Below are 288,358 nucleotides of genomic sequence, written 5' to 3' on the forward strand. Positions count from 1 at the left end.
TAAATTCGGGATATTAGTAAATGTGGGAATAGTGAGGGATAAAATTAGTAAAGAAGTGCTTGCAGGTAGAGTGGCAGGCCCTTTTAATTCCCCTCCTTTTGAGGATTTTAGGGTATCTCCTTTAGGTTTAGTACCCAAAAAAGCTAGTAATGAATTCCAGATTATTCACCATTTATCCTATCCAGAGAAATGCTCATTAAATGATGAAATTGATAGTCAGCTATGTTCCGTTTCTTACAGTTCATTTGATGATGCCATAAAATTATTGAATTTGGCATAAATTGTTTAGTAGCAAAAGCGGATATTAAATCCGCTTTTTGTTTATTACCAGTTTGCCCTGAAGGTTTTAATTCGTTAGGTTTTAAGTTTGAGGATAAGTTTTATTATGATATCTGTTTGCCGATGGGTTTCTCGTTATCTTGTTCTTATTTTGAATCTTTTTCGTCGTTCATTCATTGGGTGTGCATGTATGATGTTAGGGTTGGGGGATTGTTGCATTATCTAGATCATTTCTTGTTTATTGGTCCGGCAGATTCAGAAGTTTGTTCCAGTTTGTTAGATCGTTTTTATGAGGTTTGTGAGCGTTTTGGGGTTCCGTTAGCTGAAGACAAGATGGTTTTACCCTGTTGTTCTATTGAATTTTTAGGTATAACTATTGATACGGTAGCAATGGAATTTAGGCTTCCAGGGGAAAAAATTGTTAAGCTGATGTCGCTAATAAAAAGAATGTTGGTAGCTAAGAAAACGACGCTGCGAGATTTACAAAGCTTGTTAAGGACTGTTTGCTTTTGCATCCAGGGTAATTCCAGTAGAAAGGGTTTTTTCAAGGAGATTGTATATGGTTACAAGTGGTCTTAAGGGGCCGGGGTCGCATGTACGTTTGAATAAAGAGCTGAAGGATGATCTTAGAGTTTGGGAGGAGTTTTTGATTAATTTTAATGGAGCTAGCATTTGGCAGGGTGATTTTGTTGAGGCGTCTGCTTTAGGTTTATTTACAGATGCATCAGGTTCTTGGGGTTATGGGGCCTTTTTGGACGGGCAGTGGTCAGCGGAACCTTGGCCCGAATATTGGAAATCAGTAGGGATCACAAAGAATTTAGTTTTGTTAGAGTTGTTTCCAGTAGTAGTTGCATTAGTAATTTGGGGTTCTGAGTTGGCTAATAAGAGGGTTTTGTTGCATACAGACAACAAAGGTGTTATGTTTGCTGTAAACTGCCTGTCGTCCAATAATAAGTTAGTAGTTAAGTTGTTACAGGTTGTGGTGAGATGTTGTCTTGCTAGAAACATATGGTTGAAAGCTAAGTATATAGCGAGTAAAGAAAATGTTATAGCTGATTCTCTTTCTCGTGCGCAGTGGCAGGAGTTTCAAGTGCTGGTTCCAGACGCGAGGAAGGAAGGCATCCCTTGTCCATCCTATTTGTGGGAGATAATCTGGCATTGATGAGTGAAGTCATTCGGAATTCATTGGCCCCTAATATGTGGAGTGGGTATGCATTAGCTTGGAGTAAGTGGATCGTTTTTTGCAATGATAGGAATGTGAGGGTTTTTGAGGGAGAGATAGGGTCAGTGTTAGACTTCTGTTGTGATTTGTTTAGGTTGGGTTTAGGGTACTCTGCTATTCAGAAAACATTGGCAGGTGTATCTTTCTTTTTTAAGTTGGCAGGCCTTCCTCCTATTAATAATTATTTTGTGGTGAAGCAATTCTTGAAGGGAGTTAGGAAAAATAGTTTTGTAGCGGATATGCGCAGGCCGGTTACTTTTGAATTCTTAGGTAGGTTGGTTTCGGTTTTAAGTCAGGTGGCGTCTTCGGTTTTTGAGTTTCGGTTGTTTAAATTAGCGTTTGTGTTGGCATTTTTTGGTGCGTTTAGGCTTAGTGAGTTAGTGGCGACTAATACAAGGTCAGTTTCTCAATTGTGTTTGTCTGATGTTCAGTTAGCTGTTAATTCTGTTTTAATTTCAGTAAGAAGGTCGAAATCTGATCAGTTGGGCAGAGGGTCAGTTATTTCTTTGAATAGTTTAGAGAATTCAGAAGTTTGTCTGGTTAAGGCGGTTAGGGAATTCTTGTTGATTCGTCCAGGGTGCAGTAGTTCATTGCTGGTTCATGAGGATGGTTCTTCATTGTCCAAATTTCAGTTTAATGCAGTTTTTAAGAAATGTTTAGTTCTATTAGGTTTAGGTTCAGAGCGTTATTACATCCCATTAGTTTTGTATTGGAGCAGCTACGGAGGCTTCTCGGATGGGTTTGGATAAAGCTTTGATAAAAAGGATTGGTAGGTGGCAATCTGACTGTTATAGATTGTATGTTAGACCTAATCTGGTGTTATGATTATAATTCTTTTTCAGATTCTGAGGAGATCAGAGTCTGGATTATAGGACATTCATTCGTTTTCTGGGCTGAGAAGAGATGTTTGGTTCGTAATTATTCTCAGCAAGTGTTTTTTAATATTCCTGAAGTTTGTGTATTTTGGTTTGGTTTTAGAGGGCTGAAATGGCACCAAGTAGTTCCCATTTTAAAAGGGGAGTTACATTCCCATCTTCCTCCTCAGGTCATAATCTTTCATGTTGGAGGAAATGATTTGGGTAGGAAGAAAACTTTAGAATTTTTGGCTGAGATGAAAAGAGACCTAGTGTACATTAGTGAGCTTATTCCGGGGGTTATTTTAGTTTTTTCAGAGATTATCCCTCGTTTTTTATGGAATAACCTTCAGTTAAGATTTTTGGATAGAATTCGTAAGAGAATTAATCGGGGTTTAGAGAAATTCATGCCGGCAGTAAATGGTTGGTCCTACCGGCACTTGGAGTTAGATGGATCAATTTTGGGTTTGTATAGGGAAGATTTGGTGCACTTATCAGATATTGGTCTTGATATTTTTATTAACGGTTTGCAATCTATCATTAAAAAGGCTGCGGTTTTGTTGGTGGGGGGGGGGGCAAGTTCGGATAATTCCTCGCTTGCCTGTTGGGGTTAGTCGCTCAGAATTCTGGGTGGACTTAAATTATTTCAGTAAAGGATTTTAATATTTATTCAATATGAATTTTATATTGGTTTGAAAATGGTTGAGTTATGTAACCCCCAAGAATTTAATAAAGACCGCGGCCTTTTCATCCACATTGAAGTTGGTCTTATTTATTTATTTTATAAGGTTTTATTGTTGAATATGGCACCATGATAGGGGCATGGCCTGAATGGGCTTTGCACCTCATGGTGCCATTGAAACATGTTTTTTTGTGGTGTTTCTACCCCCTCCCCCTTGTTTCTTTTCTTATTATTTTCCTCAGGTTAAGTGAGCCGGTGAAATACTGGACAGCTTCAGGATTGGTCAATTACCTTATGGGTCAGCGTTTCTATTGGTGAAATCTGTTGCTGTCCGGTTGCTGGGCTAGTTGCTATTTTTATCTTGATGCTGGATTGGTTAGCAGGGAGCTGTGGCGGGAATTTCAGCTATTTTTTGAGGCATCTTACCTGTGAAGAGCAGTCGACGCGTCAAGAGCCAAGAAGAAGCTTGTCCCGCCCTCCCTCCCTGCAATTTTGTCGCGGTCTTTGTTTTATTTTAGGGGGGGGGGTTAGTCGCTCAGAATTCTGGGTGAACTTAAATTATTTCAGTTAAGGATTTTAATATTTATTCAATATGAATTTGTTATTGGTTTGAAAATGGTTGAGTTATGTAACCCCCAAGAATTTAATAAAGACCGCAGCCTTTTCATCCACATTGAAGTTTGTCTTATTTATTTATTTTATAAGGTTTTATTGTTGAATATGGCACCATTCCTGGACTTCACACTGCTCCTGTGTCACAAACTCATGGCATTATAATGATTTATAATACTGTGTGTTTTGGCTCGTCTGTACTGTATTGTACTGATGGCTCTATGTAAGTACAATTTAGTTCGGCCAAGGTCAAGATAGAACACACAGCATTATAAATAACTAGCTGAAGGGTACATTTAATCTATTTCATTTAATGTTTGTGTGTGTTGTTAAAAGATATCGACAGTATCCACTGTAACAGTGACATCTACATAACCACGCCCCCTTAACAATGACCTCTACAGCCCCCCACAGTGCTCCATTGCTTTAAAATCCATTGCAGCCCACCCCCTTAACTTTGACCTTTACAGCAGCCTTCCCCTTTAAGAGTGAGTTTCACAGCACACCACCCCCTTGACAGTAACCTTAACAGTGGCCTTTACAGCAATCTGCCCCTTCATACTGATCTCCATAGCCGACCATGCCCTTAACTGTGACCTCCACAGCAGCCTGCCCCTAGGGTGGCCAGAGGTCCAGTTTTAGGCCAGACAGTCCGGCTTTCAGACTCCCTGTCCTCCGCCTGGCGCAGTGCCTGGACGAACACAAGGATGTCCTTTTGAACAGCTCACTCTCAGACAGCAGCACTGTGCTGTCTGAGTGCGAGCTGCAGCAAGAAAGTCACCGTCCTTCCCACCCCTGCAGCTAACAGAAATAGATTTTTAACTTCATTTTTTCAATCCCTGTCGGCTGAGGAGTGGTAGGGAGCATGGCCTAACCAGATCGGGGTGTGGCTTAGCGGGACCTAGAAGTTGATTTTTAACTTAAATTTTTTTCAATCCCTATCGGCTAAGTGGGGGTGTGGCCTAACTGGATGGGGGCGTGTCCTTTTGAACAGCTCACTCTAAGACAGCAGCACTGTGCTGTCCGAGTGTGAGCTGCAGGAAGAAAGTCACCGTCCCTCCTACCCCTGAAGCTGACATAAGTTGATTTTTAACTTCATTTTTTCAATCCCTGTCGGCTGAGTGGGAGGGGGCGTGGCCTAACCAGATCTGGCGTGGCTTAGCTGGACCTAGAAGTAGATTTTTTAACTTCATTGTCGGCTGAGTGGGAGGGGGCGTGATCTAATTGAATAAAGATCGTGGCTTAGAGGGACCTGGGGGCGTGGTTTTAAGTTCATCTTTTGAGGGTGAACACATTGTGGCAGGGGGCGTGTCTGGGCTCCTTCCTGCAAGAGTGAAGCCCCTCTGGGCACCTTACTGGCTCATTTGCATACCCAAAAAAACTGGATTTTCATAGGATAAAAACATCTATTGCTGAAACAAAGGCACATCTTGAAATAAGGTACTAAGTGCCATTAGGCCATGGCTTTACTTCAACAGAAATTATCCTTGTGAGAGATTTCCTTTAAAGCTCACTTACAGAAGTGAAGAAAAATGGCTGGGTTGTTATGGAAACCTGGAGTAAAACTGTGTATGTGCAGGGTAACGGCCTGCGAGCTTCTATTGGCTGATAAGGGTCATGTGACCAAGCTTCTATTGGCTAATGAATTTTTTGGGAATATATTAGGAACGGTACGTCCTGGAGAGCTGAGACTTGGTCTAAAACCTTCCCAGACACCTGATGTACCTGTGTGCCAAATTTTGTGATTGTAAATGCGGTGCGGATTCCTTTAGCGGACATACATACATACACACACACATACACACACACACACTCAGCTTTAAATATTAGACTAGCTGAAGGACCCGGCTTTGCTCGTGTATATTTAATCTATTTCATTTAATGTTTGTGTGTGTTGTTGAAAGATATCAACACTATTCACTATAACAGTGACATCTACAGCACCCCGCCCCCAAAACAGTGGCCTCCACAGACCCTTACCCCTTAACACTGACCCCCCCCCCCAGTGCCCCATTCCTTAAAATTGGACCTCCACAGCAGCCCACCCCCTTAACTTTGACCTTTACAGCAGCATTCCCCTTTTAACAATGACTTTCACAGCATACCACCCCCTTGACAGTGACCTCTACAGGGGCCCGCCCCCTTAACAGTGGCCTTTACTGGATCAGGGGCGTGTCCTTTTGAACAGCTTACTCTAAGACAGCAGTACTTACTGTACTGTCTGAGTGTGAGCTGCAGGGAGAAAGTCACCCGCCCTCCCTCCTCTGCAGCTGACAGTTGATTTTTACCTTAATTTTTTCAATACCTGTCTGCGAAGACGTTGAGGGGCGTGGCCTAACCTGATTTGGGCGTGGCTTAGTGCGACCTAGAAGTTTATTTTTAACTTCATTTTTTCAGTCTCATTTTTCAGTCTCATTTTTTCAGTCTTCAGTGGGAGGGGGCGTGGCCTAACCAAATCTGGGGGCGTATTCTTTTGAAAAGCTCACTCTAAGGCCTCTTTCACACGGGCGAGATTTCTGCGCAGGTGCAATGCGTGAGGTGAACACATTGCACCCGCACTGAATTTATTTCTATGGGGCCGTGCACATGAACGGTGATTTTCACGCATCACTTGTGTGTTGCGTGAAAATCGCAGCATGCTTTATATAGTGCGTTTTTCACGCAACGCAGGCCCCATAGAAGTGAATGGGGCTGCGTGAAAATCGCAAGCATCCGCAAGCAAGTGTGGATGCGGTGCGATTTTCACGCATGGTTGCTAGAAGACGATCGGGATTGGGACCCGATCATTATTATTTTCCCTTATAACATGGTTATAAGGGAAAATAATAGCATACTTAATGCAGAATGCTTAGTAAAATAGGGATGGAGGGTTTAAAAAAAATAATATTAACTCACCTCATCCACAACCAAGCAGGGCTGCCCGAACAAGTGGATGAGGTGAGTTAAAAAAATGTTTTTAACCCCTCCATCCCTATTTTACTAAGCATTCTGTATTAAGTATGCTATTATTTTCCCTTATAACAATGTTATAAGGGAAACTAATAAAATCTACACAACACCTAACCCAAACCTGAACTTCTGTGAAGAAGTCCGGGTTCGGGTCTGGGTACCAAACATGTCGATTTTTCTCACGCGCGTGCAAAACGCATTAAAACGCTTAGCACTTGTGCGGAAGAATCACCCATTTTCCCGCGACGCACCCGCATCTTATCCGGCCCTCACAGGCGACGCCCGTGTGAAAAAGGCCTAAGACAGCAGCACTGTGCTGTCTGAGTGTGAGCTGCCGGGAGAAAGTCACCCTCCCTCCCACCTCTGCAGCTGACAGAAGTTGATTTTTACCTTCATTTTTTCAATCCCCATCGGCTCAAGAGTGGGAGGGGGCGTGGCCTAACCAGATCAGCGGGACCTGTGGCGGGGTTTTATGTCTTTTGAGGGTGGACACATTGTGGCTGGGGGCGTGTCCTTCCTGCAAGGATAAAAACTTATATTGCTGGAACAAAGGCACATCTTGAAATAAGGTACTAAGTGCTATTAGGCCATGGCTTTACTTTCAACAGAAATTATCCTTGTGACAGATTTCCTTTAATTAAAGCTCTCCTACAGCAGTGAAGAAAAATGGCTGGGTTGTTATGGAAACTTGGAGTAAAACTATGTATGTGGAGGCTGGAGGACCTGAGAGCTTCTAATGGCTGATAAAGGTCATGTGACCAAGCTTTTATTGGCTAATGCATTTTTTTGGGGAATATCTCAGGAACGATACGTCCTAGAGAGCCGAGACCTGGTCTAAAACCTTCCCGGACACCTGATGTATCTGTGTGCCAAATTTCGTGATTGTAAATGCGACGGTTCGGATTCCTTTAGCAGACATACATACATGCACACATCTACTCAGCTTTATATATTAGATTATAATGACCTAAGTTCGTGTCACAGAAGCAGTGTTCAGTCTGGAAAATACTGCTGTCACACGGAGTGTATTTCATGAACTGAATATGCTTGTATCACCCATGGTGGCCAATTGATGCATGATTTTAATGCAAAACTTTGCGATCATTGGCAGCTGCAGGTGGGTGGAGCTTGGCCATGCATGTTCTGGTGCACTATGTGGTCTTAACCATAAATGAGCAGATTGTAACTCAGGGCCGGCGCTACCATAAGGCAGACCAAGTGGCTGCCTTAGGGCGCACCCTGGGGGAGGGTGGAAAAATGAACCTTCTTTTTTATTTTTATCACTTACTCTTGTGAGTTGCGCCGCAGCGCCGCCGGCCGCCAGACCCTGCCTGCGTGCGCAATGCGGCCCCGGCCCTCACAGGGTGGCACGGGCCCGGCAGCACGGCAACACGATCATGGGGTCAGGCCAGGGGGTGCGAGTGTCGCAGCGGCGGCGGGTGGCAGCAGGGACTGGAGCTGACTGTGTCTGTGAGTCTGACTCACACACAGCCAGATTGCCGCAGCAGCAGGACAGGTGGGTAGGTGATCAGTGATGAGCGCACTAGCGCCAGAGCGCACGGCATAAATGTGTTTTAAAAAAAATGTCTGTAGTCTGTGACATGGGGATGGGGCCAGGGTCGGCCGGGGGAGGGGGTGATGTGCCATGGGGGGGGGACTGAAATGTGACACAATAGGGGGTAATGATGTGATCATGATGTGACATGAAGGGGGTGATGGGACTTGGTTTGGAGTGTGTGAAATGTGACAAGGAGGGGGAGAAATGTGACATGGAGGCCTGATGTGACATAGGTGATTTGACATGAAGGGGGAAAAATGTGACATTGAGGCCTTGAGGGGGAGAAATGTGACATGGGGGGCTAATGGCTGACATGGGGGCATGATCTGAGGCATTAGGGGTCTGATTAACATTGGGGGTCTGATTGCTGGTCTGACCTGAGGTGTAATGGAAAATATTTTTTTCTTATTATCCTCCTCTGAAACCTAGGTGCGTCTTAGGCCTCATGCACACGACCGTTGTTTGGGTCCGCATCCGAGCCGCCATTTTGGCGGCTCGGATGCGGACCCATTCACTTCAATGGGGCCGCAAAATATGCGGACAGCACTCCGTGTGCTGTCCGCATCCGTGGCTCCATTTCGCGGCCCCGTTAAAAAAATGTAACATGTCCTATTCTTGTCTGCGCTTTGCGGACAAGAATAGGCATTTATATTGCCGCCGCCCGTTCCGTTCCGCAAATTGCGGAAGGCAACTCGGGCGGCTTCCGTTTTTTGTGGATCAGCGGTTTGCGGACCACAAAAAACAGCACGGCCGTGTGCATGAGGCCTTAGAGGGAGAAAATACAGTCCTCAAACCAGCGATTGTCTAAAGCAGAGAGAAGATACCAGGACCACACAGAGGAGAAGCCAGCTGCTGCAGACGGGACCAGGGCCAGGTGAACTGCGAGGTGGAGGGAAGGGCACCAAAATGTAGCTTATCTTGTGTTGGCAAAAATCCTTGCACCGGCCCTGTTGCAACTTGTGTAGTTCATGGCACTCCACTTTGAAATTTCCAGACTTTTGCCAAGTATACATGCTATTTAATACACCTACAATTGCAGTAACCTGGAGGGGAAGATGTGAGTGGTAGTTGTGGTACTGATAGGAGTTGTAGTGGTCTACAGTGGTTATCCTCCCTTTAACTCTACGTGGGGGCATGCAGTAAATTTGAGGCGCGCCCTTTTCTGGGGTTTCTGCCTGGTATGAGGTAATGTTTCCTTCAGCATATTTTTGAATGGGGCCCCCCTCCCCCAGTAATTTTTTTGCAACCCCTTCCTTTCATGCCACCCCCATTCCTGTGGCTAGTAAAGATCGCTCTCTCAGACCAGGCCCAGCAGCTGTTCCATCCGTTTTCTACACTGTCTATACTGTCACTGTATATATTTTCATTGTGCAATACTGTTGAGGGGGCCCTGACAAAATATTTTAGTCCTCCTCCTCCTGGATGGGCCCCTTCAGGGTCAGGGCCCCAAAGCAGCCGCTTCCCCTGCTTCCCCTATAGTTACGCCCCTGATTTCCTTGATGTTTTGAGGTTTAGAGTTACAAGGCAAGGGCTCCCTCATGATGTATGCAGTGCAATGGTGGCAGCAGTACAATGGTGGTGAAAGGCCAGTGTAGAGGTAACAAATCCAGTGTTCTTTACTGAGGTAGTAGAGGCTAGTCATAAAAAAAGACACTGGTAGCATTCAGTTCAGACTCTCCAGAGAACATACAGACTACTTCCAAAGCTCAACATCGGATAAACCAGCAGTAAGATGGCTGACTCTGCCGTAAGCCTCACAGGAGCAGAAGCGCTGGATGATAGAGGTAGTAGCTAAGGCTATAATAAACGTTCACAGTGACAATTCTCACACCGATGCTACCTAGGGCCAGGGCAGTGATACAAGGGAACACCCTTTCTTCCCTCGGTCAACACCCTGATGTTGGGACTCCTGCCTAATGTTCAGGCCCCCCAAAGCGTTTCGCTTGGGGGACACATGGGGGCAATGACACCATTAATATGTGTTTTTTGTATGGTTTTGCATGTTTTCTCTCTCCTCCCCCCCCCTCCTTTTTCTTGTTTTCCGCTTTTTTATTTCAGGTTTTATGAAGGGGTTAAGTCCTGTCAGAATTAGCTGGTTTTATCTGGTCTTACCTGAACCTTGGATGACATGCAGGGATCCTCTCTGATTGGTGCAGCTGGTTGCTGGGGGAGATTTCTGGACAGCTGATTGGTGTGGATGCAGGCGGGAAAGTTTAGTCCTTAAAATGAGGGTTTCGGCGGCACTTCTGGGCCAGTTTTATCAAGACCGGATCGTCGCCCCGCCCTCCCTCCCTATTCTTTTGCTTTTGTCGCTTTGCTTTATTAGAGGGGCTGTATCACTCAGCTGTTGCTGAGTGGATTTCGGTAATTATTGGAATTTTTAATGGTTATTTATTTATGAATTTTGAAGTTTTAATTATTTATTAATTTATTTACCCTTAATAAAAGCAGCATTGTGGCCATTTTTATTCCATCACAAAGTGTCTTGTCATTAATTTTAGTATTTATTTTAGGATAAGCTAAGTCAGAAATGGGTCATTTGCCTCCATGTTAGTTGGGGTGCCCTTGATGTTAAGAGTTTGGTGCGGATGCATGCCAGGAGATGTAGGTGCTGTATAGTCGTATGGTGCTGGAGTCAGTAACCAGGCAAGCTGTAGAAAACAAACATGTCTCTTTACTAAAGTTCAAAATGGGAGCTGTACTACTGTACATCCAACAATATCAAGGCACAGTGCCGTTTCTTCCCAATAGCTGTATACAGGAAAAAGGCAACAAATATTATAATAGAAGTAGTAATCACTGAGCTACTTCTAAACACTTTTCAACCTTTCCAAGATGATCACAGACGTGCAGAACTCTCCTACGGTGCGGTGCAAATCCTACAAATGGCCAACTCATTATCTGAGTGTGAAAGGTGCCGTTATCTGTTAATCCTTCCACAAGCAGCAAAGTCTATAGCCATAACAAGCAAATACCTTGACAGTTTTTGGATATCTGTTCCTTCTTCCCTCAGGAATGATGTTTCTTCTGGAGCTGAACTAACATCTGTTCTGAAGAGCAGGCATCGCAAAAATTGGCTGATGCAATCTTGACTAGAAAGCTCCTCCTTCGGAGGAAATCTAATTCCCTCTGCTGAGTCAAAGCATAAGTAATGTAACAGTGCCACCTACAGGCAGCTTTTTAAAAAAAACAAAAAAAAAAGCATAAAACAAAGCATGAACAGAATAAATATAATCAATTAAGAACAATTTGTAAGTACCCTGTTTGCGGTTCCTGCAACTCTGAGTCTCTCTCTATCAAATTCAAACTACTTTCCAAGTTGACCAAAGAGTAGCGAATCCATGGTAAAAGCATGGTAGGCGCATGAGGCAATGTAAACCAAAACTAACAAGTGGGGAATGGTATAAAAATGTAAATTTATTGATAAAAATACAAAAGATGGAGCTACTACAGAATTACAAGAATGCAGAGAAGCACAGGGTCACGGACGCCACAATACACCAAAATGTCAATGAATAATGACACATTTTACAGGTACCAGAGTAAAGTGCTGATGTGCATTTAAAGGTGACCAAAATGGTCCAATATGCAGTTGCTACACAATATCTTCAAACAAATAATGCAATTTGCCCTGTTAATAGCAGGGGAAAGGCACAGCGTATCCACACATGGCGTTGAAGCCGGAAAGCAGCAAACCATGGAAGTGAGATTCTCTGGTGAAAATCACTATGTAAACAGTAGTTGACATGGATATATAAAGAGACTCACTATGGATACGTGCAGAGTCACTGGCAGGAGTTAGGACAGGGAGATATCAATGTAGAACGTACCTGAAGACATGGTGGTGAGTGGGCGTGAGGACCCTGAGCGCACAACCTCGACGCGCGTTTCGCCCTACGGCTTCGTCAGGAGGTATAGAATGATATATGGACAGGGTATATATAGGGAGAAGTGGGTGGGTCAGGGAGATTACCTTCATTTGGTACACCTGTGGTCCACATGTCTGGGCGCGGGATGCTCCATGATGCTCGACGCCATCTCTCGGCGCATCCACGTCATCGCGCAAGCGCGAAAATATGACGTCATGGAGCGCGTCCAGATGGCGCCGAGCAGCGCATGCGCAGTCCGCGGCCCTGTGGAACGCAGGTGACCCGCAACCGGAAGTATATAGATATGTAGACGGGGAATGCTGCAAACGTGTCACTAACTATAACTACATGCCAAAAGAGACACCGGACGTATCCATATTGAGTCTCACATCAATACAAATGCGCTTGAAAACAACAATTCACATCATGTGTACATACCAAAAAGAAATTCATAGAGTCAGCCGTGTGTGAGTGGGGGCGGGGCGGAGCACATCCAAAGCCAGATGATTGCTCTAGCCCGACCCCACTGACCACGGCCGAAACATGGAAAGTCCCCCCAAGAACCATATAATGATGGACCCGACATCATGCACCATAAAGTGACGTTAAAGCAAAATGGCGTGATGTGTTGTACATCATATAGAAGTATACACATATATATGTAACGGATATCAAAAATATAGACAATATCAACAATCATTTACCAATGAAATTACATATATATTTTTATTTTTAATGATTATAGTCAGGTGCCGGCTATGTGTTCAGCATGATGATCCGGACGACGTAATTGAATACGCCTGCCCGTTGGTAGATATCCTGGATGGTTGGATTTAAGAATGAAAAGTATGGACAAATCCATACCTTAATAGATAAAACGATCTAAATATACTACCCAATTGGATATCGAACACACAGTCAACATCCGAAAACCAACCAGCATGATTCAAAAAAACATATCACAAAAATCATGATTATAATTAGGAAGTCATGATCTATATAATGAGAATTAAAACTTCATCACGAAAAATATATACGGCTTGAACATGATATTTCATAAATGACAAACAAGAACACCACTGAAGGAAAAAATTGTGATTATCTGGTGAATAGATAAATTTCATGTGCTGAGGCAGTGATATATCAAATCACCCGCCCCCGCAGTTATTTAGAGTCAAGGTTTGGGTGGGGGACATTCAGGGACGACACCGCGGGCGGCAAAACGGGCCGCCGGCGGGGTCAACCGAAAAAGTCCCCCATCCAACAGAAACCCAGACCTCTGCAGTGAAAACAAGAAGGGAAAGAGAGTCGAATACGACCCAGCAGTGAAAAAAAGAGGAACAATCCAAGCCAAACTAGGACTCGGAGATTATCCACATAATCAGAAGGCGATATTGAACCTGCTAACAAAAAGAAAACTATGTTGCAACCCTAGATGTTCGGGCAATAGAGTAACTGTGCCGAGGAATAATGTCCTTCATATGACCAATGATGCAACATCCGATGTTATCCCGCATGATGACCGTATTCTCCTATGGTTGATGGCGACCTCCCTTACCACCAGAACCCACAAGAACTGGATATGTGGAATCTCAAAAAGAAAGGAAAAAGACATATAATATTATAGTCATGAAACATATATAGACATCTAAATATATATATACCCTGTGATTAAAATTTGCGCGCTGTTCATAGAAAAGAAGAGAAGCTACTAAACTCATTGAGGCCATGGGGTGTGACGGTGTCTAGGGTGACAATCCACTTGGTTTCCCTACGCAGCAATGCCACTTTTATATTGCCGCCTCTGGATCCCAAGTGGATTCTGTCAATGCCCCTAACTGATAGTCCCACTGGGTCGGATCTGTGGAATTTGTAAAAATGTCTTGGGACTGCTTGTAGCGAGTCCCAATCCTTTTCAAGTGTGCCTGTCGCTGCCCGAATACTGCGAATATGTTCCAAGACACGAACCTTAAGTGCTCTTTTGGTCATACCGATATAAAATAAATTGCAAGGGCAGGTGATCTGATATATCACTGCCTCAGTATTGCAATTTATATGGTGTACGATGGTGTATTTCTTCAGACCAGAAGAGTCGCAAAAGCCAGTAGAACGGATCATGTACTGACAAGCAGTACAGGATCCGCAGGAGAAAGAGCCCCAATTCGGGCCCCTGCTCCCAAAAATTCCACCAATGGGTTTAGGCACATAATGGCTCTTGGTAAGAATGTCGCGCAAATTGCGCGACCTTCTCCAAGTTATCTGGGGATACGCCGGAAGGCTCGCAGCCAGATCACCATCGGTTTGCAGAACTGGCCAATGCTTGCGGAGGATGTGTTGTATAAACTTCCACTTGCTATTAAAGGGGGTGATGAATCTCACATTATTGTCTTTTTTAGTTTTTGGTTTCGGCCTACTTACCAGCAGAGAGTCTCTAGGTGTTTTTTTGGCTCTCTCATAACCCCGTTGAATAGTGTTGAATTGGTATCCTCTTTCGAGAAATCGTTGTGTCAGGGCTGAGGCCTGCTGGTCGAAGTACTCTTCGCTGGAGCAAATCCTGCGAGTTCTCAGGAATTGCCCTGTAGGGATTGCCTGAATCGTGTTTGGATGGTGAGCAGAGGAGGCGTGGAGAAGGGCATTGACAGCTGTGGATTTCCTGAATAGATCAGTAGACAGATATCCATCAGGGCCTTTAATGATCATGATGTCTAGAAATTCAACGTTTGTAAGACTATATTTCCAGGTAAGTTTAATATTGCGGGTATTTGTATTAAGACGAGCCAAAAAATCTTCCAAGGCAGGAATGGTGTCATGCCATAGAAAATTTTTTTTCCTTCAGTGGTGTTCTTGTTTGTCATTTATGAAATATCATGTTCAAGCCGTATATATTTTTCGTGATGAAGTTTTAATTCTCATTATATAGATCATGACTTCCTAATTATAATCATGATTTTTGTGATATGTTTTTTTGAATCATGCTGGTTGGTTTTCGGATGTCGACTGTGTGTTCGATATCCAATTGGGTAGTATATTTAGATCGTTTTATCTATTAAGGTATGGATTTGTCCATACTTTTCATTCTTAAATCCAACCATCCAGGATATCTACCAACGGGCAGGCGTATTCAATTACGTCGTCCGGATCATCATGCTGAACACATAGCCGGCACCTGACTATAATCATTAAAAATAAAAATATATATGTAATTTCATTGGTAAATGATTGTTGATATTGTCTATATTTTTGATATCCGTTACATATATATGTGTATACTTCTATATGATGTACAACACATCACGCCATTTTGCTTTAACGTCACTTTATGGTGCATGATGTCGGGTCCATCATTATATGGTTCTTGGGGGGACTTTCCATGTTTCGGCCGTGGTCAGTGGGGTCGGGCTAGAGCAATCATCTGGCTTTGGATGTGCTCCGCCCCGCCCCCACTCACACACGGCTGACTCTATGAATTTCTTTTTGGTATGTACACATGATGTGAATTGTTGTTTTCAAGCGCATTTGTATTGATGTGAGACTCAATATGGATACGTCCGGTGTCTCTTTTGGCATGTAGTTATAGTTAGTGACACGTTTGCAGCATTCCCCGTCTACATATCTATATACTTCCGGTTGCGGGTCACCTGCGTTCCACAGGGCCGCGGACTGCGCATGCGCTGCTCGGCGCCATCTGGACGCGCTCCATGACGTCATATTTTCGCGCTTGCGCGATGACGTGGATGCGCCGAGAGATGGCGTCGAGCATCATGGAGCATCCCGCGCCCAGACATGTGGACCACAGGTGTACCAAATGAAGGTAATCTCCCTGACCCACCCACTTCTCCCTATATATACCCTGTCCATATATCATTCTATACCTCCTGACGAAGCCGTAGGGCGAAACGCGCGTCGAGGTTGTGCGCTCAGGGTCCTCACGCCCACTCACCACCATGTCTTCAGGTACGTTCTACATTGATATCTCCCTGTCCTAACTCCTGCCAGTGACTCTGCACGTATCCATAGTGAGTCTCTTTATATATCCATGTCAACTACTGTTTACATAGTGATTTTCACCAGAGAATCTCACTTCCATGGTTTGCTGCTTTCCGGCTTCAACGCCATGTGTGGATACGCTGTGCCTTTCCCCTGCTATTAACAGGGCAAATTGCATTATTTGTTTGAAGATATTGTGTAGCAACTGCATATTGGACCATTTTGGTCACCTTTAAATGCACATCAGCACTTTACTCTGGTACCTGTAAAATGTGTCATTATTCATTGACATTTTGGTGTATTGTGGCGTCCGTGACCCTGTGCTTCTCTGCATTCTTGTAATTCTGTAGTAGCTCCATCTTTTGTATTTTTATCAATAAATTTACATTTTTATACCATTCCCCACTTGTTAGTTTTGGTTTACCTTGGATGTCATACAAGTGGTTTTTGTTAACTGTCTAGTCGACGGGTGGCCTTTTGTAGGTTAATAGCATGAGGCAATGTACCCTTTCCATTAGCAGTAAGGACTGTTTCTGTATAAAAGGGATTGCACTTACTGTCTGACCTTTGCACCAGTCCTTTAAATTGCCCCTCAACAGTCTGTATATTCTGTACTTCTTTATCTATCAGAGAATGGTGGTAGCTGGTAGGCATGCAAGGATAATGGTTCCTTAGGCCCCTTTTCACACGAGCGTGACAGATTAGGTCCGGATGCGTCCAGGGTGCATTCAGTGAAATTCACAAGCAAGTTCAGTCAGTTTTGCTTGCGATTGCGTTTAGTTGTTCAGTTTTTTCCGCACGGGTGCAATGCGTTTTGATGCGTTTTTCACGCGCGTGATAAAAAACGGAAGGTTTACCAACATCTCTTAGCAACCATCCGTTAAAAACACATCACATCCACACTTGCTTGCGGATGCAATGCGTTTTTCACTCAGCCCCATTCACTTCTATGGGGCCAAGGCTGCGTGAAAAACGCAAAATATAGAACATGCTCCGATTTTAACTCCGTTCCGAGGCCCCGCAAAAAAAATATAGCATGTCCTATTCTTGTCTGTTTTGCAGACAAGAATAGGCATGTCTACAATGGATTTTCTGCGACTGTCGCGTCGCAGTCGCAGCATGTCGCATGTTGCAGTGCGACACCATAGACTGCCATTATAAAAATTGTCGCGCGACATTGGTGCAACAAAATGTCGCGCGCCAAATGTCGTCGTGTAGACCTAGCCTAAAACGATACCTGTCTTCATTCGTCGGGATAAAGCCAAACATGTGTGCGAGCGCCATTCTGGAAATGAGTGCGGTCTAGCGCTGTCAATCTAATGACAGGAGGTGTGATGAGAAGCAGAGGGGCATCATTATGGAGCTGGAGTGGTGCCTGCCTCCTGGTGCTTGACTAGTTTGCATAATTTTAAAAGTTCATTTTTCTCCACAATTATACCATCAACAGGCATATGTAAGAACGGTATTGTTTTAATCAGTGTCATCAACCCTACCAGGCATAAGGGGTTGATCCAGATGACAGAGCTGATTTATTAGTGCTGGATGTGCCATTTAGGCTGGGTTCACACCTGAGCGTTTTACAGCGCGTTCTTACGCGCTGTAAAACGCTCAGCAGGCAAGAACCAATGATTCCCTATAGGAATGGTTCTCACCTGAGCGTTTTACAGCGCGTACGAACGCGCTGTAAAACGCACTACACCCCAAGAAGTACAGGAGCTTCTTTGGGGTGTAGTGTCGCGCGTTCCCGTACATAGACTTCCGGGAACGCGCGAAAATGGGCATTTGCTTGCACAGGAGCCGCATATGTGAGACGCCCATAGAATCGCGCATACAGAGCGCTCCATCCAGTACGCTCAGGTGTGAACCCAGCGCAAGTTATATTTTACACTAAGAAGACACCTTTCCACTGCACCGATACACAGGGATCAACGAACTTTGGGAGTACACCATGACACAATACCTCATCAGGGCCACTACCACCCCCATCCTCTGCACTAACTCCTCAGGGGTTTGCTGCAATTGCCATCAGCCAGTGATTCTTGTCTAGGCAGCTGAAGTGTGAGGAGCTGCATGGGTCTGTGCAGTGTAGGCCTCATGCACACGACCGTTGTGTGCATCCGTGGCCGTTGTGCCGTTTTCCGTTTTTTTTCGCGGACCCATTGACTTTTAATGGGTCCGTGGAAAAATCGGAAAATGCACCGTTTTGCAGCCGAGGCCGTGATCCGTGTATCCTGTCCGTCAAAGAAATATGACCTGTCCTATTTTTTGGACGGACAACGGTTCACGGACCCATTCAAGTCAATGGGTCCGTGAAAGAACACGGATGCACACAAGATTGGCATCCGTGTCAGTGATCCGTGGCCGTAGGTTGCTTTCATACAGACGGATCCGAAGATCCGTCTGCATAAAAGCTTTTTCAGATCTAAGTTTTCACTTCGTGAAAACTCATATCCGACAGTATATTCTAACACAGAGGCGTTCCCATGGTGATGGGGACGCTTCTAGTTAGAATACACTACAAACTGTGTACAAGACTGCCCCCTGCTGCCTGGCAGCACCCAATCTCTTACAGGGGGCCTTGATCAGCACAATTAACCCCTTCAGGTGCGGCACCTGAAGGGGTTAATTGTACTATCATATCCCCCTGTAAGAGATCAGGGCTGCCAGGCAGCAGGGGGCAGACCCCCCCCCCCCCCCTCCCCAGTTTAAATATCATTGTTGGCCAGTGTAAGAGATCGGGTGCTGCCAGGCAGCAGGGGGCAGTCATGTACACAGTTTGTAGTATATTCTAACCTGAAGCGTCCCCATCACCATGGGAACGCCTCTGTGTTAGAATATACTGTCGGATCTGAGTTTCACGATGTAGCTCATATCCGACAGTATATTCTAGGGATGGCCAACCTGAGGCTCTCCAGCTGTTGCAAAACTACAACTCCCAGCATGCCCAGACTGCCTACAGGTATCAGCCTACAGCAAAGCATGGTGGGAGTTGTAGTTTTACAACAGCTGGAGAGCCACAGGTTGGCCAGCCCTGGTATATTCTAACATAGAGGCGTTCCCATGGTGATGGGGACGCTTCAAGTTAAAATATACCATCGGATTGGAGAAAACTCCAATCCGATGGTATAAAAGAACTCCAGACTTTACATTGAAAGTCAATGGGGACCGATCCGTTTGAAATGGCACCATATTGTGTCAACGTCAAACGGATCCGTCCCCATTGACTTGCATTGTAATTCAGGACGGATCCGTTTGGCTCCGCACGGCCAGGCGGACACCAAAACGACTTTTTTTTCATGTCCGTTGATCCTCCAAAAATCAAGGAAGACCCACGGACGAAAAAACGGTCACGGACCTACGGACCCCGTTTTTGCGGACCGTGAAAATAAACTGTCGTGTGCATGAGGCCTAAGGCCTCATGTACACTACAGTTGTTTCTGTCTGCATCTGAGCCACAGTATTTGCGGCTCGGATACGGACCCATTCATTTCAATGAATTGCGGACCACAAAACACACAACGGTCGTGTGCATAAGGCCTAAGGCTTACTACAAAGATTCTCCATCCTGATGCGCCTAATTTATGATGAGGCGAATGCCTTGCGATAAGGCTACTTTCACACTAGCGTTCGGCTGTCCGCTCGTGAGCTCCGTTTGAGGGGGCTCACGAGCGGACCCGAACGCTTCCGTCCAGCCCTGATGCAGTCTGAATGGATGCGGATCCGCTCAGACTGCATCAGTCTGGCGGCGTTCAGCCTCCGCTCGCCTCCGCACGGACAGGCGGACAGCTGAACGCTGCTTGCAGCGTTCGGGTGTCCGCCTGGCCGTGCGGATCCGTCCAGACTTACAATGTAAGTCAATGGGGACAGATCCGTTTGAAGATGCCACAATATGGCTCAATCTTCTAGCGGATCCGTCCCCCATTGACTTTACATTGAAAGTCTGGACGGATCCGTCCGAGGCTATTTTCACACTTAGCTTTTATATGCCAATATAATGCAGACGGATCCGTTCTGAACGGAGCCTCCGTCTGCATTATTATGATCGGATCCGTTCAGAACGGATCCGATCGAACGCTAGTGTGAAAGTAGCCTAAGCTATGCACATCCTCCAAAAACCAGCGTAAAACCCTATTCTTTGTAACTGCCCCCCATTGTGTCTCTACCCTGGAGAGACCAAACTTATTCTCACAAGTGTTATTTGCCAAGAATTCCTCATTAAAGTTTGTTGCACTGGTTACATTACACCGGCCCCCTTACACCTGCACTACTGCCTCCATTGCATTGCTTGCACCACCAGGGAGAACTGCCTTGCACTCATCTACCTAATATCAAGGGCACCCCACCTAACACCAAGCAAGATCCCCAATACAAGGGTGTGCCCGAGAGAAGAAAGAGTGCGCTTTCCATTCACTGCCACAGCCCTAGGGAACGTTGGAGTGAGCCACCATAAACCACTACAACTCCTATCAGTGCCACAACATCCTAAGAACATCTCCTGCTGAGACTTGTTTATAGAACTACTCTATTTGAAGTGATTTCTTCATGCGCCAAAAATCTGTCTAAAATAGCTGCAGGAAATGGCACAAATTAGCGCATCTAAGGTTTTTACACTATTTTAGAGGAAGTGGGTGAAGCTTCATGTGAAAGGGGCAGGACTTTTGATGCACCAGTTTTCAGGTCTCAGGGCTCTTTCACACGAGCGGATGCCGTGCGGGTAATCCGCTGCGTGAAAGAGAGCAAACCCACATTGCGGACAGCAGAAGCACGGAGCATTAACATGATTGCCTCCTTGTGACCTTTTTACTACAAAATCACGGTGAGATAAAGTTGTCACCATCAATTTGTAATAAAAAGATCACAGAGAGGCATGGAGCGTTATCAATCGTGTTAATGCTCCGTTTCCCTGCTGTCCAGAGCGAGGCTTGGCTCTCTTTCACACAGTGGATTATCCGCACCGGATCCGCTTGTGTGAAAGAGCCCTCATAGTAAGCCAACCAATAGTTGGTACTGAAAAGTGTCTATCCCTGCACCAGATTTATCATCTAACCTGAGCCCCTGTGATAAATCTGGCGCAGGTCTAGACAGCCTGACTACAGCTACATTCACATAACAGTGAAAAACGGATGTGCGTCGGATGTTTTAAGAACAATGGTAGTCTATGGGGTTATCCACACAGCAGTTCTCTTGACGGCCAATGAATAATGGAAGTCAAAAAATACGTGTCTTATTTTGTCCGGTTTCATGGACCAACCGGCCCCATACAAAAGGATCAGTGAAAAAATACATTTGTTTTACCTTTTTTTCCCGTGTGTGTGAACGTAGCCTAAGCTTACACCATCTTTAGAATTAGTAAATCTAGGCCCATGTGTTTTCTATCCTCACATTTAACTGATTGAGGAAGTCCAGTGCCATGCCCCAGTGTATTATGATTGTGTATCCAGAGAGAGCATTCTTCCCCAATGTGCTGTGGGACACAGAGAGAGAAAATCCTTACTTTCTCCTGCAAAGACGAAGAGGACATAGGGGCGCAGATGGCATCATTGGTAGGAAAGATTAAGTGCCAATACTAAGAGGAATAGGACCCTAATTATGCTCACTTATATAGATACCATTGCCTTCTTAGGGACTTTGCACACATGAATGGAGTGGGGGTTTTTTAACCCTAAAAAAACAACAAAATAAGCGCTTTTAAAAAAAAAAATCGCTGTCATTTTTGTGGTGGTTTTTCTGGTGCTTTGTGTACACACAGTGTTTTACACCTCCTGCGCTGTGCCTCGTGACAAATTATGTACATCCTTTGGCAGTCCATGCTCCTGGAGTGTGAGGCTACGTCTACATGACGACATTTGTCGCACGACAATTTTTATAATGACAGTCTATGGTGTCGCACTGCAACATGCAATATGCTGCGACTGCGACGCAACAGTCGCAGAAAATCTATTCGAGATGGATTTTTTTTGCGACTGTTGCGTCGCATTCGCAGCATGCTGCATGTTGCAGTGCAACACCATAGACTGCCATTATAAAAATTGTTGTGCGACATTAGTGCAACAAAATGTTGCAGTGCTCTATCTGTCGCGCGACTTATTGTTGTCATGTAGACATAGCCTAATCTACTCCAGTCCCTGAATGAAGTAGATTTTGGACATCATTTACGTCCCTTTCCAGGTGCAATTGTTACTGAATTTGTCAGGATCAATGTTGCAGCCATGGAAATTAAAAAAGTCTGCCTTGTGACTTTTTTACGCCAAACTGGCATTAGTAAATGATCCCCAGTGTGTCTTACCACTGGCATTTTCTTCATGGCATTGTTTCCCTATAGACAAGGAGGCGTCATTTAGTATAATTTTTTTGGGCGTAAAAATAGTTGCAAGACCCTTTTCACAACTTTGCACCTAATTTGTGAGCCGACAAACGAGTTGTCTAATTGCACATTATTCAACTGCACCCTGATGAATACAAAGATGCCTCGGGGGAGATTTATCAAAACTGGCTTAGTTGCCCATAGCAACCAATCAGATTCCACCTTTCATTTTCCAAAGCAGCTCTGAAAAATATAAGGTGGAATCTGTTTGGTTGTTATGGGCAACTAAGCCAGTTCTACTTTACACCTGTTTTAATAAATCTTCCCCCTTTCCTAATTCACCTACTATGCAAATGGGGTGCAAAAGTGCAGCAAAAAAGTTGCATATTAGATAAAAAGTCACATATTAGGGATTTTAAAAGTTGTATATTAGATTCAACCCTTTCACCCCTGGAGATTTTTTTTGGGAAAAAATCTGTTTTATTTTTTTGTCGCCATATTTTGACCAATATAACTTTTTTGTAATTATGTGTACGGAGCACCTCAGCCGTGTTAGCCCCCCCATATCAAAATTTTTGAACAAAATATGTGCAGTTGGTTAGATCTTTGTTAGATCAGGTTAGATCAATTGTTCTTTGCGTTAGATCTCATACAGAAGTAGAGATATTAACAGTTATTTGCAGGGGGGGCTAACCCGTCATCAGCCCCCCCTTATCAAAAAATTGACCAAACAATTAGCTATTTTGGAAGATATTTGTTAGATCAGGTATGATCAACTAGTTGTTTTGTTAGATCTCACATAATTGCAGACTTATTAAGTGATTAATGAGGGGGGGCTAGCCCCCCCACATGCAATTTTCAGGTAAAATTTGATGCAGACGAATAGGCCTTCATTAGATCCGGTAAGATCAAGTGGTTTCAACGTTAGATCTCATATAATTACAGAGATATCATGGATATTTGGTATTACGTCAGGGGGGGCTAGCCCCCCCACATGCAATTTTCAGGTAAAATTTGATGCAGACTAATAGGCCTTCGTTAGATCCGGTAAGATCAAGTGGTTTCAACGTTAGATCTCATTTAATTACAGAGATATTTCACATAAAAATACAGATATTAGGTAGTATTAAATAGGGGGGCTAGCCCCCCCACATGCAATTTTCTGGTAAAATTTGATGCAGACTAATAGGCCTTCGTTAGATCCGGTAAGATCAAGTGGTTTCAACGTTAGATCTCATATAATTACAGAGATATCATGGATATTTGGTATTACGTCAGGGGGGGCTAGCCCCCCCACATGCAATTTTCAGGTAAAATTTGATGCAGACTAATAGGCCTTCGTTAGATCCGGTAAGATCAAGTGGTTTCAACGTTAGATCTCATTTAATTACAGAGATATTTCACATAAAAATACAGATATTAGGTAGTATTAAATAGGGGGGCTAGCCCCCCCACATGCAATTTTCTGGTAAAATTTGATGCAGACTAATAGGCCTTCGTTAGATCCGGTAAGATCAAGTGGTTTCAACGTTAGATCTCATATAATTACAGAGATATTTCACATAAAAATACAGATATTAGGTAGTATTAAATAGGGGGGCTAGCCCCCCCCACATGCAATTTTCTGGTAAAATTTGATGCATACTAATAGGCCTTCATTAGATCCGGTAAGATCAAGTGGTTTCAACGTTAGATCTCATATAATTTCAGAGATATTATGGATATTTGGTATTACGTCAGGGGGGGCTAGCCCCCCCACATGCAATTTTCAGGTAAAATTTGATGCAGACTAATAGGCCTTCGTTAGATCCGGTAAGATCAAGTGGTTTCAACGTTAGATCTCATTTAATTACAGAGATATTTCACATAAAAATACAGATATTAGGTAGTATTAAATAGGGGGGGGCTAGCCCCCCCACATGTAATTTTCTGGTAAAATTTGATGCAGACTAATAGGCCTTCGTTAGATCCGGTAAGATCAAGTGGTTTCAACGTTAGATCTCATATAATTACAGAGATATCATGGATATTTGGTATTACGTCAGGGGGGGGCTAGCCCCCCCACATGCAATTTTCTGGTAAAATATGATGCAGACTAATAGGCCTTCGTTAGATCCGGTAAGATCAAGTGGTTTCAACGTTAGATCTCATTTAATTACAGAGATATTTCACATAAAAATACAGATATTAGGTAGTATTAAATAGGGGGGCTAGCCCCCCCACATGCAATTTTCTGGTAAAATTTGATGCAGACTAATAGGCCTTCATTAGATCCGGTAAGATCAAGTGGTTTCAATGTTAGATCTCATATAATTACAGAGATATCATGGATATTTGGTATTACGTCAGGGGGGGGCTAGCCCCCCCACATGCAATTTTCTGGTAAAATATGATGCAGACTAATAGGCCTTCGTTAGATCCGGTAAGATCAAGTGGTTTCAACGTTAGATCTCATTTAATTACAGAGATATTTCACATAAAAATACAGATATTAGGTAGTATTAAATAGGGGGGCTAGCCCCCCCACATGCAATTTTCTGGTAAAATTTGATGCAGACTAATAGGCCTTCATTAGATCCGGTAAGATCAAGTGGTTTCAACGTTAGATCTCATTTAATTACAGAGATATTATGGATATTTGGTATTTTACGTCAGGGGGGGCTAGCCCCCCCACATGCAATTTTCTGGTAAAATTTGATGCAGACTAATAGGCCTTCGTTAGATCAGGTAAGATCAAGTGGTTTCAACGTTAGATCTCATATAATTATAGAGATATAAATATTTGATATTACATAAGGGGGAACTAGCCCCCCCATATGCGATTTTCAGGTAAAATTTGATGCAGATTAATAGGCCTTCGTTAGATCCGGTAAGATTAAGTGGTTTTAACGTTAGATCTCATATAATTATAGAGATATTTCACATAAAAACACAGATATTAGGTAGTATTAAATAGGGGGGCTAGCCCCCCCACATGCAATTTTCAGGTAAAATTTGATGCAGACTAATAGGCCTTCGTTAGATCCGGTAAGATCAAGTGGTTTCAACGTTAGATCTCATATAATTATAGAGATATAATGGATTTTGTTATTACATAAGGGGGGGCGTGCAATTTTCTGGTAAGATTTCATTCAGGCTAATAGGCCTTCGTTAGATCCAATAAGATCAAGTAGTTTCAATGTTAGATCTCATATAATTACAGAGATATTTTACATGAAAACACAAATATTAGGCAGTATTAAATAGGGGGCTAACCCCCCCCCCCAGAAAATTGTATGTGGGGGGCCAGCCCCCCTTATGTAATACCAAATATTTATAATATCTCTGTAATTATATGACATCTAACGTTGAAACCACTTGATCTTACCGGATCTAATGCAGATCTATTAGTCTGAATCTAATTTTACCACAAAATTGCATGTGGGGGGGGGGGGGGGGGGGGGCTAGCCCCCTCCCTTATGTAATACCAAATATCCATAATATCTCTGTAATTATATGAGATCTAACGTTGAAACTACTTGATCTTACCGGATCTAACAAAGGCCTATTAGCTTGAATCAAATTTTACCAGAAAATTGCATGTGGGGGGGCTTGCCCCCCTATTTAATACTACCTCATATCTGTTTTTTTATGTGAAATATCTCTGAAATTATATGAGATCTAACGTTGAAACCACTTGATCTTACCGGATCTAACGAAGGCCTATTAGTATGCATCAAATTTTACCAGAAAATTGCATGTGGGGGGGCTAGCCCCCCCCTGACGTAATACCAAATATCCATGATATCTCTGTAATTATATGAGATCTAACGTTGAAACCACTTGATCTTACCGGATCTAACGAAGGCCTATTAGTATGCATCAAATTTTACCAGAAAATTACATGTGGGGGGGCTAGCCCCCCTACTTAATACTACCTAATATCTGTATTTTTATGTGAAATATCTCTGTAATTAAATGAGATCTAACGTTGAAACCACTTGATCTTACCGGATCTAACGAAGGCCTATTAGTCTGCATCAAATTTTACTTGAAAATTGCATGTGGGGGGGCTCGCCCCCCCTGACGTAATACCAAATATCCATAATATCTCTGAAATTATATGAGATCTAACGTTGAAACCACTTGATCTTACCGGATCTAACGAAGGCCTATTAGTATGCATCAAATTTTACCAGAAAATTACATGTGGGGGGGCTAGCCCCCCTATTTAATACTACCTAATATCTGTATTTTTATGTGAAATATCTCTGTAATTAAATGAGATCTAACGTTGAAACCACTTGATCTTACCGGATCTAACGAAGGCCTATTAGTATGCATCAAATTTTACCTGAAAATTGCATGTGGGGGGGCTAGCCCCCCCTCATTAATCACTTAATAAGTCAGCAATTATGTGAGATCTAACAAAACAACTAGTTGATCATACCTGATCTAACAAATATCTTCCAAAATAGCTAATTGTTTGGTCAATTTTTTGATAAGGGGGGGCTGATGACGGGTTAGCCCCCCGTGCAAATAACTGTTAATATCTCTACTTCTGTATGAGATCTAACGCAAAGAACAATTGATCTAACCTGATCTAACAAAGATCTAACCAACTGCACATATTTTGTTCAAAAATTTTGATATGGGGGGGCTAACACGGCTGAGGTGTACGGAGCTGTATTAGGGCTCATTTTTTGCGGGGCGATCTGAACTTTTTATTAATACCATTCTGGGGTGTGTATGACTTTTTGATCACTTTTCATAAAAAAAATTGGTAGAAATTTTTTTTTTTTGTAGAAAAACAACCTGCTGCTGCCTTTTAGGCCTCTTTCACACGGGCGTCCCGGATTTTCTCCGGATGCATCGCGGAGTGTGCACGCAAGTACAGTCAGTTTTTACTGCAACTGCATTACGTTGTTCAGTTTTTGCCGCGTGAGTGCAATGCGTTTTGCACATGCGTGAGAAAAAACTAAATGTGGTACTTGGACTTCTTCGGTGTTCTGTAGATTTTATTATTTTCCCTTATAACATGGTAAAATAATAGCATTCTTAATACAGAATGCTTACTAAACTGTCAATTAAGGGGTTAAAAATAAAATAAAAATTTACTCACCTTATCCACTTGATCGTGCAGCCGGCATAGTCTTCTTTCTTCTTCTTTCAGGATCTGCAAAAGGACCTTTGATGACGTAATCGCGCTCACCACGTGAAAATCACCGCTCATGTGCACAGCCCCATTGAAGTGAATGGGTCCGGATTCAGTGTGGGTGCAATGCGTTCACCTCACGCGTTGCACCCGCGCTGAATTCTCGCCCGTGTGAAAGGGGCCTTATGTAGTGTGCCCTCCTAATGCTCCATGCAGGGGCGGACTGGCAACTTAAAGTGGTCCTGGAAAAAGAAACAAAAAGTGGCCCCATTTTCTAGGCAGGTTAAAATTTACAGAAGGAGGGACAGCATAAGTAGGCAGGGTCAACAATACCATAGTGCAAAATACCGTCCCAGCAGAACCAAATAAGGCTACTTTCACACTAGCGTTCGATCGGATCCGTTCTGAACGGATCCGATCATAATAATGCAGACGGAGGCTCCGTTCAGAACGGATCCGTCTGCATTATTTTTAGCATATAACAGCTAAGTGTGAAAATAGCCTCGTACGGATCCGTCCAGACTTTCAATGTAAAGTCAATGGGGGACGGATCCGCCTGAAGATTGAGCCATATTGTGGCATCTTCAAACGGATCCGTCCCCATTGACTTACATTGTAAGTCTGGACGGATCCGCACGCCTCCGCACGGCCAGGCGGATACCCGAACGCTGCAAGCAGCGTTCAGCTGTCCGCCTGTCCGTGCGGAGGCGAGCGGAGCGGAGGCTGAACGCCGCCAGACTGATGCAGTCTGAGCGGATCCGCTCCATTCAGACTGCATCAGGGCTGGACGGCTGCGTTCGGGTCCGCTCGTGAGCTCCTTCAAACGGAGCTCACGAGCGGACACCCGAACGCTAGTGTGAAAGTAGCCTAACACAGTGTAGCACAATATACTGCCCCAAAAGCTGTCCCTCTGTGGTGGCCATCAATAGCTGCCATTTTCTGTCTTCCTACTCCAATTGTCTATGGAGCAGTGGATTTAGGAGGTGAGGTGCGGGCCACAGGGGTTTAATTCAGGAGGGCATGTTCGGTCGCTGGCTGGGTATATGAGAGCTCATTATGTACCCAGTCAGCAGCAGAGAGGAGGACTTGGGTGGCCCCCTGAGGCATCGGCCCACCGGGAAATTTCACTGTAGGGTCTATGGCCAATCCGCCCCTGGCTCCATGGACTGTGCCTAGTGCTGCTTATAATATAGTGTGCCAAACCCCCTTCCCCATGAACTGTGCCTGTTGCTGTTTCACCCTCTCCCCCCTCCGAGTGCTTACATGCTGTGTTTGCTGGCTGTCATTGTGGCAGAGCACTGTCGGCCTGGGGCAGATCTTCACACCGCTGGACTGGAGTCTGCATTGGTGACGCTATTTACAGAGGCTGGCCATATTATCAATAGGAGAGAGCTTGTTTCACACAGTAGTAAAATACTTTACACACAAAGCCAGTTATGTGCGCGGGGCCCCTTCATATATAATTGCAGCATTTTCGGGTCGGCCATATCGCATTTGGCGATTATCGCGATTCGATTATTTTTCCGATATATCGTGCAGCCCTAGTCCTAGTGTGCAGGATGGGTCGCCGTGGGAGCCCGCACCAAAGAGCCGCATAGAAGGATCTAAAGAGCAGCTTGTGGCTCGCGAGCCACACTTTGCCGACCACTGCCCTAGGCAGATTAGGCAAATGGCGTCCCTTTTGTAGAATTAGGGTGGGTTCACGTTATGTTTTCTGCCTCCGTTTAATGTATACGTTAGAAAAAAAAGGATACAAAAACGCAGCACAGCACGTTCTTGTATCCTGCACAGTCCAGTATAAAATTTCAACTTTTTTTATTTTTCTTTTTTTACAATGGATATCTATGGTGAATGGATGCCACTGTATGGCATCAGTCTGAGGCATCCATTTAACGTATACGTTTTTTGTATACATTAAACGGATGGGAAAAACGTGATATGAACCCAGCCTTAATTAAAAACGACCTAACTTGCTAATAAAACTAATTTTAAACCATTTTACAAGATGCAGACTACATTCGCCTGAGCCTACCATGTAAATGTCTCCTAAAGACTGCAGATTCTATTTGGCCAGTGGCGTGTATATATATATATATATATATATATATATATGTTAAAAGGCAGCAGTCACACCTGGGCCTATGGGCCCAAAGACCCCACTGCCATATAAGAAGACACCAGTATTACGAATGACACATATGGGGTAATTTATCATACTTGTGTACAGTAGAACTGGCTTAGGCCTCTTTCACACTTGCGTTGTCCGGATCCGGCGTGTACTCCACTTGCCGGAATTACACGCCGGATCCGGAAAAACGCAAGTGTACTGAAAGCATTTGAAGACGGATCCGTCTTCAAAATGCTTTCAGTGTTACTATGGCACCCAGGACGCTATTAAAGTCCTGGTTGCCATAGTAGTAGTGGGGAGCGGAGGAGCGGCATACTTACCATCCGTGCGGCTCCTGGGGCGCTCCAGAATGACGTCAGAGCGCCCCAGGCGCATGGATGACGTGTACATGCGATCACGTGATCCATGCGCTTGGGGCGCCCTGACGTCACTCTGGAGCGCCCCGGGAGCCGCACGGATGGTAAGTATGCTGCTCCCCGCTCCCCACTACACTTTACCATGGCTGCCAGGACTTTAGCGTCCCGGCAGCCATGGTAACCATTGAGAAAAAGCTAAACGTCGCATCCGGCAATGCGCCGAAACGACGTTTAGCTTAAGGCCGGATCCGGATCAATGCCTTTCAATGGGCATTCATTCCGGATCCGGCCTTGCGGCAAGTGTTCCGGATTTTTGGCCGGAGCAAAAAGCGCAGCATGCTGCGCTATTTGCTGCGGCCAAAAAACGTTCCGTTCCGGAACTGAAGACATCCTGATGCATCCTGAAGGACGGACTGTCCATTCAGAATGCATTAGGAAAATCCTGATCAGTATTCTTCCGGCATAGAGCCCCGACGACGGAACTCTATGCCGGAAGACTATAACGCAGGTGTGAAAGAGCCCTTAGTTATCCATAGCAACCAATCAGATGCCACCTTTCATTTTCCGAAAGGAGGAGTCAGAAATGAAAGGTGGAATCGGATTGGTTGCTATGGGCAACTAAGCGCATTCTACTGTACACCAGTTTGATAAATGACCCCAATAGTACTTTGGGCACTTCTTACAGATTTTGCTTTGGGGCAAAATCAGCTGCTGCAGAACATGATAATCTGATGCTACAGAACACATAAGGCATTGATCACATCTCTGTTTTGGGCCTCCATTGCAGATGAGATCATAAATGTAGAACAGAAATGTTGCAGCATGCCAGACTCCATGATGGAAACGCATCAGATTGGCATTTGCTCCTATGGCAGAGCATAACAGTGAAATATACTAGTGCAGATATGAATAAAGCCCAATACGTACTTTAGATGCTAAAGAATATCATAAAAGTGACAAGAGAACTACAAGTTTCATCATGGCCAGGTTGTTATATTAAATTAGAGGGCAATACCTGGAAGGGGTAAAAGAGGAGAAAACTACAACTCCCAGCATGTTCATTATGGAATACCAGTGAACATTACATCATACTGACCACCCTATAGCTGTTGCGGACCTACACAAAGTTTAATTGAGGAGGAAGTGGAGGAGCTACCACTGGAGGAGAAGACATTTATGATGAAGGATGAGGATGATGAACTGGGTTCTCGGACACGTTGGCGAGCATGGCAAGCTGTATGCTTGCTTGATTATGTGCTGACACCATTACTGGATAGCCAGTTATTGGAGACCCTTTTTATCAAAGCAAAATGTGGGAATGTTTGTCTGTTACCGAAAAGGAGGCAAAATGGCTCCATTACAAGGATACACAACTGCCAGTGGGTCTGATCAGCAAGGAGCCCCCCCCCCCCCCCACCACTGAGTCACCCACCTTCCAGACACAAGTACTAGAAGCCGCAGCAGCCAATTCTGTCTCGTGAACATGATGGAGCAGTTTTTTATGTGTTGCATAAGGGTCCATTCACACATCCGTGTGTGTTTTGCGGATCCGCACATCGCCAGCACTTAATATAAAATGCCTATTCTTGTCCACAACTGCGGACAAGAATAGGACATGTTCTATTTTTTTCGGGATCGGAATTTGCGACCTGGAAGTGTGGGTCCGCATTTCCGGTTCTGGCCCGCAAAATGCGGAACGGAATTGCGGACATGTGAATGGAGCCTAAGGCTGATGCAAATCAGCAAACAGATACATACCACCTGAACAACCAGGTTCAGTCCTACCTGGACTGTGGCCTTTCTCCAGCACATACCCTGTTCCCTGACCCCATGGATGTCTGAGCAGGCAGATCTAAACAGTGGCCACAACTGGCCCATTTTTCCCTCGCTGCACTGTTTTCTCCAGCCTCTAGTGTCATCTAAGAGGTTTTCATCCCAGCGCAATATCCGGAATGGGTGCAGACCCATTCATTCTCAATGGGACAGGAATGGATGCCGAGAGCACACTATGTGCTCTCCGCATCCGCATTTCCGGAGCGCGGCCCCGATCTTCCGGTCCGCGGCCCTGGAAAAAATAAAACATGTCCTATTTTTGTCTGCAATTGCGATCAAGAATAGGCAGTTCTATGGTGGTGCCGGCCTGGTGTATTGTGAATCCGCAATACACTACGGACGTGTGAATGGACCCCAAGTGTCTGCATTAAAGTGCAAAACAATATAGACAAGGCACTGAGCTGTTTTCTCCAGTCTCTTCCTGAGCACAAGAAGGTTTCATATTGAGAAAAGTCCTCAGCTGGCTGTCCCTCTCTATCTCAGCAGGCTGGCTCCATAGCAATTATGGGGGCCCAAGGTCTGTGGCAAAGCGCCTCGTCTCAGCGGATTCTTCTGGTCACTCATGCAGTTTGACAGAGTCTCTCCTACTAAGCACTCACTGGTCCTGCAGACAACTAGGGGCTTGCTTGAGGCCACCACTAGAGGGAGTTCGCTGCGTATGAATTTATAGTTACCATTCATATCAATGGAAGCTGTAATAATCTATTTGCAACAAATGAAAATACTGAGAATCTATTTCAGAAACAGGAGTAGTTCAGTGCTATCTCCCAACCACACCCCATACACAACTGGAAGTGGAAATTACACAGTAATGGATTATGATACATAAGTATTTTAATGCATTATATAAAAAAATCTAATTATTCAGTTTTAAAAAGATGACTTGAGGGTGTTCTAATTACAATGCACAAATATATCACTGGTCAGTACGGAGATCTGTCTAATGATTCTGGGACCCACTCCTATCAGACATTTATAGCATATCCTTTAGCTATCCCATAAAAAGTCAAGGGTATCTGCAATTGTTTGTTATATTCTGTATTAATGTTATGTTATGTATCTGTCGTATACCTCAGGAATGATAATGATGCTATTCCTCTTGGGAATCAGGGAAAATCGTCAGTTTTGACTGCGATTGCGTTCTGTTGTTCAGTTTTTTCCGCGTGAGTGCAATGCGTTTTGCACGCACGTGAGAAAAAACTGAATGTGGTACCCAGACCCGAACCCGGACTTCTTCACTGAAGTTCCGGTTTGGGTTAGGTATTCTGTAGATTTTATTATTTTCCCTTATAACATGGTTGGGCTACTTTCACACTAGCGTTCGGGTGTCCGCTTGTGAGCTCTGTTTGAAGGGGCTCAAAAGCGGCCCCGAACGCATCCATCCAGCACTAATGCATTCTGAGTGGACGCGGATCCGCTCAGAATGCATCAGTCTGGCAGCGTTCAGCCTCCGCTCCGCTCAGCAGGCGGACACCCGAACGCTGCTTGCAGCGTTCGGGTGTCCGCCTGGCCGTGCGGAGACGTGCGGATCCGTCCAGACTTACAATGTAAGTCAATGGGGACGGATCCGTTTGAAGATGACACACTATGGCTCAATCTTCAAACGGATCCGTCCCCCATTGACTTTCAATGTAAAGTCTGGACGGATCCGTTCAGGCTACTTTCACACTTAGAATTTTTTTTACAATATAATGCAGACGGATCCGTTCTGAATTGAGACACCGTCTGCATTATATGAGCGGATCCGTCTCAGACGGATCCGCTCTGAACGCTAGTGTGAAAGTAGCCTTGTATGGGAAAATAATAGCATTCTGTATACAGAATGCTTAGTAAAATGTTGATTGAGGGGTTAAAAAATAAAAAGAAATTTACTCCCCTTCTCCACTTGTTTGCGCAGCTGGTATTGTCTTCTTTCTTCTTCTTTCAGGACCTGCAAAAGGACCTTTTGATGACGTAATTGTGCTCATCCTTCTATCTTCATTCAGCAGGACCTGCGCTGACATCACCACGTGTCAGCGCAGGTCCTGCTGAATGAAGATAGAAGGATGAGTGCGATTACGTCATCAAAGGTCCTTTTGTAGGTCCTGAAAGAAGAAGAAAGAAGACGAAGCGCAAACAAGTGGATGAGGTGAGTAAATTTTATTTTTATTTTTTAACCCCTCAATCAACATATTAGTATTAGTATTATTCAGTATTAAGAATGCTATTATTTTGCCTTATAACCATGTTATAAGGGAAAATAATACAGTAAATTGACTTTAATCAATTTACTAACATCATCTCCGAGCAACCATGCGTGAAAATCGCATTGCACCCGCACCTGCTTGCGGATGCTATTTCATTTCTATGGGGCCTGCGTTACGTGAAAAACTGAGAATATAAAACATGCTGCGTGAAAATCGCCACTCATCTGCACAGCCCGATTGAAGTGAATGGGTCCGGGTTCAGTGCTGGTGCAATCCGTTGCACCCGTGTGGAATTCTCGCCCGTGTGAAAGGGTCCTTAGGCTACTTTCACACTGGCGTTTTGGCTTTCTGTTTGTGAGATCCGTTCAGGGCTCTCACAAGCGGTCTAAAATGGATTCGTTTTTCCCTAATGTATTCTGAATGGAAAAGGATCCGCTCAGAATGCATCAGTTCAGTCTCCATTCTGCTTTGGAGGCGGACACCAAAACGCTGCTTGCAGCGTTTTGATGTCCGTCTGACGAAACTGAGCCAAACCGATCTGTTCTGACACACAATGTAAGTCAATGGGGACGGATCCGTTTTCTATGACACAATCTGGCACAATAGAAATAGATCCGTCTTGGCTGTGTTAAAGATAATACATACGGATCCGTTCTGAACGGATGCGGAAGGTTGTATTATCTGAACGGATCCATCTGAGCAGATCCAGCCTGGAGTGAGGGAGCAGATCCAACCTGGAGTGAGGGAGCACACCCATCTGCTCCTGCTCCATGGGCCTCAAGACTGAAGTTACAGCTTGTCTGTGAGGACCACTACTCCAGGGGAACTGCAGGGTACCAGAAGATCTAAAAGCTACAGCATACAAAGACAGTGGAGTGATCAGCACTACAGCTATACAAACTCCGCTACAGGTGAGGGGATAACAAGTTAGGACACCCATCCCCACGGTTCAGGACAGGCACATGCAAAAGCCATATCACAAGTGGACACCTATAGCCACAAGTGCCAACTTATTGTTAGCAAAGGGAAATCAGGAGAGAGAAGGACTAATCTAGAGTGCTATTGTCTGCCATCTTGCCTGCCACCATACTTCATCTGCTGGGGATAGAGAGATTGCACCTTGTACAGATGACAGCGGGATGTACTCTAATTCATCCTTTGCACCTATTAAGGAAAACCCGTTTGTTCTTCTATGTCTGCCTGATCCATCCATGATTCCATTCACTGCACGGTGTGAGGAAATACACTGTGACACAACATCTAATCAGGGTCACTACCACTTTCATCCTCTGCTCCAGCTCCTCAGGGACTCGCTGCAGAATATCCCTTTAAAGGGCTTATCACTATGGCCATCTTCAGCTATCATAAATGTGTAGTGCTGGAAACCATTTTGTTTGCCTTATTCTGAGTTCATATATGATATGCTAACTGGAAACCATTTTGTTTGCCTTATTTTGTGGAGAAGCCTGAGTTCATATATGATATGCTAACTGTAACCGCTTATAAGTAAGGGGGATCTCAATAGGATCTCTGCAATTATCTCAGATATCCAGTTGGGTTAATAACAATGTCACATTGCATTTTATCAGGAATGTGCTTGCGCATTTTGTGACATCAAGCACTAAGCTGGGGGAATGCAGTCAGTAATGGAAATCCACATAGGTATGATGAATAATACACAGGGCTGTATCAGGATGTTTTACATCACTGTTTTATAACTAAGAATTTCTAAATTCTGATGCAGCACAGTTTACGTGAAATGCTTTGGGTATGAAGCATGTGTTGGTCTCAGCATTAATATAGGAATGTAGGACATGAAATGTGAGCTGTTTGTACAGATCAGGCTTTGTTTGCTGAATAACTAGATTATAAGGCATACATGAGTAATCTGTGTACATCCACCTCCTATTTGTGTAAGTGGGATATTCAGTGATGTGAATCCTCCCTCGTGCTGTCATTTTCATGGCGATACTGCCAAAAGTCCTGGGTGATACTTTAAAATAATGTATTATTATTATTTTTGTTCATACTTAATCTGTTAATATAGTGATTCAAGTGATCTCATTGGGTCGCTCATTTAAACTTATTTTCCACATATTTACACACCAAAGGGATCATTCGTGTAAAAGTCCTTTTAAATGGACTGATGTTTCAGGCAATTGAATAGAGGAAATGGAGGGAAAAAATCACCTAATGGCGCCAAACTGCTAACAGATAGTGCCTATAGGGAATCATAGACTGGTAGAAGAAATGTATTAAAATTAGGGAGTGGGGGATGTAAAATGTATACGATTGAGTAAGGGGCTATATTATCTCTATGGTAAAATCTTATGTCAATAAGTGCCCCTTACAAATAATTAGTAGGATAATCAATATTCGGTATCCATATTGTAAAGCTATCTACCATCCGGTTCGATTATCTGGTCTATAGTAGCATACGTAGAAGCAATAAAAAGTACTTTTTAAAAAAACTGAAAAGACAGGTAAAATACACCACACTCACTTCACCAGGGAGGGGTGCTGTGGGATAAAGCTCGACACCCACAACAACCTCCTCCCTCGCCTGGCTCGCTCGTAGAGTTACTAGAATATACGGCAGTCCAATGCTCTGTACTTCTGGTATAATCCTTTAATAAGATCAGTTAGGTATAGCTCAACGCGTTTCGGGAAAACCCCCTTCTTCAGGAGAAAGGTTCAGTAGAGATATTAACAGTACAGAAGTACAGAGCAATGGACTGCTGTATCTTCTAGTAACTCTGCGAGCGAGCCAGGCGAGGGAAGAGGTTGTTGTGGGTGTCTTGAGCTTTATCCCACAACACCCCTCTTTGGTGAAGTGAGTGTGGTGTATTTCACCTGTCTTTTAAGTTTTTTAAAGTACTTTTTATTGCTTCTACGTATGCTACTATGGACCGGATAATCGAACCGGATGGTAGATAGGTTTACCATATGGATACCAAATACTGATTATCCTACTATTTATTGGTAAGGGGCACTTATTGACATAAGATTTTACCATAGAGATAATATAGCCCCTTACTCAATCGTATACATTTTTACACCCCCACTCCCTAATTTTAATAAATTTTTTCTACCAGTCTATGATTCCCTATAGGCACTATCTGATATCAAAAATAAATATTAGAGTCTCTCCTACTGATCAAGAACGGTATGGGTGCACCTACAAAGAAGATTCACCCAATGCTCTGGAAATTATTGAGGTCAAGAATAAAGAAATAATCGGGCACACCAACACTTAGTTACACATGGAGAATTAATAGAACAATATATTTATTCAGGTATTTGTTATACACAGTACTTATTTAAAATACATAATAAATACTACACCTAAAATTAATGCTTATAAGAAATAAAAGGCATAAAGAACATAATACAGATTGATACTATTATTTCCCTGTATTTTGGCCAATGTTTCTGGGTCTATATAGATGAGTAATATCGTCTCTCCAGTGGGTTAATTAACCCAGCTGATGTCCCGGTCAGCAATGTTTAGATAATATAGAACAGTCTGGTACTCAGGTAAAGTTCTCAGTATAGTCACTTGTATTTACTGAGTAATAATCGCTTTATGTATTCAATACAATGCCGTTGAATGTCACTGCCTGTTTATATGATAAATCGGTGCTACTTTACTCACTATTTTAGTTGAGTCGTGCCGGTTTTAATTGCATCACTTGTGGCGTCCCACGTGCAATGGAGTTGTTGCAGGCTGTGATCCGATTATAGTCTGGTTTCCAAATGACTTGTCTGGGGGCCTGTCTGTGGGATTTGGGATTCTCGGTAATCGTCTGTAGCCGTGCCGTACTAGTGGTTGCCTGATAGTATTCCTGCGCAGATGGTTTATTTCACGCAAGGTCAGGTCTCACTAGAAAAATACGCTTTTTCCTGTACGGAATTATTTACTGATCCCTCTCCTATTGCTTGGCTTTAAGCGCTTTAATCCTCCGGTCCCGTACTTTGTTTCATGGGGTTGCTGATCACCATATGCTTTTCGGAGTGAACTAAGACTCCTTCCTGAGTAAGTACTGTGTATAACAAATACCTGAATAAATATATTGTTCTATTAATTCTCCATGTGTAACTAAGTGTTGGTGTGCCCTACTATTTCTTTATTCTTGACTATCTGATATCAGTTTGGCGCCATTAGGTGATTTTTTTTTTTCTCCATTTCCTCTTCTATTGTTACTATATAGCGTTCCCGCATATAGTTTATCACCTAAGGCTGCCTTACTCTTCCTCAGCTTCTAATCTTCTATTATATCCCCCCTGGCCTATACCCTTGGCGCCCTGCGTCTGTATCCTATATTTCCCCCCATAGGAGTACAGACAGGGTTAACCCTCTTCTTTTTTTCCTAACCCCGTTTTCAGGCAATTATCAGGAATGAACCAAACATTCCTGATAATTTCCTGATCCTCAGCAGAAATGAGAGCTGCATTTACATGCAGCAATCACCTCTGCTCTATGTGGACAAGCAATTGCTTGAACCCATAGAAAATCATTGTTCATGGCAGCAGATGCCTATTTACAAGCACAATCTGCTCTACAGAAATCATGATTTTAGGTGAATGCTGAAAGATATGATCAACAGATGACCGAGCTTTCGCTCATTCATTGGGTTATCACCGACACCTTTTATACAGAGCAATTACTGGGAGGAAGAGTTTCTACAAGCCCTCATCACTAATAATTGTCCTGATTATCGATCTATGTAAAAGGATCTTTAGGCCCTTGCTAACCTCAGATCTGCTCCTGCACAGGACATGATGGCATGGGATACAATCATGTGAAAAGTATTATTTTTTTACTATATGGATATAATAATTTGATCTTTATTCAAATGTATTAAACCAAAAAATCCAATACGCTGTTTTGTACAGAGCTGTAATGGAGCTCCATTGACATGCATGGGAATTATTTCTTGCCTAAAAGATAGGTCATCATTATCAGACTGGTGGGGGACCGACTCCCAGCAGCCCCGCCGATCCGCTGTATGAAGAGAATGCAGCACTAGTCCGAACGCTGTGTTCTCTTCAGTGTTTACAGCGGTGAGCTGGTGTCATTGCAGCTCCTCGTTCCCATTCACTTCCATGAGATGGCTCCTTTTTTGTGCTGAGATTTCAGGTTAGTACAGCCCCTTGGACACATACAAGACTAATTTACACATCTTTAAAAGCACCCAGCCCTATAGGACAGATATATTGCGGACATGCTAGCGGTGATCTAGCCGTGCATGTCCGCAGCTCTATAGCCCAAAACTTGGTGACAGAATCCCTTTAAACTGAGCTTGTGCGACCACCTTAATGAGGTGGACGAGAAATATGAAAAAGAACAAACGGCAGGTGGCACTATACAGATACATTTTATTGAATAACTTTATTGCTATACAAAAAATTTAATTAAATACAATTACAAAAGTAGCCAGACCAAAGTGCTGGTTTGCAGCACAGAGACATTGTGTATAAAGAGGGGATCAGGGGGTGATCAGCTTTGTACATGCTGCATAAGGAGGGGATCAGGGGGTGATCAGCTTTGTACATGGTGTATAAGGAGGGGATCAGGGGGTGATCAGCTCTGCACATGCTGCATAAAGAGGAGATCAGGGGGTGATCAGCCGGATCAATCTGCCGCAAGTGTGAAAGTATCCTAAGGAGGAGATCTGGGGGTGATCAGCTCTGTACATTGTGTATAAGATGGGGATCAGGGGGTGATCAGCTCTGTACATGCTGTATAAGGAGGTGATCAGCTCTGTACATGCTGTATAAGGAGGTGATCAGCTCTGCACATGGTGTATAAGGAGGTGATCAGCTCTGCACATGGTGTATAAGGAGGTGATCAGCTCTGTACATGGTGTATAAGGAGGGGATCTGGGGTTGATCAGCTCTGTACATTGTGTATAAGATAGGGATCAGAAGGTGATCAGCTCTGTACATGGTGTATAAGGAGGAGATCTGGGGGTGATCAGCTCTGTACATGCTGTATAAGGAGGTGATCAGCTCTGCACATGGTGTATAAGGAGGTGATCAGCTCTGCAAATGGTGTATAAGGAGGTGATCAGCTCTGTACATGCTGCATAAGATGGGGATCTCGGGGTGATCAGCTCTGTACATGGTGTATAAGGAGGTGATCAGCTCTGTACATGGTGTATAAGGAGGAGATCAGCTCTGTACATGGTGTATAAGGAGGGGATCAGCTCTGTACATGGTGTATAAGGAGGGGATCAGCTCTGTACATGGTGTATAAGGAGGTGATCAGCTCTGTACATGGTGTATAAGGAGGAGATCAGCTCTGTACATGGTGTATAAGGAGGGGATCAGCTCTGTACATGGTGTATAAGGAGGGGATCACCTCTGTGCATGCTGTATAAGGAGGGGATCGGCTCTGCACATGCTGTATAAGATGAGGATCTGGGGGTGATCAGCTCTGTACATGGTGTATAAGGAGGGGATCACCTCTGTACATGGTGTATAAGGAGGTGATCAGCTCTGTACATGCTGCATAAGATGGGGATCTCGGGGTGATCAGCTCTGTACATGGTGTAAAGATGGGGATCAGGGGTTGATCAGCTTTGCACTTGGTGTATAAGATGGGGATCAGGGGTTGATCAGCTTTGCACTTGGTGTATAAGATGGGGATCAGGGGGTGATCAGCTCTGCACATGCTGTATAAGATGGGGGATCAGGGGGTGATCACCTCTGTACATGGTGTATAAGGAGGGGACCACCTCTGTGCATGCTGTATAAGATGGGGATCAGGGGGTGATCAGCTCTGTACATGGTGTATAAGGAGGGGATCACCTCTGTGCATGCTGTATAAGGAGGGGATCAGCTCTGTACATGGTGTATAAGGAGGTGATCAGCTTTGTACATGCTGTATAAGGAGCGGATCAGCTCTGCACATGCTGTATACGATGGGGATCAGCTCTGTACATGGTGTATAAGATGGGGATCAGGGGTTGATCAGCTTTGCACTTGGTGTATAAGATGGGATCAGGAGGTGATCAGCTTTGCACTTGGTGTATAAGATGGAGATTGGGGTGATCAGCTCTGCACATGCTGTATAAGATGGGGCATCAGGGGGTGATCAGCTCTGTACATGGTGTATCAGGAGGGGATCACCTCTGTGCATGGTGTATAAGGAGGAGATCTGGGGGTGATCAGCTCTGTACATGGTGTATAATGAGGGGATCACCTCTGTACATGCTGCATAAGATGGGGATCTCGGGGTGATCAGCTCTGTACATGGTGTATAAGATGGGGATCTGGGGGTGATCACCTCTGTACATGGTGTATAAGATGGGGAGCTGGGGGTGATCAGCTCTGTACATGGTGTATAAGATGCGGATCTGGGGGTGCCCAGCTCTGTACATGGTGTATAAGATGATGGGGATCTGGGGGGGGATCAGCTCTGTACATGGTGTATAAGATGCGGATCTGGGGGGGATCAGCTCTGTACATGGTGTATAAGATGGGGATCTGGGGGGGGATCACCTCTGCACATGGTGTATAAGATGGGGATCTGGGGGTGATTAGCTCTGTACATGATGTATAAGGGTTGTGCAGGTATAACCTGGGCTTGTGATGCTGATGACACTGCTGCCCGTCGCTCCCCTGTGGCTGTGATGTCAGTGCCCTAGGCTCGGCCTCCCAGTATCTGCTGGCGTCTCCTCCCCTCGTCCACTGCTGCCAGTGCCTAGTGGAGCTTCCACACGGTGCAGTACCATGGACAGAGAGCCCTCCGCCAGCGCCCTGCACCTGGAAGCGTCCCCCTGCCCGTAGTCTCCTCCACTCTGCCGCCCAGAAGGATGTAAGAGCCCGATCTGCTGCCAGCTGAGAAGGACGTTGCACGGCTGGGCCCCAGGATGCTGCTCCGGGGCCCTTCACCATAGTTCACCCTGATCAGAGCCGGGAGATCACACCCGCCGCTGCCCTCTGTGTCCCGGACCATGTGGGTTAATCCGGAGGAAGTGCTGCTGGCGAACGCCCTGTGGATCACCGAGCGGGCCAATCCTTACTTCATACTGCAGAGGAGGAAGGGGCATGGGACCAGAGGAGGAGGGGGGCTGGCAGGTAAGTGCAGCTGCCACAAGTATCCATAGATGGATGTGGATGGACCTGTTTACATATCACAGATGTGGATACAGGGAAGGGCAGTAATAATACCAGAGTATTACACCCAGTACAGTCTGCTCTGCTGATGACAGGCCTGTCTCCTCACTTGTCTCAGTACAGCCTTCCCTTCCCTGTCTTTGTTGTGGTGGCCATTATTTGTTAAATTGAGGTGTCCTGTAAAAGCCCCAGCAATGAATGTCCTCACTAATAGGTCACCAGTGTGTTTAGAATAATACACAATACCAATGACTTCTAAAGGAACCCAGTCTTCATATCATGGTATATTAAAGGGGAATTCCAGTAAAAAAATTGATTTTCAGGTGCCCTAATTGAGAACTTTGCTGCTTCCTACTAGGGTACAGTGTGGAAGCTCCATGGATTATGAGGGCACCGGCGTTGCCACTCATTTTGAGGAGAAGGGCTGGTGGTGCCATACTTAGGAGCTGTTACTTCTGGTTGTGGTTGTAAAAAACAGGAAGCATTTCTGGCAGTCCCTAAAAATAGGCAACTTGTGTCCGTTATTTTTTTGGGCTGGTGGTACTAGACTAGATGAATTTGGTGGTAATTATCATTTTACAGCTCCCAGTAAATGCTGGAAATAAGTTCTTATCAGTATATCAGTTTATCATTCATTATTATTTTCCATTTTGTCCGTAAAAAATGTTGTCTGTCCTTGATTTGGGGATAAGTTGTCCAGAAAAAAGTGCTCCTGGTTGGCAACCCTGACAGGATGATGGAAGTTAGTCTTTGCATTGTGGGTTGCTTGGTAAGTGTTCCTTCTAGTAGTGTTGTATAGAGTCTGCAGAAGGAAGGGAGATTTTAATGAATGCTGAGGTACTGTATAGAAAACAGCAATTTTCCTGTCTGTCAGTCTGTCTGCCATTCGGCCTCTCTGCTGGTCTGTAGAGCTCTCAGACGGCCTCTTTCGGTTGGTCAGTCAGGCTCTCTGTCGGCCAGTGCACAGTTTGTGGCACAGTGATATCTTTATCTTTATTTTCATCAAATATTAGTCTGATTGTTCAGTAAAATACTGTTTCATTGCAGGACCAAATATTAGTGTGATTGTTCAGGCACATACAGTTTCATTGCAGGACCAAATATTAGTGTGATTGTTCAGACACATACTGTTTCATTGCAGGGCCAAATATTAGTGTGATTGTTCAGACACATACTGTTTCATTGCAGGGCCAGATATTAGTGTGATTGTTCAGACACATACTGTTTCATTGCAGGGCCAGATATTAGTGTGATTGTTCAGGCACATACTGTCATTCCTGCTTACATGAGGTGATGTGCTGCCAACATTTGATGATTTCTATGCCTGCATAAAAAAGGCGATATGCCACCAATGTTTGCGGATGACACAAGGTCGGATATGAGATACTTTTGCTTGAAAGAAAGACATTAGCCCTTTATAACTGTAACCTAAATCAGAGTTAAAATTTTGTATTGGAATCTTAAAGGGGTTCTTCAGGCTTTTACCTCATTTCTGTTCAAGAGAGAAAGTTTCAGCAGTACTTGCCTCTCCATCACACCGCCGATTCGCAATCGCTGCTGTGGTCACGTGACCACTCATGTGGCTGTGGGCTCTTCCGCTGAAGTCTCGACCAGGTGTACCCCCATGTCTTTACTGTTCAGCTGGATATGTGGGCTCTTCTACACATCCAGTGAAAAGAGCACACAGTCATATGATCACAGCTGAGATTGTGCAATTGGCAGCGCCGCAATGGAAGTTTTGCTGAAACGTTCCTCCACAGGTTAGCTGATACAAAGAATTAAGATGAAGCCCATGGAATCCATTTAATGTCCTGTTTTCGTCAAAGTGAATGCGGAACATTCTGAAATCGTACCTTGTTCCCCTCCTTACTGCTCTTGAGCGCTGTGAATGTTGACGGTGCAGTTGCCACTCCTTTGTGTTTGGATTGTCACGTGAACTGTCATACATGAGACTGGTGGCACACAGAGCAGAAGCAGCTACCTCTCACCGCAGAGCACTGACAGGAATGGCAGCTATGCTATAACCTGCGCCTTGTTCACGGCTGGAACGTTACATAATAATTACTGCAGTTTGGGTATTGTGAAATGTAACAAATCATTGCCTAAAGGTCTGATCAGAGCCTTGTGCCTTGGGCATTGCTGGATAAGCTATTTTTTAAATATTTTCAGAAAATTGCCTACTGTAATGTTCTGATCATAAGTGGTCGCACAAGCTGCCAGCAGAGGTGTTAGTCTACACAGGGCTGCGCTGCTACATTTGCAGAGTACAGACTTTTTTGTTATAACTGTTGTAGTTCTGATCCCATTCACATATTACTGATTGCTGTCCCCAGCCCAAAATCTACTAATGGGCAGCAAAAATCCCTAGGTAAGTCCCCTGGCAGCCATGTAGTAGACCTCCCATCCTGCTTATATTATTTACCAGGACTTTTCTGAAAAGTTCCTGTGACATAAATCTGTACTTTAACCATTAAAGGGGTTGTCCGGGTTCAGAGCTGAACCTGGACATACCCATAATTTCACCCAGCCAGCTCCCGTAATGTTAGCATTTCATGCTCCGATGCTCTCCCTTGCCCTGCGCTGGATCGCGCAGGGCAAGAGCTATTTTACCTACAATAACACACTGCCGGGCGGAGGCTTCTGCCCAGCAGTGTGTTCGGTGACGTCACCGGCTCTGATGGGCCAGCTTTAGCCCTGCCTTAGCCAGTTTACAGGTCACCGGGCTCACTGCTGGGCAGAAGCCTCCGCCTGGCAGCCCTAAGGAGAGCCCCGGTACGTCACCGGATCTCCTGAAAATGCCTTTGCCCTGCGCGATTCAGTGCAGGTACAAAGGAGAGCATCGGAGCATGAACTGCTCCGATGCTCAAGTCAGGGGGGCTGCCGGGGTGAAAATGGGGATATGTCCGGGTTCAGCCCCTTTAAATAGATATTGCAGATGAGTATCTAAACTTGGAGGGAAAGAGAGGAGTATGCTCTTCCCAATTCTGATAAACCACAGGTTCTGCTTATTTTTTCCAGGAAGTGTTTTTGGTTAAATATTTAGGAAATGAACCTTTCTTCTGTAGTTGTAGAACTCGCCACAATTCTGTTAACTCAAAGAGAGAGAGAAAAAACCTCTTGTACAGTATGTCTATGGAAATCCTATATGAGCTAAATAAAAAATGAAACCTTAAAGAAAATCTGCCACCAGTTACCTCCTTAGCCAACTGTTTGCATAGACACATAGTTGTGGCTCTCCTGATTTATCCACGGTTTTTCTTATGTTGATCTGAGGCTCCGTTCCTGAGTTATGATACTTTTTCTTAATATGCAAATTAGGTAGTTGATGCAATGAGGGCGTCACCATTGCTCCTGTTGCACCCAAGCTCCACTCCTGTCTGTGGCCAGACCTCCCTGGCTGCTATGATTGACAGGACCAGGCGGTGGTAAAGCAGCGAGGGAGGGTCTGGCCACAGAAAGATACTGAGCTTGGGTGCAACAAGAGCAATGGTGATGATCATTGCACCAAAGGCCTAATTTGCATATTTTGAGAAAGTATGATAACAGAGCCTCAGGTCAACAAAAGAAAAATGTTGTTTTAATCAGGTGAACTATAGCTATGTGCATATGCAAACAGTTGGATAGGGAGAATAGTGGGTACATATTCCATTTAAAATGACACTGTCCTCACTACTGACGCTACCATTTGCCAATTTACTCCATGTATTCTGCTTCCTTTCCTTCCAGTTAAAGGGGTTGTCCCACAAACAATATTTGACAGTTTTTAAACCAGCACCTGGATCTGAGTACTTGTGTTTCTGCATGTAATTATAGCCAGTGATTTACAGAATGAAATCTGTATGGTGCCACCTGCTGTTTGCTCTGTTTCTAAGATGGAAGCACATGCTTAGTTCCATCCGTCAGCTGCAGCAGATAGGACACACCCCTGAGGTGCCAACTTGAAATAAAACTAGCAGAGCAATGAATGAGGAAATCTCTGGATCCATTTGAGGTACAGGGCTGGTTCTAGCTTTGTTAGGCTGGGCTCACTTCTCTGTTGTGAACTTGAGCACGCTGTTCCGGTCACTGTAACCGGCATACATGCCGGCTTTCAGACAGACAAAAGATACCACACGTAGAATTTTTGTCCAGCCGAATGCCGGCATATATGCTGGAAAGCGTCCGGATCCCATTATATTGAATAAGGATCCGGCACTGCACGGTGGTATCCGGCAGTCTATTCCTCTGCCAGAACAGACCACTGGAGCTCACAGCTCAGATGTTTTCGTGGCCTAAGAAAGAGATTGTCAGTGACTGTTTTTCATTTTTTACATTAATTATGGGATAACCCCTTTACCTTCCAGCAAACAGCCTCACTTGACTTTCACAATCAGCTTGTTCACTGCGATTAAAAAAAGGAAAGGCACTACATAACAACATGAAAGGGTCTGAAGAAGAGCATTGCAGAGTACACTGATAAGTGCAACGCTCTTCTGGCGGCATCTGTATCTAGGCCTATCAAGAGAACAAGAGAGTTTCATGCAGTTATCCTAATTCTACTAATCTACTATGCTACTGACAGATAACATTGTTCCTTTACGGCAGCAGTAAACTAACAATCTTATCTATATAATAGTTTTATCTCTCTGTGCTGACTGCCACAGAAGGACTGTATTATGTATTTACTGTTAAATGGCAAAGTGCTACCGAAATAAAAAAGAACAGCAGACAAAAAGTCTTAATGTTTCCTATCAATATTGAGCTTTGTGACAGAACTGTCCCTATAAAGGGGTATTCCTAATTCACAAAGTGATGGCATACTGTACATTACAGTGCAATCGGCAAGTCTTCAGACCCTTTTAACTTGTGTTAAAATAAACAATTAAAAAATCCCCCATAATGAGAAGGCAAAAACTGATTTTTTTTATTTATTTATTTTTCTAATTTATTAAAAAGGAATAGCTAAAATTTTGCATGGACATAAGTATTCAGACCCTTTACTATGACACTTTTTGGATTTAGCTCTGAGGGCCTCCCATTTCTCTTGATCACCTTTGAGATGTTTCTTCACCTTGATTGGAGACCACTTGTGGGAAGTTCCGTTGACTGGACATGATTTGGAAAGACACAGCCCTGTGTATATAAGGCCTCACAGCCGACAACACCTATCACAGTGAAAACCAAGCACATAACAACGTGAAAAAGGTGAAAGGGTCTGAAGACTTTCCGAATGCATTGTATATGGTCAAGTATTGGGATGCATCTCTTATACCTCCCTTATTCAGTCTCATTACCACAGGTGTATAAAATCCAGCACCTCGCCATGCAGTCTGCCTTTACAAAGATTTGTGAAAGAATGGCTTGTTCTGAAGAGCTTGCTGAATACCATTGTGGTACTGAAATCTGATGCCACCACTGTAATAAGGCCTCTTGCACATGACAGTGTGCCCCGCGTGGCCTTATTACCGTCTGTGTGCATTCCGCATCACGGATGCGGACCTATTCACTTGAATGGGTCCGCAAATCCAGAGATGCAGAACGAAACCCTACGGAAGCACTACGGAGTGCTGTCATAGGTTTCCGTTCCATGCTTCTGTTCCGCAAAAAGATAGAACTTGTCCTATCTTTTTGCGGGACAGACGGATCGCAGACCCCATTCAAGTGAATGGGGTCGCCATCCGCATGCAGCATCCCCTCGGTCGGTAACCGTGCATTGCGGACCGCAATTTGCAGTCCACAGCACGGGCACGGCCAGCACACGTTTGTGTGCAAGAGGCCTTAGTCAGGTTTTTTTTCCCTCCTGGATACTTCACATTCCATTTACTGCAAAGTGAAAGTGTTTAGGAACCTCAGCAACAAAGTGCAGACCATGTAAAGTTACAGAGCGTGCTCGCTGAGGAGCATAGAGCATAAGTCACCAGCACTCTGCTAACTTGAGTTCTATATCTCCACTGGCAGGAACATCAGGACAAAACTGTGCACTGGGAGCATCATGGCATGGGTTTCTACCGCCTTACATCAAGCATGCTGCCACTGGACCCCCTCTATAGTAATAAAGCCCTCTGTGCCCCCTCCATAGTAATAAAGTCCTCTGTGCCCCCTTTGTATTAAAAAAACACCGTAACTAGCAGGATCTGTGGACCCCGGCACTTGCCCGGGTATGCCGGGTGCTGACGCTGGCCTTGCCCCAGTGCACAAAACAAATTCTATAAAGGCATGGCTGGGTGAGTCTGGTATGGAAGAATTTGCCAGGGCTGCACAAAGCCCTAACCTCCACTCCAACAAACCTCTTTGGGGTGAACTAGGAAGAGCCAGGCCCTCTTGAAAATTCCTACAGACACACTCCAAAATCTTGTAGAAAACCTTCCCAGAAGAGTGTTAGCAGTTTTATCTGCAAAGGGGAAGCCAGCTCCATGTTAATGTCTATGGATTTAGAATGGGATGTCTTAAAATCTCCTGCAGCTGTAATGTGTCCCAATATTGTTGTCCTTATAGTGTATGTCATCACGTTGATTGGTGGTGTCTAATCACTGGGATCCCACCTTCTTTTTACAGTCTTTGGCACCCTGACCACCCACTGTGTAGGGGAACTACAGTACAGCTCCATTCAAGTCAGCACTGGTAGCGGTTTCTTGCACATCTGCGCTCCAGGCCATCTCTGCCCACAGCGTTGATTCATGCTCTGGATCAGTGGACCCCCACCAATTCTGAGAATGAATCGCCAATATGCCGTCACTTTACAAGATGAGAATACCCTCTTTTAAAATCTGGTCTGCCGGCTCAAGTCTCACGCTCAGCAAACACCTGATTTTTACCAGTAGAAGTCGCAGACCGTGAGGGATTTCTAGGTGGCAAGGACAACTTAGGTTCTCAAGAATGTTAGCTACTTGACCGGCTCTCCATTCTGGCTCATAGACACAAGGTCTGAAGCAGAAGAGCCTCCACTATAATTCCCATATGCCCTAATAGACATGTGCACAGGGGTTGTCTTCATCAGGTAGCCCCTATAATTATGCTTATATTTTGTGCTTTAGCGGCTTACACCTGAAGAAAGCTGAAAATCCCTCAAATGTTGTATAAGGTGACCTACTGAATGAAGGGTATTCATTCTGGATGTGTAGGTTCTCATTAGCATGAACCTGTCTGGTGCTAGTTTATGACCCAGAGAGGATCTAAAAGGAAAGTGTAAAGGAGGGACTGACTCTTTTCAATTTTCTCTTTCTCTGCCTAAGGGTCCATTCACACGTCCGTTGTTTCTTTCCTGATCTGTTCCGTTTTTTGCGGAACATATCTGGACCAGATCTGTACCCATTCATTTTCAATGGGTCCTGAAAAAAAAATCTGACATTGTGCTGTCCGATTTTTTTTCAGGACCCATTGAAAATGAATGGGTCCAGATCTGTTCCGCAAAAAACGGAACAGATCAGGAAAGAAACAACGGACGTGTGAATGGACCCTAAAACTGATTACAAATCTGCATTAGTGACAGAACCGGGAGCTGCTCTGGCAGACCTGGTTAATTTGAATGGCCATCCTGTAATGCTACATTTCCCCTGCAGCCATCACTGCCGGGAAAACGTATGGCTGCCCGTGGCCTTCCCCGGCGATAAATGCTGAAGTCGGCTTCTCATGAGGAAGTAAATAGGCATGCTAGGGATCAGAACTAAATAAGGGCACTTTCACACTAGCGTTAGAAGAATCCAGCAGGCAGTTCCGTTGCCGGAAATGCCTGCCGGATCCGGAAATCCTTATGCAAACAGATATCATTTGTTTCCGGATCTGGATTCGGATCAGTTTGACAAATGCATTGAAATACCGGATCCGTCTCTCCGGTGTCATCCGGAAAACCTGATCCTGTATTTATTTATTTTCACATTTTTAAAGGTCTGTACATGCGCAGACCAGAAAACCGGATCCGTCAAAGCGGCAATTTCATGAACACTTGGTACCCGATCTGGCATTAATACATTTCAATGGAAATGAATGCCGGCAAGTGTTCTGGAATTTTGGCCGGAGAAAATACTGCAGCATGCTGCGGTATTTTTTTCCAGCCAAATACTGTAAAAGGGACGGAACGGAAGACATCCTGAACGGATTGTTTTCCATTCAGACTGCATTAGGATAAAACTGATGCGTTTTTTTCCGATATTGAGCCCCTATGACGGAACTCAATACCGGAAAACTTTAACACTAGTGTGAAAGTAGCCTAAAAGTATAAAAGCATCAAAATACCAATGGAATATATACAAAGCATTCCCACAAAATGTTATTTCTGTTTTTTTTAATAGTTACTGTAAATGGGAAATGAGCAAATACTGTGTACTCTGAAATTGCATCATACTGTGCACATGGAGAACGTGTCGATCCGTGTCTTGAGAAATATGAAATTTTCCTGTGTAATTCTATGTATAGCATTTGTTTTCGTTTTTGAGTAATCTATATGGTGTGTGTGACCATAAAACAGATTGGCTGAAGACCCCATCTTTCTGAAGTCTCTTTCCAGAAGTCTGCCTTCTACCTTCTTCTTTTGTCTGCCTTATGTAACAATCCAGGCTGCAGCACTGGTATGACCAGCCCTTCATCTTTATGACGAGTGATTGTATGTGATCCCCAGTACAACATGGGGTGCACTTTAGCCTTTAATTTTATGGCGGTACTGTATCTCTCCTGTTTTGATGGGTCATGTAGCTATAATTAATAGGGCTGGATTTATATTTCAATGGGTCCTGTGGCTAGAAGGATTAGGAGTGGCTGGCATTCTGGGGGGCACTGTTTTAAGGGGAACTCTGACTGACCCTGTTATGAGGAGCATTGTGGCTGTCATAGTTATGGTAGTACTATTGTTGTGCTACTCGGTACAATCAGGTGTGAAAGACTAAGGCATATATCCTCCTCAACATTGAAATTCCAACACCAAGAAGGACAAGACATAAAGTTATGCAATTCGAGGAAGTAGCAGGCATTGCTAAAATGTGCAGATGAACACATTTTCAAGCACCTAGCTCCAATCTGTGGCATGTGGGAGGGACATAAAGCCAGATTGAAGACAAAAGGGTCATTTACTAATCTGAAATAAGCCTAAATTAGGCGTATTTCAGGTGCAGAAGGCGGCGCAATGGTTAGTTGCGCTGCTATCTGCGACTTTTCCCTGCTCACAACAGCTCTAAAAATGTGGGCGGCGAAGGGGATGCGCCAGGAGGCCTGTCTCATTCATCATTTTCCATGCCTGTTTTAGGTGTAAAAAATGGTTGAAATGTAAGACAGCCCGGGAGCTATCTTACATTTAGAACTGCTGCTGTATTTGCCAAAGTTTTGGAGAGGCTGGTGCCTCTCCATAACTTCAGCAGATCCTCTGCCAGCTATGGGCCTTTATGGAGACCAACGTCTAAAATGCCGGTCTTAATAAATGCCCCCTTGACTTCAAGCCTGACTGTAAAATAGCGCGGACGGAGAATAAAAGATCTTTTTTTATACTTCTGCCTCATCAGAATGCAGTAAGAAAATCATCATTCGAAACTCGCTGCCGGCTACTTGAAGGTACTGCTGGCGGTTTGGGATGGCTTTTGCCGCTGACAGATTCCCTTTAAATTTCAATGTTGAGGAATGTATAATGTAGATCTTCTGATACCTGGTTTTACTCAAATTATTATACTATTTCCTTTGTCCCTTATTCTTCTGCTATGATTCAATCCCGTATGGGGAGGGGGTGTCAAAAAAATAGCCATGTAAATAAGTCGGTGATGGTTGTGTATGTATGCCTACTCTTGCTGAATGAGAACTTCTCTTGTTCTTGCACTTTTATCCTGTGTAAACCGTTTCTTTGGCATGAGACTTCCTAGACAAGAACTATTAATATAAGAGCTTGTTATTGATTGTGCTCACACAAGAAAATAATAATCTGCCACCGACTGACCACAGACCTTGTGCTTTACGGGCATGACCTTGAAGACTTTGCTTCTCTGCTTAGGTCATATTTCTTAATGAAGCAATTTATGGTCTCCCTTGTTGCCTAGCAGTGAATGAGTCTTATGAGTCTTGCTGGTGCGGTGCCAGAACTCGGCTCTGCACATTTCTTAATTTTTCCTCAAGCCATCTTACACACACTTAAACTGCAGGAACAGTCGTCTCAGGAAGCTGGGGGTTTATATTTTGGTTTCTGTATATCAGAAAGAGCCCATTGATAACGATGCTTAGAGATGAATATTTAATGCAGGTTTTCAGTATGAGATTTCCTCCATAATTCAACTCCAAAGAACCATTACTATATACATTTGGACAATGTTTGTGTCTGGACGTTACAGTGGTAGAGAATGGCATGTATCATTTTATTATTTTTTATGCAAATTTTTCTTTGGCTACCTGGGCATATCATCAACAGGCCTAATAGGTTATTTGAGAGTGAACACATGTGAAATAGACCCTAGTCCCAAGAGATTGGTTCCAAATGGGTTTGCTTTCCTTAATAATGTTGTATTGCTAGCATATGGGTCCACCAATGGATTTTATACTCTGGTAAGCCAGTCCAACTCTGCCTCCTTGTCAGATGACTCAAATGGACTGGGAAGTTAAAGTGGCATGGAATTGAAAAAAAAATATATATAAAAGTGCCACCATGTGTTGGTTCTGTCAATTGATCCCACCTACAACAAGTAGACAGGACCAATGCAAGTAGGTGGTGCCTGCAATACTGTAGTGCAGAACAAAATACCGCCCCAGCAGAACCAAATAGCATAGTGCAGCACAAAACACTGCCTCAGCAGAACCAAATACCATAGTGCAGCTCAAAATACCGCCCCAGCAGAACCAAATACCACAGTGCAGCTCAAAATACCGCCCAGCAGAACCAAATACCATAGTGCAGCTCAAAATACTGCTGCCCTCACCACAGTTTTCCAGTGTATCACCATCTACCCATAGTTCAGTAGAGCTATGGATGGATAGAGAAGTTGCAGCCATTTTGCAAGCAACTAAAATGCAAGGAACATCACGCTGTCTTGCTGGTTTTCCTCTGTCATTCTTACAATGTTAAGAGCTCTTATTCTCTATTTTATGATCTCACCTATTTGTGATATTGTTGCGATCATTGTGGGGGAAAAACTCCACACTAAACACAGGAGGGAAGGGGAACAGTAACTGGGCCTGGAAACTAGGGAAGGAACAGGTCACCTCTAAAACAGCCCTAAATACCTATTCATATGAATAGACCTTGAAGGTAGGAATATTGGATACCTAGGCCCTTATATCCCTATAAGGCCCTGGAATGAGGTTAGCACCAGAGACAACCCATTCCTCCCCAGATGGACGAATGGAAGTCTCCGTCTCAGGCCCAGATACAAACAACAGGGAATATATCAAACACAAAACAATAAGAAAAGACAAGACTATTCTGAAAGTAGAAAACTAGCAACTCCAGAAGCACCACAGAGTACAACCGACCAGCTAGTTAGAAGGCGGGAAGAAAATCTATAAACCGCACGTCCAAGAGTGAGAAGCGGCTACTTATGGGAAAAGTACAACAAAACACAGGCACATAGAACACTGATCCGTCACCATTGACTTGCATTGTTTTTAGTCCTGGATCAGTTTTTTTTCGGTTTTTATGACCAGACACAAAACCGCAGATCCTGCCACATTCTGGCAAAAATGCCTATGCACGCTGCGGTTTGGTTCTGCCCGATTCCTGGCATTCTCTGGTGACTGGATCACAGTGCTGCAGATGTGAAAGTACCCAAGAAAAGTATATGGGCCTCTTGCACAAATCAAACATTATTTATGAGCCATGAAATTCATCTGACCAGCCTCTTACATACAATGTAATATTGTGGCAGTGGGCCTCTTTATCTATAGACCGCTTGCACATACAATATATCTTCCCATGCTCTATTGGCCCTGTTTTCCATAAAGTTCTTCCTGACCTGGAAGTAAAATCTCAAATTCATCACGTTCATGTAATGCCGAACCAATAAATGATAAAACGCAAACAATACAGAGTAAAGTCCACCCACATAAATGCTTGTCACTTGTGTCCTCATAGTTTTATGTACAAAGACTAAGTTGCTGGTTATTTTGCAGGTTTGCTGGTTGGGACCCTGGATGTTGTATTGGATTCCAGCGCCAGGGTAGCACCTTACCGCATCCTTTATCAGACCCCGGACTCCCTTACATACTGGACCATTGCTTGTGGTAAGAAGCTCAGCATGTAGCGTGTGTGATTCATTTTAGTGGTTATAATGGTGTATTATTCATGTACAGTCCTGTGCAATAGTCTAAGGCAAGTGTGGGGGAAAAAGCTGCAAGGTAAGAATGCTTTCAAAAATAAGTGTTAATAGTTTATATTTATTAACTAAAAGTGAATGAACAAAAGAGAAATTTATATGAAATTAATATTTGATGTCATCTCCCTTTGCCTTCAAAACATCATCAGTTCTTGTAGATACATTTACACCGTTTTTGAAGGAACTCGGCAGAGAGGTTGTTCCAAACATCTTGGAGAACTGACCACAGATCTTCTGTGGATGTAGGCCTGCTCAGATTCTTCTGTCCCTTCTGACTGACTCGATGATGTTGAGATCAGGGTTCTTTGGAGGCCATATCATCACTTCCAGGACTTCTTCCTTGCACTGATGTTCTCAATGACATGGATGTATGTTTGGGGTTGTTGTCCTGCTGCAGAATAAATTAAAATTAGTAACACTTCTAATTTTGAAAGCATTCTTACTTCGCAGCATTTTTTCCACACCTGTAGAAAAGTTTTGCACAGTCCTTTAGTTTTTCTACTGATAAATCTCCATCTTCAGCTTTTATACGAGTGCAACACCTATAAAGATCTGAGAGTCACTCTTTGCTCTTTGACAGGTCCCTTTTGCTTTCAGTAGCCTCAGACCAGTGCAAATACACAAGTCTGTATTGGTTTGGCCAGGATCCATTTTTTACCATAGGCTAATAGCAGCCAAACTCTGATGGTAACCCAGCCCATCGATGATCAGTGCTTTGTTTAAAGGGGTATTCCAGCAAACAGAACTAACACTCACTCAGTATTACTGAACTATTAATATTTGTAACATTTGTAAATTAGTCAGATTGCCCATTTACTCTGTCATTACATTACACTCCAGTTATGTATTTGATATGGTAATGTAATTGGTATGGTGCAGTCATGGTGGGCTGCTGTGGTCATATGGGACTCGATAGAAATCTACCTACTGGCTACTAAAGGCACTGCAGCAGATAGGAAAGATTAACCTTTGCTAGGCTATAAAGCTGGCCCGGAATGAACTCTGACACAATGTTTTGCAACTGACTTGTCATGGAAAAAACCTCTTTAGTTGTTGTGATATACTTCTGCTTGCTTTTTGATTCATTGGAGTTTTATGATATGACCATTATGAAAAGCCTAAGTGTCACATGTTGCTCATTAATTTACAGGGGTTATCCCATGATATATGTGAAAAATATAAATCGGACATCATATAGTACATGACTATCTCTTTCTAATAAAGCTAGAACCAGCCCTGTACCTCACATGGATCCAGAGATCTCCCCATTCATTGCTCTGCTAGATTTATATCAAGCTGGCAGCTCAAGGGGAGTGTCTTTTCTGCTGCAGATCAGGGGGCGTGTCCATGCTCTCCCTATCACAGCTCAGGGGGCGTGTCCATGCTCTGCCTATCACAGCTCAGGAGGCAGTTGAAGGATGGAACTGAGCATGTGCGGCCATCTTGGTGAGCCGGGCAAAGAAATAAGAAGAAACTAACAGGTGACGCTATACAGATACATTTTATCGAATAACTCAGTGGCTATGCAAAACATTTAATTAGATGCAATTACAAAAGCATTTAGATCCAGTTGCAGGTTTGAAAACTGTTGAATATTTTTCATGGGACAACCCCTTTAAGTCACAATTATTGTCTCAGCCAGTGAGATTAATAGTCCTGTAATATTCGAAAACCCTGTTGTAACTGGAGCAGACATACGAGCGCACCCATATAAGTGTACATACAATCTGGCGGGGAGAGAAATAAACACTTCCAAATAAACATTTTTCACCTGAGACTGTCAGAAGTTTCCTGCTTTTACCTATTGATGGTATAGGTAGCCAGCGATTATACTACTGATACACATGAACCATGCAGTATTTGTGTGTTAGCAGCCATCAACATGCTATTTTTTTGGTGGGCAAAAAAAAAAGCACATTTTGGTGGATGCCATATTCACTCAAACATTTGCCATTTTTTTGGGGGAGGGCGATGCCCTTGTCACTTTGGAGAAATGAATGATAAACCAGGCATGGGTAGCAATCTTAATTAGGTGTACTCCAGATTTATCAACTGCAAAAATAAACCTCAGCCTTTCTCCAGTAGGGTAGTGGTTTCTGAAATCAGAGTAACCTCTCCAGACAAAAGATCTGCCAGATATATGAAACCACGAGCAAACTTTGATTTTCCACAAATCACGGCAATGCAGACTTGAGAAAAACTGACTTCAGAAATAAATTCCCCTCTGTGGGTGTTTGTAGACATCTTATGGAAAATGTTGTTAGAAATATGATTAGATCTCATGACCTCGCACTACGGTGAAGGACCAGAGGAGGCTTACAACGATTGCAATGTTCCATTCTTGCATCAGTGTTTTGTTTGCTTTGTCCTATCAATAGAGATGATGAAACCCTAGGTATAGTTATAGTTGTGCTTCTTTTGTGTCCAGGAGGCTCTCGAAGGGAGGTAACTGAACATTGGGAATGGCTAGAGATCAACCTGCTTCAGACGCTTTCCATTTTTGAAAATGAAAATGACATTACTACGTTCGTCAAAGGAAAAATCCAGGTAATGAAACCTGCTTGTTGGGTACGGTTTGTCAAACAGCAGATTTGGATGTAAGATGTCCAAGATGTAGTTTATAGGGGGGTGAATCTGAATAGTCGCCATGTGATACTATATTTCACTTGCAGCGATTGCCGCTGATGTGTGTCTGGCTTTGGTTTCCCTGGCAAAATCAGCTTGTTAGGTCTATCGGGAGCAAGACGCAGCAATCGACTGATCACCTCAGTGGCTCCCGTTTGAAATGTTTTTCTTTGCAGTGAGATAACCTCTTTCAAGAGGTCTGCTGGTCGTTTCCATTAGGCTTAGCTTTAACTGGACATGATAGAAAAAACACCAGAAATGATGGGGGAGAATTATCTTTCCATTTACACCTGAAAAGTGGCGTTAAAAAGTAGCAGGTGCCACTTTTTAACTGCAACTTTTTATAAAATTGTCGTATCTCCCCTTTTTTGCCATCCTCGCCAATTTTCTACAAGTGTGTGTGGCAAGGGCAGAGAAGGGGCATGGCTAGCTGCAGCGACAAATTTATCTTCAATTACATCAGTTTTCTGGCGTAAATGAAGCCAGAAATCTGTGGCAGCCCTGACCTCTCGATTTCTGGTTAGGCGCACAGACTGCAGGAGGAGGCGCCTAATTTATGATGAGGCTTTGCTGTGGGCCCAAACAATATCGATGAATAAAGGACAGAAAGGGAAAAAAAACTTTCTTAAAGAGGTTGGTCAAGAAGCAGGCAACACCAATGCTCCCAATGAGTGCCCCATTAAAAAATAATAATAAAAAAAACCCTGTCAGTGGTCCCGCTGTGGTGGAGCTACTGCCTCGTTACAGGCTGGACCAGAAAGTGGCTTGTTCCCATGTCCACTACGGCGAGTCACAGGCCTCAGCAGAGCTGTCAAATCTGCTTGCGTCATACGTCGCAGCAGGGCCGAGCCACTTCTTGGTTCATTGGGACCTGAAGTGGCTGGGAATTGGGCAGTGGCACAGGCATGACGGGACCAGTGTTGTTCTTTATTAATGGGGAACAGGTTACGAGTATTGAGGTTGCCATCCCCTAGGCTAGACAACCCATTTAAATCCAAAAAAGCAACCTGCTTAGCAACGTCACATAGCATTCATGGTAGTTAAGCAAACAAAATGATTAAATCTGTACATACTCTATTTTTTTTGCATTAGTGCAAATTGCAATTAAAGTTTGGAGAGTGCCAAAGATGATCCTTTTTGATGTTTAAGGAAAAAATAAAAAATGTTTGACTACTGTATACCCATATACCCAGCCAACAAATGATCCAGTTCCATTGATAACTACGTCATATGCCCTTACTTTCTCCAGGGTATCATTGCAGAGTATAATAAAATCAATGGCGTAAAAGATGATGATGATACAGATAAGTTTAAGGAAGCCATAGTGAAGTTCCACAAGCTATTTGGCATGCCAGAAGAAGAGAAGTTGGTGAACTACTACTCATGCAGTTACTGGAAGGGCAGAGTTCCCCGACAAGGATGGATGTACCTAAGCATCAACCACCTCTGTTTCTACTCCTTCCTATTAGGAAAAGAAGGTAGTGTAACAGATATTCAGTTTTCTTCCAATTGATAGAAATTAAACTTTTTATGAAAGGAAATTGAATTACCGTATTTTTCGCTGTATAAGACGCACCAGCCCATAAGACGCACCTAGGTTTTTGAGGAGGAAAATAAGAAAAAAAAAATTTAGAACCAAAAGGTGTGCTTTTGGTGGGTTTTGAACTAATTGTGGTCTGTGGATGGCACTGTTATGGGGGATCTGTGGGTGACACTTATGGGGGATCTGTGGGTGGCGCTTATTGGGCTCTCTGGATGGCATTGTTATGAGGATCTGTGTATGACAGTTATGGGGGGGATCTGTGGATGACACATATATAGCATCTTATGCTATGTGTCATCCACAGATCCCCTCCATAAGTGTCCCTGTAGTGAATGACCCTCAATACAGGGGGTGGGGGTCGCATCTGATTTTATAATGACAGCGGGGCCCGTGCAGTGACTGTATTCTACTACACGGGCCCCGCTCACTGTATAATCGTATCTCTAATAGTTAATTGTTATGTATATAATCGTATAATGAGCGCTGTGTATTACTTACAACTACAAGTGCTCGCCGCTCGGTAGGTAGCAGAGAGGAGGGAGGAGGCAGGCCGGGAGGACAGGCGCTGACAGCGTGAGTCATACGTCATGCGCCCACGCCGCCTGCTTCATTCATAAAGTGGGCGGCGCAGATGCGTGACGTATGACTCGCACTGCCAGCGCCCGTCCTCCCAGCCTGCCTCCTCCCTCCTCTCTGCTACCTACCGAGCGGCGAGCGCTTGTAGTTGTAAGTAATACACAGCGCTCATTATGCGATTATATACATAACAATTAACTATTAGAGATACGATTATACAGTGAGCGGGGCCCGTGTAGTAGAATACAGTCACTGCACGGGCCCCGCTGTCATTATAAAAGCAGATGCCGGCCCCCAGCCCCTCCTCCCTCACAGCTGATACACCCGCCGCACGGCATCGCGGTGGGTGTATCATTGAAAACTCTGCAAAATCAGCAGCATTCACCGTATAAGACGCACTGCTATTTTCCCCCCACTTTTGGGGGTAAAAAAGTGCGTCTTATACGGCGAAAAATACGGTAATAATTCCTAAGACAAATATACAGAACCTGAATTTTGATCAATTTCAACAGGTCCAGAGCAACACCATCCAAATAGTCCTTCATAAGCACATAACAAAGTCCCTCCATGTACATGACAATACTCCTTGTGACAAAGTTTCTACCTATTCATGTTTTACATGTATGGATGTAACCACTTTATATGGGAAGAAATCCCTACCTGTGGCTATGAGATAATGTGGTATCTAATGAGAAAATAGACCCTTAGGCTTAATTCACGTTCACTTTTCTAAAACATGTCCATGTTCCATCTGCTAAAAACATCCGATTTGAAAAGAACTGTACATGGATGATGTTTGCGTGCTGTCTGCTTTTCTCGTTGATCAATTGGGGCAGATTTACTAAACCTATAGATGGCCCAAACTTAGACCGTCTGTTAGGACCTGCACCAGAATTATCAGTGGGGCTCAGGCTGGATGATAAATGTGGTGCAGGGATAGTCACTTTTCTCTGACTCTCTACCAATTATTGATTGTCTTAATTTGTGACAGAATTTTACACCAGAAATATCACACAAAACATTGCATATTAGGCCATGCTCGCTATCCCACAAACCCTCACCCCTTTTTACAGATTCTAGACGCAGACACATTAGTATGTCTGGGCCATTGAATTCAGTGGCCGAGTGTAGTGTTAGAATCGGACTATAGTAGTGCATGCTGAAACTTTCTCTATACAGAGTAATGGTCCATATGGAAAAGCAGACATGCAAAATGGCCCATTGACTATAATGTGTTCGGCTTTCAGTTTGTGTGCGGTCTGTTCTACACTTAGACAGCACACTAATATGAAAAGACCTTGTCTGAATAAGGCCTTATATAGCGACATTATTTGTGCACACATTTTGATCAAATTATATTTGTTTATTAAGTGCCTTCTACTATGTGTCATACATTGTTACTGCTACTAAACTAAACTCCCTCAAGGATGTTGTCTATAGTTGTTCTGTGCAGAATATAAGACGGGGCTGCCTAACCTGTAGATAAACCATATCCACTATGCCATTTTATATCTCAAAATGAAATCTTTTATTCAATTTTAGTATTGTTAATTAAATGTAATATTGTAAATGTGAAATAAAGGAGATTTATAAATGTAAAAAAAAATCTTTATTGCCTATAGCAATCACAGCGCAGCTTTTTATATTCCTTATAATGCTCTCGAAAACCTGTATTGATTAAAATGTTGTAGCTATTAGTTTAGGTTTAAAGAGAGTTTAGCAGTTTTGATACATGCAGCGGTATTTCTCTAAAAGAAATCCAGTATTATGCCAGAAACCTGGCAGACCCTGTTATAGTGAAGGCCATCGGTGATCTCCGACATATGCCAGACACGGCAATTCCGATTATTGTGTTCCTGTGCGGGAACAGAATACCAGAATTCTGTGGACATAGCCTTATCCTGTCTTTTCTAGAATACCAGGCTCCAGCAGTAGAATGGAGTTGTCATCTTTCTTGAAAGGTCATAAAGTTTTGTGTGGTCCAAGAACTCCTGTGAATGCGGAAATATTGTTTTGAGTGGTCATTTAAAAATTTTCATAATAGAACATTATTAATAATAATTCATTTTACTAATTTCCTATTTCTTAAAGTATTAATGGACTCACATAAATGAAGGATTAAATAGAATTCCCCTAAATTACAAAGTGGTTGACCATATTATTGATCATATCTTTCAAAAGATGAAAGTCGAGGATGTGCCATAGAGAAATATTAATGCAGACAGTAACGGATCCAGGCTTTCTGGCCACTACAAATAATTATGTTTCTGTTTGTGTAGAAGACCTTTGGCAATGACTGAGCAATGTTCTTGCTGTCGGTAAACTGTCATCTATGTTTTCATAGCCAAGCTGGTGATCCGATGGGTTGACATAACACAACTGGAAAAGATGGCTACCTTACTTCTCCCAGACATGATTAAAGTCAGCACTCGCTCTAGTGAACATTTCTTCTCTGTTTTTCTGAACATCTCTGAGACTTTTAAATTGATGGAGCAGCTTGCCAACATAGCTATGAGGCAACTCCTGGATAATGAAGGGTTTGAGCAGGACCGATCCCTTCCCAAATTAAAAAAGAAATCCCCCAAAAAAGTATCTACCTTAAAGAGGTGAGTGGAAGTTCAAACAATGCAGTGCTTGAAGTATTCAAGTCCTTGATCACTTGTTGGGACCCATATAAAATGCACTTTCTCTATATTTCTTATGACCTATATTGATAAGAGCAGTGTGTAGTCCAACCAAAGCTCATTAGTTATGGCTCCTTTAAACAGACCAATGATTGGGCAATTATTGGGAAGGACCTTTCCTAGGAACACTTGTTCCCAATAATTGACCTGAGTAAAGGTGTTGCTAATCACCCGATGAACGAGCAAGCTCGTTCATTAGTTGAAAGCATCACTGCTGCAGACACCTACATCATTGTTTCTGCTGTCTAAACAGTTATCTGCTGCTCAGAAGCAATTTTTCAGTTTGAAGATGAGCGATCACAGTGGCAGTCACTACTCTCCATATAGAGGAGATGATTGCAACATGTAAATGCAGCTCTCACCTCCTCTAACAGGCAATTATCAAGAATGACTGACTGATTTGTTCCCAAAAACTGCCTGCTGTGTTGGCCCATGTAAAGGGGACTTTAGGTATGAGATAAGGGTGCTGGAGCGACACCCTAAGGCAGGAGAGTGTCTTAGGTTGCAGAAATGTGAATTTGATAAGAGAACGAACAATGGATGCAGGAAAAGTTCTAGATAGAAGTGAAGACAAGGTTAATGTTAAAAATTTGGAGTGCAACGTGGACATTTTAGGGATTGTCTTGAGTGTGACCAAGGTGGAGAAAGGAGGAGTAAGTTTGGGGGATGTGCTTGAAATTAGGAGATATTTCTACAGGGTTTATGGGAAATGATTTGTGTATGTAATCAAGTTCTCAATAAATCCGATATAGGAGATGGTAGGTTTTATTTGAGTAGGTGCTGGTATCATAACTTCTTTGTGCTTGTTTTACAGAGATTTAGATGCTCGAGCCAAGAGTGAACGGTATCGCGCTCTCTTCCGTCTTCCGAAGGATGAAAAGTTGGATGGACATACAGCCTGCACTTTGTGGACCCCCTTCAGTAAACTGCATATTGTGGGGCAAATGTTTGTTTCCACAAATTACATTTGCTTCACCAGTAAAGAAGAGAATCTGTGCAGTCTGATCATCCCGCTGAGAGAGGTTGGTATACTTACTGGTCTCTATTGTCATTGTGTGCACCGAGGAGGATCGGCCTCTGAGAAATTACCTTCATTTACAATTGTATGTCACTTAATAACTGAGATTGTCACTCTGGAAGAAAGTCTGTTCAGAAATTAGCTGTTTGACAGCTGCATTTTCTGGCCCATTTAATCAAGTTGTCATTTGGTAAATTACCTCTTTTACGCTTTGTGCCTGATCTAATTATATTTCTATAAGAAGGGCAATCATGGAGAAACCTCAGCTTCTCAAAGCCTCCGTGTCCCTGATCTGTGGTGTATAAGCCGTATTCATGGGGCTCAGTCTGCTGTGTAGTGATCTATCACTAGTATAGTGGATGAGTAGGTACAGTACGTGTATCTCATGGATAGATGATGCAGATAATAGGACACCGGCTCTGATAATTATGACACTATATATATATTAACTTATTGCCGAAAAGGAAATGTCCGTCATGTACATGATTATGGCGCTATTGCTGTGTTAAAAAATAATTCTATATATTTAATGGAATTCAATATAAATACCTAATATTATGAGGGGCACTTCCATGAAGCCCGGGTGACTCTGTGATTAACTGATGGCATTATGGTTCTAAGGATGACTACTAAGTTAGATACACCGTGTACTGGCTGATATTGGAAGAAAAGGTGTCTTTATTGGTAGATCCTCACTGTCTTACAGGAGCAGCAAACTGAATTAGTGTTAACGGGGTTATCCGGGAATTTGATATTGATCGCCTATCATATCAGATCGGTAGGAGTCTGACCCCCTGCACCCTTACCAACCAACTGTTTGAAGAGGCCTCAGCGATCACCGGAGCGCTCTCCTCACAGCCTACCAAACACAGCTTCATACATTGTATAGCAGCTGTGCCCCATTCATTTGAATGTTACTGAGCTGCACCTAGGCCATGAGACCGATGTACATGATGTCACTGGTCTAGGAAGATTCCTAAGCGATCATGGAGCGCTGTGGTCTCTTTGAACAGATGATTGGTGGGGGTGCCGGGAGTCAGACCCCTGCTGATCTGATATTGATGATCTTTTCTGAGGATAGGCTATCAATATCAACTTCCTGAATAACCCTTTTAAACCAATCTCATCCACAAGCTGCATAAAAAATCCACAGTATAAATTGACCTGCGGTTACGATTATAAATATCATTCATGGTTCATAGTGCATGCTGGGGATTTTTTATATATTTTTTGCAATGCAAAGGGTGAAATCTGCAGGAAATCGACAGCAAAATCTGCATGTAAATTTTATGGATTTTGACGTGGATTTTCTGCAGTAAATTACCCTTAGGCCCCATGCACACGGCCGTGTTTCACAGCCGTGTGCGGGCCGTGGAACCGCGGCCTGGATCCCTCCTGAGAGCAGGAGCGCACGGCGTCACTGGTTGCTATGACGCCGTGCGCTCCCTGCTGCCGGCACAGTACAGTAATACACTGGTATAGATCATACCAGTGTATTACTGTATTGCGGCGGCAGCAGGGAGCGCACGGCGTCATAGCAACCAGTGACGCCGTGCGCTCCTGCTCTCAGGAGGGATCCAGGCCGCGGTTCCACGGCCCGCACACGGCTGTGAAACACGGCCGTGTGCATGGGGCCTTAAAGGGATAACTATCTTTCATCTACTGTGTGACCGCCAAGTAAGCTCTCACGCAATGCACAGCTCTCCAGCTACAGAAGACCTTTATGTTAAAAAAATATATGAAAAAATGAGGAATATGAAAAGTTATTCAGCATCTCATTTCTGTCTGTCACATTGCATAAAGATGGAGCCATCCTTTGAGACCTTGTGTCCATGGGTATAGCTCATGCATGACTGACATTTTAGACAAGCAGAATGTAAAGAAAATGATGTCCAGATGTGGACCCTGAGATTGGCTCATGAGAGAACATATTTTAGTATGGTGCCTATCGGTGAGAGTGATGACCGTATTTTTCGCCGTATAAGACGCACTTTCCCCCCCCCCCAAAAGTGGGGGGAAAATAGCAGTGCGTCTTTATACGGCGAATGCAGCTTATTTTGCGATTTGCGAATTTTCGCGTGAATTTTTTGCGCAAATTATTTTGCGATTTTCAATGATACACCCGCCGCGATGCAGGCTGGGAGGACGGGCGCTGGCAGTGTGTGAGTCATACGTCACGCGCCTGCGCCGCCCACTTTATGAATGAAGCAGGCGGCGTGGGCGCATGACGTATGACTCACACACTGCCAGCGCCTGTCCTCCCGGCCTGCCTCCTGCCTCCTCTCGGCGAGCGCTTGTAGTTCTAAGTACTCCGCTCATTATGCGATTATGCACATAACTATTTACTATTAGATATACGATTATACAGTGAGCGGGGCCCGTGTAGTAGAATACAGTCACTGCACGGGCCCCGCTGTCATTATAAAGCCAGATGCCGGCCCCCAGACCTGTATTGAGGGTCATTCACTACAGGGACACTTATGGAGGGGATCTGTGGATGACACATAGCATAAGATGCTATATATGTGTCATCCACAGATCCCCCCCATAACTGTCATACACAGAGACCCCAATAAGAGCCACCCACAGATCCCCAATAAGAGCCACCCACAGATCCCCCATAAGTGTCACCCACAGATCCCCCATAAGTGTCACCCACAGATCCCCCATAAGTGTCACCCACAGATCCCCCATAAGTGTCACCCACAGATCCCCCATAAGTGTCACCCACAGATCCCCCATAAGTGTCACCCACAGATCCCCCATAAGTGTCACCCACAGATCCCCCATAAGTGTCACCCACAGATCCCCCATAAGTGTCACCCACAGATCCCCCATAAGTGTCACCCACAGATCCCCCATAAGTGTCACCCACAGATCCCCCATAAGTGTCACCCACAGATCCCCCATAAGTGTCACCCACAGATCCCCCATAAGTGTCACCCACAGATCCCCCATAAGTGTCACCCACAGATCCCCCATAAGTGTCACCCACAGATCCCCCATAAGTGTCACCCACAGATCCCCCATAAGTGTCACCCACAGATCCCCCATAAGTGTCACCCACAGATCCCCCATAAGTGTCACCCACAGATCCCCCATAAGTGTCACCCACAGATCCCCCATAAGTGTCACCCACAGATCCCCCATAAGTGTCACCCACAGATCCCCCATAAGTGTCACCCACAGATCCCCCATAAGTGTCACCCACAGATCCCCCATAAGTGTCACCCACAGATCCCCCATAAGTGTCACCCACAGATCCCCCATAAGTGTCACCCACAGATCCCCCATAACAGTGCGTCACCCACAGATCCCCCATAACAGTGCCATCCACAGACCACAATTAGTTCAAAACCCACCAAAAGCACACCTTTTGGTTCAAAATATTTTTTTTCTTATTTTCCTCCTCAAAAACCTAGGTGCGTCTTATAGGCCGGTGCGTCTTATAGGGCGAAAAATACGGTATATGAATATAGAAAGAGCCTCTTTAAAGGGGTTGTCCAAGTTTTTGGGTACCTGTGGAGAAATCCATACTCGCGTGCTCCCCACTGTGCATCTGGGGTCATGTTGCCACTGTAACCAATGACTGGCTTTAGTAGTGATAAGTCCCCAAGCGCCAGGAGACCCATCAGTGATGTTCCACTTAGCACACGTCACCCTGTCCATGCAGAAGTTGACAGAGACTGGAAGAGCAGTGAAGGAAGCTGGAATGGAGCAGTAAGGAGCAGGCGAGTATGAGGTTCTCCACAGGTGCTGCTGCCTTTCTAGCATATAAAAAAAATAATAATAATAATGTAATATTTTTAAGCCTAGTTATATTTTATTCTTCAGACTATAATCAATGAGTGAGTCTGGTGTGCGTCATCCAGCTGCCAGTGGCTTTCTCTTTGTGTAGTAAATGAATGTCTTGCCTTTGTGTAGGTGACCATTGTAGAGAAGGCTGACAGCTCCAGTGTCCTGCCCAGCCCGCTGTCTATCAGCACCAAGAACAGAATGACATTTCTCTTTGCCAATTTGAAGGACAGAGACTTTCTTGTGCAGAGAATATCGGATTTCCTGCAGCAGACTACCTTGAAAATGTACTTTGACAAGGATATTTCTGGCAGCGACAGCAGCATAGAGGAGGAGGTAAAATACGTGATGACCTGTATACACACTTGTCTTCTCAAGTTACTGGTTCTGTTTTCCATTGATGATTAGGTATACAGCAAACTGCATCATTACAATCATTGACTTTAGGGGGGTACTATCTCTCCTTAGGTAGAGAGCACCTAAATCAGCGTGAGGAGACTTATAGGCCATACATGCTCCTCTGGAATTCTGGGAGGAGGGGGATGCAAAGGAGCTCTTTCATTGACTTTGTAACCCAGTTCTCTGTATTGTCTTCAGGTTCTCATAAAATATACCTGTCGCCATGAAATGCATGCAGGCCGCATGTTATAGAGCAGGAGGAGCTGAGCAGATTGACCTATAGTTCTGTGGGGAAAGAGTAAAGTTTGCAGTTGAATCTGTGCTCTTTTTATGCATTGGAGTCATGTGGGTGGACCTGCGCAGTGATTGACCGACTTCCTTGTATGATTAGTCATTCAGAGTGGCACCTCCCACTTGACTCCTAAGCATGGAAAGAGCAGATTTTTAAATGTATAAATTACAAGTTTTACTGAATCTTTCCCCATAAAACTATATATCAGTCTGCTCGGCTCCTTCTGCTCTATATCGTGCTGCCTGCATTTAAAATACAGCACATTTCTATTATACCATTGCTTATTACTTGAAATGACAAAAAAATGGCTCTGGTGATGTGTATGTACTGTAATATGTGTCCGTTCATGTTTGCAGGCTGACTCCAGGGCCACTGGTTTTGTTTCCTGCAGTCCTCATCAAAGACTAAGAATGGAAGCAGATAGAGACCGACACATAAACCTAAATGGAAACAGCGCTCCAACAGCAACACAAACTTTAATGACCATGTATCGTAGGAGGTCCCCCGAGGAATTCAACCCTAAATTGGTAAGAAGAGGCAGCACAATCCTGACACAGCATACATGCTAGGGTACAGAGCGTGAACCTGACAACTCTGATCCCAGGTTTTGTCATTCTTGTTCTATAACTTGTTTTAATGAGGCTCAGATTTTCAATCAAGTCATTGATGTCGGAGGAAAATGAGTCAGTAAATGGCTTCCTGCTGAAAGACAGCAGCGGTAATGGTGACAGAATATGAATTGTAAGTGTGTTCAGATTAGGAATTTCATTCCCAGCAGTTTCTTACACTGCATATATTATATCCAGTCTTATAAAGCAAGGAAGCAAGAAAAGCTGAGACATGAGGCAAGACTCTTATACAGTTTTACAGTAAAAGAAGCACTCCCACTATTTTATTTGCTCAGACCTGTTAGAGAGTTACATGGTGATGGATGCCACTGTATGGCATCAGTCTGAGGAATCCGTTAAGGTATACGTTTTTTGTATAAGTTAAACTGATAGCAAAAACGTGACATGAGCCCAGCCTAAACTATAGTGAAGGTAATCTTCTTACCAGTGTCTGTATTTGTGAGTTATCCCCTCCCTTCTGCTTCTCAGCTGTGTCATGTGACCAGCACTCTGACACTCCAAATAACACAGCATTTTATGTTTGTGGACAGGAAGCCAGTTTCTCTATGTATTCTTATGGGAGCCTCAATGTCAGTCTCGTATGAATGAATAGAGAAGTAACTGGCCTTCTGTCCTGTGTCAGTTGGAGAGGCAGAGTGTTGGTTACGTGACACAGCTGAGGATCAGAAGGGAGATTATAACTCACAAATACAGTCATTAAAGATTACCTTCACTACAGTTTACATCATGTACATTTCTAATGGGCCAGAGAATAAAGAGTTTTGTGGAAGTGTTACTTTAAATAAGTTGAGAATGAAATGCAGCCACATCATGGCAAGTCAGTTGGCTGGTAGACAAAGCAGCCACTGTGGCAAAACGAGCACAAATCTGAACCTAATTTTAGTGCCATCAAAGCTTCACAAATCTATTGTTTTACCAGGGGCAGACAGTCACACAGAGGGGTATTTATCAATGTGTTTACGCTACTATTGTGGCATATGGGAACGCCAGTCTTGATAAATCTACCCCATTGTCATCAGTGATGACTTTTTAACATGTTCATTGTGGGATGTAACTGTGTAAGGATCACGTACAGTACACGATATACAGCAAGTGATCCAGTAAGGGCCTGGAGCAGAATTTGACTTGCGTGTGTCCAGTAGGCAAATTTAAATAATTAACAACTTGTCTATTGATAATCACATTTAAAAAAAAATACTCAGAATACTCTTTTAGACGGGTGACCAATTCGTCTCAGGAGCGTAGCAGGTCCCAGAAGCAATTACCCAGACTATGGGTAGTGAAGTCCAAAACCATAAGTGTGTGTTACCATTAGGGTAGTTTCAGATTGTCTATGGGAAACACGCTTTATGGGAATTGTGAGGGTACTCTGCTCCTATAACCGGACCTCAAAGCATTATAACTATTTATAATGCTGTGTCCCTGCCTGACCTCCGCTGTAGTGACTAGCACTGACTGCATAACGTGAGTACAAATCATCACAGCCGATGTCAGGTAGGGACACACAGCATTATAGGTCCTGTTAAGGGAGCAGAATTCCCAAACAGGGTGTGCTCCCTGCAGGTAACTTACTTGTCTGAAACTACCCTTACTGTCTAGTCCATACACAGCCTTTATGGTCCTCAACCATCTGTAAACGTTCAATGCTTCTTTCCTCAGATTGTGTTGCTTAGTAAACTTGCTTCACTCTCAGGGAAGATGTGTCCCTGGAGAAAAGTTCTTTCAGGGCCTATTTGGCAGAGCACACCAAAACCGGTCTTCTCTCTAGCTTGGCTTGTTAGGAACTTCCTACACTACCATAACCACGGCAAATGGGAATAGTCCATAACCCAGCAATGGGTTACCAAGGCTGCCAGATAACTCTTTCCTCCTATACACAGCCTTGCTGGATCACATAGTGCTTAAAGGGAACCTGTCACTGGGATTTTGGGTATAGAGCTGAGGACATGGGTTGCTAGATGGCCGCTAGCACATCCGCAATACCCAGTCCCCATAGCTCTATGTGCTTTTATTGTGTAAAAAAAAAAACAATTTGATACATATGCAAAGTAACATAAGAGTCATATCTATCTTGTGTGACCAGAGAAGAGTCATATTTTCAAGCTCTGACTCATCTCAGGTTAATTTGCATATGTATCAAATCGGTTTTTATATACAATAAAAGCACACCGAGCTATGGGGACTGGTTATTGCGGATGTGCTAGCGGCGATCTAGCAACCCATGTCCTCAGCTCTATACCCAAAAATCCCGGTGACAGGTTCCCTTTAAATATAAGTTAGCATAACAGTAAACCTTTTAAAATGCTGAACCTGAAAATGCAGCTTTAGCATTGACGGGTCACTGCATGTCCACTACTATAGAAAACCATGGTGGTCTCAGATCACAGACTTCTTCAGAAATGTTGTTTTCTCACATGTGTTCTCACATATATTACAAGTACCCTACTTTATACTAATGACAGTGGGCACTTTATTGTGTCTTCAAAGGCCAAAGAGTTTCTTAAGGAGCAAGCTTGGAAGATTCATTTTGCAGAATATGGGCAAGGTATTTGTATGTACCGCACACAGAAAACAAGAGACCTGGTACTGAAAGGCATCCCAGAGAGAATGCGAGGAGAGCTGTGGCTGCTGTTCTCTGGTAAGTCACCTGTGCAGGTAGGTAGATTGTCTGCTGGATTACTTAAGTTCCATGGCTAATTGTTCATTCTGTTATCAGGGGCTATTAATGAGATGGCGACACACCCAGGTTATTATGAGGAACTGGTTGAGAAATCTATGGGTCAATACAACCTTGCCACAGAGGAGATTGAAAGGGATTTGCATCGTTCCCTTCCCGAGCATCCTGCATTCCAAAATGAAATTGGAATTTCTGCCTTGAGGAGAGTCCTCACTGCTTATGCTTTTAGAAATCCAAACATTGGGTATTGTCAGGTAAGTTCTGATATTCTAACACCTTGAACAATTTTGCAGTTCTTCTCTTTGTGCGACCTAATTCTATGATGAGAATCAAGCAAAAGAGAGAGAAAATGAGAATTTTGGGCATTTATTTATCGTCTAGTATATTGCAAAATCTCCATACCATCATAATACTTTTTTGGCCTCGCAGTAGGGCTACATTCACATCTACTTTGAAGGCTCCTTTTGGGAGCAGAAGAATGGAAATAAATAGTGCTGATTTGAAAGCGTCTAAGGCCGTGTTCACATGGCAGCATTTGCAAAGGCAAAATCTGCTGTGTATTCCATGGCAGAAGCCCCTTTTGCAGGGGGCTCTAGGACCCTGTTGGGTCACCTCTACCCTGGATACAAGATGGGATTCAGTTGGACATGGAGACATACAGCTTTTATTTTTCGAAACTGGAATATCCTTTTATTCTTAAACAGCCAAACCTTCTTAATGGTTAAATGGGTTTTCCAAGTGTTTTTTACTGATGACCCATCCTATGGATAGGTGATTAGTATCTGATCAGTGGGGGTCTGACACCAGGGACCCCACCGATCAGCTGTTTGAGAAGGCAGTGGCGCTCGCAGTAGCGCCGCGGCCTTCTCTCTGCTTACCAATCACAGCGCCGTACCTTGTATGGCAGCTTTGCTTGGTAATGCGCTCAGTCTCATTTACTTCAATGGGACTGAGCTGTGCCTAGGCCAAATGACTGATGAACGTGATGTCACATGGCCTTGGAAAAGCTGTTGTCAAACAGCTGATCAGCGGGGGGTCCCGGGTGTCGGACCCTCACTGCTCAGATATTGAGGAGGTCATCAATAAAAAACACTTGGAAAGCCGGCTCCATACACATGCTTATGAGATTAGCCTGATGAAGGCCACAATACAGGTCCTTATCAAAAAATTAGCATATTGTGATAAAGTTCATTATTTTCTGTAATGTACTGATAAACATTAGACTTTCATATATTTTAGATTCATTACGCACCAACTGAAGTAGTTCAAGCCTTTTATTGTTTTAATATTGATGATTTTGGCATACAGCTCATGAAAACCCAAAATTCCTATCTAAAAAAATTAGCATATCATGAAAAGGTTCTCTAAACGAGCTATTAACCTAATCATCTGAATCAACTAATTAACTCTAAACACCTGCAAAAAATTCCTGAGGCTTTTAAAAACTCCCAGCCTGGTTCATTACTCAAAACCGCAATCATGGGTAAGACTGCCGCCCTGACTGCTGTCCAGAAGGCCATCATTGACACCCTCAAGCAAGAGGGTAAGACATAGAAAGAAATTTCTGAACGAATAGGCTGTTCCCAGAGTGCTGTATCAAGGCACCTCAGTGGGAAGTCTGTGGGAAGGAAAAAGTGTGGCAGAAAACGCTGCACAACGAGAAGAGGTGACCGGACCCAGAGGAAGATTGTGGAGAAGGACCGATTCCAGACCTTGGGGGACCTGCGGAAGCAGTGGACTGAGTCTGGAGTAGAAACATCCAGAGCCACCCTGTACAGGCGTGTGCAGGAAATGGGCTACAGGTGCCGCATTCCCCAGGTCAAGCCACTTTTGAACCAGAAACAGCGGCAGAAGCGCCTGACCTGGGCTACAGAGAAGCAGCACTGGACTGTTGCTCAGTGGTCCAAAGTACTTTTTTTGGATGAAAGCAAATTTTGCATGTCATTCGGAAATCAAGGTGCCAGAGTCTGGAGGAAGACTGGGGAGCGGGAAATGCCTGAAGTCCAGTGTCAAGTACCCACAGTCAGTGATGGTCTGGGGTGCCATGTCAGCTGCTGGTGTTGGTCCACTGTGTTTTATCAAGGGCAGGGTCAATGCAGCTAGCTATCAGGAGATTTTGGAGCACTTCATGCTTCCATCTGCTGAAAAGCTTTATGGAGATGAAGATTTCATTTTTCAGCACGACCTGGCACCTGCTCACAGTGCCAAAACCACTGGTAAATGGTTTACTGACCATGGTATTACTGTGCTCAATTGGCCTGCCAACTCTCCTGACCTGAACCCCATAGAGAATCTGTGGGATATTGGGAAGAGAAAGTTGAGAGACGCAAGACCCAACACTCTGGATGAGCTTAAGGCCGCTATCGAAGCCTCCTGGGCCTCCATAACACCTCAGCAGTGCCACAGGCTGATTGCCTCCATGCCACGCCGCATTGAAGCAGTAATTTCTGCAAAAGGATTCCCGACCAAGTATTGAGTGCATAACTGAACATAATTATTTGAAGGTTGACTTTTTTTGTATTAAAAACACTTTTCTTTTATTGGTCGGATGAAATATGCTAATTTTTTTAGATAGGAATTTGGGTTTTCATGAGCTGTATGCCAAAATCATCAATATTAAAACAATAAAAGGCTTGAACTACTTCAGTTGGTGTGTAATGAATCTAAAATATATGAAAGTCTAATGTTTATCAGTACATTACAGAAAATTATGAACTTTATCACAATATGTATGTAAAGCCCGAAACGTTGCTTTTCAAAAGGATGTAAAGTCCGGCTGAATAAAACACCAATTGCATTGAAAATCTCTTGTGGTGTGCGGTCTGAAACTCTGAATAACCATTTGGAGCTATAAACTAGCTGGGCATTGTTAGGGGCAGTGATAGGGGAGTGTCTACAGAACTAGCTGGTGGGATGAGCTATAAACTAGCTGGGTGGGAGGAGCTATAAACTGGCTGGGCATTGTTAGGGGCAGTGATAGGGGAGTGTCTACGGAACTAGCTGGGTGGGAGGAGCTATAAACTAGCTGGGTGGGAGGAGCTATAAACTAGCTGGGTAGGAGGAGCTATAAACTAGCTGGACATTGTTAGGGGCAGTGATAGGGGAGTGTCTACGGAACTAGCTGGGTGGGAGGAGCTATAAACTAGCTGGGTGGTGTTGGGGGCAGTGCTGGAGCTGTGGCAGATAAGGGAGAAGTGCATCATGGGTTTGGTTGGATACAGCAACAGGAAGTGCTATATACAGGATGGAAACACACCAGAGTGATTTCTTTATATGGTGAAAACGGGTCAGGAGAGTCCAAACTGGAAAAGAAAAAGCATAAGGAAGATGTACATAAGGTAAAACACTACATGAGCATATCTGTTAAAAACCATGGTAATCCTGGAAAACCAATTTAATCTGGCATCTAAATAACAGATGAATTATGGTTGTAGGGAGGATTTCATGTCATTGAAATGCATTTTATCTTTCGGAACACAGTGCAGTAAGAATGCAGTTGTTTCCACGCACTTGCTGTAATCAGAGATAAAATATAGAAGCTTTGTCCCAAGAGTCTAGTGTGGGTGTCACTATTGAAGAGTCAGCAGTTTATGCTGCCTTTTGGTTTCCTCTATGGTTCACTTTCCTATGGTTTAGATGACTGCAGCACAATCACTTTGTAAACATGACCCACTTACACAAATCTGAAGACTTTTAAAGGAAATTTGTCCTCTAATAACTAGGTAGTACATTTCATGCAGTAAATATTTTTTTCTCCACTGTATTTCTAGGAGTTTTCTGGCCTTGGATGTGTCACAGTGGTTTCCTTTAGGCTGTTGCTCCCTAAGGCCGGTGCAGTGAGAGGAGGGTGTACCTTTTCTTCTCTCAGCGCACTCCCTCTAGTTGACGCTCCTGCCTTATGGTATTTTGGGGTACCCTTAATGTTAGGTGACTGGATGGGTGACTGGCAAGAGGTGTAGTGGTGCAATGGCCAGCATGTGGTAACATAGGAGTCAGTAAACCAGGCCAGCTTTAAAGGGGTATTCCCATCTGAGACAATGGGGGCATATTGCTAGTATATGTCCCCACTGTCTGATAGGTGCAGGTCCCACCACTGCATTGAGAACGAACTAGGGAAAGTTGTGGCTGGAGGACCCCAGGCCACCACCAAGCACTCTCCCCATAGAAGTGAATGGGATCGCACCATGCTTCCTACTGCCACTGCTCCCATTCATTTCTATGCTCCCTCCGGGACTTTGCCGACTGAGTTTACAAGACTCCACTGGGACCCGCACCTATCAGACAATGGGGGCATATCCTAGACATGTTACATACCCCTTGACACGATGTGGTGCTAACTGGCCAGGGCGCAATCCCTCAACACACGGTTCAAGTGAATGGGGATGAGCTTGGCCTAGGCCATGATGGTCATCACATCACTGGCAGCAAGAAGGCCATGGCGCTCACAGGAACTGTGGGCCTTCTTGAACAGCTGATCAGCCGGGATCCCAGTTGTCGGACACCGAATGATCAATTGTTGATGACCCATCCAGAGAATAGGTCATCTGTTACAAATAGTCAGAGAACCCCTTTAAGAAAAAAAATGAATGGTCTGAATTACTCCTTTGTAATGTATCCATGGTCTAAGTGAAAAGGACTAAACATGGTGTCAGTCATGTGAATCCCAACTAGATGTTAAATAGTCGCTTATTGAGTAACAAAACTTTCACAGTTTTCTTTTTTTACTTCACTTTATTAGCCACATAGCAACATCACCTATAGACTGGCATCCATGTTATACATCACCTAGAGGCAGACAGCCATGATATGTATCACTTATAGTTGCAGTCATTGCATGCCTCACCCATACCTCTCAACTGTCTCAGATCCGGTGGGATAGTCCCAAATTTAGACAGCTGTCCCATGGTCCTGGTATGGCTGAGTTACAGTCATGCTTTCAACTGTATCTGCGTTAAGAGAGCACAGTTGAATGCAGTGGTGAAGCAGGGAGCCGACCGCTCCCTGCTTCACAATGTACTGACCTGCACTCCAGGCGCTGAACAGTGACTCATCGCGCCTACTGGGCTGTGTAGGAGGAGTGCGCAGACGGGGGAATTGACCTTGTTGCTTCCGCTACACATGGTGGTACCTGTTGGAGAGAGCAGGATGTGCTCTAATCATCGGGAGAACAGGATTAGGTAACTATTTTTTCATTTTATTAACAGTACACGGAAGGGGGGTATATCTACTGTATGGGGGCAAAATGTGGTCATATCTACTGTGTGGGGGCACAGTGTCGGAATAACTACTGTGTGGGGGCACAGTGAGGGTATATCTACTGTGTGGGGGAATAATAACCATGTGGGGGCATTTGGGGGACTGGGCGGGATTGGCATTAGTCGTGGCTTAGAAAAAAAAAGCTTTTCAAAACTTGAGTGGTGTGGCAGTGACAGGCAGCCATGTTATATATCTGCTAGGGACAAGCAGCTATGTTATACATATTTGTGTATGATGTTTATCAGTCTTCAACTTATGTTGCTTTTTACTGGTTCACAAGCAAAATTAAGTGGTGATAATTAAGTAACTTTTGACTACATTCAGCAACTGTCCCAATGCTTCCTGTTAATTTATGGCATCTGTGTGCAAGCTTAGCCATATGCATGTTTAGCATGCAGTCAGCATCCATGGTACTTTGCCAGGCTCTTGTCAAGGTTATTGCCACCATTTTCTTGTGCCATGAGCTTTAAATGAGCTCTGTACTCATAATAATTGAGAGCGCATACATGCAGTCAGTGGGGGTCCAACATCTGGGACTCCCTAAAAGGGGTTATCCCATGAAAAATGTAAAAAAATGCAAATCAAACATCATATAGTATATGACAATACCTTTCTAATAAAGCTAGAACCATCCCTGTACATCACATGGGCCCAGAGATCTCCCCTTTCATTCCTCTGCTAGATTTATATTAAGCTGACCGCTCAAGGGGAGGGTCTTTTCCACTGCAGCTAAGGAGGCGTGTCCCAGCTCCGCCTATCAGCTGAGGAGGCAGTTGAAGGATGAAACTGAGCATGTGCGACCATTTCAGTGAGCAGGTCAAAGAAATAAGAAATTAAGTGGCACTATTAAGATACATTTTATTGAATAACTCAGTAGCAATACAACATTTTTCATTACATGCAATTACAAAAGTAGTCAAATCCAGGTGCTAAAATTTTTTGGGGTGGACAACCCCTTGAAGTCACAAGGACGAAGGTTTTTATGCTTAGCAGGAGCATTAGCTCCTAAGTCAAAGTGAACTGTACAAGATGCATGGTTGCTTCATCTGGCAACACTGTGGCAAGCTCCATCATGTTACCGTTTTTTTTTTAAATCATGGCTATGGGATCGTATTACTGTATGACGCCATGAAATACTAATGTTTTATTTCACTTAAAATGCTGACGTTATGAATGGCCCTGCCGATAAAATATACAGAAGACAAAAACCAAGGAGAATGGCTCAGATGACTTTTGCCCCTTATAGTCATCCTTTGGTGCTCCTATGTTTGGCAGTGCATATGAATATATGTTTATCTAAAAACAATTTAGATCTTGTTGCATGTTGACCTTTTATGTCTTTTTTTTCCATGTAGGCCATGAATATCGTTACCTCAGTACTGCTTTTGTATGCCAAAGAGGAAGAAGCCTTCTGGTTGCTCGTGGCTCTCTGTGAACGTATGCTTCCTGACTACTACAATACCAGGGTTGTTGGTGGGTACTGAAACTATCATTTATAACATACAGGATGCCAGTGGCTGCTTACCTCTGCAAATGTCTTTAAAATGTTGCTATTAACATGTGCTTTTCCACTGATATTGCCTCACAATAAAGTCACAATTATACAAGTTGGCGTGCAGTAATTCTGGACTGGATCTATATATATATTCTCGCTTCTTATTTACCCCTAGGAGCTCTTGTGGATCAAGGAGTGTTTGAAGAGTTGGCCCACGATTACGTGCCTCAGCTTTATGACTGTATGCAGGACTTGGGGGTGATTTCCACCATCTCGCTCTCTTGGTTTCTCACTCTTTTCCTCAGCGTCATGCCCTTTGAAAGTGCTGTGGTGGTTGTGGATTGTTTCTTCTATGAAGGCATCAAGGTCATATTTCAGCTTGCACTTGCTGTATTGGAGGCCAATGTCGACAAGCTCCTGAACTGTAAAGATGATGGGGAAGCTATGACGGTACTTGGAAGGTATGATACAGAATTGGACCTTCATACATAAGTTCATGTTTTCAAGCTTTTATCCAGTATAATATAATGAAGGCATTACTCCAGTTATCCATTTAAAACTTGCTCCTAAATGTGTAAATGTGAATTTCTAATCTAGAATTAAAAAATGAGTGTTCTGTGCTGGGTATTAGTGTCATAAGCCCCAGCCTCTGGTTTAACTGACCCAAACTCGCAGAATTATAGGGTTCAAGTGATCAACCTCAGGTTTAATGACCAATCAGGCCTTGAGGCATCCGAGTAATACGGAGGTATGATATGTCCAGAACAACGACGTGTGAATGGAGCACCTATTAAAAGGCTCCATTCACACGTCCGTAGAATGGGTCCGCATCCATTCCGCAATTATCCGGAACGGGTGTGGACCCATTCATTCTCTATGGGGCCGGAAGAGATGCGGAAAGCACACTATGTGCTCTCCGCATCCGCATTTCCGGAGCGCTGCCACGATCTTCCGGTCCGCAGCTCCGCAAGAAAATAGAGCATGTCCTATTTTTGTCCGCAATTGCGGACAAGAATAGGCATTTCTATGGGGGTACTGGCCGGGTGTATAGCGGATCCGAATAAATGAAAAACTCGGTGTTACCAGTTAAAGATGTGCCTGCACAGTCCGACCACTGTACAATAATGAATGGCGCAACATAGTTATATAAGCAAATAAGCCATAACTGTACTGTTGTGCACCATTATGTCCGGCTGAATAAATTCACTAATTATCATACCAACCAGTTGGAGTGCGGTCTAATTGTAAAAATATTCTAAGTGTGGATCCTGAGGTGTCGCCGACGAGCGCCCTGAAATTAGCCAGGCTACTGTTGAGCGCTGTGATCATTTGGGATTATAGTTCTAAGCAAAGATGCTCCAGAATTATTACTTGCGGCAACGCAAGTATTTACTACAGCAAACAAGTAAGGAGAGGTGACAGGTATTCTTTAACCCCTTAATGACTACCAATATGCTTTTTTTACAACCGTTATTAATGGGCCTTACCAGGCAGTCTTTTTACGGCGGCCTAAAATAAGCGCTGTCTCCCGTGCAGTGAAGAGCAGCAGCTCAGCTCTCCTATACCAGCCAGGCTCCTGCTCTAACCCACCGAAGTCCTGAGTACTGGGCTGTTTAACCTCTTAGATGCCAAGGTCAATAGCAAGCACAGCATCTAAGGAAGAGAGCTTTCTCTCTCTAGCACTGGAACCGTGCAAATGAGATTATGGACTGCCAATGTCTATACACTGCAGCGAGGGGCCTAATGAAGGCCACCAGTGTATGCCTGCCTGTCTGTGCCAGAGATGCAGACTGCTAGTGCCTGTCAGTATCCCACTGACAGTATAATACGATGTACTACTTAAGTAGTACAGTGTATTATAGAAGCAAACAAAGGATCACATGTCCAAGTCCTTTGTGGGGAGTGGTAAAAAAAAAAAACTGTTAATTTTACTTTACAAAAATCTCCAAGTTAATACACCTTTTTCCATTGAAAAATGCTTTTCAATGGATAAAATTGCAAAAATAAAAACTCCTCCAAATATTTGGTATTGCCGCATCCGTAATGAGCCGGAATCCGGCGGGACAGTCACAGATATAATTAAAACTGTAATACTTCTTTAAGCTTTTAATTAATTTTCTTCTTCAGTCTTCAGTTTCACTGCGTCTTCAGGCTGTGGCTGTTGGTGGATTCATCTGTAGCCCTTATCTCTAATTTCCTAACAGCTCCTAAACACTCATTAAGGCCACTTTAACACTTGCGGTAGCCTTTTCTGGCAGACTCTTCCGGCGAGGGAACAACCTGCCGAATTTGTGCTATCGGAAGTCCGGTCAGGCCCCATTCACTATAAAGGGGGCGGTTTTTGTCTGTTTTTTGTCCGGCTGCCTTTCTGCATGTTTGCCGTGGGAATTAAGGTAAATGGGGTCGGAGAGGACTTCCGGCCAGCACGGTAGACTTGCGGTAGCACGGATCCGGCAGGCTGTTCCCCTGCCGGAACAGCCTGCCGGACCCTGCTGCCGCCAGTGTGAAGGTAGCCTAAAGCTAAATTCCTAAGAAGACAAACTGCTGAAAATTTTGAAAGATCAATTTGAAAAATGATTTTTAGCCTAAGATACGTAGAAAGCAATTATACAAAAATTTCCCCCAAAGGTGCCCATACCCTTTAAGGATTCGATAAGTAAACGATTTCTTAATGTATGCTATTTTTCAATCACGGACTAGTTTAAATATTCATGGCTAGGATTACTTTATCTATCCCCCCAAAATGAACTCAACTTTTCTAACTAATCATTTATTAACCCTTTTAAGGTATCTAGATAGCGTGAGTAACAAAGACAGCACGTTACCTCCAATTCCTCATTTGCATTCCCTGCTCACTGATGATGTGGAGCCATACCCGGAAGTGGACATTTTTGCTCTCATTGCCTCCTCTTATCAGGTAGTGTACTTGTAGCTTTGTTTTACTGTATCAATGCATTCATTTATCATACTCAATGTTGACTTAAAAGGGTGTTGTCACTTCAGCAAGTGGGATTTATCATCTAGGGAAAGTTAATACAAGACACTAATGTATTGTGATTGTCCATATTGCTTCCTTTGCTGGCTGGATTCATTTTCCCATCACATTATACACTGCTCGTTTCCATGGTTACACCACCCAGAAATCCATCAGTGGTGGCCGTGCTTGTACACTGTAGGAAAAATTGCCGGCCTCCCTGGTGACTGGGACCTTGGGAGCTCACAGAGGCTTTTTTATAGTGTGCAAGCACGACCACTGATAAATTGCAGGGTTGTCGTAACCATGGAAACGAGCAGCGTATAATGTAAGGGGAAAATGAATCCAGACAGCAAAGGAAGCAATATGGACAATCACAATACATTAGTAAGTGCCTTGTATTAACTTTCTCTACATAATAAATGCTATTTGCTGAAGTGACACAACCCTTTAAGCACACATTTGAGCTTTCTAATAAGCGTCATAGGAACCATAGTGGTCAGCACAACATACCGTTTCTTTTCTCTTTATAAGACGCACGCGATAATAAGACTCACCCCGGGTTTTAGAGGAGGAAAATAAGAAAAAAAGATCAGACCCCCATAAATATCAGGTCATCGGATCAGACCCCCATATCAGGACATCACATCAGACCCCAATATCTGCCCTCTATGTCAGCACCCCATCAGTTTTCAATGTCAGACCCCCATCAGACCTCATATCAGCCCTTTATTTCAGACCCCCATCAGACCTCAGATCAGCCCTCAGTGTCAGACCCCCCAGAGTTTCTTGCTCGACCATCGGACCTAGGATCAGAATAAAATAAAAAAACTCTTACCTCTCCTGCGCCACGGCTCCTCTCCATCTTTGGCAGCGCTCCCATGTCTTCTCCGGCCCGCGCTGCACTGTCACCTGACTGCGTGTAGCATCAGGTCATAGTGTGTGTACTACGTCCTGACGCTGTACGGGGTCAGGACAGTGCAGTACGGGCCCCAGGGAGGGTGAGTACCGGAAGCGGTCGCAGCGCTTCACGCCCCACTTCCGGCACCTAATGCATACCAGTGAGCGCTTCCATAATGGAAGTGCTCACTAGTATTCACTTTATAAGACGCAAGGCCATGGGGGAAAAAAGTGTCTTATCTGAAATACCCCTAAATTAGGCCTCATGCACACGACGGTTTTTTTTCACGGTCCGCAAAAACGGGGTCCGTGGGTCCGTGATCCGTGACCGTTTTTTCGTCCGTGGGTCTTCCTTGATTTTTGGAGGATCCACGGACATGAAAAAAAAGTCGTTTTGGCGTCCGCCTGGCCGTGCGGAGCCAAACGGATCCGTCCTGAATTACAATGCAAGTCAATGGGGACGGATCCGTTTGAAGTTGACACAATATGGTGCAATTGCAAACGGATCCGTCCCCATTGACTTTCAATGTAAAGTCAGGAGTCCCTTTACTTTTACACTTGTGTTCATAATGCAGACGGTGGCTCCGTTCAGAGCGGATCCGTCTGCATTATATTGTTAAAACATTTCTAAGTGTGAAAGTAGCCTCAGACGGATCCGTCCAGACTTAACATTGAAAGTCAATGGGGGACGGATCCGTTTGAAAATTGAGCCACAGTGTGTCATCTTCAAACGGATCCGTCCCCATTGACTTACATTATAAGTCTGGACGGATCCGCTTGCCTCCGCACGGCCAGGCGGACACCCGAACATAACTTGAAGCGTCCCCATCACCATGGGAACGCCTCTACGTTAGAATATACTGTCGGATATGAGCTACATCGTGAAACTCATTTCCGACAGTATATTCTAACACAGAGGCGTTCCCATGGTGATGGGGACGCTTCAGGTTAGAATACACTGCAAACTTGGTACAAGACTGCCCCCTGCTGCCTGGCACCACCCGATCTCTTACAGGGGTATATGATAGCACAATTAACCTCTTCAGGTGCGGCACCTAAAGGGGTTAATTGTACTATCATATTCTCCTGTAAGAGATCAGGGCTGTCAGGCAGCAGGGGGCAGACCCCCCCCCTCCCCAGTTTGAATATCGTTGGTGGCACAGTGTGCGCCCACCATCGCCCCCCCCCCTTCCTCCCTCTATAGTTAAAAACCGTTGGTGGCACAGTGTGTGCCCACCATCGCCCCCCCCTTCCTCCCTCTATAGTTAAAAATCGTTGGTGGCACAGTGTGCGCCCACCATCGGCCCCCCCTCTCTCTATAGTAGTAACAACAATTGGTGGCAGTGTGCGGCCTCCCATTCCCCCCCCCCCCATCATTGGTGGCAGCGGAGTTCCGATCGGAGTCCCAGTTTAATCGCTGGGGCTCCGATCGGTAACCATGGCAACCAGGAAGCTACTGCATCCCCTGGTTGCCATGGTTACTTAGCAATAGTACAATTGTAGAAGATTCATACTTACCTGCTTGCTGCTGCGATGTCTGTGACCGGCCGGGAGCTCCACCTACTGGTAAGTGAAAGGTCTGTGCGGTGCATTGCTAAAGAACTGTCACTTACCAGTAGGAGGAGCTCCCGGCCGGTCACAGACATCGCAGCAGCAAGCAGGTAAGTATGAATCTTCTACAATTGTACTATTGCTAAGTAACCATGGCAACCAGGGATGCAGTAGCTTCCTGGTTGCCATGGTTACCGATCGGAGCCCCAGCGATTAAACTGGGACTCCGATCGAAACTCCGCTGCCACCAATGATCGGGGGGGGGGGGGCAGATGGGAGGCCGCACACTGCCACCAATGGTTGTTACTACTATAGAGAGAGGGGGGGGGGGCCGATGGTGGGCGCACACTGTGCCACCAACGATTTTTAACTATAGAGGGAGGAAGGGGGGGGGGCGATGGTGGGCACACACTGTGCCACCAACGATTTTTAACTATAGAGGGAGGAAGGGGGGGGGCGATGGTGGGCGCACACTGTGCCACCAACGATATTCAAACTGGGGAGGGGGGGTCTGCCGCCTGCTGCCTGGCAGCCCTGATCTCTTACAGGAGAATATGATAGTACAATTAACCCCTTTAGGTGCCGCACCTGAAGAGGTTAATTGTGCTATCATATCCCCCTGTAAGAGATCGGGTGGTGCCAGGCAGCAGGGGGCAGTCTTGTACCAAGTTTGCAGTGTATTCTAACTAGAAGCGTCCCCATCACCATGGGAACGCTTCTGTGTTAGAATATACTGTCGGAAATGAGTTTTCACGAAGTGAAAACTTAGATCAGAAAAAGCTTTTATGCAGACGGATCTTCGGATCCGTCTGTATGAAAGCAACCTACGGCCACGGATCACGGACACGGATGCCAATCTTGTGTGCATCCGTGTTCTTTCACGGACCCATTGACTTGAATGGGTCCGTGAACCGTTGTCCGTCAAAAAAATAGGACAGGTCAAATTTTTTTGACGGACAGGATACACGGATCACGGCCTCGGCTGCAAAACGGTGCATTTTCCGATTTTTCCACGGACCCATTGAAAGTCAATGGGTCCGCGAAAAAAAAAACGGAAAACGGCACAACGGCCACGGATGCACACAACGGTCGTGTGCATGAGGCCTTAAGCTTATTTCAGGCCTGTCTCATTTACCATTTTCTACTCCTGTTTCAGTGTCTAAAACACCAGTCTTAATAAATGTGCCCCGTAGTGTTGACATATTTTATCATTTTATCAGATTATTCGATTTTCACTGTTCATTGTTAGTTGAGAAAAAAAAATACTAGTTCAGTATAATAAATGTTATACTTTTGGGGATGTACACAGAAAGTTAGGTAATTTTTTAATATTTTTTTATTTTATTTTTTAATTACAAGTAAAATGTCTTTATTTATCTCATTATTTCTTTATAGACAGTTTTTGTTACTGCGATTATCCACTAGATGTCACTTGTGTGTGTTGTCACTCCATGCTGATACATTGAATTGAATATCTGGTGGATTTGGCCTACTGCTAAAATGTTGCATTCTTTTGGTTTGCAGAAATTTGGCTCTATACGGGCAGATCTGATAGAACAAATGAGATTTAAGCAGAGGTTAAAAGTAATACAGACCCTTGAGGACACCACAAAGCGAAATGTGGTAAGGCATTGCTTTTTGGATGCTTACATCCATCTTGCAGGTACTTACAGAGTTTATAATCACCACTGTTGCGTGTCTCTTTATTTTATATACACAGTGCTGCGTAGTAAAATCATTTTGAATGTTTAAACGTCCATTCATGGGAGATCATTTAAGTTTGTATGTAATAGCAATTAATGGGGCAGATTTACTAATCCTGTAGATGGCGTAAACGTAGAGGTAATGTATTAATATGCACTTTTTATGACACTTTTTTTGAATGCTTGGCATTAACTTATTTTTGCAACAAATTTACAAAATGTTGCACAAGGCTCTTACTCTGCCTGCCATGCTGAGGTCAACATCTGACGATGGGGGGACATGCAACAATCACAGGCCGCAATGGTGACCTGCTCCGCTTGTTTTGTTTATACCCGCAGGATGGTTCTCATAAGGCTCCATTCACACGTCCGCAAAATGGGTCCGCATCCTTTCCGCAATTTTGCGGAAAGGGTGCGGACCCATTCATTCTCTATGGGGACGGAATGTGCTGTCCGCATCCACATTTGCGGATCCGCACTTCCGCATCCGTGCTTCCGTTTCCGCAAAAAAATAGAACATGTCCTATTCTTGTCCGCAATTGCGGACAAGAACAGGCATATTCTATTATGTCGGCAATGTGCGGTCCGCAAAATGCGGAAAGCACATTGCCGCTTTCCGTGTTTTGCGGATCCGTGTCTCCGTGTATCCGCAAAACACATTGCGGACGTGTGAATACAGCCTAAAGGGGAATCGGTCAGTAGTTTTGACAATGCTAAACTGATGGCAGCACTAGTTAGGGTCTAGGGAAAGCAGGACAAACATACCTTTTGTGGAGCTTTTATTATCAGGAGTGGTGTGAATATGAACTTTTATTTTGCTGCTTAAGTACAATGGAGGCAGAGCTTCATCACTGTGAAGTGCTCTCTGCAGTGACTTGTCTCACAGCCCCCCCCCAACTGCTAGGAGTGACAGCTTTATAGATCTCCTGGTTGGATATTACAGCTGTTACTCAAAGCAGAGGGGAGCAGCTATGAAGCATTTCAGTGCAGAGAGCACTGTGAAGCTCACCCTTCATTGCACTTAGGAAGCAGAACCTGGCAGAATAAAAGTTCATATTCACTCTACTCCTGACGATCAAAGCTCCATTACAGGTACATTTGTACCTCTCTCCCCAGTGCCTACCTAGTGCTGTTGGCAGTTAGCACAGTGAAAACTATGCACACACTCCCCTTATTTAAAGGGGTTCTTTGAGATTCTGATAATGATGACCTATCCTCAGGATAGGTCATCAGTATCTGATCGGAGAAGGGGGGGTCCAACACCCAGGACCCCTGCAGATCAGCTCTTTTGAGAAGGCGCCAGCACTCCTGTGAGCACTTTAGCATATCTGTGCTTACCAAGCACAGAGCTGTACATTGTAAAGCGGCTATGCTTGGTATGTTTAACAGGGCTGAGCGAGATATCAAACACAGCCGCTAAACAATGTACGGCGCTGTGCTTGGTAAGCTGCTAGAACACCGCACCCTCACAGGAGTACAGGTGCATTCTCAGAACAGCTGATCGGCAGGGGTCCTCGGTGTTGGACTCTCACTGATCAGTATCAATATCTCAAAAAACTCCTTTAAAGGCTATGGGCATGATTTTCTTGTCATTGCATTTATTTGGGACAAAAAAAATGTTTTCCAGTAGGTATTTATTGAAAAATAGTCAACAACTTGTGTAGGCTGAAATTCATCAGTGGAGCTATGTAGTGAATGGGTCTTTAGCCTCAGAGATCATAAACCCTCATTTAGGCTAAATTCTTATCATAAATTCTCCTAATAAATTAATGTTTATGAACTCTTGAGTGCAGGGACTGAAGGACCTATTAGACAGCACGATTATCGGCATATTATTGGGAACAAGTATTCATAGGAATGCTTGTCGGATAGAATTGGCTTATATAATTGAGTAGCCGAGGGGCTGATGAACGAGCAAACATTCACCGGCTGCTGGGCATCCTTCAACAGAAGCCCGCTTATCGGGAGCACGCCTTCCTGGGTAATCGGGGATGTGCTGCTGACAATGAATAGAACAAAATGAGGAGGAATTAACCGTTCTTCTCACATTCAGTTTGCCTCTGCCTGTTTAATCAGGCCAGTTTAAATGAGTGCCAATGGATGTTTTATCATTCACCTGGGCTCTTGCTGCCTGTACGTTGGGTAGTGTAATACCACCATGAGATGTTCCTCTGACAGATTTCATAGTGAAGGAGCAATAGCAGCCTTCATTATTTTGAGAGAGACAGTGAGGGAAATATGGATCAACCTGATCGTGTTGTCTACTCTGAAGGTAAATATTTCCAAAAGTCCAAATACTCTTATTGGGGGAGTGAAGGGATGAGTTCAGTTAAAAGCTGGGTAATGGCCATCTTTAGAAAATGGCTTTCAACGCATCTCCTGTACACACAAATATGCTGTCAGCAAAAACTATCGCTTGATAATGCTTTTCTATGTCTGCCCTTTTAGGTCCGCACTATTGTGACTGACACAGCATTTACTGTTGATGAGCTGGAAGAGTTGTATGCACTTTTCAAGGTATTCATTAAAATATCAGATTAAAAGCAAAAAATAAATAAAACATTGCAAAACCCAACAATATAGTAAAATCACCCAATGATTTCTGTGTAGTCATTGATGTCTAAGGAATAGAAGTGGATTTTTTATTGTGTATGATTGAACCTGACCATTTGTATTGTGCAAGCCATTTTGGGGCATTAATAAATAATGACAGACAATTTTTGGATTATTGGTGGAGAAGAAAATGCACACCATCAAACATTGTATTTTTTTCTATTACACTTGACTGACTTGTTTGGGATTAAAGTTGTTCAGATGTATGTGTGATAATAGAAGTTATAGGCCCCTTTCACACGAGCGAGTTTTCCGCGCGGGTGCGATGCGTGACGTGAACGCATAGCACCTGCACTGAATCCTGACCCATTAATTTTAATGGGTCTGTGTACATGAGCGTTTTTTTTCACGAATCAGTTCTGCGTTGCGTGAAAAGCACAGCATGTTCTATATTCTGCGTTTTTCACACAGCCCCGGCCCCATAGAAGTGAATGGGGCTTCAGTAAAAAACGCATCGCATCTGGAAGCAAGTGCGGATGCGATGCATTTTTCACTGATGGTTGCTAAGAGATGTTTGTAAACCTTACGTTTTTTATCACGCGCATGAAAAACGCATAAAAACGCATTGCACCTGCACAGAAAAAAACTGAACAACTGCAGACAAAACTGACTGAACTTGCTGTGAGTTTCCCCGAACGCACCCTGGACGCATCCGGACCTAATCCGTCACGCTCGTGTGAAAGGGGCCATATACTTTCTACACTAATACATAGTATGGAAAACACTTAAATGAAAAAGTGGAATAATACAATTGCAACAGAAAATAAGAAGTAAAATAAGTGGGCCATAATAGAAAAAAAAAAAGTCCTCTCGACGTATAAACATCCTGCATGAAGCAAACGCATTTTGAATGAATGTCAGGGGATGCATTCAAGGAGTTGTCCACTTTTGAGCCATTGATGACTTATCCTCCGGTTAGGTCATCACTATCCGATCAGTGGGGTCCAATACCCAACAGCCCCACAGATCAGCTGTTGGCGTAGTGGGAGGAACTAGAAGCAGATGCTCCGTTCCTTGTGTAGAGGTTGTGCCTCAGTTTCTGGGAGCTAAGCTGCAGTACTTAGGGTGGGCTCTAGACTCTTCAATGAGGCCTTGATGTACTGATGGGCATTGGAATGCCAACCTTTGCGTACTCTACCAGGGTTAGTGTTATAGCATTGCGTTTTATTATATTATTGAATTCCTAATGTATTTATTGACACACATTACACATATTAACACATTTCATATCAATTTACAGCACAGATATGCTAAGGCCAATTACATGGAAAGTCTATAGGCCACATATGTTTCCAGTAACTATAGAAGTCAGAAAAATTGTATCTGCCTAAGGGGTATCCAGTGTGTGGCTTTATTATTTGGTGGCACAGACATAACAATTTGAGTGTGGGAATCCCACAGGGAGATTCATTTGTTGGATGTTAGTGAAAAATGGTTGACCCACCTTTTTTCTCATGCATAACCGTGTGGTGGAAGTTATGTGGCACTCCAGTGCCTTTCATATGTTCATGAACTTTAGTTGAGGAATTTTCATAAACTTCTAGATGAGTCCATGACCAACCTTCAGAGTATGGACCATGCAGCTACCTTGGAGGTGTGTTCCTTGGCCATACATTTCAGATAGTGTTCAGCTAACAGCTATCTACCCCAAACCTACAGACACATGTTTGGCTCAGTATATATATATATTCATTTCTACATGAGGAGAGGGGAGTAAGCCACTGCTAGATATATTTGGCTGTGTATGTCCCTGTGAACAAAAGGATCAGGTAATCCTTATCTACCCTGCCATCTGCCATCTGGGGTAAGTTGTGACATCCTTAAACACAGTAAAGGGAGTCTGTTGGCAGTTTTGACTATACTAAACTGCTGACGGCACTAGGCAGGCACTGGGGAGTATACACAAACACATTTTTTGTGTGGATCTTTTCTTACCAGGAGTAATATAATTGTGAAGTTTTATTTTGCTAGATTCGGTTATTGCAGATGCCCAGGGTGGAGCTCCCCTGTGAATTGAGCGGCTTCACAGACCCCGCCCTCTGCTCTGAGTGACGGCTCTAGAGCTCTCCTGGTTAGATGCTTTAGCTGTCACTCTGAGCAGATCAGTGAAGAGAGGACATCACAGCTCCTTTAGTGCTGTTAAGGCCCCTTTCACATGAGCGAGTATTCCGCACGGGTGCAATGCGTGATGCGATCGCACGGAATCCGGACCCATTCATTTCAATGGGTCTGTGTACATGAGCGTTGGTTTTCACGCATCACTTGTGCGTTGCGTGAAAATTGCAGCATGCTCTATATTCTGCGTTTTCTCACGCAACACTGGCCCCATAGAAGAGCAAGCAAGTGCGAATGCAATGCGTTTTTCAGATGGTTGCTAAGAGATGTTGTTTGTAAACCTATCACGTGCAATAAAAACTGAACAACTGAATACAATTGCAGGCAAAACTGAATGTACTTGCTTGCGAAATCGCGCATTTTCACTGAATGCATCCACAACGCATCCGGACCTAATCCGCTCACACTCGTCTGCAAGGGGCCTAATAGTTTAACTTGGTCCGAACTGCTGACAGACTCCCTATAAATGGTCAGTCAGTCTAGCTGGAAATGGCAGGTTCAGTCAACAATAATCTTAATGTATGGCCAGTTTACAAGAAGAAAAATGTGTAATTTTCATTTTTTATTGTCTTTATATGACCCTTTTTTAAATATGTTATGTTATTTTAGGCTGAGCACCTGACCAGCTGCTACTGGGGAGGTACCAGCAGTTCTATAGAACGCCATGACCCATCCTTGCCCTATCTTGAGCAGTACCGCATAGACTTCCAGCAGTTCAAGAGCATGTTTGTCCTACTTTTTCCATGGGCATGTGGTGCACACATGGATATCATGGCTTTCCGAGTCTTTCAGCTTCTGGATGAAAATGGCGATGGTTTAATAAACTTCCGGGAGTTCGTGTCGGGGTTAAGTGAGTACTTATTGATTGGGCTGTATTACACACCAGTGTATGCCTTTCACTTAACTGGAATAACCAATCTGCAATACACATTTATTTTACAGTTGTTAATTAAAGCAAACTTCCAGGTCAAGAACAAAAATTGACCTTAAAGGCGTTGTCTCACTTCAGTAAGTGGCATTTATCATGTAGCGGAAGTTAATACAAGTCACTTTCTAATATATTTTTATTATCCATATTGCTTCCTTTGCTGGCTGTATTCATTTTTCCATCACATTATACACTGCTTGTTTCCATGGTTACGACCACCCTGCAATCCATCAGTGGTGGTCGTGCTTACACAGTACATGAAAAAGCATCAGCCTCTCTGGTGGCCAGGACCAAGGGAGCGCACGTAGGCTAGTGCTTTTTCCTATATTGTGCAAGCACGACCACCACTGATGGATTGCAGGGTGGTCATAACCATGGAAACAAGCAGTGTATAATGTGATAGAAAAATGAATGCAGTCAGCAAAGGATAATAACAATACATTAGTAAGTGGCTTGTATTAACTTTCTCTACATGATAAATACCACTTTAACTGGGGAATTAACAGAACACTTACCTGGTGACCTCCTTTACATCTTTTCAGCTGCAGATCCACCAATTCCCAGGCTCCTTTTATGCCATCTAAGATGGATGCACCGCTTCTCAGACTACCTTGTGCACCCTGTGCATTTGGTAAACCAAGACACTTCCTGCTTCCCTCCGATTGGCCAATTTGAGGGCAAAGCTGGACAAGAGGAAAGTGTCTTGGCTTACCAAATCCACACTATGCACCAGAAAGTCTGAGATGTGGTGCAATCTTGGATGGCAGAAAATGGGCCTGGGAATTGGTGGATCTGCATTAGATTTTTTTTCTTGAAATGGAGGGTCACTTTAAAGGGAACTTGTCACCTGGAAAATGCATATTAAACCGCCAGCAGTACCTTATTGCAGCCTATAGCATGATTATAAAAGTCTCTTTGTCTTTTCTGTGCAATGCGGCAAAAGTCAAAAAAAATAATTTTATTCAACGGGCCACGCTATGTAAACGATTGTCTTGAAGTCAAGGAGGCAGCGGCTTTCTCACCTGAAGTCAAGCGTGCCCCACCCCCTGTACCTCCCCAAAGCATTTGATTGATAGGATGCCCGATTCCTTCACAGCTGGTTGCTTGAATGTAGTCTCCCGCATGCTCTCGTGTACCTAAGCATTGAGCTCATAGCGGAGTGGAACAGGTACAGCGCAGGCGCCGGTATTTCAGGGACACGGCGCACGCGCAAGACTACATTCATGCGTCCAGTAGGGAAGGAAATCCTATCAATCAAACACTAAGGGGAGATAACGGTGGTGGGGCGCGCTTGACTTCAGGCAAGAAAGCCGCTGCCCCCTTGACTTCAAGACTCTAGTTTACATAGCGTGGCCCATTGAATAAAAGTATTTTTACAGGCTTTTGCTGCATTGCACAGAAAAGACACAGACCCCTTTATAATCGTACTACAGGCTGCAATAAGGTACTGCTGGCGGTTTAATATGCATTTTCTAGGTGACAGGTTCCCATTAAGATAATTGTAACCTCTAGTTGTCAGAGCTGAATTTTAACATCCCAGTTAAATTCATTAAGTTGTCATGATACACAAAACAAAAAGTTTAATGAGTAGCTCAGTATTGCTACATCTGTATGCAAGCAGCAAGAATGAAGATGTCTGATTTCTTACTGTAACTAACTTATTTTGGTAATAATGAATTGATGTTTCCAGGTGCAGCCTGCCATGGTGACCTCACAGAAAAACTGAAGCTGTTGTACAGAATGCACATCTTGCCTGGTGAGTTCTTCAGGACTACTTACCATTACATAACTCCACACGCATTTCCGGTATACGTGGATAAAGTAATAGGACTGCAGATAAGATCCAAGTGTGCAACTCATGTACATTTATTCTATGTAGATAGGGGTCATTAGTTTGTAAGCACTGTTTAATTCATAGACCTTTAACCTACATACTGATAATGCATTATTGATCATTTCAGACCTGTCACCAGACCAAGAAGAACCAGATTCTGCATTTGAGGCCACACAATACTTCTTTGAAGACATCGCACCTGAGTGTAGTCATGGTATGCCAACATCAGTGTGAAGGCATGTTTGTGAATTTGTGGTCATGAGTGGGCTATACCCTTGGTTTTGTGATTGGCAGTGGTATGGTTCCTTTTACCAGCCTGTTATTACATCTCAAGATTTACAGCAATATTGCCAGCAGATCATATAAGTTAGTTTTAGCATATCTTGAGTTTGCATAATCTACAATATTACTACTGCTCCCCTAGTATTGTCTTGCTAAATCATATCAATTATTAGGGGTACAAATAGGGCGATCTGTCACAAAGACCGGGATCGTCAAACGGTGTGTTGTCTTCGTGGCGCTCGAGTTCGAGACATCGCGGATCGGGTTGACAGATTACTGGGAGGGGCTGGAGAAGATCCAGCAGTCATGTTCCATATTGGAACCAATGACAAAGTTAGAGGTAGGTGGAGCGTCCTTAAAAATGATTTTAGGGATTTAGGTCAAAAGCTTAGGGCAAAGACCTCAAAGGTAGTATTTACTGAAATACTGCCTGTACCACGAGCCACACAAGAAAGGCAGCGGGAGATTAGGGAGGCTAACAAGTGGCTCAAGAACTGGTGTAGGAAGGAGGGGTTTGGGTTCCTGGAGAACTGGGCCGACTTCTCTCTCGGCTACAGGCTCTATCGTAGGGACGGGCTGCACATCAATGGGGAAGGGGCAGCTTAGTTGGGGAAGAAGATAGCTAGAAGGTTGGAGGAGTGTTTAAACTAGGGACTTGGGGGGAGGGTAATTACGTTATTGCAGGGAAAGATAGTGCAGATAGAGACCGGGGGCAAGGTAATGGGACTGGGGGAGGAATGGAAGGAGGGACTAGAACAGTTCAGAAGGAAAGGTGTAGGGTAAAAAATATACATAAACCTCTTAAATGTATGTATACTAATCCCAGAAGCCTGACTAATAAAACTGGGGAACTGGAATTAGTGATGTGTGAGGAGGACTATGACATTGGGAATAACTGAGACATGGCTGGATGATAGCTATGACTGGGCAGTTTAGAAAGGATCGCCAAAACCGGAGAGGGGGAGGGGTCTGCCCTTGTGTAAAGTCCTGTCTAAAGCCCACAGTCCGAGAAGATATAAGTGAGGGACATGAACGTGTGGAGTCACTGTGGGTAGAACTACATGGAGGCAAAAACAATAATAAATTACTAATAGAAGTTTATTATAAGCCACCTAATATACCAGAGTCTACAGAAAATCCACTACTAAACGAAATAGACGAGGCGGCAAATCATAATGAGGTCATTATGATGGGGGACTTCAACTACTCAGATATAGACTGGGAAACTGAAACCTGTACATCTCATAAAGGAAACAGGTTCTTGGCAATAACCAAAGACAATTACCTTTCCAAACTGGTTCAGGATCCGACTAGAGGGACGGCCATACTAGACTTAATATTAATTAATAGACCTGACAGAACAACAGATGTGCAGGTTTCTCAGCAATGTGGACACATATGAACATGGGACCAACACAGATTCCTTCAGCTGCTAAGTACACATGTAACACGTCAGCCAGTTTCATAGGTATAAACCTGCTGACAGATGCCCTTTAAAAATCATCAGTGTTGCAACTGCAAAATACTTTGGTTAAAAAGCTGTATTTAAGTTAATGTATACTGGGTTGTATACAGAAGTCATAAGGCTCCACTTCACATACGGTTCTGCCAAATGTACTATGCTTTCGTAATATATTAAGGTCCACTCTTCCTTTTTTAGGTTTCAAATTGTGTGTTGATCATTTTCATTATTGCAACTTTGTGCAAGACATATAAGTTTGGTTTTCTACTTGAAAGACCACCACTAGAGTCTTACCATTAATGACCGTGCCAAAGAACTCCTGATCCCAGTTTCTCACGTGACATATATATCTGCGTCTTTTTCTTCCATCACTGAGGTGACGGTCCTCCCTCTGTCTGTTCTCTTCCAGCCTGGGCAATGTATGTGCATAGTCAATAACTTCACATACAGTCCGGTCCATAAATATTGTGACATCGACACAATTCTAAAGTTTTTGGCTCTATACACCACTACAATGGATTTGAAATGAAAAGCACAATATGTGCTTTAACTGCAGACTGTCAGCTTTAATTTGAGGGTATTTACATCCAAATCAGGTAAACGGTGTAGGAATTACAACAGTTTGCATATGTGCCTCCCACTTGTTAAGGGACCAAAGGTAATGGGACAGAATAATAATCGTAAATAAAACTTTCCATAGCATCATCACGACGGCATACAAGGAGATTGACCCCTGACCTCTGTAGGGGCAGGAACAGAGAAAGGTTAAATACCCTCCTCCCACCACCAACCCCAGTGTTTCCTGTCCCTACAGATTTCCCATCAAGGGGGAACACTGTCAGCAACCCTCCAAGCGCTGACAACAAAAATCTTTGCATGGGCAGAGCAGAAGGTGGCCTCTATATCGGAAGTTCCTCTAAAAGGAATACTAAATCATGAAGGGGATTTTCTCAGCCGCCACAGGATCGATCATACAGAATGGTTTCTAAGCCCAGAAATATTCAGACTAGTGGTAAGGAAATGGGGGATGCCCGACGTGGACCTGTTTGCCACCAGGGCAAACTCAAAGGTGGAGACATTCTGTTCCCTAAACCCCAGGGACAGACCTCATGCTTTAGACGCCTTCGCCATCCGTTGGCATTGGAAACTGTGCTATGCTTTCCCTCCACTTCCTCTAATTCCAAAGGTGGTACAAAAATTCACCAGGACAAGGCCACGGTGATTGTGATCGCTCCCCTATGGCCAAAGAGAAGTTGGTTCTCATCTCTCCAGAAATACTCCCTCCAGGATCCGTGGCCCCTCCCTGTGCGAGGGGATCTACTTCAGCAGGGTCCAGTTCTGCACCCAAACCCGCAGTTTTTGAAATTGGCAGCTTGTATCCTGAGTCCCAAACACTGAAACTTCAGGGCCTGTCAGACAAAGTTATTACTACTTTGAAAGCCTCCAGAAAGAATATACCGAAAGCAATCTACCTTAAGATCTGGAAACGTTTTTGTTCCTGGAGTGGGAGAAAATCTCCACATTTGCATAAACCAAACATCCAAAGAATTCTAGATTTCCTACAGCAGGGTCTAGACCCGGGACTTAGACCCTCTACCCTGAAGGTCCAGATCTCAGCCCTAAGTTGTTTCTTTGACCAAGATATAGCCAGCCATCGTTTGGATCAAAAGATTCATTAGGGCAGCGATGAGGCTCCGCCCAACGATCACCGCCCGTGTCCCTTCCTGGGATTTGAACATCGTTCTTACAGGCCTTACTCTACCACCCTTTGAGCCCATGTCCGACTGTCCAATAAAATTATTGTCCTTGAAGACGGCCTTCCTAATTGCAATAACTTCGGCCCGCAGAGTATTAGAGTTGCAAGCTCTATCGATCAGGGAACCCTACCTCCGTATTCTAGATGATAGAATTATTCTCCGTCTGGATCCTGGGTTTCTCCCCAAAGTTGTATCCAATTTTCATCGGAGCCAGGAAGTTACCCTACCTTCTTTTTGTCAACACCCCTCTAATGACAAAGAATCCGCATTTCACTCTCTGGACGTTAGACGGGCAGTCCTAAACTATATCGCTGTGACGGAAAAGTTTAGAAAATCCGACAACTTACTAGTTCTTTTTGGAGGAAGATTTAAGGGCCAAAAAGCCTCCCGGTCCTCTATAGCTAGATGGCTCAAAGAAACCATTAGTCTGTTACCAAATACAAAATCTTCCGTGTCCAGTCAACATTAGGGCCCATTCCACTAGGGCCATGTCTTCCTATCAGGCAAAGAGAGCTGGGGCTTCTCTGGAGGAAATCTGTCGTGCTGCCACTTGGTCCAGCATCCATACGTTTATAAAGCACTATCGCCTGGATCTTTCCAGATCATCTGATCTGTCCTTCTGGCGGAAAGTCCTCCAGGCTGTAGCCCCCCCTTAACTGATATATTTTTTATATCTCCTTGTATGCCGTCGTGATGATGCTATGGAAAAACCGGAATTAGTCTTACCGGTAATTCTGTTTCCATGAGATCATCACGACGGCACGTTATTCCCTCCCTATGATTTAAACATTTTTTGACCTAGAGGGTCTCTAGAAGGTATGAAGTAATACCTTTTTTCACTGTTTGCCACCACCGGGTTACTCTGTGTGATTTTGGAAGCACTGGGGTTGGTGGTGGGAGGAGGGTATTTAACCTTTCTCTGACCCCTGACCTCTGTAGGGGCAGGAACAATCTCCTTGTATGCCGTCGTGATGATCTCATGGAAACAGTATTACCGGTAAGACTAATTCCGGTTTTTCACTTTTTAATACTTGGTGGCAAATCCTTTGCAGTCGATTACAGCCTGAAGTCTGGAACGCATAGACATCACCAGACGCTGGGTTTCATCCTTGGTGATGCTCTGCCAGGCCTCTACTGCAACTGTCTTCAGTTCCTGCTTGTTCTTGGGGCATTTTCCCTTCAGTTTTGTCTTCAGCAAGTGAAATGCATGCTCAATCGAATTCAGGTCAGGTGATTGACTTGGCCATTGCATAACATTCCACTTCTTTCCCTTAAAAAACTCTTAGGTTGCTTTTGCAGTATGCTTTGGGTCATTGTCCATCTGCACTGTGAAGCGCCATCCAATGAGTTCTGAAGCATTTGGCTGAATATAAGCAGATAATATTGCCCGAAACACTTCAGAATTTATCCTGCTGCTTTTGTCAGCAGTCACATCATCAATAAATACAAGAGAACCCGTTCCATTGGCAGCCATACATGCCCACCCCATGACACTACCACCACCATGCTTCACTGATGAGGTGGTATTCTTAGGATCATGAGTAGTTCCTTTCCTTCTCCATACTCTTCTCTTCCCATCACTCTGGTACAAGTTGATCTTGGTCTCATCTGTCCATGGGATGTTGTTCCAGAACTGTGAAGGCTTTTTTAGATGTCGTTTGACAAACTCTATTCTGGCCTTCCTGTTTTTGAGGCTTACCAATGGTTTATATCTTGTGGTGAACCATCTGTATCCACTCTGGTGAAGTCTTCTCTTGATTGTTGACTTTGACACACATACACCTACCTCCTGGTTCTTGATCTGCCCAACTGTTGTGAAGGGTGTTTTCTTCACCAGGGAAAGAATTATTCAGTCATCCATCACAGTTGTTTTCCGTGGTCTTCCGGGTCTTTTGGTGTTGCTGAGCTCACCGGTGCTTTCGTTCTTTTTAAGAATGTTCCAAACAGTTGTTTTGGCCACACCTAATGTTTTTGCTATCTCTCTGATGGGTTTGTTTTGTTTTTTCAGCCTAATGATGGCTTGCTTCACTGATAGTGACAGCTCTTTGGATCTCATCTTGAGAGTTGACAGCAACAGATTCCAAATGCAAATAGCACACTTGAAATGAACTCTGGACCTTTCATCTGCTCATTGTAATTGGGATAATGAGGGAATAACACACACCTGGCCATGGAACAGCTGAGAAGCCAATTGTCCCATTACTTTATGTCCCCTAACAAGTGGGAGGCACATATGCAAACTGCATTCCTAAACCGTTCACCTGATTTGGATGTAAATACCCTCAAATTAAAGCTGACAGTCTGCAGTTAAAGCACATCGTGCTCATTTCATTTCAAATCCATTGTGGTGGTGTAAAGAGACAAAAATGTTACAATTGTGTCAATGTCCCAATATTTATGGACCTGACTGTAGATGGCTAGCTAGAGGCCTCGCTGGAGAAGCATTGCTTTTCCAGCGCATGTTCAAATTCAGCCTGCTATTATGTGGCATGGAAATCCATATGACATGGTGGTGTATTATAATGACCATGGGTTTGGTATATATGTGTTTTACATAAACTTTTGTGTGGGCTGGGAGGCTGCCTGCATGCTGTGCCGAGTGGAGCAATTGCTGGCTGAGATGGTGCTGTGAGGTCCCTGAATTTCAGGTTGTAAACATCCAGACTTGTGGTGCTAACATTACTAACAGAGGGAGGACGATTAAAATGACTCGAAAAGGTCACATCAACTTGTGATCTGGGGTAGGGTGGGATATTTAACAAAAAATGGATATGGGTACCGGAAAATCCCTTTAAACTACAAGAACAATGGTTTGAAGGGGTTGTCCCATCTCGCTTCATGGATCCTAGTATGCATAAAACAGTATGTGTATACTTATTGCTAATTGTGATGGGTCATCGACAGTAGCTCCCTCCCTTTTTTTTTTTTATCTTCTAACCCTTTTTAGACTGCTCAATGTCAGGGGATATGTCCACTGCTGCAGTCTAGCAGTGAAGACCATGTTTGCACTGTGCAGATCAGAGTTCCTGCATGTGTGGTGGGTAAGATTTTGGGGAAACACATAGACACATGCGCATTAGCTCCTGACCCGGCCACCTCTAATTAGTCTGTTTAGAACAGCTCCAGGGCATGGGCAGTAGCCTTGGTACTGTTCTACACAGCTCCTTCATTGGCTGCTTGCACCACTGCCCCCCTGTACCATAGCTGCTAATCAAAATGCTTCAGGAACATGGGAATCGGAGCTCCACTTGCCTGTGCCATCAGTCAACATACAGGTCACCGCCCCCTGTGGAACAGTGGCAGCCCTGACCTTGTGAGATGGGGCAACCCCTTTAATCTAATGCTTGCAGTTTCAGTCCAGGTAGTCGGTATCTGCTACAGCGGTCGGTAAGATATTGTTTGCGATGTGCTGCAACAAGATATCTAAGAGATGTTTCTTCATTTTCTGTGCTGTTGTTAAGTTGCTTCAATTGAGTTGAGAAGCAAGAAAAGGACAGAAGAAGGCTTTGTTGGCGTCAGTCTTAAACCAGCTAAAGGTAACGCCTAGCCCTCACAATGTCTGTGTTGTGTTTGTATGTTTGTAGTAGCGATACATTGTGAGAATTATGATTTGTACTTTGAAGTGTTTGAAATAGTGATGGATATTCTGTTTCTTTTTCGATTTATTAGTTCATAAAACAAGTCAAGATAACCGAAATTACCTCCGGATATGGGCACAGGAAAACCGGCCTAAGGAAAAAGATGCGAAAGAATTACCCAAGTTAAACCAGGTATATCTTTGATGGCAAAACTGATTGTGGTACAGAGACTCTGAGAACTATACAAGTAGTAAGTTAGCCAGGGGTGCAGCCAGGAACGAGTTGGGACATGGGATCTAAAAGCCGAGTCCATCGCTGCGGGCATTATCCACATATTAGAAACACAATTTATTGCCATTGTGCTTCTGATAAATAACCATTTTTGAAACGCCACCTCTCAAGGTATTAGTGGGTGGAGTGAGCGTTTTGATGCCACAGGTATTTTGCAGAAAAAGTAAAAAATTGCAAGTTTTTCACAGATTTGGCATTTCATTGCCCATTATGTTGTGGCCAGCTGGTGCCATCTGAGACTCACAACATTATTAAAATTTGTTATGTGGGTTCTATCATGCCATAAATGTGGACATGAACTGCTGTATGGGCACACTGCAAAGTTCAAAAGGGAAAGACTGCCTTTTGGCTTTTGCAGCACAGATTTTGATGGCTTGGCTTATAGGCACCATGTCGCTTTTGAACAGCCTTTGGGCTACTAGTACAGTATGTTTCTTGTGAGGCAAGGTGACAACAAAATGACTGTTTTTGGCACTGTTTCTATGTTTTGTTTTGGTTTTCTTATACGAAGTTCACATGAGCCAGTCGTTACAGGTGTAGCGATACCTAATATGTCTATTTTTTATATTTTTTCGATAGTAAATGGTTTGATGAGGGGAAAGGGGCACCTTTTTTATTTTCTTTATAAAACACAGTATTTCATCCTACTAAGGGACTTAAACTTTATAACGATGGATGATCCCTTTTACAATGCAGTACAATACATACTGTATTGTACTGCTGCCATAGCATTGATCGATGCATCTAAATAAATTTTACCCATTGTTCATAGTTATTTTGGTAGTCAGCACAGAGAGATAAAACTCCTATATGGCTAGGTAAGCCATTGTCTGTTTACTGCTGCTGTGATGAGAAGATGTTATTTGAAGGGTAATCCTTATGATAAGAGATGTAAAATTAGGATGACAGTATGACAGCTCTATTGTTCTCTTGTTAGGCCTAGATAAAGATGTCCACAGAAGAGCATTGCACTTATCAGTGTAATATCTGTAAAGAATAAATCAAGGCAACTGGACTTACTGTAGATTTCTTGAAAACGTTTCACTCGTTCTTCCAACGAGCTTTCTCAATTCTGAGAATTGAGAAAGCTCGTTGGAATTCTCAGAATTGAGAAAACTCGTTGGAAGAACGAGTGAGACGTTTTCAAGAAATCTACAGTAAGTCCAGTTGCCTTGATTTATTTTTTACACATATACCATGACCTGGATAAATGAGAACCTTCACAGACTTATCAGTGTAATGTGTGATCTGATAATTAAGTCACTGACGGGGACTCTCTCTGGTCATAGTGAAAAAGAAGCTCTTTGCTGTGGTAAAAGACCAAAGAAAGGAGAAAGTTAGGGACAGGGCAGGAAGTAGAATACATGGAGTGATGTATTTCCAGAAAACCATCTAAAATACATAGAATATTCACATATAGTTTGGTTATATGTGCAAATGATGAAGTAGTGTATGCTGTCTTGCCAATCACCCTTTTACAAATGAAAAAGTAATGTAAATGTAAACCCAATATTTTTTTTTTATAATATAAAGAGTAAAGCTCTTACAAATTAGTTTCCATTAGCAAAGATGACTTTATCACCAAAATGCAAGAGTGGCCATGTGATCCCAGAGGTTTAGTTGTATATTTTTTTTTAAACACCTGTCATAGCATACTGTTCACATTGTATAGTTCTTCATTATGTCTATTCTTTATTGTTTACTTGTAGGGGCAGTTTATTGAGTTGTGTAAGACCATGTACAATATGTTTAGCGAAGATCCAAGAGAGCAAGAACTCTACCATGCAACCGCAGCAGTTACCAGCTTACTGCTTGAGATTGGTGAGGTGGGAAAATTTCTCTCTCTGCAGCCTCCAGAAGAAACTGCCAGCCACAGCAGCAAGGAAACTCCAAGGATGGTCCATGAAAAGAAGCCTGTCCAAACATACCAGTATGAGCAATCAGGAGATTTTTCCACCAACTTTGTTACCAGTGACAATACTGAAGAAATCCACTCTGATCAAATGGAGGAGGTCAAGCTTGAGGACTCTTCTCCTAGAGACAATGGGGCCTGCTCATCTATGCTCATATCAGATGATGAGACAAAAGACGATGGCTCCATGTCTTCTTACTCTGTGCTGAGTGCTGGGTCACATGAAGACGATAAACTACAATGTGAGGATATTGGTGATGACACCATCCTTGTACGGAGTCACCACCAAGCTTCTTTGCCTGTCAGTACTAGTCTAGACCAAGACTGGGCTGTTACATTTGAGCAGTTCCTTGCTTCTCTCTTGACAGAGCCAGCGCTTGTCAGATACTTTGAAAAACCAGTGTCCATAATGGCTAGAATAACTAACGCTAAAAATGTCAGCATGATGGGGAAAGCATTCCCTTCTACAAGTGACTATGACATTGCTATTGTCTCTGGGTGAGGAACACTAAGGTACAGTAGATGTAAATAATGGCTAAAACCGTTCATTCCTAATAGGAGAGCAAAATCAGTTTTAAAGGGGTTGCACAGGATCTTCTGCCTGATCGAACATTGAGAGTGGAGAGATGCAACTTCACTCTGGGAAGCACAGTTGCTGAGGCAAAAGTCACAATACTTGCAGGGCAAGGAAAGGTTGATTTAGTACTGGTCCCAATCGAGGTACAGTTGTGTCTCTGCCCCAGATGTCACATTGGGTAGGAGAGTATGCCTGCACAACCCTTTTAAAAATTTTAGTCCAAAAATGCACAATTTACAAATAACCATCAAAGGATGATATGGATTTTAACCCAACATTTTCCCTCAGATTTAGTCCTTATATAGGCATGAATACAAATTATTTTAAATAACAATTTAGGGATTTTAGACTACATAAGTGCATATTAACCTTACCGGAAAATATTACCTTTATGAGGTGTCCGATAGGACAAGAGTGTATTGTACTGTAGATAAAAAAAAAATATGGTAAAATGCCACAATATTGAGTAAAATACTGCATCCGTATTCCTGTAAATAAGTTATATGAACTTGGATATATATTCAGTCAATAGGAATGCATTGTCACTTCCGTGTCCCAGCCCCCCCCCCCCCCCCCCAACTTGTTTTTGCTGTTCTTTGAGCACCTGCACTTTGAATTCCTGCTCCTTTTATAAGTTGAATTTCCAGTTTTATTTTCTATTTTATCAATATGTTATTTATATGCAATTTATTTGCTCTCCTCTAGTTAATACAATTTTTCATGCAGAATTGTATCTGGTCTAATGGCCCTACATAAGACAGATACTGTAATTCGGTGCTGGATCCCTGAGGTTAAGGTTGTTTTGTTGATGGATGTAAAGTGCACAAAGTTTCCCACTTAGGCTACTTTCACACTTGCGTTCGGGGTTCCGCTTGTGAGTTCCGTTTGAAGGCTCTCACAAGCGGCCCCGAACGGATCCTTCCAGCCCTAATGCATTCTGAGTGGATGCGGATCTGCTCAGAATGAATCAGTATGGCTCCGTTTGGCCTCCGTTCCGCTCAGCAGACTGACACCCGAACACTGCTTGCAGCGTTTTCGTGTCCGCCTGGCCGTGCGGAGCCAAACGGATCCGTCTAGACTTAAGGTGTATCAATGCATTTTATGTGTATATTTTTTTTTTATTTTATTTGGAAAGTCTTATTTTTTTAAGCTACTGTATTTTTAATTTCCAGTAATTATTGTATATACATTGAACCCTTAGTTGTTCAGAAAATGTAATGATAAACCAATGCTGCTGTTTCATTCTGTTGTTCACAAGAAATAGAAGGGTTCGTTGAGAAACTGTGTGCTATAATTTATACATTGGAGGGTTTATTTGACTTGCAAGCATTTTAGACTTTTATCCTTTTCCTCTGCAGCCAGTTTTGGTCTTTGTGATTTTTAAAACCAATGTCATCCCTGCCTTTAGAGATGAGCAAATTTTATGTTATGAAATTCGTTCACACTTCGTTTAGTGGTAAAAGCAGAATTGCGTTACAGATTCCATTACCACGGACCATAATGCAATTCTATGATGGAATGCATAACGGAATGTCTTTAGAGGCATTCCGTTATTTATTCCGTCATAATGGAAGTCTATGGCCTGCATAACGGATCCGTCCCGTTTCCGTTATGCAGGAGAGGACTCCCCTGCATAACTGAAACGGGACAAATACGCATTTCATAGACTTCTATTATGATGGAATGAATAACGGAATGCCTCTAAAGACATTCAGAACTGCGTTATGGTCCGTAGTAACGGAATCCATAACGCAGTTCTGCTTTTACCAGCAAACGAAGCGTGAACAAATTTCTAAATAGGAAATTTACTCATCTCTACCTTTTTTTTTAATTTCTCTATCAACGTAGCTGAATAAGGACTTGGATTTTTGTGGGATGGGTTGTATTTTTCAGTGGCATTATTTTGGGGTATATATAAATTATTGTTCAACTTTTATTACATGAGGAGGAAAAAAGCTGAAATTCTGCCATTGTTTTTTTTTGTGTATTTAAATTTTTCCACCATGCAGTATAAAAAGTAACTTTTATTCTATAGTTGAGTACAATTATTCTAATAACATATACTTCATTGAAGTGTTATCAGTATTGCACAATAGAAGCGCATTTCATGGAAAAAAATCATAGTTTTTTTGTTGGTGAATTCTAAGTGCTATCATTTTTGTTATTGTTCCATCGACAGCTGTAAACGAACTTATATTTTTAACAAAACCTTTTTGCAGTACAAATATAAATTATTTATTAGCTGTCATATGTGAATTTTTTTATACAGAATTTTTTTTTACACTTTTTCAAAACATAAACACTTTTTATGGGAAAAAGTTTTTGTTGTAAATACTATTCTTAATTAACCCTTTTTTTATCTTATCTTTGTCCCTGTGTGCATTATAGATCAATGTAGACATGTCCATATAGTCTATACTGGATCTCTAGGTCAAAACAATCATCATACCTACCTACTGTATATCTTTTAGTCCCTCAGACTGAATATTCCATACAAGACACAATACAAATCTAGGGTAGTTTTCCTAACCAGTGTTCTGTAAATGAAACGTAATCGTTGTACAGTGACTTGCAGAAGTATTCATTCCCCCTTGGTGTTTTTCCTGTTTTGTGGGATTTGTACCATTTGATTTATACATATGGTGCAAAATATTTTTTGATGAGACAAACCATAATTAAGACCAAAAAACACTTCAATATGCATAAGTATTCATCCCCTTAAAGTGGGATTTTTTCCAATTCTTCTACTCATAACTGTTCCAACTACTTCAAGTTAGATGGGTGCGTTGGTGTACAGCAGTCTTCAAGCCAAGACACAGATTCTAAATTGGATTAAGATCTGGGCTTTGACTAGTCCATTCCAAGACATTTCATTGTACCACTCCCATATAGCTTTAGCAGTATAATTAGGGATGTTGCCTTGCTGGAAGGTAAACCTACATCCCAGTCTCAAATCTCTGGAAGACTGAAACAGTTTTTTCCTCAAGAACTGCCCTGTATTTACTGCTATTTGTGCTTCAGTCCTGACCATTTTTTTTGTCCCTGCAGATAAAACGCAACATGATGCTGCCATCAATATGCTTCACTGTAGGAATGGTGTCCTTGGTGATGGGAAGTACTGGGTTTATTTGCAACACATGATGGCTAAAAAGTTCAGTTTTAGTCTCATCTGACTATCGAACCTTCTTCCATGTGTTTGGGGAGTCTGTCACATGCTGTATGTCAAACTCCAAATGAGTTTTCTTTAGGCCTCATGCACACGACCGTGAGACTGCCATGCCCGTGTTGCGGACTGCAAACTGGGGGTCTGCAAAACACGGACCCTGCCATGTGCACTCTGTATCATTGACTTCAATGGGTGAGTGATCCACAAGATGCCACGAAACATAGGACATGTCCTATCTTTTATGGCACGTAAGAACGGACCTGTAAGCCCACGGTCATGCAGTGGCGTTCCTAGGTTGTTTGGTACACGGGGTGGGTCCTTTTTCTGGCACCCCCCCCCCAATACTTTAAAAAAAATCGTACCCCCTCACAATAGTATTGCCCTCATTGTACAACCTTCACAGTAGTTTTGTACAGATGTGTGCCCCCTAACAGTAGTTATGCCCATGTTGTGCCCCCTTAAAGTGCTTATCCCTTCATTGTGCCCCCTTCTTAGTAGTTATGCCTTCATTGTGCCCCCTCACAGTAGTTATGCTTTCTCTGTGCCCCTTTCACAATAGTAATGCCCTATCTGTGCCCCATTACAGTTGTAATGCCCCCTTTGTGCCCCTTCACAGTAATAATCCCCATTGTGCTCCCTTCATAGTAATAATCCCCATTGTGCCCCCTACATAGTATTAATTCCCATTGTGCCTGCTACACAATAATAATGCCCCTTAATAGTAGTAATGCCCATTATACCCCCTTCACAGTAATAATGCTCATTGTGCCCCCTTAACAGTAGTAATGCCCATTGTGCCCCCTTAATAGTAGTAATGCCCATTGTCGTCATCCCCCATTAATAGTAGTAATGCCCATTGTGCCCCCTTCACAGTAATAATGCTCTCTGTGCCCCCTCCATAATAGAAAACCAGATTGTACCCACTTAATAGTAGTAATGCCCTCTGTGCTAGTAATGCCCATTGTGCCCCCATTAACAGTAATAATGCCCTCTGTCCTTCCTTCATAGTAGTAATGTCCTCTGTGCACTGTGCCCCCTCTATAGTAGAAATGTTCATTGTGCCCGCTTCACATTAGCAATGCCCATTGTGCCCGCTTCACATTAGCAATGCCCATTGTGCCCCCTTCACATTAGCAATGCCCATTGTGCCCCTTCACATTACCAATGCCCATTGTGCCCTCTTCACATTACCAATATTTATTGTGCCCCCTTCCCATTACCAATGCCCATTGTGCCCCCTTCCCATTACCAATGCCCATTGTGCCCCCTTCACATAAGCAGTACCCATTGTGCCCCCTTCACATAAGCAGTACCCATTGTGCCCCTTGACATTAGCAATGCCCATTGTGGCCCCTTCACATTAGAAATGCCCATTGTGGCCCCTTTACATTAGAAATGCCCATTGTGGCCCCTTCACATTAGAAATGCCCATTGTGGCCCCTTCACATTAGAAATGCCCATTGTGGCCCCTTCACATTAGAAATGCCCATTGTGGCCCCTTCACATTAGAAATGCCCATTGTGGTCCCTTCACATTAGAAATGCCCATTGTGGTCCCTTCACATTAGAAATGCCCATTGTGGCCCCTTCACATTAGAAATGCCCATTGTGGCCCCTTCACATTACCAATGCCCATTGTGGCCCCTTCACATTACCAATGCCCATTGTGGCCCCTTCACATTACCAATGCCCATTGTGGCCCCTTCACATTACCAATGCCCATTGTGGCCCCTTCACATTACCAATGCCCATTGTGCCCCCTTCACATTACCAATGCCCATTGTGCCCCCTTCACATAAGCAATGCCCATTGTGCCCCCTTCACATAAGCAATGCCCATTGTGCCCCCTTGACATTAGCAATGCCCATTGTGGCCCCTTCACATTAGAAATGGCCATTGTGGCCCCTTCACATTAGAAATGTCCATTATGGCCCCCTCACATTAGCAATGTCCATTGTGGCCCCTTCACATTAGCAATGCCCATTGTGCCCCTTCACATTTGCAATGCCCATTGTGCCTCCTTCACATTAGCAATGCCCATTGTGCCCCCTTCACATTAGCAATGGCCACTGTGTCCCCTTCACATTAGCAATGCCCACTGTGCCTCATTCACAATGCCCATTGTGCCCCCTCCAGAGTAGAAATGTTCATTGTGCCCCCTCCAGAGTAGAAATGTCCATTGTGCCCCCTTCACATTTGCAATGCCCATTGTGCCCCCTCTGTGTTAGGCCTCATGAACACAACCGTTGTTTGGGTCCGCATCCGAGCCGCAGTATTTGCGGCTCGGATGCGGACCCATTCACTTAAATGGGCCGCAAAAGATGCGGACAGCACTCCGTGTGCTTTCTGCATCTGTTGCTCCGTTCCGTGGTCCGCAAAAAATATATAACCTGTCCTATTCTTGTCCGTTTTTGCGGACAAAAATAGGCAGTTATAGTAATGGCTGTCCTCGCCGTTCCGCAAATTGCGGAGTGCAAACGGACGCCATTCCTGTTTTGCGGATCCACAAAACACCCAATGGTCTTGTGCATGAGGCCTTAAAAAAAACAAAAAAAAACTAAAACAGTACCTTGTCCCGTTCCTGAAGCTCACAGTCCTCTCTCTCCTGCAGACACAGATCGCTATGCAGCAATGTGTGGGCGGAGCTTATGTAGATTTCCGTGCTGCAGGCTCCACCTACACAGACTGGCAGCACGATCTGTGCCTGTAGGCGGAATGATAGAGCAGGGAGAAGTCTTCCTGCTTCATCATTCAGAGTGCCGCTGGCCTGAAGGAGGGGAGGAGCAGTGAGGACTGTATTGATGGAAGTGCTCAGTGCTTCTGGACTCTGGCACTCCCCGAGAGTAGGCACCTGGAGCGAACCCCCCCTCCCCCCTTCCTTAGGCTACATGCACACGACCGTGTTCCGCAAATTGTGGATCCGCAAAAAAAATCGGATGCCATCCGTATGCCATCCGTTTTTTTTTGTTTTGTTTTTTTTTGCAGATCCATTGTAACAATGCCTAAAACAGACAAGAATAGGACATGTTCGATTTTTTTTTTTTTTTTTTTGCAGGGCTACGTAACGGACATACTGATGTGGATAGCACACGGTGTGCTGTCCGCATTTTTTGCGGACCCATTGAAATGAATGGGTCCACATCCTAACCGCAAATAAGACGGAACGGACACGGAAACAAACAACGTTCGTAGGCATGTAGCCTTAAGCAGGGCTTTTTCTCTGTCCACTCTTCCATAAAGCCCCTTTCTGTGAGTTTCAAAGATAGATACTTCCATCTCTGCTGCAAATCTTTGGCGTTCCTTCAGTATTACTGTTGGTGTCTTTGTTGAATCTCTCATTAATGTCCTCCTTGCCAAGTCTAGCCATGGGTTTTGGTGGGCCGCATTCTCTTGTAAGTTTCTGCCATATTATTTCCATATTATTTTGTTATAATGGATTTATTGGGATACTATGGGATGTTCAAAGTTTTGGATTTTTTTATAACCCAACCCTGATCCATGCTTCTCAACAACTTCATCTCTGACCTGACTGGAGAGCTCCTGGGTCTTCATGTGACCGTTCATGTGACTGTTATAATAATCATAAAATGATATGACTTCTGAAGTTAGCTGGTTGCACCAGACCTTATTTATCATAGCATAGGGGGACACATTTTTTTAATTTTTTTCTTCATTCTACTGTAACTTAAAATACATTTTATTTCCAGGTTGCAATGCAGCAAAACAGGAAATACACCAAGTGGTGTGAATACTTTAGTATGACACTGTATAATGAAAAGATCTGGCATTTCTTACCCCATAAATAGTAAATAAGAACATTCTTGTTGACATGTAGAGTCTTAGAAAAAATAGTTGTAATCCCACTTGTGGACAAGTAGAATTAAAGGCTATGTACACCTTCAGGGGCTATTTTTTTATCATTGCATTTTACTCATTTTGGGGTAAAAATCGTTTTTTCAATTTGTCTTTATTAAAAATATTGAGCCGTTCTGTCACAAAGGGTAAACTGTTCTTCTAGCTATGGGAAATAATACTTTCACTTAGGTGTCAGTCAGAAACAAAAGATATTTTGTGTGGTCTTCCAAGCGGCACAATCAGCAGCAGTCCCAAACAGGAGTAGGTCTCTTCCAAAATAAACTGCAATTCAGGGTCCGCGCTTGAACTTCATCAGTAAGGAACAGTTCACACACAGCAACACTTCCACAAGATGATTTTATCTCGATTCAAAACAATTCCAGCTCCTGGGAAAATGGATTTTATATGTGATGTGAACAAGTGTCGATCTTGTAAGTAAAATAAAATACGTAGTGTTTCAATAACCCGTGTTCCTTTTAAAGGATAAAAGAGCTGTGATTGCTGGTGGATATTGAGACCGAGGAGCTGGAATTGTTTTGAATTGAGGTAAAATCGTCTTGTGGAAGTGTTGCTGTGTGTGAACTGTTCCTTACTGATGAAGTTCAAGCGCGGACCTGGAATTGCAGTTTACTTTGTGTCAGTCATCTAATAAACCTTATCTCTAATTTACTAAAGGATCATAAACACTCAAGTCACATTCTTATCGATACCAAGAACTAAGCTATGAGTGTTTATAAGGTCAGAGATCGGAGTTAAGGAACCCGTCAACTGGCTGTCTGATGGACGAGAGAGAAAATTCAGATCCTGCTACTAAAAAAACTCCATGTACAGAGAAAATGGCTGTGAATTTAAAATTGAAAAAAAATATTTTTAGCTCAATATGAGTACAATGCAATAATAAAACTAAATGGTGCCCAAAGGTATACAATGCATTTAAAGAAACCTTCAAAAATGTAATACTGTTGCATGTGGTAATATTACGCTTTTATGCAACATCCAAGTTGTATGAACATGTAATCAACACCCAAAGGCTTCCATGAAGTTTTCAGATTTCACACAAATCTCATAAAATATAAGTTCTACTATGTTGTATCAGATACCACATTACATAGAGAATCTCCGGCTTAGGATGTCCCACAGAGCACCATTCCATGGCACAAGGAATCCCTGCGGCTTTGTGTGAGGCTTTATCCCTAGTCCATGTGCTGAGGACACCGTCAACAACTTGGGAAATACCAAAGACAGAAGTCATGCACTACTCAGTCAGGCACAGCACTATACAAGATATTACACAGTACATCCTAAAGGTGTTCTACGGGAATAATTTAAAATAGTCGCCAGCAACCTGTCCTAGAATGTGAGCATCCATCACTTTCAGAGCTTGGGGTTGGGGCCTCACTACACATTGCACTCTGGCACTTGCATATACAGTACTACAGATTGGGGAGTCTTCCTGTCAGGCTGCTCAGCCATGATGGCATATCATAGGCAGGATTGCATCATTATCATGTATTGTAGAGCAGAGTAGTATGTAGTGAGAGGCATCTCTGCAAGTCGATGCAACCAGTCCTGCTCACATTCTAGGACAGGTTGCTGGCAACATTTTATATAATTTATTAAGGTATTGATATTTTTGTCAGCACTCCCAAACCAGGCTCCTTTCCTGACTTTTTTTTTTCTTTCCCTGCAGAGGAGGCAAAATGGATAAATTGCAAAATGTAAAAAAAAACTCAGCAAATTTTACGTTTCTCTTCATGAACGAAACTCCAAAGAAAATCTTAACTGCAGATCTAAGAGCTTTAGTTCATGGCATTTACACGGAATAAATATTTTGCAAGCATCTGCAGGTTGGTGCATTTGCTTGTGTCATTAAATATGTTTCTATAGGAAAGCGTTTACGTAAATAGTGGTCTCTGTACTCATTATCAGAGGTCATTGGACTTCGTTTAAGGTAAAATGATGCAAACAGTATGCCGCTATTTGAATTGCATATGAAATGTTTGTATATCTTGACCTCTCACTTTTATTAAGCAAGTGCTGCAAAGTGCAAACCTATAGAAGTTTTCCAGCAAGTTGAGAAACTGTGCAAATGATTGTCCACTGAATTGAAATATAATTTTAAAAAACTCAGAGTTTCTGTAAAAAAATAACCACATTCAATTAAAAGGAACCTGTCACATTGAACATGCAGTCCGATCTGTGAGTATCTAGGCCAGTGAAATCCCATGGACTATTGGCAGTTCAGTCCCATTCATGTAACTGGTCTTGGGCTGCAATTCCAAGCACAGCCACCATAGAATATATGGCGCTGTGCTTGGTATGCTGTGATAAGGCCATGGCGCTCCAGCTTCTTCAAACAACCGATTGACGGGAGTCCCTGGTATTGAACCCGCATCCTGAGGATAGGTCATCAATATTCATCTCCCATAAAAACCCCTTTAACTTTAAGATTTACAGTGTAAGGCTACTTTCACACTTGCGTTCAGAGCGGATCCGTCTGGTGTCTGCCCAGACGGATCCGCTCATATAATGCAGACGATGGGATCTGTTCAGAACGGATCCGTCTGCATTATATTGTAGAAAAAATTCTAAGTGTGAAAGTAGCTTCAGACGGATCCGTCCAGACTTTGAAAGTCAATGGGGGACGGATCCGTTTGAAAATTGAGCCATATAGTGTCAAATTCAAACGGATTACATTGTAAGTCTGGACGGATCCGTTTGCCTCCGCACAGCCAGGCGGACACCCGAACGCTGCAAGCAGCGTTCAGGTGTCCGCCTGCTGAGCGGAGCGGAGGCCAAACGCTGCCAGACTGATGCATTCTGAGCAGATCCGCATCCACTCAGAATGCATTAGGGCTGGACGGATCCGTTCGGGGCCGCTTGTGAGAGCCTTCAAACGGAACTCACAAGCGGAGCCCTGAACGCAAATGTGAAAGTAGCCTAAGATGACATAATTGCAGGTTTCCTTTATGTTCACTGTATATAAAATTGTTCCAGATTCAAAATCCCAGCTCTGCTATCTCAATGTGATATGGAATACTAAACAGGTGAGATTGAAACCATGTAACTTGATAGATGGGGTGTCTTAATCCAGTTTTACCCATATTTTACCAAACAACTTCTATCAAATAGACTACTTCTGAGGCATGCATTAAAGGGACTCTGTCACCAGTTTCTAACCCCCCCTTTTAAAACTATTGTTCTCTCCATGGTGCCCTTGTCATTACAAAGCTGTTGTTATAAGATAAATCCGCCGTGTAGTTTTGATAAAAATCGCTTTTATCTAACCTGTCAATCTTCTGGATAAGGTGCCCAGGGCGTTTCTGAAGGTCTGAATCTGCCGCTCTCCGCCGCCGCCGTTGGTGCCCAGCTCCTCCCATGATCCTTTCAGCGCCACCTCGATGTAATGAAATCCGCCTCCGGCTCTCCTCAGTGCCCCCTCCTCCTTTTCAAAGATCCCGCGCGTGCGCACAGGCCTGTGCCTGATGCGCCCGTGCGGACTTTTAGATTCTGCCTCGTTGAGCGAAACGCGCATTCGCGCGCGTTCGCGCATGTTCGTGCGCGCGCATGCGCACTTCGCTCAACGAGGCAGAATCTAAAAGTCCGCACGGGCGCATCAGGCACAGGCCTGTGCGCACGCGCGGGATCTTTGAAAAGGAGGAGGGGGCACTGAGGAGAGCTGGAGGCGGATTTCATTACATCGAGGTGGCGCTGAAAGGATCATGGGAGGAGCTGGGCACCAACGGCGGCGGCGGAGAGCGGCAGATTCAGACCTTCAGAAACGCCCTGGGCACCTTATCCAGAAGATTGACAGGTTAGATAAAAGCGATTTTTATCAAAACTACACGGCGGATTTAACTTATAACAACAGCTTTGTAATGACAAGGGCACCATGGAGAGAACAATAGTTTTAAAAGGGGGGGTTAGAAACTGGTGACAGAGTCCCTTTAACTATTTTAAAATTACATTTTTGCAGATTGAAAGGTAATTCATTACGCCGTTGCATATCAAATATGTGAAATTTGTACATCCTAGGCTATATTTGTCTTAAATTTGAGCCCTAGGTTTGCCATACATGACATGAAAGCTCCTGGAGTACATGTCAGACATATTCATAGGTCTCCACTCACCTGACGGAGGCCAAAAGAGTGCCGTTTTGTCCATGCTGTATAGAGGAGTCTACTATGTATTGGTATGGTATGTTTTTTATACAATGGGAGTCAATGGGCAACATGCAGTATATTAGTGTCATCCAACAGATGTATAAATTGGGCAATATTCCCAGCATATACGAGGGAACCCAAGTACCATGGGAACAGCAGTGATGAGAGCTCAGTGAGGTGAGTATTAACTCATTTAATTTCTTAAACCGTTAGTATCCCACTGCCAAACTTTTTATTTGGCTAAACGAAACTCTCCTGTGTTATCACAGTAGCCTACCTTATGGAAACAACCGCGTGATGTCACAGAAGCTTACTGAATGGAAACAACCTTGTGATGTCATAGAACCTAGCTAAATGGAAACAACTGTGTGATGTCACAGCAGCTTACTGAATGAAAGCAACCTTGTGATGTCACAGCAGCTTACTGAATGGAAACAACCTTGTGATGTCACAGCAGCTTACTGAATGAAAGCAACCTTGTGATGTCACAGCACCTAGCTAAATGGAAACAACTGTGTAATGTCACAGCAGCTTACTGAATGAAAGCAACCTTGTGATGTCACAGCAGCTTACTGAATGGAAACAACCTTGTGATGTCACAGCAGCTTACTGAATGGAAACAACCTTGTGATGTCATAGCACCTCGCTAAATGGAAACAACAGTGTGATGTCACAGCAGCTTACTGAATGAAAGCAATCTTGTGATGTCAGCAGCTTGCTGAATGAAAGCAACCTTGTGATGTCATAGCACCTAGCTAAATGGAAACAACAGTGTGATGTCACAGCAGCTTACTGAATGGAAACAACCTTGTGATGTCATAGCATCTAGCTAAATGGAAACAACAGTGTGATGTCACAGCAGCTTACTGAATGGAAGCAACCTTGTGGTGTAATACCTCCCAAGTGTCCCTATTTTTGACCCAAGTACCTCTGTCCCGCTTTGCTCCTTTTAAATGCTCCTCTTTTTGATCTGAGGTATAATTCACATTATTAAATTGACAATATTGACCCAGAGAGTCTACTATATTTCATTATTTAATACAATTTGGATTGTAGACATTTCCATATTTGGATAATTTTTGCGCTATTATGCGCTAAGACTAAAGTATTAAAGTGTATAGATAATCAGGAAAAATGGATCTTTCAAACAATGAACCATAAGTGTCCTTCTTTGACCCTCCCAAAAGTTGGAAGGTATGTGATATCATAGCACCTTAATGAATGGAAACAACCTTGTGATGTCACAGCAGCTTACAAAATCAAAACAACCGTGTGATGTCACAGCAGCTTAATGAATGGAAACAACCATGTGATGTGACAGCAGCTTACTGAATTGAAGCAACTTTGTGATGTCACAGCAGCTTAATAAACGGACACAACCTTGTGATGTCATAGTAACCTACCTGATTGAAAAAAATGTCATGCTATGACCATAGCCTACCTCCTTAAAACTCAATTGTGATATCAAAGAAGCATATTGAACATAAATGAATGTGTAAAGTTACAGCTTCATAACTGACTTAAAACCACTTATGATGTCAGAGCAGTGTACTTGACTGTGATGTCAAAGCAACTAAGGGTATGGTCACATGGGATGGAAAATACAATGGAAAACTCAGTTGAGTCGTTTGCAGCAGATTCATGGCAAAAACTGCAACACAAACCATGGCAACAAAATGTACAGATGAAACTCGAAAAATTAGAATGTCGTGCAAAGTTCATTTATTTCAGTAATGCAACTTAAAAGGTGAAACTAACATATGAGATAGACTCATTACAGGCAAAGCGAGATATTTCAAGCCTTTATTTGTTATAATTTGGATGATTATGGCTTACAGCTTATGAAACCCCAAAGTCTAAATTTTGAGGTACCCTTTGCTCAGGGTTTAGAAACATATAGAAATATAGAATGTGTCGGCAGATGAGAACCATTTGGCCCATCTAGTCTGCCCAATATACTGAATACTATGAATATCCCTTGGCCCTATCTTATATGAAGGATGGCCTTATGCCTATCCCATGCATGCTTAAACTCCTCCACTGTATTTGCAGCTACCACTTCTGCAGGAAGGCTATTCCATGCATCCACTACTCTCTCAGTAAAGTAATACTTCCTGATATTACTTTTAAACCTTTGCCCCTCTAATTTAAAACTGTCCTCTTGTAGCATTTTTTCTTCTTTTAAATATTCTCTCCTCTTTTATCTTGTTGATTCCCTTTATGTATTTAAAAGTTTCTCTCATATCCCCTCTGTCTCGTCTTTCTTCCAAGCTATACATGTTAAGGTCCTTTAATCTTTACTGGTAAGTTTTATCCTGCAATCCATGTACCAGTTTAGTAGCTCTTCTCTGAACTCTCTCCAAAGTATCAATATCCTTCTGGAGATATGGTCTCCAGTACTGAGCACAATACTCCAAATGAGGTCTCACTAGTGCTCTGTAGAGCGGCATGAGCACCTCCCTCTTTCTACTGGTAATGCCTCTCCCTATACACCCAAGCATTCTGCTAGCATTTCCTGCTGCTCTATGACATTGTCTGCCTACCTTTAAGTCTTCTAAAATAATGACTCCTAAATCCCTTTCCTCAGATACTGAGGTTAGGACTGTATCACTGATTTTATATTCTGCTCTTGGGTTTTTAAGCCCCAGGTGAATTATCTTGCACTTATCAACATTAAATTTTAGTTGCCAGATTTTTGACCATTCCTCTAGTTTTCCTAAATCCTTTTCCATTTGGTGTATCCCTCCAGGAACATCAACCCTGTTACAAATCTTTGTGTCATCAGCAAAAAGACACACCTTACCATCGAGGCCTTCTGCAATTTCGCTGATAAAGATATTAAACAATATGGGTCCCAGAACAGATCCCTGAGGTACCCCACTGGTAACAAGACCTTGGTCTAAATATACTCCATTGACTACAACCCTCTGTTGTCTGTCCCTCAGCCACTGCCTAATCCATTCAACAATATGGGAGTCCAAGCCCAATGACTGCAATTTATTGATAAGCCTTCTATGTGGGACAGTATCAAAAGCCTTACTAAAGTCTAGATAAGCGATATCTACTGCACCTCCGCCATATATTATTTTAGTCACCCAATCAAAAAAATCTAGAAGATTAGTTTGACATGATCTCCCTGAAGTAAACCCATGCTGTTTTTCATTTTTCAATTCATGGGATTTTAGATGTTTCTCAATCCTCTCCTTAAGTATGGTTTCCATTAATTTCCCCACTATTGATGTCAGACTTACTGGCCTATAGTTGCCCAATTCCTCCCTACTACCTTTCTTGTGAATGGGCACAACATTTGCTAATTTCCAATCTTCTGGGACGACTCCTGTTATCAGTGATTGGTTAAATAAATATCTTAATGGTTTTGCTAGTTCACCACTGAGCTCTTTTAATAGCTTTGGGTGTATCCCATCAGGCCCCTGTGACTTATTTGTATTAATTTTAGACAGCTGACTTAGAACCTCTTCCTCTGTAAAGACACATGCATCAAAAGATTCATTGGTCTTCCACCCTAACTGAGGTCATTTTCCTTAATTTTCCTTTGTAAAAACTGAACAGAAGTATTTATTGAGGCAGTCAGCAAGTTCTTTATCTTCTTCCATATACATTCCTTCTTTTGTTTTTAATTTGTTAATTCCTTGTTTTAGTTTCCTTTTTTCATTTATGTATCTGAGGAATGTCTTATCGCCTTCTTTCACTGACTGAGCTAATTTCTCTTCTGCCTGTGCTTTAGAAGCTCTTATAACTTGTTTGGCCTCTCTCTGCCTAACCTTATAAATTTGCCTGTCAGACTCGTGTTTTTTTTTTTTTTTTTTAATAATTACTAAATGCTATCTTTTTGTTTTTAATGATTTTGCCCACTTCTGCTGAGTACCACAGTGGTCTCTCCCTTTTTTTGCTTTTACTGACAAGCCTAATGCAATTATCTGTTGCCTTCAATTATGGATTTATTAGCTGACTAGAGTGTGACACTTTGAGCCTAGAATATTGAACCTTTTCACAAAATTCCAATTTTAAGCTGCATTAATGCAATTCCTTTTGATTTGCATTACTGAAATAAATGGACTTTTGCATGATATTCACATTTTTCGAGTTTCACATGTATGTATTACTTGCATTTTTTACCTCGGAAATGGCTGTGAGTGAAATCTGTGATGGAGATCCGCAGAATAAATTTCATGGTACAGATTTAAAATCTGCACTGCAGGCCATTTTATGTTACAGATTTTTTACATGGTTTGCGGATGAGATTTTAGACAATACACTTTGCTGGTACAGTACAATGCAGCAGATTTGCGACACAAAAATTTGTGGTAGCAAATCCGCTGTGTATCTGTCATGTGTGAACCTACCCGTACGTGACTTAAATGGGTCATCCAGCCGTTAATATTGATAATCTATCGTCAGTATAGGTCATCAATATCAGATCAGCTGAGGTCTGACACTTGGCACCCCCTCCGATCAGCTGTTTGTGGAGCTGTGGCAGGGGTGCACCACCAATGAGGCCAGGTGAGATGATCGCCTAAGGCAGTGATGGGCAAACTGCGGCTCTCCAGCTGTTGTAAAACTACAAATCCCATTATGCCCTGCTGTAGGCTGATAGCTAAGGGCAGACTGGGCATACTGGGAGTTGTAGTTTTACAACAGCTGGAGAGCCGCAGTTTGCCCATCCCTGGCATAAGGCAGCACAAGGTAGTGGCAAGAGGGAGGCAGTGGAAAGACCATGGGCAATGAGCCCTTTCATTGTGGAAATGCTTATCTCTACATATTCAATTGCATCGCTGTACTCAGGACAGAAATACAGTTGAATGCTGTGACAAAGCATGAGAGCAATGTCTCACCTGGCCCACCGTTTCCCAGAATAGGCTATAGTCCTAGTTCCTGTAGCCTATCAGAGGCCGGTGACATCATTATCGCACTGCCTGAGCCAGGCTGCATAGAGCTCCGGGCACAGACTAGAAGAGGTCCGTGTCTTGCGCTGCGTCAACACATCAGAATGGAGGTAATTTTCGGAGTTCATTATTTTTATTTGGCAGAATAGTGTTGGGCCACAATGCAGTGGGTGTCATTGTTTTGAAATTGAATAAAGCACTATGGTGACATTGCAGCTGTAAAAAGGAGCATTTTTGTACTGCACACATTATAAGGGGGCCACTATGGGGACGTTTGTTGTACTGGGGGCACAAATATTTTTTTTTTGCACTGATACAAGTTATAAGGGAGCATTTTTTTGTACTGGCACATAAGGGCACATATTTTGTACTTAGCGTACCAAGCATTTTTTGTACTGGCACACATTATAAGGGACCATTTTTGTGCTGTCACACATTCTAAGGTGGCCACTATGGGTACATTTCTACATGGGGTACTAAAAGTTTTTTTTTGTAAAGGCACACGTCATAAGAGAGCATTTTTGGTATTGGCACACATTGCAAGGGGGAATTATTTTACTGGCAACATTATAAGGGGTCAATTTTTTGTACTGGCACACGTTATAAGCGTATTTTATTGTATAGGCACACATTATAGTGGGAATTATTACTTCCGGGGGCAAAATGAGGGACATTATTACTGTTGGGTGCACTGTTACCACATAGTGTACTCTAGTAGAGAATGATTACTGTTGGTGGGACTTTTGGGAGGACTGTTACATTGGGAGGCACCCTGGCACAGTATCAGCTTAGCACAAATATTTTTGGCAGACACTAGCTAAAAGTTTCAGGGACAATATTTGCTGGGCAGTTATTTTAGGGCACTGTTTGGCAATAATTATTGAAGGGGAACTATCTGTACTATCGGGTAATATTATTTTAGGTGGGATTATCTGTTTCTGCAGTATAGTATTGGAAAGCACAGTATTAGAGGTGGCAGGATGGGGTGGCTGACAGGAATAATCATGGTGGTCTGGTCCGAAAGGAGAAGATAAAATAAGAAAATGTCTACATCAGAGGACACATCACTGGATGTAAGAGGTATGTGTGCTGTATTACCCTGTATGCTTTTTAGCTCTGTATGTAATGTTTTCCAAGTATGTCTTTAACAGTAGGCCTGAAGGGAAGGGGTTAGGTTAAGAAACTGGCTTGGTGGGAACGGGGGGGTGCCGTTTTAGTGTTCACCTCAGGCAGCAGAAAGGCTAGATACACCCCTGTGGTGTAGTGTAATTACAAGTGAAATGTGGCAAGAAAAATAGTTAAAGTGGCACTACACACTGATTTCCTCTTGTGAAACAGGTGGCCACTAAATAAGTGGCCGAGATGTGTAAATTCGCAGCGGTGCTCCACTGTATAAACTGGGTATGAAACTGTGGTGTATAGCTTTAAGAAAAAGCAAAGAAAGTCCAGTGGCACTCACCATTAGTTGCGGTTCTTCTTTATTGTATATTCCAAATGAGGATACATGTGAAAGAACACAGACGGCAGCGGGGGGGGGGACACGTACCTGCAGTGCAAAGGAATAGCGTCGATGGCCGTTTCGCGCGTATAGCATGTCAGCGGCAAGAGAATGCCTGCTTTTAAACATGTGTGCACACCCCTTGTCTGATATCACTGGGCGGCGCCCAGCCGTGAGGTCAGACTAGGGTCAAAGGTGTGTTCACCATACAGAAGCTATCTGCATTAATTAAAAACAGAAACATGTATATGGAAACATAAATCATAGCAATTCTACAGGAATACTCCCATGTCTATTTTCTCATTTAATCCCAAGGGACCCATGGCATCGGTGCGCAGTATCCACCTGCTTTCCCTTCTAAGTAGCTCCCGATGCCTGTCTCTGCCCTGGGGCGGGTTCTTTACGATCGCAATACCTGCAAACCTGAGTTCTTCACTTCTTCCCCCATGATCATGGTTTACATGATGTATGAGGCGCGGACAGCCCTTTTTAGAGGTGAGGGAAGCAAGATGTTCCTTTATTCTCTCATTAAGACTCCTTATTGTTTTACCTATATAGAACCTGCCACACATACAAAGTATAAGGTAGACTACAAATCTACTTCTGCAAGTAATCAAGGTATTCACTGTGTGCTGTACACCCCCGAATATAAAAATTTCCTATTGTCGGTTAAACTTGCAGCATGGGACAATTTCCTCAACGGCGGTTACCCGTGGGACACCACCCCCGCAGCCAAGTTTCCGTTTTTTCCTCCTGAAAGCGACTACGGACTAATCTGTCCTTTAGTGTATGGCACTTCCTGAATGTTACTATCGGATGGGTGCCTCTGATGTCACTTAGACTCTCGTCATTTATTCCCAGTTGTCTCTTATGGTTTTCTTTATTTGATCAGCTAGGGGGCTAAACTTAGAGCAAAACACGCAAGGATTTTTATTTTTCTGTGTTGTTATATTTAGAGCCTGTTCTATTTTTGGTTTCTTTTTGAAGCCCAGATGAGTGACCCTCATCATTGCATCATTCAGGAGACTACTAGGGTACCCCCTGGACAGTAAGCGATTTCTTAGGTCCAGAGCCTGCTTTCTATGATTTTCATCCCTTTTGTTGATGCGTCTCAACCTGACAAATTGTCCGTAAGGGACTGCTTTTTTCACACTAAGTGGATGGTAGCTAGCATAATGTAGCAGCGAGTTGGTGGCCGTGGGCTTACGATATCCCTCAGTCACCAACTCGCCATCCCTAGCAGATATGAGTACATCTAAAAATTCAAGCTGTAGGCCCCCAAACTTGTATGTAAACACCATGTTCATGTCATTTGTCTGGTTGAGATGCTCAACAAACTGTTTAAAGGTGTTTTCCGTGTCTGACCATACAATAAGTATGTCGTCCACGAATCTGTGGTATGTTTGTATGTATAGGAGGAAAGGGTTTGTGACTGAATAAATGTACCTGTCCTCAAACCTAGCAAGGTACAAATTTACAAAAGTACATGCAACTGGCGTGCCAATTGCTGTCCCAAACTTTTGCCTGTACCACGCATCCCCAAACATGAAGGCATTATGTTTAAGGACTAGTCCCTAAAGGCTTCACTCTTGTCTGTGTTGCCCAAAATTTCTGCTATAGCTTTTATGCCTTCATCCTGTGGAATGCGCGTGTACAGGCTTTCAATGTCAAGGGACACTAATCGATAGTTCCCCTGCCACTGCACGGACTGCAGTGCCACGAGTAAATCGTCAGTGTCCCTCAAATACGACGATACATGCCATACCATGGGTCTGAGCAGCCAATCGAGGTACTTGAAAAGTGGTTAAGTCACTGACTCAATCCCTGAGACTATGGGTCTGCCCGGGGGCTGAGTCAGCGACTTATGCACCTTGGGCACAAAATACCAAGTGGGTTTCTTTGGAAAGAGTGGTAATAATTTTTCAGCTACCGTACGTGACAATACATTGAGCTCTACATATTTAGTTAGGAGACTCCTTAAGAGGCCCTGTGTTTTAAACATGGGGTCAGACCGCAATACTTCATATGTTTGCGTGTTCCCCAGCTACCTGTGAGCTTCACTTAGGTAGTATTCCCTGGTCATGAGAACCACGTTGCCCCCCTTGTCCGGCGGTTTAACAACTATATTATTTTGGCTTTGTAGCCACTTCCTTTACATCTATGTTTTTGTGTGCCCCAGGGTATGCCAGGACTTTAATTCCCTCTAGCACCCTACGTTGAAAGATGTCTATGCTGTTACCGGCGGGCAAGGGGGGATTAAACGTGGATCCCACACCCCCTCTAAAATCTTCTCCTGTGGTGGAGTGCCCAGAGGGGATTCAGTCATCCATTCCAAGCAGGATATTTCCATAGGGTTGAAGTCGGCGGTCATATTAAACCCCAATGGTCCTTTGGCCGCTGGCTTCTCACCCTCACCTTTCTCCCGACTACTGCATGGTACCTTGCTAAAAACCTTTTCAGGTTTAGTTTTGTCACAGATTTGAACAAATCAACCTCAAACCCGACTGGGTCAAACTGCTCCACCGGGCTGTAATTAAGGCCCCGGTTGAGGACTTTCTCATAGTCTGGTGGTAGCTCGGAGCCAGTCAGGTTGATGACCAGATTGTATGGAGTAGTGTCTTCTTCAATTATCATCTCCAAGAGCACTGCAGGTACGTGTCCAACCGCTGCCGTCTGTGTTCTTTCACATGTAACCTCATTTGGAGTGTAATTACAAGTACTCGCTCTATTCACTTGAATGGAGCGAGTACTTGTATTACAATGCACTTCCGAGACAAAGTGCAGTGTAATGAAGAGGAAGCCTCGCTCGCTTGGAGCGCCGATTCATCTTCAAACAGCTGATCGGCAGGGGTTCTGGGTGTCGGACCCCTGCCAATCAGATATTGATGACTTATCCTGAGGAGAAGTCATCAATATTAATGGCAACCCCTTTAAATGATGCAACATGAGCTTGCATGATTGAAGCGGAGTCCTATCCAGTGCACTATTTTGGGATGCTTATTACTTATTCATTAACTTTCCTTAACTCTTCCTGAGAGAATGAAAAAAGCACTAATTCGGCCATTTTTTTATGTTTTAAATTTTGTGCCATTCACCATCGTGTGGTATAAATTACGTTACCTTTATTATGCAGGTCAGTATGGTTATGACAATACCAAATTTAGATCTTTTTTATGTTTTACTATTTTTACACATGAAAAAATGTATACCCTCTTCCTTTTGTGGTTATCCTATTTCACATCAGAAAATAGTGTATGTGCAGATCGTTGATGCAACTGCCCACAGTGGGTATTGTACGGCACATGCCTGGGTATGGCGGTGATGTGCGCAGGAGCAGGATTTCAGGAGCAGAGACAGGACGCTGGGCTGGCTTACAGAAAGACAGAAGATGGGCACTTGCATCTATAGAAAATGCCTCTGAGCACTTACAAGCTCATTAGCACATCACTTCAAAGTTCGTTTTTTTTCAGCATCACAGACGCAGACAAGGGAATCAAGTACCATTTGTGAACTGCGTAAATGAACCACAGTGCGACTGAGGCAGTTTGAGTTGAGAAAATAAGGGTACTTTCACACTTGCGGCAGAGGATTCCGGCAGGCAATCTGGACGCAAAAGGTTGCATTTGTGAGACGGATCCGGATGCAGATCCGTCTCACAAATGCATTGCAATACCGGATCTGTCTTTTACATGCTGCGGTATTTTCTCCGGCCAAAAAATGTAAGAGGGACTGAACTGATGCATCCTGATGCATACTGAACGGATTGCTCTCTATTCAGAATGCATTAGGATAAAACTGATGCTTTTTTTTTCCGGTATTGAGCCTTTAGGACGGAACTCAATACCGGAAAACAAAAACGCTAGTGCGAAAGTACCCTTAGTTGACAGATAATTCTGATCCTCTGTAGGGAAGAAAACACTTATTGCATGATGTAACCTACTTTTCCTATATAACATGTATAGCAGAAAGTTGATGATTATACTGATTCTATCCAGTCTACGAGCTGGTTGAAGCCAGATTATTCAGACTTTGCTCCTTGTTTTCTTCTGTCTATTCTCTACGCCCTATGATAAAATTCAATTGCAAATGTGAACCTGTCAGACTCGGCTGCAATAATGAGCCTGTTGTGTCACATAAGACATCGGTGCAGGATGTGAGGCCTGTCCCTCAAGTGCCCTCTTGTATAAAACAGCGCCTTGAAAACTGTGCAGTGACATACACGTTTCTAGCAGTCCATAGCCTTAATTTTTTTCTTGTTTCTTAAAGGGGTTGTCCGGGTTCAGAGCTGAACGCGGACATACCCTTATTTTCACCCCGGCAGCCCTCCTGAGCCTGGCATCGGAGCATCTCATGCTCCGATGCGCTCCCGTGCCCTGCGCTAGATCGCGCAGGGCACAGGCTCTTGTGTTTTCAATAACACACTGCCGGGCGGTAACTTCCGCCCGGCAGTGTGTTCAGTGACGTCACCGGCTCTGAGGGGCGGGCTTTAGCTCTGCCCTAGCCGTTTTACTGGCTAGGGCAGAGCCAAATCCCGCCCATCAGTGCCGGTGACGTCGCCGGGCTGCCTGTCAGCCCCATAGAGAGCCCGGTATGTCACCGGAACTCAGAAAAATGCCTTTGCCCTGCGCGATTTAGCGCAGGGCAAAGGAGAGCATCGGAGCATGAACTGCTCCGATGCTCATGTCAGGGGGGCTGCCTGGGTGAAAATGGAGGGATGTCCAGGTTCAGCTCTGAACCTGGACAACCCCTTTAACCAGAACATGCTGGAGCATTACAGCTTAAACAATAATTAGAATTTAAAGGGAACCTGTCACCGGGATTTTGTGTATAGAGCTGAGGACATGGGTTGCTAGATCGCCGCTAGCACATCTGCAATACCCAGTCCCCATAGCTCTGTGTGCTTTTATTGTGTTAAAAAAATGATTTAATACATATGCAAATTAACCAGAGATGAGTCCTGTATGTGAGATGAGTCAGGGACAGGACTTATCTCAGGTTAATTTGCATATGTATCAAATCTGTTTTTTGACACAATAAAGGCACTGTCACGACCATGTTTATGGCCGTGACTCCTTGGGAGCCGCATACAGTTGCCCGCGGTTTGGGTTGTAGTGTCAACCGCAGCGGGAGGCATATTGTTGTTGGCCTCAAGTGCGGTTGCCGCGGACAACAGCTATGTGTGCGGTTCCCTTGGAGTTGTGTGCGCGTTTGTATGCACTTTGGTATGTCTGTGTGCACTCTGTGTTATGTGTGGTGTGCACTCACATCTTCCCCTCACTGTGGTTGCCCGTGGCAACGTTTGGTCGTTGTGTACATGTGGTGGCAGTGTCCCGGCCTTCGGGCTGACTCCCAGGACATGAGTGCCACCCATGTCGTTGCCAGCGGCCACAGCCACAGTGTGTGCTGGTTTTGGACACTTCCCCTTTAAGTTGTGTTTTCCCTTCTGTGGTTTTGGAAGGGTTAACTCCCTTTCTGTGTGTGTGAGTCACGGGGTGTGTCTGATTGTTGGGTGTGGCCTCTTGGCCCTATAAAGTCTCAGTTGTAGGCAGTAGCCAGAGAGGGTGCTTCAGTCGTGCTGGCTGGAGACATCCTCCTGGTTACTTACCAACTGCCAGTGGGGGCCATCCTTCTGGTCATAGCAAAATAATATCTCGTTTGGTGTCTTGAAGATGTGTTTGGTTTTATGCTTGTTTATTGCACCTATGGTCCTGGGTTCCCGTGTGATGTGTGTTGTGTGCTGAGTTCTGTTGTCTGTGGGCAGTACTTCCACATGGGTTCCAGGCTTTGTTGTCTGTGGCAGGTAAGTGTTATGTTTGTGGCAAGTACCTGCCATTGCCATAGGTTGTACTTGTTCTCCCTTCCTTGCAGCTTGGCCAGTGAGACTCCTGTTCCTCCGTATCTAGAAGGAACAGGTTGTCTTACCCTGACTCCTAGTCCAGGGACTGGTCGGAGGGTGAGTTAGGGCTCCGAGGTTCCTGAGCATGGGTCCTCCTACCTTAAAGGTTGGCCCATGCAGCTAGGAGTTAGGGTCAGGTTAGGGACGCGATAGGAGGTGACCTGCTCCCTAATCCTGTTGTCCTGGTCAAGCAGCGACCATCCTCAGCCGTGACACACACAGAGCTATGGGGACTGGGTATTGCGGATGTGCTAGTGGCGATCTAGCAACCCATGTCCTCAGCTCTATATCCAAAATCCCGGTGACCGGTTCCCTTTAATAAAATGTTGAACTTTAGAAAATCTTCAGCTAGTAAATAGTTGTAAGTGTGCCGCCACCATAAGTGTATAACTGTTATGGTGGCGGCCCATGCCTGCCGCTCCTCCTGGCAGGCATGGTTGCTGCTCTGCTCACCAAACCCTCCGCTCTTGTAGTTTGGCAGTCCAGACTCATCGGTCCTTCCCTCCCTCATCCCAGCGTGCCCAGCCTCCTGAGTTGTATTATCCTCTTCTCACAGGCTGCAGCCTGCAGCATGCTTCCGGCCAGCAACACCTCCCTGCGTGTGAGACAGAAGCTTCTCCTCGGCTCTTAAAGAGCCAGCACTTGCGCAGCCTGATCTTCACTAATCAACGACTGTCAGTCCTGGGGTATTTTGGACACCTTCTCCTGTGGGAATGTGCCTGAGCAATAGGTTCGCTAGCCTGCTAGTATCCTGCGAAGGTGTGTTCTTCCATTGTCTGCTCCTATACTGATTCTGCCCATTTCCTGGATTGTGACCATTCGATGCCTGATATGACCTGTCCCTGATTTCCGTATTGAGCCCCACTGCCTGCCATGACCTCGGACTGTTTTAACATGTTACACGTACTCTGCTTGCCTGACCTTGGACCATTTACCATATTGCATGTATTCTGCCTGCCCTGACCTTAGCCTGTCCCTGACTACGATTTTCATGGCCCCCTCTGTATCCTGCATTGGTGTCTTTGACCACTGTGCATCAGCTGTCAATCATACAGAGACTACTACAGGAGGTAGAAGCCTGTTGGTTCCCCTGCAGCGAAGTCCAGATCTCTATTCAGGGGCTAAAGGATGAAAACCAGGGGACTGCCTAGATAACCCACTTAGGAGTAGCCAAATGTTAAATCTGTTGGTTGACACAGTGGTACCACACCCACTGCCGTAACAATAAGTTTTAGTTATAAGTATTTTGGCTATACAATGGAAAAAAAAAAGTCCAACAACCAGAAGCTCCCGAAGTGCAAGTGGAAGCATGTACCTAGGTGGCTTTCTTGTTCTTTAGAATTATCCAAAGTTCAAGAAAACTGCACTGGATACAGAACTTTTGTTGCAAAAAATTCCCATAAATAATGCATACAGCATACCATAATCGGAGTGATGATTCGCCAGATCAGCTAGAATGTCAAGAGGCTTATTCCCCTCATTATGACATTTCTGTACGTAGCGGTCTTCTATGGTACAATCTATGTGGCAATATCCTTTGGACTATGGGCATTGAGCACTACAGGCAACTACTACTTATTTGTTATGAAATGGTGTACAGTTTTAATGTACTTGGTCTTAAAAAATACACCAGGTGGCTGCCTGGTGTAGGATGCAACTTTTTTGTGACGTTTCTGCGACAGTACATGTGCCATAATCTAGGTCTAATGTCACCTGTAGCTCTTAAACATAGACCACTGTGAAAAGTGCCAAGAATCGTGAAATGTTGCAATTGCCATGACTTGCAACTTTTTTACGCCACAAAAATGACATCTGTTTTCATAAATGACCCCCTGTGCGAATACAAATTCATATAAAGAAAAAATTTTGCAGCAAAAGCTTAATGCATCTGATGCAGTTTTTCTCGAACTAAGGAAAATTTTGTCAGAGAAGTTGGTTCTTAACATTCACCTAAAGTGGCAGCTCCTAAAAAGTTTTATTTGTAAAAATTAGCTAAAATTAAATGCTAAATATCAAGTACAATCTGTACTGCATTACTTTTTATAACCTTATTCTCTGCAATAAAATGCTATTGATTTATAGTTAATGATACTGGAAGGAAAAAAAACTGTAATCGAGTGTTCATGTACCACAGCCAGTCTTCGGGCAAGATTTCAGAAAATTCACTGTTAAAATGTCATATTCTTATTAAAACTGAAGGTGATACACTCTCCAGATCTTGACATAGTTCTGTTGCCTATTGGTGTGTAAGCCCTTGTGTGGTAAAATAGGTTATTGCTAGAATCTGTATACATGATTTTTTTTTTTTTTTTTTTTATGTAATGTCTCCCTTACATTAGCCAGTCAAGGATTCAAATTTCTCAGCAAATTCAATACAATACAAATCCCAAGCCCAGGGACCATGGGCGCCAGAACAATTTTAAAATCTGGGACCCCATCAACACATGGCTAGGATGTGTGAGAACCAATAGTATTTCTACGGTCTGTAGAGACATATGACCCCCCTTCCCTGACCCCCCAGGCCATGAATACAAATTACCACCACATAGTGAATATCACCATACTGAAACTGAATAAAAACCATGGTACTAAGACCAAATACTACCTTACAGTGGCCATATGGTGGTAAATACTAGTTCTACACAAGCACCCTGCAAGCTATATAAGTGATTACAGTACAGTCATATCCAGTAATGTCTCTGATTGGATTTGTTTCCTTTGCTTATTCTTCTCCAACCAGTCAAGACCACCATGAATACTTTTTTCAGCCATGATTTGTGCCTGCAGAGTGTAATGCACAGACATATTTTTTTTATTTGCCGTTATCCTCCACCCTTTTTCCCCCACCTCTACACTTGTCATCCATAGTGCCCCAGATGGTAATAATGTTCCTCCACTGGAGCGGAACACAATAATAACAGTAGTAATGCCCCATACAAGAATATTCCCCTTTTGTGCCCCATTGAATTAAAATGTGGCCCCATTGTGCCCCCATGCAGTGATTATGTGCTTCCAATGTGCCTCCATACAATAATAATGTTCCCTAATATGTGCCCCAACAACAGTGTAAACCCAGTTCATGCCCCTATATGACCACTTTCATGCACACCAATTAAAACCCCAAAAAATGGAAATTCGCCTAATTTCCCACAGAAAGAAAATGTTGAGCCAAGAGAAGAGGTAAGGAAGGGCCCAATTAGATCCGTCACAAACACTGGGCATATACTACAATACTGCTTGAGTATTTTTTTGAACCCTTTAGAATTTTCTATATTTCTGCATAAATTTGACCTAAAACTACATTATATTTTCACACAAGTCCTAAAAGTAGAGAATGATAACTAAATCAAACAAATTAGTCAAAATATTAGACTTGGTCATTTATTGAGTAAAATGATCCAGTGTCTGTGGGTGGCAAACGTATGTGAACCCTTATAAGTAGCAGATAATTTGAAGATACAATTAGGTGTTTACAATCATCTGAAGGCTCAGAAACAGACATTAAGTCAGGAAAGGTAAGTTTATGAGACAAAGCCACTATAGAGGTAACAGGTCGTATGTCTTCTATAGTAACTGCAGTGTTGTCCACAAGCCCATAGTGGCCTCGTAATTCCCACAGCTCCTCCTCAGATGTGCGCTGTCTCTTTGGCAGACTGTCAGAATTTTTTTTAAAGCTTGTTATATAAAAAAAGAAGATACAAGGGTTAAAAGGGTAAGACTATGTAACAAGACTGTGGAGTCAGCAAATGGAGCGTACAAAGTGAACAGAAAGAACGATTTATATAGTAATTCCGTTGGCAATTCCTACTATTGCTCAATTCTTATCTGCAGTACTGTACAGATAAGATAGAAGATAATATGAGGGTATGATAATAAGCTAGGGATAATTCTGAATAAGACCTTTATCATTTATACAAACATCCAGCCATCACTTAGTCCAGTGGTGGCGAACCTATGGCGCGCATGCCAGAGGGGGCACTCAGAGCCCTCTCTGTGGGCACATGCGCAGAGCCCGACTATAGGAAGGCAGGCCTGGACTGGCAAGCTGGGGGCCAGCCAGTCTGCTCTTTAAATGTGAGGCATAGTAACGTGTCTTGGCTGGCGGCACGTCCACCTTCCACTAGCTCTGTGTGGGCCGTCGGCAACATTGTCGTGTGCAGGAAGGAGTGCTAACGTTGGCACATCAGACACTCTGTGGCACTTTGGGCTCCCCCTGCAGCCTCCCATACAGTTGGACCCCTAAGTTGACATAGGTACGCCTCAGTCCTCAGGCCTGTATAGAGATTCCATATTATGGAGGTCCTCTATGGGAGGATGATGTATGTAAGAAGATGATGAGCTATGTATTATACTGCTCTGTATATGGAATCTATTTACAGGGCAGTGTAATACATAGGTCGTCATCATGGCACCAATCCGCTGTGTAGCCATTTTATGTTTGGGGGCTAGCGAGGTTTTTGTGCCAGGGCTGCTTTTAAGTCCTGTCCGGCCCATCTTAATGTGTGAGTTGTTTTTTCTAAACTAAAACCTCAGTATTCAGGTTAAATTGCCGTGTTGGCACTTTTAGATAATAAGTGGGTTTTGGGTTGCAGTTTGGGCACTTGGTCTCTAAAAGGTTCGCCATCACTATCTTAGACCTTCACAAAGGACAATGTGGTACTTTTTTTTTTTAGGAGTTACCAAGAATCTATTTAAACAAAGACTCTATTCTTATGTATACAGCGGACTTATAGTTATAAATCTTCTATATTCTTGTTAAAGGAAATATCCTTGCTGGTCCATGGCAGAAAATGAAGGTCAAGGGGTTATACACGGAAATATATTGATCCTTAGGATATCAGATCAGTGAGGTTCTAACTCCCAGGATCAGCTGTTAGAAGAAGCTGGCCTCTCCGAGAGCACTGCAGCCTCTTCCCGGGCCAGTGAAGTCACTGTACATCGATCACGTGGCCTAATTGCAGCTCAGTTCCATTCAAGTTAATGAAGCTGAGCTGCAATACTAAGCACAGCCGTTATACAATGTGTGGCACTCTGTATTGAAAGCTGCCAGGAGGAAGCAGTGCTTACCTGAGTTCCGGTGAGCACCAGGTCTTCCTGATGCAGCTGATCGTCGGGGGTGCTGGGACTCAGACCACCACTGATGTGATAAATATGACCTGCTTGATGATAGGTCCTCATTATATTTTCCAGAAAAAAAACCTTTAAGGGGTTATCCAGTTCTTTCAAGTTAATGGCCTATTCTCAATTAGATTAGTGGGGTTCAACTCTTGGCATTCCAGCTGAGCTGCTGTTTGAAGAGGCCACCAATTTAATATTGAAGGCCTATTCTAAATCTGAAGCATATCTGCTCTGTGTGAAGATTGCCTTATAGAGCAAAACATCTCTTTCAATAGAAACTCTGTAGTTGGCCCACAAACAACATTTATCACCTATGCACAGGATAGGGTGTGAAGGTATGATTGTTGGGTCTGACCACTGAGACCCCCACAAGTCATGAGAATGGGGGCCCTGAAACCGCCAGGTAAATAAAGCAGCAGTGCACATGCATAACCACCCCTCCATCCACTTCTACTGCTCTACTCACGCAGGGGAGTCAAGAGCCCCGGTTCTTGTGTTTGGAGGAGAACGTAGCAGTTACACCTGCAGTTATCATACATTTATCACCCCTCGTATGAATGGGCTAAATATGTTGTTTGTGGGTCAACTCCTTTAGTAGAAGAGACAAATCAGGCTAATATTTAGGTATTATTATTTATTTGCTCATATTGTTAAATGGCACCGACATATTCCACAGCAGTATACAGTCACATATAAGAATAAAACAAAATAAAACAGCACCTCATGTGCAGTATCGCCTTGATAACATAAAAATATATAGTGCTTATTGCGCTTACCGAAAACTGTTGTGAAGAGTCACAACAGATATGTGAGCCTTGCTGGTATCTAACCCCACCAGCTTAGGGGATGCCTTGCTGCTACCCAGTCTCTCCCCACCTCGTTCCACAAGCTCCAGGAGAATTGCTTGTAGAATATAAGATGAAAAAAAAAAGTTAAAGACCGCTCGTTCGGCGCTGCAATCATATAGATGAGTCTTCAGTATCATTAAATGTTAGTCGACGCGTTTCAAGGGCGGAACACCCCCTTCATCAGGACAACATTACAATAACATTTGGATACACGCTGCATAGTTTAAATAGCACTTTTGGCGCGCTCATCTGAGGGGAAGGTTAGGGGCCGGATCGGGTGAGTGTCAGGAGCTGGCGTGTTCTGCATAATGAGGTTCACTCTCAATGGACCTCCTTCTCAGGACCCGCCGCTATTGTTATACTACAGGTTCATTGTGCTGCCTCTGTATTCCTACAACAATTAGTGTAGAGATGCATAGCTTGATACACAAGCGCCTTCTATACATATCCACCTATCAACACACTCCCTGCGATGGTGCGAGGTTCACTGCCTCGCAGTTTCGCTCTGTTACGTTTATAATTGCCGGGCGCTCAGCTTTGCCGGAGAGCTTGAGCTGTAGTTGTCAGTCTGGGGCGATTGCGTCTAATACAAGACCACCCCTTCTCATTCTGAGCCTGTCGTTATTTGCAGGTAATCCTTCTAAGGGGAGTAGTTGCTGGGTTGTGGGGCTTGGCCACATGGATTATATGTATGCGGAAAGAATAGTCTATGGATTCCTGCGTGGGAGGAGGGCAAGAGAGGAGGTTAAAAATGGGTACTGGGAATATTATATAGTTAGCCATTTAGGTTTCTATCATATTTTCTTGCTGCAGTATATCTGGCTGATACAAAATTTTAAAATAAAATTCATGCTGAATAAATGCATAAGAAAAAACTAGTATAGCTAAAAAGAGGTACATAAAAAATACAATAAATATATAAAGATAAAAACAAACGATTGCGTAGGAAGTACTGGTTATCTTTCAGGGTATCTAAACATCTACCTTTATGGAAAAATCCTGAATTTCCTCTGGGCTGAACCAATAGTCTCTTTAGAGAACTGAGCGATAAAGGGATTCAGCAGGCTAAGCATTTACTGCATCCTTCAGAACCTCGTTGGTTAAATTAAGATGAACTAGTAGAGAGGTACTCCCTAAGTAGGTTCCAAATGATACAATTTGGGCAAAATGTGATGGATAAGCTTTTGGGGTGAGGAGGTGGGAGGACATCAATCTCTCGTCTCTATTATGGCTTATGGCAAGAAGACTCGCAATATAATAAAATGGGAGACTTTAGTTAGTGGGAGGTACACCTGGGAGTTGAAAATGTCTCTCAGGTATTGCTGAAGGGATGGATGAAGGTACGAAAACATATTATTAACGAGGTGTGGAGGGACACCCTGCTACGCATAATGCACAAGGCTATATATGGTTTTAACATACCACCTCACCCGCTTAGACCGGATCGTATAACACATTGCGCAACCATTTACTTTAACGGAGTGGTACTTGATGGAGCAGCTGCGGGGGAGTCTGGGTAGATTACAGGTCCGGGAGGGGAGTGAGAGGTTGGCTTGACCGTCGATATGATCTCTAGTAGAAGTCATTCTTTAAATTACAGTTGACTCAATTTTATTTTCTTGTAGGAATACAGTATATCAGGAACATGTCTTGTTCGCTCGCTTTAGGATGTATGCAGTGGTATCCCATTGATGGTTTCAAAATGTTAAAATGTTTTTGTTAAACATTGTGATTCTTAGTAAATGTCAACAGGGTCTGCATACCCTTCTCTATATCATACTGTCACAATTGCACTATGTCTTGTATACTTTGTCAAACACGGGGCATATGGCCCTAATGTTGTCAATTTTAAAGTGAAAAAAAGTAATAAAGATTAAATATATAAAAAAAAAACACAAATTCATAGTAGAATACTGCCTACAATTAGTTAATGTATTAAATACACATATGTGGAGGCATATATGATTCTTAGACCATGTTTTTCTGCTACATGTGGGTTACATGCTCCAACTTATTTCTGCAATTCGTTGGATTGGGATAAATAACATAATTAGGTATAAAATCATGATTAGGGATAACAGAAAAGTCCGTACTAGGTGTCATTTGAATGCATATATATAAGCAATAGATAAAAAAAAAGCCATAATAGAAGAAACTAGTATAATATAGATATCTCATATCATTCATTGTAATAATATTGTCTCGTTAATTTCATTGAGTCCTCGTGGACGGAGCGTATCTAATTGATATATCAAATAGACTTCTCTTTTCTGTAAATTCTCAAAACGATTAAACGGGTTTTCCGGTATAAAATGTATAGGGGTTATTTTAATCTCATGCTTGTCTTTTTCTGGGGTAGAAGCACAGTGTCTGGAGATGCTATGTTTTAAATATTGTCTTTGGATGTTATATCTGTGTTGGTTGGTGGATGCGACAGTGAAGAGCTTGTGTGGTGCGGCCTACATATTGTAGGCCACATTCAATCAATTATATTACGTAGGTGGAATGGCAAGTGAGATGGTATTTTATTGGGAACATGGTCCCATTATGATTGGAGCTGAATGATGTTTGTCTATGTGTAATAATTTTGCAGCATAAAGCAGTTTTTTGCCCCACATCTGTAGCTACCTTTCTCAGTGCAATTGTTATGTGTACTTTCCCCTTTTATTTGAGTATGTTGTTTTGGTCTATTTGGGGCCAGTATATTTTTGATAGTAGGTGCACGTCTGTATGTAATTTCCGGAGTGCAGGAAAGATGTTTAGCTAGATAGGGATCCTGAAAAATGATATGCCAATGTTTCTCTAGACTTTTTTTGTATCCATATATTGGATGTGTTGTATCGGGTAATAAACCTGACTTTTTTTCCACTGTTTCTTTGGAGTTGGTGGTCGCTAGGCATTCCTTCTGCGGTTGCAGACTGCTCTTTTTTTATGGTGTTCTTCACAAGCTGTTTAGGGTAACCTTTTTCTTTAAATATTTTTTCCAGAATTTTTGTTTGTGATTTGAAATCCTCATCCTTGGTGCAGTTCCGCCTAATCCTTCTGCATTGACTATAGGGTATATTTTTTAACCACTTTTTGTGGTGGAAGCTCGAAAAGTGGATGTAGCTATTGGAGTCTACTGTTTTAAAATATGTTTTCATGGCGAACTGGTTGTTTTGACTAGAGATGACAATATCTAGAAATTCTATTTCCATTTTGTTAAAATTTGGGGTTAAAGAGATTCCCCCAATCGGTTCCGTTCAATTATTCACAAAAGATTTTGGCCGTTTCTTCATCACTGTCCCAGATCATAAACAGATCATCAATGTACCTTTTGTAATATTTGATATGTTTCTGAAAGGTGGGATGGTTTGTGATGAATTCCTCTTAAAATTTTCCCATAAAAATATTTGCGAAGGCCGGCGCTACTCGAGTCCCCATCGTGGTTCCTCTGTACTGATGATAGATCACATTATTATACATGAAAAAATTAGAGAAGAAATTTCGTTTGTGGGGGTTTCAATGTGACATCATTCTCCAGGACTGCTCCTGACGCACTCTATTCCTATGTCATGTTGGATATTAGTAGAGTGATGTAACGTCCATTGTCAACTGAGCATATGTATCCTTCCACTTGATCATTTTCAGTTCTCGAATCAGCTGGCTTGAATCATGAAGATAGCTTGGAAGGTTTTTTACATAAGATTGTAGGTGCATATCCATAAATTGTGACAGGTTGCTGGTGGCACACTCTGTATTAGATACAATTAGTCTACCGGGAGGGTTCACTATATTTTTATGTATCTTGGGTAGATAATAAAAATATGGGGCACATGGAGTCTTAGAAAGTAAAAAGTTTAGTTCTTTTTTATTTATCAATTGTTTCTCATAAGCATTTTTTATTAGATCGTTAAATTTTTTTTGTGATTTTCAGGAATGGATCATGTGTGATTAGTTTCATAATAGGTTCTGTCACTGAGGATGTACTGAGATTCTCTTTTCGTAATCCTCATAGTTTTGGATGACCACTCCCCCTCCCTTATCTGCGGGGCGGATGATTATTTCCTTGTTGTTTTTAATGCATCTAGTGCCTTACATTCCTGATTTGTTAGATTCTCTTTTTGTGAACAGATCTCGGGTTTCTCAGTGATCTTCTTTAGATCAGTGGACAAGAGGTCCAAGAAAGTGGGGATACAGTGTCCCTGGCTTTGTAGTGGGAAAAAATTGGACTTTGGGCTTTACCAGATTACTATTTATATTACATTGCAGGGCAGTTGAGACTTATTAGAACATGCTATGTTGCGGAGGAATTACCTACTTCAGAGTACTTTTTAATGTGCTTCCTGGACTGTTACTCCTTATTGCCAGTCCTAAAGATGCCCCCTAGATTCCAGAAACCACTGCTACTGCTGCATAGGCTGGCACAGTATATCTGGAAAGAGGCAAAAATACTAACCCAGTTCACAGGAGTGGTTTCAGATATACCTTTATGGACCAATCAATCGCTACCACAGATGTACGTGGTCATGGGGGCTGATAGATGGCAAGTGGCAGGGGTAAGAACTCTCAATGAATACGATCAGGGTATACTGATGACATTTGAAGCACTGACCCAAAAATATAATATTCCCTGCACTCACTTCTTTTTATACCTCCAACTTAGGTCATCCATGCAAGCCACAATCCCAAACACCAATACCACGATCTCAAAATACCCACTAATTGGGATAGTTAAAACCCAGGGCCCGAGAGGTCTAGTGTCAGCAATTTATTCCCACTTAGTGCAAGCAAAGGTCAAAATAGCCCTCTCAAAGTCATTGATAAATGAAAAAGAAAGATACCCACATTCACAGAAGAATCCATAACAGATTTATTGGAATCACATCTACAAGTATCGCCAGCAGTTAATAACAAAATGATACAGCTATACATTATTCATCAAACATATTTAACGCCAATTAGGCTATATAGAATGGGCAGGGCTTCATCTACTGCATGCCCGAGATTGAGGGAGCTAGACGCAGATTTCAGGCATATGATATGGAGTTGCAGTCCAATTGTTACGTTTTGGAGAGAGGCGACGACTGCCTTTCTCTCCAATATGCTGCCTGTACAGATAGAATGCAGTCCTGAGACTTGTCTGCTTGGACTCATAGATGATGATAACTGGGATCACTACATGACAATATTCTTGAGAGAATCGCTATTCATGGCGCGCAAATGTATTGCACTACGATGGTATGACCCCAATACACCGACCATATCTATGTGGAAATCACAAATTAACCAAATTATACCATATTTAGTGTTGGTGTTTAAACACTATAATATTGCCTCAAAAATTTTAGAAAGTCTGGGGCCTCTGGTGTACCTCTGCCCATACACTGTACTAAGCTCCAAGAATGCGACAGGCACTGTCGGCAGCCCAAGGTCCCCTGGATTGGTCTGTTTAGTGGAGTAGCAAAAATGTTTTATGTCAACCTTTGATAGTGGTTAAGAAATTATAACAATGCAGTGAACAACTGAAAGCTTTATATGTAATGGACTCGATTCATCTGTGTATACTATGATATGCTTTGTGGTTGTAAGTTGCTGATGTTTCTTCTTTTGTGTTAATAAAACAGTTTAAAAAATATTTTTACTGTGGATGTATCCTTGGTTTGAGTGGAGATGTCATATCCACTTTTCTTTATACAACCCTTCCTTTTTTGGTGTTGTCCCCCTCTCTTCCCTCGTGTTCTAATTTTATTTTTGTTTTCGTTGTCGGGAAAAAGTTGATAATCCGTGGGTCTTGTTTTGGTAACGTTGGCGGGGGGGTTTATCCCCTCTAAAAAAGGAACCATGGTTGTATCTAGGCGTTCAGCTTGACTTAAAAATGGTACAAGTGCATTTGTGCCCGACTTTGTATTATCGATAATGATGATCTGGTCACTTTTGTCCATTGGACTGTGTGAATAATGAGTAGGAATCGGTGACAGATGGAGGATGTAATTGTTACTGCTAAATGTATCGTTGATGTTAACTCCATTCACAATAGACTCCAGGGTAAGGTTAATAAGATTAGAGGTATTTTTTGAGGGGCTCTGTTGGGGTTCAATTGTCGGTGTGTTTCTCCTGGATTTATAGTCAAGGTATACAGCAGTATACAGTGGCACACACAGTGGAAAAAATGCTGCAAAGTAAGAATCATTTCAAAAATAAGTGTTTAAAGTAGTTTTTTAATATTAATAATAATTTGAAAGCGCCATTAATTCCGTGGCGCTGTACATCAAGAGGGGGTTACAAATACATAATATAAGATACAATAAACTATTAGCAGACTGGTACAGGGGGAAGAGCACCCTTCTCCAAATCTGTGCTTCCAAACAATCTGTCTCTGAGCTTTACATACAGTTTTATTTCCTCCTCATGGCTTGGTATTTGCTGTTATATGCATTATCAGCGATGAGACCTTACATAGACAGGTGGGCGTCTCTCCAAATCATGTCCAATCAACTGAATTTACGACATGTGGATTCCAATCAAGATGTAGAAAAATCTATAAGATGATCAATAGATATGGGAAACCCCAAAGCTAAATTTCATATGTTAAAGCAAAGGGTTTGAATACTTAAAGGGGTTGTCCAGGTTCAGAGCTGAACCCGGTCCATTTTCACCCCAGCAGCCCCCCTGACATGAGCATCGGACCAGTTCATGCTCCGATGCTCTCCTTTGCCCTGCGCTAAATTGCACAGGGCAAAGGCATTTTTCTGAGTTCCGGTGACGTACCGGGGCTCTCTATGGGGCTGACAGGAAGCCCGGTGACATCACCGGCTTTGATGGGCAGGATTTGGCTCTGCCCTAGCCAGTAAAACGGCTAGGGCAGAGCTAAAGCCCGCCCTTCAGAGCCGGTGACGTCACCGAACACACCGCTGGGCGGAAGTTACCGCCCGGCAGTGTGTTATTGAAAACACAAGAGCCTGTACCCTGCGCGATCTAGCGCAGGGCACTGGAGCGCATCGGAGCATGAGATGCTCCGATGCTAGGCTCAGGGTGGCTGCCGGGGTGAAAATAAGGGTAAGTCCGGGTTCAGCTCTGAACCTGGACAACCCCTTTAACTCCATGCTAAATGTTAGTTTTTCTTTTTTTTATAAATTAGCAACAATTTGTAAAATTCTGTTTTCACTTTGTCATAATGAGGTATTGATTGCAGATTGATGGGGGAAAACCTTGATTTTTAAAAAATTTTTTTAGCACAAGGCCACAACCTAAAGTTTGAAAAAAAATAGTCTGAAGACTTTCTGAGTGCATTGTATCTATGCATAAAAGAGATATAATACATAATAATTATAATTTTTTTGGGTCCTGAACTTCTGAACAGCTTCCCGTTCTTTGGACAGCGATATATTTATGACACTACCATATTATACAACCTTTGCACAAGAAATGGAAAAAACAGGATATGGCCTGTGATAATGAGAGATATAGCATAATATTCTTTACCTGAAATGTCTGCGTGTCACTCTTGCCTGAGGTAAATGGGTTCCTCTTATGAAAGAAAATAATTATAGAATTGAAAAGGTATATATAAACTTAATGAAGTTTGTAGGAAATGTTAAGATGTGAATGTTAACAAAATCTTTGATAACATGGGCACAATTCTCGATGACGGTAAAGCTTGGTCTCTGCCACACAGAAAACTAAACTAATGAATTTTCAAGCCACTGGTGAACAAGCAGGGGTTTCAAAAATCGTAGCTGAGAATCTGATGGGCATTTCTATCAGTACAGTCCTTCTACCCAACAAGCGCATAATCATTGCCATGTACTAGGCAGCCATGTCTTAACACCTTAAGGACCAGGCTGTTTTTTGGAAACTTGACATGTGTCACTTTATGTGGTAATAACTTTGGAATGCTTTTACCTATCCAAACCATTCTAAGATTGTTTTCTCGCGGTACGTTGTACTTCATGACAGTGAAAATTTTAGCTGATATGATGCACCTTTATTTATAAAAAAAATCCTAAATGTACAGAAAATCTGAAATAATTTGCCACTTTCAAAATTTGAATTTCTCTGCTTTTAAGGCAGATAGTGATACACCATAAGAGAGTTATTACCTTACATTCCCCTTATGTCCACTTCCATGTTTGCATCATTTTGTAAATGTAATTTTATTTTTTAGGATATTATAAGGCTTAGAATTTTAGAAGCAAATTTTTTATAAAATTTCCGAAACCCATTTTTTTAAGGACCACTTCAGTTATGAACTTTGTGGGGCTTACATAGTGGAAACCACCCATAAATGACCCCGTTGTAGAATCTACAGCCCTCAAGTTATTCAAAACAGATTTTTACAAACTTTGTTAACCCTTTAGGTGTTCCACAAGAATTAAAGGAAAAAGGAGATTACATTTTTTATTTTCACCTTTTTGGCAGATTCTCCATTTTAATTTTTTTTTTTCTGTGATACATCAAGGGTTAACAGCCCCAAAAAACTCAATATTTATTACCCTGATTCTGCCGTTTACAGAAACACCCCACATGTGGTCGTAAACTGCTGTATGGGCACAAAGGAGCGCCATATGACATTTAAAGACCCCCTGATGCACCCCTACAGTAGACCCCCATTTTGGAAATTATAGGATAAGGTGACACTTTTATTCGTTTTATTTTGTGGTATATATGACTTTTGATTGCTCTATATTCCACTTTTTGTGAAAAATGGCTGTTCTGGCACAGTTTTTATTTTTGTTTTTTCAAGGTGTTCATCTGACAGGTTAGCTTATGTGCTATGTTTATAGAGCAGGTTGTTATGGAGGCAACGATATCAGATATGTCTACTTTTATTTTTATTTTGTTTAAGTTTTACATAATAAAGCATTTGTTGAAAAAAAATCATGTTTTTGTGTCTGCTTTTTCTGAAAGCCATATTATTTTTACTTTTCGGGTGAAATTTGTCTATTTTTTATATTTATTTTCATTTTACACATTTTTGAATGAAAAACAATCATGTTTGTATGTCTATTTTCTGAAAGCCATATTTTTTTTTTTTTTTTTTTTTTTTTTGTGCTATATTGAACTGTCAGTGCCTTACACTGTAAGGCCTCATGCACACGGACGTGCCGTTTTTTGCGGTCTGCAAACCATGGATCTGCAAAAAATGGAAGCCACTCGTGTTGCGGAACGGGCGCCAGTAATGTAAATGCCTATTCTTGTCCGCAAAGCGCGGACAAGAATAGGACATGTTATATTTTTTTAACGGGGGCCGCGGAACGGAGCCACAGATGCGAACAGCACACAGAATGCTGTCCGCATCTTTTGCGGCCCCATTGAAGTGAATGGGTCCGCATCTGAGCCGCCAAAACAGCAGCTCGGATGCGGACCAAAACGACGGTCATGTGCATGAGGCCTAAGACGCTGACAGTTGCCTTGGAGACCCAGCCCTGGGGCTGGATCTCCTAGGCTTCGGTAGCTGGCAGTCCCAATGCCTGTGCAAGGCACCGAGGCTGCCATAGCAACCATCAGGTCCCCATCACCGCAGCACAGGCACCCGATGGGGATGTACAAGCTGCCACAAACCCACTTTATGCCGCTGTCAGCGTGACCATGTCATACAGCTGGTTAATCCGCTGGCATCTGTGTTTTTACCGATGCTGGCGGATACAGCATGGGCCCAGCTGTCAGTATCAGCCGGACCCCTGCTGCTTATTGGGGCAGCGCACGTGAGGCAGCCGGTTAATCCTAGAATGAGAATGCTCGTCCTGAGGCATTAAATACCGGACAGTTAGGACGAGCATTCTCGTCCAGGGTCGGCATGTTAAGTAAATGTGGCTAAATGCACCATTCACATTTGACCATCATAATGTGAATAACAGTAATGATTTTTATGTCTCCATTTTCTGAAAGCCAAATCTTTTTATATTTTTTGGGCGATTGCGTTAGTTAGGGTCTCAATTTTTGTGACATGAGATGACGGTTTGATTGGTATTATTTTTGGGTACATACTACTTTTTGATCAGGAAAGATTCAGGAAAATCCACATTTATCATCGATCTTTTACTTCATAGTGTGGGGATTTTCTCTGGTAGACAGGCTAGCGGATGCAGTACAGAGGCAACCACAAGTCTTTAACTTAAACAGTTCAGTGTTTTATTCACACCCAGAAAAAACAAAAAGTAACGGTTTGCAGCCTTGGTGTTTGTTCACCCCATAAAAAGTTCAAAGAACAAAAGCCTTCACCTGGTCAGCAGTTTTTCCGCCCCCGCAGTCCACAGCATGCTTTAGGGTCTGTTTCCTAGCAGGTGTCTCTCAGCCCTTTAGCACGGCACAAGTTCTCAGTTCCAAAAAACATAGAGACTGACAGCGCTGCACTGTCGGAGGATAATCCACACCCAGCTGAGACTGCTGGCTGGGTTTTATATGGGCAATAAAGACCCGGCTTGGAGTGTGGGGAGAAGCAACCCACCCAGCACTTTGGCTACTCCCAGTAAGAGCCGGCCTAGATCGGCTTTACAGCCACACTAACAACAAACCGTGTCAACCAGCACTACCTGCCGCTGACACTTAAAACTACCGGCTCTTACCTCACCAAGGCCAGGAATCTCGGGGACACATACCTTCCATCAATGACGGCCCCTTGCTCCTTCCTACAATAGTTATTATTTTGATGTGATGTAAAAAAAAAAATTGGTCTTTAGCCTCCAGTCCGGGTGCCTTCACACGCGGAAGATTTTGTTGCAGAAATATTCTGCGAATGAAAATCGCAGAAAGGGTTAATTGCTTTTGGCACCCGCCACACTACTGAGACAGACTGGCCATCCGATCTGGGATTGCACCCTGCATTTGGGAACTGTAGAAAGTATATAGTGATTCCACTCCTGTGGTTAATTTGGAAAGGTTGCATAATGTATCTATAGAGAGCTTCAAGAAGGACTACTAGCATCATTGCTACATCCTCAGGTTCCAGAGATTAATTGATCTCTGTGAAAGTTACTGCTTCTGCTACAAGAAATAGAGAAAGAAACAAGAACTCATAATCTACATGACCAAGCATAGGAGTCAGCAAGGCAACCTTCAGCTTCAGCTAACCAGACTTTGCTGCTTGTGAGGGATTACAGTTAAGACACCTGTCACACCTAATGGCCAGATGTGCCTCTAAAGACCTGTATCCCGCAGTGGACACTACAACCATATGTCACGGCCCCTCAGGTGACTGATGTCAGGAAATCAAGGAGAATCTAACAGCCTCATTGATTTCTTTTGATTGTGTTGATAGGGTTAATGACCACTTACCTTTTCTCAGCTGTTGCTCAGTGGTCATCACTTCTACCCTTTATAGTCTCACCCCACCCTTCTGATTATGCGGTTGATAGCTTAATTTGGGTTTGGCTGAGCTGGTGTGAGATCCTCTCTGGTGTTCCTGTTCTTCCATTTCTACAGAAGTTAAGTGTCGCGTTTGTTTGTATTTGTTATATTCCCTGTTGTTGTATCTGAGCCTGAGACAGAGACTTCCATTCGTCCATTTGGGGAGTAATGTGTTGTCTCTGGTCCTACACTTATTCCAGGGCCTTATAGGGAAATCAAGGCCTACGTATACTGCTTATAAATATTCCTACCTTCAAGGTCTATTCATATTGATAGGTAGTCAGGGCCCGGATTAGGGTTGTCTAAGAGATGACATGTTTCTTCCCTAGTTTCCAGGCCTAGGCCCAGTTACTGTTCCCCTTCCCTCCTGTGTTCCCCCCCCCCCCCCCACACTGATCGTGACACCATAATTGCCAGATTACAGTTGCTAGTTTGAGATTCTAGTGAGAGAGATTTTAGCAAGAGAGCATATCAAGAGCCATTATTTGCCATTTTGCCAGCCTCCATAGCTCACTTTGTGGGGAAAGAATTTTCACTGTGTTCAGGTTGTTGTTGGATGTGCTACGACAGGTTCGAGCCTCCCTAGCATTGCTAAGATGCCGCACCGTATGTTTTGATCTGCACGGCGAGGAGATGCAAGGATCAGGAGCGACGCTGGTGCCGGGGAGTGGGGTAAGTATAATCTATATGAGGTACCCGGGCATTGGGGTGGTCATTATAGGGGTTAGATAATCCCATTAGAGATGACTGAAGGAATAGCGGACGAACAGAATGTGGCAGCTAGAGCTGGCCACCACAGATGGGCAACTTCTGGGAAGTTATTTTGTGGTGCTATTTGGTTCTGCTGGTACCGCATTGTGTGCTGCACTGTGGTATTTTGTTCTGCTAGGGCAGCATTGGGTTCTGCAGGGGTGGCATTTTATGCTGCACTATGGTATTACTGGCCCCACCTTCTGCACATTTGGATTCCTTTCAACATGGTGCCACTTTTTAACGTTTTTTTTCCAGTGCCACTTTAAGTACCCAAACCACCCCTGATAGCATGGGAGAGTGATGGAAGCAAGTGCGGAGTACACTTCTAGCTGTTCATAACACTTAGGCCTCGTTCACATATCCGTATCCTTTTGACATCTGTGAAAAATCCATATGGGTTTCATATTTGAGGATATTCATGTGGTATCCATGTTTTCTCCGTTATGCCTTCCATGTGTCTTCCGTATTCCACGCACACTGCTCAGCTGAAAATTAATTTTCAGAGCATCTTCTTCCAGTGATCAGTGAAAAATGTAGCAAACACAGATGCCATCTGTGTTGTTTCAGGGATTGTTCATAAACCCATAGACTTCAATAGGCGTTTGGTCCGCTTCACGGACCAAAGTGTTGCATGTCTCCTTGATTTTTTTTATGACACATGGGAAGTAAAAAAAATTCTGATGTGTGAAAAAAAAAAACACATTAATATCAATGGGTACGTGTGCTGTCTGTGAAAAATGGAAACGTGAACAAGGCCTTACATACAGCATCAAAAGGTCTGGGCATACTGATTATTATTAAGCAAGTAATCCATGCTGATAAAAATTGTAAATGACAGATTTGGTCCAGTGTAGGTTTCTATGGCATTGTGGCATGAAGACCCTTATGCCAATAACCTCTGCTCATGACAGTGGTTACAGGAACGCTAATCTTTGCTATAATGCTAATCTCGGCAAGGAACGTTTGACATTTTCTGTGCAGAAAACAAGGTGTTTTCCTTCCTGCTATCAGCTATTAAACCTTTAAAGATGTGATCTCTGTACTGGGCAGGTTACTGATTATGAAATTGTTTTTCTGGCCTATGTGCCCATCACACACCCCTGCTCTGCCTCCCTTACGAAGAGGAATTGCAGTCGTCCCATCGAGCAGATCAGCAGTTTATTGGAGCAAAGACACAAGCCTCCTCTTTCATTGGTTGCATACGGCGAGCCTCTGCTGACAGTCAGTTTACTGGCCTCAGTGGACTGTGTGCTAACAGAATACGTTGCAGTGACGATTTGTAAGATCATAGTGTACTGCGGACTGCAAATTTCAATATGCATTTCTTTAATACATTAAAGGACCACTGCCTTTTGAAGGCTGAGCAGGCAAGCTGCTTCAAGACAGTTGACCTTGATAACTAAGTGTGCCCATCTATTAGCAAGAGCAGTGGGTGATTACAATCATCTTGTCCTAAAAATATATATTACATTTACAAACCATATTTTATATTAATTTACCTTCAATTTAAAGGGAACCTGTCATCCACTTTATGCTGACATTACATAGGGCAGTGATCTCCTCCAGAGTATGGGAAGGAACGATTGCTAGTGTCATCGCTCTTCCCCATACTGACTTGTGGTCTGCTGACTTCAGATTGTGCTTACATAGCACGATCTGCTGCCGACAAACACAGATTTTTGTGTCCACACAAACTATTGGAATACATGATCAGATTAATCGGCAGTACATTTACCGGTAATGCCATCGCTCATCCCCTTACTGAATCGCTGTTTGCTGGCAGCAGATTGTGATTAGACAGCACGATCTGGTGTCGGCAAACAATGATTTTTAAACATCCTTAAAAATCGCAATTGCCCAATGAAATAGCAAATCGGTGGCACTTTTAGGACTGTATTACATTGTCAGATCATCGCTAACGAGCATTCCTACAAACAATCATTAGCATGACCATCAGCCAGTATAATACAGCTCTTACTATATAAATACTATACTATACTATTATACCCCTTACCCCCTCTGCCCACCTACAACTGACTTGCAGTTTTCTTGTATAGAAATATTGGAGCGGATGGGTGGACTCTATCACAGCACCTAAGTCTTCTGTGCAGTGCAATCACAGAGTACCGATTGGTTGTCATGGCAGCTGGGGCACCAAGGACTGCAATGTTAGGACTACTGTTACACCCTGCCTCTGAGAAGGTATAATAAGATGGTAGTAAATAAAATAAAAAACTGGACAATAATGATTTTTAAAAAAAAATTATGTATCCCAAATTGGTGCCTATAGCAACTACAAGTCGATCTGAAAATTGATTAAGCAATTATTTATTTATAGATCTAAAAGAAAATGGGTTCTTAATGTATTTTTCAGACATAGTAAAACATTATACAAACTGACCTGAAGGCATGCCATCTATACCACATAGTATAGAGGCAGTAAAAATGTATCCCAAAAAACAATGACTGTTTTTTTTTTTGATATTCCACCAAATATATATTTTTTTCATTTATATGGAACTGTTAATGGTCCTATAAAAAAATACAACTCACTCTGCAAAAACAATCCCTTAAACAAAATTATGGAGTAAAAAATAAAAAGGTCATTAAAGGGTTAATTTTCTTTCCATTGTACTATGATCAAACAGGCAGATTTGTCAGGGTTCCTTCACATGCGGCAGACTTTGCGACTGAAAATCAGTTCCATTCACCTGAATGGGGCTTGCAGAAATCCATGTGCTTGCTGCCCCATTCAAATGAATGGAACTGATTTTCAGTCGCGGAAAATTCTGCCACAAAATCTGCCGCGTGTAAAGGCAACCTTACTTTCCACCATCAATTACAAATCCTTAAATGTAGCATTTTAGTGGGGAAAAAAAGTGTAGCTCTAAGGCACTGGGTGGAATTACACGCTTGCCACTTAAGCAATTATCTTTAAATACGTTTTATTTTTATTGATAATCTGTTTAAAATACTAAACATTTATGAATTGTTAAATTGCTTTACCCTCAATGCTGCACATACATCAGGTTTTACAGATTCATATAAGCATGAGGGTGCTTGCTGCACATTGTAGTCCGAGGTCTTTCAGAGCAGTGCCCTGAGAGAACTGAGACTGAATTTTAATATTGTTTAATTTATAGATGGGATTTGGGGAGTGAATAACAACTGAATATACTGGGGAAAACATTAAAGAAGATCTCATCTCTGGTCTTCATGTGATCTAAATAATAATTAGATGCCTAAAATATTTTATTTGCTCTTGTTTTCACTGGACTTGAAATTATGAGTAGAGCATAACCCGGATATACCTTGTAAAGCAAATAAAGGGTACTTTCACACTAACGTTTAAGTTTTCCGGTATTGGATCCGTCATAGGGGCTCAATACCGGAAAAAAAAGCTTCAGTTTTGTCCCCATTCATTGTCAATGGGGAAGAAACTGAACTGAACACAACAGAATGCTCCAAGATGCATCCCGTTCCGTTTAGTTGCGTTCCCGGACTGGAGAGAAAACCGCAACATGTTTTTTGCTTTCCGTCCTGGGATGCGGAGCAAGATGGATCCGGCATGACCTCCAATGCAAGTCAATGGGGACAGATCCGTTTTCTCTGCCACAATAGAAAGCGGATCGTCCTCCATCGATTTTCAATGGAGTTCATGATGGATCCGTCTTGGTAATGTTAAAGATAATACAACCGGATCCGTTCATAACGGATGCAGACGGTTGTATTATGAGTAACGGAAGCGTTTTTGCTGGACCCTGCCGGAACTAGCAAAAACGCTAGTGTGAAAGTAGCCTAAGTAGAGTCAATTAAATATTGATTATCCTCTGGCTAAAGGGATCATAATATTTCTTTGTAGAGGAGGAGAAATATTTTACTGAGCAATAGTCAGTGTCATAGTGATGGTGGACTTCTATCAGAAGTGAGCCCTAAAAACATTATCATTTCTTGCCTGATTTAGTCATTTTGATAAACAATAGCAGTGAGAAATTAAGATACTGTATATTGATTCCAACTTATGTCTATGATACAGACCTCTTTCAAAATTAGAAAAATTGAAGTCATTCCTTGTGTATCATGCTGAAGCACACGTTGTCTCTTATAAAACAATAGGAATGCTATCCAGAGAGACTTCCCAGAATCTTGTAACTACTCTATATTCTTATAGAAATCATTTAAACAAAAAAAGACCTCCATGTTTTGTTTTGTAAGACCATCCAAAACGTTATTCACCAAAATACTAAATATTATGAAGTTATTCTTTTCTGATAATATATTATTATCATACATAGCTGGAGATATAAAACAACATTGACCGCTATTCTCTACAACCAATGAATCAACAAAAAATCCTAAAAAAACTTAACTTTATGCAATAGACCTCCAAGGAATAACTATTCTCTGCTTCTTCTGAGCAGTGCTTGTGTCTGGAGGGAGGAGCGTGGCTTAGGGGTGTGCATCCTCTGGCCCTCTCACAGGTATGACCTCCTCCTCAGCATCTCACCTAGATCTGGCTGACTATATATAAGGAGCCTTGATGAATGGATTGGCACAGAGGGAAATCTCTCAGAGAGACCAAGCAAGGAGAGAAGCAGATATCTTTCCAGTGTGACCAGTAAGTATGAACATTAGATTGCTCCAAGTTACCATGAGAGAAGTATTCCCTCTGCTTGTAAATCATTACCTCTTGTAAGCATGGCTAGTATGATTATGGATTTCATATTGAATGACTGTAAATGAATGAGTTACTCTTGTTGGCTTTGCATTCACATAATTGCAGTGATATGACAATTGACATTCCACAGTTTATTAAAACAATATTATATTTTTTTTTATGCCCAGCTTCAAATACATCTGATCAAAATGGTTGGACTGAGACCCTCTGACATCCCCCCTACACCAGCTGTGAAGTTTATCGGTGCTGGCACCGCGGCATGCATAGCTGACCTCTTCACATTCCCCTTGGATACAGCAAAAGTCAGGCTACAGGTAAGGGCATGCTTTGGTTTTTGGGGCAATGCAAAAAAATACAGAGGTATAGAGAGCGCACAAAAAAAATAAGTGATGTCACAGACACTAAATTTATGATGAGCGCCTGTGCATGGTCGGGTTTACCACAGGAAACTATGTAGTGTACCAAATAAAAGTTTTTTGAAAAAACCCTCTAAATGCACATATATCTGTGCATATACGATTTACTATATTACTTTTACGATATGCTTTAACCTATGGTCAGCAAACTTAGGCGTTGCAGCTGCTGCGAAACTACAACTCCCAGCATGAACACTTGCTTGGCTGTTCTTGTAACTCTCATAGAAGTCAAAAGAACATTGTGGGAGTTGTAGTTTCAGAACAGCTGCCTGACAAGCTAGGTATCCGCATTTGCCATGTGGTTACTGAGATGTTTCTCACATATATTCCATTGCACTTATTCCGCCTTCATTCATTGAGTCGGATGCTGACTTGCAATTATTTATGCTACTTCCGACCTATTAACTCACCCCATTGATCAAGGTATGTACAGTAGGTGCCACCAAAGTAATACCAACCGTCCAAGGTGGCCCTCATATCCCATCTACAATCATATGTGCTACAAAAATGTTTCTATAATTTCAGATACAAGGAGAGTCAATAGCAGCCAATGGAATTCGATACAAAGGAGTTTTTGGCACTATAGGAACAATTGTGAAGACTGAAGGACCCAAGAGCCTCTACAACGGATTAGTGGCCGGACTCCAAAGACAAATGAGTTTTGCCTCCATTAGAATTGGGCTGTATGACACAGTCAAACTCTACTACACCAATGGAAAAGAGAGTAAGTATATGTATAAAGGATGCCTAGAAGGGGACACAAAACATTCTGATTTTCATTTTGCCCAATTATGTCTACACTAAAGAGTACTGTATAAAATGAAGCAGTAATGATATGTATCTGTTGGTCATCACTGTATATTCTTATTATAGAAGCGGGGATTGTAAGCAGAATACTTGCTGGATGTACGACAGGGGCATTGGCTGTCACGATAGCCCAGCCAACTGATGTGGTAAAAGTCCGATTCCAAGCTCAGGTCACTCTGCAAGGGGTGAAGAGGAGATACAATGGTACTATGGATGCATACAAAACCATCGCAAGGCAAGAAGGAATGAGAGGCCTTTGGAAAGGTACATATTATTAAAGCCACATGCAGTGGTAATAAGATATCACCAATGTGTGCAGCTATACCGTAGATAATCTGGTATATTCATTCTAACTGTATAGTGAGTACATATAATTCTACAAAACCTACAATTAGAAGGGTTGTGTCACCTCACACATTGGTGGCATAGGTGCAGGTCCCACTTCTGAGACCGCAACTATCTCTAGAACAGAGCCAGTAAAGTGAACGAGGGCGCACTGCACATGTTTTCAACTCACATCTATAGGACATACAAAAGTATCTGACCGAGTGCACTTGTCAAAGAAACAAATGGAAAGCGCGGCCACCGCTCCACTCACTTTTATGGGACTGCTGGAAATAACTGAGCCAGTGCTTGGCTATTTTCAGAATTCCCATAGAAATGAATGGAGGGGGTGGCTGCTAATGTGCAGTGGACTCTTGTTCACTTTGGGGGCTCCGTTCTACAGATAGTTGCGGGTTCCAGAGGTGGGACTCACACCTGTCTGACATTGGTGGCATATCCTAGCGATATGCTACCAATGTCTGAGATGAGACAACCCCTTTAAGACTTAGCTTATTTGGAGGCTCCTTTAGGGGCCCCTGTGACAGATATTGATGCTATGCTAGTTTGTCCAGTAAAATAGACAGACCCAATAATAGAAAACTGGGTCAGCCAGGCACTGTTGGCTGCCTTTATCCGAGCAGGACAACAGGGATGACAACCATCAATGTGAACCCATTCTTTAGAGCTACAGATTATTTGCCATAAATTACAGAGGAACATATTTCTGGAGAGTCACAGGTTCAATCTCACGAGAATATAGTAATAAGCAGTGATTAATAGTTCTATGAAGAATAAGCATTATTGTACACATGGACGTGAATGCACTGGCATTGTAAGGAAATGTAAGTTATTTATGACGTTAAGAAATTCTGAACATTTTTCCATTCATTTTTTTTCAAACAGGAACATTCCCAAATGTCACAAGAAATGCAATTGTCAATTGCACTGAACTGGTGACCTATGACCTAATAAAGGAATCCCTGCTGCAGTACAAACTAATGACCGGTAAGTACAGTTTTACATAAGACTAATGGCTGCTGTTAGCTTGTTTTGTGGGTTAGTGTTTATACGCTGAGGGTGTCCACAACAGAGACAATTAGTTTTAGAGCATGAGAATCAGAGCTGTACAGAGGAGGACAAAATTACCAACAGCCCCCTTTCCAAAAATGCATAATCTATAAGACAGACGCCATGTTGAATAACTATAGCGGGAAACTTCTCCTTTAATGATGATGCTAGTTTGCAAACCATTTCTAAAAGGTTTCCGAATAATAAAATGTTCTTATATTGGATGCACATGTAATATTAGTGTGCTACATAAGTCATTGCTGCTTGGCTAAGGTTAGTTCATTTAGTCAAGCGTTAGACTGCATTCACATTGGTGTATGCAGTCCGTGTGATGGCTGTATTTCCTGGACCAACCATGGCACATGCGAGCAGAGCTACCAGCATCATAATAATCCACGATGCTGTGAGTTCCAGCCCAACCATAAATCTGTTATTCCATACTGAAATGATGATCCGTGGCTGGGCAGGAACTCACAGCATCATAGATTACTATGGTGCAGTGCGTTCAGCTCACATGAGCCACAGTTGGTCCAGGGAATGCAGCAGTCACATGGACCACAATTCATAGGCCCAGTGGTGTACATAGAGAAGTAAGGGCCCCATAGCAAGGATCAAACTAGGCCCCTCACACAGGACCAAAGGGTTTCTGGCTAAACCCGTTTCAATGACCCTTGGGCCATTTTTCCACTGCCTCATTTGCTAAAAACTGTTCCTTTAGAAGGTAGAGTCCTGACCAAGTTTTCACCGCCAGTAGAGGAGGAGATGATCCCAACTAAGACTGGGCCCCCACTTACCCTGGTCACCATAGCAGTCGCCTGGTCTGCCTCTATGGTAGTTACTCCCCTGCATAGACCACACATGGTGATGTCTATACAGTCTCACATATTCAACTTCATATATAGCTGTTACTAGAGTCAGGGACACAATGTAATTAAAATACCGCAGGGTAAGTGCACGGGGCTGACAGTGTATACGTATATTTTATATATTGCTTTGGTCTTTTGTAGATAACCTCCCTTGCCATTTTGTATCTGCCTTTGGAGCTGGGTTTTGTACTACGGTTATTGCTTCCCCAGTGGATGTGGTAAAGACAAGGTATATGAATTCTCCCCCTGGACAGTACAAGTCTGCTATTAACTGTGCATGGACCATGCTCACCAAGGAGGGACCGACTGCCTTTTATAAAGGGTAATTGTCATATCCATATATAACATTACAGAGATAATAGAAAAAAAGCTAATTTAAGATTATTCTGAATCTTACTATCTTTCATTTCTTCACAGGTTTGTCCCTTCATTTTTGAGGTTGGGATCCTGGAACGTTGTCATGTTTGTGTCTTATGAGCAACTGAAGAGAGCAATGATGATGTCCAGACAAAGGGTTGAATACGCAGTGTGAAACCACCTACGTCCAGAATGCAGACCATGGCTCAAAATATATCCAAATCTGCTAATACGACTGTTTGTTCCTAGTACATTACACATGTATATACTAAAGTAGCAGTAGATGGCTGTAATGAGGCAAACATTATAATGTGTGCGACAGCCTATAGTAATAGTCCACTGCAAATCTGACGTGTGTGCAGTGGAATCCACAGTAGAAGTCCAGGGCTGACCCTAGATTTGAGGCCGCAGAGATGTTGTGATGATTCCACGTCAAGAAAGGAATCATCACTCTTTTATTTTATTTTTTTTCCTGACAGATTTCAAATCTGTGTTGGAAAAAAAATTCAATGGGTTGCTGAACACACGTGGATTTTGGTACACAATACAGTATGTGTAAAGAAAACCTCTGTCTGAACATGACTGTGTATTAGTATACTGTATGCATGTAGTTTAGGAACAGAAGAGTAAGTTAAAGAGGTTCTCCGGGAATTAAGAAAATTAAAATACTTAAATATTACTTTATTATAAATATATTCCCAAATACCTTAGATTAGTTATAATGGCTCTTTTTGTCTGGGGAGCAATGATTAGGAGAAACAAAATGTCCGCCATCCTATTAGTTCACACAAAACCTGTCCTAATCACACAGCAGGACAAGTTACTAAACAACACTGAAGGAAAGAACTGCCTCATCCTTCATCCATGTCAGGGATTATGATCCTGAATACAGTTTAATATGATATTTAGCCGAATCTCTGTAGGAATGGAGTTCATGTCGAGATATGAAGTACAGAGAGGATGGACAGGACGGACTGTGGTAATGGAGACTGCATACAAGTGCTGCTGCTTATTAGCCACATCTGCTTATGAACTCCATTCCTACAGAGATTCAGCTAAAGAACTTATCATCTGTATTCAGGATCATAATCCCTGACAAGTAGAGCAGAGAGAAGGATGAGGCAGCTCTATAGATCAGTGTTGTGAAGTTACTTGTCCTGCTGTGTGATTAGGACAGGTTTTGTGTGGACTAATAGGATAGCGGCCATTTTATTTCTCCTGATGATTGCTCCTCAGACAAAGGAGACATTATAACTAATGTAAGGTATTTGGGAATATATTTATAATGAAGTAATATTTAAGTATTTTCATTTATGTATTTCACCGAGAACCTCTTTAACATCATGTTCTATAAAAAAAAAAGTAATATTCATATCTTATTTGCAGAAGCTTTTTCTACCATTTAAAATTATATTAGTGGGCAACATTATAATTTTTTTAACAACACTGCCCATTGATACCAGTATACTGTCTACTTACTTGTCAAGAGTTGTTTGGTTCATTTGCCAGCAGGGGGAGCCCCATGAACAGTACTTTTCGCACTTTAAAAAAACCTATCTATTTCATGGTCATGTGGCAGGTAAAACCAGATTATAAAATAGGCTTGAGATGTGACCATCCGACATTTTTGTTTCTCTGTATGTCTATATATATATATATATATATATTTATTTCAAATTGGAAAATAAGCTGAATAAAAGACTATATTTTTTTAAGAAAACCATGACGTGTAATGTTTGTTTAATACTATATGGACATAGAAAGCAAAAGTAGTAAAGCTCTAAGTAACTACTGTAATTTCTACTTGAGGAATATAGTAACATAGTTTATAAGGCTGAAAAAAGACATTTGTCCATCCAGTTCGGCCTGTTATCCTGCAAGCTGATCCAGAGGAAGGCAAAAAACTCCTGTGAGGTAGAAGCCAGTTTTCCTCACTTTAGGGGAACAAAAATTCCTTCCCGACTCCAATCGGGCAATCAGAATAACTCCCTGGATCAACGACCCCTCTCTAGTAACTATAGCCTGTAATATTATTACACTCCATAGTAACATAGTACATAAGGCTGAAAAAAGACATTTGTCCATCCAGTTCGGCCTGTCATCCTGCAAGTTGATCCAGAGGAAGGCAAAAAAAAAAAAGTGAGGTAGAAGCCAATTTTCCTCACTTTAGGGGATGATGGATGCAAACGAGAATTGCAGTCTGTATTGTGAAACCGGTAACCTTTCTCATGCTTAGTAACCAAAGCGGAATGCATGGATGCTGTAAGACGGAACACAGAGTCCCTACGATTCCATATTACAATCCCATTGGTACAGATTGTGCCGCCATACAGAGCCTCCATACGCACAGTATTTTTCCCTGGCAGTAATGATACTAGGGAAGAACACCTTAGTTAGGCCTCATGCACACGACCGTTTTATTTTTAAGGTCCGCAAAAACGGGGTCCGTAGGTCCGTGATCCGTGACCGTTTTTTCGTCCGTGGGTCTTCCTTGATTTTTGGAGGATCCACGGACATGAAAAATGAAAAAAGAATCTAAGTCAAGTTTGCCATTGAAATGATAGGAAAAAACGGACACGGATCACGGATCACGGACACAGGATGACAATCTTGTATGCATCCGTGTTTTTTCACGGACCCATTGACTTGAATAGGTCCGTGAACCGTTGGCCGTGAAAAAAATAGGACAGGTCATATTTTTTTCACGGCCATGAAACACGGACCACGGATGCGGCTGCCAAACGGTGCATTTTCCGATTTTTCCACGGACCCATTGAAAGTCAATGGGTCCGCAAAAAAAAACCGGAAAACGGCACAACGGCCACGAATGCACACCGGTCGTGTGCATGAGGCCTAATACAGAACATGCCACATTTTTTGTCTTTCAGAAGATCTGTCATTATGATGTGCGTCCCTATCCAATTTAATACAACCATGTGCATGAGATCTAATGAGAACTATAGTTATTCACCACCAATGGTATGGTGCAGCCACACTGGAAGGATTTTCCGCCTCATATTTTACAGTACACTTTGATAAATACATTGGAAAAATGCGAAATCCATAGTGGAAATCTGCAGCAGAAATTCACATTCTGTGGCTTTAAAATCCACACCACAGGTCTATTTCCACTGTGGGATTCTTACATGGTATGGATGAGATTTGTGTAAGGGTATGGCCACATGGTTAGATTTTTACATGCAGTTCTGGAAGCCAAATCAGGTGTGAATTATAAAAGGAGAGGAAGTATACAGGAACACATACTTTTTTTGAATTTGCTCATGATTTTGACTTCCAAAATTGCCTGGCAGAAACCTGACCGCATGGCCGTACCTTAAAGGGCTTCTCCAGGGTTTTTATACTGAGGGCCTATCCGTAGTAAAGGTCATCAATATCAGATCCGCCTTTCTGCTGTAGCTCTGTTGCCAGAACTACATAGATGCTTACTGCAGCGCTGCTCTCATTCAGTACATTGGAAGCAGTGCTGTAGCTACCAGCTCCATCCACTACACAATTCACACAGCTGGGTGGCTCCAATGTCGGAGCTACTGCAAAACAGCTAATCGTCAGGAATACTAAGAGTGGGACCTACTACAGTCTGATAATTAAGAACTATTCGAATGACAGGCCAACAATGCAAAAATCCCAGAGATAATGCACCAGGGGTGCTTTATAGTCTAAAATCCCATGAATAAAATAGAAGCAGCAAATGTATCCCCTCACCAGAAGACACAGCACTGGAAAGCACCTGGTATAGACTGTCCACCCACAGGTTGGAGCTACAGCCATACTTAGTGGATTGTCTCACTTGGGATCCCTAAAGTTTAGGTCTCATGCACACAAACTTATATTTTGTCCATGTACGTTCCATTTTTATTGCAGCCCGTATGCGGAAACATTCACTTCAATGGGGCCATAAAGAACGGAAATTACTCCATTCCGCAAAAAAATAAAACGTCACATTATTGTCCGCCTTACGGACAAGCATAGGATTGTTCTATTATGGGCCGGCCGTTCCGTTCTGCAAAATGCCCGCAAAACAACATTAGTTGTGTGCATCATGAGCCCTCAAACGATTACTAAAATACTGTAAAAGTATTATCTGTACATGGTGTTCAGAATATATATATATATATATATATATATATATATATACACAGTGGATATAAAAAGTCTACACACCCCTGTTAAAATGTCAGGTTTCTGTGCTGAAAAATCATTTTAGAACTTTTTCCACCTTTAATGTGACCTATAAACTGTACCACTCAATTGAAAAACAATAAAATAAAATAAAAAATTAAATAATGTGGCTGCATAAGTGTGCACACCCTCTTATAACTGGGGATGTAGCTGTGTTCAGAATTAAGCAATTACATTCAAAATCATGTTAAATAGGAGTCAGCATACACCTGCCATCATTTAAAGTGCCTCTGATTAAGCCCAAATAAAGTTCAGCTGCTCTAGCTTGTCTTTCCTGAAGTTTTCTTAGTCGCATCCCACAGCAAAAGCCATGGTCCACAGAGAGCTTCCAAAACATCAGAGGGATCTCAATGTTAAAAAGTATCAGTCAGGAGAAGGGTACAAAAGAATTTCCAAGGCATTAGATATACCATGGAACACAGTGAAGATAGTCATCATCAAGTGGAGAAAATATGGCACAACAGTGCTGGAGAACTGGACGTCCCTCCAAAATTGATGAAAAGACGAGGCTACCAAGAGGTCTACAGCAACATTAAAGGAGCTGCAGGAATATCTGGCAAGTACTGGCTGTGTGGTACATGTGACAACAATCTCCAGTATTCTTCATATGTCTGGGCTATGTGGTAGAGTGGCAAGACGAAAGCCTTTTCTTATGAAGAAAAACATCAAAGCCAGGCTACATTTTGCAAAAACACATCTGAAGTTTCCCAAAAGCATGTGGGAAAAGGTGTTATAGTCTGATAAAACCAAGGTTGAACTTTTTGGCCATAAACAAAGGATATGTTTGGCGCAAAAACAACACTGCACATCACCAAAAGAACACCATACCCACAGTGAAGCTTGTTGGTGGCAGAATCATGTTTTGGGGCTGTATTTCTTCAGCTGGAACTGGGGCCTTAGTTAAGCTAGAGGGAATTATGAACTGTTCCAAATACCAGTTAATATTGGCACAAAACCTTCAGGCTTCTGCTAGAAAGCTCAACATGAAGAGGAACTTCATCTTTCAGCATGACAACGACCCAAAGCATACATCCAAATCAACAAAGGAATGGCTTCACCAGAAGATTATGGTTTTGGAATGGCCCAGCCAGAGGCCAGACCTGAATCTGATTGAAAATCTGTGGGGTGATCTAAAGAGGGCTGTGCACAGGAGATGCCCTCGCAATCTGACAGATTTAAAGTGTTTTTGCAAAGAAGAGTGGGCAAATCTTGCCAAGTCAAAATGTGCCATACTGATAGACTCATAACCAAAAAGACTGAGTGCTGTAATCAGTGATGGTCAGTTCGCCAGCTTTAGTAAGGTAGACTCACCCGTCCGGCGATGCACAGGTAAACCCTTACCTGTGCCTGTGTCGGGAGCCGGTCTGAAATTAAATGCAGTCACCAGGAGCAGGCAGTTCCGAGAACAGCCGCAGGGGGCCTTCATCGGGCTGTTCTCGGAACTGCCTGCTCCCGGTGACTGCATTTGATTTCAGACCTGCTCACAGCACAGGCACAGGTAAGGGCTTTACCTGTGCATCGCCGGAGGGGTGAGTCTACCTTACTAAAGATGGCAGCCCACATGTGTTCGCTGGTGAACACTGTGAACTGACCATCACTAGCTGTAATAAAATCAAGAAGTGCTTCAACAAAGTATTAGTTTAAAGGTGTGCACACTTATGCAACCATATTATATTATTTTTATATTTTTTCTTCCCTCTACCTAAAAGATTTCAGTTTGTTTTTCAATTGAGTTGTACAGTTTATATGTCACATTAAAGGTTGAAAAAGTTCTGAAATGATTTATCTTTGTCTCATTTTTTTACATCACAGAAACCTGAAATTTTAACAGGGGTGTGTAGACTTTTATATCCACTCTGTGTATATATATATATATATTTATATATACACTCACCTAAAGAATTATTAGGAACACCTGTTCTATTTCTCATTAATGCGATTATCTAGTCAACCAATCACATGGCAGTTGCTTCAATGCATGTAGGGTTGTGGTCCTGGTCAAGACAATCTCCTGAACTCCAAACTGAATGTCAGAATGGGAATGAAAGGTGATTTAAGCAATTTTGAGCGTGACATGGTTGTTGGTGCCAGATGGGCCGATCTGAGTATTTCATAATCTGCTCAGTTACTGGAATTTTCACGCACAACCATTTCTAGGGTTTACAAAGAATGGTGTGAAAAGGGAAAAACATCTAGTATGCGGCAGTCCTGTGCGCAAAAATGCCTTGTTGATGCTAGAGGTCAGAGGAGAATGGGCCGACTGATTCAAGCTGATAGAAGAGCAACGTTGACTGAAATAACCACTCGTTACAACCGAGGTATGCAGCAAAGCATTTGTGAAGCCACAACATGCACAACCTTGAGGCGGATGGGCTACAACAGCAGAAGACCACACCGGGTACCACTTATCTCCACTACAAATAGGAAAAAGAGGCTACAATTTGCACGAGCTCACTAAAATTGGACTCTTGAAGACTGGAAAAATGTTGACTGGTCTGATGAGTCTCGATTTCTGTTGAGGCATTCAAATGGTAGAGTCCGAATTTGGCGTAAACAGAATGAGAACATGTATCCATCATGCCTTGTTACCACTGTGCAGGCTGGTGGTTGTGGTGTAATGGTGTGGGGGATGTTTTCTGGGCACACTTTAGGCACCTTAGTGCCAATTGGTTATCGTTTAAATGCCATAGGCTACCTGAGCATTGTTTCTGACTATGTCCATCCCTTCATGACCACCATGTACCCATCCTCTGATGGCTACTTTCAGCAGGATAATGCACCATGTCACAAAGCTCGAATCATTTCAAATAGTTTTCTTGAACATGACAATGAGTTCACTGTACTAAAATGGCCCCCACAGTCACCAGATCTCAACCCAATAGAGCATCTTTGGGATGTGGTAGAACGGGAGCTTCGTGCCGTGGATGTGCATCCCTCAAATCTCCATCAACTGCAAGATGCTATCCTATCAATATGGGCCAACATTTCTAAAGAATGCTATCAGCACCTTGTTGAATCAATGCCACGTAGAATTAAGGCAGTTCTGAAGGAAAAAGGGGGTCCAACACCGTATTAGTATGGGGTTCCTAATAATTCTTTAGGTGAGTGTATATATACACTAGCAGAAGGACCCGGCTTAGCACGGGTATATTTCATCTATTCCATCTCTACAGCCCCACTACCCCTTAACACTGACCCCCCACAGTGCCACGTCTCCTTAAAATGGGACCTCCACAGCAGCCCACCTCCTTAACTTTGACCTTCACAACAGCCTGCCCCTTTAACAGTGAGTTCCACAGCACCCCACCCCCTTGACAGTGACTTTCACAGGTGCCTGTCCCCTTAACAGTGACCATTACAGTACCCTCTAAACACTGACCAAAGGTTACATTCCCCTTAACTGTGACCTCCAACCTTCCCAACCCTTAACAGAGACCTCCACAGAGACTGTCCCTTTAACCGTGACTGCCACAGTACCCCGCTCTCTTAACAGTGACCTCACAATACCCCACAGCCCCTTTAATAGTGACCTCCACAGCCCCCACCCACTTAACAGTAACCTCCACAGCACAAACCCTTTAACAGTGACCTTCACAGTGGCCGGCCCTTTATTTGTGACCTCCACAGTACCTTGTCTTGTTAACAGTGATTTCCACAATAAACCGCCTCCTTTAACATTCACCTCCACAGAGCTCAGTTTCTCTAAAATGTGACCTCCACAACACCCAACCCCCTTAACAGTGACCTTTTAAAGCACCCCGCCCCTTAACACTGACCTCCATAGCGGACCATCCCTTTAACTGTGACCTCCACCATTCTCTGCCCCCTTAACAGTGACCTCCACAGCAACCCGCCCCTTTAACAGTGACCTCCACAGTACCCCATCTCCTTAACAGTGATTTTCACAACACCCCACCCCCTTAACAGTCACCTCTACAGCAATCTGCCCCTTAACACTGACCTCCACAGAACTCCGCTCCCTTAACACTGTCATCCAGAGTGCCCTGCCCCTTTAAAGCTGACATACAGCAGTGAAGAAAAAATGGCTGGGTTGTTAAGGAAACCTGGTGTAAAACTGTGTGTGTGTGTGGAGACTAAGGACCTGCGATCTTCTATTGGCTGATAAGGGTCATGTGAACGCGTGTATGGCAGTTGGGATATGAGGAGAAAGACCTGGAAGCTTCTATTGGCTAATGTAGGTCATGTGATGGTGCCATATTAGCATTTTTGGGAATATCTCAGGAACGGTACATCCTAGAGAGCTAAGACCTTCTAGGACACCTGATGTACCTGTGTGCCAATTTCGTGATTGTAAATGCGACGGTGCAGATTCCTTTACCGGACATACACAGATACATACACGCAGCTTTATATATTAGATATATTTACAATATTTGAATAATCCTTTTAACACAATTTAGCAGCAGAGCCCTAGGTCCTGTTTTTATTTTTGGACTTTGTATAGAAACGCTGAGGATCTTTTTAAATCTCATCCACTGTGCTGCTACTGTAAAACGCTGCAGATTTTCCACATGCAATTTCGCTGCCACACGTACGTATTAGGCAGATTGAGAGTACATAATATTTTCAGAATGTTATCACATACAATATACATGGTGTGAAAGTTTTCCACAAGGAAATAGACCTGTGGTGCACATTTTGAAATCCACGGCATGTTAATCGTTTGTTATTATCAGTGCAGATTTCACCCTTTGCAATGCAAAAGGTGAGATCTGGGGTGAATTTGTGTAAAAATCTGCAAATAACACGTTTCCTGTGCAGAAAACAACGAGAAAAGCACACAAAAATCTGCATAAACTACACATCTGTGTGAAGGCTGCCTTATTAGTGTTGGTCGAGCACCAAAGTGCTCGGGTGCTTGAGTAGAACACCTCGGGATGCTCGGATGCTCTACCGAGCACAATGGAAATCAATGGGAGAACCCAAGCATTAAACCAGGCACCCCCTGCTGTGAAGAGGAGAGGGTGTCTGGTTTATTGGAAAAGGTCAGAAATTGATGAAAACACCACTGAAATGGTTCGGGAACAGCATGGGGAGGATGTCTGGATGCATCTTGGACTCCCAGGTCGCTGCTGAGAACGATGTTGACCGTGTAGTACACCACTTTTACAGACTGACAATAATACGCACCGAACCGAAGATAAAATCGATTTTAGAGGAAAAATTGGTAGGAAACATTCTTTCCTGTATATTTACTTGTATATAAACTGCAAGTGCTGCCAAAAAGTACAAGGAAGAGGCACTCCGATACAACCTGTATATCACATAAAGGAGGGCCTCAGTCACATTGTGGTACAATTGTTCAGGGAGTGGGACTCCTACACTCATAAAGCCTATGCACTAAAGGGAAAGGGCTACCAAAATTACAAGGAACCGGCACTCCAATACACCCTTTATCACACATAAAGGAGGGCATCATACACACCCTTGAAAAATTATGATTGATTCCTGCTGGTGACCCTCAAAAACATTAGGAGCAAGGGCATGCTGCTGAGCTGACCATCAAAAAAATTATGATTGATGCCTGCTGGTGACCCTCAAAAACATTAGGAGCAAGGGCATGCTGCCGAGCTGACCATCTAATAAATTTTGTGGACGAGTGCCTGCTGCCGAGCTGACCATGTAATACATTTTGTGGGCGAGGGTCTGCTGCTGAGCTGACCATCTAATTAATTTTGTGGGAGAGGGCCTGCTGCCGAGCTGATCATCGAAAAAAAATTATGGACGAGGGACTGCTGCCGAGCTGACCATCTAATAAATTTTGTGGGCGAGTGCCTGCTGCCGAGCTGCACATTATGGTTGAGGTCCTGCTGGTGACCCTCAAAAACATTATGGGTGAGGGCCTGCTGGTGGCCCTTTAAAACATTATAGATGAGGGCCCGGTGATGAGCTGACCCTTTAAAACATTAGGAGCGATGGCAGCCTAATAGGCATGTTGATATGATAGAGGAGGACGAGAAAAGGGAGATTGAACCATATACCCTTTTTAGTAGTGGAAGGGGTGCATGGGAATACAGTGTATTCAATACACCATAAAAGCCACATTTAGAGTGCCTTTATGTTCAGCCTCTTTCCTCTAGTGGAGTAGAGAAGTCAGGGGCAATCTAGGCCTTGTTCATTTTTATAAGAGTCAACCGGTCAGCATTTTCAGTTGACAGGCGGATGCGCTTATCAGTTATTATGCCCCCAGCAGCACTAAATACACGCTCTGAGAAAATGCTGGTGGTGGGGCAGCACCTCCAAGGCATAGAGCGCCAGTTCATGCCACGTGTCCAGCTTGGACACCCAATAGTTGTAAGGCACACAGGGATCACTGAGGACGCTGACATGGTCTGCTATGTACTCCTTCACCATCTTCCAAAATGTTTTCCTCCTTGTGACACTAGGCAGCGCATCAGGTTGAGGGTGCTGGCGGGGTGTCATAAAACTGTCCCAGGCCTTGGAGAGTGCCTCTGTTGGAACTGCTGTGTGTTCCCCTCGTCTCCCCTCGGTTGTCAATGCAACCCTCTTATCCCACTCTTCACACACTGATAGCAACACCGCAGGAGAAATGCTAGCACAGGCTTCCAGTATCCGTAGTTTCAGGTGCTGCACATCTCGTATATGCTGTGAAGATACGAGATGTGCAGCACCTGAAACTACGGATACTGGAAGTCTGTGCTAGCATTTCTCCTGTGGTGTTGCTATCAGTGTGTGAAGAGTGGGATAAGAGGGTTGCATTGACAATCCAACACATTGAACACATTTTATAAGTGGTCAGAATAAAGTTACGTTAAAACCAAGCACACCATTGTTTTTCTTGAGAAATTCCCAATAAGTTTGATGTGTCACATGACCCTCTTCCTATTGAAAAAACAAAAGTTGGATTCAATATTGCCGCCATGGTCACGTCACCACCCATCTTGAAAAGTTTCCCCCCTCAAATATACTAATGTGCCACAAACAGGAAGTTAATATCACCAACCATTCCAATTGTATTAAGGTGTATCCAAATAAATGGCCCACCCTGTACTTCTAAGTCGTGTTCCATTAAGAACATTATAAAGCCGACACCAAGTGACTTTTAAGATAGCATCAACTTCATTTTTTTTTATATATAAAAATGCAGTTGATGCTCAACATCTACAGGACTTTGATCAAGTATTCTGGTAGTGAACAGAACAGTTATCTATGTGGGTATATAGTTCGGACAGAAGATACTACAACAGCAGGACAAAAATATAAGCAAACAAAATGACTACATTAAGGATAAGCAAATTGATTTATACTAAATCGATTTGTTCATCCAAATGAATTTTAAGCCTGTAAAGGCACGTCCCTCTACAGACAATTAACTAATGTTCCAGCATATTAACATATCGAGGCATGCGTGAATGATCTGGCTAGTCAAATGAAAATCGGGGATTGTGCATGCGCCGGAAAATTAGTGCATGATGCACTTGCAAAATTGTTGAATTGATTTGTAGCCAGATCACGGTGTACGGCGAAACTTGCAGTAAAGGGGCATGGGCATTCAGACTTTCTATATGACTGTTGATAGCGGTTGGGCTGTATGTTGATATAGATCATATGTAAGTAACCTTCTATACCTGACATTGCCTTGATGCCCGTATACACATTGTTTGGTTATTCTTTCTATGTTTAGGCTGAGAAAAAAAGTTGAAGAAATAGCGATTATGTTTTTGGGAAACTGTCTGCGCCTGTATATTTGACATGGTTGGACTTTGTGCATATTCTATGTAATATATGTCTTTCATTTAAAAGTTCCTTTAAATGTGCGGCCTATCGAGAGTTGTAGGGACGCTCCTCAAAAGTATAAACTCGTTCAGATGAACAAATCAATTCGCTTGTCACTATTCTATATAGAAAAGTTTTAAGGGAACTTGTCATCAACGTTACACTGCCCATACTAGTGACAGTAGAGACAGGTGAGTTGATTTCAGCGATCTGTCATTTAAAAGTTAAAAGTAAGTGATTGCCGAGAACCAACATCACAATCATTGCAGACTGGGCCTGGAAGAGTCACAGCCACCTGAGAAGAGTCCTGGTTATTTATGAATTCCTGCTATCCTTGCTGATGACTGACAGTCTTCTACCGAGTTTTCTCCCTTTCTCTCTAGGAGAGAACTGCCAATCATCAGCAGATGGGTGAGAGAGCACGAGATAATGAATAACCAGGACTCTTCTCAGGTAGATTTGACTCTTTTCAAGGCCTGGGCTGCAATGATTATGATGCTGGTTCCCAGCAACCATATACGTTTAGCTCATGAGTGACACATTTCTGTCACTAATTTATACTGCCCTCAGTGAGGTTAGCATAAAGTTGATGACAGGTTCCCTTTAAAAGAACAGAAATACAATCGTTTGTGGGAATTGGTTTCACTGAGATTCACCGACTTTTTGTTTACTTTGAGAATCCTTCATCTATATAAATGGTCAACAACAGTGTTTAACACCCCCCTTCCACCCCAAAAAAAAAACTGGCAGGCGCTGCCTGTGGGTGACAGCACCAGTTTATGTCTCTCTTTGTTGGAATGCAGTATTGCCACGCAAATAGAAAATGGTTGGATGCGTTTATCCATAGTCACCTTCTGCACTTCATGGATCAGCTTTACTGGAGGATACATGCAGGGAAAACACCAGCAAGACGCCATATGAACTAGACTGCTTAGTAATACCTCATTCACACATCAGTGTTCAGTCAGTGATTTCCATCAGTAATTTTGAGCCAAAACCAGATGAGGCTCTAAACACAGAACAGGTGCAGTTCTTTCCCTTATACCGGATGTCTGTGGAGGCTCCAATCCTGGTTTTGGCTCACCATCACTGACGTGTGAATGAGGTTTAAGAATGTAATTAAGAGCTGCTAAACATTAACCTGTGATCCTGTCTTTTAGTCTGTTTCTTTGCACCTAGTTCGATTACATTTAAAGTTTAAACTGCTAATGCATTTTGGTAATGTCTCAAAGGTTATGTATCTCTTTATCTTAGGCCATACTTTGCATATACATTTTATTTTATAATTTTCACGTGCATTGACAGAATAGGTTAGAAAAATGCAATTATTATTATTTATTATTAAAGCGCCATTCATTTCATAGCACTGTACATATGATAAGCGGTGCACATACATAACACAGACAATTGCACTAATCATAAACAAGATGAGTTACAAACTGGTACAGAAGGAGAGAGGGCCCTGCCCGTGAGGGCTTACAATCTACATGGTATGGGAGAAGGACACAGTAGGTGCGGGTTAAGTTGGTCATGGCGGTATAGAGGCGGCAGGGTCACTGGTTGTAGGCTTGTCTGAAGAGGTGGGTTTTCAGGTTTCTTTTGAAGGATTCCACTGTAGGTGAGAGTCTGATATGTTGGGGTAGCGAGTTCCAGAGTATGGTGGATGCACGGGAGAAATCTTGGAATCGATTGTGGGAAGAGGCGATAAGAGGAGAGGAGAGAAGGAGGTCTTCTGAGGATCGGAGAGTGCGTGTGGGGATGTATCGGGAAAGTAGCTCAGAGATGTAGGGAGGGGACAGGTTATGGACGGCCTTGTATGTGTTTGTTAGTACTTTGAAGTGGATTCGTTGGGCAATGGGGAGCCAGTGAAGGGATTGGCAGAGGGGAGAGGCAGAGGAGTAATAAGGTGAGAGGTGGATTAGTCGGGCAGCAGAGTTGAGGATAGATTGGAGGGGTGCGAGAGTGCTAGATGGAAGGCCACAGAGGAGAATGTTGCAGTAGTCTAGGCGGGAGATAATGAGGGCATGTACGAGCATTTTCGCTGATTCAAAGTTAAGGAAAGCACGGATGCGGGAGATGTTTTTGAGTTGGAGGCGGCAGGTGGTGGAAAGGGCTTGGACGTGCGGTCTGAAGGAAAGGGCAGAATCTAAGGTCACTCCAAGGCAGCGGGCTTTGTTGACTGGGGATAATGTGCAGCCATTGATCGTGATAGATAGGTCTGTTGGGGGGGTTGAACAAGATGGGGGAAAGATTATGAATTCTGTCTTATTCATGTTAAGTTTAAGAAAGCGAGAGGCGAAGAAGGATGATATAGAAGATAGACATTGTGGGTTCTTGATAGTAAGGTGGTGATGTCTGGACCAGAGAGGTATATTTGTGTGTCATCAGCATAGGAGTGATACTGGAAGCCATGGGACTCTATGAGCTGTCCCAGGCCAAAAGTGTAGATTGAGAAGAGCAGGGGTCCTAGGACAGAGCCTTGCGGGACACCAACAGAGAGGGCATGAGACGAGGAGGTGGTGCGGGAGTGGGAGATGCTAAACGTCCGGTCTGTGAGGTATGATGTGATCCAGGAGAGAGCCAGGTCAGTGATGCCAAGAGATGAGAGAGTTTGCAACAGAAGGGAGTGGTCAACAGTGTCGAAGGCAGAGGACAGGTCAAGGAGAAGGAGGACAGAGTATTGTTTCTTTGTTTTGGCTGTCAGTAGGTCATTGGTGACTTTGGTAAGGGCAGTCTCGGTCGAGTGGTGGGTTCGGAAGCCAGATTGTAGGCGGTTCTACTGCGTATGACAGCTATGGAAATATACTACTCACAAAAAGTTAGGGATATTTGGATTTCGGTTGAAATTTATGTAAAATATGCATGCAATGGCGATTTCCTCATCTCAAACAATTTATTGAAACAAAAGCCAACAACAGTGGTGGGTATAACCCCACAAAAATTTCAGTTTCTCAATAACTTGTCATGTGGCCTTGAGCATCAATTACAGCTTGACGACGACGTCTCATGCTGTTCACAAGTCGACTTATTGTCTGCTGAGACATGGCATCCCACTCTTCTTTAATGGCGGTTCTCGGGTCATTGAGGTTCTGGGGTACAGTTACAAGTCTCTAAACGGCGACTCAGCTGATCTCATAGGTTTTCAATGGGATGCAGGTCTGAAGAAAGTGCAGGCCACTCCATTTAAGGTATCCCATCTCTAGCAGCCATTCCCTAATGATGCGAACTCGATGAGTTGGCGCATTGTCGTCCATGAAGATGAAATTAGGCCTGTGTTGTCCATGCAGAGGCACAATAACTGGAATAATGATGGGCTTGTCACTGCCCCATTCACAAAGTGTAGGGCAGTTCTGTATTAACTAGACACACCTGCCCACACTAACACCACCACCACCAAAGGCTTGTCTGACTGATACATAGCGCTCTCCTTCACTGGTCCAACATCGTGTTCTGCTCAGTGTGAGTTAACTTTCACCAGTAAACAGAGGCCCACTGGTCCCTCATCCAGCGTTAATACTTCCTGGCCTATGCAAATCGATTACGTCTGTGCCTGGTGGTGTGGTCAGGTACCATTGCAGGTCGTCTAGCAGGCAGACCACGCTGATGTAAACGGTTTCAAACGGTCTGACGTGAGACTTGGGTGCCTCACCTCCCTTAAATGTGCCTGGAGTTGTGTGGCATTCACCATCTTGTTTCGCAGGGCATTGTTTACAATGAAGTGGTCATCAGTGTGGTATGTGACCAGAGGACATCCACTTCTATGCCTTTCTGTGACTCTTCCAGTCACTCTGTTGCACCCTGCTTATGACACTCAGCGGCCACTTCCATCTGAGAACATCCTGCTTGAAGCCTTGCAATGGCAAGGTACTGTTGATCAGTTGTTAGGTGTCATCTTGGTCTCATGATGTCAAAATATGAACAGCATGATTGATCCAGGAAATTTATTGGGCGATTCATGGATCAAACACAATTTTGCCGTTAAGCTCCTCTTAGAGAACAGCAAATTGTGCAAAAAGTACTGAAACATTGACCAGTTGGACATGTGCTTTCAAGTTTAGAGAATGTCATATTAAGTTCACCTGTAAAGTTAGAGTGCATTTTAGGTTCATCCTGAAACATCACCCACAAGTCAAATATCCCTAACTTTTTGTGGGCAGTGTATCTGTTCAGTTGGGTTTATAGGATACAATTAGAACAGCGCAGTAGCAGTGTAGCACTACTGAACATATATTAGCCTCTGTATTATTGACATCATTGTACCAGCTGTTAAAGGGGTTTTCCGAGACTTTTAAACTGATGACCTATCCTCAGGATAGATCATCAGTCAGTATCTGATTGTGGGGGTCCGACACCCAGGATCCCCACCGATCAGCTGTTTGAGAATGCAGCAGCGCTCCTGTGAGCGCGGTGGCCTTCTCTCTGCTTTTCCTAGGCCAAGTGATGACACATTCATGTGTCATGTGGCCTGGGCGCAGCTCTGCCCCATTCAAGTGAATATTCAAGTGAATGGGGCTGAGTGCGATACTAAGCACAACCGCTATACAATGTACGGCACTGTGCTTGGTGAACAGAAATAAGGCCGCTGTGCTCACAGGAGCACTGTTGCCTTCTCAAAACAGCTGATCGGTGGGGGATCCGGGTGTCAGATAGAGATATCAAGCAGATACAGAAAAAAAATCCTGGAAAACCCTTTTAAATCTGAAGATAGGGTCCCAAAAAAAGTAAATAAATGTATACATTTAACATATGTATTGTATTACTGAATATCATTGTATGAAATAGCATAATTTACTAAACTATTTCATACTTTTTTGTTGCATAAAAACTGACCTATACCAGTCAGACAGAGGCTAAAAGTCCTGATGTACATACAGTCATGGCCAAAAGTTTTGAGAATGCTACAAATATTAGTTTTTACAAAGTTTGATGCTAAACTGCTTTTAGATCTTTGTTTCAGTTGTTTTTGTGATGTAGTGAAATATAATTACACGCACTTCATATGTTTGAAAGGCTTTTATCGACAATTACATGACATTTATGCAAAGAGTCAGTATTTGCAGTGTTGGCCCTTCTTTTTCAGGACCTCTGCAATTCGACTGGGCATGCTCTCAATCAACTTCTGGGCCAATTCCTGACTGATAGCAACCCATTTTTCATAATCACTTCTTGGAGTTTGTCATAATTAGTGGGTTTTTGTTTGTCCACCCGCCTCTTGAGGATTGACCACAAGTTCTCAATGGGATTAAGATCTGGGGAGTTTCCAGGCCATGGACCCAAAATCTCAACGTGTCTCAACGTTTTGGTCCCTGAGCCACTTAGTTATCACTTTTGCCTTATGGCACGGTGCTCCATCGTGCTGGAAAATGCATTGTTCTTCACCAAACTCGTGGCCCTCCAGCTGTTGCAAAACTACAACTCCCATCATGCCTGGGCATACTACAGCTATCAGGGAATGATGGGAGTTGTAGTTTTGCAACATCTGGAGGGCCATGAGTTTGACATCCATGTGTTAGAGGGTGTTTTGGTACCATTCTTTATTCATGGCTGTGTTTTTTGGGCAAAATTGTGAGTGAGCCCACTCCCTTGGATGAGAAGCAACCCCACACATGGTCTCAGGATGCTTTACTATTGGCATGACACAGGACTGATGGTAGCACTCACCTTTTCTTCTCCGGACAAGCCCTTTTCCTGATGCCCCAAACAATCGGAAAGAGGCTTCATCAGAGAATATGACTTTGCCCCAGTCCTCAGCAGTCCATTCACCATATATTCTGCAGAAGATCAATCTGTCCCTTTTTTTGGAGAGAAGTGGCTTCTTTGCTGCCCTTCTTGACACCAGGCCATCTTCCAAAAGTCTTCGCCTCACTGTGCGTGCAGATGCGCTCACACCTGCCTGCTGCCATTCCTGAGCAAGCTCTGCACTGGTGGCACTCCGATCCCACAGCTGAATCCTCTTTAGGAGATGATCCTGGCGCTTGCTGGACTTTCTTGGACGCCCTGAAGCCTTCTTAACAAGAATTGAACCTCTTTCCTTGAAGTTCTTGATGATCCTATAAATTGTTGATTGAGGTGCAATCTCAGTAGCCACAATATCCTTGCCTGTGAAGCCATTTTTATGCAACGCAATGATGGCTGCACACATTTCTTTGCAGGTCAACAATGGAAGAACAATGATTTCAAGCATGACCCTCCTTTTAACAGGTCAAGTCTGCCATTTTAACCCAATCACCCTTACATAATGATCTCCAGCCTTGTGCTCGTCAACATTCTCACCTGAGTTAACAGGACGATTACTGAAAGGATCTCAGGTCCTTTAATGACAGCAATGAAATGCAGTTGAAAGGTTTTTTGGGGATTAAGTTAATTTTCATGGGAAAGAAGGACTATGCAATTCATCTGATCACTCTTCATAACATTCTGGAGTATATGCAAATTGCTATTATAAAAACTTAAGCAGCAACTTTTCCAATTTTCAATATTTATGTAATTCTCATAACTTTTGGCCACGACTGTACATTCAGTATGTATGTCAGGAGCTTTCCTGTCTAGCCACTAAACCTACATCACAAACGTGATGTGAACAGCCTTAAAATACCAGTTTTTAAAAACGATTCAGTGGTCACTCTGGAAACAGGTAGTCTGCATCATGATTAGCTCCATGAAGAACAGGAAGCCACTGACTTCTGAAACTTAGAAAATATTTTTTTTTGCCACTAGATGCAACATTTTTTTTAACACACCCCGTGCCGTAACTTTTATTTTTATCAGTTTTTTTTTCTGTCATGAGGAAGGACAATTAAGCTGCCCACAAAGAGCTCAAGATTAGCCTAGGCTTTTATTGCTTGATCTCTATTTTCAGATCTAGCACTAAATAGTGCAGAAGTCTGAATCTCTTATCCCAGAGCCATACAAAATGAAGTACTCCCCAGTGACAGGGAATCTCTATAAAGAAACCGGGAAAGAAATCTCAGTTCCATTCAGACCACCTAAGAATTATGTACAGTAGTGGCGCATGAATATACAGTAATGATGCATTACTGCCCTAGCCTGGCTGACCGCACTGGGCATCAAATTGGTTATTTGACCAGGGAGGGAAGAATAGAGAAAAATATTTGGTGCACTAGGATATCTTGGTCTGTTTTAGATGAACTGTAATTATTACTTTAAAACCACGCAATATTATAACAGCAATAAATGTGAAAACGCACTGTGTGACCGGAAACATTACAATCAAAAGGAATATGGTGTAGTGTGAGCGTGTCTAAGTGTTAATTACCTGAACCCATTGCCAGCAATGGACATCACACCAAACAATACGTGACTTAAGCTATAGACATAGGGGACATTTTTCAAGACTGGCATCTTAATACCCCTTTGTGATGGCAGCACCTAAGTTATGAAGGGGCACCAACCTCAACATAACTTCGGCATATCCACTGCCTATCTAAATCTACGCCAGCTCCCTTGCTGGCATAGATTTAGGCCATTTTCTACGCCTAAAACTGGCATAGAAAATGATAAATGAGATGGGCCTGCCAGCTTGCCCCCTTCCTCGGCCACACCTTTTTTTTAGGCCTGGCATAAGCGGGGAAAAGTCAAAGATTGCGGAGTGAATAACCTGTGTGTCACAGTCAGCGCCACATATACGCCAGAAATTGGCGTGCATCTGATAAATGACTGATAAATAAATGGCCCCCTTTGTGCAAGGAAGTCTTCAAATGAAATTTCACATAAACTCATCTTCTGACATGATATATATTGATATTGATTTCAAACAGCACTGTAATCTGTGTCAAGGAAAGGACATTTTCGAGTAGCACTCCTTGGGTCTGGTTGCCACAGACCCCAGCCAATGCTTCCTTTATAGGACCGTGCCCCACCAAGACCCCCTTGCAGAAGATGGGTTTAAGTGAAATATCAGTGATTGCAGAGGACTTGTAAATTATTGCAACTTGTAAATTATTAAATTGTAAATGATTAAAATGGACATAAATCTGTGGTAAACATGCAAACCTTTCTTGAATACAGTGACCAAAACATAAACATTAACAGATTAAAGATTATTGCAGGAAACTAAGTGTATGTAAACATAGTGGATTTTCCGTGCAGATCTCAGTGCATATTCTGCAGTGAAGTCTGTACTCAAGCCACTCACAATCTACCTTCCATTGTTATCAATGGGAAATCCACGCTGGAGGTTATATGGCATGGAGGTGAAATCTGCTTTGCAGGAAAAAAAATAATCAACATGTCATTTCTTCAGTGGCTGGCTGGGTAGCTGCACACATATTAGCCTCACATGTATATCCACGACAGTTACAACTGCAGAAATCCAAGAGTCAGCCACAAATTCCACAGTGTATCTGACAAGAAAAATCCACCATGTGACCAGAACCTTAGATATGAAGGCTCGGAATCAAGTGCAAAACTATTTTATGAGATGAAAAACTTCTACATCATTTTGCAGGAGGAAAATTAAGCGCAGTTTCCTGCAATAAACTGTACACCATAAGCATTACAGTAGTTTTCTGGGATTTTAATATTGATCCACCGGTGTCTGACAAGCCCAAACACTGCTGATGAGATGTTTCAGAGTAGCTCTGCCACTGGAAATCCGCACCAGCTACACAGTGCTGTCCGTCCATTTTGTAGTGGACAGAGCTGCTAAACTGCAGTACTGCGTCCACTGAAGTGAATGGTAGCAGCGCTGCAGTCATCAGCTCTGTCCACTAAAGTACGGACACAGCTGCATTATTCCAGAGCTACTGTAGAACAGCTGATCGTGCTGCGGGGTGTCAGACCCCTGCCTATCAGATACTGATGGCCTACCTTCAGGGTAGGCCATCGATATTTAAATCCCGGAAAACCCTTAAGACATCAAGATTATGCCACAGGCTCTAAGAATAATATTCAACATACAGACTTGAGAGATGACGTACAGGTTAACACTGGAATGGTGGGAAAATCCATTCAGGTACAGACATACATAGAATCTGATTGTCAGGTAGCGATAGTAAAACAATATACACAGTGAACAAAACAAAGCTCATGGGAAATTTTCATTAAATAATAGGAGGTACCGAGGCCTTGAACATATAAATTATGATTAAGATGATGCTTTAAAGAGTCAGTATGACATCAGGGTCACTGAGAAGATGCTTGATCTGATCATGGAACTTTTCTCTGTACTGGTTGAAATGCATAATGCTCTCAGGTTCTTCTTTGATCCAGAACTTGTCAAATTCATAGAGAAGATAGCCTGAAACAAAATAATCCGTCACATCAAATAAAAGTACTACTTCAAAAAAAGTTACCGTATTTTTCGCCGTATAAGACGCACCGGCGTATAAGACGCACCTAGGTTTTTGGGGAGGAAAATAAGAAAAAAAATATTTTGAACTAATTGTGGTCTGTGGGTGATGCACTGTTATGGGGATCTGTGGATGACGCACTGTTATGGGGGATCTGTGGGTGACACTTATAGGGGATCCTCTCTGGATGGCGCTGTTATGAGGATCTGTGTATGACAGTTATGGTGGGGATCTGTGGATGACACATATATAGCATCTTATGCTATGTGTCATCCACAGATCCCCTCCATAAGTGTGGGGGTCGCATTTGCTTTTATAATGGGGGTGGGGGTCGCATCTGCATTTATAATGACAGCGGGGCCCGTGCAGTGACTGTATTCTACTACACGGGCCCCGCTTACTGTACAATCATATCCCTAATACCGTAGTTAATTGTTGTGTGCACTGCATGTAAAAGCATAATGAGCGATGATGAGCGCTATTACTTACAATTAGAAGCGCTTGCCGTTCGGAGCAGGGAGCAGAGAGGAGGCAGGAGGCAGGCCGGGAGGACGGGCGCTGGCAGTGTGAGTCATCCGTCATGCGCCCACGCCGCCTGCTTCATTCATGAAGCAGGCGGCGCAGGCGCGTGACGTATGACTCACACTGCCAGCGCCCGTCCTCCCGGCCTGCCTCCTGCCTCCTCCCTCCTCCCTGCTCCGAACGGCAAGCGCTTCTAATTGTAAGTAATAGCGCTCATCATCGCTCATTATGCTTTTACATGCAGTGCACACAACAATTAACTACGGTATTAGGGATATGATTGTACAGTAAGCGGGGCCCGTGTAGTAGAATACAGTCACTGCACGGGCCCCGCTGTCATTATAAATGCAGACGCCGGCCCCCAGCCCCTCCTCCCTCACAGCTGATATATCCGCCGCACGGCATCGCGGCGGGTGTATCATTGAAAACTAAGCAAAATCGGCTACATTCGCCGTATAAGACGCACTGCTATTTCCCCCCCACTTTTGGGGGGGAAAAAGTGCGTCTTATACGGCGAAAAATACGGTAAGTAAAGTAAAATTATGACCACTTCAGCATTATACGGCATCCACCCACAGCTTCTCTGCTTCCCTCTTACCAGCTTTCCAACACTTTTTGACTCCCTCTCCTCCCTGTCCAGTTGCCGCTTCTTTGGTTCACTGCTGCATTCAAGGCATTGTCACATGACCCAGTGACATGCTGCTTGGAAGACAAGTCACCATTGCGGCCCATCATTGGATGCAGTGGTACACATAATCCTCGTCCTTGCCAGAAATTTACAAGTGGGAATCGGAGCACAGCAAACACAGCAGTGGACCAAAGGAGCTGAAACCGATTGGGGGGGTAGCAGATAAGTATAAAATCATTTGTGCCTGTCCGCCAACGACTGATTTTAATTAGTGCGAGTATAAAGCTGTAGCCTGCTCTCCCTGTATTTATTGGAGGCCATTTGGCACCAGGAGAGGTAAAAAAAACTGAGTGGGCTCAGCATGTATGTGGAACCTACATTCTCTGAATTTAATAAAGGCCGGTATGGCACCATTGGAGGTAGTATTTAGTGTAGGATCCTGTCCTAAAGAGATAACCTTGTCGTTGGCGGATAGGCACAAATGATTTTGTACAAAATGTAATCCCACATTTATAAAGCGCCATTAGCACATTTTCTATAGTGAGTATGGCACTAGTGTATTTACTTTATTATTTGTGTTTGCAGAGTGCTGTCGCATTGTGTTTGCTTTGGCTTTCGTGCCTTCAGCCATGGCGACGTGCATTAGGGATGTGCTGATTAACCCTTATTTTTTCCTTTGTAGCAGATAAGCATGCCATTCTCCACAGGTCCAGTGTTGAGGGATGGGAGCCAAAAAGTGGTAAAAAGCTAAAGCTACTCCTGCTGATCCTCACAAGACTTCCTTCTTTGTTTGTTTCTTACACAAGCATCTCACATATTTTGGAACTCACTACCATGGCACATCAGACTCTCCCCAACATCAAAACCTTCAAAAGCAGCCTAAAAAAAAAAGGGGATGAGTTGCAATACCAAGAGCAGCCAGCCGCTATCCAATGGAAGGCACTGCGATTTGAAAGCTGTGAGGAGGCTGCAACATTCGTCAGGGGGGACCCCGGCGGGGACCGGAAGTCAGACACCCGCTGATCTGACGTTAATGACCTATCCCAATGATGACAAACCTGTTGTTAGAGGCCAAGTGCCCAAACTGCAACCCAAAACCCACTTATTTATCGCAAAGTGCCAACACGACAACTTAACCTGAATACTACAGTCCAATATAGTATATCCTCCATGTACTTTATCATATAGCTATAATATCCTGCCTACAATCAGTGCGCTGCCTGTGCCATTCAAAGCGAGCCCTGCGCTGATGAATGACAGGAAAAGTCTAAGGCATATTGGCACGCCTTAGACTTTTTCCAGGGTACCCTCTAGAATAAGTCCCATAGGTCCGCCATCACTGACCTATCCTGAGGACACCCAGATAACCTGTTTAAGCATAATAAGTATAAAAATAAGCAAAAACTAGTAATGCTTTATATGTGGTGTTAGTGCAAGCTTTATTCCTTCCATTTGGTTATGATGTTCTACAGATCACCTCCCAAGTATTGCAATTTTGGTTTCTGTATACAGTGCTTTTTTTGTTGCTGCAAATAACACACACACATTATATATATATATATATATATATATATATATATATATATATATATATATACATACATACATACACACACACACACACACATACATACACACATATACAGTACAGACCAAAAGTTTGGACACACCTTCTCAGTCAAAGACTTTTCTTTATTTTCATGACTATGAAAATTGTAGATTCACACTGAAGGCATCAAAACTATGAATTAACACATGTGGAATTATATACATAACAAAAAAGTGTGAAACAACTGAAAATATGTCATATTCTAGGTTCTTCAAAGTAGCCACCTTTTGCTCTTGGCATTCTCTTGATGAGCTTCAAGAGGTAGTCACTTGAAATGGTTTTCACTCACAGGTGTGCCCTGTCAGGTTTAATAAGTGGGATTTCTTGCCTTAAAAAAGGGGTTGGGACCATCAGCTGCGTTGTGGAGAAGTCAGGTGGATACACAGCTGATAGTCCTACTGAATAGACTGTTAGAATTTGTATTATGGCAAGAAAAAAGCAGCTAAGTAAAGAAAAACGAGTGGCCATCATTACTTTAACAAATTAAGGTCAGTCAGTCCAAAAAAATTGGGAAAACTTTGAAAGTGTCCCCAAGTGCAGTCACAAAAACGATCAAGGAATGGAAGACCAAGAGTCACCTTGCTGCGGAGGATAAGTTCATCCAAGTCACCAGCCTCAGAAATCGCAGGTTAACAGCAGCTCAGATTAGAGACCAGGTCAATGCCACACAGAGTTCTAGCAGCAGACACATTTCTAGAACAACTGTTAAGAGAAGACTGTGTGAATCAGGCTTTCATGGTAGAATATCTGCTAGAAAACCACTGCTAAGGACAGGCAACACGCAGAAGAGACTTGTTTGGGCTAAAGAACACAAGGAATGGACATTAGACCAGTGGAAATCTGTGCTTTGGTCTGATGAGTCCAAATTTGAGATCTTTGGTTCCAACCACCGCGTCTTTGTGCGACGCAGAAAAGGTGAACGGATGGACTCTACATGCCTGGTTCCCACCGTGAAGCATGGAGGAGGAGGTGTGATGGTGTGGGGGTGCTTTGCTGGTGACACTGTTGGGGATTTATTCAAAATTGAAGGCATACTGAACAAGCATGGCTACCACAGCATCTTGCAGCAGCATGCTATTCCATCCGGTTTGTGTTTAGTTGGACCATCATTTATTTTTCAACAGGACAATGACCCCAAACACACCTCCAGGCTGTGTAAGGGCTATTTGACCATGGAGGAGAGTGATGGGGTGCTGCGCCAGATGACCTGGCCTCCACAGTCACCGGACCTGAACCCAATCGAGATGGTTTGGGGTGAGCTGGACCGCAGAGTGAAGGCAAAAGGGCCAACAAGTGCTAAGCATCTCTGGGAATTCTTAAAGACTGTTGGAAGACCATTTCAGGTGACTACCTCTTGAAGCTCATCAAGAGAATGCCAAGAGTGTGCAAAGCAGTAATCAAAGCAAAAGGTGGCTACTTTGAAGAACCTAGAATATGACATATTTTCAGTTGTTTCACACTTTTTTGTTATGTATATAATTCGACATGTGTTAATTCATAGGTTTGATGCCTTCACTGTGAATCTACAATTTTCATAGTCATGAAAATAAAGAAAAGTCTTTGAATGAGAAAGTGTCCAAACTTTTGGTCTGTAATATATATATATATATATATATATATATATATATATATATATATATATATATATATATATATATATATATATATATATATATATATATATATATATATTTATAGTGACATAGTGAGGGTTGTGTCTGGCAAGGCAGGCATTTTCCTCCCAAGCATGTGCGGCTGGGCTGGTGAGGTCAAATACCGGACCAGAGTTAAAGTGCCGGTCCGGGTTTTGGCAGCACCTGGCTGACCTTAAATAGGCAGCTGGGCTAAGCCAAGAGAGATCTCTGTTTTGGGAATCTGAGGCTTTGAGCCGTGCTGGAGGGCTGAGAGCCGCATGTTGGGAAAACAGGCCACCTAAAGCCTGCTGTGGACTACCGGAGGCAGAACTGCCAGCAAGGTGACCTGTGTTATATAAACTTTCCATTGTGAGTGAATTAACACCAAGACTGAAAAGTTACGTGCCGTTTTGTGCAATTGCCTCAAGTGTGAATAAACACTGACATTTTGGAGTTAAGAACTTGTATTTTGCCTCCCTATCTACCAGAGCGAAACCCCACAATAGAGAGATATAGATATATATATATATATATATATATATATATATATATATATATATATATATATATATATTTATTACAGTAGGATGCGAAAGTTTGGGCAACTTTGTTATTAGTCATGATTTTCCTGTAAAAAGAATTCTGTTAAGAGACACACAGTGATATTTGAGGAGTGAAATTAAGTTTATTGGATTTACAGAAAGTGTGCTATAATTGTTTAAACAAAATTAGGCAGGTGCATACATTTGGGCAGTGTTTAGGGTCATTGTCTTGTTGAAAGATCCAGCCCCGGCGCAGCTTCAGCTTTGTCACCGATTCCTGGACATTGGTCTCCGGAATCTGCTGATACTCAGTGGAAGCCATGCGTCCCTCAACTTTGACAATATTCCCAGTCCCTGTACTGGCCACACAGCATGATGGAACCACCACCATATTTTACTGTAGGTAGCAGGTGTTTTTCTTGGAATGCTGTGTTCTTTTTCCTCCATGCATAACGCCCCTTGTTATGGCCAAATAACTCAATTTTAGTTTCATCAGTCCACAGCACCTTATTCCAAAATGAAGCTGGCTTGTCAAAATGTGCTTTAGCCCACCTCAAGCGGCACTTTTTGTGCTGTGCGAAGAGAAAAGGCTTCCTCTGCATCACTCTCACATACAGCATTTCCTTGTGTAAAGTGCACAGAATGGTTGAACGATGCACAGTGACTCCATCTGCAGCAAGATGATGTTGTAGGTCTTTGGTGCTGGTCTGTGGGTTGACTGACTGTTCTCACCATTCGTCACTTATGTCTATCCAAGATTTTTCTTGGTCTGCCACTTCGAGCCTTAAAGGGGTTATTTTTTTATTCTATGTTCCTAACTAAGCAAATGCAACAGCTTTCCAATTCACTCACTTTATCTCCAGTGGCTGGTTTCTCAGATTTCACTGAGGGTCACATGACCTGTGATGTCAGCTTCTCTCCCTGTGCTGATAATGTTTGTTTACAAGCCTGTAAACTGTAAACGAAATGTCACTATGCTGGCCACGCCCCCCTTTACTGCCGTCTACTCTTTGCTAGGATACTTAACCCCTTCAGCTGCACAGCTCTGCAGCAGGGACAATTCTGGGCACTGGAGCTGAATACTAGAGAGAACATTGCACAAGAAGGTAGGGGGAAGATCCTGTGTGTATTAACAGTGTCATTATACAGCTGGGACTTGTAGTCCTACACATGCAACATGCTGCAGAGTCTCCCAGCACTCAGGGCAGCTCTTGTATTCACTCCCTTAGCAGTGTCATTATACAGCTGGGACTTGTAGTCCTACACATACAACATGCTGCAGAGTCTCCGAGCAGGCAGACACGTTACTCAGGGCAGCTCTTGTATTCACTCCCTTAGCAGAGCAGGGGGAGGGGCAGAGATTGTTTTTATTGCATGTAAACTAAGAGCCAGAAAAGAACCAGGGAAATTAGGAAAAATATATATTTTTTTTTTGCATAAAACTTGCTTAGCTCAGTTATATATCAGATTTTCAGTGCTATATTATTTTTTTTCATAACTCGGACAACCCCTTTAACTTGAACTGAGCCTGGGGTTTTCCATTTTCTCAATATGTTCCTAACTGTGGAAACAGACAGCTGAAATCTCTGAGACCGCTTTCTGTATCCTTCCCCTAAACCATAATGGTGAAAAATCTTTGTCTTCAGGTCATTTGAGAGTTGCTTTGAGGCCCCCATTTTGCTACTCTTCAGAGAAAATTAAAAACAGGAGGGAAACTTACAATTGACCCCCTTAAATACTCTCTCATAATTGGATTCACCTGTGTATATAGGGCAGGGGTCACTGAGCTTACCAAGCCAATTTGAGTTCCAATAATTAGTTCTAAAGGTTTTGGAATCAATAAAATTACAACAGTGCCCAAATGTATGCACCTGCCTAATTTTGTTCAACCACCTCAGCTCCCCTAGCTTAAACCCCCTTAATGACCAGACCACTTTTTACAATTCTGCACTACACTACTTTCACCGTTTATTGCTCGGTCATACAACTTACCACCCAAATGAATTTTACCTCCTTTTCTACTCACTAATAGAGCTTTCATTTGGTGGTATTTCACTGCTGCTGACATTTTTACTTTTTTTTGTTATTAATTGAAATTTACTGATTTTTTGGCAATAAAATGACATTTTTCACTTTCAGTTGTAAAATTTTTCAAATAAAACTACATTTCTATATAAATTTTCTCTAAATTTATTGTTCTACATGTCTTCGATAAAAAAGTGTATATTTATTGGATTGCGCAAAAGTTATAGCGTTTACAAACTATGGTATAAAAATGTGAATTTCCACATTTTGAAGCAGCTCTGTCTTTTTAAGCACCTGTCATGTTTCCTTAGGTTCTACAATGCCCAGACAGTAGAAAACCCCCACAAATGACCCCATTTCGGAAAGTAGACACCCTAAGGTATTCGCCGATGGGCATAGTGAGTTCAAGGAAGTTTTTATTTTTTGTCACAAGTTAGCGGAAAATGATGATTTTTTTTTTTCTTACAAAGTCTCATATTCCACTAACTTGTGACAAAAAATAAAAACTTCCATGAACTCACTATGCCCATCACAAAATACCTTGGGGTGTCCTCTTTCCAAAATGGGGTCACTTGTGGGGTAGTTATACTGCCTTGGCATTTTAGGGGCCCTAATGCATGAGAAGTAGTTTGAAATCCAAATGTGTAAAAAATTCCCTGTAAAAAGGTGCTCTTTAGAATTTGTGCCCCTTTGCCCACCTAGACTGCAAAAAAGTGTCACACATGTGGTATCGCCGTACTCAGGAGAAGTTGGGTAATGTGTTTTGGGGTGTCTTTTTACATATACCCATGCTGGGTGAGAGAAATCTCTCTCTAAAAGTCAACTTTTCCCATTTTTTTTATACAAAGTTGTCATTTTAGAGAGATATTTCTCTCACCCAGCATGGGTATATGTAAAAAGACACCCCAAAACACATTGCCCAACTTCTCCTGAGTACGGCGATACCACATGTGTGACACTTTTGCAGCCTAGGTGGGCAAAGGGGCACAAATTCCTTTTAGGAGGGCATTTTTACACATTTGGATTCCAGACTTCTTCTCATGCTTTAGGGCCCCTAAAACGCCAGGGCAGTATAAATACCCCACATGTGACCCCATTTTGGAAAGAAGACACCCCAAGGTATTTCGTGATTGGCATAGTGAGTTCATGGAATTTTTTTTTTTGTCACAAGTTAGTGGAATATGAGAATTTGTAAGAAAAAAAAAAAAAAAAAGAAAAAAAAAATCATTTTCCGCTAACTTGTGACAAAAAATAAAAACTTCTATGAACTCACTATGCCCATCAGCGAATACCTTAGGGTGTCTTCTTTCCAAAATGGGGTCATTTCTGGGGTGTTTGTACTGCCCTGGCATTTGAGGGTCTCTGCAATCATTACATGTATGGCCAGCATTAGGAGTTTCTGCTATTCTCCTTATATTGAGCATTCGAGTAATTAGATTTTTTTTCTTCATTCTCATGGATCAATGTGGATGAAAAAATCTCGGCCAAAAAAAAAAAAAAAAAAAAGGCGTCTGCCAGGACATAGGAGCTCCACCCAACATCCATACCCACTCAGCCCGTATGCCCTGGAAACCCAATTTCTGCATTCACATCAATCGATGTGGATGAATAAATCATTGCGGGGTTGTTTTTTTTTTTTTTTTTTTATATACAAAGTGTTTGCCAAAGCATTTGAACACTGCCCCTCAGCTCATAAGCCTCGGCAAACATATCTTTTTTACTGCAGAGGAGAAATCTCGTCTTGCAGCACCGCATACACCGACTTTTGTGTAATCTGACAGCAGCACAATGCTTCTGTCAGAATGCACATCAGTGCTGCAGCTGGTTCATCGGTTGGTTCACCTAGAAGGTAAAAAAAAAAAAAAAAAAAAAACACCATGCCGCAATGCAATAAATTTATTAACATGAACTTTATAATAACATTTGAACAGAACATTAACTTTTATGAACTTTTGGAACAGAACATTAACTTTTTTGCTTACCAGTGATTTTTTTTTGTTTTGCTTTTTTTTACCTTTATAGGACAAACTTCTCCTTCCCCATGGGACAATGTGCAAAGCGCAAATCACCCAGAGATGTGGCGAAGTACATTATGCACTTTGTCCCAGGTGAAAGGAGAGGTTTGCAGCAGCTGTGAGTGAAAGGGCCCTAAGAGCCCTGTGTGCCTGTCCTGTGTGACGCAATCCCTATGCTAAGTGTACCTGTGTGTGGTACTTCCGGAAACACTCCCCTAAGCATAGGGCAGGGTGGTCAGGGCAGTCAGGACTGAAATAGCGGGTGTCACGCCTTATTCCACTCCTGCTACAGACACAACCATTTTTTCGGGGTGGCGGTTGGTTTGAGGTACCAGCAACGACACTGGGGAAATGTCGCTCGTGTAGACGGCTCACTACACCGGTGGTTGGGGCCACGGAACCTCCTGGATACAGGAGGTTCTCTATGATCTCTTCCTGAAATTTAAGGAAGGATCTTGTTCTCCCAGCCTTACTGTAGAGAACAAAACTATTATACAGAGCCAACTGAATTAAATATACAGACACCTTCTTATACCAGCGTCTGGTTCTGCGGGAAAATAAAAAGGGAGCCAACATCTGGTCATTGAAGTCCACCCCTCCCATGAGCAAATTATAGTCGTGGACCAAGAGGGGCTTTTCAATGACTCTGGTTGCTCGTGTCTGCGTGAATGGAGGAGAGCATGTAAACGTCACGCTTGTCTCTCCATTTCACCGCAAGCAGTTCTTCATTACACAAGGCAGCCCTCTCCCCCCTTGCAAGACGGGTGGTAACAAGCCATTGGGGGAAGCCCCGGCGACTAGGTCGCGCGGTGCCACAGCAGCCAATCTGTTCTAAAAACAAATGCCTGAAGAGGGGCACACTTGTGTAAAAATTGTCCACATAAAGATGGAACCCCTTGCTAAATAAGGGTGACACCAAGTCCCAGACTGTCTTCCCACTGCTCCCCAGGTAGTCAGGGCAACCGACCGGCTCCAGGGTCTGATCTTTACCCTCATAGACTCGAAATTTGTGCGTATAGCCTGTGGCCCTTTCACAGAGCTTATACAATTTGACCCCATACCGGGCGCGCTTGCTTGGGATGTATTGTTTGAAGCCAAGGCGCCCGGTAAAATGTATAAGGGACTCGTCTATGCAGATGTTTTGCTCAGGGGTATACAAATCTGCAAATTTGGTGTTAAAGCGGTCTATGAGGGGCCGAATTTTGTGGAGCCGGTCAAAAGCTGGGTGGCCTCTGGGACGAGAGGTGCTGTTGTCACTAAAGTGCAGGAAACGCAGGATGGTCTCAAATCGTGTCCTGGACATGGTAGCAGAAAATATGGGCATGTGATGAATTGGGTTCGTGGACCAATATGACCGCAATTCATGCTTTTTTGTTAGGCCCATGTTGAGGAGAAGGCCCAGAAAAGTTTTAATTTCGGAAACTTGGATGGGTTTCTACCGGAAAGACTGGGCATAAAAGCTTCCTGGGTTGGTGGCTATAAATTGAGTGACATACCGATTTGTTTCTGCCACGACTAAGTCCAACAGCTCCGCAGTCAAGAGCAGCTCAAAAAACCCCAGTGCCGATCCGATCTGAGCTGTCTCAACCCGAACTCCAGACTGGGCGGTGAAAGGGGGAACTACTGGTGCGGCTGAAGTTGGGGGCTGCCAATCAGGGTTTGCCAGCACCTCAGGGACTCTAGGGGCTCTACGGGCCTGTCTGTGCTGTGGCTGCGACGGGGGAACTAATGCACGTGCCACCGTACCAGCTTCAACTGCCCTTCTGGTGCTCACTACTTCACCATCATGTACGGCAGTGCTGGCACTAGGTCCAGGATGGGCTGCGCTGCTGGTGTATGCCTCAACACGTAATCCAACAGTGCCAGCCCCACTCTGCTGCCCTTGAAGCGGATCCTGCGCAACCTGTGGTCTAGCAACACGGGGCCGGGTACGCCTGGTGGTATCAGGGACCTCAACCTCCTCGTCCGAACTTTGAGTCAGACTGCCACTGCTTTCTACAGGTTCATATTCTGACCCGCTGGATTCGTCAGATGAGGGTTCCCATTCCTCATCCGACTGGGTGAGAAGCCTGTAGGCCTCTTCAGAAGAATACCCCTTATTTGCCATTTGGTCAACTAAATTTAGGGGGTATTCCCTGAGACTACCCAAGAAAAAAAGCAAGCCTGTCTTACAAATGGGAGGCTAGTGAAGTACCAGAAGCCGCTGCGATTGATAAAAAATATCAAAACAGATTTTTTTATCACCGCAGCGCTTGTGAAAATAATTTTTGGGCACTGCGGCGGGGCGTGGGAGAACGCACGTGTGGGCGACCGATCAGGCATGATCGGGCAAACACTGCGTTTTGGGTGGAGGACGAACTAAGGTGACACTAATACTATTATAGATCTGACTGATCAGTTCTGATCACTTACAGATACTATAAAAGTACCAATGCTGATTAGCGATACGCTAATCAGCGAATCAGTGACTGTGGTGCGGTGCGGTGGGCTGGGCGCTAACTACGTAACAAAGGGGCCTAAACTATCCTAAAACCTAACAGCCAATACTAGTGAAAAAAAAAAGTGACAGTTTACACTGATCACTTTATTCTCTTTCACTAGTGATTGACAGGGGTGATCAAGGGGTTAACTGGGATGATGGGGGGTGATCTGGGGCTAAGTGTACTGTTGTTGTGTACTCACTGATCTGTGCTCCTCTGCTGGGACCAACCGACGAAAAGGACCAGCAGAGGAGCACACAAGCCATTTAACACCTTATATTTATAAATATAAGGTGTTAAATGGCTTCTGATTTGATTTTTTAAAAGTCACCAGCCTGCCAACGATGATCATTGGCTGGTGACAAAATACTCCTTTAACGATTCCCGGCCCGCACTGCGCATGTGCGGGCCGGCTCTGCCCGAAATCTCGCATCTCGTTAGAGGACGCGCCGGCGCTTCCAGGAGGAATTACAGGGCCGCTGCCAGGACGCGATCCTGCGTGCGGCGGTCCTGTATTGGTTAAACAATTATAGCACACTTTCTATAAATGCAATAAACTTCATTTCACTTCTCAAATATCACTGTGTGTCTCCCATATGATATTTTTAACTGACATTTTTTATCGTAACAACGATTTATACAGGAAAATCATGACGATTAACAAGGTTGCCCAAACTTTCGCATCCCACTGTGTGTATATATTATAATATATATATATATATATATATATATATATATATATATATATATATACACACACACACACACACACATATATATATATATATATATATATATATAATACACACACACACACACACACACACACACACACACATACATCAAATTATATTATTTAAACTATAGTACAATACAAACAAGAAAAAAAACTTACAAAAAAACTGATGAAAGCATTTCATTTCAGGGAACCCAGGAACCATGTTATAGAAGTGAGACTTCAGAGCACCGCTCTTGAGTAAACTGTATGCCATTTCTGTCAGATTGATGCCAACAATGGCATAAGAATACCTATAAAGACACAGTCTTTTTAATCTATGCATGTAATTGCTGCAAATATAGGATGAACATTAGCTGTATGTCAGCAGCCTTGTCAGTGGTGCTGGAAACTCCCAAGAAGAGTTATCCCAGAAGCACAGAATCTGTCATACACTCGCATATAATCAAAAGGCTAATTCTGCCTTCTCTATTTTACTAATGCAGGGCTCAGTAACATTATACTATCACCGCAATGCATAGGCCATCAATGATAACGTCTTTTAAACTGGCCATGAATATTATTTCTTTGGATGCAAGGAGATTTATCGCTGTTTGTAGAAAAATTAAAATAAATAAATGCTTCTATCATATTATATCTAATATATGACGTATTACTACAACTGTCAGGGTCAGGCCACACAAGCGGCAGTATTGAGAACGAGATGGGACAAAAAACAGTGGTGCCATGCAACCATTGCAGTTTTCACACTGAGTAACTAACCAGCCGCTGGGACCTACATGACAGCGGGCAGTAAGTGCTTGGTATTGTGAACGCAGGGAGAAGCTATTCTACCTTATAGGAACAGTTATAGTATATACAGTTGCAAGAAAAAGTAGGTGAACCCTTTTGAATGATATGGATTTCTGCACAAATTGGTCAAAAATGTGATCTGATCTTCATCCAAGTCACAACAATAGACAATCACAGTCTGCTTAAACTAATAACACACACAGAATTAAATGTTACCATGTTTTTATTGAACACACCATGTAAATATTCACAGTGCAGGTGGAAAAAGTATGTGAACCCCTAGACTAATGACATCTCCAAGAGCTAATTGGAGTGAGGTGTCAGCCAACTGGAGTCCAATCAATGAGATGAGATTGGAGGGGTCGGTTACAGCTGCCCTGCCCTATAAAAAACACACACCAGTTCTGGGTTTGCTTTTCTCAAGAAGCATTGCCTGATGTGAATGATGCTTCGCACAAAAGAGCTCTCAGAAGACCTACGATTAAGATTTGTTAACTTGCATAAAGCTGGAAAGGGTTATAAAAGTATCTCCAAAAGCCTTGCTGTCCATCAGTCCACGGTAAGACAAATTGTCTATAAATGGAGAAAGTTCAGCACTGCTGCTACTCTCCCTAGGAGTGGCCGTCCTGTAAAGATGATTGCAAGAGTACAGCGCAGACTGCTCAATGAGGTTAAGAAGAATCCTAGAGTGTCAGCTAAAGACTTACAAAAGTCTCTGACATATGCCAACATCCCTGTTAGTGAATCTATGATAAATGTAAAACACTAAACAAGAATGGATTTCATGGGAGGATACCACAGAGGAAGCCACTGCTGTCCCAAAAAAACATTGCTGCACGTTTACAGTTTGCACAAGAGCACCTGGATGTTCCACAGCAGTGCTGGCAAAATATTCTGTGGACAGAGGAAACCAAAGTTGAGTTGTTTGGAAGAAACACACAACACTATGTGTGGAGAAAAAGAGGCACAGCACACCAACATCAAAACCTCATCCCAACTGTGAAGTATGGTGGTGGGGGGCATCATGGTTTGGGGCTGCTTTGCTGCATCAGGGCCTGGACGGATTGCCATCATCGAAGGAAAAATGAATTCCTGAGTTTATCAAGACATTTTGCAGGAGAACTTAAGGCCATCTGTCCACCAGCTGAAGCTCAACAGAAGATGGGCGACAACAATGACCCAAAGCATAGAAGTAAATCAACAACAGAATGGCTTAAAACAGAAGAAAATATGCCTTCTGGAGTGGCCCTGACCTCGAGAGTCCTGACCTCAACCCCATTGAGATGCTGTGGCATGACCTCAAGAAAGCGATTCACACCAGACATCCCACAATATTGCTGAACTGAAACAGTTCTGTAAAGAGGAATGGTCAAGAATTACTCCTGACCGCTGTGCACGTCTGATCTGCAACTACAGGAAACGTTAGGTTGAAGTTATTGCTGCCAAAGGAGGTTCTACCAGTTATTAAATCCAAGGGTTCACATACTTTTTCCACCTGCACTGTGAATTTTTACATGGTGTATTCGATAAAAACACGGTAACATTTAATTCTGTGTGTGTTATTAGTTTAAGCAGACTGCGATTGTCTATTGTTGTGACTTAGATGAAGATCAGATCACATTTTATGACCAATTTGTGCAGAAATCCATATAATTCCAAAGGGTTCACATACTTTTTCTTGCAACTGTAATAGAGATGAGCCAAATTATCAAAAATTGGATTTGGCTACTTCGCCGAACTTCATAAAGAAATTAAATTTGTTCCGAATTATTTTGTCATGAATCGCATTCCATTGTATGTAGCGGGTGCAATGACGGGGAATGGCGATCACACCGCCCCTGTTATTGCACCCCTTAGATGCCGCATTCAATGCTGATTGCAGCATTTGACAGTCACATTGAGGCCTTTCAGGGGTTAAAGGGGTTATCCAACGTCTCCAACAGCCCCCACATGTGCCGGGCCCCTCACAGGTAATATACTTACCCCGTTCCGCCGCCGGGAGGGGGGCAGACAATGGCAGACGGGGAAGGCGACGAACCTCCCTAGCGTCACCCGCAATGCTAGGGAGGCTTGTCCCAGTCCATGCATGCCATTGGCTGCTCCCCCGCCCCCGGCATCGGATGTTTTCATCCGTGTACAGGGAGAAGCAGCAGCGGCGGCGTGGGGACCAGGAGCGGCGGAGGGAGCAGGGTAAGTATGTTCCCTCTGAGGGGCCCGGCACATGAAGGGCTGTTGGAGACGTTGGATAACCCCTTTGAAAAAAAAAAAACATACCTCACCCATGTGCTCATGGAGAGGCCGTCGCGGCCATCTTGACTGAAGAAAACATGGCAAATCGGGTGCTCACTGATGACAACACCACGCCCGCAAGCGTCAACACGCGTATATTTTGGCTTGTTTTCTTCAAACAAAATGACCGCGATGGCCTCTCCACGAAAAAATGGATGAGGTATGTTTTTTTTCTGTCTCTGCTGCCCAACATGGCTTCAATATATATATATATATATATATATATATATATATATATATATATATATATATATATATATATATATATATATATATATATATATATATATATATATATAAAAGGCGTTTCTCATCAATAGTCTTACCCAATTTTTGGATGGTTGGAATGAGACAGTATCAAACGAGATTCCTCTTTGTAATTTCTACTAAAATACCTAAGAACAAAAGATAAACAATTAACATTATTAGACTTTAACCCCTTGAGAACAGGGCAATTTTATGTTTTTGTGTATTTGTTTTTTACTCTCTGCTTTCCTGAAGCCATAACTTTCTTATTTTTCCGTTCAAATACACATATGAGGGCTTGTTTTTGCTGGACAAGTTGTACTTTCAAATGCCTCCATTTAATATTGCATATGATGTAGTGGAAAGTTGGAAAAAAATAAAAAAATGGTGTGGAATTGGGAAAAAAAAAAAAAAACATACCACCATAGTTTTAAAGGGAACCTGTCACCGGGATTTTGTGTATAGAGCTGAGGACAAGAGTTGCTAGATGGCCGCTAGCACATCCGCAATACCCAGTCCCCATAGCTCTGTGTGCTTTTATTGTGTGAAAAAACCAATTTGATACATATGCAAATTAACCCGAGATGAGTCCTGTCCCTGACTCATCTCACGTACAGGACTCATCTCCGGTTAATTTGCATATGTATCAAATCGTTTTTTTGACACAATAAAAGCACACAGAGCTATGGGGACTGGATATTGTGGATGTGCTAGCGGCCATCTAGCAACCCATGTCCTCAGCTCTATACCCAAAATCCCGGTGACAGGTTCCCTTTAAGGGTTTTGTTTTTACTGCTTTCACTATGCTGTAAAGCTGACCTGTTCGCTTCATTCTCCTGGTCAGTACAATTACAGCAATATCACATTTGTATAGTTTTTCTTGGGTTTTAACACTTCAAATGAAATACAAACTTAGATAAAATAAACATTTTTGCTTTGCATGGCCAAATTCTAACCCCCATAACTTTATTATATTCACATCTACAGAGCTGAGTGACGCCTAATTTTTTTTTGCAGGATGATCTATAGCGGGGGATCAGCAACCTTCGGCACTCCACCTGCTGTGAAACTACAACTCTCAGTATGCAAACATGCTTGGCTGTTCTATCTCCCATGCAACTAAATGGAGAATTTTGGGAGTTGTAGTTTCTTAACAGCTGGAGTGTCAGAGGTTGCTGATCCCTGATCTATAGTTTACAATTATAGCATTTTGGAGTTTGTATGCCTTTTGGATAATTTTTTATTAAAAATTTTTGAGGATGTGAAGCGACAAAAAAAAAAAAAAAAAAAAAAAATCAGCATACTTCATAAGTTTATTTTTTAATAAGACAGGCAGTTTGGAACAAGGTAGTGCTAATGATCTTTTTTTGTTTATTTATTTCTATTATGGGAAAAGAGGGGTAATTTGAATTTTTATATATATTTTTTTACATTATTTTCAAAAAAAAATTGACACCTACCCAAGTGCCTTCAGGGGACTTTAACGATTGATTTTTAGATAGCTTGTCTTATATACATGCAATTAATAACCATTACAGCCTAAGGGAGCTGTGCTATGTTTCTATGGAGCTCTGCCACCTGCAGGCCTCAACAGGAACTATTGCTGTGGTAACCTCGGATCCTTTGGAAGGATTGCGGCTAATCCAGGGAACGAACAGCTCCCCTAATCACTACTTTAGGGGTGCCTTTTGGGCCCTGGGAGTGCAGCGCTCCCGAGGAAATCCGCTTCATATGCTGTGGTCACAACAGACCAAGGAATCTGAGGGGTTACATGTCTGCAATCGCAATTATCACTGATAGCTCCAGGTGTCTGCTGTGTGAAACAGGAGAAATCCGGCGGCTATGGTGTTCTGCTCCGGAATGGGTGCCATCTTTAAAGCGCAGAAATCCGCTGTACATGTATAACTGAAGGGGTTAAAAATCTGAACAGATGGGAAAAGTCTCAAGGTCTGGGTAGCAAAAGCACTTGTATTTTGGGTTCTTACTTATTGAGGACTATGAAACCTATTAAATGCTGGCCATTAAAAAACAAAGCTGATTCAGACTGTTAGACTATGGCACTTTCACTATAAATTTACCCAAATCATTCACTGCAGCAGTGACTAGCAGTGTTACAGTAGCGGACGTTGCCAGTTTGCACCCTAAAGAGTAGACAACAAAATCAGCTAAATGAGGAACTTACAATAAATTGGCCAGTCCTAGGAAGCCCATGCCACGGAAATCTGTCTTGGGATCATCACCTTGAAAGCCAATTTCACCCCACTGCTTAGTGATTCTAGACTTCAGCTTTTCATGTGGCATCAGCAAGTCCCAAAGCTGAAACAAGAATACGAAAAATGTATACAGTACATTTATTACCCATTTCTGTGCTTGGTCAAGGAGAAATGGACATTATTGTTTTGCCCAAACAAAGTGGGACAGCATAGAGAGATACTTGGCAGCAGTGTCATACATAGCAGATGAAAGCTTAAGCAAAATGTTCCACAGGATCAATAGGCCCAACTTGTCATCTCAGTAGCCACTAAAAGAGGGGGAGCGGCCAGTTGCGTCTCTAACTTTCAAATTTTGGGTGGGGGGCACACTGGGGCCCGGACAAACGTAGGGGGGGGGGGGGGGGCGCAGCTATAATAACGATACATTTACACAAGTATGCTTAGAATTGCTGCGATACTTTACCCAATACCTAAAACTGCAACAGAAAAGATAAGTCCTGCTGTCTGTGTTTAAAAAAAAAAAAAAAAAAATCACTCAGATTTCAACATGTCCTAGTTGCCTGTGGGTGACACTTTTATAGGGAGGGGAATCTGTGGATGACACATACCGTATATAGCATTTTATGCTATATGTGTCATCCACAGATCCCCCTTCCCCATAACAGTGTCATCCACAGATCCCCCTCCCCATAACAGTGTCATCCACAGATCCCCCTCCCCATAACAGTGTCATCCACACATTCCCCCTCCCCATAACAGTGTCATCCACACATTCCCCCTCCCCATAACAGTGTCATCCACACATTCCCCCTCCCCATAACAGTGTCATCTACACATTCCCCCTCCCCATAACAGTGTCATCCACAGATCCCCCTCCCCATAACAGTGTCATCCACACATTCCCCCTCCCCATAACAGTGTCATCCACACATTCCCCCTCCCCATAACAGTGTCATCCACACATTCCCCCTCCCCATAACAGTGTCATCTACACATTCCCCCTCCCCATAACAGTGTCATCCACACATTCTCCCTCCCCATAACAGTGTCATCCACAGATCCCCCTCCCCGCCGCTCACAGGAGTGTACATTTGACATTTCTAAACTGTAATCCATATCCTGCAGTCACTTTAACTTTAAATCAGGATTCAGCGGCCGCTCATCTCTACTAGTACCTTAACCTTACACCACTTGGCTAGCTTCGGTAACAGGGCCAGGCTACAGCCTACAGGCACTGCCTGTTAGTTGTTACCGAGCGAGCGCTGATTTCTGCAGGTCAGAGGATACGGATTACAGTTTAGAAGAAATGTACACTCCTGTGAGCAGTCCAGACCAGTGGCGGATCCAGAGTCTGGTCTCGGGAGGGGCACTTCCAGATTATTTTCTGTCCGCCGGCACAGAACAAGGGTGCTTATAGAACAGACTACACAGTGTATAACAAACATATTTCACAGGAAAACTTAGTTACTTGGCTTGGCCCTTGGGGATCTCGGACACCACTTCAACACTTGGCTGGGGGGCTCGGTGGAGCTGATGTTGTGCTTTATCCTAATGAGAAAGATTTCATAATAAGGATTTGGAGACGAGGCAGAGGGATAGCAGAGCTAGGAGAGGCTGGTTCTGTTACTAGGGGGTGATACAATGGGGGAGTAATAAAGCCCACCATAATGCCCAGTAGAAATAATTCTCCTTATAATGTGACAGTGCAAAAAAATCCCCCCTTGTAATGCCTCCAGTTGAGCTAATGTCCCCATAATGTGCCAGTATAAAATACCCCTTCTCAGTGCCCCCGTAGATGACCCCATAGTGCTCCTCTCCCCCCTTCCTCCTAGTGCCCACCATAATGTACCAGTATAAAATGCCCCATATATCGTGCCCCAGTAGATACCCTCAGTGTCCCCCATAATTTGCAAGTATAAAATACCCCTTCTTAGTGCCCCCTGTAGATGACTCCATAGTGCTCCTCTCCCCTCTTCCCCATAGTACCCACCATAATGTGTCCCAGTATAAAATGCTACTGTACAGAGCCCCCATATAAAATACCCCTTCTTTGTGGCCTCAGTAGATACCCCCATAGTGCCCACCAATAACATGCCAGTAATAAGCCCCCCCCCCCCATCATGTGCCAGTAATAAGCCCCCCATGTGCCTGTAAAACTATTGTAAAAAAAAACAAAACAAAAAAACACTTATACTTACCTCCATGTCAGCGATGCGATGCGATGCAGGTCTCTTCCGGCCTGTGTCCCGCCCTCTATGGCTCAGGCGGCCTCTGATAGGCTGCCAGCCTAGTGCCTGCAGCCCATCAGAGGAAGGAGAAGGGACACGCCTCTCCCTCCCCTGCCACAGCACAGGCAGTGAGGCAGATGACTATGGAGATAAGAGCAATGGAAGCGCTCATCTCCCTGTGCCCGGCTGCGGCCGCTCAGTTGGGGGGGCTTTTAGTTGGGGGATCACATGTGATGTATGTGATGTGATGTAGGGGGGGCCGTGGCCCCCTCTGGCACCCCCTGGTGACGCCACTGGGAGCGGCAGCTGTAAAATGCAGCTTCTCCTGCCTATTCGTGCTTCTTGGTTGTAGAATTAAATGATATCCCATTTTTCCAGCAACCACCACTAGGGGGAGCTTGTAGAATACTGATTTATACTAGCATTGAATTCAATGAGTTGTATACATTTTTATGAAATGTGCTCACCACTGGCAGTGTATGGGTAGTGGAAAGGTTGACACAACGTTAAAAAAAAAAAAAAAAAAATTATAAAGCTGAGTGTGTGTGTGTGTGTGTGTGTGTGTGTGTGTGTCCGCTAAAGGAATCCGCACCGTCGCATTTACAATCACGAAATTTGGCGCACAGGTACAGCAGGTGTCCGGTTTTAGACTGGGTCCCAAATCTCTAGCATGTACCGTTCCTGAGATATTCCCCAAAAATGCAAATATGGCACATCACATGACCTACATTAGCCTATAGAAGCCTGTAGTTCTTTCTCTTCATATCCCAACTGCCATACAGACGGTCACATGTCCCTTAACAGTCAATAGAAGCTCGTAGGTCCTTAGTCTCCACATACACACAGTTTTACCCCAGGTTTCCATAACAACCCAGCCATTTTTCTTCACTGCTGCAGGTCAGCTTTAAAAGGGCAGGGCGCTGTGGTTGACACTGTTAAGGAAGCGCAGTGCTATGGAGGTCACAGATCAGGGGGCAGGTAGGCTGGCCATTCAGGTCACCCTCAAAAGATGAACTTAAAAACACCATCCTGAGGTCCCACTAAGCCACGCCCCAATCATGTTAGGCCACATTCCCTCCCACTTCGCAGCCTACAGGGATTGAAAAAATGAAGGAAAAATCAACTTCTGTCAGCTGCAGGGGTGGGGAACGGTGACTTTCTCCCTGCAGCTCACGCTCAGACAGCACAGTGCTGCTATCTGAGAGTGAGCTGTTCAAAAGGACATCCCTGCGTGAGATATTCCCAAAAAATGCATTAGCCAATAGAAGCCTGGAGCTAATAGAAGCTCGCAGGCTCTTAGTCTCCACATACACACAGTTTTACACCAGGTTTCCATAACAACCCAGCCATTTTTCGTCACAGAGAGGCGTCAATCTTGCAGGAAAGAGCCCAGGCACGCCTCCTGCCACAATGTGTCCACCCACTCCTCCTACATCACATTCAAGCCATAACTCTGCCCCCCTTTTCCCTGCTCCCAGCATGAGGGCGGGTTTGGGCACTAGCAGGAGGCATGCCTGGGCTCCTTTTTGCAAGAGTGACGCCCCTTTGGGCACCTTACTTGCTCATTTGCATACCAAATAAACAGGATTTTCAGAAGATAGAAAACATCTATTGCTGGAACAAAGGCACATCTAGAAATAAGGTACTAAGTGCTATTAGGTCATGGCTTTACTTCATTAGCGATTATCCTGGTGACAGATTTTCTTTAAAAGGGGCAGGGCGCTGTGGATGACACTGTTAAGGGAGCGGAGTGCTGTGGATGTCACAGTTCAGGGGGCAAATAGGGTGGCCATTCACCCTCAAAAGACAGTCTTTAAAACCCTTCCCCCAAGTCCCACTAAGCCACGCCCCTACCCTGTTAGGCCATGCCCCCTCACACTCCGCAGCCAACAGGGATTGAAAAAATGAAGGCAAAAATCAACTTCTGTCACCTGCAGGGGTGGGAGAGATCTCCCTGCAGCTCACTCTCAGACAGCACAGTGCTGCTGTCTGAGAGTGAGCTGTTCAAAAGGACATCCCTGTTTCCACCCAGGCCCTGTGCCGGACGGAGGACAGGGAGTCTGAAAGCCGGACTGTCCGGCCTAAAACAGGACCTCTGGCCACCCTAGGGGCAGGCTGCTGTGGAGGTCACAGTTAAAGGGGTTGTCCGGGACCAAATGTTTATAAAAAAAAAAAAAAAAAAAAACAACACACAACACGTTTACTCACAATGTACATCCAAGTAAAGGCCTCCATACATTTTCAGCTATTTTTGCCACTTCTATGTGGCACCAACGGTCCCCCACTCATTGTTTATATATCTGTTTATCTTTACCTGACTTCCGGCTGCACTGCCCTGTGGGTCCTGGGGCAGCGCAGCATCAGGTGGTTACAGCTGTCTCTCTGCTCCGCTGTAACTCTGCCCCCTCATCAATATTCACCTCAATTCATTCTGAAGCTCACGGGACTGGAGGGGAGGGGCCGAGCGGGTTAAGGGGCGGGGCTTAGCGGGATGTCTGCCAGCCGCTGTAACTCCGCCACCTCATCAATATTCACCTCGATTCATTTGCTGCCAGTGACATCACCGGGCTCCCTGAGCAGCTGTCTCTCTGCTCCGCTGTAACTCTGCCCCCTCATCAATATTCACCTCAATTCATTCTGAAGCTCACCGAACTAGAGGGGCGGGGCTGAGCTGGTTGTTAAGGGGGTGGGGCTTAGCGGGATGCCGGCCAGCTGCTGTAACTCCGCCCCTCATCAATATTCACCTCGATTCATTTGCTGCCAGTGACATCACCGGGCTCCCTGAGCAGCGGAAGAGGAAGCTTTGCTTGCCTGCAAGGGACCCAGTACGTCACTGAGGAGAAGAAAACAGTAACTTCCGGCCATGAATTTCAAAGATGAAAACGGGGCTGCAGAAATCTGTGCCAAAGGTACTACCTGCTTGTATGTAATGTGTATGCCACACTTGTACTACTAGAGTAATGTCCCCAATCCCGGACAACCCCTTTAAGGGGACGGTCCGCTATGGAGGTCAGTGTTAAGGGTCAGATTGCTGTAAAGGCCACTGTTAAGGGGACGGTGCTCTGTGGGAATCACTTAAGGAGACAGGGGACTGGGGAGGTCACTAATAAAGGGGCGGGCTGCTGTGGAGGTTACTGTTAAGGGGGCAGGATGCTGTGGAGGTCGCTGTGCTAATGTGGTGGGAAGCGGGGGAAAAAAAGCGAATCCTCCACCGTTTTATGGATTTTGTCCCTACGCCTTTCCCTCCGAAGCAAAAATGCCCGGTGCCCTTCAGTCTCTGGGTCAGTACGATTACAAGGATATCACATATGTATATTTTTTTTTTTGTGTGTCTAAATAGTATGAAAAATAAATGTAAACTTTAAAAATTTTTTTTTTTTTTTTTACATCACCATATTTTGACCCCTATAACTTTTCTATAGTTAAGTCTACTGTGGTGGCTCATTTTTTGTGGGAAAAGTTTGTATTGATGCCATTTTGGAGTGTGTATGACATCACATTTTATTACTTTTTAAGAGAAGCGAAGTAAAAATGGCAAATCGTCCATTTTGACCCTTTTTTCCGTTACACCAATTGCCGTATTGGAAAAATATTGGGCATTTTCAGACGCGATGATGTTTATATTTTTGGTTATTTATGTATTTATTTTTTTATTGTACAGAAAGGTGGGTGCTTTAAACTTACATTTAAAAAAATAATTATATTAAAAAAAAACAATTTTTTATGGTTTTGTAGCGTGTGTTTGAGGCTACAAAACGCTGTATTTTATTTTATTTTTTCTTTACCATTATGTTTATTATATATCCATATTGGTACAGAATTGTTCATTTCTTATGTTGGCCTGCCACTTGATGGCCAAAATAAGAATTACTGCTTCAATAGCCTGGGTCTCTTCAGAGAGCCCAGGGTATTGAAATAAATTACCGTCATCCTCATTGGCCGCAGATCACAGCATCTAAAAGCTTTAATGACTGCATTATTGCAAATCGCAGTCATTAGCCGCGGGCCTAAACTGTTTGAAACATGTTCACTGTTTGGTAACGAACCTGTTAATATGGGTAATTATTTTATGTTTATTTACTTGCACTGATTCCCCATAGCCACTATTTGTATTGCTTTCATCTAGCATTTTGGGACGCTGTATGTGCATCTCTCTTTTGACACCTTGTGAGATTTCAGTGAGATTACCAAGCCTCTTTTTAGAGCTTAAATAAAAAGAAAAACAAAACAGCAGTACTCTATAGGTATGCCAGGTGCAAATCCCGCAATAGTTCTCGGACCAGGAACAGCAAACTAGAAACAACGAAAAGAGGGCAGCACGCCGGTCTTGTGATGAAAAGAAGGTGGAATTTATTACACCCAAAAGCAATGCGGCATTTCAGCTCTCTTAAAGGGAACCTGTCACCGGGATTTTGTGTATAGAGCTGAGGACATGGGTTGCTAGATGGCCGCTAGCACATCCACAATACCCAGTCCCCATAGCTCTGTGTGCTTTTATTGTGCAAAAAAAAAACGATTTAATACATATGCAAATTAACCTGAGATGAGTCCTGTACGTGAGATGAGTCAGGAACAGGACTCATCTCAGGTTAATTTGCATATGTATCAAATTGTTTTTTTTTACACAATAAAAGCACACAGAGCTATGGGGACTGGGTATTGCAGATGTGCTAGTGGATATCTAGCAACCCATGTCCTCAGCTCTATACACAAAATCCTGGTGACAGGTTCCCTTTAATGGCAACACCATTTGCCTTATTGGAAAAATATTGGGCATTTTCAAATGCAGTGATGCCGATTATGTTTATATTTTTTGTCATTTATGTATATTTTTTTTTATTGTACAGAAAGTGGGGTGCTTTAAACTTATATTTATTTTTTTTCTATATTTTTTTAATTCACTTTTTTATGGTTTTGTAGCGTGTGTTTAAGGCTACAAAACGCTGTATTTTTTTTTTATTCTTTACCATTATGTTTATTATATATCCATATTGGTACAGAATTGTTCATTTCTTATGTTGGCCTGACACTTGATGGCCAAAATAAGAATTACAGCTTCAATAGCCTGGGTCTCTGAGATTTCAGTGAGATTAGCAAGTCTCTTTTTAGAGCTTAGATATTTATCAATTTACATCAGCCTACCGCTATATGTGCCTATTATCTATGGACACATGGGTGATTTGCCTATGGTGGGTGATTATTTTTTTCCCTTGATGTTTTGCCCTAATTTTATCTCTCCTTTTTATATCTTTCCAATATTTTTTTGCCTTATACATACTTTGTGCGGGCTATTTTGCATCCCCTATGAGTGAACTATGTAGAGTGGTCTCTATTGGTTTCCTAAAAAGTCTTTTTTGATGTGTACAATTAAGTTTGTTTAGCAGTACTTTGCCACTGTGCACATATTTGAGGCTTCTATCTGTGATAGTGTTATAATTACATATATGTGGCACATTTCTGGCATAGGGCTATTGGTGCTAGTGATTGTTATTATTATTGGTTTGATTTGTCCACCTGGCTTGCTTTCTGTCTCTAGTAATATAGTTGGCTTTTAACATATGAGCCGAATACTAAACGGGACGGCGCAGGCGCGGGATTATGAGGACGATGCGGAGAAGAAGGACGTCAATCAAGTGGACCTGGGCATGCCAAAAGGCAAGAAGACCGAGCCTCTAGGTTCTGCAGCAACGCCCTCATAGCGCCTAGAGCAGTGATGGCGAACCTATGGCACGGGTGCCAGAGGCGGCACCCAGAGCCCTCTCTGTGGGCACCCGCACTCTGGAAAAAGTCTATGGTGTACAATATGCCTTAGACTTTTTCTGCCATTCATCAGCGCAGGCGCACTATGAACAGCACAGGCAGCGCACTGAATGTAGGCAGGCTATTATAGCTAAATAATAAAGTACATAGAGGATATACTATATTGGACCGCAGTATTCAGGTTAAATTGCTTTGTTTGCACTTTGCAATAAATAAGTGGCTTTTGGGTTGCAGTTTGGGCACTCGGCCTTTAAAAGGTTTGCCATCACTGGCCTAGAGGCTTCATTAGCATATTATAAAAGTCTGTTTTTTAAGAAAACGGCGGCAGGCAGGCAGTTAACAAACATACTGTTATGTACTGCTGACATTAGCACATCGCTAATGTCAGTCAGCTACATAATAATTTTTCCCATGACAGAAACCCTTTAAGTTGAATAATCTTTCCTACTACTTTTATTGCTCACAAATACATCTGTATTTCATCCTCGTCATCTCTGTATTTTCTGTAGCAGTAAAGGTCCCTTTACACGGGACAATGATCTAGCATCTGCTGATCCCTAGCGGAGGAGACTGGTGTATTTACATGCAGCGATCTCTTCCCGAGTATGGGGTGGAGTGATCATTAATGCCATCACTCTTCCCTATACTGACTCGTTGTTTCCCGGCAGCAAATCGTGTTTACACAGCAAAGTCTGCCACCTGAAAACAATGATTTTTTGTGATCCACAAAAGAAACAATTACTCAAACAAGCATTTTGCTCGTTCATCGGGTAATCTGTGATGCATTTGCACCGCCACATCATCGCTAATGACCGTTATTAGAAACGCTTGTTAGAGATATTCTGCTCAATTGTCGGCCTGTGTAAAGGGCCTTTAAGTCTATAGCAGAAGAAATGCTGTCTGTTCATCCTCCTGCAGACACAAGACCGTCTGCCACAAGGTTAGCTGTAAACAGAGTGGAATCTCCCTCCTCCCACTGTTTACAGCTAGGAGGCAGACGATCTTCTGCTATAGACTTTGAGGGGTACTCTCTCTCCTTGGGTAGTGCACCTTAAAGAGGAGCTGTCACCGCTCCTGACAGGCCTGTTTTAATAGCTTCATGCATTCCCCATGTAATAATAATTCCGTAGCATCTATTTTATGCCTGTATGTTGTGCCATTCCTTTATTGTTTCTACTAGAAGTTATGAATGAATTGCTAGCAGTCTGCAGTAAGGGTACAGAGGGATGGTAACCAGTTAGGGGTGTGTTCAAGAACATTTTTTAGGAACTAATTCAGTTCTGAAGTGTATTATGATATTATTAGATAAGAGGAGTATTATGATTGAGTACTGTGGTCTGGTATTCCACCAGAAGTTCCAAGTTCTCTTGGTCACTGGTGCCATTGTTCTTGCATAGCAATCCTTCATAAATGAAGTGGTTGTCATGGAAGGAAACTTTGACTTTATCATAAGGTCACAGTTTAGAAGCGATTCACAGACAAATCCACATAAAGTAAGAATTCACAAACCTTTCGGACAAGTATAATTAGATGGGTAATGGCAGATACTGCGATCACTAATGCACTGGTTGGTTCTGAAAGATAACAAGGAGAGGTTACCCACCTCCATTAATTGCTGTTCATGCTGAGGATTGTTGGAGTCATATGGCTGCTTCCTTACACTCTCCACATCCAAATAGAGATTCTTATACCCAGAGATCTGTAATACGCATATCCTTAGGTTTATCTGAATCCTGAAACAAAAAGGTTAATTTTATTTTTACTAAGGCCAAATCATTGTTTTCACACTTTCTAGAAAATGCAGGGTGAATCTCATTCCTTGGTCTCATGCACACAACCCTTGGATGTTTTGCGGTCCGCTAAACACGCATACCGGTTGCGTGCATTCCACATTTTGTGGAACGGAATGTCCGGCCTCTAATAGAACAGTCCTATCCTTGTCCATAATGTGGACAATAATAGGATATGTTCTGTTTTTTTTGCGGAACGGCCATGTGGACATACCGACACAGAATGCACACGGAGTCATTACTATATTTTTTTTGCGGCCCCATTGAAGACAATGGTTCCGCACACGGGACGCAAAAAAAAAAAAACAGAACGGACACGGAAAAATTAGTTTGTGTGCATGAGCCCTTAAAGTGTCCCTGTACTTTGAGAAAATGTTTGATATGTCATAGTGACATCAAAGGTTTTGGGCAGTGGTGGTCTGAGTGCTGAGACCCCCACTGATCGTTAGAATGAGGAGAGAGAAGCACTCATATCTTGTCCTCTGGCCGCTTTCACATGATGACCTCCTAGCACTGCCGGGGTTGCACAGCATTATATTGATTTATGATGCTATGTAACCCTTAGAGGTCTGGAATGTATTGGATAACAGTGACATAATTCTGCCACTGTTATCCAGTACATTCCAGAACTGTAAGGGTTACATAGCATCATAAATCGATATAAAGCTACGCAACCCCGGCAGTGCTAGGAGGTCAGGCCGGGTGCTGTGTTATATTCATGCTCCGAGTCCGGAGTGTACAACTCGCTTGTGTGAAAGCAGCCTCTCTCCTCACTGCAGGAGACAGAAGCGAGACTGACCCAATAGAAAGACTATGGGTCTGTCTCAATTCTGTCTCCTACAGAGAGGAGAGACAGCGTGCAATGTGAGTTCTACAGATCGGTGGAGGTCTCAGGACTCCTTGGACCCCCACTGATCAAAACTCAGGATATGTCACCATGACATATGGAAAGTTGTCCCACAGCACAGGGACACTAACACATTTCCAGTATGCACTGTCTGTATCAGCTACAAACCTTTTATCTTTTTCTACATTGATTTTCTTTTCTTGTACAATATCAGCTACGTATCTGTCAACTTCATTTTCAACGTCGTCTACAGCACGTCTCAGCACCTGTGAAAGCGAAAGATCAGTACGTGTGAAAGATCCATACTTCATTTCGATATATAGTCTGCATTGTTGAAAGGAATAAAGCCATATAGGTTTGTCATACTCATGCATGATGTGTAAGTGGCAATGCGGTGCTGCACCTGTCTGCTCACTATATGAAGCGTCAATGGGCTCTGAAGACTTTTAATGCTACTTACTCATAAATATAACAGAAGCATTGCAATATACATAGTTATACATATCATAGCCATCTCTCCCAATTCCACCATGAGCATGTGCGCACTATGCATGTTTATTTCAATGGAGAGATGGAAAGACACTTCCTGCAGCAGCTTATCTCATACCATCTTGCATATCAAGATGGCTCTGTACCCCGACATGCAAAGCTGGGGGACAGGCAGGAGACTCACATGACTTACCTCCTGTGTATGCATAGCTTTACATAATTCATTGTAAAATATGACATTGAATGGGTTCTCCGCTTTGTACATTTCCTAATTGCTAGAAGGATCCATTGACAATAAAAGCTGATTATAAAGCGGCACCCCCAGTAATATTTGTTGGGAAATCTGGCAGTAAATGTTTAATTTCCCAGCGCCACCTCAACAGGGGAAAGAACGCATTACAGTAGATATAACCTATTGATTTGAATGGGAACTCTCTGTAATGACGGTCCTCCAGAGTCACAGACGCTGCTTGTCACTGCTCTCCCCTCTGGCCAAGAGATGAAGATCCCGAAGAGGGGACACCATCTGTTAGGGACTGGTTCCGACGGCTGCCCTGACTTATGTCCACAAAAAATGGACGTCTGTCAGTCTGTGTGAAGGTCTATATGGCTCTCGTTTTTTTGTGCACCCATACACTTGAATGAATAAGGTCTCAGGATGTTTTTGCTGGAATTTTTCTGCACTTTTGCGTTTTCAGTCATGTGTTTTTTTGTGTGCCTTTTTCTGCAGTAAAAACTCCAATTCCAGATGTTAGCTGAGAGTCTATGGCAGGGATGCCCAGCCTGCGGCCCTCCAGATGTTTCAAAACTACAACTCCCAGCATGCCCGGACAGCCTACAGCAGAGCATGATGGGAGTTGTACTTTTACAGCAGCTGGAGGGCAGCAGGTTGGGCATTCCTAGTCTATGGAATAGCCGTTTTTTTCATTGGGTGGTGTTTTTTGCCTTCCTGCCTTCTTTTTAAAAATGCAAAAAAAAAAAATTTTCAGGGCCTATTACATCCCTTTCACTAAAGTGAATAAAAGCATGGTTGACACACATTTAGAAAACAAAGCCACAAATACCACAGTAAAAAAAAAAAAAAAATGCATATTCTGGTGTCTTTTTACTGGAAAAAAAAACGCCAGCTCAAAATCCACGTGGGTAAGGTTACTTTCACACTAGCGGCACGGACCTTCTGCAGGCTGTTCACCCGACGGAACAGCCTGCCGGAGGTCCGTGCCGCTAGTGTGAAAGAAGCCTAAGGACCGTTAGACGGAATAAAAAATAAAATATGGTGCAATTTTCTCTGCATGGACCGACGGAAGAACAGACGTGTGAATTGAACCATCGGCTTTAATGGGTTTGTCTACAGTCCTTAGCAAACAGATAGAAAATATGTCCATCTGAACCCTATAAATCAGAAAGACTCTCTACTGACAACTCCAATATAAATGGATGAATTATGTGTACATATTGATGACAAAGCCAACAGATGAAAGCTGCTCTTACCTTACTTTTTGAGTTTTCCAAAGAATACTCTAAAATACAAAAAAATTGCATCATCATACTGTTATACCTGTTCCAACTTGAAACGCAGTAACACGGTGTGAGACATTTTAAGGCTTCATTCATATCTGTTGTTGCAACACTGCAGGATCTGTCACAAGATGGAAACCAATGGCTCCTCGAGGACCATACTGAGTCTACTGACTATAAAGAGGGCTGTTCGGTTTCCATCATGGAGTCCATCAATGTACCTGATGAAATAGCTTGGCATGCAGTCTGACTACTTTTCTTCAGCATGTACCTTTTTCCAGTATACCTGTAGTCAACCTTGAATCAAAAAAAGCTGCATGGAGATCACAGCACCATTCACTTCCATAGTCACAGTGCCCAGAGTAGTCTCAAGGCCCCATTACAGTACATGGACCCCACATGGAACATCTCACTATGAAGCAACTTCTGACCAAGCCTATCATTTACTGGGTTGTCACATCAAATCTCTCCCAGATAGAGTTATCTGATCTGGAGCAGGACAACAGTTGTCATCTGTGGAACAAGGCCGAGCTGCAGAACCAGGCACAACTACAGGCGTATGCAAGGTGCTGGGCTGGGCTCTCAGGTTTTAGACAATATCCAAAGGATAGGGGAAATACCAAAGTCCCCCCCCCAAAAAAACCCAAAAACATTTAAATTAAAAAGCAGTAAAAAATTTATAAAAATAAAAAGCAATATAAGAGTATACCTATCCTATGCGTCCTTCGAGCACCATCCTTGGAACCGTCACAAATCCTCTGCAGCTCACATTTGCCATAAACTTGCCTGAGAAACCATTTCAGCCAAAATCTAAAGAAATTGTTGTACAGATACTTCCAGATGTAGAGAAGCATCCTAAAATAAAGAAAAAAATTAATTAACACGTGCAAAAACATGTTTAAAGAGAGCCGTATGATCCATGTAAAAAAACAAAAACCCTCTATTCTTAATAACACAATTATAAAATCACACATCGAAGAAAATATTGTAATCTGCTCACAGGGTAACGAAAAGATTAGGAGATATGTAAAGGGGAAGAAAACTGGAAATGTCTCATGGTCTAAGGGTTCTTGGGTTGTCTCACTTCACCAAATGCCATGCATCACAGAGAAAGTTAATACTTACTAATGTATTGTGATTGTCCATATTACATCCTTTGCTGGCTTAATTCGTTTTCCCATCACAGAAATCCCAGTGGCGTACAGCTACGGCGCTCTGATCGGGCGGATGCAGGTGCTACACCCACCTGATATTGTGGACCACAATATGCGGCCCACAGAACAGGCAAGGCCGGCAGACGTGCATGAGCCCTGATGGTGTAACGTTACATTACCCTACTTCGTGAGATTTCCCTACCTTCAAACTTCCGGTCGCACTGCTAATGACGTAAGGAGGTGTTCCCGAGTTTTGACGATCTGCGCATGCGCAAACCGACAGTTTATGGAAAATCTCAGCGGAGTTCAGCTTCACACCAGGACACTGTGCATGCGCAGGAGAGCCTCAGTAGGGAAATATTACGGCCCAGTGCGCAAGCGCGGCTAACTCCGGCCGGCGCATGCGCAGTGTCCCGGTGTGAAGCTGAACTCTCCTGAGATTTTCCATAAACTGTCGGTTTGCGCATGCGCAGATCATCAAAACTCAGGAACGCCTCCTTACGTTATTAGCAGTGCGACAGGAAGTCAGGAGGTAGGGAAATCTCACGAAGTAGGGTAATGTAACGCTACAACGGCATGGATGAGTTTGGCCCGCACACAGCCCTGAACTGAACCCCACCGGGATACACTACCATGGGGATTTCTAGCCAGACCATCCTGTCCAGCATCAGTGTCTGATCTCACAAATGTCCTTCTGGATGAAGGGGCAAAAATACCCACAGACACTCTCCAAAATCCTGTAAAAAGCCTTCGCCGAAGAGCGGACTCAGTTTTATCTGGAGAGCGAGGACTAACTCTACATTAACGCCATGGATTTAGAATGGGCCGTCATAACACGTCCTGTACTACATCACTGCCATCCATTTGATGTATACATTGTAAAAAAAAGTTTACAAAAGCGTAGCAAAGCACAACAGTAAAAAAAAAAAAATATAATTACAAATTTTACAACTCTATGGTGAACAGATGCCACTGTAAGGCCTCCGTTAACGTATACGCGTTTTTTTTATATGTTAAACGGATGGAAAAAACTTTATATGTGAACCCACATGCAAGAGGCATCCGTTAACGTATACGTTTTTTATATAAACGGCTGGAGAAAAAAACGCGATGCGAGCCCAGCCTAATGTGTGGATGTACCAATACGCTTGTCCATCTGGTGTGTGGGACTGCGGGCGATGCATGTACCAGTCAGTCTGCGGCGACACCACATCGATATATAATCATTACAGACAAGCAGTTCACACTACTGCTCCTGCCATGCTGGGACCAGGGGACATTGTGCCACTTCCTTACAGACTGCAAATGGGACGTGTAAAAAACACTGAGCAGAATCTCATAGGAAGGGGGAAAGTTATCTTCAACTGAAACAAAACGCCAAACTTTCCTGCTAGAAGTGAAGGGCGGTGTGACTGACGTCCTGTAGGAGGCTGGCTGCCTGTCTAGTAACAGAAGACCATAGGTCGGGGATGACGAGACACCAGCAACTGCACAGACGTTGTAATGGACGGCAGGCACTTATTCAGCGGGCCCTCACCTGGTGGAAGAGCAGACTCCCAGGCAGTCGCGGAACCGCAAGTATAATGTAGCGTTACGGTAGTGACTAGAATGGAGTTGCTCCTGGCAGGTATGACGTCATAGGAAGAGGCGGAGTCTCGTCATCCGTGGGGCGGGGCCTCAGGGTTGCAGGAGATTCAGTACAGAGTAGGTTGTTAGAGAGGAGAGGAGGCTGCGGGTCGCTGTGTGGAGGAGAAGGACCAGTCTTATTTTTCACTTAGGGGTATTTTTTGCAAGGGCTGAAGGCAGGAGGAAAGAGACTGTATGTTAGAGGGGGGTGATATTGTATTTTACATGGGACTGTATGCTGGAGGGGCTGAAGGTAGAGGGGAGTGATGTATTTTTACATGGGACTGTATGCTGGAGGGGCTGAAGGCAGGTGAAGTAATGTATTTTACATGGCGCTGAAGGCGGGGAGTTATGTATTATACATGGGACTCTGCTGAGGGGCTGAAGGTAGGGGTGTGACGTATTTTACATGGGACTGTATGCTGGAGGGGCTGAAGTCAGGGGGAGTGATGTATTTTACATGGGACTGTATGCTGGAGGGGCTGAAGTCAGGGGGAGTGATGTATTTTACATGGGACTGTATGCTGGAGGGGCTGAAGTCAGGGGGAGTGATGTATTTTACATGGGACTGTATGCTGGAGGGGCTGAAGTCAGGGGGAGTGATGTATTTTACATGGGACTGTATGCTGGAGGGGCTGAAGTCAGGGGGAGTGATGTATTTTACATGGGACTGTATGCTGGAGGGGCTGAAGTCAGGGGGAGTGATGTATTTTACATGTGACTGTATGCTGGAGGGGCTGAAGTCAGGGGGAGTGATGTATTTTACATGGGACTGTATGCTGGAGGGGCTGAAGTCAGGGGGAGTGATGTATATTACATGGGACTGTATGCTGAGGGGCTGAAGGCAGTGGGAGTGATGTATCTCACATGGGACTGTATGCTGAGGGGCTGAAGGCAGTGGGAGTGATGTATCTCACATGGGACTGTATGCTGAGGGGCTGAAGGCAGTGGGAGTGATGTATCTCACATGGGACTGTATGCTGAGGGGCTGAAGGCAGTGGGAGTGATGTATCTCACATGGGACTGTATGCTGAGGGGCTGAAGGCAGTGGGAGTGATGTATTTTACATGGGACTGTATGCTGAGGGGCTGAAGGCAGTGGGAGTGATGTATCTTACGTGGGAGTGATGTATCTTACATGGGACTGTATGCTGAGGGGCTGAAGGCAGGGGGAGTGATGTATCTTACATGGGACTGTATGCTGAGGGGCGGAAGGCAGGGGGAGTGATGTATCTTACATGGGACTGTATGCTGAGGGGCTGAAGGCAGGGGGAGTGATGTATCTTACATGGGACTGTATGCTGAGGGGCTGAAGGCAGGGGGAGTGATGTATCTTACATGGGACTGTATGCTGGAGGGGCTGAAGGCAGGGGGAGTGATGTATTTTACATGGGACTGTATGCTGGAGGGGCTGAAGGCAGGGGGTGTGATGTATTTTACATGGGACTGTATGCTGGAGCGGCTGAAGGCAGGGGGAGTGATGTATTTTACATGGGACTGTATGTTGGGGAAATCTGAAGGGAGGTTAGTGGTGTTTTTGCAATGGTGAAGGTAGGGTAGGGGTGGGCGATATGCACGATATGAATCTGCAACGATACAGATTTTGTCTATATTGCATATATATCACCTGACCGCGATATGACCACGGAGCGGTAGTGAATTGAAGAAGCTTCTCACCGCTCCGGCTCCTGAGTCTGCACCGCGCAGTACTGGAGCCCGCTGGCTGACTCTGTGTGTGACGTCCGGTCCTGCAATGCATGCTGGGAAGAAGACGACGAGACACCTGCAGACTGCCGACTCGCCGAGCACCCTGCAGGAAAGGTAAGTATAGCTATTCTTGTAGGGGGGGGGGGCTGTAAGATCGGGGAGGGGGATCTATTTGCAAAGGATGGCCATGGGGCTGATCTGATGGCACTGGCTCTGGGGGACATGTCTGAGGCAGATGATGGCAAATGCCATGGGGCTTGGGGGCTAATGGCACTGGCTCTGGGGCATCATACTACAGGGGGAGCATTATATATGGGGCTTATACTAGAGGAGGAGCGAAATGTATAAATGGGGGCATTATAATAAGGGAGAGAGAGCATTGTACTATGGGGGGGCAGCATTTATATATATATATAGCGATTACACTACAGGGGGAACATTTATATATAGAGGGGCATGATACTACAGAGACTTATGTACTACCACTGGGCGCTGGGGGACGGAGGGTGAGAGCCTTATACATACTAGCACCACAGGAATTGCAGGCCGGAGCACTACAAGGGCCTTACACGTACAGTACTACAATACAGGTTACTATACACGGGTTCATTATAACCAAAGGGACACTACTTCATGGCTTTATATATACTAGGGCTACCACAGGTGGGCATTATAACTACTGGGGACAATATGTCGATTTTTATTTATTTATTATTACTTAGGGCTCTAAAGGGGTGCCTTAGAAGGGGGCCTTTGTTACTGCTGGGGGCACCATATGGGTGACTTAATTCCCTATGGGGGCATTATTAATATTAAAGGTACTGTGGGGGCTTTATTGGGGACAGTATGGCAGGCAATACTTCTAATGTATTGCTATTGGGGGTACTGTAGGGGGCACTATTACTATTGAGGGGTGTGAGTTCTTGGATGGGGGACTATTATTTCTACAGTTTAGTATTTGTGGGCATTAGGGAGCAGAGCACAGTATTGGTGTAGCAGCAGGATGACACTGTTGGGGCACCAGGAGGGGGCTGATTTGAGGATTCTAAGATATCTGTGTGTCAATCTCTGCAGAGACAAGACTTGGCTGGAAGAAGTTGTCATGGTGGTCTGATCTCTGAATGGAGAAGTTAAGAAACGCAAACCTACATAAGAGAAGACATCACTGGATGCAAGATGTATGTGGCGCTGTATTCGGCTACGTGCACACGACAAGAATAGGACATGTTATATTTTTTTTGCAGGGCCATTGAACGGAGCAACGGATGCGGACAGCACACGGAGTGCTGTCCGCATCTTTTGCGGCCCCATTGAAGTGAATGGGTCTGCATCCGAGATGCCAAAACTGCGGCTCAGATGCGGACCAAAACAACGGCCGTGTGCATGAGGCCTAACCCTGCATGTTTTGTAGAGCTAAATGTGATGCCTATCCAAAAATGTCTTTAACCACTTAAGGACCACAGGTTTATACCCCCCTAGTGACCAGGCCCTTTTTTACAAATTGGCACTTTACAACTTTAACGGTTTATCGCTCGGTCATGCAACTTGGCACCCAAATGAATTTTACCTCCTTTTCTTCTCACAAATACAGCTTTCTTTTGGTGGTATTTGATTGCTGCTGAGATTTTTCGTTTTTCTGATATTAATCAAAATAGACCGCAATTTTCACACAAAAAAAAGTGTATTTTTAACTTTTTACTGGTAAAATAGTTCAAATATAATTACATTTCTATACAGGTTTGTGTCAGAAAAAGTGTCACACATGTGGTATTGCCATACTCGGAAGAAGTAGGGCAATGTGTTTTGGGGTGTAATTTTACATGTATCCATGCTGGGTGACAGAAATATCTCTGTAAATTGACAACTTCGTATAACATTTTTTTTTAAAGTTGTCATTTACAGAGATATTTCTCACACACAGTATGGGTATATGTAAAAATACACCCCAAAACACATTGCCCTACTACTCCTGAGTACGGTGATACCACATGTGTGACACTTTTTTGCAGTCTAGGTGCACAAAGTGGCCCAAATTCCAATGAGTACCTTTAGGATTTCACAGGGCATTTTTATGCATTTGGCTTCCAAACTACTTCTTACGCTTTAGGGCCCTTAAAATGCCAGGGCAGTATAAATACCCCACAAGTGACCCCATTTTGGAAAGAAGACACCCCAAGGTATTCCGTGAGGGGCATGGCAAGTTCATAGAAGAATTTATTTTTTGGGGCACAAGTTAGCGGAAATTGATATTTATTTTGGGCACAAGTTAGCGGAAATTGATATTTATTATATTTTTTATTTTTTTTTGTCTTACAAAGTCTCATATTCCACTAACTTGTGACAAAAATTTTTTTTTTACATGAACTCACCATGCCCCTCACGGAATACTATATAGTACTAGTGCTGATTAGCGACAGCGATTACGCTAATCGGCGACTAATCAGTGACTGCAGTGCGGTGGGCTGGGCGCTAACAAGTAGCTAACTAACTGGCGGTGATAAGGGACCCTTAGGCCCCATTCACACATCAGCAATTCTGTTCCGCATTTTGCGTAACGGATTTGTGGACCCATTCATTCCTATGGGGACACACTTTGTCCCGCTCGGATCCGGAATTGCGGATCTGCGTTTCCGTTCCGCAAAAATATAAAACCTGTCCTATTCTTGTCCGCAATTCTGTATAGTTCTGGCAATGTGCGGATCCGCAAACTGCATTGCCTCCAACAACAAAACAGCGTCTAATATACCTTTCTGATGCAATTTTTTTATTTTTTAAACATCTACAGCCTGCCAGCGAATGATCAGCGCTGGCAGGCTGTAGTTCAACTTGTTTACTGTGCGGTTCACAGGAAATCTCAGGTCTCACGAGATGATGCCAATAGGCGTCGCTGAGACCTGAGAGTGCTGCCGCCCGGACGCGTTACAGTGGCGGCTAGCGGTTAGAGAGGTTGTGCAGTGATTTATATTGATGACCTACCAGTCCGCATACGAGCCGCATTTTTTGCAGATCGAATGTGTTTCCATTCATTTCTAAATCCGTGTGCTGTCGTAGGATGCACGCACACTGTATTTTGCAGATCCATGATTTCCGAACAGCAAAACAGTTATGGTTGTGTGCAGGAGGCCTAATAGTAGGGCTGGGAGGAGTGGTTAGATTGAGAATTTGGCCCCCATACAGTATACTGTCTCCTTGTGATCCCCATAAAATTTACTGTCTCCTTGTGGCCCCAAGTGTTTTTTATTCTAAATGGGAATTTATCGCGATCATCTGACATAAGTCTCTGAGTATGACTTTTTCATTTTTTTTTTTTTCCCCAGGCAATGAACACTTAGCATTGTTACAGCGCCCCCTGCTGCCCAAGAGCTTGGAGAAGTGGTTGGTGAATCTGATGAGAGCCTGACATGTGTATTTACTGAACAGCCACCCCATCTTCCCATCCTGTATTATAATGCCACCATTGTCCCGCAAGATTATAATGCCAGCATTTTCCCCCTCCTCCTGTGGTAGTAATATTATTTTATACTGTTAAAGAGCAGCTGTCACCAGGATCAACCCTATTAAAGGGAATGTCACCTAATTTTACTATATGTAAACCATGGCAATGCAAATTAGCGTTGCCTAACATAATTAAAACTGTCCCTCTTCCAAGAGCGCATCCCCTTAAAATAGAATCTGTACCACGGTCTCGGACTGTTATCTGCAGTAATATATGAGTAGTCCTACACAGATAAGGACTCCAGATCTCTGCTGTCAGCACTCAGAGCTGCACTGAAATGCAGAGTCTAGACTGCCATGCATGCTAACAGGAGTCTTCTCAATTAGCACAGCATGGTAGTCCAGGATGTGTATTTCAGTGCAGATTTGAGCGTTCAGTGGCATAATGGGGAGCATTAGAAAAAACTAGTGATCTGGAATCCTTATATGCAGTACTCATATATTACTGTACATTATAGTCCAAGATCTTGCCGACAGATTCCATTACCTTACACACTGCCTAGTAGGGTTGATTCAGATTAATTAAATGAGCCGTATGGTTATAGCAAAATCTTTATTTTGCAAATTAGGCGCTCAGAGCACTGGGAGGCAGGCCTAGCCCCTCGGAGCACCACTTCACCTTCTCCTCTCCTCCATTGTAATTCCTGTCATAGCCTGTTTCACAGGGTCAGGCATCTCCATTGTTTGGAAGCCCAGTCCTAAAATCTTGTGCTTGCATCGGTGAGATTCATTGGCACATGTACGGTTGATCTCACAGGGCTCTCCCCGCTGAGACCTGCACTGCACAATTGTCGATGTCCGTTTCCTCCAGCAGGGAAAGCCTTGTGAGATCAACCGCACACGTGACATTGAAGTCTTCAGGGCCGGCTTCCGAACAATGAGGATGCATGACCCTGTCAAATCAGACCATGAGGGTAATGGCGATGAGGGAGGTGACGTGGCGCTCCGAGACTAGGACAGCTCCCCAGTGTTCCAATCACGATGGCCAATCGCAGCGCTCAGCTCATAGCCTGAGAGGTTTTTTTTCTCTCTCAGGCTATGAGCTGAGCGCTGCAATTGGCCATCGCTACAGCCTGGGAGAAGGAGACGCCGGCAGGCTCCACCCAGTTGAGCCGAACATATGAAGCTACTGGAGCCTATACCGGGAGATTGGAGCGGCGCCCAGGGATAATAGTAAGTGCAGGGAGATTCCTGGGCGCTGCTCTCCATGTCTGTATGCTTAGTTTAGATTTTTTATTCTAGTGAAAGGTCCTCTTTAAAGGGGGTTATCCAGGAATTGATAATGATTTGCTATCCTCAGGATTCCAGCACTCCCGCCGATCAGCTGTTTCAGGAAGTTGCCACACTCGCCGATCAGCTGGCGCCCTGGCAGCTCTCTAAGCTTAGCACTGGGGATGAGCGAATCGACTTCGGATGAGATATCCAAAGTCGATTCGCATAACACTTAGAATACTGTATGGAGCGAGCTCTCCGTACAGTATTAGAATGTATTGGCTCTGATGAGCCGAAGTTATTAATTTCTACTGTAAATACCTTTTACTGAACTCAGGTTCAGTTATAAGGTACCACAGCACCCTACATCGTATAGTGGCTGTGCTTGGTATTGAAGCTCAGCCCCATTTACTTGAATGTCACTGGCCTAGGAAAAGGCTGTGGCACTGACGGACCATCATCCTCTTTTAACAGCTGACTGGCAGAGTCCTGGGTGTCGGACCCCCACAGATCTGATATTAATGACCAATCCAGAGGATAGGTTATCAATATAAATTCCCAGATAACCCCTTTAATTCACCATGATCAATTCTATCTATCTATCTATTTTAATAAAACTGTTGGATGGCAGCCCCATTAACTATAATAAACTGGAGAGGGATCTGGCAAGTAAGCAGTCATTTATTGGGTCATTTATCAAAGTAGTGTAAAGTAGAACTGGCTTAATTGCCCATAGCAACCAATCAGATTCCACCTTTCATTTTTGACAGCTCCTTTGGTAAATGAAAGGTAGAATCTGATTGGTTGCTATGGGCAACTAAGCCACTTCTACTTTAAACCAGTTTGATAATGACCCCACTACTCTTCTGGTTTCCTCTTAAAAAAGGGCAACCCCTTTAAATATGTTTAGTTGGCTATGTACTTCCATTCTGTCACTAAGGACCCCATGTTGTCTGAAATATTTAGGGCACCTGCACAGGTTGCGGAATTTGAAAATTTGCAAACAGGAGTGATGGAGCAGCAGGTCGGGCAGGAATCCATTCATTTTCTATAACATATTCGAGTACAGCACTTGGCAATTTCAGGCACTTCCATAGAGAATGAATGGAGCAGCAGGGTAGATGGCCGACCTACTGCTCCATCAGATCAGGAGAATGGGACCTCCATTCTTAGAGTCAGTGGGGGTCCCTGCAATCAGATTAGCTAGTTATCCCCATTGGATTGGGTGAATGGGATCCCCTTTCTCAGGATCAGTGGAGTCCTAGCCTCCACCAATTAGTCACCCTATCCTTGGGATAACTTACACAAACTCTTTCAAAACCACTATTGTGGCGGGGGACCCCCATTAATATGGAAAACATTTAATAAATCGAGAGCCAATAATATTTACTATAAATTTCTGTTGGTAGCACATCAGAGCCCTCTGATATCTCTTATGTAACCACAGTAAAACTCCTACCAGACTGCCTATGTGATTAGAGTCTAATGGTCTATTTAAGCGTCCATAGTGTATTGCGGATCCGCAATACACCCGGCCGGCACTCTCATAGATTGTCCAATTGTGGACAAGAATAGGACATGTTCTATTTTTGTCCGGAGCCGTGGACCGAAAGATCGGGGGCGCTCTCTAGAAATGCGGACAGCACAATGTGTGCTTTCCCATAGAGAATTAATGGGTCCGCTGCGGACACATTCATGGACATGTGAATGGACCCTTACTCCTACCATACTGCCTATGTGATCAGAGTCTAACTCCTACCAGACTGCTGGAGCAAAGATGCCATTCACAGAAGTTGAAAAACATTATACTGCAAGTATCTGGCTGGCAGGCAAAATGAACAACAAACCCCAAAAATTCTAATCCAAAAAGTAAGTAATTCTAAGACAAAGTAATAGATTCTAGCTTCCTGTAAATTGTGGCCCAACTGTTCAATGGATGGTTAACAAAGAAGACCTATGGAAGGGACTTGTTATAGCACCGGCATAAAGACCCTCCCTGCAGCAACTCTATTCTAGTCAGTTCAGTGGTCAGCTAGAATGGAGTTGCTGTAAGGAGGACCTCCCCATAACTACCATTTGCCCAGAAATAATGGACCTCCCTGCAACAACTGCTTTCTAGTCATTTCAGTACTGAACTAGCTAGATTGAAGTTGCTGTATGGAGGACCTCCTAGGAGTAGGGCTCATGCACATGAACTTATTTTTGGTCAATCGCATCTGCAATTTTTGTGGGTTGGATGCAGACCCATTCACTTCAGTGGAGCCACAAAAGATGCGTATAGCATACCGGTGTAATATCTGCATCCATTTGTCTGTTCCGCGGCCCCTCAACAAAATAGAACATGTCCTATTCTTGTCCGAATTATGGACAAAGATAGGACACTTCTACAAATTGTGGAACGCACGTGGCCGGTATCTGCATTTTGTAGATCAGCAATTTGCGAACCACAAAAGCGGCAATGGCTGTGCCACTTCAATGGGTGCGGAACGGAGACACGGGTTGAAAACCCACAGAAGCACTATTGAGTGTTTCTGTGGATTTCCACAATGCAAATAAGTAGTGCATGCGGTCTGCAGCACGGACATGGCCGGCACACATTGGTGTGAATATGGCCTTAACCTGAGACACAGATTAATCAGCAGCCTGTCACAATCCTAGTACCAGAGATCAGAAAATCAAAGTATAGGTCTTCTAAAAAAAATACTAAAATTCTTTTTTCCTGATTTTACATATAAGAAACAATAATAAAATTAAGCATAATGAGTATCTACAAGTCCAAAAATGTCCTAACAATCAAAATAAAAAAGAATTACAATGTGCTATTAAAAAATACAATTTGTCGCTCAAGAATAAGACATAATAGGTTATGGATCTTGGCAGGCAGGGCTAAAAAAATGAAAATTCTGAATTTACTTTAACCCTTTCTACCCTGGGCCAGTTTTCACCTTCCTTCCCAGGCCATTTTTTGTAAATCAGACATGTCACTTTATGTGGTAATAATAACTTTAGAATGTTTTTACTTATCCAGGCCATTCTGAGATTGTTTGCTCGTGACAGATTGTACTTCAGGACAGTGTCAATATATTTTTCCTTTATTTATAAAAAAAAAATCCTAAATTTACCCAAAATTTGGAAAAATTCATAATTTTCAAAATTTTTATTTCTCTACTTTTAACACAGATAGTAATGCCTCATAAAATAGTTCAGTCGTCGTTCTTCATATGTCTACTTTATGTTGGCATCATATTGTAAATGTCATTTCATTTTTTTAGGGCCTTTAGAAGCCATTTTTCAAATTTTTAACAATTTCCAAAACCATTTTTTTTATGCACCAATTGAGATATAAAGTGATTTTGAGGGGCTTAGATAATGGAAACCACCCATAAATTACCCCATTTTAGCAACTACACCCCTCAAAATATTTAAAACTGATGTTACAAACTTTGTTAACCCTTTAGGTGTTCCACAAGAATTAAAGGAAAATAAAGGCGAAATTTCAAAATTTCAATTTTTATGCAGATTTTTCATGTTAATCAATTTATTATTGCAACACAGCAAGGGTTAACAGCAAAATAAACATCAATATGCATTACTCTGATTCTGCAGTTTACAGAAATACCCGATATGTAGTGGTAAATTGCTCTATGGGCATGTGGCAATGGTCAGAAGTAAAGGAGCGCCATATGGATTTTGGAGGCAGATTTTGCTAGAATGGTTTTTAGGCATGATTTTGTATTTGAAGAGACCCAGATGTACCCCTACAGTGGAAACCTTCAAAAAGTGACCCCAATTTGGAAACTAAACCCTTCCAAGAATATATTTGGGGGGGTTCTGAGCACTTTGACCCCCTAAGCCTTTTACAGAATTTGGAAACACTTGGCTGTGAAAATGAAAAGTTTCATTTTTTCCAATAATGTTGCTTTAACCCCAAATTTTTCATTTTCACAAGGGGGAAAAGCACATTGGGGTGTTGCATTTTCTCCTGAATACGGCAACACCCCATATGGCTTTTGCAGCGCAGATTTTGATGAATTTGTTTGCGGGTGCCATTGGTTTTTATTTTTTTAGTGATTGTCTTAGGTAGGGTCTCATTTTTTGTGGGATGAGATGGCGTTTTGATTGGTACCATATTGAGGTGCATAAGACTTTTTGATCACTTGGTGTTACACTTTTTGTGAGGCAATGTGACAAAAAAATGGCTGTTTTAGCATAGTTTTTTAAATAAAAATTTCCATTTCGTCCACCATGACGGCTCTACTATGAGATTGACCCCTTGACCTCTGTAGGGGCAGGAACACAGAGTTTAAAAGGCCACCACCCACTCTCACCCTCATTGTTTCCTGTCCCTATGGGGGCACCTCACAGAGAGGCCTCCTGATGGAGGTCAAGACTTTTATTATTTTAAAATACCTTAGGGATCTCTGTCCCTTCCCTCTGCCCTCCTGCGGTTGAGTCCAAAGCTGGGCAGAGGATATCAATGGAGCTGTATCTCGTTCCTGTCAGCAGGGGCCTGTATCTCTCCTCATAGCGTCGGTCCCCCTTCCCTACATTGAGGAAGCTGACCACGCGCCTCAAAAACACTCGGCACACAGACTCCTTGTTGAATAGCCTCAGTGCTGCACTCTTGGACCGCATGCGCGCACCACAATGACGTCAGATGCCGCTCTGGGCATTTAGAGGCGGCAGTCTGAATATGCGGTGGAACACAACTGCGTCTTCCTCTTAGTGCTCTAAGCTACAGATGTCTGTCCCTGACGCCCCTGCAGTCAAGATGGAATCTTCTGAAGCCCCCTTGGCTACTCCAACCGTGTGGGGAGAAAGAAATTATGTATCATACCGACCTGCTATACTTATCATGTCTACTGATACCTGGTTACTCCAATCTTATAGGGAGTAAAAGAGCCCAGAACTAAAACTAAAATCCATAGGTGTGTGACTTGTAGCAAGAGACTTCCAGAAAATCACAAAAAGAAACTCTGCCAAGTTTGCATCAATGATCTTGTAAAGGAGGAGCAACCATCCATACTGATGGAGGTCAAATCCTTGATTCAGAGCGAAATAAAGTCCTCCCTGGCCACTCTCAGATCTGTCCCTCCAACACCATCGGCAAAAAACCTAAGGTGTCTGTTCCATCCTCCTCTGATTCAGAGGACATGGACGAGGAGGCTTCCACTGTCTGAGAGTGAAATTGTGGAGGATAGTAAGAAATACTTTGTCTCATCTGAGGACATGGAGGAATTATTGGGCGCTGTCAGAGCAACCATGGGCACTGAGGAGATGACCAACCATGAGATGTTCGGGGGACTCCAAGCCCAAAAATCAAAAGTATTTCTGGTGAACGAAAACATAAAATATATGATTCTGGATGAATGGACGGATCCTGAGAGAAGACTGGGAGTATCCAGGGAATTCAGGAATAGGCTATTATTTGATCCGGCTAATGTTAAATAGTTTAATGAGACCCCCAAAAATTGACGTCCAGATGGCTAAAGTAGTCAAAAAGACCTCCCTCCCATTTGAGGACTCATCACAATTGCAGGACCCAATGGAGAGGAAGGCTGACTCGCTTCTAAAAAAAAATTCTGGGAGGCGTCCATGTTTGGTATAAAAGCAAACATAGCTGCAACGTTGGTAGCTTGGTCCATGTGTTTCTGGCTCAATGAGTTGGAAAACCATATTAAAAATAAAACCCCAAGAGAGGAAATATTAAATTCTATTACACTCCTTAGATCCGCCACCGCATTCTTGGTGGATGCCTCAGCGGAGTCTGTGAAGTTCGCCGCCAAGGATGCTGCTCTCTCCAATTCAGCTAGAAGGGCATGTTGCCATATGAGCAATAATCGTTATATAAATAAATAATTACTCAATAAATCTTATACTAATAAATAAACACAAACCAAAATTGTGGTAGAAATTGGCCGTGGTCTTTTATTAAGGGTTACATCAATATAATACTATAAACACCATAATAATTAAATAAATAACCAATAAATAAATACTCATTTTAAAAATTCATTGAGTCCACAAATTATCCCCCCAGCAAAGCTGGGTGACTAACCCCCCTTCAATAACAGACCACGACTTCTTCTTCCTAAACAAGGGAGGGCGGGCGGGACGACGTCCTCTTCATCCAAGCTCCGCGGCGGACAAGCTCCAGACCCGCTGCGATCCTCTTTAAATATTCAATTTTCCCGCCCAAGAATCTCAATCACCAATCAGGAGCCGGCAGAAAACAGGTACCTCAGCAACAGGTACGCAACCAGGTACCAATCAGAATCCTCACTTAGAAATCACCTCAGAAAATGTAAAGGAATCGTATATTAAAATACAAAAGGCGGGAAAATAGTGAAGACATAACTTAAATTAACCCTTACCCTAATGCTCAATGGCACCATGGTGGGCATTCAGTATAACTTCTGTGCCCACTATCATGTTGCCATATGAGCAATACTCGTTATATAAATAAATAATTACTCAATAAATCTTATACTAATAAATAAACACAAACCAAAATTGTGGTAGAAATTGGCCGTGGTCTTTTATTAAGGGTTACATCAATATAATACTATAAACACCATAATAATTAAATAAATAAATAACCAATAAATAAATACTCATTTAAAAAATTCATTGAGTCCACAAATTATCCCCCCAGCAAAGCTGGGTGACTAACCCACCAGACATGAGGGAATTATCCCACATGTCCCCCCCCCTAAAAACCACGGCCTTCTCTATCATGTCCTGCAAACCTGAATTAAAAATATCATTTCCTATATCAGACAAATGTACCAAATCATTCCGATAAAGGCCTGTAACAAAACCTTCAAGTTCAGTATGTCTTATGGACCATCCATTCAGTGTAGGAAGAAATTTTTCCAAGTTTCAATTAATCCTTTTCCTAATTTTTTCCATAAAACCAAACTGCTCCCCTCTCCAAATCAATCTCGGTATAATTTCCGAGAATATCAGTGTTACATCAGGCAACATAGATTTAATACATAACATATCTGATTTCATATGATCTAGCAAATCCAAGGTCTTAATTTTGCCCAAATCATTACAACCAGCATGAATTATTAAAACATCTGGATATGGTAATGAAACCAACTCGCCCCTCAAAATCGGAATGATTTGGCACCATTTTAAACCTCTGAAACCCAACCAAAAAATAGAAATAAAACAAGAACCAAAACAGTTATTCTTCAAATAATTACGCTCCGCAGCCCTTCTTTCTGCCCAGAACACAAAAGAATGGCCCAGAATCCAAATAACCATCTTCTTTGGACCTGAAAAAGATCAAAATCATTAAAGAACCAAATTAGGCCTAACATACAATTTAAATCTGTTAGATTCCCATCGACCAATTCTCTTAATTATCGCTTCATTTAATCCCAAACCGGCAGCAACTGTTGCCGCGCCAATTCGGAAAGAATGAGACGAATAATTCTCTTTACCTAGATTCAGTAATTCCAAACATTTTTTTAATACAGCATTAAATTGTTAACACTGACCCATCCTCATGAATCAAAAATGACCCTTTGTTCTGAGGTCTAACTCTAAGAAAATCACCTACTGTTTTAACTGGGCACAGCCGTGATTCGTTCAACCTAGCTAACTTAATCCATGTGCCTCTTGCCAACTGATCCGTTTTTGATTTTTTTAATAAAAATTTCAACTGAATTAACAAATTAACATCGCTAACCTCTAATGGTGACACAGACCTTCTATTGGCTGCTACTAGCTCTCCTATCTGCAATGCCCCAAAAAATAACACCACAAAAGCAGTTTTAAATAAAATCGCTTAAAAAATTGAATATGTACACCCTTCTAATACTGACACTAAAGACCCGAGCAACTCAAAGGTGATTGGTCGTCTCACATCTGCTTTTATAAACGACCTTCTGACTCCTTTCAAAAATTGTTTCACTATGAATTGATTTGAAAACGACTGACGACCAGCTACTTTAAAAAAGAATGACACACCTGCAACTGATGAATGTAAAACTGAATAACCGAAACCTTTATCTAATAGAGAACAAAGAAACTGAAAAAATACATCCAAATTAAAACATGAAACATTACTAACTATACAAAACTGATACCATCTCTTCCAAGCTAACGAGTATACTTCCCATGTACGCGGAGCTACAGACTTCTTAATAAAACTGTTGATTACATCCGGATAAGATTCCAAACTTGCTTTGGGCACGGAATTCCAGTTTTCTCTGTCTGTGGTACTAGATAAAAGAATCTTTCCCACTGCGCGCGGGAAAGTGAATCAGCTATTTTATTAACTTTACTAGGAATATATTTAGCTTTCAACCAAACATTAAGCTCTAAACAACAATAAACCAAATAACGTAATAATCTAACAACTACTTCTGAATGAGAAGACAAGCAATTAATTGCAAATAGCACACCCTTGTTATCAGTATACATTAAAACTCTCTTATTCCTAAAAACATTACCCCAAATGACCAATGAAACCACTACAGGGAACAATTCTAACAACACAAAATTTTTATTCAAACCTAACTCAACCCACCAATCCGGCCATGGTTCAGCAGACCACTGGCCATTCAAAAATGCACCGTACCCCCATGAACCTGAGGCATCCGTAAATAAACCTATTGAGCCTGCCTCCCGGAATTCTTCTTGCCAAGCACAACGACCATTAAAATGAATTAAAAATTCATCCCACACTGCTAAATCGTCCTTAAGGACTCTTGTGATCCTAACATGCGCATATGGAGATTTTAACCCTTTCGTCGCCATATATAACCTACGGGAAAAAACACGACCTACCGGAATGACCCTTGAAGCAGAAACCAGCACACCAAATAACCTCTTAACCTCCTTCAGCTGGGCTTTCTTTACTGAAACAATTTTATTAATTAACAATCTCGCCTTCTCAATTTTCTCCATAGGCAACCTGACTTCCATATTAACTGAATCGATTATAATACCTAAAAATTCAATCACCTGACCAGGCCCTACTGATTTTTCCTGTGCTAATGGAATACCAAAATACTGACAAATTTGTGAAAATCCTTCACATAAACGAGAACACTCATTAAAATTACCAACGAATAAAAAATCATCTAAATAATGTATAACATTCACAGAACCCAGCTCTTTAATAACAACCCAATTCAAAAAGGAAGAAAATGACTCAAAGTAAAAACAAGACCAAGAAAACCCTATTGGCAAACATTTATCAAAGAAAAATTGACCGTTGAACTGAAAACCTAACGAATTAAAACCTATTGGATCTACTGGCAAAAGACGAAAAGCAGCCTTAATGTCTGCTTTTGCCATAAAACACCCTTCCCCAACTGAACGAATAAGAGAAACAGCATCATCAAAACAAGTATATGCTACCGACGCTATATCTTTATCTAAAGAATCATTCAAAGACTCTTTAGCTGGATATGATAAATGGTGAATCAATCTAAACTCATTGGGATTTTTCTTTGGCACAATTCCCAAAGGAGATACCCTAAAATCAGAAAAAGGCGGGGAAAAGGACCAGCTACCCTACCTTCTCTCAACTCTTTAACAATCTTATCCTCAACAATATCTAAATGCTTCCTAACTGACAGCAAAGTATCATTTAATAAACAACCTTTACCAGTAAATTTTGGTACATAAAAACCGTTAACAAAACCTCTATGAATTAGCTCCGCCTTCAGACGGTCTGGAAACAAATCTAGCCATGGAAGCATTTTTTCCCAATTCACTGGTGTCTGCGCTTTTTGAAAAATCTCTGTTTGATTGATTTTGTACAGCGGTTTGGTTAGATTTTTTAAAACACCGAAAAACAGGGTGTGCGCCCGAGCAAAATGAACACTCGTGCCTGTATCTACAATTGTTCAGCCACCTGCACGCAGTCTCGTTGTATGCAAAACAAACACCTTTTTTCGTAACAGCGCCAGACACCATTGAATTAAATGGCCTACTCTGAAAACCGCTTTTTTGCGGCAACATTAGACTAAGCCAAAGACCCACGTCCTTGGATCCCCAACTCATGTTACTATGTACCGCTAATTTCTGACGAAAAGTTTCATCATATGTAAACCATGCGAAGCCCCCAAAATTGCGGTATGCCTCTAAAATGGAGTCCATATGCTGAAACAGACCAACACTACTATTAGGATGCTTTGCACAAAATACTGAAGAATAGATAAAAAAGGGCCTGCAGCCAATTATTAAAAGATCTTGGCGCAACCCTCTTCCTATCTTCCTCCTTCTCAAATGCTTTCTTCTCAATTTTAAATAAATCCTTTGCAGAAGGGAGTAATGATAAAATATCAATGTACTCCCTCCTCCAAATTTTCTCTTTTACCGACTGAGCCAAGTGAAACCCCAAAGGAGAGCCATCACATGTCAACGCTTCCTTTAAACAAGTCTCACTTATGCCAACTCCATTATCTAAAACTAAAGTATTAGCTACCTTATTACTATTTACAATATCAGCACCTGCATCAGCTGAAATATCCTTCCACACTGATGCAGGCTGATCTACTGCAATAGGCGCACTAGCTGCAGCCCATTCAGAAAACAATTTAGCTAAACTATTTAACAATTTACTGTCATTGTTTCCTATGTCTGTAGGCAAAGCAAAGCTCTGCCCACACATCTCCTCACCAGTCTCCGGTCCTTGGTCCATGCTGGGAACGCTAGAGGCCGGCAGTTGCGCTCGACTCAAAACCCCAGGTTGCGATACCGCACATCTGGAGGAGGAGCGCACACTGCTACCTTTACTGGAACTTCCACCCGTTGGCAAATAAGCCCTCTTCGGCCGTTTGATCCGCTTGGAAGAACGCGATTCAGCACACTGGGATGACCTCACAGACGCAGAGGCTGTCGCTACTTCCTTGACGTCATCACGCAGCGCGACGTCACGTGAGCGCGCTTCTTCTTCCTCAGCCGAACAGCCGTCCGCCAAACACCGCTGAAGCCACGCCTCCCCTCCTCTTGACTCGGCGCGATGAATCAATTTCTGCAGGAGCTCTTCCATCGGGAACGGTGAGTACGCTTTCTTCTAGCTTGGACTGTAAGCGGACTCTCTTCGACTAGTTGAAGCTCTTGACTCGGCGCCACTTTACTTCTACAAACGCCACACTGCCACTTGACTCCGCTTTACTTTACTTCTTCAGTCCGCCGCTACTTCTCCGCTTCTTTATTGCTACACTCGGCTCTTGCCCCGCCGCCGCTTACTTCTGCCTGGAAATGCCGACGAAGCTAAATAGCTCTTTTGCAGCTACGCCGGCAATATACCAGGGCTTCAGCCGACGACCTCTTCATGCAGGCTACGACGTCCTCTTCAACCAAGCTCCGCGGCGGACAAGCTCCAGACCCGCTGCGATCCTCTTTAAATATTCAATTTTCCCGCCCAAGAATATCAATCACCAATCAGGAGCCAGCAGAAAACAGGTACCTCAGCAACAGGTACGCAACCAGGTACCAATCAGAATCCTCACTTAGAAATCACCTCAGAAAATGTAAAGGAATCGTATATTAAAATACAAAAGGCGGGAAAATAGTGAAGACATAACTTAAATTAACCCTTACCCTAATGCTCAATGGCACCATGGTGGGCATTCAGTATAACTTCTGTGCCCATTATCATTGTGGATGAAAGCATGGGGAGGGGATAGAACTTCAAAAGCGAAGCTATTTTCTATAGCTTTTTCTGGGGAATATGTTTTTGGACCCGTGCTAGACTCCATCCTTGAGAAAGCAGCAGACAAAAAAGGTTTTCCGGAATTTTACATAAGTGTATTCAGTCCAGGAAATGCTCCGTGTGACGGCTGTATTTACCTGACTGAACACTGCTCCTCTGACCGAACTCACAGAATCATAATGATTTATGATGCTGTGTATTCCTGTCTGACCATGGATCTATTGTTCTGTACTCACATAATGTTCTGAGTATACTACAGTATATCCACGGTCAGAAAAGAACATACAGCATCATAAATCATTATGATGCTGTGAGTTTGGTCAGAGGAGCAGTGTTGAGTCCTGGAAATAAAACCAGCATATAGAGTGTGTGTCTCAGCCTTGAATACACTAGTGTGAAACTGGCCTAAATTTTGTGTTACTATAGGATGGCCCAAGAAAAAGTAGCCTGCCCCCAATATCTCCAAATCAAACTAGTAAATCTATCTTAGTTGTCTATAGAAACCAATCAGAGCTCGGCTTTCATTTTTGCAGAGCCATCTAGGAACTGAAAACTGAGCTCTGATTGGTTGCTATGGGCAATTAAGACTGATTTATTATTCAGTTTGAGAAAGTGCCCTATTGTGTCAGAAAGATGGTGTTCTCCCTGGAACAGCGAATGGTGATTGTGGAAGGCTATGTGCGAAGCAGATCGATTAAGGAAAGACAAGTACCCAGGGACAAAACCACCAGCTAAACGATGTATTCACAGTCTGGTTCGGAAATGGCATCAAACTAGCTCTGTTGCAATTGCAAACATGATGAAAGCGAGGCCTCCATTGATCAGAAAGGCTGAAGTTGAAAAAGAAATTCAGTAGGAAATTGCAAGTAGCCCCCAAAAATCAACTCGAAGGCTGTCTCAGGAAGTTGGTGCATCCCAAACGACGTGTCATAGAGTGCTGAAATCTCTGAACCTGAAACCGTACCGAAGAAAGTGTGTAGAGGAACTGAAAGAGTCTAATAAAGATAAACACGCAAATTACTGGACTTGGTTGTTGACTGGTTACTGACAGACATTAAGACCCATTGCTATACTTCATGACAGACGAAGCTTAGTTTCATTTATCAGGTCACATACAGTCAGGTCCATAAATATTGGGACATCAACACAATTCTAACATTTTTGGCTCTATACACCACCACAATGGATTTGAAATGAAACGAACAAGATGTGCTTCAACTGCAGACTGTCAGCTTTAATTTGAGGGTATTTATATCCAAATCAGGTGACCGGTGTAGGAATTACAGCAGTTTGCATATGTGCCTCCCACTTGTTAAGGGACCAAAAGTAATGGGACAGAATAATAACCATAAATCAAACTTTCACTTTTTAATACTTGGTTGCAAATCCTTTGCAGTCAATTACAGCCTGAAGTCTGGAACGCATAGACATCACCAGATGCTGGGTTTTATCCCTGGTGATGCTCTGCCAGGCCTCTACTGCCACTGTCTTCAGTTTCTACTTGTTCTTGGGGCATTTTCCCTTCAGTTTTGTCTTCAGCAAAATGTGAACAGCAAGATGAGGAGGACTGTTTAAATACCAATTCTAATTGAACAAGAAATGTATTGGTCAATTCATGGATCAAACACCTGTTGTGAATTTTGCCGTTAAGCTCCTTGTGAGAGAACAGCAAGTTGTGCAAAAAGTACTGAAACATTGATCAGTTAGACATGTGCATTCAGAGGTTTAGAGAAGTTCACCTGTAAAGGTTAGAGTGCATTTTAGGTTTATCCTGAAATTTCACCCACATGCCAAATATCCTTAACTTTCTGTGAGTAGTATATATTACTGAGAAAAATTAAGTTTTAATATATGTAAATGAGCATCTACGAGCAACGTAGGGGTGGCTGTTACACATAGAGGCACTGCTGTCTGCAACTGCTGCGCTCTCTACTTTGACAGGGCCAGGCAGTGAAACACCATCACGTCTGGCCCTGTAAAAAGTGCAGAGGGCGCAGACCCCTCAAAAAATTATAAAAGTTAAAGGGCTTGTCCAGGTTCAGAGCTGAACCTGGAATAAGCTCCCTTCACTCATTTAACCTGTATGAGTGGAGCATTTCTTGCTCCTATGCTTCTTCTTGCCCTGTGCAGGGCAAGGACTTTTTCTTCACTACCAGTTATTTACTGGGCTTTCAATGGGTATTGTAGGTGGAGGCTTCTGCCTAGCAGTAATCCCGGTCACGTCTCTGTCACAAATGGGCGGTCTTTAGTGCTGCCCTAGGCTGTTTTACAGGCTTGGGCAGTGGTAAAGACCGCCCATTTGTGCCGGTAATGTCACCGGGTTCACTGCTAGATGGAAACCTCTGCCTAGCATACTAAGTAAAAGCCGGGTATGTCACCGGAAGTAAACAAACAGCACTTGTCCTGTGCTACGCATCGGAGGGCAAGGGGGAGCATCGGAGCTAGAAATTCTCCGATGCTCCTCTCATTCAGGCTAAGGCCTCCTGCCCACAACCGTATGGCTTTTTCAGTGTTTTACGGTCTGTTTTTCACGGATCAGTTTTTCCGTTTTTTGTTCCAGTTTCTCTCTTCCGTTTTTACGGGTCGTTTTTTGCATTCCGTATACGGAACCATTCATTTCAATGGGTCTGCAAAAAAACAGAATGTACTCCGTATGCATTCCGTTTCCGTTGAAAGATAGAACATGTCCTATTATTGCCCGCAAATCACGTCCCGTGGCTCCATTCAAGTCAGTGGGTCCACAAAAAATGGAATACATACGGAAATGCATCCGTATGTCTTCCGTATCCGTTCTGTTTTTGCGGAACCATCTATTGAAAATTTTATGCTTAGCCCAATTTTTTCTATGTAATTACTGTATATGCTATACGGAACAACGGATCTGTGAAAAACGGACCGCAAAACACTGAAAAAGCCATACGGTCATGTGCAGGAGGCCTAAATGAGTGAAGGGAGCTCTTATGTACTGCATACCTAAAATGGTTCTATAAAAAAATATGACTAATCATGCAAAAAACAACCCCTCATTAGGCTACATCAATGTAAAACAAGCATACAAATAGTTTTCACAAAATGTGCTACTATAGTGCAGAAGTAGTAAAACATAAAATACATAATATCACTGTACATGCATCAACCCATAGAATAAAGGTAACACCTTTTTATGCCACACTGTGAATGCTGTAAACCACTAAGAGAAAACTTAAAAAAAATATTTTATGATTATTAATAATTTTTTTACTTTGGGAAATAACACTTTTTTTATTTATCTTCTTTAACACAGTGTTTTTCAACCACGGTGCCGCGAGATATTGTCTGGAGTGCCGTGGGAAAAATTCCAATTTCATCCGTAACATGCGGCTTCGGCTCACAAATAGACCAATCATTAGATTCTAATGATTGGTCTAATTGTGAGCCGAAGCCGCATGTTACGGACTATAAATAGCTCCGGTGTCACTGTCCTGTTACACTGACAGGAGGAGACATCGCAGTAGATCGCCGATGCGCAGAAGAGCGCCGATGGATCTGGAAGATATCGCGGACGCAGCGCAGAAGAGCGCTGAGTGATGGATCTGGAGGAGACATGCGCAGAAGAGTGCTGAGTGTGACGGACAGCGGCTATCTGGAGGAGACAAGCGCAGTAAGTACTGAGTGACAGTGAGACAGGAGCAGATACTGCACAGTGATGGACAAGTTTTTGAAAAGGAAAGAGCTGGACCCTGAACAAAATTCAGAGCCAGATGAGAGCCCAAGTATGAGTGGGGATCAAAAGAAAGCAAAGATGGTTAGCTCAAGCAAATTCTCTGGCACAAGGCAATATAGCGAAAGCTATATTTCATTTGGATTTACTTTCACCGGAGATGCAAAGAAACCAACTTCACTGTGCTTGGTGTGTGGTGAAAAGCTATCTAACAGTGCTATGGTCCCAAGTAAACTTAAACGCCATCTCCAAACGAAACACCCTTCGCTTCAAAACAAGAATGCGGACTATTTTGTTCGCCTGCGTGAAAACACTGAGAAACTGGCAACTTTCATGAGAAAAACCACAAAGGTAAATGAAAGAGCTCTTAAAGCTAGCTATCAAGTTGCTGAACTTATAGCTAAGTCAAAAAAGTCGCACACTGTGGCAGAGACATTAATACTTCCCGCCTGCAAAGCTATTGTAGAGGAGATGCTCGGACCTAAGGAAAAAGCCAAAGTCCCTCTCTCAGACAACACAATTTCCAGACGTATTAATGACATGTCTGCAGACATCGAAGGTTTTGGAAAAGATCCGTATCAGTGAGAAATTTGCATTGCAAATTGACGAGTCTACTGATATCAGTGGACATGCTCAACTCTTGGCCAATGTGCATTTTGTGGATGGTGATGCAATTAGAGAAAACTTCATTTTTTGCAAGGCATTGCCAGAAAAAACAACAGGAGAAGAAATTTTTCGGGTCACATCAGAATACCTTGAACAAGGAGGACTTAAGTGGGAAAACTGCACAAGTGTCTGCACCGATGGAGCTGCAGCCATGGTCGGGCGCACCAAAGGCTTTGTAAGTGTGAAGGAAAGAAATCCAGATGTGATTGTTACGCATTGTTTTTTACATCGTGAGGCCCTCGTAGCCAAGACCTTACCAGCAGACCTAGTTCCTGTGTTGGATGATGTTGTGCGCATGGTAAACTTTGTAAAGTCATGACCCGTGAAAAGTCGCATATTTGCAGCTTTGTGTGAGGAGATGGGAGCGAAGCATAAAACCTTGCTGTTTCATACGGAGATCTGGTAGTTGTCGCGTGGCAAGGTAGTGTTTCTGACAAATGTGAGGTCCGATTACGCAAAGCTGCTTGCAAGTGATGAGTGGTGTGCAAGGCTGGCATACCTGGCAGATATTTTTCATCATCTGAATGAACTGAACACACGAATGCAAGGCCGAAATGAAAACCTGCTTACAAGTACAGATAAAATAAATGGATTCCGTTCAAAGGTGCAACTCTGGCATCAACACATGGAAAGTGGCAATCTTGAAATGTTCACACTCACCAAGCAATGGCAAGGTGTTTACACTGCTGCACTGTGTGAGATAATAGTTAAACATTTAAAAACTCTCGAGGAGAAGATGTCATTTTATTTCTCTTCAGTCTCCACTGAATGCCTTGACTGGGTTAGGGACCCTTATAGCTCAGCATCAGTTGGTGGAAAGGACATGACTTTACAGGAGCAGGAGGAACTAACTGAACTGAGACAAAATCGTGGTTTCAAGCTAAGATTTGCTGATCTACCTTTTGGACAGTTTTTGGTTGGATACTGCCAAGGAGTTCCCCGTTCTGGCAAACAAAGCTATTTTGACATTGCTCCCATTTTCCACGACATATCTGTGTGAGATGAGCTTTTCAAGCCTGACTGCTATAAAAACTAAAGACTGAGAGCTGTTGACGAAGAGCTACGTGTGTGTCTTTCTTCGATTCCTGACAGAATATCAGCTTTGTGTTCAGCCAAACAGAGTAAGTAAACAGAAATATGAACAATTATAAAATACTTTATTATTTCATAATAAAGTAATTATAACATTTCTTTGTTTATTTGATTCCTATTCAAGAGAATTACTTTATATATAGTCAATATAGGCACAGAGTTAAATTTCTTGAACATTTTCTAATGGTGGTGTGCCTCGTAATTTTTTTTCATGAAAAAAGTGTGCCTTTGCACAAAAAAGGTTGAAAACCACTGCTTTAACCCCTTAAGGACTCAGCTCTATTTCACCTTAACCCCTTAAGGACCGAGGACGTACCGGTACGCCCTATTTCCCGAGTCCTTAAGGACCGAGGACGTACCGGTACGTCCTGACTTAAAATCTGCATTCCGGCGCCGCGGGGGTTAATCGGAACGGGACGCCGGCTGAAATCATTCAGCCGGCATCCCGTAACAATGCAGGGGGGGGTCATTTGACCCCCCCGTGTCGGCGATCGCAGCAAACCGCAGGTCAATTCAGACCTGCGGTTTGCTGCGCTTTTTGCAGTTTCTGATCCCCGCGGTCCCTGACCGCGGGGATCAGAAACTTCAGAGTGCCTAAAATCAATATTGCGCCCCCCCCCCTGCACCCCTGCATGATTTGATGGCGGCGGGTGGTGCAGGGGGGGTGTCGCAGGCAGTGGGGGCGTTGCGGGAGGCGGGCGGTGCGGCAGGCGGGATCGCGATCCCCCGCCCGCCTCCCATTGCATAATTGTTGGCGTCTAGTGGGTTATACCAGGGTGCCAGCACATTGCTGGCACCCTGGTATAAACGGCTGACATCGGTGATGCGATGCCAGCCGTTTAACCCTTTCCATGCAGCGGTCCGTACGGACCGCTGTATGGAAAAGGTTAACAGCGCAAGGAGCTCCCTCCCTCTCCGATCGGGGGGCTGCTGTGCCTTTGCAGCCCCCCGATGGGAGAGGGAGAGAGCCCCCAGAGAGCCCCCCGAAGCCCCGTCCTCACCCTTCCCCGTCTGCGAAGTTGTGACAGACGGGGAAGGTTCCCATGGCAACAGGACGCCTGCTCAGGCGTCCTGCTGTCCATGGTGCTGAACAGATCTGTGCTGAAAGCATAGATCTGTTCAGTGTAAGTAAAATACAGTGCAGAAAACTATATAGGTTCTGTACTGTATTTTACAGACATCAGACCCACTGGATCTTCAAGAACCAAGTGGGTCTGGGTCCAATTTTTTTTAAAAAAAGTGAAAAAAGTTAAGATAAAATAAAAAAACATTTATCACTGAATAAAAATAAAAATAAAAAAATACACTACACATATTAGGTATCGCCGCGTCCGTAACGACCTGATCTATAAAACGGTCATGTTACTTTCCCCGCACGGTGAACGCCATAAAAATAAAAAAATAAAAACTATGAGAAAATTGAAATTTTGCCCACCTTACTTCCCAAAAAAGGTAATAAAAGTGATCAAAAAAGTCGCATGTACGCCAAAATAGTACCAATAAAACCGTCATCTCATCCCGCAAAAAATGAGACCCTACTCAAGATAATCGCCCAAAAACTGAAAAAACTATGGCTCTTAGACTATGGAAACACTAAAACATGATTTTTTTTGTTTCAAAAATAAAATAATTGTGTAAAACTTTTATAAATAAAAATAAAGTATACATATTAGGTATCGCCGCGTCCGTATCGACCGGCTCTATAAAATTATCACATGACCTAACCCCTCAGGTGAGCACCGTAAAAAAAAAAGAAAAAAAAAAGTGTAAAAAAAGCAATTTTTTGCCATCTTACGTCACAAAAAGTGTAATAGCAAGCGATCAAAAAGTCATATGCACCCCAAAATAGTGCCAATCAAACCGTCATCTCATCCCGCAAAAAATGAGACCCTACTCAAGATAATCGCCCAAAAACTGTAAAAACTATGGCTCTTAGGCCTCATGCACACGACCGTTGTGTGCATCCGTGGCCGTTGTGCCGTTTTCCGTTTTTTTTCACGGACCCATTGACTTTCAATGGGTCCGTGGAAAAATCGGAAAATGCACCGTTTGGCAGCCGCATCCGTGAGCCGTGTTTCCTGGCCGTGAAAAAAATAGGACCTGTCCTATTTTTTTCACGGCCAACGGTTCACGGGCCCATTCAAGTCAATGGGTCCGTGAAAGAACACGGATGCACACAAGATTGGCATCCGTGTCCGTGATCCGTGGCCGTAGGTTTTAGTTTCATACAGACGGATCCGAAGATCCGTCTGCATAAAAGCTTTTTCTGATCTAAGTTTTCACTTCGTGAAAACTCATTTCCGACAGTATATTCTAACACAGAAGCGTTCCCATGGTGATGGGGACGCTTCTAGTTAGAATACACTGCAAACTTTGTACAAGACTGCCCCCTGCTGCCTGGCAGCACCCGATCTCTTACAGGGGGATATGATAGTACAATTAACCCCATCATATCCCCCTGTAAGAGATCAGGGCTGCCAGGCAGCAGGGGGCAGACCCCCCCCCCCCCCCTCCCCAGTTTGAATATCATTGTGCGGCCCCCCCCCTCCCCTGTTGTTAACTCGTTGGTGGCCAGTGTGCGCACCCCCCTCCCTCCCTCCCTCTATTGTTTTAATACATTGGGGCCAGTGTGCGCGCCCCCCCCCCAACCCCCCCTCCCTCCCTCTATTGTTTTAATACATTGGGGCCAGTGTGCGCGCGCCCCCCCAACCCCCCCCTCCCTCCCTCTATTGTTTTAATACATTGGGGCCAGTGTGCGCACCCCCCCAACCCCCAACCCCCCCTCCCTCCCTCTATTGTAATCATCATCGGTGGCAGCGGAGTAGAAGATTTTCATACTTACCTGCTTCTTGCTGCTGCGATGTCTGCGTCCGGCCGGGAGCTCCTCCTACTGGTAAGTGACAGGTCTGTGCTGCGCATTGCTGTCACTTACCAGTAGGAGGAGCTCCCGGCCGGACGCAGACATCGCAGCAGCAAGAAGCAGGTAAGTATGAAAATCTTCTACTCCGCTGCCACCGATGATGATTACAATAGAGGGAGGGAGGGGGGGGGGGGGGGGGTTGGGGGGGTGCGCACACTGGCCCCAATGTATTAAAACAATAGAGAGAGGGAGGGAGGGGGGGTTGGGGGGGCGCGCGCACACTGGCCCCAATGTATTAAAACAATAGAGGGAGGGAGGGGGGGGGGGTTGTGGGGGCGCGCGCACACTGGCCCCAATGTATTAAAATAATAGAGGGGGGGTTGGGGGGCGCGCGCACACTGGCCCCAATGTATTAAAACAATAGAGGGAGGGAGGGGGGTGCGCACACTGGCCACCAACGAGTTAACAACAGGGGAGGGGGGGCCCACTGGCCACCAATGAGTTAAAAACAGGGGGGGGGGTCTGCCCCCTGCTGCCTGGCAGCACCTGCCAGGCAGCAGGGGGCAGTCATGTACACAGTTTTTTTGTATATTCTAACCTGAAGCGTCTCCATCACCATGGGAACGCCTCTGTGTTAGAATATACTGTCGGAAATGAGTTTCACGATGTAGCTCATATCCGACAGTATATTCTAACATAGAGGCGTTCCCATGGTGATGGGGACGCTACAAGTTAAAATATACCATCGGATTGGAGAAAACTCCAATCCGATGGTATAACAGAACTCCAGACTTTACATTGAAAGTCAATGGGGACGGATCCGTTTGAAATGGCACCATATTGTGTCAACTTCAAACGGATCCGTCCCTATTGACTTGCATTGTAATTCAGGACGGATCCGTTTGGCTCCGCACGGCCAGGCGGACGCCAAAACGACTTTTTTTTCATGTCCGTGGATCCTCCAAAAATCAAGGAAGACCCACGGACGAAAAAACGGTCACGGATCACGGACCCACGGACCCAGTTTTTGCGGGCCGTGAAAAAAAACTGTCGTGTGCATGAGGCCTTAGACTATGGAGACACTAAACAATTTTTTGGTTTTAAAAATGAAGTTATTGTATAAAACTTACATAAATAAAAAAAATTGTATACATATTAGGTATCGCCGCGTCCGTGACAACCTGCTCTATAAAATTACCACATGATCTAACCTGTCAGATGAATGTTGTAAATAACAAAAAAAAAAAACGTGCCAAAAAAGCTATTTCTTGTTACCTTGCCGCACAAAAAGTGTAATATAGAGCAACCAAAAATCATATGTACCCTAAACTAGTACCAACAATACTGCCACCCTATTCCGTACTTTCTAAAATGGGGTCACTTTTTTGGAGTTTCTACTCTAGGGGTGCATCAGGGGGGCTTCAAATGGGACATGGTGTCAAAAAAACTGTCCAGCAAAATCTGCCTTCCAAAAACCGTATGGCATTCCTTTCCTTCTGTGCCCTGCCGTGTGCCCGTACAGCAGTTTACGACCACATATGGGGTGTTTCTGTAAACTACAGAATCAGGGCCATAAATAATGAGTTTTGTTTGGCTGTTAACCCTTGCTTTGTAACTGGAAAAAAAATATTAAAATGGAAAATCTGCCAAAAAAGTGAAATTTTGAAATTGTATCTCTATTTTCCATTAAATCTTGTGCAACACCTAAAGGGTTGACAAAGTTTGTAAAATCAGTTTTGAATACCTTGAGGGGTGTAGTTTCTTAGATGGGGTCACTTTTTTGGAGTTTCTACTCTAGGGGTGCATCAGGGGGGCTTCAAATGGGACATGGTGTCAAAAAAACTGTCCAGCAAAATCTGCCTTCCAAAAACCGTATGGCATTCCTTTCCTTCTGCGCCCTACTGTGTGCCCGTACAGCAATTTACGACCACATATGGGGTGTTTCTGTAAACTACAGAATCAGGGCCATAGATAATGAGTTTTGTTTGGCTGTTAACCCTTGCTTTGTAACTGGAAAAAAAATATTAAAATGGAAAATCTGCCAAAAAAGTGAAATTTTGAAATTGTATCTCTATTTTCCATTAAATCTTGTGCAACACCTAAAGGGTTGACAAAGTTTGTAAAATCAGTTTTGAATACCTTGAGGGGTGTAGTTTCTTAGATGGGGTCACTTTTTTGGAGTTTCTACTCTAGGGGTGCATCAGGGGGGCTTCAAATGGGACATGGTGTCAAAAAAACTGTCCAGCAAAATCTGCCTTCCAAAAACCATACGGCGCACCTTTCACTCTACGCCCCGCTGTGTGGCCGTACAGTAGTTTACGGCCACATTTGGGGTGTTTCTGTAAACAGCAGAGTCAGGGCAATAAAGATACAGTCTTGTTTGGCTGTTAACCCTTGCTTTGTTAGTGGAAAAAATGGGTTAAAATGGAAAATTAGGCAAAAAAATGAAATTCTCAAATTTCATCCCAATTTGCCAATAACTCTTGTGCAACACCTAAAGGGTTAACGAAGTTTGTAAAATCAGTTTTGAATACCTTGAGGGGTATAGTTTCTTAGATGGGGTCACTTTATGGAGTTTCTACTCCAGGGGTGCATCAGGGGGCTTCAAATGGGACATGGTGTCAAAAAAACTGTCCAGCAAAATCTGGCTTCCAAAAACCATACGGCGCACCTTTCACTCTACGCCCCGCTGTGTGGCCGTACAGTAGTTTATGGACACATATTGGGTGTTTCTGTAAACAGCAGAGTCAGGGCAATAAAGATACAGTCTTGTTTGGCTGTTAACCCTTGCTTTGTTAGTGGAAAAAATGGGTTAAAATGGAAAATTAGGCAAAAAAATGAAATTCTCAAATTTCATCCCAATTTGCCAATAACTCTTGTGCAACACCTAAAGGGTTAACGGAGTTTGTAAAATCAGTTTTGAATACCTTGAGGGGTGTAGTTTATAGAATGGGGTCATTTTTGGGCGGTTTCTATTATGTAAGCCTCGCAAAGTGACTTCAGAGCTGTAGTGGTCCCTAAAAATTGGGTTTTTGTAAATTTCTGAAAAATTTCAAGATTTGCTTCTAAACTTCTAAGCCTTGTAACATCCCCAAAAAATAAAATATCATTCCCAAAATAATTCAAACATGAAGTAGACATATGGGGAATGTTAAGTCATCACAATTTTTGGGGGTATTACTATGTATTACAGAAGTAGAGAAACTGAAACTTTGAAATTTGCTAATTTTTCAAAATTTTTGGTAAATTAGGTATTTTATTATGCAAAAAAATTAATTTTTTTGACTTTATTTTACCAGTGTCATGAAGTACAATATGTGACGAAAAAACAATCTCAGAATGGCCTGGATAAGTCAAAGCGTTTTAAAGTTATCAGCACTTAAAGTGACACTGGTCAGATTTGCAAAAAATGGCCTGGTCCTTAAGGTGAAAATGAGCCCGGTCCTTAAGGGGTTAAGGACTTGGCCATTTTTTGCAAATCTGACCAGTGTCACTTTAAGTGCTCATAACTTTAAAACACCTTGACTTATCCAGGCCATTCTGAGATTGTTTTTTCGGCACATATTGTACTTCATGACACTGGTAAAATGAAGTCAGGACTTCTGGTTCCGGCGCTCGGATGTGAAGCAGCAGGAGGAGAGAGCTCCGTGCCGGAGAACCGATCACAAGGCCACAAGCGTCTTCAGAGGGGTGTAAACCCAGCTCACCTGCCTCATATCTCCTCCGGAGTGGATGGAGAAATACCTGACCAGGAGTGGTGCAAGTGTGGGAAGCCCGGCACACCGCAGGCACACGAAGGGCGAAGCTGGGGAAGACAAGATGGCGGGCGCTGCAGATCGCCTCATGCGCTCAGCCAGACCCTCATCCCAACCCCCCCATCACCTCGAAGGCCATTGAACCGGCTGTGGATACGGAGAGTTTCGACCAGGAGCCTGAGGTACTACAAGGGCTAGGGGTTGGATGTAAAGCCTTGGCAGTGGAAGTCGCTAAACTTTTAGCCCCAGATATTAAAGCCGCGCTTGAGGCCACGGTGGAGACCACGCTGTCACAGCTACAGGCCGACGTTTCTAGGCACTCGTCCCAGATTTCTAGAAGATAAAATCAGCTCACTCGAAAGTGACCTGGGCCAGTCCCAGATGCAGCTACAGGCAGTGCTGAAGTCTACCTCGGGTCTCCGCGACAAAATAGAGGACCTGGAAAATCGGTCCCGACGCAGCAATGTTTGGCCTACCAGAGTCGATACCTTTCAGCCAGCTTGCGTCGATTTGTGCGGTGGACATACCAAAATCCCTAGGTATCCGCAGCCCCTGTGTTGTGGAAAGGGCACATCGTGTGGGCCCAATGCGGTCGGACCAAAATGGCGAGCACAACAGTGATCAAATTGCAAGGCCCCGTCCCACCATTGTTAAGTACTTGAACTATGCAGAAAAAGCTGATATTTTGGGACACTTTAAGAAGAGAGGGAAGCCAATCGACGTCAGAGGTTATAAAGTTCTGCTGTTTGGTGACTATAGCGCTGAGGTCTCGAGGAGGAGAAGGGCTTTCTCAGTGATCTGCTCAAATCTTGTGAGGAAGAAGCGAAAATTCGCATTGATATACCCGGCGATATTGAAAGTGTTTAAGGAAGATGGCTCCTCTGAGACTTTCGAGACACCAGAGGAGGCCGAGAAAAGTATAAATATGCTAACACTAGATGGCACAACAGAGCGATCTTCTGACCCGTTTACACCATCAGGAAGGCCACCATCAACACAGCGAGACATGCCAGCCTCACAAAGGCCGCGATCACCACGCCGACGAGAAAATCGAAACTCTGAGGATCGATGTTCCAGGAGAGGCTAAAGTGCTGTGCGCCTGTTCGGGGAACATTCGAACCTACATATATATTGTAGTTGTGTCAGTGAGTTATCCCGTATGTTGTAGCTGGTCTATCTGATGTTTATCTATGCTATAGTCGACTTCCATGACTCTCATAGGCGGATGTTAGTAAGCTACTCAGCTGAATCGCCACCAGATGATTGACCTGGAACCGCATATTGATTGCCTGCCTAGGTATTAAGTTGAGGAATGACATGATTCCAAAGAGTTTTTTCCCCTCTTTATGTATACTGAGCAAAGGTTCTTCCGGATAGCGGTTAGTGATAATATACGTACTGTTGGAATTGAGCACAGGAGGACGAGAGATAGCGAAGTCTCTAGATAAGACGAGAAAAAAGTGAAGTCAGGAAGTTATACTTTCGCAATCACCCTAGGTGATAAAGGGATTGTTTTGTTTTCAAGTTGGGAAGGGAGGGAGACGGGTTTTTATAGCACTACAGATATTCTATCCGTACTCTGTAAAGAAATTAGCATAGTATCAAGATGGTCAATATAGTGACCTGGAATATCAAGGGTCTACGCTCTCCTCATAAGAGAATGATGGTTCTACGTCATTTGAAAAAATTACATGCGGATATTGCCATATTGCAAGAAACGCATTTAGAGGCAGCAGATTTTAAGAGAATGCAGAAGTTATGGGTGGGAGAAGTGATAGGGTCCCCATCTGACGGGAAGAAGGCAGGAGTGCTAGTGTTGCTGCATAAAAAACAAATTATAAGATACTGACAACGGAAGCGGATGACAGTGGGAGGTTGGTTACCCTAACCATTGAAACCCATGCAGGGACACTATCAATTTATAATGTCTCTGCCCCAAATGTGCAAGCAGATCCCTTCATTGTGAATCTAGAAAGGCTAATCCTACAAGATTCCAACAACTTAGTGTTAGTTGGAGGAGATCTTAACATGGTACATTCGGTCCTTGAAGATAGGAAACGAACTAGGACTGGTAGTGCAGATAAGCAAAAGACACCATACATACTTCCCAATATGATGGAAGCTACTAAATTAACGGATATCTGGCGACATTGCAACCCTATGGAACGGGAATATACACACTTCTCTCACTCTCAATGTCCTTGGTCCCGGATAGATTACTTCTTAGGATCCAGTTTATTGACTACCAAAGTGAGTGAGGTGAAAATAGAGGAGATGGTGATTTCCGACCATTCACCGGTATCATTGAAACTGAGAGAAGTTACCGCAAAGGGTCAAGATATTCTATGGCGGTTATCAGGATACTTAGCCATGGACGAAACTTTTAAATCTAAGCTACTAGGATGGTGGTGGGAATATAAAGATACAAATGGGCAACATCAGTACAACCCGTCCCTTTTTTGGGATACAGCGAAAGCTGTATTAAGAGGAAATATCATTTCCTACACTATAGCTCAAAAAAAGGATACACGCTCCAAATTTTTAGAAGCTACAAATAATTTGAGAACGCTCTACACAGAGTTTCAACAGAACCCCACAGAGGCCAACAAAACTAAATGGGTTACGGCTAAACATAACTATGATCACTACACAGACAAATTGGAAAGGATCCACGCAGATCACTCTTCAGCATATTTTTTTTAAAATTTGGGAACAAGTCGGGTAGATTGTTGGCCAGGCTTGCACAAGGGAAGAGAACACAATTGCCACCTCCCAGACTTCAAACAGGGAAGGGGGATCTGTCTAATGACCCAAAAATCACCCTAGAGATATTTAAAAGCTATTATGAACAGTTATAAGCCCAGGACCCTTGTGACATCGCAGAGGGCCGTGCCTTCCTAGACTCAGTCTCTCTGCCGTCTGTTGAAGAGCCTGACTTGTCAATGCTTAACGCTCCTATCACGGAGCAAGAAATTCACCTGTTGATAAAATCCTTACATAACGGGAAGGCCCCGGGGCCCGATGGTTTCCCAGCGGAATTTTATAAATCCCTGGGCCCAGAGGTAGTTCCCAGCTTGCTATTGTTATTTCAGTCCATTATCCAGACCCATACGGTAATGCCCTCAGGTAACTTGGCACATATTAAGCTGATACCCAAACAAGACAAAGATCCCACTCTTCCGGGATCTTATAGACCAATTTCCTTGATAAATCAAGATCTAAAGATCCTAGCGAAGATAATGGCTAACAGACTAGCTAACATTCTGCCCAAACTCATTGGCTCACACCAAATTGGATTTGTGAAAGGCCGATCAGCCACAATTAACATACGAACAGTCTTGGCAGTCCAAGATTGGCTCCTCAGGAGACGGCAGACAGATGAGATGGGAAGAGAGGCTCTTTTGGCTTTAGATGCCGAAAAAGCCTTCGACAACGTGAATTGGCAGTGGTTGGATCTGGTATTAGATAAGATAGGAATTCAAGGCCCCTTCAGGGCGTTTATCCAGGCAATTTATACTGCCCCGCAAGCAAGGATCTGTCTCCCAGGTTTTTTGTCTGCCAAGTTCCAACTCCGGAAAGGTACGAGACAGGGATGCCCACTTTTATTCAACATAGCTCTTGCTAGGCATTTGCTAAGTTCGGATGTATATGAGGGAATAAGGGTGGGGAATAGGGAAATTAAACTGACATGTTTCGCGGACGACATGTTGCTGTTTCTACATGACCCCACCAAGGATTTACCAAGAGTTCTAGATACCCTAAATAAAATGTGAACTTTCATGGGTTATAGGATCAATGTAGCTAAATGCCAGCTGCTGCACGTAGGGAAGGGGTTAGGAGTGAGATATGACGGGGGTCTGATTACGGTAGCGCGGGACTATATAAAATACCTGGGAATTAAAATAGGCAAATCCCCGGCTATGCTGTACAAATTAAATTATGACCCCTTGATAGCTAAAATGATTCAAGAATTGCAGAGATGGCAAGAACTCCCTCTGACACTATTAGGAAGGGCAAGTCTCATTAAAATGACAAGTTTTGCTAGGCTCTTATATCCGTTGCAAACGATACCGCTTTTATTGAAACACACAGACATTAATAAGCTACAGTCCGCGTTTGTAGCTTTCCTATGGAAGAAAAAAAGACCCCGTATTGCATATAAGAAACTTTGCCTTCTAAAATGGGAGGGGGGCTTGCAATTACCTGATATCTGGGGCTACAACTTGGCAGCACTATGGCGGTATATACGAGATTGGGTATGGGGAGCCTCACATTATGCTGATAGGGCGTTGGAGCAAGAACTAGTAGCGCCACTTGACCTACATGCTCTGTTGCACACTAAAATCTCATTACTTCCAGAGAGTGCCAAACAAGCTCTGATACTCAGGGACACAATAGCGACGTGGAAACATGTCAGAAAATTATATAGGCTACCAATTTATATCTCAACCTACATGCCGTTGTGGTCCCTCCCATCTTTCCCACAGGGGAGATCTAACAGAATGTTTCAAGATTGGCGCAGGAAAAATGTGAGGACCTTAGGAGACCTATTGACTGTCAATGGGCTAAAGCTACTTTCCTTGGAGGAAGTACAGTCCAAATACTCCATACCCCCAAACCAGTACCTGCAGTTTTTGCAGATGAGGGCATTCTGCGCAGCCCAATCAAAAACATTGGGCACTGAGACAACCATAACTAGGTTCGCTAGTTTGATGAACCAGGCGAGCAGCATGGATTATATTTCCATACTATATAGAAAACTAATGAATGTTAAACTGGAAGGGGTTGCGCAGACGGTCTTTAAAGAATGGGAGAAACGGGTAGCTGATAACAAACTTACTTTTAAAAAACGAGAGGGGATGGACAAAATAAGATGTGCCATCAGCAGTGAACATTGGAGAGAAACACAATTCAGGATAATCCACAGGGCAACCTTTGCCTATAACTTGTCTTATGACAATGCGCCAGCGCATTACCTGAGACATTGCCCCAAATGTGATATGCATAAAGCCGACCTTCTGCACTGGATTTGGGGATGCAGTAAGTTAAGATTGTACTGGGAGCAAATCTGTGCATATGTCAAAGATACTTGGAAGATTGGAGTTAAAGATGTACCTCTTAGCAATGCGTGTTCCAGTTCATCCCCAGAGATCAGGAGGACGCTGACTCGCCCATAGTGGGCACCAAGGGGCCACATATCCTACTGCTTGCGGCAAAAAAATGTATACTGAGGAAATGGCTACAACCCGAGCTGCCCACTTTGGATGAAGTCCTCGGCGCATTGAAAGTGCTCATGTATATGGATAGATTAGATGTGGAGCGCAACAAGGAATCATCCGTACAATCCTTTATTCACAAGTGGAGACCATTTATTGAAAAGTCGCTCACAACACGGTACATGAAAGCAAGAAGTGGCAGGTAGCTTGGGAGACCTATTGATATAACCTAGGATACTTTAGATTATCTGTAGTGCTACTATCCAGTTTTGCTGGTTGATATTGTTTAATGGGAGAGGGGAAATGGATGTCAAGAATAACAGAACTACCTCTCTTTATAGTTATGATCTTTTAGAGCTATCTTGGTGGGAATCCAATATTTACAAGATGCTCCGGATCTTGACTTGTTTTTCCTGGGGGGAGGGGAGGGAGGGTTGGAGGTTTTAAAAAATAAAAAAAAAGGGATCTAGGCAGAATTTTCTTGGACATGCGGTGCTTGATGTTAAACTTGCATCTTCTTCTATACACATGTCATAGCTCTTTGTACTAAATCAACCATTGTATGTACTATATTGCTTTCTGTACAACATTGACCAATGCCAGACCTGAATAAAATTTTGCTAAAAAAAAATAAAAAATGAAGTAAAAAAAAACATTTGTTTTGCATAAAAAATACCTAATTTACCAAAAATGTGGAAAGATTTGCAGATTTCAAAGTTTCAGTTTCTCTACTTCTGTAATACATAGTAATACCCCCAAAAATTGTGATGACTTTACATTCCCCATATGTCTACTTCATGTTTGAATTATTTTGGGAATGATATTTTATTTTTTGGGGATGTTACAAGGCTTAGAAGTTTAGAAGAAAATCTTGAAATTTTCCAGAAATTTACAAAAACCCAATTTTTAGGGACCACTACAGGTCTGAAGTCACTTTGCGAGGCTTACATAATAGAAACCGCCCTAAAATGACCCCATTCTATAAACTACACCCCTCAAGGTATTCAAAACTGATTTTTCAAACTTTGTTAACCCTTTAGGTGTTGCACAAGAGTTATTGGCAAATGGGGATGAAATTTGAGAATTTTATTTTTCTGCCTAATTTTCCATTTTAACCCATTTTTTCCACTAACAAAGCAAGGGTTAACAGCAAAACAAGACTGTATCTTTATTGCCCTGACTCTGCAGTTTACAGAAACACCCTATATGTGGCCGTAAACTACTGTACGGCCACACAGCGGGGCGTAGAGTGAAAGGTGCGCCGTATGGTTTTTGGAAGCCAGATTTTGCTGGACTGTTTTTTTTTTTTACACCATGTCCCATTTGAAGCCCCCCTGATGCACCCCTAGAGTAGAAACTCCATAAAAGTGACCCCATCTAAGAAACTACACCCCTCAAGGTATTCAAAACTGATTTTACTAACTTTGTTAACCCTTTAGGTGTTGCACAAGATTTAATGGAAAATAGAGATACAATTTCAAAATTTCACTTTTTTGGCAGATTTTCCATTTTAATATTTTTTTTCCAGTTACAAAGCAAGGGTTAACAGCCAAACAAAACTCATTATTTATGGCCCTACTTTTTGTGACGTAAGATGACAAAAAATGGCTTTTTTTTTTTACACCGTTTTTTATTTTTTACGGTGGTCACCTGAGGGGTTAGGTCATGTGATATTTTTATACAGCCGGTCGATACGGACGCGGCGATACCTAATATGTATATTTTATTTTTATTTATGTAAGTTTTACACACAGATTTCATTTTTGAAACAAAAAAAATCATGTTTTAGTGTTTCCATAGTCTAAGAGCCATAGTTTTTTCCGTTTTTGGGCGATTATCTTGGGTAGGGTATGAGAGGATGGTTTGATTGGTACTATTTTGGCGTACATGCAACTTTTTTGATCACTTCTATTACCTTTTTGGGGAAGTAAGGTGGGCAAAATTTCTATTTTCTCATAGTTTTTATTTTTTTATTTTTATTGGGTTCACCGTGCGGGGAAAGTAACATGACCTTTTTATAGATCAGGTTGTTACGGACGCGGCGATACCTAATATGTGTAGTGTATTTAATTTTTTACATTTTTATTCAGTGATAAATGTGTGTTTTTGTTTTTTTTATCTTAACTTTTTTCACTTTTTTTTAATTTATTTTTTGACCCAGACCCACTTGGTTCTTGAAGATCCAGTGGGTCTGTATAATACAGTACAGTACACCATATAGTGTTTTGTACTGTATTTTACTTACACTTTGTCTGAACAGATCTATGCCTTTAGCACAGATCTGTTCAGCACCATGGACAGCAGGATGCCTGAGAAGGCGTCCTGTTGCCATGGGAACCTTCCCCGTCTGCTCAGTTGTGGCCACAACTTCGCAGACGGGGAAGGGTAAGGAGGGGGGCTCCCTCCCTCTGTGACACCATCCTGTCTGGGGGCTGCAAAGGCACAGCAGCCCCCCGATGGGAGAGGGAGGGAGCTCCCTGACCGTTAACCTTTTCCATACCGCGGTCCGTATGAAAAGGGTTAAACGGCTGACATCTGCACAGATGTCAGTCGTTTATACCAGAGTGTCAGCAATGTGCTGACACTCTGGTATAACCACTGAACACCAATGAATTTTCAAGAGGAGGCGGGCGGGGGATCGCGATCCCGTCTGCCGCACCGCCCACAACCCCCCCCTCCCTGCACAACCCGCCGGCATAAAATCATGCAGGGGGGGTGCAAATATGATATTTTAGGCACACTAAAGTTTCTGATCCCCGCGGTTAGGGACCGCGGGGATCAGAAACTGCAGAAAGCGCATCAAACCGCAGGTCTGAATTGACCTGCGGTTTGCGGCGATCGCTGATACGGGGGGGTCATGACCCCCCCCCCCCCCCCGGCGTTGTGACAGGATGCCGGCTGAATGATTTCAGCCGGCATCCTGTTCGGATTAACCCCCGGGGCGCCGCAATCGCGATTTAAATTTAGGACGTACCGGTACGCCCTGAGTCCTTAAGGATTCGGGAAATAGGGCGTACCGGTACGCCCTAAGTCCTTAAGGGGTTAAGTAAAACTACTACTTCAGGTGTTCAACTTCCCACAAGAAAACAGGCTTCCTGATCTCTCTTTTGGGATATTCCTGCTGAAAATAGGCAAACTTAACAGCTGAGCGTCCCTGCTGTACATCCCATGGGGAAATCACTAGAAGGAAACTTGATTTTTATATACAAAAGGCTTCGTTCAGACAGGTGTATTGCACCTATGTTTAAATAGCTAAGGCCTTAGGCCGAATGCACACGGCCTTACGCTTGCCTCTCTTTGTTCACTGAGTTCAGTGTGTGTTGAACCAAGGCTGCTGATGGAGTATTTCAGTATTGCCACTCCTTCTAGTATGATTCTAGAGAATTGTGTGCAGCTGTAAGGGAGCGCAGTGCAGACTGCTGGGGTACCAGTGCTCGCAACTGCTGTGGGCCTCTGGCCTTTAGTCTGAACGGATATATAGGTAGTAAGAGTGCTCTGATAATGGAGAGACACACTGCCCCAGCTGCTGGTGTGATTATCTGGGGAGCCATTGCATATGACAGTTGGTCACCCCTAGTAGTGATAACAGGGACAATATATGTGCAGGACATCCTGCGGCCACATGTGTTACCTCTCATGCCAGGACTTCCGACTGGTATTATTCAGCAGGATAATGCTCGCCCCCCACACACAGCAAGGTTTTCCCAGGAATATCTTTACCAGATTGTAGTTATGAGACCAGATGGGACACCAGCTTTGGCAACCCAGGAGTCTACAGGATCTTCAGGCCCAGCTGCAACATCTGTGGGTAAATGTCCTGCAGGATACCATATGGAACCTGTATGCCTCCATGCCCCACCGTATCTCATCTTGTATGCAGGCTAAAAGTGGCCCAACAGGGTACTAGCAACTCCTTTCAATTCCACGGTTTTCCCCAAAAATGTATCCTTTTGTTCTAATATTATAATCACTTATATATCTCATCATTACACACACATAAAAACTTTCATTTGATTCAAACAACTCCTTCTTAGAGCGTTTTTTTTTGTCAGAGTGCATTTTTTTGTAAAGATAATAATAAAAATAACATCACTTTTAAACAAGCATCATGTTTTCAGTAACTGGCCCTGACTTGTAAAGTGCAGAGGGCACAGCAGTTGCAGAGAGAGCAGAGTCTCTAGGTGTAATAACAATGCCCCCCGTTGCTCCTAGAGCCTCATTTGCATGTATTAAAACATCATTTTTCTTAGCAGTGAGGGCACATGTGGACATGGGACCAACACAGATTCCTTCAGCTCCCAAGAGCACATGTAACAGGTCAGCCAGTTTCATAGGCACACATCTGCTGACAGATGCCCTTTAATTGATTATTGTTACCTGATTTAGGCTACTTTCACACTTGCGTTTGGGGTTCCACTTGTGAGATCCGTTTAAGGGCATCTCCAATGCATTCTGAATGGATATGGATCCGTTCAAAATGCATCAGTTTGGCTCCGTTCCGCCTCCATTCCGCTCAGGAGGCGGACACCCAAATGCAGCTTGCATCGTTTTGGTGTCCGTCTGGCCGTGCGGAGCCAAACGGATCCGTCCTGACTTAGAATGTAGGTAAATGGGGACGAATCCGTTTGACGTTGACACAATATGGTGCAATTGCCAAACGGATCCGTCCCCCATTGACTTTCAATGTAAAGTCAGGAGTCCCTATTAATATACCATCGGATCTGAGTTTTCTCTAATCTGATGGTATATTTTAACTTGAAGCATCCCCATCACCATGGGAACGCCTCTATGTTAGAATATACCATCGGATTTGAGTTAGATTGTGAAAACTCAGATCCGACAGTATATTCTAACACAGAGGCGTTCCCATAGTGATGGGGACGCTTCAAGTTAGTATATTCTAAGAACTATGTACATAACTGCCCCCTGCTGCCTGGCACCACCTGATCTCTTACAGGGGCTGTGATCTGCACAATTAACCCATTGCAGCCCCCCCTCCTTCCCCAGTATTAAAAGCATTGGTGGCCAGTGCAACCCCCCCCTTCCCTCCCTGGTATTAAAAGTATTGGTGGCCACAAACAGCGCAGGTAAGTATAAGCTAAGTAACCATGACAGCCAGGACTGCAGTAGCGTCCTGGCTGCCATGGTAACCGATCAGAGCCTCAGCGATTAAACTGGGACTCTGATCGGAAATGACGCTCTGCTGCCACCAATGATGGGGGGGGGGGAGTTGTTAGCCTGTGGCCACTGCCACCAATGTTTTTAATACTGGGGAGGGAGGGGGGGCCGCACTGGCCACCAATGTTTTTAATACTGGGGGGGCGGGGGCGCACTGGCCACCAATGCTTTTAATACTGGGGAGGGAGGGGGAGCCGCACTGGCCACCAATGCTTTTAATACGAGGGAGGGAGGTGGGGGGACCACACTGGCCACCAATGCTTTTAATACTGGGGAGGGAGGGGGCCGCACTGGCCACCAATGCTTTTAAAGGGAGGGAGGGGGGGCCACACTGGCCACCAATGCTTTTTATTTTATTTTTTATTTTTAAGCCCCCCTCCCTGCCCAGATAACCCCAACTTATCTAAGCCTAAATGCCCTCCCCCATTTGCCTCATTAGTAGAAAAACTAACCCACTGCTCTAGGTAAACCCTAAACCAAACCTATGCAGCAGGTTACCCCAACCATCTCACATTCAGCTCCATTAATATTGTGATCATCTGAAAGCATATGATGAGACACCCAAAACATTAGACATGTTGCACTCAGCCCCTGCGGTCAAGCCAGTCCGATGCCTCTTCAGGGGTGGCGAAGAATTTCACCTGCTCTCCATCCTGTACTCGGAGCCGCGCCGGATACATCATGGCATAAATAAGTCCCTTCTCTCTCAGTCGGGTTCTCACCGCTGTAAATTGCCTACGCTGCTTCTGCACTTCTGTAGAAAAGTCCGGGTAGAAGGAAATCCGGGTGTTGTCAAAATGAATGTCCTTTAGTCGGCGAGCTGCTGCCAGGATAGCATCCCGGTCTCTGTAATTTAGGACCTTAAAGATGAAAGGACGAGATGGGGCTCCAGGAGGCAAGGGACGAGTGGGAATCCTGTGGGCCCGTTCCACCGCAAAAGTCCCTGAGAGATTTATAGGATCAAAGACTTGTTTTATAAGACGTTTGGCAAACTCCTCAGGAGAGGGCCCCTCCGCCCTTTCAGGTAGACCCATAATATTGATGTTATTCCGTCTGTTACGGTTCTCGGCGTCCTCTACTTTCGCCATCAGGGTCTTGACTTGGTTCTGTAGTGCATTTATCGCAGAGTCATCACGATGAACCCTGTCTTCCACGTCACTCAGCCTCCTCTCCACCTCAGTCGTTCTCTCTCTAATCTTGTCAATGTCATGTCTGAGGAGAGTAAGATCAGCCTGGACATGGTCAATTTTGACCGTGAGCGCCGTCTGGCAGTTAGTGATGGCCGCCATAACTTTTGCAAGGTCCACCTCTGGGCGCTCAGAGGAGGTCCCAACCTCCCGATCTTCTGTTTGGCTCATATTGTCCAGCATTAGTTTAGGTGGGATAGCCCGTTTTCCGGCCCATAAAGTGATCTCCCTTTCACCAGCAATAGGAGCAACAGCCCTTTGGTCAGCACCCTCACACAGGGGCAACAGGTCATCAGCCGCACCACTTACTAGAGAGAGTCTTTTCCTTGGATCAGGGGGTACTCTCCCTACACCCCAGCAGAGCCACACTCTCCACCCGATACGATCCTCCCAATCATCAGATGCGTGCAGGCAGGAGAGCCAAACTCCAGCGCCAGCCTCGGAGAAGGGAAGTGACCGTCCCCAGCGCCACAGGTAAGATGGCGCCCGCACTGTCAGACACGTGGGGAAAACTTCAAGCCAGCAGTCCAGCAGGGAGAGAGCCTGGGGGTCACACCGACCTGCAGCACCAGGCTCCGCACAACCACCGCCACCGGTAAGTATGATATTCACGCGTCCCCACTACCCCCGCTCTCACCGAGGGGTCCGCAGTGCAGGATACCGCGCCGCTCACAGGCCTCGCTCAGAGGGATCAAACAGACAGAGACCGCCGCAGCCACAGAGCCGAAGAGCCGGTCACCGGTAGACAGGTTGTAGATCACAGAGGGGTGTTTCTAGCAGACGATCAGTAGCCAAAACGATCAGACAACCAGGATAAGTCAGGATAATATCGGAGCTGAAACGACTTGCATCCTCACGCCATGACGGTCAGGCCACGTCCGCCCACCAATGCTTTTAATGCTGGGGATGGTCTGGCCCCTGCTGCCTGGCAGCACCCGATCAGGGGGCTGAGATCCGCACAATTAACCCCTCAGGTGCAGCACCTGAGGGGTTAATTGTGCGGATCACAGCCCCCTGTAAGAGATCGGGTGGTGCCAGGCAGCAGGGGGCAGTTATGTACACAGTTCTTAGTATATTCTAACTTGAAGCGTCCCCATCACCATGGGAACACCTCTGTGTTAGAATATACTGTCGGATCTGAGTTTTTACGATCGTGAAAACTCAGATCTGAAAAAGCTGTTATGCAGACGGATCCGCACTGAACGGATACCATCGTTTGCATGTATAGCTGTGGATCCGTCTGTGCAGATACCAGACGGATCCGCACGTAACGCAAGTTTTTAAGGGGGGTATTCAGACACCTACTTCCTCTGGCCTCCATTATTTTTCAGGAGTACTTACATGTCACTTCCTCAGTTACATAGTTAATGATGTTTTTTGTAAACATTTTTAAGCATATAAAAACAAAAGAATTATAAAAAGAGCACCATGAATGAGGTCAATATTAACAGAGTACAGGAAAATCTATCCTGGCCTGCCTACTGAACAATATCACCATCAGATCTTATGACATGAATGTCCCTGAAAAAAATAGTAAAAGTGGCCTCGTTTTGTAGTTAGGTCCAAACTGATGGAAGGCAGGGCCAGCAATACCATATTGTAGCACATTATACCACCCCAACAGATCCAAATACCACAGTCCATCACAAAAAACATCCTCAAAAATGTACACTGGCCGGCCTTGAGGAGGACTCAGTTGGCCCACTGGGAAATTTCCCTGTAAGGTCTATGGCTGGGTAAATGGGGAGCTCCCCATTTTTCCCAAACAGATGATGTCAGGAGAGGGAAGTAAATACAACAGTGCCATACTCTGAGTTTTTTACTGCATACCCCATGTATTTACCCCATTAAAATGCCCTGTCTGACCTAGGAAGAAGTGCAGCGATGTCTTAAAAGAATAAAATAGACAAATTGCCGGAACCAGATGGCATACACCCCCGTATCCTAAGAGAAGTGAGTAAAGTCATAGAAGAGACCCTTATTTTGATATTTAAGGACTCTATATTGACAGGGAGTATTCCACAGGATTGGCGCTTAGCAAATGTTCCAATATTCAAAAAAGGTCCAAAAACTGAGCGCGGAAACTATAGGCTGGTAAGTTTAACATCTGTCGTGGGTGAACTGAAGGTTTTCTAAGAGATGCTATCTTGGAGTACCTCAATGAAAATAAGCAAATAACGCCATATCAGCATGGCTTCATGAAGGGGTATTTAATCAGTTTCTATGAGGAGGTAAGTTCTAGACGTGACTGCAGCAAATCAATTGATGTCGTATATCTGGACTTCTCCAAAGCATTTGACACTGTACCACATAAAAGGTTAGTATATAAAATGAGAATGCTTGGACTGGGAGAAAATGTCTGTATGTGGATAAGTAACTGGCTGAGGGATAGAAAACAGAGGGTGGTGATTAACGGTACACACTCAGATTGGGTCACCGTCACTAGTGGAGTACCACAGGGGTCAGTATTGGGGTCTATTCTCTTTAATATATTTATTAATGATCTTGTAGAAGGCTTGCACAGTAAAATATACATTTTTTTCAGATGACACTAAACTGTGTAAAGTAATTGACACAGAAGAGGACAGTATACTGCTACAAAGTGATCAGGATAGATTGGAGGCTTGGGCAGAGAAGTAGCAGATGAGGTTTAACACTGAGAAATGTAAGGTTATGCACATGGGAAGTAATAATGCAAGTCACCAGTAGTTACTAAATAGTAAAACACTGGGTAACACTGATAGGAATTTTAGTTGAGAAGGCAAATGGAGTGCAGCAGGGATCCAGGCACTATCAGAAGGGCAGTAATACCCCTTTTCAGGGATTTTGATACTGATGACATATACTCAGGAGTAAGAAAAACCAAAAAAGGGGGTCAGTCAGCACATACCAAACTGCAGGAGCACATTGCTAAGGCAGGGAACAACATTGAAAGACAAAGACATGCAGTGTGACAATTAACTGCAATATAGAGCACAAAATTGCATAATAATAACAAGTGCTACATAATAAGTGCGAGATCGCCTTGACGCTCGGCAGACGGGCTCAAATAATTTTGTACAAAACGATTTGCCGAGTATCTTGCACTTATAGTGTAGCACTTGTTATTATTATGCAATTTTGTACTCTATATTGCAGTTAATTGTCGCATTGCATGTCTTTGTCTTTCAATATACTCCAGAGTGCCATACATTGTATAGCAGCAGTGCTTGGTATCGTGCTCAGCACCATAGAAGTGAACAGGTCTGAGTGCGTTACCACGCACAGCCACTATACAATGTACGGCGCTGTGCTTGGTAAGCACGGAGAAGGACGCAGCACTCACAGGAGTGCCAGTGCCATCTCAAACGGATGTCGGATACCCACCAGATACTGATGACCTATCAGTAGGAAAATCCCTTTAATTTTAATGAACTGTAGTGGATGGTGCTGTCCACAAGATGGTGATATTGCACCAAAAATAGAACAGTTCATTTCTCCACAAAGAAATAAAAGTAGGGAAAAGTCCATCTATGTGTAATACACAAAAAGGACTGCAGGGTGCCATCATGAGGGAGTTGGGCACATGCCATGGTAAAGCTTGCATCTCTCTGCTGCGTGTACAGCAGCTGAGGCAGCAGTGCCTGCTCCAGTCATAAGCATATCTCTCAACTTTTTGGATGGTCAAAGAGGGACATTTATGGTTCATGGTGTGAAAGACCAGTTTTTCCTGCATATCTATACACTTCAATAGTTTTCTTTTACACAGAATAGTGTATCAGAATATAGAAATATCTAAAATTCAAATTTCATCAAATAATGAAATAATATACAAGGTGGGCTCTAATATGCACATAGGAACCAAACAAACTGTTTCTGGATCAATATTGTAGGGGGTCATTCACATGGCTGTTGTCCGGCCGCAATTTGCAGTCCCCATTGCACGGGCAACATTCGTGTCGGATTCCGACACAATCCTTCTTCCCCCAGGGAACAATCTGGTATTGGGGCTCCTGCCTGGTGGAGGATGTAGGATGTTTGGCTGGGTGCAAGGCAGAAGTGTGGATAAAGTAGCTGGCAATGGTGGAACAGTCTCTTTACTGAGTTGATGTTGAGAGTAGTAGTGGTACATATAGCAGCAAAAAGCGCAGTTCCAAGGTTTATCAAAGTGCAATTATCTATCAAAAGCAGTGCAGAGGCAACAACAATGATGATAGTTGTAGTACTCCCTGAGTACAGATCAGGTTGTGTCTGGGTTCAGCTCTGGCTTTCAGAAAATGGCAACACAAAAACAAGATATTTTTTATTTTCAAAAATGCTTTTACTGTTTAAAACATAACAAAATAAAAACAAAAAATCACATGATCTACCCTGTCAGATGAATACTGTAAAAAAATAAAATAAAAACTGCCATTTTTGGTCACATTGCCTCACTAAAAAGTGTAATACTCAGCGATTGAAAAGTTATATGTACCCCAAAATAGTATCAAATGAAAACGTCGCCTCATCCTGCGAAAAATACAGTAAGACAATAGCCTGAAAAATAAAATTAAAATATGGCTCTCAGAAAATGGCAACACAAAAGCAAGATCTTTTCTTTTCAAAAATGCTTTTACTGTGTAAAACTTAACAAAAAATAAATATAAAAACATATTAGGTATTGCCACCTCAACAAAATGTGTAATATCAAGTGATCAAAATGTCATATGTACCCCAACATGGTACCAAATAAAACATCTCATCCCACAAAAAATTAGCCCCTACATAAGACAATCATCCAAAAATAGCAAAAATTTGGGCTTTAAGAAAACGGCAATGCAAAAACATGATTTTTCTTTATAAAAATGCTTAGTGTAAAAATGGTAAAATGTAAAAAAAATATATATAAACATGGTATATCTGTAATAATCTAAAATAAAGACAGCAGAATTGTTCGCTTCCCAAAAAGTGACCAAAAAGTTGTATGTGCCACAAAATAGAACCAATGATGATGGCAATTCATATCACAAAAATAAGTCCTCACACGGAGAAAAATGTATGGTTGTCAGAAAATAGCTGTACTAGTACCCCAGAGACTATTCAATACCAGCATGGTGCCCGTAAATCAATCATCTGCACTGCAAAAGCCATATGGCGCTCCTTCCCTTTTGAGTCCTGCAGTGTGCCCTTACAGCAGTTTACGACCACATATGTTGGCGTGTTGCCATATTCAGAAGAAGCTGGGTAACAAATTTTGCTTTATCTCTTGTTACCCCTTGTGAAAATGAAAAATTTGGGGCTAAATTAACATTTTGACGGAAGAAATACATTTGATGCTTACAAAAAAGTTTTTTTGTCTTGAAAATTTTAAAAAATCGCTTCTAAAATTCTAAGTCTTCCAGACGCAGACTGGCCCACAGGAGTACAGGTGAATTCCCCAGTCGGCCCTTGAGCAAGGTGGGCCCCTAGTCTCTAGGGGTGGATTGGCCATAGACCTTACAGGGAAATTTGCCGGTGAGCCAATGCCCAGGGGACCACCTGGGCCCTCCTCACAGCGGGCCAGTGTAAGTTTTTGGGGATGTATTTTGTGATGCTGGCAGTATTTTGTGATGGACTGTGGTATTTGGCTCTGATGGGGTGGTATAATGTGCCACAATATAGTATTGCTGGCCCTGCCTTCCATAAATTTGGACCCAACTACAAAACAGGGCCACTTTAAGTTCCTAATCCGTCCATGCTAGTCTCCCACCCGCTACACAAGTGGCACATAACATAGTAGACTTACTGCACTACATACATACATATATTTAATGGACAGCACCTTAACCAGCCTACAGTATGTTCATATGAAAAACCTGATAGATTAATAAAGGGAACCTGTCACCTCCAAAAACCATCCCAAGCCGCCAGCAGTACATGACAGTAGCCAGCAGCGTGTTTCCCACAATAATTTTCTTCCTGAAGGCAGATTCGGCTAAAGCTCAGAAAACGTTATTTTATCCCCTGCCGGTGCGCTTCTCTTGTCATGCTTGAAGTCAAGGGGGCAGTGGCCTCCTTGCTTCGAGTCAAGGTAATCGTGCCCCCTTCCCTGCCCCTTTGCTGTGACTGACAGCGCTTATGCAGAGGGTTCGGCTGCCTTTGCCGAACAGTCACAGCGAAGGGGGCGTGGTTACCTTGACTTGAAGCAAGGAGGACGCTGCCCCCTTGACTTCAAGCCTGACTAGAGAAGCGCACCGGCAGGGGATAAAAGGACATTTTCTGTACTTTTGCTTCATCTGCCTTCAGGAAGAAAATGATTGTCGGAAACACGCTGCTGGCTACTCTCAGGTACTGCTGGTGGCTTGGGATTAAAGAAACTACCCAGTTTATTATTACAGACACGATCAGATAGCTGAGATGACTTCTAGGTATAGGGGAAAGCTAGCTAGTATCCCCAGGACCTACCTTCTCAAAGTTGATGCAGGGACCCCTATATTCAATCATCTGGTAGCACTGTGCTGCTGTATGAGCAGGTAATATTTAAATGTATCCGTACAGTGGGCCCCCAAAATAAATTTTACTGGGCACCCCAGCCCGATACTGATTATAGTAATGCCCTTACAGAGCTAAGCTGCAGTGTAAAGCAGGACAAAAATCAGTGCATGAAGCTGACACAGAGACACTTGCTGTAGAGAGCAGGGCATGGTGGCGTTACACTGTGTCAGTGACTGAGAGGGTGAAGATTCAGGTTCATCTGCACAGCTGAGAGAGTAGAACTCTGCATCATAACTGGTGTTTCAGCGCTGGAAATGAGGGGTTCACTTCACACCCAAAACACATATTACTGACAGCACAGTCACTTCTCACCTAAAGTCATAGTTTCGGCAGAAGTCACTCTCATCATCCTCTACACTGTCACTTACATGTTGCTTGCAGAGGAATGAAATCCCGACTCCTGTGGCACAGGGCACTAAAGTTTCTCTGATGAGCCAATCACTACTAATGCTGATTGGCCAGCCGCGAGACAACATAGAGCGCTAGTCGAAACTCCAGTGGGTGCAGCGCTAGCCACTGATGATGTGCTGAGTAAATGGGGGCCCAAGGACAGGAAAGAGAAAGCAGGGAGCTGGTAAGCAGAAGAATCTGTATAAGGCCCCATGCGCACAACCATATCCCTTTTTGCGGTCTACAAATCGCGGATCCGCAACAAAAATGGATGTGGTCCATGTTACATCCGCATTTTATGAGGACCCGTTGACTTAAATGGTTATGTGGTCCGGAGATAGTTTCTGTCAATACAAAACGTTCCCCCATCCACAGAATATCTGGGACCACCACTGATCACGAGAACTAGATCCTGTGTCCCCTTATGAAAGAAGTGGCAGTGTTGTGCATTTTCATAAGTGTACAATATATCTGATGATACTATATTCAATATGGATGATCATTGCCTTTAACAGCATGTGATCAGCATGAACCTAAAAAAAAAAACAAGATGGGTTCATGGCAAGTTCAATGTGTTAAAAGCAGGGTGGATAAAAATCAATGATTTTTTTTAAAAAAATTGAAAAAATCTGATTTTTTTTAATTTAAATCTGATTTTTTTTATTTAAATCGGATTTTTTTTATATAAAATGCTTTTTGAGGAAGATATATTACCATCCAAAGGTTATTTCATTATGAAATAAAGATTACTTTTTTAATTATGTAGAATAAGGCTGTATATGTTTATTTTTTTGTTAAATTCCATTAATCCATTCACAATGTCATGCTCTTCCAGAGGTTTTTGTAAGATTACTGGGTAGTTTCTCTGCCTACAAGATATTATCACAGATGCTTGGTTTAATTTTGGAGTTCTCAAAACTGAATTTATAACATGAAAAGAGTTGAGAAAAAGATCTTAATCCTAACTTCTACAAACCTATAAATACAGAATCAACCCCTTCAGTGCTAAGTTTAAAGTTCAGTGAATAGAATATAAACAATATTTTTCTGATTGTTTGGAGTGGAATAGATCTGCACAAGAAGAAAATGAAACTAAGTGTAAGGAGGAAAAGGCAAGCAGACAAGGAGTACTACAAAATGAAAGTGAAACTTTCTGAGCACAGTACTGCACAGCCACAGACAGACAAGTCTTTGGATCTTTTTGTGTGTATGACCTGAGGTTTATCACATTCTTTCCTTGGAGGAAAAAAACTATAATGGCAGCAGGCCGTAAAAGAGACCCAGTTTGGCAATATTTTAATGAAGTTCCTTTACCTATCGGTAAGGCAGGCATGCGTGCAAAATGCAAACACTACATCAAACATGGATGTTTGAGCAAATAACATGCTGTAATGTTATTCTTTCAGTTGAATAAATCCTATTTAAATTGTTTTTATTAAATCGGTTTGATTTAAATCAAATCCACCCTGGTTAAAAGTGAATATATAGAGAACATTGTCATTTTAATTATTGTTTAGAGACATGGATTTATCTATAGGGAGTGTACTGGTTTCTCTAAACATGTCTTTCTGAGGAACAATGGGTTTTTAATGGCTGAGCCATGATCTGATAAGAAGAGATGGCCATAAAACACATCTGTGTGGAATACATATCTATTCATATATTCACATATATATACCTATGTGCATTTATCTAGCGTTTGAATTTATGAATGGTTCATATATAATACGCAATATTGATATATTATAACCAAATATTGTTAATGTATGTTTTATACCGTGGGTATCTCACTAAGTGGATATATAAACTTAGGAAATGTAGAAGAGCATTTAAGTTGAATTTTCCTAATAGGATCCATTCAGAGGAGCTGATGTTATTTCAAACCTCATTACTCAGTAGCTAGAGACAGTTAGGGTACACAAACCAGGAGAAAAGTTAAAAGGTTATTGTTCTCTTATCTGACCATAAATAAGATGGTATGTTAACTGTCAAGCTGGATCCGTGATGTCTGGGAAAGTGTCAAAGAAGAATCCCTCCGAATTGATATAAGTTGGGAAAGGTTAAAGTTTCAGTTGTGTAATGAAGCCATTTATATGTGTTAATTCTTAAATGTCTGAAATTGTTATGTGATACAACAGTGCCATCTGGAGGTAGATGGATGATAGTATGTCATTTTCACCAGTATTTCATTGTTATCTGCATACGAATACACCTACCTTGTCTGATTTGAAAACCCTTATCTAGAAGGGGATGGGTTCTTAGATAACATGGGGTATAAAATATGCATGTAAAAGGTTAGGAAAGACTTACAACTTACTAAAAACTAAACTACAAAGAACTTACAACTAAAAACTACAACACAAGAAAAACTTGCTACAAAGAAACATTGGTACAGATAAAATTGTCCATAAGAAGGATTTAGCACAAAGAAACTTGGATTCATTTTTGTCTACTGGAAAAGTTTTTGAGAACTAATCACAACCAAAACTCTGTTCATCCTTGACCCGATAACGTATATTGTACTTACTGTTCATGATATGAATAAGATATTCCTCTCAGCATATAGTCAAGAGTTTCCATACTGTGGGAACATATAGTGTTAAACACCTCCATAATGCTAGTTGTCCTCTTAGCAAAGATGCATATTGCTAATGGGAGATTAGACGTTATCTGAGTAGAGGAAAAAAACCTTGGGAAATTATATTTCCATAGTATGATTGCCAAGTGGGGTATAATATCATATTAATATCATATATTTTTGATCGCTCATAAGGAGACAGTGGATCAGTTATTCTTCCTGTATTAATCCGTGTTTATCCTTTTTATCTTCAATTTTGTATGATATATATTTCATTGGCTTTCTGATAGTTTTGTGATGGTGAGAAAGTAATATTGTGTTACACCACCATCTAGTGGTGGTTTGTTGGTAGTGCGTCAATTTGTCTATCCATTTATCTTATGTCTGTTTTGCATTGGATTTTACTCATTTATAAATAAATTATTACATATTTTTACATAAATATCTGTCCCTTGTTTCACTGATTGCACAAAACGAATTAAGATTCCTTATCAAAGAACTTAGAGGTGATATGTCAGGCTAGAGGATCTGATCATTTTATATTTTATTTTTCTAGGATCCTCTCTTTTATATGAAGATTCATTTTATATAGAAGATAATTCGACAAGTGGAGGTCCCACCGAGATTAAGAGAATTCTTTTGATTGTTTTGTGCAAATAGTGAAGAGTCACGTATTTTTGGGCTAGCCAGATTGTTGTCAACATCTGTGTGTATTAAAAAAAATAAAATGAGTACAACAGGCAGTGACCAGGGTAATGATCAGGCTACAGCAGGTAGTCCATCTGACCCAGAGAAGGTAATCTCTAAGGTTATCAAATATGTTTATTCCCATTTGAAGTTAGATAAAAAATATAGATGAATGGACTAATGAGCTGCAGTTAAGAGCCCTAGAAAAACGTGGGGATATATGGAAGCCATATGGCCTGGTTGAAAGTTACCTGACATATATGGATCTGGCACAAGATAATACCAAGAAAGACCAATACCTGTCATACACATTGCCACCTGTTTTGTATGCATTGTTGGAGGTTAGTTATCTTTCTCAAGATAGGTATGAGTCTATAGCGGGTACAAAAACGTATGTATTCAAGATGGAATCAGAACTAAAATCTTCAGAAGCTAAGATCAAAGACTTAGAGTACAACCTTGGTCATAGCCATGATGCAAATCAAAAGGCAAACCTCCGTTATTCAAAAATTCAACAGACATGCAAATCAAAACATGTTGTTGTCAATATTGAAAGAGATTCAGATGATATTGAGGGATTTCCTCACCCTTCAGTCCTTACGCCCCAACATCCAGACATGTCATTACATGCTCTTAAAGCAGAGTCCATTCCAGACTCTAAGTCACCCGAAGGTGATGGCATGATTGAACAGGAGGCATGGACCCAATTAAGTCGGGCATGCCATAACATAACCGACCTAATAGACTTCCGCGAGGCAAATTCCCCAAGAAGTGTCTAGAGGAATTCAAAATTGGCAAGATGTTTTGCATAACATTAAAATGGAATTCGGACCTTACCGAACCATTACTGCTACAAAACGTGACATTTATAAGCTCACATGTAGGCCCAATCAAAGCCCCCGTGAATTCCTCTCTGTCCTTAAAAATGCCTATGGATTAGCATATAGGTCGACAAACTGGAAATATGAGGAGTTTAAACAGTTGTTCTATGATGCAATGCCAACCCAAATCAAACTTAGCCTAGCTAGAGACATTGATTATGAAACTCCCTTAGATTGGTTCGTGACGGCTGCCACATGTATAATATGAGTTAATTCAGAAGATAATTAAAGGGGTTGTCCAGGTTCAGAGCTGAACCTGGACATACCTCCATTGTCACCCCGGCAGCCCCCCTGACATGAGCATCGGAGCAGTTCATGCTCCGATGCTCTCCTTTGCCCTGCGCTAAATCGCGCAGGGCAAAGGCATTTTTCTGAGTTCCGGTGACATACCGGGCTCTCTATGGGGCTGACAGGCAGCCCGGCGACGTCACCGGCACTGATGGGCGGGATTTGGCTCTGCCCTAGCCAGTAAAACGGCTAGGGCAGAGCTAAAGCCCGCCCCTCAGAGCCGGTGACGTCACCGAACACACTGCTGGGCGGAAGTTACCGCCCGGCAGTGTGTTATTGAAAACACAAGAGCCTGTGCCCTGCGCGATCTAGCGCAGGGCACGGGAGCGCATCGGAGCATGAGATGCTCCGATGCCAGGCTCAGAAGGGCTGCCGGGGTGAAAATAAGGGTATGTCCGGGTTCAGCTCTGAACCCGGACAACCCCTTTAAGGACTCATTCTCAAGATCTTTAATATGTTGTTCTGTTTTTTTCTCAAATGTCCATTCATTCCCCCCATGCTTCTGTTCTTATTGTATATATATTGCTGTTTCTTCATATATTCTTGCAGTACGCCTGATGAAGAGACTGGTGATATCTCAAAAGCTTGCTATGTAACATCATAAGGGCTCTTTCACACTTGCGTTGTCCGGATCCGGCGTGTACTCCATTTGCCGGAATTACACGCCGGATCCGGAAAAACGCAAGTGAACTGAAAGCATTTGAAGATCCGTCTTAAAAATGCATTCAGTGTTACTATGGCAGCCAGGACGCTATTAAAGTCCTGGTTGCCATAGTAGTAGTGGGGAGCGGGGGAGCAGTATACTTACAGTCCGTGCGTCTCCCGGGGCACTCCAGAATGACGTCAGAGTGCCCCATGCGCATGGATGACATGCCATGTGATCACGTCATCCATGTGCGTGGGGCGCCCTGACGTCACTCTGAAGCGCCCCGGGAGCCGCACGGACGGTAAGTATGCTGCTCCCCCGCTCCCCATTACACTTTACCATGGCTGCCAGGACTTTAGCGTCAAGTGTTCAGGATTTTTGGCCAGAGCAAAAAGCGCAGCATGCTGCGGTATTTTCTCCGGCCAAAAAACGTTCCAGTCCTGAACTGAAGACATCCTGATGCATCCTGAACGGATTTCTCTCCATTCAGAATGCATTGGGATAATCCTGATCAGGATTCTTCCGGCATAGAGCCCCGACGACGGAACTCTATGCCGGAAGAAAAGAACGCAAGTGTGAAAGAGCCCTTACTTCTATTTTTGTTAGCCATTAAAAGGTATCAAACCTTCAATACTCTTATTTTGTTTCTCTTAATGAGAGCACTAAACTATATATCAGTTAATGTCATGCTACGGGTGAGAAGAGATCCAAAAAGTCCCAAGAGCAAAATGTTGCTGAAGCAAAGATAAACCCTAGCTTGGGATTTGAATCACAGCCACGTAAGTACCCTCAGTCTACAGGACCTGTCCAAGAAACCCAGCGGCAACAGGTAAAACCCAAGCAGTCACAATCCCAAAATCCAAATGGGTCAGAGGGTAATATTTCTGGTGCTGGGAGGTCCAACTACCGTCCCTATTACAATAGGGGTCCCCAGGGATACAGGCCCAGACAACAGAGGGGAGGTAGGTCTGAACTCTCTAATTCACCAAGGGATAGGTCACCCTCCAATAACCAGGGCGCACCACAAGACCAAACTGAGCGCAAATCAAATAGTCGATGTGATCAGTTGGCAGAACAAGTAGCCAAACTGTGTGACATCGTAGGTAAGTTGTTCCAGGGGTCCCTAGGAAGACAACCTGAACCTTTTTTAGGGGCAACTGCAGGTCCCAGCTCAGCCCCATAAAGCAGATACGGCAGGGTCAATGCCCAGGCCAGTGAAAGGTTATCAAAGGGGTTGAGGAAGAATTTAATGTCATTTTTAATCCTATTTTGCCTTGCAGCGTTCCTGACCCTAAAATTGGGGCCAGGAAGGAGGTGTCTAATATATATTATCTATTTTACAGTCTGATCATGTCGATCCCTGCAATGATGTATCTGCCTCGATGTGTGGTCCAAGGCTCTCAGCATCACTCTGTGAGCCGTCTATAAACTGTGACATAGTCCAGTTTTCCCCAATGGTCCGGGCTACTACTCCTGCTCTGTGTAACAGGAATGTCAAGGACTCACCAGAGGTCGCAACGCTGCAAAGAGGTCAAACCCTCCAGAGGAATCATATGAGCAAACATTCTAATTTGTGTGATTTATTTCAGGTTGAAGGCCGATATTTTGTGGATTCTTATGTTCAAGATGAACATATCGGGCCAATAAGGGGTTTAATTCATACAGGATCACAGGCCACTATCTTATCATATAGTTATTTCCAAAAGGTTCTGGATTTAACAGCAAAAAGGCCAAGATTGAAATCGTTCGATGGCTCTCTGATAAGTGTAAGTGGAGATGCTTTACAGGTAAAAAAGTACATCATGGTTGACATTTAGAATTGGCAAGAAGACAATTAGACACCCCACATTGATTGTGGATCTTCCATGTGATCGGATGATCATGGGAATTGACCTTATGAAAAGGTTGAGTACCATAATAGACTTCATTAATGAAGCAGTTTGGACTCAGGTGAAGGCACCCATGGCCTATGAATTCTCTTGCAATACACAACCCCAACATAGTTGTCATGTAATTAAAGAGAAGTCTAACTCTATTGAAGTTCATTTTAGGAATAATCAAACGTCAGATGTCACGATCCTGAAAAATGGTAAGCCTGAGGAAGCTGTCAACGGTGCAGCTCACATAATTACCATCCAGAGGGACAGAATCAAAAAGGTAACCTTGGATGATGATGTATTGACTATTTCTCTTGAAGGAGGAAATCGCAGGCCTGACCAAACATACTCAATCCATGGTACGGATTGAAAAGGTCAATGACAATTTATTGATTCTCATACAGGTGAACAATATAGCCCGCGTGAAATATGCCAAATTGGATTTGAAATCCGAAGCCAGCTACATTAGCTTTGGACTCTTAAAACAGGTCACCAATCCTAAAATGATTAAAAGTTTTTCTCAACAGGAACAATGGATTGATGATCTGGATGGAGAGTCCCAGAGCCATGATGTGGTTGCAAGATGTCTTTTGTCTATCTCCAAAGAAAGTAAGACCACAGAACACGTTTTCGTCATGTTGAATGAACCACTGCATCAGATGTATATAGGCAACGACCTTCTACACCAATTTGCCGTGCAGATTGATCTGGTCAATAATAGTCTATGGTCCAGATTACCAGGAGACCCAGAGGGATTCCAGGATGTAGAGCAAACCTTAAGATTGGGACAACAGATGCCCTATGCCGTGAGTATCAGGGTTGCTGAGGAGTTTTTTTTTTTATAAATCTTTTATTATCTGTTATACAAAAACATATGCAATATACAATATTGGACCGTCCAAAAGGTCCATTACAATAATCATCCATATATTAACATTTTACCCCAAATACCCACCCCCCACCCAGTTGAAGAGAGAGAGAGAGAGAGGGAGAATTTCTCTCCCCTTCCCTTAAGGAGAAAGAGAGAGAAAAAAAAAAATGTAAACACCATGGCCCTGGTTCAACCAATTCTTCCATATTTTATCCATTTTTTCATCTCTATCCCTATATCTCTCAGATGCCTGTTCCAGTTTAATCAGATTGGGCACTGCTTCCTGCCACTGTCCCACTGTAGGAGGATCTTTATTTACCCACTTTTGAAGTATAAGCAATCTAGCCTGAAATAATACTTTACACAATACCGATTGTATCTCTCTTTTTAATTTAAGATGTGCCGTAGCCCCCAAAATAGACAACCGGATCTTCCAAAACTTGAATACCCAAGAATAATAATGTTATCTCTACAATATCTTTCCAATACCTTAACAATTTAGGACATCTCCAAAAACAGTGAATAAGATCAGCCCCCTCACCCCTGCATTTTGGACACTTATCTGAGGCTCTGACCCCCATTTTCTTTAACGCCCAAGGAGATCGATGTAACCTATGGACGATAAAAAACTGGGAGATTTTGTGTGAGGCCCTTTCTGACACCTTAATATAGCTTCTAAGGGCATCATTCCATTTTTCTTCCGTAAAAGATGAAAGCTCTTTTTCCCACTTTCCTCTGGCTAGTATTATAATCCGTTCTTTTTTTACCTCCATCAAAATTCTATATCTTTTTGCCGTAGTTCCACTTTTTTCCCCACCATTAGTAAATTTATATATTCTATTTGATTGTTCTTTTCTATATTTGTTTGAATTAACTGATGACCTGACGGCATTTTTGAGCTGGAAATATTTATAACTGTCCTTTTGGTGGATCCCAAACTCCCTTGCTAAGGTGGCTAAGTCCTTCAATTTATCTTCCTCAAATATCTGCGCTAGATATTTTACTCCCTTTTTTCCCAATCTATATAAGGCCTAATCATTTGTACTTCCTTTAAGTTCATATTCTTCCAAATAGGTGTATACTGCAAATAGCCTTTGATATCCATTATTTTTTTAAGTTCCACTCATATGTATTCCATTAAATTCATTATCCTATTTCCTGTGTTATTTTTCCCCAATGTTCCTGACTCCAACACCTCTAAGTGATTCGTGTCCCCAGTCCACCCCATTTTTATTAATTCCTCCCTCCCCGCTAATCCTTTTAAACTTTCTTTTATCTGACTATATTGTGTTATTAAATAATAAAAAAAACAATTAGGCACTGCTAATCCACCTTCTTTTACTGGGAGCTGAAGAACTTCTCTCCTTAGCCTGGGAGTGTCACCTTTCCAAACAAATTCCCCCATTAAACTATCCAACAACCTAAAAATTTTCTTAGGCAACCACATTGGGGCATTTTGTAGCACATATAATATTTTTGGGAGAAAAATCATTTTTATTAAATTCCCCCGGCCCTGAATTGACATTGGTAATTTTTTCCAAATATGTATTTTTGTTCTAAGTTCTTTTATTAAAGGGAGTACATTTAATTTTTCATGATATTGTATATTTCAAGAAATCTGTATGCCTAGATATTTAAAGCTCTCGTGTTGCTCAAGCACATGCCCCTTGAGGTGTTCTGTGATATCCCCTTCCCTAGTAACATCATATGGGATTTCCCCCAATTTATATTTAAACCCGAATAAAAACCAAACGTATCTATTATATCTATTATAGACAAAATGTCACGGCTCACTGCTGTTAATGGATGATGCGGTGCTGCAAGCTAAAATTGAGGACGCCTCACCTCAATGTAGAAAAGGCTAATAGAATAGAAGAGCGAGCACTCACTCTGTGGCAAAATACTCAGATTTAATAATAAAAATCAAAAATCAATAATAACACAGTAAAAAATATCACAATAAAAATAATAGTAATAAAATGCGAATAAAATATTACAATAGTAAAATATTTGGTCGACCAGATTAGTACCGCATTCCACCTTGATAGAGGGGCATAGCTCAATAATACAATAACGGTGTCTTGAATAAGATTAAACGTGAAACTAAACTGTGAATTTAAATACAAAAATATAGATCCGATGAATTCTCCGTGCAAAATGAACAGTGCTACAAATCAACAGTGCAGTAGTGTGATCAACATATATTGATAACATATAATAGAAATAACATTTAATAAAAATAATTAGTATTGTGATAAAGTGATAGGACACCTAATAGGCTTTAAGGGCCAAAAAGTTCCTCCTGTAATACTGAGGAAGGGACCGGAACAGTCCCAAAACGCGTCTGGGCGATACTCAGCTATAACCTCCAGGAGAAAAAAATTTTGCATGGCCATGCGCTAATAGACCTTTTTAAAAATTACTTTTGCTGGGATAACCAAACTGCTGTATAGCGTCTGAGCGGATAGAGAGATCGGACGGAAGTCTCACTCGTAATACCGCGAGACCGGACGCCATTGCCTTACAAGCAGCACCTACGAGAGCGCGGACGTCAGCGCGTCTCGCACAGCGGAGTGCCGGCATTTTCAAACAAACAGTAAGTGGACAACTACACACGTGCACAGCAGCAGCATATTATCATAGGAGGTAAGACTCCATACCCAGGAAAGTTTACCTTTTGGAACAAAGACAGTTACATTATTGCCATTACAGCTATTAAGCTGAGACATTTCAACGGCTGACTTGGCCATTGCGGTTATTCAGTATTACAGGAGGAACTTTTTGGCCCTTAAAGCCTATTAGGTGTCCTATCACTTTATCGCAATACTAATTATTTTTATTAAATGTTATTTCTATTATATGTTATCAATATATGTTGATCACACTACTGCACTGTTGATTTGTAGCACTGTTCATTTTGCACGGAGAATTCATCGGATCTATATTTTTGTATTTAAATTCACAGTTTAGTTTCACGTTTAATCTTATTCAAGACACTGTTATTGTATTATTGAGCTATGCCCCTCTATCAAGGTGGAATGCGGTACTAATCTGGTCGACCAAACATTTTACTATTGTAATATTTTATTCGCATTTTATTACTATTATTTTTATTGTGATATTTTTTACAGTGTTATTATTGATTTTTGATTTTTATTATTTAGTATTTTGCCACAGAGTGAGTGCTCGCTCTTCTATTCTATTATTATATCTATTACTCTATTAAACTCATCCCCAGTATTGTGCAAAAACAATAAGATATCATCAGCATACATTTTATTAATTTCTCGTTTCCCTCCCTATATTGGAAGCCCCTACACTCCCCATTATTTCTTATCATACATGCCAAAGGTTCTATTGCAATAGCAAATAGCAATGGGGAGAGAGGGCATCCCTGCCTAGTGCCCCTATGAAGGGCAAAAGGCAGGGACAAGCTCCCGTCCACCATCACCCGGGACCTTGGATTGGAATATATAAGTCGGATCCATCTTATAAATCCCTCCCCTATACCAACCCTTTTTAGAACTGCCCATAAATACTCCCACTCTATACAATCAAATGCCTTTTGCGCATCCAATAAGAGTATAGCTTTTTCATCAGCTTCTGTTTTATTAGCCTCAATGTTAAGGTACAGCCTTCTAATGTTTAAGTATATTGTTCTTCCGGGTATAAAACCTGTCTTCTTGAATTATACCTTTATCACCTTGGAAAGCCTGCCTAACAAAACCTTTGCCAAAATCTTGACATCCGTATTCAACAAGGATATTGGTCTATATGAGGCGGGATCTAGTTGTTCTTTACCCTTTTTTGGAATCAAAGTAATAATTGCCTCGTTCATTGACTCTGGTAGATCACCTATTTTTTGGGCCTCAGACAATGTCGCTCTTAATTCTGGTATTAACACCTGCGAAAAACTTATATATTTCAAGGGGGAGTCCATCACTTCCAGGTGATTTTACTGGTTTCACCTGACCCAAAACCTCTACTATTTCTGAGCTAGATATTTCTTTATCCAGGTATTCCTTTTGTGCTTTAGATATCTCAGAAATCGCAATCTGGTCTCAATAGTGATCAAGGTATTTTTTTGTATATTGCACCCTGGACTTATAAAGATCCTCAAAATAATCCACAAAGACCTTTTTGATTCCTTCAGGTGAACTAATTATTTTGCCTCTATTATCCCTGATTGCCCCTATCCATGATTTCCCTCTCTGATTTTTCACTATACCTGCTAGAATTTTTCCAACCTATTCTCCCTCTGATGCTAACTGAAACCCTTGGAAAAATAATTCCTTCCTTGTTTTATCCATATAATGTATTTTTAACTTTTCGTGTTCCTCCTCCCATTTCTTCTTATTTTTTCCGGTCGGGTTCATTATACATATTGATCTTGCTTCTTCTAACTTCTTTTCCAGTAATTCCCCTTTTTCTTTAGTAATTTTTTTACAGTAGTTCACCTTTTTAAACAGACATCCTCTTAAATATGCCTTAGCAGTATCCCTCACTATAAGTCTATTGGCAGAACCATTATTTTCCCCCCAATTTTTTTTTAACTCCAATACTATACTCTCTTTATCAGGGATAAGCGATAACCAATGGGGATAAAACCCGAACAATGGCAAATTTTGCTTCTTGTTCAGGTCCAAATCCATTACCACGGCACTATGATCGGATAATGCCATATACTTTATCTTAATCCTACTTTGGATCATTACGTTTTTATTTCCCAAAACCATATCTATTCTTGACCACGTTTGGTGTGTTTTGGAGTAACAGGAATACATTGTTTCTTCTGGATTTAGATAACGCCAGACGTCAATCCAGTTAAACTCCAGGACCATTTTAGACAAATCTACATTTTGTATTCTTCCCCCTCTGTCTCTGAGTGGATCCATCACAGCATTATAAACTCCTGTCGCGACCATTATACATTCCTGTCTATTCAGCATAAATCTATGCAACTCATACAACACATCTGACTTATATGGTGGAGGAATATATATATTCGCGATAACCATATTGACCCCCTCTACATTACAATGTAAAAAGAGGCACCTGCCACAGTCGTCCGCCTCACATGAGACACACTCAAATTTGATCTTTTTATGTACCAAAATTGAAACCCCTCTAAAGTAGTGTATACTGAATGGTACAATAATAGTCTATGGTCCAGATTACCAGGAGACCCAGAGGGATTCCAGGATGTAGAGCAAACCTTAAGATGGGGACAACAGATGCCCTATGCCGTGAGTTTCAGGGTTGCTGAGGAGGTTAAAATGCCTGAAGGATACAAACCATTTCTTCTTCCCATTCAAGTGAAGGGACAAAACTTGAAGAACGCAAATGCTTTTATCTGTTTGTCCAACCGGATGCAGCAACTCGGCCTAAAGATAAAGCCTACTCCTATGATAAACATCCATCAGGATCCGTTACATATGGTAATCCATAACATGGCTCCCTATAACATATCCCTACAAAAGGACACGTAATTGGTCTAGCTATGGATTCAGAATACTATACCTTTGGATTCCAGAATGATGTCATTGGACTTATTACTGATAAATACCTAACAGAAGAACAGGTAGTAGAACAAAGTTTTTCATCAACACCTGAGGGGTTATTTAATATCCATTCTATTTATCCTTCCAGCTCTGAAGACGGTACATGCCACATCGAAGAGTCATCATTGGTTTTCAACCATGAAATCGATGAGAATGATTACGAGTCCTGCCAACAAGGAAAGGATAAGGTACGCTACACCCAAAATGACTTAACCAGTGAGCTTGAAGAAGCTTATGAGTTAAGTCAGTCTGAAATCTTTTCAGAATTTCAGGAGTGGGTGGAGGAACAAGTCTCTATAGCTTATGCATGCTCCGATGAGTCAGAGTTTCAACAGCTAAAATAGATCTTCACAGAGTTCCAGAACATGTTTGCCAAGAATTCTTATGACTGTGGAGAAACAGACCTACATGTTGCAAGAATCCAGACAGATCCCGATGCACCCCCTGTCTTTGTCAAACAATACCGACTTCCGCTGGCGGCTTAATAGTCACTATCAGAAATCGTCAAGAACCTGGAGAGGAGGGGCATTATCCGTCTAATATATAGCTCGTTCAACCATCCTATACTTGGAGTCCTCAAACCCAATGGTCAATTTCGTCTCTGCTCGGACCTAAGACAATTAAACAAATGTGTTTACATGTCCGGATGGCCCATGCCATATATTGACCAATGTTTGGCACAAATTCAAGGATCAAAAATGTTCACCGCCCTTGACTGTGCACAAGGATATTGGACGATTAAAGTTGACAAGAGGGATCAGTACAAACTGGCCTTCACATTTGGAAAGCAACAATATGCATGGACCCGACTGCCCTTCGAGTACATAAATGCGGGCCATGAATTTGCTGTGTTCATGCATAAGGCAATGCCTGATGCCACTGAATGAGGTACCTTATCCTATGTGGATGACATCCTAATCAAAAGTACGACTTTTGAGGAACATGTTGCAGAACTGGGGCATGTACTAACCCAACTGAGAAAAGCTGGTGTGAAACTCTTTTCAGAAGGCTCAATGGTGTCGTGCCAAGGTTAATTTCCTAGGTCAGGAAATCACTGCTGATGGAATCAATCCACAGAAGAAGAAAGTGGAAGCAGTGCTCAATACCAAGTCACCTACAAATCTCAAGGAGTTGAGATCATTCTTGGGCACTATTCACGTAAGTTTATAGATAATTATGCCGAAATTACAAAGCCTCTTTTGCAGTTACTAAAGAAAGGAGTAAAATGGGAATGGAGTGAGCGTCATGAGCAAGCTGTGAATGAACTCAAGGCCGAACTTATCCAGGCTCCATTCCTTGCCTATCCAGAAGGGGGAAAACCTTTCTTCGTGGAAACAGGTTTCACTGACAAAAGCGTGAGTGCAGTCCTTTTCCAGAAAAAGGAAAAGTTGAACAAGATCATCGCCTATGCCAGCAAATCCTTATCACCGGTTGAGGTTAAATTAAATAATTGTAAAAAAGCATTATTCTCAACAGTGTGGGCTTTGCAATATTTCAGGAGCTTTATTCAAGGTGAAAAGATCATTGTGGAAACTGCATATCAACCACTGCAATATTTGCAAAGTGATCGAATCAAGGATGGAACTCTGTCAATAGCAGGATAACCGCCTGGACGATGTCCTTAATGGGATGGCCGTTGGAGATCAGGTATAAACAAAATAATAAGAACCCAGTTGCTCAAGGATTAGCTGAACTCCATGATTGTACGAATGCGGAACATAAAGGTGAGTCACAGGAGAATGATTTCCTGGAGGAACAATCATCATCCCCATATAAATCTTACGAAGAGGAGTACTGAAAATCATTACCATGTGTGCATGTAGACGGTTGTTCTTTCCATACAAATATAGGAACCGAGTGTACGCTGGTTGCAGGTGTCGGAATTGTGTGGAATAATATGCTCCCAGAGATGTCCATCGGGTACAAAATTGGTCCCAAAAGTAGCAAGGTCACAGAACTTGCCACTGTTACAAAGCTGTACAAATGGCCATCGAATATCGAGTTAAAGAGTTTGTCATAATCACGGATTCTGATTATATTCAAAACAGCTTTGTGGAGTATTTTCCCGGATGGAAAAGATCCAACATGATGAGAAGCAACAACAAGCCAATCAAGCATGGTAAGATGTTGTGCAAGGTCGACGAGATGGTTATTACCAACATTCTTACAATTTACTGGAAAAAGGTAAGGGGTCATTCAAAGTATCCAGGTATGGATAAGGAAGGGAATGATCTAGCAGATTCCCTTGCCAAACAAGCAGCCATTGACAGAGAAGTCTTGGACGTTGATGATCTCATGGGAACTATCCAAGTGGATGCTACAACAAGAAGTCAGGCCCAAAAGGGAGCTGAAGCCAATGTGGTACAATGGAGCCAAGATTCCCCTAGTGAGGATCTCATTGCAAGCCAAAAGGGGGATCCAGTTATTGGTACCTTTTTATAACCACGTTGAGAATCCATAGAATTGTCCCATAAATACGGAAGATTGTGATGGCAAAGAGGAGTTACGGATTTTGATGAAGGGTAAGTCCCAATTCTCATTACAGGCTGGATTGTTAATTAGGACCTCGAAGAATGGGATCACGCAATGGGTAGTACCCGTAGCGTACTGAGGGTTGATGTTACAACACGCACATGATGCCCCAACAGCTGGTCACCGAGGTGAGAAGTTGACGTACAAGTTGTTACGGGACTATGCTTACTGGCCACATATGTTGCAAGATGTTCTTCGCACGGATTGTCAGGGATGTCTAACTTGCCCTCAATTCCAGCCACAGGCACCCACTCATCGGGCACCGCTGATGAAAAGGGGGATGTCCATGCCATGGACAGACATCAAAATTGACTTCATTGGACCGGTAACAACCTCATCAAAAGGCCACAGATACATGCTAACCGTGACTTGCTTGTTCACAAAATGGGTGGAATGTTTACCTTGTAAAACATGCAGTTCAAGCGTATGTGCATCTCTGCTCATTAACCACATATTTTCCAGGTTTGGTCTTCCCCAACGCATCGAGTCCGATCATGGAAGTCCTTTCACTAGTGAGGTGATGACAAAGATGTGGGAGATACTGGGGGTAAAAAGGAAGCTACATATAGCTTATCAGTCAGCCTCTAGTGGTGGAGTGGAGCGCTACAACCATTGTGAACATTCAAAAAATAAAATAAATTGTCAATTAATTCGGTAAGGACTGGGATGTCAAGTTGCCTTTGGTTCTTATGGCCATCAGAGCCACTCCAAGCGCAGCAACCAAACTTTCTCCCTTCGAAATGATCACAGGCAGGAAGATGGTATTACCCAAACATTTGCTCTATCGGACGACAGACCACAATATTGCATCAATATGTGGAAAATCTACGCAAACACCTTCAGCATGCTTGTGCGTTTGAAGAAGAAGAATATAGAGAAAGCCGCAGTTAGTGCTAAAACGTACTACGAACTGAAAACTACTCAGAACGAATACCAAATTTCCGATAATGTTTATCTCTATAACTTCGCTCGGGATCAAGTGAAGGAGAGAAAGTTCTTACCTACCTGGAAAGGACCATATATCATCACTGACAAGTTGTCACCAGTGGTCTACAAAATAAAAATCCCTAAGGGGGGTGAATTTGTAGAAAAATTGGTGCACATTAACCAATTACATGTTTATCATCCCAGTTCACGACTTTGAGAGATAGAAAGAGTCGGATGAAAAGAGGTGAAGAGATTACAAGGTTCCAGCTAAAGACTGAAATTAGGATTGGAATTGTATGAACAAACGTGTATATTAACCCATCCTCACGTGTGTTTCCTCTGTAACTAAACATCTCTTAACTGACCTCTAAAACAAGGAACTTACTCTGTTCAAGAAAAGAACCTATGCCAATTAAAAATATATGTGTCACCACCAGACATCTAAGAAGCTCTGACAGACGTCCTTCAGAACCACCTCCTTGAGGTTCCTTTTGTTTTGTTTTGCTTTCCTTTTCTCATCTCGTTAGCCTCTCTCAGCTGTCATGTAGTTACACTGATTACATCCATTTAAATCCCTTCCCATACTGCATCACTTTGCGGTTTATACAACTTCCTTGAGTGTGTGCATGCTGGATGCTAATACTGAGTCTTCTACAGATTAAGTTTTGTTCATTCATTTGTGTTTTCCTGTTTGCTGGATCCCAGGTGACCCTGACTTCCTCCGTATCAAGTGTAGGGAGCCGGTGGTCGTGTCCCCTCACTATTATAGGGTGTTCAGGTGTTATACAGTCGAGGTACGAGGATATGCGATCATCTACAATTGAGATTTTTGCATAGGCTGAGCAGTTAGGGAGAGAGACAGGTCTGTTGCAGGGCTTTCCCTTTTGTTCCTTAGTTTTGGATCCAGTCAGTTGGATCTTCATTTTGTGTCTTCTAGTTTTCTATACACCTTCCGTGACAATATGATAGCATTAACTCTTTTCTTACAGGATAAAAAGTGAAAGATTGTATGTATTCATATGTGTCATACAATATTTTATAGGCAAGATGCAATCAAAGGTTATTGCCATTATCTACGCCGTCCTAATCTTGGCGAAGGAGTTCCACGCCGAGCCGATTGCTGTGCCAGGTCCTTCATCCGGAATCATGCTACAGGACACCGCGGGGTTCATACTGACGAACAAGAGGATTCTATCCCAGAATATCTACATCAGCCTGGATCCACGCATCTTCGTCGAAAAACAACTCAACGTGTCTGAGATCCTGTTGCCGGAGCTCCAATCCTGGTATCAGATACACATCAGATATTCCCAAGAACTGATTATGCAGATCCTGGAACAAGCGAGGAAGACCCCAACCAGAGAAGAGTTTTCTACAAACCAAAGACCAAAGCGATTCATTTCTGCAATCATTGCTGCCAAAATCTTTGGCGTAGTTGGCGCTGCTATTGCTACCAGTGTAACAGTGGCCAATTCCATCTCCATCAAAACATTAGAGCTTGAAATTGGTTCATTGAAAAGGAATATAATGAATATTCATGCAGAGATGGAGAATCAAAAGAAACATTTATCGAACTTATATACTGTTTTGCAGGATCTATGGGATGGTTTAGTTTGTTGACCATCCAAGACATGCGTTAGATAAGGTTCTCCGGAAGGACTTTAGCCAAGCTCTGGCTGGAACACTATAAACCAAGTCTACACATTGAAGAAGACATATGAAAAGCACTTTTGAACATTTCAAATACATTCACACTTCATGGAACATTTTGGAATGAAGGGGGATTTGTTGTGCATTTTCATAAGTGTACAATGTATCTGATGATACTATATTCAATACGGATGATCATTGCTTTTAATAGCATGTGATCAGCATGAACCTGAAAAAAAACAAGATGGGTTCATGGCAAGTTCAATGTGTTAAAAGTGAATATATAGAGAACATTGTACTTTTAATTATTGTTTAGAGACATGGATTTATCTATAGGGAGTGTACTGGTTTCTCTAAACATGTCTGTCTGAGGAACAATGGGTGTTTCATGGCTGAGCCATTATCTGATAAGAAGAGATGTCCATAAAACACATCTGGTGTGGAATAGATATCTATTCATATATTCACACATATATATATATATATATATATATATATATATACCTGTGTGCATTTATCTAGTGTTTGAATTTATGAATGGTTCATATATAATACGCAATATTGATATATTATAACCAAATATTGTTAATGTATGTTTTATACCGTGGGTATCTCACTAAGTGGATATATAATCTTAGGAGATGTAGAAGAGCATTTAAGTTGAGTTTTCCTAATAGGATCCATTCAGAGGAGCTGTTGTTATTTCAAACATCATTACTCAGTAGCTAGAGACAGTTAGGGTACACAAACCAGGAGAAAAGTTAAAAGGTTATTGTTCTCTTATCTGACCATAAATAAGATGGTATGTTAACTGTCAAGCTGGATCCGTGATGTCTGGGAAAATGATTCTAAAGTGTCAAAGAAGAATCCCTCCTGATTGATCTAAGTTGGGAAAGGTTAAAGTTTAAGTTGTGTAATGAAGCCATTTATATGTGTTAATTCTTAAATGTCTGAAATTGTTATGTGATACAACAGTGCCATCTGGAGGTAGATGGATGATAGTATGTCATTTTCACCAGTATTTCAAGGGTTAAAATGACATCATTGTTATCTGCATACGAATCCACCTTGTCTGAATGGAAATCCCTAATCTAGAAGGGGACGGGGTATAAAATATGCATGTAAGAGGTTAGGAAAGACTTACAACTTACTAAAAACTAAACTACAAAGAACTTACAACTAAAAACTACAGCACAAGAAAAACTTGCTACAAAGAAACATTGGTACAGATAAAATTGTCCATAAGAAGGATTTACCACAAAGAAACTTGGATTAATTTTTGTCTACTGGAAAAGTTTGAGAATTGATCACAATTGAAACTCTGTTCATCCTTGACCTGGTAATGTATATTGTACTTACTGTTCGTAATATTAATAAGATATTTCTCTCAGCATATAGTCAAGAGTTTCCATACTGTGGGAACATATAGGGTTAAACACCTCCCTACTGCTAGTTGTCCTCTTAGCAAAGATGCATATTGGGGGATTATCTGAGTAGAGGAAAAAACCATGGGAAATTATATTCCCATAGTCTGATTGCCGAGTGGGGTATAATATCATATATATTTTTGATTGGTCATAAGGAGACAGTGGATTAGTTATTCTTCCTGTATTAATCTGTGTTTATCCTTTTTATCTTCAATTTTGTATGATATATATTTCATTGGCTTTCTGATGGTGTGAAAGTAATATTGGGTTACACCACCATCTAGTGGTAGTTTGTTGGTAGTGCGTCAATTCGTCTATCCATTTATCTTATGTCTGTTTTGCATTGGATTTTACTCATTTATAAATAAATTATTACATATATTTTTACATACAAACCGGATTCCAAAAAAGTTGGGACACTACAAATCGTGAATAAATACTGAATGCAATGATGTGGAGGTGCCAACTTCTAATATTTTATTCAGAATAGAACATAAATCACGGAACAAAAGTTTAAACTGAGAAAATGTACCATTTTAAGGGAAAAATATGTTGAATCAGAATTTCATGGTGTCAACAAATCCCCAAAAAGTTGGGACAAGGCCATTTTCACCACTGTGTGGCATCTCCCCTTCTTCTTACAACACTCAACAGACGTATGGGGACCGAGGAGACCAGTTTCTCAAGTTTAGAAATAGGAATGCTCTCCCATTCTTGTCTAATACAGGCCTCTAACTGTTCAATCGTCTTGGGCCTTCTTTGTTGCACCTTCCTCTTTATGATGCGCCAAATGTTCTCTATAGGTGAAAGATCTGGACTGCAGACTGGCCATTTCAGTACCCGGATCCTTCTCCTACGCAGCCATGATGTTGTGATTGATGCAGAATGTGGTCTTGCATTATCTTGTTGAAAAATGCAGGGTCTTCCCTGAAAGAGATGACGTCTCGATGGGAGCATATGTTGTTCTAGAATCTAAATATATTTTTCTGCATTGATGGTGCCTTTCCAGACATGCAAGCTGCCCATGCCACACACACTCATGCAACCCCATACCATCAGAGATGCAGGCTTCTGAACTGAGCGTTGATAACAACTTGGGTTGTCCTTGTCCTCTTTGGTCCGGATGACATGGCGTCCCAGATTTCCAAAAAGAACTTCGAATCGTGACTCGTCTGACCACAGAACAGTCTTCCATTTTGCCACACTCCATTTTAAATGATCCCTGGCCCAGTGAAAACGCCTGAGCTTGTGGATCTTGCTTAGAAATGGCTTCTTCTTTGCACTGTAGAGTTTCAGCTGGCAACGGCGGATGGCACGGTGGATTGTGTTCACTGACAATGGTTTCTGGAAGTATTCCTGAGCCTATTCTGTGATTTCCTTTACAGTAGCATTCCTGTTTGTGGTGCAGTGTCGTTTAAGGGCCCGGAGATCACGGGCATCCAGTATGGTTTTACGGCCTTGACACTTACGCACAGAGATTGTTCCAGATTCTCTGAATCTTCGGATGATGTTATGCACAGTTGATGATGATAGATGCAAAGTCTTTGCAATTTTTCGCTGGGTAACACCTTTCTGATATTGCTCCACTATGTTTCTGTGCAACATTGTGGGAATTGGTGATCCTCTACCCATCTTGGCTTCTGAGAGACACTGCCACTCTGAGAAGCTCTTTTTATACCCAATCATGTGCCAAATGACCTAATTAGTGTTAATTGGTCTTCCAGCTCTTCGTTATGCTCAAATTTACTTTTTCCAGCCTCTTATTGCTACTTGTCCCAACTTTTTTGGGATTTGTTGACACTGTGAAATTTTGAATCAATGTATTTTTCCTTTAAAATGATACATTTACTCTGATTAAACGTTTGATCTGCCATCTACGTTCTATTACAAATAAAATATTGACATTTGCCATCTCCACATCATTGCATTGATTTTTTATTTATTTTTTCCTTCATCAATTTTATTGATTGGTAAGTATCACAAACACAACATTCGGATGAATACCCCGACAAGCAATACAAAGTATGTTCAAGGCATATAGGGTGCGCAGACCCATTTCTCAGTAAGTATAACATTAATTGAACAAACAGTCAAATTCGGGAACTCACGTCATAAGTCTCAGGCCTAACTCTATGAGACATTAATAGTTGCCGAACCCACCTCGCAAGTGGAGGCCTGGTTCTCAGTGTGCAGTACATGAAGAAGATTCCCTTTTGTCGCAGTTCGCTATCTGGCAATCAGTAGACACTGCATCGGCAATAGTTAACTGTTAGTTGTGTCCCGCAATTCCAACCTACCCAATCTGCCCTTCAATTGCTCCAATAGGTACCAACCCGTTAAAGTGAATGGTTGCATTATACTCCTTATTTCCGTATCCGACATGTAACAGATAATAAAAGACTTCCATTTCTTAAAAAGGTTTTGTGCGTGCTTTTCTTTTGCATTCATTATGAAAATCCTTTCTAAGTGGAATACCTTTTTCAGTTGGGACTCTATCATGGTCATGGTAGGAGCCACTGGTTCCAACCAGTGTTGTAGAATGGTACGCTTCACTACCATACATATGGAATGAAAAAGATGTGGAAGACATCTCCTCCCAGCCTCCTCCTCCTCCTCCTCACAGTGAAAGATACAGAGCAAGGGAGTCATACGAACTCTTATCCCCCAGATTTTGTGAACCATTTCCCCAACCAAGGTCCACAATTGTGCACTTTGAGGGCAAGTCCACAGGCCATGTAGCAAATCTGTAAACCCCAGGTTACATTTAGGACAATTAACTAAGCGGTCTGGCCTAAGCGGGTGAGGGGGGACATTAAATCCGTAGATTGCCCTATGTATGATCCTTAACTGCGTGTCCCTCCACACTTCATTCACTATATGCTTTCTGACCCTCAGCCACCTGTTCTGTATTTTTGAGGCAATATTGTCTATCCCCAACTGCTCTTCCCATTTATCAAAGTTGTTAACATTATGAGTTTGTGCATCCTCCTTGCGGAGTCCATAGTATATAGATGACACTGAATTTCTTCCCCCTCCCCCTCCCAAACCAAGGAGTTTGTCTAGGACATTCCTTTTGATCTCCTTGTGTACAAGTAGCAAATTAGAATGAAAAGCATCTTTTATTTGAGTAAATTGTATTGTCTGGAAAGGGCGCAGTGAGAACTTATTGATGATCTCGTGGACATGCAACCATCTTGGCTCAGTGTCGTGCAGGAGATGCTTAACGTGTGTGATACCTTTGGACCTCCACTCAGTAAACAGCCTATTGGTCTGCCCTGCTTAAATCCAGGATTTCCCCACAAGGGAAGGTGTTTGGATATACGGTAAGGCAGCCAATACCTTCGTCTTAATATCCTCCAAGACGCTATGGTGTCCTTTATAAGAATAGAGCTTTTAATTGCCGTTGGAATACTTGTCAATCTGGCATGTAATAATGCTAGCTAGAGACAGGGAAGAGAAAAAAAGAGGGTTAGTCACTGGGCCTTTCAAAATGATGGTCCAGGGATAACTTCGCAGGGCGCCAAAGGTAGGTCAAATAGTACGTATAGTTCGTTTGTACCAGAATTTTTGGAGAACAAGTATATGTATATAGTAAATTTTAATTTTTATTTTTATTTTTATTAGTAGAACAAAGGAGGGCAGGCTGCCAATGGTCTCGACCCTCCCTGATGCCCTCAGGGTGGGTGATTAGAACGAAAACAGTGGGGTTGCGTAAAAAACGCTAGAAAAGACCACAAAGAGGCGCCAAGATCCCTAGTATCTAGGGTTGTGATGGTATATACCCAAAAGGTGTTAGATGCACATAAGTAGGGTGACAGTACTTTCACACTCACCAATTTATTTGTTTAAGATTCTCACGGTCAACTCGTATATGGTGTGCAAATAGCAAATGTATTATTTAGGTAAATAGAAATATAAAACCTTTGGCAAAATATAAAATCTAGATATAAAATCAAGATATAAAATCAAAATTTTAGTGACTCACTTCACCCAGGAGGGTAATGTGGGATAAAGCACAAGACACCCACATCACACCTCCTGCGCCTGGATCGCCAGTAGAGTCTTCACGGATGAACAATGATCACTCAGGAGTTTGTGTTCATTCTTTATATTCTTTTATTCCAAAGCCAGGGTGGGGGAAGGAGCAGCTCAACGCGTTTCGGGGCCTCTTAGTGGGTCCCCTTCATCAGGAGCATATAAAATAGTAACACGCTTACTATTGTTACTATTTTATATGCTCCTGATGAAGGGGACCCACTAAGAGGCCCCGAAACGCGTTGAGCTGCTCCTTCCCCCACCCTGGCTTTGGAATAAAAGAATATAAAGAATGAACACAAACTCCTGAGTGATCATTGTTCATCCGTGAAGACTCTACTGGCGATCCAGGCGCAGGAGGTGTGATGTGGGTGTCTTGTGCTTTATCCCACATTACCCTCCTGGGTGAAGTGAGTCACTAAAATTTTGATTTTATATCTTGATTTTATATCTAGATTTTATATTTTGCCAAAGGTTTTATATTTCTATTTACCTAAATAATACATTTGCTATTTGCACACCATATACGAGTTGACCGTGAGAATCTTAAACAAATAAATTGGTGAGTGTGAAAGTACTGTCACCCTACTTATGTGCATCTAACACCTTTTGGGTATATACCATCACAACCCTAGATACTAGGGATCTTGGCGCCTCTTTGTGGTCTTTTCTAGCGTTTTTTACGCAACCCCACTGTTTATGTAATAATGCTGCAAGGGACCAGGGAGCACAGAATTCGCTTTCCAACAGGAAATCGGAGTAATAGTTGGTTTTGTTCACCCAATCCGCTACGTGTCTAGCCATGCATGCAAGATTGTAGCGTCTGACATCGGGAGAAGCTATGCCGCATAACTCCCCGGGCGCTGTTAGTTTGTGGTAGCCAATCCTTGGTGGTTTACCCTTCCATAAAAAGTCAGTAAAGGCACTCCTCAGCTTATTCACGTCGGCGTGTTTTAAAAGCAAGGGTATTGTTTGCATTGGGTACAATAATTTGGACTTCGACATCATTTTAAGTAAATGATTGCGCCCCATCAGTGAAAGCGGGAGAGTACGCCAGCTTTGCAATTCGGCTATAATTTTGGAGATCAAGGGTACATAGTTAAGTCTATACACCGACTCCATTGTTCTTCCTATTTTAATGCCCAAATACGTGACATAAGAGCTAGCAATAGGTATGTTTTCCACAGTCCTTAATGAACTGCTAATAGCTGGGGGGCGTAAAAGTAGAATCTCGCTTTTGGAGTAATTAACCCTAAGTCCCGAGCACGCTCCAAAAGTTTGCCGAACTTGCGTTACCCCGGCCAAATCTGAGACAGGGTCCGCAATAAATAAAACTACATCATCCGCAAACAATGCTAGCCTAAGCTGCCGGGAACCCACCTCCAGGCCCTCAAATACATCAGATGAGTCTAAATATTGTGCAAACGGTTCTATAGCCAAGTCGAATAAGAGGGGGGACAAGGGACATCCCTGTCTCGTTCCCCTTTGTAGAGAGAAACGTGGTGATAAAAAGCCCGGTGTGCTTACTCGTGCTTGGGGATTCGAATATATCCTAGTAAGGACCGAGCGGAAAAGACCCGAAAAGACCATTTTATCCAATACATGATTAAGCCAGTCCCAGCTAACGCTGTCAAAGGCTTTCTCCGTATCTAGGGTAACCATAGCTGGGTTCCTTCCTCTATACTTCATGAAGTTAGCCACCGACAGTGCCAAGAACGCCTTCCTTATGTTGGTTACAGCGGACCTTCCCTTGACGAACCCCGTTTGTCTCGGTGATCTCAAGGAAGGAAGTATGTCCGCCAACCTGTTAGCAAGGAGCTTTGACAGAATTTTCAAGTTCTGGTTAATCAGGGAAATAGGCCTGTAAGAGGAGGGATCTTCCGGGTCCTTTCCTTTTTTGTGTATGAGCGTGATTAACGCAGTGTTCATGTGCTCTGGAATATCATGACCATTAACTATATCTAGGAAGGCCGTATTCAATATAGGAGAAAATTGTTCGTTCAGAGCTTTGTAGAAGTCTGCCGTGTACCCGTCTGGACCCGGGGCCTTCCCAGAAGGAAAAGTTTTAATGGTGGCTTGTACTTCTACAGCAGTTATAGGAGCGTTAAGAATCGAGAGCTGATCCTCTGTGAGGGCTGGAAGAGACCGGCTACTTAAAAAGGGGCTATTCTCTCCCACAACAGTTTTGCTGTCCTGATAGAACTGCGCAAAATAAGATCTTAAAAGATCTGTTATTTGCTTCGGTCTGTGCTCCCTAGTCCCGTGTCCCTTCCGCAGACAATGTATGTGGGTCCTAGGCTGCCTGCCCTTGGCCAGAGAGGCCAACAGTCTCCCAGATTTGTGCCCAAACTTGTGCAGTTCAGACTCCAATTTCGTTCTTCTAATGCTCTCCAACTTATCTGCCCATATGTCGAAGTCCCTTCGGGATAAGACCCATTTTTCTCTGTTTGACGGAGTCTGAGCCCGGAGGAAGTCACCATATGCCCTGCGCACCACTTCACTCGCTGCTTGATATCGTTGTTTGGCCATTTTTTTCAAAGAGGAAACATGAGATATTAGTCTGCCTCTCAACACAGTTTTCCCGGTTTCCCAGAACAGTAATGGCGAGTGAATATGGGCCTGATTATCAGTGCAATATTCTATCCACCATCCCCGTAATAAGGCCAGGAAACTCTCATCCTTTACTAGAAAATTGGGGAACCTCCAAATGTAATCCTCGCCCCTGGGAAACCTGTCAGCTAGATCTACCAGCACAGGAGAGTGGTCCGAGACCACCATATCTCCAATGGAGACATGCGACACATTGTGAAGGGCCCCAGGGGATAAAAATATGTAGTCTATCCTGGACCAACTATCATGCGCATGCGAGTAATGAGAGAACTCCCTGTCCTGAGGGTGGTGTATTCTCCAGCAATCCTTAGCCGAGTCAGCAAATCCCGCCAACAAGTCTACTGTTTTTCTATGCCCTTCAGGTTTCTTATCTTCTTGGACGTCCATTACAAGATTAAAATCTCCACCCACTATTTTGTATGGATGTGAGTCGCTAAGCAACTTGTGCTGTACTGTATCTAAGAAAGCGTTTTGATTCTGGTTAGGAGCATATATGTTGTATATACTATAATTTCCAAACGGGCCCGAAATGTGTATATGCACCAGTCTACCTGCATCATCAGATTCCACTGAGTGTATTTCGGAAGAAACATGCCTTCCAAGCAGAATTAGGGTTCCTGCTTTTCTCCCCATGGCGGCTGAGCCTATTACAGTTCCCACCCACAACTTTTTCATCCTGTGGAAATCTTCCTCAGGAAGATGGGTCTCCTGCAGCAACGCTATGTCTACCTTTAGGCGTTTCAGATGGCGCAGTATTTTCATGCGTTTATTCGGGGAACGCAGCCCCTTAACATTCCAAGAAGCTATTCTCATACTAGTGTGCTGCAGGTTGAGCCACATCCCTGATCTAACAGCCCAAATCTTGGGCCATGTACTTGTTCGCCCATAAGTAACAAGAGGCCACTTCCCAGCAGAGTGTCCTCCTGAGCAGTTAAGCCCAATATATGACGGCCTATGAGACTGTGAGTGCAGATCCCACGAACACATAGAACAAACTTAAAAACAGGATAACAAGTAAACCCGTAAATCCAACGTAGCATATTACTCTAAGTTATAGACTTTCCTTTTTTCTGGCAATACCCTGTAAGCCATCAACCCTCCTCACTGGCAGCCCATATCCCAGTAAAGAGCTCCGTATATAATGCAGTCTCCTGTGGAAAAAAGAAAGGTTAGCAAAATAAAAACCTGTCCTTTCTCAGACATTTGCAGGAAGATGCCGACACGAGGATCAGTGTTCCTTGGGAGAAGCTCGACTTTTAGCAGACAGTCCAGCAGGTATTCTACTCCATTCCTGATGCCTGGATGATTTACCCTGGGCCCTGGGATGCAGGCGGGGACTACTTGGTTCTGTCTCTACAGCATTCAGATGTTGAATAAAATCTTCTGCTTCTGTAGGGTCCGCAAATTGATGAGTCGATCCGTCTGCATCATGAATCCTGAGAATAGCTGGGAACATAAGTTGGAATTTAATTTTCTTCTGATACAGTCCAGAGCAAATATTGCTAAAAGCCCTCTGTTTGCGCTGAACCTCAGCAGAGTAGTCTGCAAATAGGAGCACCTTGCTGCCTCTCAGGACAAGTGGTTCTCTGTGTCGTCTGTACGCTCTCAGTATTTCTTCTTTATCAGAATAATCTAGATATTTGCAGATGGCTTGACGTGGCCTCTGCTGCTGGCGGGATGCTGAGGTGTTCTGAATGTCCCTCTGTGGGCCAATACGATGTGCTCTTTCTACCCTCCTTTTCCCAGGTAAACCCAGTGCCTGGGGGAGTTCGGAGTCAAAAAGATGGCGTAATTCATGTTGCTGCACCGTTTCAGGAACACCCACTAGCCTCAGATTGCTTCTCCTGGATCTGTTTTCCAGGTCATCGACTTTGTCTGCTAAATGATTAGCGAGTTTAAGCAGATCATTATATTTGGTGGAGGTATCCGTAGCCTCCTCCTCCATGCACGCCACCCTCTGCTCCAGCTCCTCAAAGCGGTGGTCGTGCACTAAGATTTCTTCTTGTAGCTTATTTAACGTTGCCTGCACTGTGGAGGATAATAACGCTATAAGGTCAGGGGCTAATTGTTTTGCCACCTCCATTGCCAACTCCTTTAAGTCCACCTTGCCCCCCTCCGATTCAAACATATCCACCTGTGAGGAGCATAGCGCTTCCATAGGTTCCTTCCCGTCTGACTGTCTCGCCGCAGTGGTAGGAGATGGAGTCGGCACCATCTTGGGAGACGCACACTCAGCGGCCTGGGATTGTCGGCTTGTGGAGACGATTTTGTGCCTGCTTCGGAGCAGGTAACGCTCCATGTAGTTCTGTAGCGGTGATCAGGCAATGTCTCCCTCCTTAAAACAGGAGCGGGGGCTTTGTAGCGGGCTGATGTGAAGCTGCACAGTGAGGAGCAGGCTTCTCCGTGTCCTCACATACCAGCGCCGGAACCGGAAGTCTGCATTCAGTTTTTATTCACGATTTGTATAGTGTCCCAACTTTTTTGGAATCCGGTTTGTAAATATCTGTCCCTTGTTTCACTGATTGCACAAAACGAATTAAGATTCCTTATCAAAGAACTTAGAGGTGATATGTCAGCCTAGAGGATCCGATCATTTTATATTTCTTTTTTCTAGGATCCTCTCTTTTATATGAAGATTAATTTTATATAGAAGATAATTCGACAGCAGCTACTCTGTTCACTCTCTATGGGACTGCTGGAGATAGCCGAGTACAATGCTCAGCTATTTCCAGAAGTTCTATAGACATTGAATGAAGCAGAAGGGAACATGGTTGACCTACCACTCCATTTTATTGGGGAAACAGGATCCCCATTCTCATGATCATGGGGGATCCATCAGTCCCCACCGATCAGATAGTTATTCCCTATCCTGTAGGTAGGGGATAAAAAAAAATAAGCCGAGCTGTAAAACCAAGAAAGGCCATCACTATCTGACCAGCAAGGGTCCAACACCCTGCATACCCATTCAGTTTACTATGAAGATTCATAAAGAGTCTCATACACACCACTACTTAATATACACTGACTTCTTTATTAACTGCAAGCTATCAAATGTACAGTAAATGTTCTCATTAGAAGTCAGGACACTGGTCTTAAATGTGGTCCTGTTGATGATGGGCCTTTGACTTATGAAGAGTCTGGCCTTTAGCACTCAGGAGAGGAAAAACCCCCAGTGGAGGAAACCTCTAGGGAACCATGTCTGAAGGACTGCCCTTCCCTTAGGCGGTGGAGGAAAACAATAGCAAGTGACAATGACTGTAGATTTTTCCTTGATTCGATGGTGAATGTCAAGTGCATTGACTTCTGCAGAGACCAAGCCTGGAATCTGCCTTTTGATGCAGCAGTGAACTTTGGTGAATACATCTGACTGCAGAAAGTCCGGTGAATGCCAAGTCCAGTGGTGAATGCAGAGACCGAGCCTGGAATCTGCCTCTTACTGTAGCAGGAAACTCACTTCTTTAGTGAAAACATCTGTAGAAAGTCCGGTGGGCAGGGGCGTTGCTAGTGTCTCAAAAAGATCTGGGGCCCAAGCCCCAATGCATATGGCCCAATTCTCTTAGTCGACCAAACGCGCTCCCCCAATCAACTCCCCCCCCCTCCCCCGGAAAACACTAGCACTGAAGACATTTTGCTGTACTTGCTATACAGCAGCAGGTACCGCTCACATCCAGTGCCTCCCAGGTGACGTCTCCTCTGATGTAGATCTTCTCTGTCATCATCTTCTCCATTTGGTCCATACAACTTCTCTCAGCTGTGCCTCATCTCTGTACAGTGTGACAAACGGACATCTTAGCTTCCTCATATTTCTATCATCATCTCTCAACCTGAAGTCCCCACTGTGTTATCCTGATGCTCCCTGTACCCCCCAAATACTATCCTGAAGGAAAATGAGTGTCCCCCCCCATAGTAATAGTGATCCTGATAGTCTCACCAATAGTAATTCCCTTCTAGAACTCCCTCAATAGTAATACTGCTCTTACAGTGCCTCCCACAGTGATAGTGCTCCCCAAGAGTGCCTCCATTAGTAGAATAGCTGTCCGGTATTAATAATGCCCTTACAGAGCCCCCCATAGAAATAAGGCCCCCTATTGTTCCCCCAGTGGTAATAAAGCTCTTAGTAGAAATAATATGGATCTATAAGTCCCTCCTATAGAGCCCCCAGTAGTAATAAGAATGCCTAATGTCCCCAGTATTTATAATGCCCCCTACTATTATAATGCTCACCCTGAAGTGCCCCAGTATTTATATCGCCCCCTACTGTTATAATGCCACCACAGTGCCCCCAGTATTTATATCGCCCCTACTGTTATAATGCTCGCCCTTAAGTGCCCCCAGTATTTATAATGCTCCCTGTAGTGCCCCCTGTAGTTATATTCCTCTGTTTACTGTCTTCAGAAATGATAATTCCTCAGCCCCTTCACCATAGAGTCCCATTTAAATAACATCACACCATTTCTCAATCCCCTCCAATATACAGTCCCATGTAAATAACATCCCTCTCTATCTACAGCCCCCTCCAAAATACAGTCCTATGTAAATAACATCACACCATCTCTCCTGCCCCCTCCAATATACATTCGCACGTAAATAACATCACCCCCTCCCCAGCCGCCTTCAACATATAGTCCCATGTAAATAACATCACCCCTCAATATTCAATCCCATGTAAATAACATCACCCCCCCCAGATACCTTCAACATACAGTCCCATGTTAATAAAATCACCCCCTCCCCAGCCACCTCCAACATGCAGTCCCATGTAAATAGCATTACCCCTCAACATTCAGTCACATATAAATAATATCACTCCCTCCCACAGCCACCTCCAACATGCGTTCCCATGTAAATAACATCACCCCCTCAACTTTCAGTCCTATGTAAATAACATCACTCCACCCACTGTCCTATGGAACTAACTTTCCTCCCTTCAGCCCTAATATACAGTCCCAGTTAAATAACTACAACTCCCAACATTGCTCTGCCTCTCAAACTGAGTAATCTACCCCTTCACTTACCTGTCCTCATGTACAGACCTTACCACAGCTTTTTCCCAGGACTTCTCTTCACTGCTGAGCCATCCTCTCCTGCACTGATCACATGATGGGCCTAGTCAGGACAGACACAACAAGAAAAGGGAAAGGACTTAGTTTGAGAAGCAACTGGAGCAGGAGAATCACCACACAAGCAGAGCACTCAGAAGAACTATTATCCGCAGGGAAACCAGTGAAAGGCAGAACATATAAAGGGGCCACCTGACTGATAATGAGCAACACCTGCGAAAGGGTGGAAACCTGTCAGCAAAAATGAAAACAATAGAGTCCTCTGTCTATCTGAACTTCTAAGTTCTCTCCCAGAGCCAGCGGTGACAGTTTGGAGCTCAGTTTTCCTGATACAAATCGCCTTAACCCCTGCTTTATTACACACTTCCATAGTTAACATTCTGGGAGCCATTGCTAAAGGTGATCTACATAACATATAAAGGTCACAGTGAAGTTTAATAATGCCAGCATAGGATTCTTATTATTACTCCAGACATGAGCATATGTTTAGGTTATAAGGGTAAAATCTCATGACAGAATCCCTTTAAGAGCTTGTTCCTGCATCGCTCTCTGAAGGAAGAGAGGTTCCCCCACTGGAGCCTTGTCGTAGGTCCAGGGTGGGTACGAGACCCCAACCAAGCTGCGGCGGTTCGTGGGGTCTGCAGTGCTTACGGTGTCAAGTGGAGTGCTTGGAACCCTTGGGAAGCACTAGGAGCATCCATCAAGGGAGGTACCCAGTCGGGGTGCCAGGAGTTCCGTTACATTGGTGGCAAGCAGTGGGATGGCGTCCTAGTGCGAGGATAAGCCGCTCGGAGACACAGTTCGTGGATGTGCATGGCAACGCTTGTCCCCGTACAGCGTTCCTGGCTACAGCAGTATGGAATCAGCTAGTTCCCAAACAGCGTTCCACTAAGAGGAGGAGGATGACCCAGTCTGGAGGGATGCAGTCCGAAAAGGCATCTCGCACGAGGCCCAGGAAGACGTACAGTCTTCCCAGTGGGGGGCAACGGTTGCAGATGCGAGTGACCCTGCGAATGCCCCCCTGGGAGAGAAGCCCTTGGATGAGTGGGTGGGAGAACTTGAGAGACTTGTATGGACGGAGCTTTGGCTAGAGCTACCAGGCACTCTGGTGGTACTCGATTCGGCACTCCCCTTGGATGTACCTTCGCAGACCCAGAGTTCGGAGATGCTGGAGAGTCCCGGTTCCGGGATATCTATGTCTACAGGGAGGCTATGCATGACTGGGCTACAGCGAGAGAGGTGAGACAAGACCTGGCATCTCTAGTAATAATGGAGTGGGATCTGGAGCAGGAATACCAATACTTCCTCAGCTCAATTTGGCCCCAATATACACTGCCGGAGAGCTGGGTGGCAGTCCCAGACCTACAACCCTACAGCTGGGAAGACCCGACTGAAGTATCCGCTGCTTCAATACCAGCTGCAGAGGTAGAGGACCTCATAGACTGGTCCTGGGGGGAACCCCATATCGCAGGTGGAGATGGGACTGAGGTCTCTCCGCCAGGCCCTACAGGGATGCTGGGCGGTAGACCCAGATCCCCAACGGCAGCCGGAGTTTCAGGTAGTAGGGACAGTCGGTCCTGCTCCCCAGTGGCAGTGTACCTTGCAGGGAGAGGAGACAACCGGTCTCTCTTCCCAACCATAAGGGCACAGCACCCCTAACTCCGAGGGTGCAGATAGGACCGCGGTCTCTGCACCAATCCTACAGGGATGCTGGACAGCCGGTACAGATCCCCTGCCAACCCCGCAGGAATCCCAACAAGGAGGAGGTAAGCGATCTTTCCTCTCAACAGCAGATCCGCAACAAGTTCCTGAGGGTAGGATTCCCTGACCCCATCCCAGC

The 288,358-nt window shown here is 43.1% G+C and overlaps 3 protein-coding genes and 1 long non-coding RNA gene across 8 annotated transcripts; 3 read left to right on the plus strand and 1 right to left on the minus strand.

The window, feature by feature from the left end:
* The first annotated feature begins 40,358 nt into the window (after positions 1 to 40,358).
* On the plus strand, positions 40,359 to 147,845 carry TBC1D9 (TBC1 domain family member 9). Of its 5 annotated transcripts, XR_006390836.1 has the most exons (23): positions 40,359 to 42,038; positions 54,129 to 54,239; positions 56,760 to 56,878; positions 58,206 to 58,434; positions 61,420 to 61,681; positions 62,574 to 62,781; positions 66,702 to 66,908; positions 67,620 to 67,790; positions 70,380 to 70,530; positions 70,609 to 70,823; positions 77,181 to 77,298; positions 77,496 to 77,781; positions 80,108 to 80,237; positions 84,270 to 84,368; positions 86,897 to 86,965; positions 89,786 to 90,026; positions 91,795 to 91,860; positions 92,066 to 92,152; positions 98,901 to 98,975; positions 99,109 to 99,209; positions 101,018 to 101,733; positions 110,508 to 110,664; positions 147,747 to 147,845. XR_006390836.1 is itself a non-coding variant. In XM_044300720.1 (22 exons), the coding sequence occupies exons 1-21, from the start codon at positions 41,915 to 41,917 to the stop codon at positions 101,720 to 101,722; spliced, it is 3,774 nt and encodes a 1,257-aa protein (XP_044156655.1). In that variant the 5' UTR covers positions 40,359 to 41,914; the 3' UTR covers positions 101,723 to 101,733; positions 110,508 to 111,069. The 5 variants fall into 5 exon arrangements, 4 of the variants coding, with proteins under 4 accessions (XP_044156655.1, XP_044156669.1, XP_044156646.1 ...); XM_044300720.1 differs by lacking the exon at positions 147,747 to 147,845 and having other exon boundaries at positions 110,508 to 111,069; XM_044300734.1 differs by lacking the exons at positions 110,508 to 110,664; positions 147,747 to 147,845 and having other exon boundaries at positions 56,763 to 56,878; positions 101,018 to 102,754.
* UCP1 (uncoupling protein 1) lies at positions 147,802 to 152,565 on the plus strand. The gene is made up of 7 exons (XM_044300754.1): positions 147,802 to 147,943; positions 148,171 to 148,317; positions 148,945 to 149,143; positions 149,293 to 149,490; positions 150,454 to 150,555; positions 151,626 to 151,806; positions 151,902 to 152,565. The coding sequence occupies exons 2-7, from the start codon at positions 148,192 to 148,194 to the stop codon at positions 152,014 to 152,016; spliced, it is 921 nt and encodes a 306-aa protein (XP_044156689.1). The 5' UTR covers positions 147,802 to 147,943; positions 148,171 to 148,191; the 3' UTR covers positions 152,017 to 152,565.
* An 18,368-nt stretch (positions 152,566 to 170,933) lies between these two features.
* ELMOD2 (ELMO domain containing 2) lies at positions 170,934 to 206,295 on the minus strand. The gene is made up of 9 exons (XM_044302194.1): positions 206,165 to 206,295; positions 204,183 to 204,328; positions 203,447 to 203,475; positions 201,635 to 201,732; positions 200,433 to 200,562; positions 190,811 to 190,944; positions 188,709 to 188,777; positions 185,461 to 185,594; positions 170,934 to 173,058 (listed from the first exon to the last, which is right to left on the minus strand). The coding sequence occupies exons 2-9, from the start codon at positions 204,325 to 204,327 to the stop codon at positions 172,919 to 172,921; spliced, it is 879 nt and encodes a 292-aa protein (XP_044158129.1). The 5' UTR covers position 204,328; positions 206,165 to 206,295; the 3' UTR covers positions 170,934 to 172,918.
* Positions 206,296 to 207,717: 1,422 nt separating this feature from the next.
* On the plus strand, positions 207,718 to 212,434 carry LOC122944054. The gene is made up of 3 exons (XR_006390938.1): positions 207,718 to 208,073; positions 209,034 to 209,137; positions 211,277 to 212,434. It is a non-coding gene; the product is annotated as an uncharacterized LOC122944054 (long non-coding RNA).
* The last annotated feature ends 75,924 nt before the right edge of the window (positions 212,435 to 288,358 follow it).

The sequence above is a fragment of the Bufo gargarizans genome, chromosome 1 (genome assembly GCF_014858855.1).
Source record: "Bufo gargarizans isolate SCDJY-AF-19 chromosome 1, ASM1485885v1, whole genome shotgun sequence".
Lineage (NCBI taxonomy): Eukaryota > Metazoa > Chordata > Amphibia > Anura > Bufonidae > Bufo > Bufo gargarizans.

Coding starts and splice junctions, on each gene's coding strand:
- TBC1D9 (XM_044300720.1), top strand. CDS start 41,915: ATGTGGGTTAATCCGGAGGAAGTGCTGCTGGCGAACGCCCTGTGGATC. Junction 42,039..54,128: donor AGGAGGAGGGGGGCTGGCAG/GTAAGTGCAGCT, acceptor GTTATTTTGCAG/GTTTGCTGGTTGGGACCCTG. Junction 92,153..98,900: donor CGCACCTGAGTGTAGTCATG/GTATGCCAACAT, acceptor GCTGTTGTTAAG/TTGCTTCAATTGAGTTGAGA.
- ELMOD2 (XM_044302194.1), bottom strand. CDS start 204,327: ATGCTTCTCTACATCTGGAAGTATCTGTACAACAATTTCTTTAGATTT. Junction 200,563..201,634: donor AATGTAGAAAAAGATAAAAG/GTTTGTAGCTGA, acceptor TTTTTGTTTCAG/GATTCAGATAAACCTAAGGA. Junction 173,059..185,460: donor ATGCTTTCATCAGTTTTTTT/GTAAGTTTTTTT, acceptor ATTTTGTTTCAG/GCTATCTTCTCTATGAATTT.
- UCP1 (XM_044300754.1), top strand. CDS start 148,192: ATGGTTGGACTGAGACCCTCTGACATCCCCCCTACACCAGCTGTGAAG. Junction 148,318..148,944: donor CAGCAAAAGTCAGGCTACAG/GTAAGGGCATGC, acceptor CTATAATTTCAG/ATACAAGGAGAGTCAATAGC. Junction 149,144..149,292: donor CTACACCAATGGAAAAGAGA/GTAAGTATATGT, acceptor TTCTTATTATAG/AAGCGGGGATTGTAAGCAGA.